This window comes from Oryzias latipes, chromosome 12 (genome assembly GCF_002234675.1).
Source record: "Oryzias latipes chromosome 12, ASM223467v1".
NCBI lineage: Eukaryota > Metazoa > Chordata > Actinopteri > Beloniformes > Adrianichthyidae > Oryzias > Oryzias latipes.
This window is the reverse complement of record NC_019870.2, coordinates 13,739,420-13,995,141: the sequence shown is the minus strand read 5'-3', so window position 1 is coordinate 13,995,141 and position 255,722 is coordinate 13,739,420. Positions and strand designations below refer to the sequence as shown.

Sequence of the window (255,722 nt, the reverse complement as noted above, 5' to 3'; positions counted from 1 at the left end):
GCTGAAATGCTAAAAATCTATTGTTAGTCCTTTAGAGATCATCTTTCTATTTCTACTCCAATTAGTTGGTTCATCTGAAACTTTTTTTCAGTCCTAGCAACCTTTTTCGGTGTTGTTCATCATGTACCCCTCCTTCCCTCTTGCCCTGGCACTCCCCCTCTGTAGACACTGGGCTGCAGCAGGGGACATTAGAGCCTTGAGGTGGAACATGGCCCATTTAACGTCTGCACAGACACTGCAAAAAAACACAGCATAAACAGTAGGAAAAAACAACAAAACAGGAGGATGCCGTGAGCAGAAATAAACAAAGATGAAGGCATTACAAAAGAAAAAAAACGTTAAGGCTGCAAACAGGTTTCCACATCTGTGCTGTTACCCCATAACGCTTCCAGGTTTTGTGTCGCTCCAAAAAAAAGAAAGAAAAAAATATATACATATATTGACATTTTTTCTTAAGTTTTGTCTTTGAGTTTTCAGTTTCCTGATTTCTGCCACCGTTGCGCATCCTTTCAAAATGTTTGACAAGAATGAATTGAAATTGTTTAAAAAAAAGTTCTCCCTGGCAAAAACACTACATTTCTTGGGTTTCATGATATTTTTTACTTTGGAAATTTGCTGTTTGACTCATATTTACTGTGCTATATTGAACAGCCACAATGAGTTTATATGGAAGTTTTTTTCACCCACAATTCATAGTACCGTAATATACAATTGCAATTCAATAAGCAATTCAGGCTTCTAATATGGAAATGCATTATGCAATTTAGAATAGCAAAATGCAAAGATACCATGTATCTGACATTTTTAAAAATAAAATATTAAAATAAAACAAAATCAATTGCCTTTTTAATTTGTAAAATTTCAAAATTTATTTTTAAATTAGATGGTAACGCTTTCTTTTACAGTACAGTACTTACAGTGTACTTAAGTGGTATTTACATGGTACTTATAGTGTAACTACTGGGTACTTTCAGGGTACTTACATGGTACTTTTTATGGAATTTACTGGGTACTTACAGTGTGTTTACATGGTACTTTCTATGGGACTTTACTGGGTACTTACATGGTACTTTTTGTGTCTACTCTGTACTTACATGGTACTTACTGTATATTTATATGGTCCTATTTGGTACCTATGTGGTACATACTGGGTATTTATAATATTCTTACTGGGTATTTACATGTTGTGCAAAGGTGTCTTTTATGGTACTTACCACATGTAAGAACAAGGTAAGTACAAATAAAGTACCTTGACCTTTAGGTCTGCACTCGCTGCACGTTTCATGGTATTTACCATCAATTTACCACAGAAACTACCCCTTAAGTACGCTGAAACTGTAACTGTAAAAGAAAGTCAGCCCTATTTCCACTCAACTACATGGTACTTTCATTACTAAATACCGGGTATGTTCACTTGAATAGTACTTGGTACTTACCCCTTAAGTACACTGAAACTGTAACTGTAAAAGAAAATCAGCCCTATTTCCACTCAACTACATGGTACTTTCATTACTAAATACCGGGTATGTTCACTTGAATAGTACTTGGTACTTACCCGTTAAGTACAATGAAACTGTAACTGTAAAAGAAAGTCAGCCCTATTTCCACTCTATTACATGGTACTTTCAATAGTAAATGCTGGGTATGTACACGTATTACCATCCCGTACAGTGTACATACACACTTGGTCTTCTGACCTCACCACATGAGACAATGCTAACCTGTTGGTAAGGGTAAAGTAACTACATTGTAAAAAAAATATACTGGCCTGATTACTTCTTGTAACATGAGGCAAGTTTAAAGAGAAACAAGACAGCAGTGAAAACAACAATCTTTAATATGATACATGTCTGCAGCATACAAAGTGTCATCACCATGAAATATGTTTTAAGTACAAAACAGTACAAAGGAGCATTCCAAAAAACACATTATTGGCCTGAGGGTCGTGCTTTTTGTCCATCAAAATTCCTTCAGCAGAGTTTGGTAACGGTGCAGGACTTCTTCAGGGTTTGTAACTGCAAGAAAATTCACAATATGAGCTCAAGTGAACATAAAAAGCATAACGACTTTGATGAAGTACAAAATATATTTTATTTATTTAATCGTTTCTGTAATGAGTTTGATAAATTTCTGTGAATTCTTTATCGCTTTGACTGTAATGCTTGAAATTAATCAATTATCCTCATTTATGAACATGACAATAAATTATTCACAACTTTATATTTTAGTTACATAAACAAGAACAACAAAAAAGAAATCAAAGAAAAAAAATCAAAATTGCCATAAAAAAATCTAATTTGTTTAGACAAAGAATGGCAAAAGCAATGTTTTAATTGGCAATTGCTGTGTGTATTTCTTCTTTATAAATATTATTTGCACCTACAATTTGCATTAGCATGAAAAACATTGCAGTGTAAAAGAAAAGGAAAAAAGAAATAAATAGGCAATTTCAAATTCAACACAGTTATTCACAAAAATATGTTTTAATTTTCAAACAGTTACATTCACTGTTGGGTGGTATTGTTGTCTCTATCATATTTGAAAATAAATAAATAAATAAAAATAAAATAAAAACGGCGAAAGAAAAGAAAATGGGGAAAAGGCAGTTAAACTCTTCATTAATGTAAATAATATGTCCACTTGGTGGATTTAACTTACTTTAGCTTACTCTCCTGTGGATTCGTCTGGAATGTCTTCTTCACCACAGCTGATCTAAAGCGGTAAAAAGACGGAAGTACGTCATCATTATTTTAAATAAACGCCTTTCTTTGATTTTCCCAGAAAGACGTGCGCTCAGTCAAACGAGCACAGAACAACAGACTTTATCATTTAGGCTACGTGTTTGTTTTACAGGTGCCACTCTCCTGGTAAGTAAAAACAATGTTTGTAGATTTTCATTACAAACTTTGAAAATGTATACATGAAATAACTGAAATTATTGCAGTAAGGTAGACATGCTCTTACGTCACGTTTCAAACACAGAGATAGTGGCTTGAAATCACGAGGTTAGCTTCTTTATAAAGTTTGATCAATTTAAATATTTGCATGTAATTTATCCAATATTTAAAAAAAACAAAAACACTGGCTTACCTGCCAGATGAAGAGAAATTCAAACTGTTGCGCGCGCCTCGAGGCTCTCCGGATTAATCTGCACGTTCACTTTGGGGGTAGTTGTGCTGCATTCAAGTGCGCTGGGAATTTGCAACTTTACTTGCCCCGACCTACTTAACAAAAACACACACTCGGGGGTTTTTTAGTATTAAAAGTAAATATTTAGCCTTGTTGTTTTACATATTTTCCTGACATTATATAATATATATTAAAACAAGTTCATTTTTAGAACAATATTTTTAAAAAGTTAAGTTTTGAATAATTTATTATCATGTTTTTAAATGAGGATAGTACTTGATTAATTTCAAGCATTACAGTCAAAGCGATAAAACAATTCATAGAGATTTATCAAACTCATTACAGAAATGATTAAATAAATAAAATATATTTTGTACTTCATCAAAGTCGTTATGCTTTTTATGTTCACTTGAGCTCATATTGTGAATTTTCTTGCAGTTACAAACCCTGAAGAAGTCCTGCACCGTTACCAAACTCTGCTGAAAGAATTTTGATGGACAAAAAGCACGACCCTCAGGCCAATAATGTGTTTTTTGGAATGCTCCTTTGTACTGTTTTGTACTTAAAACCTATTTCATGGTGATGACACTTTGTATGCTGCAGACATGTATCATATTAAAGATTGTTGTTTTCACTGCTGTCTTGTTTCTCTTTAAACTTGCCTCATGTTACAAGAAGTAATCAGGCCAGTATATTTTTTTACAATGTAGTTACTTTACCCTTACCAACAGGTTAGCATTGTCTCATGTGGTGAGGTCAGAAGACCAAGTGTGTTCATGTACACTGTACGGGAAGGTAATACGTGTACATACCCAGCATTTACTACTGAAAGTACCATGTAATATAGTGGAAATAGGGCTGACTTTATTTTACAGTTACAGTTTCATTGTACTTAACGGGTAAGTACCAAGTACTATTCAAGTGAACATACCCGGTATTTAGTAATGAAAGTACCATGTAGTTGAGTGGAAATAGGGCTGATTTTCTTTTACAGTTACAGTTTCAGTGTACTTAAGGGGTAAGTACCAAGTACTATTCAAGTGAACATACCCGGTATTTAGTAATGAAAGTACCATGTAGTTGAGTGGAAATAGGGCTGACTTTCTTTTACAGTTACAGTTTCAGCGTACTTAAGGGGTAGTTTCTGTGGTAAATTGATGGTAAATACCATGAAACATGCAGCGAGTGCAGACCTAAAGGTCAAGGTACTTTATTTGTACTTACCTTGTTCTTACATGTGGTAAGTACCATAAAAGACACCTTTGCACAACATGTAAATACCCAGTAAGAATATTATAAATACCCAGTATGTACCACATAGGTATGAACCAAATAGGACCATATAAATATACAGTAAGTACCATGTAAGTACAGAGTAGACACAAAAAGTACCATGTAAGTACCCAGTAAAGTCCCGTAGAAAGTACCATGTAAACACACTGTAAGTACCCGGTAAATTCCATAAAAAGTACCATGTAAGTACCCTGAAAGTACCCAGTAGTTACACTATAAATACCATGTAAATACCACTTAAGTACACTGTAAGTACTGTACTGTAAAAGAAAGCGTTACCAATTAGATGATCAAATTGCAAATCGCATTGTCAATTGAGAATATTTTTTCTTTATTTAGGCTGTCCTCTCAGAGAAAGTAAAGTCTGCAGCATTCAAAAATGTAATTATCATCAAGAGCAGCCACATCAAAACTTTTAGGTTTTTTGATACAGGAATCATTTATTCCTATAATATGATCCTATTTGCAGCTTATATTCAGTTCAGGTTTCACCACAACAATAAAACTTTTGTGCCCTTTTTTAATAAAAGGAGAATAAAAATTTTAATGAAAAATGGCACAATAAAAGATATCAAATCAAATCAACCTTTATTTATATAGCACTTTTTCGACAACAGATGTCACTCAAAGTGCTGTGCATAGAATACAATAAAATTTAAAAACAAGATGACAAGACAAACCGTGCGACAACCCCCCCCCCCCCCCCCGCAAAAACACACACACACACACACCCACACACACACACATCAATAAATAAATAAATAAAAAAGTGATAGAATGATAGAATGTAGAGACCTGGCTTTGTCCTGAGGTGGGAAAACGATAGTTTGGGGACATGTCCACACCAGCGACCCCCCAACCCAAGTTCACGGAGTACACCACCACAGAACCCCCCAGATCCGATCAAAAGAGTCAGACCCAGGAGATCCCACTGCAGCGACCCCGCTCACTGAGAAGGGTCAGTCACTGATGTGGAGGATCCCTCAGAGGGAAACACTGGAGTGTAATAAAATGTAGAAGGAATAAAATTAAAATATATATAAAATATGGACAAAAAACAAATAATTACATAAACCTTAATAGGCATATGAAATAGTAAGAGCGTCTTAAAAATTAATAGAATAAATAAATAAATGTATTTACATACACATATAAAACTAGTTAAAAGAAAAATAAATTAATTAAAATATTTAAAAATAATAATAATAATAAATTTAAAAAAATAATACTAATAATAAAAAATAAATAAATAAATACAATAAAAAAAAATTAAAATCCTAAAATTCAACTAAAAGCTAAATTAAAAAGGTAGGTCTTAAGCCTTCCTTTAAAACATGAACTGTCTCTGCAGCCCTGAGGCTCTCTGGGAGGCTGTTCCACAGGCGAGGTCCGTAAAAACTGAATGAAGCCTCGCCGTACGTTTTTGTTCTAACTTTTGGGATAACCAAAAGGCCTGTATCAGAGGACCTCAGGGTCCGCGAGGGCTCATACTTTAAAATCATGTCAGATAAATATGAAGGCCCAAGACCATAAAAACATTTGTAAACCAATAAAAGAACTTTAAAATCAATCCTGAATTGCACAGGGAGCCAATGCAGCGATCTTCAAATCGGTGTAATGTGTTCCCGCCCCCTGGTCCTCGTCAGAACGCGTGCTGCTGAATTTTGCAGCAGTTGAAGATTTGCTATTCTTGTTCTGGGAAGACCAGAGAGCAGGGCATTACAATAATCCAATCTGCTGGTAATAAAAGCATGCATTAGCACCTCTGTACTGGCAAGAGAGAGAAATGGGCGAAATGATGCAGGGTTTGGAAACTTAACAAAACAAGCAGGGGTCAACCAACTGCAGCACACAAAGTTGTAAATTATGCAGCATGCACATTATTTTAGTGTCAATAACCTTGAAAACAGTGGCCACAAATGACCTTGTGAATGCATTTTTCGTGGTTCAGCAGGATTGAAATGAGATCCACACAGTGAAGGTTCAGTCCCACCCATCTGACTTACACTGGCTGTCTGCAGCAGATCCTAACAGTTTATTGGGGCAAAACTCAAACTCTTTAAAGAATACTATGGTATTAAATATGACAGACGAGCACGACCTCAGAATAGCTGCAAAAGTCCACTGATCCAAGTTTTGGAAATTTTGTTTGGTTCAAAAATTCCTTTGTACCGTAACACAGAAAATGTTTTAATATATTTTAAGGTTTTCGTGTTGCTGCAAACAAATATGTTGCATTTATTTTATTTTATTTTTTTGTTAAAACTGCATATATTCCATGCATCAAATTCTCAATGTGGAGTTTAACAAGTCAAATACAGTACAGAAATAAGCAGGAACACTTCTATATCCCTACAAAAGCAGGAACAGAAAAGTCCACAGGAAAGCCTTTTTTTCTGATTTGTGATTCTCAACACTTTGGCTTCCTGTTAGGAGTGTTTTCATTGTCATTTGTGATGTTGAGCAGGGTGAGCTAAGGTTTGGTTCTTGACTTCGGTGTCACAACATCCAACGCGCCACAATGATGTGAGGGGCTTCATGACCCCAGCTGCTTCCTGTTCATGTCATGGACACTTTAGCTTCTTTCAGAACTAAAAATACAGGAAAGGAGGCTGTTTGCCACAGTGAGGGAAATGATAGTGACAAAGGTTAAAGACTTTTCATGAAGACAAACTGCTTTTGTTTGCATGCAAGCCCAAACGGCTTCTTCTCTTTTGTTTCAGTGAACCAGCCTGTGTTGGGGTCAATGCACTGACACTCAGGAGCAAGAAACTCAATACCCCCCAAATGAACCAGTATGACAGATAAGAGTTCTCACTTATAAAGTCATTTTTCACAGATGAACCCGACTGGCGCTCCCTGTCTGAGGGAGGCTGAGCTTCAGTATCTCAATTTTTTTTTTTTTTTTACCATTTAGCAGTTAAATGGGGAGGAAAGCTTCAAATACAGAATTTGGCATGTTTAGCACGGTACATGCATGAACTTAGTCCAGTTGTGTCAAAAGAGTCAAATGAAGACGCCTGACCCTGTTTTGGTAGCTGCAGGGACAAGAGGCATTATCACGGCGAATAATTTGATTGTGAATAATATGTTTTGCATTCTGTTGAGTTTGAACATTGTTTGAACTCTGAAAAACACTTTTAATAAAAAGTCATTTATAGATAAAGTTTGATTTGATCTATTTCTAAGGCTAAAAAGTCAATGTAATCATGCATGGACAACAAAATTAAATACGTTATTGTCTTTTTCAATTATCCTCTTTGAAACTGCAGATGCAGTTACATGTACTTGAGTAATAAAGTTTCAATAAGTTTGCCTAATTAACAATTTAGCCTTGTTCCCCTGATTAGGTTAATCATTCAGGAGAAGGTTTACATCAGGAAAAAACTGGGTTTCCAAAAAGGCTTCCTTCAAAAACTGCATTTGAAAGTCAAAAGCAAAGATACTCAACATTTCTCTTGAATTGGCAACTTGGGAATTTCACAACATTCTGGATATGGTCCCATGTGCAACATTCAACATCCAAAAGCAAAAGCTTTACAAAACACAAACTAATAATTACAGTAGTCAGCAGTGAAGCTACTTGTTACTGCTGTTATGATTAGGCAACTTTGGTAACTAATGGTATTTTTGGATATCTTCAACAGTCCAAAATACTCTTAAGGTTCTGTCTTCCAAATGTGTAAAAAAAATGGGGGAATAACCAGGATGGGGTCTTCAAGGTCTACCCCTGAAACAATAGCCCATTTTCCAACTTCCTCTACATTGCTCCATGGTGATTAGCAAAGTCAGGGGTTTGACAGAACACAAACAATCCAGGTTTCTATGATCATCGCAAATCTGAGGGAACAAATAACTGTTTCACCCAACGTTTTATCATCACATTTTTTTCATATTGTGATTTATTTTTGTGCCAAACTTGGGTAACTTGTTGTTTTTAAATGCCATTTTCTTCATTCCTGGAATAACTGGGGTCGGTAGACATGAGAGCAGGTTGGTGTTATTTCTGATCGGTTAAAGCTCCACGAGGGAGTCAATAAACCCTTTAGCACTTCAACCGTTTAATTTTTGCACCCACTCTACTTATCATTTCATTACAGTAAATGGAAAGCTCCTGCATTCAGTCACTTTTGGAACATTCATATATTTACTATATCCAAAGCATTAACCAGAAGCTTCTGGAAGACATTTTGTGGACTCCAAAGTTTTATCAAAAGAGTGTTTTATGAGCTATTGCCACCATAACATCAAATCATAATTCGCCTGCATTAAACAACTACTTTTGTAAGCAGTAAACTCCATTGCCAGTGAATGTATCCCCCTTTGTTTGTGCGTGCCACTCTGCTTTTCACTGCTTATTCAGCAGCACAAAAGGACTATTTATGCATTAGAGAGGGAATAACAATTCTTTCATCGGTCTGTCTCCAACTGTCTCGCAATGAGTTGTCCAATCCAAAATACAAAGACAATTCAAATGACAGAAGAAAGCTTTCTGGAAACCTCAAAGGTAGAAGGCAGCAAAAGATTCCTGCACTGTGAAGGTGCCGCGCTCACAATAGATGGTGGAGATGAGTGAATGAGGGTTGGCATTAGTGAGTGGGGGGGGGCTGGTGTGTTGCAGTGAGGGCAGAATAAAATTGTACACTATTTATAGCAACACAGGGACCTGCAGTGTGGAATCCTTGGAGATTTTTCTCCTGCACCCTGTGTGCTTACATAAACTAAAATGACACAAGAAGACGAGATTAACCGCCATATTTTAATATCTGAAGATCAACTGATCTTCCCAGAGTGTGCTACATTGACACATCTGTTTCTTTAAGCAAGCAAAAATTAACTATAGCAAAGATGAATTCCATCTTTTCTTTCACAGATGTGGCTGTTGATATTTTTTATATTGCCATGAGCACAGATTCATAGATTACTGTTATTGTTTTGTGTGAAAGAATATAACGTGGCTGCACCTGATGAGAGATTTTCAGATGAAAACATGCATACAGTCTCCCTCTTGTGTCTAGGTGTGTGATCCTGAGACTAAATGCAATTGCAGTGCTCTCTCCTACTGTTCGCTGATGGAAACTACATGGCTAATACTTCATCTTTTGCAGATTTTTTTTAAGATAAAGCGTTTTGTACCTTTTAAACTTGCCCTCAATCTGAGATTAACCTGGAGAGTGAAAGCCAGTCAAACACAAAAGCAGCAAAAACGGTAGACTTAAATTTTCTTTTTTACAGTCATATGACCAGATAAAATTGCTGTCTCATTGTACACAAAATTAAAGTATTAAAAAGCAACATTAATGACTAAAAATAAAAAAAAACTATCAAGGTTTTTTTCAAATACTATTTTGTCTTCCTGGTGTATCATTAACTTTTACAGGAACTTCAATGACATGGACTTCCCCCTAATACCCATCCTACCCATCCTGTGCACAAGTCACACATTCTGGCTTTGCCACAGCCAAGCAGTCAAATAGAGCGTGAATGAGCTGCACACAAGAGCATCCAAATGTAGACCACAATGTCATCAGCATTCCCCCCCCAACTCCAATTCTGGCATCTCTGTTCTTGAAATGCTGCAATGATGCAGAATCTTTTTATAACTTGATGGTGTGTATGGAGAAAACAGTCCAGGTGGTGTTAAAAACAGATTTTCTAGGCACTTTTGGAACGTGTTAGTAACCTCTAAAAAAACGTTAGCGTTTTTCCTTTGGTCCATAATTCTGTTTTCTCATGTCAGCACAAAATCCTGATGATTTATCTGGATTTGGGACATAAATACGATGAGAGGTCCAGTTTGATCAGTTCAGTTTCAGCATCTTCACGCTTCTACTTCTCTGGTGTCACGCTGGAGAAGTGCCTTTTGATGGACAGAGCATCACCAGCTTCAGTGTCATGTTCTTTATAGTCAAGATACTTTTCAGTAAATTCAGACAAATCCTGTCCATGTGACAGCATCTTGTTCAGACTGGATAAAGACTGGAATTTTTCAACCTGCTTTCATCTGCTTCTGGAATATCTCATATCTCACGAAACTGTGGGACCTGAGTGCCAGAGCAGGACATACTTATTTTTCAGCAATCATAGATATTCAGTTTAGTGAGATTTAAGAAGATTAACATGACTAGGCAGGCTTTCTTTACAGACTGTTGTTATTAAAAACATGTCAAAAACATCATAGAAGACTCCATACTTCGTCTACAAGAGTCTTGTTACAAAAAGCAAAGGATAAAGTAAGTTTTTGTCCCTTGTTTCCCAATCAGATAGGTGCATTTCTGACGTTGCACCTTCTGCCTTGCTGTGCAAACAGTGTCAAAGAGCGTTTGTCTAATACTTTTTATTCAATGTATTTCCAAAGGGAAAACAATTACTTTTGGAATGCAAAGGCTTGAGAAGGACAGTTAACAAGTTGTTTAAACTGCCGAAGGTGTTGGTTTATTGCACTGATTTGACTTTTTACTTAGCAAACATGACTGGATTTAATGCACAGCCATGTAATGTGAAGGTAGCATCCATAGGCAGGGAAGGTCAAGACAGACAGACAAAAATTACTCACAAACTGTCATGGTCATGTTGACCCATTTTGATATTTAATTGCAGTTAAAACATCAAACATTTTTGAAAGTTTAGGAAATGTTTTGTAAATGACACCGATCCAGATCTAGTTAGAGATGGCAACATAAGATTGCTTTTTTTTACAAGACCTTTTAATACACAAAGACAATTCGAAGCTTTTTACAGAAGCTGACAGTTGTTGCAGAATTAAGACATAAAGGTCGAAAACAGCATAAAAATGAAAGTAAAAAAGACCATGGACAGAGCAGGTGGTCCAGTAAGTCTGACATTAGCACCAAAAAGTCTAGTTTTAAACATGGATAAGGCTCAGGCACATTTGAGGTCATCAGTGCTGTAAGGTAGTTAATGCCTTAGTCATAACTGCCCTTACAGGTGGATACAGGCTGTCTGCAGGTATAAAATTGGCAAATCTGTGTGGACCATCCAGGTGGCCCACAGGAAACATCAAGTCATAGACAGCTAGGTTAGAGGGCGAAAATGTTCATGCATCTTTTTTTTTCTACAATCATGCTGCGGGTGACAGGTCAAGAGGAACACTTAGACAACACGCAGGGGCAAGTAAGGGTGAAGTAACGGAGACTCAGGCATGTCGTATATTTTCCATTTTTTTAAACTCAGTGTCCTTGTTTTTTAACTCCCCCTCCAAGCCCTGCACAACGAGCAGGGAGTTAATGCTGTCTAAGTCAAAGGTGCATGGTCCTTGCACACCCCAGGTGCGCTGCTGCGTGTAGCCTAGCTGCTAGCAAAATGAGGACATTGGAGGATGGGAATTTAGTTTGTGTGGACGTTCTATTAATTGTTTTAATCTATTCATTGTTACTCTGTAAAACACTTTGTGATCTCATCTGTGAAAGGTACTATACAAATAAAGTTTACTTACTTGCCTACTTACGTCATAAGTGCATTTAGCCAACATTATCTTTACAAATACTTCACGATACAATACACTTACCACACGCCTGACCATGGTTCACTCCATGTTCATGACGTCCCTTGAGGTGGCCACACGAGCCTCAATGGAGGCGTTCCCTTTAAGGTGCAGCCCCTCCTCTCTACAACCTTCCACGGGCCCGGACAACTCAAAAACCTGCAGCACCTGTATGGGTCAATCCTTGTACGGGCGCATGTGACAAAGGCATCAAACACTTTCCTTGTGTTTGATTCCGACCTGAGATTTTACCTGCCTGCAGATTCCAGATCACTGCTTGGGTCATACCTTGAGTGAATCCGACACACGTTTAGGCCCTGCATCATTGATGGTGTAAGGACTTACAAATGCCTTCAAGTAAATGATGACACAAAGATTTACAACTTGACTTCTTCTCTTTATTTACCTCGAGCGAAGCACTAAAGTAACTTCCTACATTTCCTTCTAGTTTCCACAAACAATTACTGTTAACTTGTCATTTTTACTTGAACGAAAGTTTGTATCAAGAAATGTGATTGATCAGAGTAGCAGCAGAGAAAACCTAACAAACCACACACCAAACCGAAGCTAAGTATCATCTGCAATGATAATTAAAAAAAACTTGACCTATCAGGAGCACAGCAGACGATCTACAACTGTGCCCTGAGGAACGCTGCACAACAGGCGGATTTTCCCAGATTTACGATCCCTAGTGTAAACATATTTGACTCTGCTTTGGAGACATAATCTGACCCAACCCTGAACTGAATCTCAACACATTTTTCTGGCTTGTTGACAAGTCATTTGTTCTCCAATGTATTCACACTAATTGCAATACATTTTGGCTGTTAAGCTCCACATATGTGGTCTGGTTGTTTAAATTGTCATGGATGATCACAGTCATTGTAACGTTTTGGACTTTATGTTGAAGAAGGCAGCAAACGTGTTGCACTGCAGGATGGGAAATCAAGAGCTTACTGAGTTCCACGTGTTAGTTTGCATTTATCAGTGAACAAAGCAAAATAAGTGTTACGCTGCTATTGGTAACAGTAGCAATAAAAATGTCTAGTGTCACAAGTCAACAAACGTCCTCTTAAACTACAAGTAAACTTTTTACCACAGAGCATTTCTTTCAAAAATAAGTCACTTCTTGGAAAATTTTAGAGTAAAAAAAGAGAAGTTTAACATACTTCAAGAAATGTTAGGTCAAAGCAAAGTAATTTTTTTCCAGTATTGAGGGAAAAAAAAGCAACAAACATGGGGAGTGTCTTAGAAACACAAAAGAACAAAGGCTGTGCAGCTTGTTTACAACCTTAAAGTGTCACTGAGTCAGCCCACGTTCTGATTTGGTATTGTATTTGATTGAAAAGAACAGAAAACACAGAGAAATACAGAATAACACTGACTTGGTCATATATCCCGTTCTCATCCATGAAGCTGTCACCAGACAGGTCAGAGCTGGAGGTAAAGCACCCCTGGCCAGTCTCATCTTGCACCTCGTCCCTTACTTATTTCTCTTGTTGATACATTTTCAAGGCACTCGTGCCGTTATGCTCTGAAAACAATCTCTCCCTTTTCCATAATTCTTAAACTGAGAAGACTTGTAGTTATGCTCTTTAGAATATAGAGGTCTGTCCAGATGTGAATAACATTTGCCTCTATGTGAACCCTTTAAACACCCATAAAAAATGGTGTTTTGGTGTTTTTAATGTTTTCTTTTCTTTCTATCATGACAAAGGACATTTATTACAAAAATAAAGATAAAATTGCATTTCTGAGTATTTCTATATTTGAATCGTTGTGAATCAGGAGCAGACAAAAGAAATACCATTGTGAAAAGCTTCAAAGTGTGACATAGAAGTTACAATTGTCACAAGCTCCCTGCTCTGCTCCATTCTGACGCATTCACTGACAAACAGATCCAAGAGGCTAAAAAGGTCATAATCATAATTTAAAGACAACGCTTTTACAGTTGATCAAAAGATGACCGGAGTGGGACTTCCATACTTCCCTATGAAAGTATTGGAAATTTTGCATCTATCTAGGGGCCTTTCTTTTGTGTCACTTATAAACTATTAAGCCCAAATAGATGCAATTCTGCTTTCTGCATCATTACCAAGACTCTAAAAGGTTCTGATATCAAAATTACAGTTTCAATGTTAAAAAGGCTTGCCGTATAGGCACAGACAGTAGTACATTTGATCATAAAGAAACCTTGTGAGAAATCTAAGTTCTGTTTCTCATCATGGAGTAACTACTGCCAAACATTTGTGGGTATACAGCAAACAGGAACGTAAACAAAGTTGCAGCCTATTTATGTTAAATAAATAATCAACATTTTTTGGGGGGACCACATGTTACTGCTAAGCCATGGCCTTTCAATGATGAGCACCATCAGGAGCGGTGAAGGACATAAGGCCACAGCTTCTTGACCCTGCAGCTGCTCACAGTCTAGGACAACTGAGTATGCTATGCTGTCTCTGGGAACAGATTCAAAGGAAGCCACATGCTGCACATAATGCAACTTTTAAGATTTTTATTAAAACCTTGAAACGTTTTCCTGTTAACGACGCAAAGGGTTCTCTGATAATCCGTGGATGTGCAGCCAACCATCTGGCTGACATGACTTTTAAATGGCACATGATGATTAGTTTTACTGGAGCAAGAAACGCATCGGACTCACAGCACAGGTTGTTCAGCATTCCAGTGTCCCGTTTCACAACAATATTCACATGCTTGTTTACTTTTTTTACAGTCAAATTTGCTGGAAAAGTTGAAATGTCAATTTTAAAAACACGACTAACTCAAGTCCTGACAGATTCAATTTTTCCCTTTCTTTCCAGCAAACCAGTTACCCACATGTTCCGTCATGTTGTGGCACCCACAAAACTCTTGTGTATTTGGTAAGTGGTTCAAAAGTGTCTCCTAAAGCTGCATCAGAATAAATTAGAATGTGTAATGAACCATACCATGCTTTTTTGTTACATGTACACTAACACAACCAATTCAAATGCATAAAAAACATCAGACAACTTAATGTTAAACAACATGCCAAATCGTAACCACTGTTATAAAAGTAAAATGTTTGTAAAATAGGTTGGAGACACATGGTTTACAAAAAAAAAAAAAAAAACGGTGTTTATCTATATGTTAGTGCTATTCCAATTATTGAGAGCACACAGAAAGTATAACTGCTATTTAATTAAAGATGAGTTTAGCATCAATTAAAATTAATAGATAATTAATAAAAAAAAGCATTGTTTCTGGTTCAGAGCAAAGTAACTTTTTTTGAGTCTAAAACACCCCAAGACAAATAGAAAATCCAACGTTTTTTGTTAAAACACTGAATGATTTTCTGACCCCGAACAGAGTCTTCAATATGTTGCTGACCACTGGATCTCTGCCACAGAGTTCATGTCTTAAGCATAACGATGCATCAGCAGGAACAGTGTACTTAAAATATACACTGTAGGGACAGCTCTATATGTTGTTGTTTTTTTAAGCTGCCCAAATTGCCTCAGATGTTGACACAACACAGGTTTAACGCACCAATGACCAGGGGATGGATGGGAATTTCCACGTTTGACAGGGATTCAAACAATATGGTCACTGTTGGCTCTTATGCTTTGCTTTCGCTTCTGATTGAAAGGAGTAGGCGTGAACCCTCGGTTTGGATTATCCAAGTTGCTTTACGCGCTTGTTGCGCACTGCGCCGCTGAGCCACAGAAGCAAGTTTCTCCAGCGCACTAGTTCCATCCTCCCTGAAGACCAATGGCGAAGTGTAAGCCATGGCAGAAGTGCTGCTGCATTTTTCTTGCCCTGATCTGCGCTGCTGCTCTAGTTTGTTTGTGCATCGCCACGATTGTAGGTGAGGGATGCATCAGCGGCTTCAAACACGCGGCGGTAGCTGCAGACTCGAAGCTTTGTTCCGACATTGGCAAGTAAGTCATCTTACCTTTAAAAGTTCTTTGAGTTCAAAGAAAAAGTATTAGTAATGAATTTTAATACGACTTTGCTCAGAGAGAAACACAGAAATGTATAGTTACAGAAAAGTACTTTTTTTTTTCAGTGGTTTGCTCCACTAATTCAGCTGCGTAAAGTTGTGCGTGTTTTACTGTTAATTAAACCCCAGAGCTGTCAGGCTGCATCTCTGGGGGTGGTATGATTATAAATCTGAGCCAAGCAGTGACTTAAGCAGTTTAAGAGATTTGACGGGCTGTATGGCTGCAAACCCAGAGCAGACAGGTCCCAGATTCCCCTCACTGCTCCTCACTGCTCCTCACTGCTCATCCTGTTCTGCCAAGTGACATTTGTGTCTACAGGAGTTACAGCATTGAACTAGTTTCCTTCTTGGAGCCGTTGAGGGATCCAAGTTTAGACTTTTTCTTATTTCTCATTTGTCTATTGTGCAAGAACAGGACCAGTTAATCCTGTCTGATCTTTAACCCAAATTTTTAGGGGGAAAGGGGATGTCTTCTGCAAGAATTTGTGCACATTTTCCTGTGTTTGTATTCAGTGAAAGTCTTTTTTTTCCCTCTGCCAGAGGGTTCGTTTCCAGGTTTGCAATTGGGACAAAGAAGATCCTCAGGTGTGAGGATCACAAAAATGTGTTGTCCATACAGACAGCAGCAAAGGACCTCATGATAAAGTGCTCAGAACGTTTTATCCATACATTTGCTCCAACTTTCTTCAATAGTTTTTGTGGAAAGTTTTTTGTTTTGTTTTCTAGTTTCTCCTCAACTAATTTGTTACACCTTAGCACTTGTCACCTTACCATGATCTTAAACTTTCGATTTGTTTTTCATGTGGTTTTTGTTGCATTTTGCCTTTTCAAAAAATGCAGATTCCTGTTTGTATTCTTTGGCATTGTAAACCCTCACAGTAAAGTGCTCCCAGTCTTTACTTCTGCTGCTCAGAGAATGCATGTGACATCCTGCCAGACCTCTGAAAAGAGCTTTTCACATCTTGCAGGAGCTTTCCCTGACTACATGCTTTTTTTTTTTTTACTTTGTTGTCAAATGAAGCATAAAAAAAAAAACTTAAAAGAAGCCCTTCACATGTAAATCCAGCCCATGAATAACTGATGAAAAGCCCATTTTGATTACCAATAGGTAGCACCAAAAATGGGGTTTTATGATTTATCTTTACTGCCATGCAAGTTGACTTTAGGTTTTGGTTTCTGGTACAAACATGCTTTCATGCAGGAGTCTGAAGCGGCAATCAAGGAATGTGTGTCTGTTGTTGTTATACAAATGTGCTGTGAGGACTCAGGGTTCAGCTGGTCCCTAGCTCTATGTGAGCTCACAATCTTCCCGTAAACTCAGCTGCTTATGTATTCCAGGGAAATGCTTCTGCAGGGCGGCTCAGCAGTAGATGGCGCCATTGCAGCTCTTCTGTGCACCTCTGTGGTCAATCCTCAGAGCATGGGGATTGGAGGTGGCTCCATATTGGCAATCAGAAACAAAACAGGTTGGTATGACTTTGTTAAATTGTGTTTTTTTCTCAGATATTTATTCGAAAAAGGACAATATTTTTATTTGATTGTCTTTGTTCAGGCAACGTGACTGTCTACAACTTCCGTGAAACTGTCCCCAAGTTGTTCAAGACCAATTTGTTGAGTGATTGTCCCAAAGAGTTCAGATTCTCCACAGGTAGGCAGAGCTGTTTCTCTTGCAATGTCATCTTTTATTAAATTTGAAAAAAAAAATGGTTTCAATTGTTAAAAGGTACAATTGAACAGCAAAAAAAATAGAATGGTAATATTTCTTTTATTGAGCTTTACCAAAACTTCCTCTGTTAAGAAATATCAAAAATATTTTTGAAAAGTGTCCAGATGACCATTTTCAAAACATTTTCTGCTATAGAACCATTAGAAAATGAAGCCTAATGGGACAATGTATAGACATCATTACTTGTAAAATTGTTTTAGTACCTTGATGATTTTTGTTTTTTTTCTTGAATTCTTTTGTACTTATGTGAGAAATAATTACATGTTAATATGTAAAAATATGTGCATAAATTATTTTAAGATTTGGGGTGGTAATTACTACGATTCTTCTTCTACCTTCTTCTTTTTCAAGCACTTTATCGCTTTTTGTTTATAATGTTGATTTAACTATTTTAATTTATGTTTGAAAATAAAAGGGTATCAATAAATCAAACAATCTTGGATGAACTAGTCTTTACAGATTCATTAAAAAATGTTAAATACTAATTTTCAATATTAAAATTTATATTTCAATAATTGGTGTTATTACTACTTCTACTGTTTAGTTGAGTTTAGAGTGAATATTTTATTTAGGCCATAACTTTTCGCTTGCATCAATGAACAGAGACTTTTTTTGTATCATTTTTTTTAACTTTGCTGTCTCTGAGCTGCACGTTTCTCTTATGAACTTTGCAGGCAGCCAGTGGATCGGTGTTCCTGGAGAGCTGCGGGGCTATGAGGCTGTTCATAAACTCTACGGGAAGCTGCCCTGGGCCAAGCTTTTCGAGCCGACCATCAAGCTGGCCAGGAAAGGCATCCCCATGCCCCCTTATCTCTCGCAAATAATGAGCCACTCTTTTGTGAAAATGCATGTGGAGAACTCATCTTTGTGGTAAAGTCTCACACTTCCTGCTTCTTAACTATTCTAAGTTCCCTGTAATCATCACTACCAAACAAAGTATTTAAAAATGACAGGGTTGGGTTCTTTGATGGATCTTTTCTTTTAGATTAGACACATCGATAACCCCAGAGTAAAAGTCCCCTCTTAAACTACCTTTTGTTACTAATGTCTCTCTCATTACATCATACTTTACTCTGTGAGAACTGTTCTTTACATATTGCACAACAGTTAAGCTCTGGTCCAAACCTTATTTTACTCAGCTAGGTTTCCAGGTTATTTATGGGACTTTTTATGGGAAATGTAAATAGAGGTTTTCAAGTTTTTAAGAAGCTTTTTTCTTCTTTATCTTAGTTGACCGATGACAGAATGCAGAAAAAAAAACACGTTTGTACGTGACAGGAATACTATTTCTTTCTTTCTCTAAAAACAAACAGCCTTTGGATCTGTTTTTTTTTTTTTACTCAGACATATCTGAACGCCAAATCTTCATAAACAAATGTAAAAAATCAATGCAAGAATGAAAAGAAAGTTTTAATTTTAGCAAAGATTTAATTGAAATAAATCACTGGCCACTTTAATAGTCACACCTGTCCAACTGCTTGTTAACGGAAATTTCTAATCAGCCAATAACATGGCAGAAACTCAGTGCATTTAGGGAATGTAGACATGGTCATATGATCTGCTGCAGTTCAAATTAGCTCCGGAATGGGGAAGAAAGGTGGTTGATCGTGGCATAGTTGTTGGTGTCAGACGGACTGGTCTGAGTATTTCCGAATCTGCTGGGATTTTCACCCTCAAACACCTCTAAGGTTTACAGAGAATATTCATAAAAAGAGAAATTATCCAGTGAGCGGCAGTTCTGTGGGTGAAAATGTCTTGTTGATTCCAGAGGTCAGTGGAGAATGGCCAGACTGGTTCCAGCTGATAGAAAGGCAGCATTAACTTAATTAACCACTGGTTACAGCTGAGGTCTGCAGAAGGGCGCATCTGAACGCACAACACGCGGGAACTGAGGCTACAAATCACACAGGTTCACCAAAACTGAACAATAGAAGATTGGAAAAATGTTGTCTGGTCTGATGAGTCTATTTCTGCTGCAACATTTGAATGGTAGAGTCAGAATTAACAACATGAAACTATGGATCCATCCTGCCTTGTGTCAACGGTTCAGGCTGGTGGTGGTGGTGCAATGGTGTGGGGATATTTCTTGGCCCCTTAGTACCAGTTAAGCATCATTACAATGCCACAGCCTACTTAAGTATTGTTGCTGACTGTGTCCATCATTTGGGGGATGCCATCTTCTGATGGCTGCCTCCAGCAGGATAAGGCGCCATGTCATAAAGATGGAATCATCTCACAGTTACCAGATCTCAATCTAGTAGATCCCCTTTGTGATGTGGTGGAACGGGAGATTGGCATCATGGATGTTCAGCTGACATGTCTGCAGCAACTGTGTGATGCTTTCATGTCAATATTGACCAAAGTCTCAGAGGAATGTTTCCAGTAACTTGTTGAATCTATGCCCTCCAAGGATTTAGGAAGTTCTGAAGGCAAAAGGTACACCAGAAAGAAGATTAAAAGATCCCATGCATGCTTTAAATAAACAATACTTAGATTATCTTCATGCAAGACAGAAGAGAAGCATCAAAAAGCCTTTTGATGCTCGCTGAGCTGCTGTCAAGTCATGCTGAGCTTTCATCCATTTTTGGCACTGATAAGAACTAGAAAGTCATAGCAGTGCCACTTTCTAACTGTGTCTGAGTCATTTTACTGTAATTATACTTTGGAAGCAACAGTTGTAAAACATGATTTTATACATAGAAATTGCCATGGCGAGGTTTTCTTTCAAAACAGCTGTGTCTCTTCTCCACCCTTTGGTTCAGAAGTGTTCTCAGGATTAAAGTGACAGCTGTTATGCTGACATCCTTTTTTGCAGTGTCAGCTTTTTATGTCACCAATAAAAAACACTCCTGTTAAAAGAGGAGCAGACATAGCAACTTTTTGCAGAACAAGTATGAACATGGTTAAGATTACAAAACCCTCGAGAATTCTGGTTATTGTTTGCTACTATAAATATATCTAAAGTTAAAACAACTTTAAAGAAGTATAAACAGCTAGCTTTGTGCTTAAAATCCTTTCTTCCGTGCCTTTTCATTTCACTGTTGCTTTTTGTGCTTATCTTTTAGTGAAGTTCTTTGCAGCAAGAACAACGTAAGTCTGGGCAAAGAGGAGATCCTCAAGTTTCCTAAACTGGCAGAAACTATGGAAACCATTGCAAAGCAAGGGGCTGATGCTTTCTATAATGGCAAGATAGGACAAGACTTAATCCAGGACATAAAAAACGCAGGTTGGTGCAAATGTTGTATGGGCAAGCTAGATTACTGGAGTCTTGAAAAAAAGAACCACCATTCATTTATTTATTTTGCTTTTTTTTCTGTTGTGGACAAAAATAAACAATTTTCACTTCTGATTTTGTTTTATAAAACATAAATGCAAATCAGGAAAGCAGCAATTTGCTGCATGTATTTATTCTAACAAAAACTGAGCCAGAATGTGTTAAAACCTGCACTTTGAGACAATTTAAAATCAATGTAATCAAAAATATTTACCGATAATATTCTGTATCACTCATATTTGTTGTGCATTCTTGGACTCAAGTTCTTTTAGTTTACTGATGGTCATGAGCAACTCACAACGCAAAACAGAACTCTAAATTAAGAAATTACCTTTTTTTGTGGGTGGCTATGGTGCAAATGTAGAATCAGTTGACCTTTGATTTGAAGATCGCAAGTTCGGTTCCCGCCTTGCCTGCCTGAGTATCAGAGTGTTCTTGGCCAAGACACTTAACCCCATAATGTTGCTGGTGGTTATAGGTTACCCCAGTGATAGGCAGCTGAGTGTGTGAATGTGTGTGTGTGCATGGACAGATGGGACTGTAATGGTAAAGTACTTTGGGCCTTACAGGAAGGTAGAAAAACCATGTATAAGTATACACCTTTTTTTTTTGTTAGATCTCTGAAATGGAATTGCATGGATCCCTAAACTCCAAATGCAATCTGGACTCATATTTTCCTGGTGTTCATATAGATGTTTCGACACACACAAGAGCCATTGTTAAGTTTTGTTGTAAAATCAATTCACGTGTGCGGGATTTTCTGACCCACAGAAGCTTAGGACAAGAATATAAAATGTATAAAAGACATCAATAATGCTGTGTAGACAAGTTTTTAAAATTATTTAAACTAATCAGAGAAACGTCAGACAGAATTTAAAATACCTAACATTTTTGAGACTTTCCTCTAAATCTATAAAACTTATTTTTACCTTGTGAAAATCAAAAATCCCAATTCTGCTGCTTTAGCTGCCCTGATTAAACTGGTTTGTGTGGTTGGGATTGCTTTTAAAGCAGACCCAATGCCAGTAATCTACATCAGACTTTAGTTGACTCAAAAAAACAAAAGAGCCTCAGGTCCTGGCAGCAAAATCACATCATCACCTCCTCACTACTGTGCTTGGCTTTTGATTTTGACATATATTTTTATGCTAATAGTTGATTAGATTAGAAAAGATAAAAATGAGTTTTCCTGGGCCAAACATTTCCATTTTGGTTTCATCTGTCTGAAATAAGTGTCTTGTTCTGCTTTGTTTAAATGCAGCCTTTCAAATATGAGCACCTTAGAAGACTCACAAGTAACATCTACAAATTATTTGCATTTTCAAAACTGTCTCTTAGTCTTTAGGTGGTTTATGAGGAAAAAGTTCAATCTGTGGAAACTTCCAGCTCAGTATCTATAAGATAACACGATCCTGTGGCATGTTTTTGTAACATTTTAAAACAGGTGCCTATCATTCGTGCAGTATTATCGCATCAGAGAAGGTCAGGAGGTCATCATACAACCAACTCATTCTTATCTTGCTCAGCTTCACAGCTGGCTTCATATTTGCAGTTCTCATAGGGTGTGTATGTTTGTGTGTGTGTGTGGGGGGGTTAAGATGTGTAAAACCAATTTAAACAGGCATACCAAAAAGGAAAACAGCCGCTGTTAGGAATACTGTACAGGTAAAAACATCTACTGTGTGTTTTGACTGTGTAGTACTGAACAAAGAACAACAAACAGAAATGTAATTTCTGAAAAAAGAAATGTGCTTCCAACCCTTTGCTGATTGCAGCTATTTCTCCGCATACCCGTCAGTCTTTTTTCTCTTAGTTATAATTACATTTAAGATGAACTTTTTAAACCCAAACTTATGGATCTACTGTTCATGCATTTTTCCTTAGTTTTTAACTAAAAAAAAGTTGTAGTGTAACAGTTTAATAAATTAATTATTACTTTAAGGTTGTTAAGGCTACATTTGATTTAAAGATCTGGTAGATCTTTGTTTTGTTCAACCCCACAGGCCTATAAAAGCGTATGAAAGCACAAATATAAAAGAGAAAAAGACAAACATTTTGTCTCTATTCTTGATGTCAGGTGGGACGCTGTCGATGGAGGATTTGAGGTCCTTCAAAGTCCAGGTAGGAAATGCTTGGACGGTTCCTCTGGGAAATATTCGGATGCACATCCCTCCCCCTCCTTCGGGGGGGCCCCTGCTTGCCTTCATCCTCGGGATCATGAAAGGTTTGTTTGATTTATTGTGGAATGACCCTGATGCTGTTTTTCCAGTGAACTGACCAATAACTGGCATCATTGTACTACACAAGTGTAAAAAAAATATATACCGTATTTTCCGGACTATAAGTCGCACTTTTTTTCATAGTTTGGCAAGGGGTGCGACTTATACTCCGGAGCGACTTATATTTGAAATAAATTACATTGTTGAATAATTTCACATGTTCGTTATTTTCACTGACAACTGCAAGAGGGCGCTCCAGGCTCGGAGTGGTACTTAGTGGTACTTTCATACTGTCAAGTGTGTTTGTGACCTGCATGCTCCCACACTTAAATACAATTTATTTTAATTTAAGTAGTATTTTACTAATAATTATCTTTTTTCAGGTTAACAAATATGTATCATTTTAATACAAACATTTGTATAACATTTTAGAACATTTACCGGTAATTATTTTTTTTTCTTTTAACCCAATACAACAACGTGACATATTAAAAAAAGGAGTCCAGCATTGAGCTTACCAGTAGCCCTTTAAAGTCCAAGTCCCACTCACGCAGTGGTTTTATGTTAATAAAGCAGGCACGTACTCAGTTTGTTGTGCGTCATGTAGCTATTTAGCCTGTTCTCTAACCCCCTGTTATTTTAAGTTGCCTTTCAAGGTTCTTGGTCTCAGATTTTTAAAATAAATTTCCCATCAAAGTGCGACTTATAGTCCAGTGCGACTTATCTGTGTTTTTTTCTACTTTATAATGCATTTTTGGGCTGGTGCGACTTATACTCCGGTGCGACTTATAGTCCGGAAAATACGGTATATATAAATATTTTTGGTTTTTGGCTGATGACTAAAAAACTGTTGTTTTCTTTGTACAGATTACTCTTTCACTGCAGGATCTCCAAACGTTAATGAGAAGATTCAGATGTACCATCATTACATCGAGGCAGTTAAATTTGCTAATGGACAAAAAAAGAGCATTCGTGATCCTATCTTCAGTGACCAAAAGGTGACGATAAAAAATGTCATTAGTCATGTTTAACCTGGGTTATCAGTAAGAATGAGAACCAAGATAAACAGACATTACATAACATATGCTAAAACAAGATTAATAAGATTTTAATTTGAACCTTTTATGCTTTTTTTAGATGATATGACAAATATTTTTCTTGAAAGGACTAGTTTATGGTTCTGTTATTGTATTTTTGAATAAACTAGATTGAAGAGCAAGCTTTGATTGAGCATTTCTGTGAGGATTGTGCTGTTGTTTGGTTGCATCACAGTAGTAGGTTCAGGGGCTGTCTTCTGGACTTAGTTTTTAAAGTTAGAAGTAGTTTCACCCCTGAGTAACTTTAAAAACTAAGCCCCTAAACGTACTACTATGATGGAATCAACCTGGATGAATGAGAGTCTTCATCGACATCTTGTTTGGTTGGTTTTCAGTTAGGTTTTCTTGATAGGTCACATTACACAATCCCACCAGGTTTAGGTTGTTAACTATCCACAGCTCTCTTTAAGTAAGTTAATCCTCTTCGGTGTATTTAAGTGTTTGGTTTTCAGACACTAAAACCTGTCTGGTCGTCTGCTTTCTGTTGCTCTCTTTGCTCACGTTTTTGTCAGTCATTCAGTTTAGTTTTTGAAGTTTAAAGTTCTTTCCACAAGCTTGACCTCCTGCATTCTGGGTCTTCCCCCCTTAGGTCATGAAAGTTTCTTTTGAAAAGCAAAATTTAAGGTGATTCCCTGAAGAAAAACAGGATAAAACGATGCCCTCTGTATGTCAAATTGGACCAGTTAGTTTTTGTCTTACAAGCTTAAAGAAGCCATATCATGCTATTTTTAAGTCTCTATGAAAAAAAACCTCTAAGAAAAATTAATGAGCCTCATATGATGAAACAAACTTTAATCTCCTTAGTGCCTCTTGCCTGCTTTGCTTTACACTTTACACGTCAGGATTTTAGAACAAGCTAATGAAAAAAACCTGCCACATTAAAACAATTATATTTGAATGAGAAAAAAGTAGTAAATTGGGATCATTTTTAATTATTTGTAAAAAATAAATAGAACATTTATAAACAATAAGAAATTGAAGTAGACTTCAACAAAGAATTGATCATGTTTGCTGTTCGTTTTGGGCCTTTTGATGCCTTGTTTCCTTTCAGAGTGCAAACCACCTGGTTGATCCCTCTTTCATCAATCGCATCAGAAAGATGATTTCCCCAAACTCCACGCATGAAAACACGTATTACAACAACGTGGAGCCTCCCTTTGACAACTTTGGGACGACACACGTGTCTGTCATGGATCAAAATGGACTTGTAGTCTCCGCCACAAGCACCATAAACCAACTGTGAGCTGAAAGATCATTTACTGACACATTAAAGGGAATTACTTTCTTATGTTTAGACATTCTCTGTCCTCTGACTCCTTCTGCAGGTTTGGAGGAGCCGTTTACTCTCCGCGAACAGGAATTATCCTAAACAATGAGCTTGCTGACTTTTGCAAAAGGACAACGACGTTGCAGGCAGGTAAAGTCACAAACTTTCTTTTTACCTTCCAGTAAAAAGTTTTTATTTCACTATCGCAACTAATAATTTCTGTAGCACAGTGCATGACTTTTGTCTTTCCCCTGTAGGTGAACGGCCTCCATCCTCCATGGCTCCAACGATACTGGAGTCAAAGTCTGGAGGGGTTCTTGCGATTGGTGGATCAGGAGGAAGCATGATTACCACAGCCATGGCCTTGGTAACTCAGTGATTGTAGTTTTAACTCTAGATTATGCAATTCTTTGTTGTAACATGCCTTTTTTTGTTCATTACAGTCAATAATAAATCATTTGTGGTTGGGGATGAGTTTAAAAGATGCCATTGCTGCGCCTATAGTCTTTGTTGATTCGGAGAACCAAGTAAACTTCGAACCGGGTTTTAACGAGGTAACTTGATTTTCTTTTTTCTTCATCTTCACAGTCCATTAACGGCATTCAACTGTATTAGACTAAACTAATCTAAACATAATTCCTGTTTAAGGATTGAAGAAGGGATTAAACAATCAAAGACTCAATTTTAATTTCTCTGAGAGAATCTTTAAGGTATTTTTGTGTTTCCTATCAGAATGTCAGAGATGGCCTCAAAGCTTTTGGACACAAAGTTGGGAACTGGAACTTCTTTTTAAATGTGGTCAACGCTGTGGGAACGGAGAACGGCTGCATCAGCGCGATATCAGACAACAGGAAGTTGGGAAAATCTGCTGGATACTAATCATTATGATGGTAACCCAAAACAATGTGCTGCAGATTTCTGTGAATGGATCATGCTGTTGACATGTGACCCAATGTCTTTATCATGAGAGAAGACTGCGTATCTTCCACCCCTCTGCATGATGCATACGAGATAAAGGTGAACTTCTGAAACGGTTATCTTGGTAAACCTTAGGTAAAAAACTGTTGCTTACACACACGAAACTGACATCAGATACACATTTACAGAGGTAGGAAATGTATCTCTTCTCATCAAAACACATTTGCTGATGTCTGAGTGCAAAACACTTATGATAAAATTATTTAATCCAGATAGTTTAAACAATTTGTACTATAGAAATAAAATTGCAAGTCATCATCTTTACTTATAAATATTAAAAAAAAATATTTAAAGAAAATGTGAATGGGTAAGTTTTTTGATCTATGTCATTGTGAAAAAAAGTGCAGATCTAAAAAAAATGAAACATCAAGCAGAACTAATCCTGCAGTCAAGTGCCATTAAAGCATTGTATTTGAAGATGCTCATTGCATAACGTGCTCTTAAAACTTCTATTCTTTCAATGAATCAGCAGCTCCAAAAGTGTAAATTAAGGTTTTATTTGATCATCCTCCTATTCTGAATCTTTAATTTGCTTTTGAGGTGTTTACATATATTGATTGATTGAATGATTGATTGATTTCAAGCATTGTATTCAAAACAATAAAGAATTCACACAGATTCATTAAACTCAGTGCAGAAATAATATAATGCATAGATAAAAAACAGAAAGAAAAAAAATAAACAAAGACAAACTTAAGTCACATTTGGTTGATTAAATCTAGTGATAATTAACTAAAGTCATGTAGAGTTTGTTTTATTGCTTGAAAAGGAGTGGGAAGAAGCGAGATCATATAATCCCACCCAATGAGTTAATTCATTTTATAATTTACATAGTCTTTGTAATCCGGTTCTGACCAGATAGATTGTTCTCAAGTTTCAAAATCAAGTGCCTAGTAATGATTGATTATCTTCAGAAAACATTCATTAATGATTTCAGTAAACAGTAACGGTAACCGATATTCAATGATCATTGATTATTATTAGAACACATTATCACATTGAACCAGTAATTATTGCTACACATTGCAGATCAAGTAAAGAAAATCAATAGTTTTTTTGACTGTAATTAAAACATTTTTGTAACCATTATTGCACATTACACAATTTAATAATCATTGATTGTAATTAAAAGAGCTTTGATTATTTCCCACAATCAAGTTCACAAATGTATTTGTAATTATTCAAACACCTGTTGATCCTTAACTCCTCTTAACTTCATATAGTGAAATCAGAGTTTCTTTATACATTTTCTTGTATATTTGGATATTTGAATGTTTGAGCTCATTGCTTAACCCGTTCCAAAGTTTAATGCCACACACTGACACACAGAAACTTTTCTTTGTGGTTCTTATAAGTTAAGTTTGGTCTTGAAGTTCCTACATCCCCTCAGTTTGTAGCCGCCTTCATTTTCTAAGAACTGTTTTTGGATATTAAACGGTTAATGATTTCTCACTAGTTCTGTATAGAAGTTGGGAGGTGAAAAAATCAACAAGGTCATACATTTAAAATCTGATGATCAAATAAATTGTTTGTGTGATCAAGATGGCCAGCTTTATGTACAATTCTGATGGCTTGTTTTTTTAAGTAAAATGACAGGATATTGTGAACTAATAATTATTCCCCCAAATTTCTATAAAGTAGGTAAAATGTGGTAATATTAAGGAGCAGTACAATAAATATCTACTGTTGTATTCTAATATATGTTTAGATCTATTTATGATTGAGAGGCTTTTTGAGACTTTAGTTTGTCTGATGTGTGGCTTCCAACTTAGTTTGTCATCAATAAAAACCCCTAAGAATTTGATTTCAGTAACACTTTCAATTGAGACATTATTTATTTTATTTGAGAGCTCGGTATTGGCATTATAGTTACTAAAAAAACATCACTTTGGTTTTATCTAGGTTCAAAGATAAAAGTGACAGACCACCACATTCATTTAGTGAGCCACAAGTTCATTGAACTTGGATATCTATACATGCTTTAGGAAATAATTGATTAGCTTTTAAAGTAGGAATCTGCTAGGGCCTTTGACAGCAAAGAAAAATCTTTATTTCGGAGCCAAAGAAGGAGAGAAAGGATGAAAACAGATTGATTTGAACTAGAGTTGCTGCTTTTTGTCTTTAAAGATTTTCTTTGGATCACCCAGGATGGCACTCTAATACACTCTGTCCTTTTGATCGATACGATCCTACTGTCTTCCAACTCCAGCAGTGAATGTTTTGTATTTTGACTGAACTTTTTGTGGTAATGCTGCCTGTGGATGACTCCCTTAGTGGCTCTTTGCTGCTTAAATTGTGAAATTAACTGTGACTTTCATTCTGAAGAATACAACGTTGTATTTTGTTCTTCTTCCACAATCCTCCGGGTGTGAGCAAACCAAAAAGGTGGGGGGGGAATGGTGCATTTGTGTGGAGAAGGGTGGTGTTGTCTTAAAGTAGATATACCTTGGAAGTAAAATAAGCAACAATCAAAAATGGTTAAGTGCCTCCACCTTGGCCACTACAAAAATAACCATTTTCTGCCTTTTTGGATGGCTCTCTGGGGATAGAAACTGTGATGTGGACCAACCAGGCCAGTGCTAAGGCACTCTAACAGTTAATCTTGTTTTTGTAATCAATTCTAATGTCAAATGTATGTTTTTTACTAAACATGTATTTTTATAGTTTTTTTTTAGAACATTGAACATGATTGTTAATGTTTGTGGTTTTACAATAAAACCTTAAAAACAACAAAAGCCTCTGAAATTTGGGTGATTTGTTTTTTTCCTTGCCAAGAAAAAGCTAAAACTTTTTTTATTTAGTGTCAAAAAAAACTACAAAACCATAAAGATTAGAATTGATTTTAAAAATCATTTATTAGATTTATTATTGAGGTGTGTTTATTTATTAATTGATGATGTGCAAAAGTCTGAAAAATAGCATTAGGGGCAATCAAAGCAACATGTTTCAGTTTGATTATTCATCATGAGTGTGGGACACCTCTGGACTGCAGCTGACTGCATGGCCAACTTCCAAGGCAGGATTTAACTTCCAAGGCAGGATTTCCAAGATTAGATTACTCCCTTAATACAACATTGCATAACAAAGCATACTACCTCAGCTGAATCATTGCTATTGAGTCAGTGTCTTTAATCACATACATGGAAATTAGTAATGTGTTCGCAAACTTTAAAAGAACTTTTTAGTATTACTATCAATGACCCGCTGATTTCTGCCGTTTTTATTTCCAAGCAGCACTATCACAGTCAAGAGAAGATGAATATTCAGTGAAGAAACCTGAATTAGTTATGATTTCTTAAATGGATTCTGCTTCTATCTCCCTTTGAGGCGCTCCGTGAACATTATGAGGAATGCAAATTGCAGTCCCTGCATGCAGAAGCATTGTCTTTGTGAACGACAAAGGAGTTTATCTGGAAAAGCTGTGATTTCCACAGCTTTGATGCCATCATATTAACGTCTTTTGTTTAAAAAAAACAGCTGTCAAAAAGTGAGTATGGCGTTAAAGTGTGTAGAAAACCTCTTTCAGCCGATGTCTTTTTACCCAAGAGCCAGAGGCAGTTCAATAATCCACTGATGACTCTGCACGCCCTCAGTCACAAAGTCTCTTGATGAAGCAAATTATCTCAACAGCCGCTGTTTAATAGTTTTTTATATGTGAACTTTTGCATATCTGTGCAATGTTATATATATCTGCACAAATGCTGTCTTATTATCTGAGCACAGATTCTGCAGAGTTTGTCTGCCTGCAGGGCTGGTACATTGCCCTGTTTTAGTTGCATAACTCTGTTCTCCATAACTACTGTATGTGGATGTTAGCCTGCCACTAATTGGACCTTCAAGGAAAACTCTAGTGTACAGTAAATGCAACAAGGTCACTTTTTTATAGCTCAAAAAAGGACAAAATACAGTTTCAAAGACCTACAGATGCTACATTTGAGTGAAGAAAATGTAATTGATTACATCAGATAAAATAAGAGCATTCAAGAAAAAGCCTCAGAGTCCAATAATATTAAGTGTGGTGCAACATTAAGGGTTTTAATATGCAGTTTATGCTTTTTATTCTAATCTCACATAGATAAAAGGCAGTGTTTCTGTCCTAGAAAACATAATTTTTTCAATCCAAAAAAATTAAACATCCTTCGGGAGCAAGAAAGTGGAACAATATTAACATTAGAAAGGATGGTAGATTGTTTCAAAACTTTAGCTTTTAAGAGATTTAGGAAAGTTGGAAGACCTGACACTTTTCCAATTTTATTAAACAGGAATTAACAAGCTTGACATACAAAAATGATGTGGTTCCAATGATCTGAATTTTAAAGGCCCTTGATGTCTTTAAAACGGAAAAATGAACTGGTTGTCCCTAAGCTATGATCAAAAATGAATACTATGAATACGTCTGTAAAAACGTCTCCCAGTACTTTTATCTTTGGCTAACATGGATTAGGCGAGTTAAAAAGGGATAAAAAAACCAGGAAGAAAATGTTAATCATTCCACAAATATATAACATTTTACCTGCAGTAATTATAAAGATCATTTTATGAGTGAGCTTTAAAAAAGAATGCTCTTTAAACAAACCTTTGTTCATTAAATAACTTTATTGTTTAAAGTCATCCTTAAAATAGGAGTGATGCAATATATTTATGCTTTAAAGCTGAGGTAAAAGGAGCTAATACATTAAAGGTTGACATACAAATTTCAATCTGTAATTAAAAATTACAGATTGTTGCAGTTTAAGTAATGAAAGATTGTTTTTCCTTACTAAACATTTTGGCTCTATAAGTAACAAAGCAACTTTTTGATTACTTGAAAAAAAATTTCCATGTTTGAAACCTTAAAAAACAGCTTAACAAAAGAAATGTTTTACAAAACAAATCTCCATTAAACTGCATATAGTTTAATGGTCTTTAATGGTCTCAAAGGTATTTCATCTCTTAGCTCAGCTCAGGTTTTGCAGATCCGATGCTTAAATCAAAAAATGATTTTCATAGAATCAGCTGGGGCGTCATGTCTGAAAGTGGACATCTTTCTAGTCAAAACTATTATGCGCAAAAAGCATGTTGCCTTCTTCATCGGCTCATCTTTACGTCACCCTTCCAGGATGTCCTCAAGGTGTCAGGCAGCTTCACAGTCTGTACCGTCCCAGATATGGTCTCAGTATCCTGCTGCATATGCAAACTTCCTGTGATCTGACTGAGCACGGAGTCCGTCTTTGTAACGTACCACCGCCTGCACCACAGCTCCAAAGGATTTGAGGTATTTTGTGTTGTGGTTTTTTGCTTTTAAACCATTCAGGATGTTCTGTGAACCAAAGAAAATGAGGAAATATTTTTAAAAATAGTACATCCAAATTTAGAATATGTGCAGGAAAAGGGTTGTTACTGCATTAATTTAAATATTTAAACTAGTTTAAGACTCTTTAGAGGAGCAAACTTTAATTTAATTTTTTTTAAAGAAAAGAGTATAATGTAAACATGTAAAAACTGAACAGCTCTGATATTTGAGGATCATTTTAGTACTTAAAAATCTAACTTAAACTTGAAGAAACGTGTGGACTTTGAAAATTTTATAAAACTCTTCTGGTTCCAATGTGATGGTTAGGGACCCACTCTAGTGAAAGTGATGTTTTTTGTGTTTCCACATGCTCTTGTTGCATTTTTCTCATGATGGACGACACATACATGGAAATTTATGCGGAAAATTTCATTTCTGAGTATTTCTTTATTCAAATCATTATGGAGCAGATAAAAATGTGGTTGGAAAAAGCTTGTTGGTGTCACAGAAACTATAACGGCAAACCACAAGCTCCCTGCTCCACTCCATTCTGATGCATCTGCTTGTAAATGACAAAATCTTGTTTTCCTCATCCGAGGTAGGATCTGGCTCAAAACCGTGTACTTGCTAGCCCCTTGCTAGCTGGGGCTGCCCAGCTAAAGACAGGATGGGGGTGTAAGGGGATGTGAGTTAGAGGGACAGATTTTAAACAAATGGATGATAGGAAGTGTAGGCAGGTTTACTCTGCACCACCGGTCCCGCCCAAAATTTTTATTAAACTACTCCTACTCGGCAAAAACTTTTCTTTTTTTTTTCCTGGTGCAAAACTATATAATCATAAATTATAAATCATAAATTATAGACCACAGGGAATACTTTTAAAATAGATCAAAAGATCATCGGACTAGAACTTTAAGACTTTTTAAAATTGACAAATAAGATGATAATGTTAAAGCCTTTTAAAGCGGACTACACCTCTTTCCTTGTTGCATTGAACTTCACTAGTTCTAAAAGATGATTGCAACAAATGTTTCACTGGTGCTGCTGATGGCTGAGTTAAATCATTGACTGTGTTTAACGCATTTATGCAATGTGCAAAACTGACTTGGTCAAAGTCTGGTTCAGCTTCTGTGGTGTTGGGCAGGAGCTGGTTGTGGAGTCTCGGATCTGACACAGCTTTCTCCAAATCATAGTCGAAGAACAGTGCATTCAGGATAACCTAAGAAAAATATTGAACAATTGGGATTTAGGACAAGTTACACAACAGCACACAGCTAGAGTCAGAGAAGTTTTACCTGAGCAATGGCAGTTGTGATTTTTGTTCCTCCAGAACCTCCAACAGCCATCTTTACCTTGTTGTCTTTATCAAAAAGGATGGCTGGAGCCATGGACGACATTGGCCTTTTCCCTTATGACAGAATTCAGAATTATTTAATTGTTATTTAATTGTTTGAATTGTTTGTTTTTGGTCAAAAATCCTGCTGTCGTTTGTTGTTACCTGGTTCAACAAAGTTGCTATTAGAAGGAGGAACACCGAAGCCATTTGTTATGAGTGGAAAGCTGAAGTCATCCATCTCGTTGTTGAAGATAACCCCTGTAGAGTTTGACATCACTTTGGAGCCCAAACTGCAAGAAAATATCACCCAATCCTAAAGCTATGCAGGAAAAAAACATAAAAATGTTCTGGTTGTGGTGAGAAGTCTTACTAATGGTTAATGGTGCTGGTTGCAGCCACAGCACTTCCATCCTCAGACACCACAGAAATGTGAGCCGTCCCATGATTATCTGGCAGATAAAAGTCTGGCCCGTAGTAGTTCACAGGCTGCGTGCTGCTGTCACTGATTTTTTCACGGAGAGCATCAGCAAACGATTGGGAGGTCAGGTTCTGGATGAGCTGTGAGAGAAAATAATGAGGAAAACCGTACCACAAAGTTATAGATATGAATTTGTCAAACCTAGAAACTAGAGATTTGAAGCAAAATGTCAAAATCATGAACATAATTTTATTTGTTAGGATTACATACGCTTCCAGCTAGGAAACTACTTCTGTGTGAGCTGTTCAGAGGTGGCGGCAGTCATAACAGAAATTTAAGTATGATGTGAATGATTTTTTTTCTTTCTCGTCTTTAAGTAAGATGTTGTCTGTAAGTAAAGCTTTGTTGTGTCCCGTATTAGATATCTAATTCGTAGTATCTTAATCTCACACCTTCCATCCTGAAGTTGACACAAACCACAAAGTTAGAAAATGTTTCTTAAAAACCACCAGGATCAGGACATAACAAGTTCTCGCTGACTCCCATGTTAAAAAGTTAGATTTCACACTAAAATAGACACCTTCCAGTCTGGTTTCAATGAATTGTTTGCTTTATGTTGCTTTTTTTTCTATTCATTAACAACTGTGTGCATGCATTTTCACAGATGAGTCACTTTGGTTGATTCAAAGCTCAAATGTTTACATTTTAGGAGTGTGTGTGTTTTTAGGAGATTGGTTTGACTCAACAAGGCTTCCTACATAATGTACCATCACAATTTCAGGAATTACACCTCACGTTCACAGTATTATTCTGTTTTATTTTAACTTTCACAACTTTGTGTCACATGTCATATCATTTGATTTATTATTTTTCCTTGATTTTTTGGGACACGTGTCCAATGATCACAGCACAGTCTAGGCCAGGGGGTTGTCCTTTGTGTCTTCCCTGGTGAACTTTATGTTCCTACACGCAGTCGACAAGAACATAAAGTTCACCAGGGAAGACACAAAGGACAACACCCTAGCAGTCGACAAGAACATAAAGTTCACCAGGGAAGACACAAAGGACAACACCCTAGCAGTCGACAAGAACATAAAGTTCACCAGGGAAGACACAAAGGACAACACCCTAGCCTTTCTAGACTGTGCTGTGATCATTGGAGAGGACAGACAGCTCCAGGTTGAAGTGTACAGGAAGCCTACTCACACAGATCAGTCCCTTTTATTTGACTCAAACCACCCTTTACAGCACAAACTAGGCGTCATCAGGACATTACAACACAGAGCCCAGGAGGTGCCCACAAGCTCTGACGGAAAGAAGAAGGAAGAGCAACATATCCACCAAGCCCTCCGAACCTGTGGATATCCCAAGTGGGCATTCACCAGATCCCAACATACAGGAAAACAAGACAAGAATGAACAAGAGCCGAAACGGAACAGTATTTCAATTCCGTATATCTCAGGTCTGTCTGAAAAACTTAAAAGGATTTTCAAACAACATAATATCCCAGTTCATCTCAAACCAGTCAATACCCTCAGACAAAAACTGGTTCATCCAAAGGACAAAATTCCCAGCTACAAACAGAGTAATGTTGTGTACTCTATCCACTGCAAAGAGAACTGCAATGAACAGTATATAGGAGAAACCAAACAACCTCTACACAAGCGGCTTTACCAACATCGCAGAGCCAACCCAAGTGGACCTGAGTCTGCAGTGCATCTCCACCTGAAGGCCACAAACCACTCATTCGAGGACAGTGAAGTCCGAATTCTAGCCAGAGAGAAAGGATGGTTTGAGCGAGGAGTGAAAGAAGCCATCTTTGTCAAGAAGGATAAACCTTCTCTTAATAAGAATGGTGGTCTCAGGTTTATTCTTCCATCCATCTATGGCAGTGTCTTGAAACCTAAACATAGCAAACCAGTTCCACCTGAGTCGTTAACCGCTGAAAGAGAGGACCAATGTGGAGAGTGAGTCACTGGCTCTCCAACCCCCAGCTGAGGACAAAGGACTATTAACGACCCGAAACCATGTAGGCTAAGTGGACAATACCTCCAGTTTCAGGTCTGACTCCTCCCCCATGGACGCACATATATACCAGCTCTTAGACCAGCTAATTCAGAATTGACAAAGCCTCTTGGATAAGAGGCGAAACGTCTTCTAACTTTAATAACCAAGTCCAGATGACATCCCCTAAACCTAGTACAATGGAACCAACCTGGATGAATGAGAGTCTTCATAGACAAGATTCTGCCTTGTTTTTGTAAATGTTGAGTCTTTACTAGAGTGTTGGTTTCATTTTTCAAATGATGTTTCATTGTGTCTCTTAAGCATTGGATGCAAAGATTGCGTCTATTTTTCTAGTTTTAGGTTGAAGAATTCTGCCAGATATGTATTAATTCAAGAGAGTTTTAATGACTTTTTACAATATAGGCTTTTCTGGCAAATCAGGATTTTAAAAAAAGTGGAACTTCTACAAACTTACATTATCGATGCTGAGAAATCTGGGATCTCCAAGGGACGACCTCTTTGCGTAGGCAAACCGATACGCCTCAACAATCCGGTGGAAGGTTAGGATCTTTTTCTCTGGACTTGCCACACTGTCTGCAGTGAAGTTGTATCCTAAAAAGAAGAAAACAAACAATTATCTTCAGAGGTGAATTCAAATGCATTACAGACTAAATGAGCTTTTGTTTTGCCTAAAAGCTGCTGTGACCAGAACAGAGACAGGAAGGTGTGCCAATTCAGTGGAATGATGGTCAGCGACAGAAATAAAATCTACAACCGGTCGACCGTGTCCAATTAGAGAAAAATTGGTGAGATTAGTGTTAGTGTGTGTGAGAGGAAAGGGTGGCAGGGAGAGTGGGTGGCCAGTCAAAGAAATGGAATTTTTTTTTTTAGAGAGGATAATTTTAGAAAAAGGATTGCCATCTAATCCTCAGTAGAAAATACTGTCACAGTTCTGACAGAAGGAAGAGACTTTGTCGTCACACACCAACACCTCCGATTCTATGTGTCACGTTGACAGAAGAGCAAGGATATGGAGACAAGTAAAGACAAGAAAGGTTACACCGATTCTTATTAGCGTTTTTTCAAGCCAGCATCCAATCAGCACTCAACTTTGGATGTAAATTCATTTAATTTGCTATTTGAATTGATAACAATAGATTTAACTTTACATAATGAGCTATTTGTAAAGACTCACTCCGATGAAAATTGTGTTTTTGGTGTTTTTAACATGTTCTTGTGGCATTTTTCTTATGATGAAGGACATATATTAAGAAAATTAAGCTGAAAAGAGCATTTCTGTGTTTTTCTTTATTTAAATCATTGTGAATCAGAAGCAGTTTGTAAAAGCTTGTAGGTGTGACGTAGAAGCTACTAGGACAAGCCACAAGCTCTCTACTCCGCTTCATTCTGATGCATCCACTTGTAGACAAATAGATCCATGTACGTCTTTGTTTTCCTTGTCTGAGCTGGTATCTGCTTCAAAACTGTACGGCTGGATAGCTCCAGTATTTTGTTTCACCACTGATGTTAGGTTGGGGGTGTGATGGGTTGTAAGCTATAGCGGGAGAGAGTGTAAACAAAGGGATGATGGGAGGGAGATGCAAAAAGTCCTGCCCACAACTCAGGGGCTAATTTTAAACGAACTACTGCCACTGAATGAGTCTGGGTAAAAACGGCACAGGGTTTAAAAAACCTACACATTTATTTCAGATGAGATGAAGTCACAAAAGCCTCAAACAGAGAAGTGATCATACAGTAATTCAGTACACTGCCAATAGCAGACTCCTTCCTTTAGGAGTGACTCGAAGGCAGCCAACATTGAAGCAGATTCTCTCCCACTCAGGATGTGTTTTTGGACCGAGCATCAAGGCTTACCATTCAAGATGTTTAATATCAGCGATAGCACGGGGCCGCTCGCGGGGGCATTGGGAACAACCATGGCGTACTCCCCCACGTTCACCCTCAGAGGGCTCTCATCTAAAACAGCCGTATAATTCTTCAGATCCTCCATTGTGATGATTCCGCCTAAACATGGATTGACAAACACTGTGAATGCTCACTTAAAGAGATGTGGGGGTGCAAATCCCCCAAATCCTGGAAATTAGAAATGCAGAGAGTATAACAACAGGAATATTACAATTTTGGCTTTGCAGTTGAAAAAACTCAATCTAATTGGCACAGGAAGCGGCCCTTTATCATTCTAAGACCTGCATTTGTCATTTTAACCTCTGATGATGACTCATGCAATCATTTAGGATCTTCCAGACAAAACTCAATCACTCAGCTCTGCTCTGTTGCTCAAAGACAAATAGATCCAAAATGAATGAGATTGTAGCAGTAAGTTGCAGGAGAATATATTTAAGGACAAGTGAAGCCCCAAAAAAACATCCCTAAATTAATATTATGGTTAAGTAGCAAAAATTAAAATGCATGTTACAAATTAAACTTAAAACAGCTTCTGTGTAATTGCACTTTCCACATTTTAGCCTTCAAAATTTAATGGAAAATATGAAAATCTAAGTTTTAACATGGTTTTCACATCAATTAAGCAAGAAAAAAACCTTTTAGAGTATACGTTTTTGGGTTTTGAGATCTTATAAAAAAATGTTGCAGTTTCCAAGATGATTTTTTTAAAGGAGAGCTACCTGCTGCTTGAATATCGTTCACAAGATTTTGGGCTAGTGAGCCCTCATAAAAGGCATCAGGACCCTCCTCTGCTATTTTTCTGTAGGTTTCTGCCAGTTTAGTAAATTTAATGGTCTTGTTTTCTTTTAAGACGTCGCCATCTTCCCCACAAAATACTTCACTGAAAGGAGAGAAAAGCGCAGATATGTTTAATGCATCCATTTAAAAGCTAAAATTAAAAAAAAAAAATTTTTTTTAAAGTGGTTGGGGGTTGCAAGTTGATGTCTCACCACAGGACTTTGTCATTCAGGATGATGTCTCTTTTGTCTGATATAGCAGAAGCCAGGGCCCTGCCCAGAGGAAAACCTTTTTCTGCCAGCTGAATGCTCGGCTGAAACAAATCTTTCCAAGGCAGTTTCCCGTGTCGCTGATGGGCCATCTGGTAGCCTCGTATCTCCCCGGGTACAGCAATGGCCAAACCACCTATAAATCAAGAAACATTTCAGCAGACATTACATCAGATATTGATTCAAACTTTGTTGCTGTAAGCAAAAGCTTTACAATGTTTGGAGCATGATTAGATTCCTGTAATATGGTTATTTTTTCATAATTTTCCAAGTCTGTGAGCTCAGAGTTTACCTGTCGTAGCTAAATCTGTACTATTTCCAAACATGTCCCTCGTTGCATTGTGTGGAGCCGTCTCCCTGGCATCAATCGTTTCCACTTTTCCTGAGACAAAATTACACATGAGCATTTCTTAAGCAAGGAGAATTGGTGGCTTTAAGTTTTTTAAGAATATGTGTACCAGTTTTTGCATTGTAGATTGTTAAGAAAAGCCCCCCGCCTATGCCCATACTGTGAGCATTCATCAGTCCAACACATAATAATCCAGCTATGGTGGCGTCCACGGCTGACCCTCCTTTTAGAAGGATGTCTCTGCAACAAAAAAATGGAAATACATGAAGAAATGAGACATTGCTTTGTTCATTAATCGTTGTTTGTTAATCAAGAAATGAAGATTTTGCCAAAAAATGACATTAATACATCTCATATTTTTATAATGATGTAAATTATAAACTTTATTTAACTGTTCTTAATTGCATTCGTTTTGTCTTTTTCTCTATCTCACCTGCCAATCTCTGAGCAGGGTCCAGCATCTGCTGCCACAGCAGCCTTCAGGTAGATCTGCCCATCAGCTGATGACTTTCTCCTCACGCCGAAGAAGACGCCCACAAAAACGGCAACAGATGACAACACCAGTGCAGCCAAAGCGATCGTCACTGTTTTCTTGACCATTTTTTTTTTTGTCGTTCTTCTTTTATGTCTGAAATGCAATAAAAAATTATCATAATTTAAATTTTAATACTTGAGACTTTGCTTTTGGAAGAAGAAGCTTTTTAATAAAGTAGAAAAGGGAAACATTAAATTTGAATAAAATCACATAACCACAAGAGTCAGAGCAGCATCTCCGATAGTGAGAATGTCAGAAGCAAAATGACGATTTCTCTTTGATAAGATCCTTTTTTTCCTCATAGTTCTTAACTATTGTAGCTATGGATAGGAAACACTCTTTTCTGCTAGAAAAACCCTGATTTATCCAATTCATTGCTCTTGTATGATTATCAGGAATTGTGCCTTTTAAATAAAACATATTTTGTCTTTTTAATTTTAAACAAGTCCTTGTCATTTCTTATGCAGGGATGAAATAAATTTGAATTGTTTTTTCTTCCTGTGTGCTGACAGCACAAAGCCTGCATTGCAACTGTGATTTAGTCTCGACTATTCAAGGCTAACCTGGGGTCTTGAAACTCAACAGAATCATGTAAAATGTCATTTTCAAAAAATAAAATTCTGTTAAACAAAGCAAAGCAAAAAAGATTTTTTTTTCCTGTAAACGTTCATTTTTAGACATTATGTAATGAAAACAAATGATTATGTCGTCTTATTTTATACACTTTAAATCTCTAAATCATTAAGGAAAAAATGCTGAAGTTGTGATTGAGTCTTTTTGCAGCACTATAACTCAAATAAATGTAAGAAAAAGGGATTTTCTCTTCATTTACACTGCCTTCCATTCAACATGCAGCTACACAACAAGTATCTGTATATAGACCTTTTTAAAAAAAAGAAAAAAATGTCATTTTTGAGGTGAACTATCAAAAAGTTGTTTAAATCTAATATATAATTAAAGGTTTGCATTAAAACATTGCAGGAATAAGGAATCAGCTTTGTCTTACCTTAGTTCCTCCCAAGCTTTCAGTGACAGGATGTGTGCTGAAATCGCCCACAGTTAAAAGGTAATGAGCTTATATCATAAAGCCATTAAACTTTAACCGGTTCCAAAATGCCTAACTTGCTCAGTCACTGGCGGGAGACAATGTAAAGGGAACAGAAAAGACTTAAGCAGCTGCATTGAAGGAAGAAATCACTATGTGAATAACCAATTTATGCAAAACCTTTTGATACCTGCGGAACAATCACAGCTCTCTGAAAAAAGAGTGCGTGATAAACAGATCTAGATCTTTGGTGAAACTAAAACTTCCCAGTGAAGATTAACCTGCAGAGGCTGCAGTTTCCTGGTGGTTCATTTCATATAAGTCAATAGGAGGGAAGCGCTTTGACACTGCAATCTTTACGCAGTACAGCTCACGCTGTAACATTATTGGGTTTGTATGTGACACCTTTGATGTTTACATTTTAATTAAGGTGCTACCTCACCGGGAAAAATGAGGCGTTTGCATCTGCGGGGGAGAAGGAAAAAAAACATGGAGGACAAACTGCAGGAGCACAGGGTGGAGGAGTGCTGAGCTGAACAAAGTGCAGCTTCACCAGTTAGACAGGTGCAATGCCAGGGACACCACACTGTAAATAAGAGAGTTTGTGTGTTTAAAGTGAATGATTTTCTGGGGCCTAATATCAGTGTCCTGAAACTGCTCCACTCAAATTAGGAATCTGTTCCAGTTCGGAGGATCTAAAGATGTGTGATGTGCAATTAAACACAATCAAACTTCAGACCTTTTGCTCCCTCTTATCAGTGTCTTCCTCGTTACCTTTGTCATTCTGATGGTGAAAACTGTATAGACTGATGTGAATGAGACACTTTCCTGGTTTTTCCATCAAAAATGTGCATCAGCTCACAAGCAAAAGTGTTGCCGGATCTGTTATAATATTGATGACTAATTCAAATAGTGTTTTTCTCTTTATTCTTTTGATGTTTTATATAAAATTCACTCACAAAAAATCTGCTAAATCTCACACATGCGTATCTGCAACCAAGGTGCAAAGAATCTGGAAGTTGAACTCTTCTTAGTCGCTGGAGACAGGTGCGGAAACACTTTGTCGCATTAGTAAAGTAACACACCACAAATCCAGTTTTGAAAGAAAAGATTAAAGAGCAGAGCACAGAGAAATTGAGCAACTTTTTTGGTGATTTCTTCTGATTTGAAAGTGTTCTAAATGTCTCATAAAGCAAACATCAAGTTTCCTTCAGGGGGTTTAAAAAAGAGGCAATGACAGCAGATTTTTGGACATTTTGCAAAAACAACCTGAAACAGAATCTAGAAATCACTAGCATTAGACATTAGGCTCTTAGATAAAATCCAAAACACATAGCAGCTGGTAAACTTGTGTCTTTGTCCCGTTCAAATAAACAGAATCATCTTTACTATCAGTCTGTGCAGGTTTCTCCTGATTCATCCCTAATCAGTTTTACAAGACAGACTGAAAGTACTAAAAAAAAAAAAGCAGAATCTGAAAGAACAGCTCTCTCTTGCTGAAGGCAGCAACTGGGATGCTGTCAAAGCAGAAACGCAACGCTGGAGGCACAAAAGACTCACAGCAAAGGAGGAGATTCGCTCTCCGTACATCCCTAAACAAAAAAACAAAAAAATTTCTACTTTAGAAAAATAAAAATAACTCTGACAGGCGCAAAGAGTCACTATGACAAATCTAACTTGAATGGGATGTGGGACCTCTCCATTACTTTGTAATGCAAGGAGTTCTCTCACAACTTAGTGGGTTGTCTCCTCTTGGTGATGTAAGAGGGTTGCAAGCTCCGAGCTTCTGCTAAATTCCAACTTACTCTGTTCAATGAGTTTCAGGTTATGTCAGGATTTCATGCAGCTTTAGGTTTCTGAGATCATCACGGCAAGAAAAAAACGTATAAATAAACGTGTGCACCGATCCCTGCAGAATTGAATTGAATTGAACTGAACTTTATCTCACATGGAGCAACAACAAACTATACTGATGATTATCTCTAACTGAAAACAGAACAGGACAACAGTTTGTCATGCTGATGAGTAAAATGAGCTGTAAAAACTTCATGTAGATTAAGAAGCATGTGAAACTTCATCTAAGAGTCATCTTTTTCATCACAAAGCTAAAAATAATGTTAACATTTCATCATTTGATAAAAAAAAACATGATGAAAGGAAGTTATGGCATTTACAAAAAATGTCTTTTATGCCAACCGCATGGAAAAACAGGAGAACAATGCATCATGTTCATGCATTGTTCTCCCCTGCTGAGAGACCCTTTTTGTCACTTTTGGCAGTTCAGGCATTATTCCCCCTCTGTTATAAACAGTGACAGCTGACTACACTTCTAACCAGATTTAATTGCAGCTGACCGCCTGGTTTGGGTGGCTTTGGGTGAATTTAAATTTAGTTCTTCAGCTGTGTGATCATCTCCATCTTGGCTGGATGTGACATCTCTGAACACAGGCTTTCAGTCATGTTTGGCTTGGTGGATTTTGTGGTGCTCTTCAATTTTTATTTGGTTTTCTGTTCTACCAGGAGTCAAAATCAAACAAGCTGAAGTCCCACTCAGATCATCTTTTGATCTATTTTAAAATTGTTACGAGAGGTCTTTTAGTTATGATTATGCTATAGCCAAAATCAAAAAACCTGTGTCGTTTAGGACACAGTTTCTGCAGTGCGGCAGGGGTTCATTAGAAATTCACCTTTGAGTTGTAGACGGAACCGTTGCCATATATTGGCGCAATCCAGTCGTACGGTTTCAAAAGCAATTTGTTGTTTTTATTTTATTTTAGTTTCATGACACAGAAGACAGATAACCTTTTTTTGTTGAATATTTTTAAGAGACCCATATAGTACAGGAGAACTAGGTGTGTCTTTGAAATACAAATAAAGCTGTTTGATGATCATAATAAAACTGCAAAATAATATGAAGATTACTAAATGCAATTTCTAAATCAACAATTGATTCAAGCAACTAAATTCGACTGCTTAGTTTTTAGGTTGCACTTCATAAGTTGTATTATTTTAATCATTCAGATGAAATATTGGGATTTTGAAATGCTTTTGGAAATTTTTACATTTATAAGAAAATCACTATTAGTAATCTAATTTAAAAGTTTGTAGGGATTGTTAATGCTATTCTTTTCTCTCTTGCATTTTCAGGGTTTTGCGTGTTTTACGACTGATTTATGCTGTGAGAGTTTATAACAAGTTTTTCCTATTCAGGTATAGGTCTGTCTGTCTGGTGTAGAGTCAGGTCAGGGTACCGTTTCCAGCATGACTCTCAGTCTGTGAGGCAGATCGCGATCTGATTGGCTGAGAGCAGGACCAGCTCGGAGTGGAGGCAAAGGATGCCACAGACTCCGACAGAGCGCGCGCGGATGAGGGCAGGGCGCGTCAGACAGACTCTCCCAGGCTGATGCTTCGTCTTCGTTTTGTCTCCAAAACTTTTAGCCCCACTTTCACGTCCGTGGACGCACCTGGATGCGGGCTGAGTGTGATGCTTTGGATGCGTGCCGTAAACCTCTCCTCCTCTCCACCACCTTCACCCGCGACGCATCCTCCCTGGAGTGATGGGCTCTAAGTTAACTCGGCAGAGAAGTCTTGATTTGGAGAGTAAACTGACCCAAAGGAGACGCCAAAGGAATGATCTTCCGAGGGAGAACGAGAGGAGCGCCGGCAGGACCGGCGGAGACTTCATGTTTACTTCCCTCATGATCCGCTCCGACAAGCTGCCGGGGATGCTGCGCAAAGCCAACCAGAGCCCGTATGTCAGACGGGTGGCTTGGGTCCGAGAAATCCAGAGGCTGCTCAGGGAGCAAAAGATGGAGCAAGCGGGGGAAGTGCTGAAACTGCTGAGAAAGGTAAAATAAAACAAACAAAAAAACACCTCGTTGATGGGAAAGTGTGCACCGTTTTTCCAACTTTATTTAAAAAAGAAGTTCACCAATTAGATTTAAAGAAACACCAAATAACAGTTGTTTTTTTTTATTTTTATTTAAATGATATAATCACAAATGGGTTTTCAGCTTGATTAAATATTAAATTTTCCTGTATAGCTACACCCAAATGCGTAGTAGATATTTATTAACTCATTAAAACTTAATGCTCCACAATCATTGGATGACATAAACAAGCCAAAGCCATAATGCTCAGGTATGCTGTAGATATTTTTTACAAATAAATTCTTTCAATCATTTACTCGTCCTCAGCTTATAAAAGTTAGACTTTGCACAGTAAAGTCATTGTGTTATAATGCTGACACGGTAAGCTCATTTAACAGGTTTTTAAATCGAAAAGTAAAAAAAAAGTTTGTTTAAAAGGTTATTTTTGTCGAAAAGCTTGGCTGATAAAACCTTGATTAAAAAATACAAAATCTGTTTTTTCTGGATAGTAAAACGGAACCAATTTTTCTGTCTTTACCTTCTTTTTTTTGTTGCTTTTTTTGCTTCCACACATCTTCACTTTGTGTGGCTTCATCTAAACTAGAGAAACAAAGTTCTAGATGTTTCGTTATAAAGCCCAGCTTGAGCTCTTCACCTCCTGGAAGCCGATCAAAGGAAAGCTGTTTGGAGTGCAGACAAAAGTAATTTTGATCAAGAGACAGACCCCTGTCATGAAATAAAAACTCCCTGCCCACCTGTATGGTGACCATGAATAAATCGCAAAGATATATGCAGATTAAAGCAGGAAATCAATGCAAATGTTACACTCAGGGAGAATAAGAAAAAAAGGAATGGAAAGCAGAATTGCAGGACTCATTCTTCCCTTTCCTCATGAACATCAATAAACGTGCATAATGATGAATTTTTTGTCTTCATTTACAAAATGCAGTTTATGCAAAATGGGATGTGACTCATGCCTTCTTTAAGACTTCATAGGGTTCATGTTTATTAAAGCAGTCCTGTCAAATCTTCCATAAATAAATAAATGCGTTTATTCGGAGATCAACATGTACACTTGTCGGTATTGAATATGGCAACTGCTCACAAAGCACAGCTTCGCCCTCCATCCCGCACTGAGGGGAAGCCAGAGCACAGCTATGTTGTCGGGGCTGAAGCCAAGAGTCTGACTAATAATACTTCAAGACGGTATTAAGAAAGAAAAAAAAAAAAGAAAGTGGCAGCAGATCTCCTTTTGCTGTGGTCCAACAGTAAGGCAGCTTTTCCCTTGAGGGATGGAATGATGTTGGGGTAATTACCCTGAAATGATTGATTTATATGCCTTCCTTTTTTTTCTTTAACCATACATATTATTTCAAAAGACGGGTATTTAATAATAACCACGTGCTGTAACTTCATCATAAAAATCCTTCAAAACAGAACGCCTGCTTTTACAAAGGAGGTCAAACCTATACCTTTTATCAATCCACAAAAAAAATATCTGATTAGCAGCTCTGGTTGATGATGAACTCTTCTCAGTTCCAACTGAGGAAGGTGAACTTACTGCGATTTTAGACATTTTAATATAGTATAAAAGAGCCGTTTGTCATTAACATTGTCAAAATGTTTTTAAAATACTTCTCTTTTTGATGTGATGTTAGAATGTAATTTGGTATTTTGTGGAACACATAAAAAGAATAACGTCATGGCGCAGCTTTCACTTCTTTTGACATTTCTTTACTGATGTTAGTCGTTACAAATAGCTTTCAATTGCACAGTCTTGTCTTTAGTTGCCTCTGTGCATATGCCAAAAAACAAGTACAACCTAAATAAAAAAAAAGAATTATAAAAATTTAATTATACAGAACTCTCCTTGTTGGTGGTAGTTTAACATTTTAGACACTATTAAGACTGAAAGTAAAATAAAACATCCAACACTTGTGATTTAACTTTCTCTGATCATCAGGATCTTGAAATATTGATTCTGCACTTTTTGTTTTGCAGAAGTAACAGGTTGCAATAAAAACAGGGATCTTAGGCTATACTTTGGGCAGAGTTTGTTGAAAAAGGTAGACCCATGTAAAACTAAAATGTTTATAAAAAACACTTTGATTTGAAGCATGAAGAAGTTACCACAGGCAAAACAGAAAGTGACCACTTAACCTTTGTGCTATCTTATGACCCCACCCTTACATTGACGTGTTCTCCCTGTAGCATTCCAGCCGGACTTGATTCAGACGATGGACTCAATGATAGTAACTAATGGACTATTATGGGGTATTCCAACCCATTTATTTACTCCACAGTCATAGTCACACCGTAAGAGCTGAAGAAAAGCAAACCAACAAATTTACAATAATTCCTTTTTGATTTACAATCATTCTTTACCTCAACTAGTAGCGTTAGATTGTTGAATAACTTCAAACAGAAACATTTTTTGTTATTTTACATAAAACAAATTGAAAATAATCACAAAATGTATACAGAGTACACATAACCAAAAATCATACCTGTTCGCCTTCCAGCTAGATGCCAAAAACAAATTATAGCTTTAGACAGTAATCCGTCTGTCATTTGTCTGTTTCCTTTGTTGCCGTAGTATCAGCTGTTAACCATTTTTTTTTGTTTCTGTTGAACTGACACAGGGATTTCACAGAAAAAATGGGAGTAGGTGGGACCTTCACAATAAAAGTCCTCAAAACAAAATACACATTACAAACAATAATACTTTTTTTTATCATGTTCTTTTACATCTTCAGCATACTTCTTTAGAAATTAAAAGCATCTTCAATCAAAGGAAATGTTAAACAATACCGGTAATAAGAATACAATTAAAATGGGTCATTTACACTCCCTACCATGACATAGGTGAATAAAGGTGGAGAGGATTTCATGTAATCCGTGGACACCAGTGAAGATCACAAATCATTGAAGAAAAAATGTTCAGCGCACTCTCTTGTGTGGTCTAGATGACCCAACTCCCAATGTTAAAGGGTTACACAAGGGTTACACGAGCACCTTTTTAACTCTTAGATCCTCAGCCTTACATATCACAGGCCAATCTGAACTCTGATTAAGTCATCGTCTCTCTGTAAGTCTTCAATTAAAAAGTGAAGGAAAATGCTCTGTCCTACAGAAGAGTAAATGTTTATTTGCCGTCAAACATGACCTTCAATGTCAGTGATGTCACAACTTCTTAAATTTCAAATTTTCTGGCAATTCTGTAGAAATGATGAAGGTCCAATGATTTGCACTGATATTGTAGACCTACCACGTTTAGAATAAAGTGAATGATTTATGAGACAACATGGGTATGTTTCTTATAAATTAAACCATTTAACAAAACAACCTAATATGGGCTTTTTTTTTTGTTTTGTTTAATGTACATAAGTGCAGTGATAAGCATACAAAAGCTCAAATGAGTAGAAAGAAAAAAAAAACATCCAACCCAGTTGGCGATCACATGTAAAGTCCGGTAAATTCAGATATCTAGCCTGGGAAACATGAACCAATTGGACTTCTTTTTTTATTTTTGTTTTATTTTTTTATCTGAAAGATATGGGAGTGGATAAAACCTGATCCAGTAGCAAAATCTGCTTGACAAAAAATAGCACTGAAGAAAGCTAGCTCACCCCATAAGGTTGCATCTAAATTGCTTCCCTACCCCTACGGCTTCTCCCCATCCCTACATTTATCCCTTCCAAGTGGAGAGATATGAAAAAAATAGTGTCTTCAAATTCGGAAGTTACTACCGCTCGATGATGGCATCAATAAGTCGCAGTCATCTACGTTAGCTGCCAGCGCTCGGAAATACGTAACATTTTCGGTTTTATAACTTTCCAAAATCATGCAAAAACAAAAAGTCAATACTTACCTTTAGGAGTAAGCGCAACACTAATCACCATAACTGCAAAGGGATAGTCATCCCTAAGTCGTAACGCCTGCGCCTTAAAAAACACTATCGGACTCCACTAAAGCTTCAAATGCCCCTAGAATTTAAGCATTAGAGAGGAGCCAGAGGGCTAGGAATGCGATTTGGATTCAGCCTAATTCTCCTGCAGGTGATTAGCATCTTCTCATTTATGTGGATTTAAATTGCGAGTGTTAATGTTTTTGGATCACTTTTGGTCTGTTCGGAAATGTGTTTACAATCACACTGTAGTGAGTCTTCTTGCAGCGTTATTTTTCAGGTAAACAAGTGTTTGTGTCTTTGCTTCACACCAGAGTTCAGATGAGCTTTCACAGTTGCCAAACATACCAAACTCTGAAAGCTCTCAAAGTTTGAAAAAGGCCAAGGGTAATTTCCAGCTAATTTAAACAGCATTAGACTACTGCGTGCAGACATGACCTCTGACATTAAACACTGCCTGTATGACAAATGTTAATAAAAGGTCCCATAATAAATCTGTCCTACTCAGTCAACCTCAAAACGACACATGGTGTCAGTGTGTTTTAAGGCTAAAGATGTCCAGTCAGTGCATCTTCACCCATTGACACCCTTAATCAGGGTTTGGGCACATTTTTTGACTCATGAACCACAAAGGGTTCTAAAATTTGACAAAAGGGCGGACCTGTGACTTTTGTTGTCATTTTTATTTCAGTTGCACCAATGGGTTGATGTTCTTTAGGGAAAAATGCAAACTTGGAGAATTTCAACACGTGTTGGAATCACCGGAAAAATGAATGTCCATCTCGGAAAACACAGGAACATCAGAGAAAACAACAAATCTTCCCACACCACACGAATGCGGAACAACTTTCTGCTACAAAGGTCAATGTATTTGCAGTACGCCACATATGTGGAGACATCAGAGTTACAGGGAATTTGAAATTATCAATAAGGGTTCTAATTGTGATTTATTCCGATTTGGCGTGCCAGATTAAATAGTTTGATGGTCCACATATGGCTTTAGGTTGCACAGCCCTTCCGTAAAAAAACACTCAAACAATAACAATGATGAAAGATTGTTTTAATAGAAATGGATAGACTGTTAACTATTAAAGCAGAGACAAGCTTTTACTCCGCACTTAACTGTTTCCAGCAGCTCACTTTTCCTTGATAAGGAAAAAACACATATGCACTTTGGTATTCTAACCCTAGCTTTTTTGCCAAGTGCCAAGAAACAGAAGAGGATGCTGGATGCCCTATTTGACAGACCAAAACTGGCAACTGTATGACTTGCCTTTGTGTGTTCTATGTAACTGGATTCTAATGAACTGCATGTGTGGGAGGATGTTCTGCATTTTGAACTCATCGTCTTATTCAGATGTTTTGTGACAAAGCCGATGTCGGATTAGATATGCAGCTTTAACGAGGACATTTGTCAGGGGACCCGAAGGCTCACAGGCATCCTGGAAGTGACAAACATTGAAAGAGCTTTCTTCCTTTACAATGAGGAATCAGCAGAGTTAAGTCATGGAATCAGATCGTCATGCAATTTATTACAAGTGCTTCCTTTTTTTGTGAATCCTCTACAAAAAATGTCTGGGGGAAAAAAAATCTGTTGTATTGAATTCTGCACCTGGCAAAAACAACGACCTCTTTAACATCCATCCCTGCCTTTGGACACCCGGTTTGTGATAGCGTGAAGAACAGCCAAGCATAAGGGAATCCCACAGATCTCCGCTGTAATAAATCATCTCAAAGCTGAAGAAGGAGAAAATGCTGATGGGAGTTTTCCTCTTTGCCTCTTCTGTGCCTGAGAGCGTTATGGCTGTCAGCGCTTATAGAGAATTTTATACACAGCTGCAGCCTCCAGCCTGCTATTTGAAAAGCCTTTCAGTTTTATACAGCGGAAACAGGCATTTTATTCAGCAGCTTCACTGCCTCTAAAGTTGCATCGCAAAACAAGCGGAAGATATTCCACTGAATGAAAGTTTTTTGTTCTTTTTTTACAGTAAAACCAGTGATCTTGATAATGGAAACGTGCACAATAGCAGAGGCATGGAGGTGGAAAATGGAGATTATCTTGAACTTTCTTTCCCTTGTGTTTACACGTCAACCCTAAAACGACAATAATATATCAGCTGAAGACAAGCTTCCTAAACACTGATGATGATGTTACCAATGTTATGGTCAGAATGTTTTGTTTACATTTTAGGTGCAAAAGAAAATCCTCTAAAGATAATCTAAGTATCACCACTCTCTAAGGATGTGTCCCGGTTCGATAAAACATTTCCACTCACATCATCCTTATTGACAGAACCATAAGACATGAACTGCATCAAGAACTCATTTTTTTCTAATAGAAATAAGTAAAAACTGCTAATACGATCACAGAAACTAGCCTGTAATTGTCCTCACCAGAGTGAAAGTGTAATAGTTCACCCACTAACTATATTGCATTATGAGCTCCTTAAACAAAACTAAGTTTTATAAAAAATCTGTATAATAAACTGTATCAGATGCTTACCATTGTAGCTCTAAAGGGAACCTCTGATCAGCTTCAGCTCAACAGCATAAGATGACAGGGGATAATGAAGAAAGCTTCTAATCTATTTCCAATCTATTTTCATGGAAAAATCCATTAAACGCATTTGAGGAAATGTAGATTGTTATGCAGATAGGGCAATGTTCAGTTTGCTATTTTCTTTCTTTTTTTTTTCTTCCTTCAGGATCTGGGACTACAGGGGTCGTCACTCAATGACATTCTGTACAAAAATGCTGCTTTTCTTAACCTGGTGGACCCCATTTCTCATGAGCTGCTGGTTCGTCTTGCTCGAGACCTGCAATGTCCAAAAAAGGTGTGTTTTGATTGTGATATTTGAATAGAATAAAAAGAAAGCAGTTCTCCATTCAGAGCCTGGAAGAGATTTCATGTTTATTTTTATTTGTTGTGTTTTCTTTTATAATTTTTTTTTACTCACGCATAGAAAGCAGGTTTTCAGATAAAAAAAACCTTAAGAAAAAATTTGAATATGCTTTTTTTCCTAAGTTACACACAAAAGTCTGCTAGATTAACATCAAATAATTGTTCAAAGAAGAACCTGAAGTTTGGGTTTTCCCAGACATCTGTTCCCTAGCTTTGGATGTTTGGTACATTTGGTTTCCCTGCATTAAAGAGAATGGGCATGAGTCCAGAGGCCTTTGCGATTTGGTCAGTAAAGTTAGTGACCACAATAAATGCAGATCTAGGCTGGGTCAGCCTAGATTTGGCACCAACCACAATAGCAGCCCTGTGGGGATTTTGGCATGTGGCTGATAGATAACCGATTTGTGTGTTTGTTGACAGATGTCATCTCTTACAAACAATTTAGCTATCCTTGGAATATTAGCCAGGGTTACTTTGGGGAAACCAAAGTCCCAGTCCGATCAGTTTCTCGTCCATTTTCAAAGCGTTCCCGGTGGTGTATTAATTACGATTATGCCGTTTTTAGCCAAAATCAAAAAACCTGTGACATTTTCTAGGATATAGTTTCTCTCAAGTGGGCAGTAGTTCATTAGAAATTCATGACTGATTTATGGACGGGACTGTTGGCATGGAGCAATCCCCCCCCTCCCCTTCCCGTTGCTGAGAGCTCTCTGTTTACACGGTTTCCTGCCAACTTTCAGCCCTTCACACCCCCAATCTAAAATTAGAGGTGCAAAATAAAACGGTGATCAATATTGGAGCTGTTTAGCTGTACAGTTTTGAGACAGATGCCAGCTCAGACAAGGAAAACAAAGACGTACATGGATGGAGCAGAGCAGGGAGCTTGTGGCCCACACGACATATTTTCTACGTAAGAATTTCTTAAATTCAAACTATGTTTTTTCATCTGCTTCTGATTCACAACAATTTGAATAAAGAAATGCTAAGAAATTTTTCGTTTTGAGCTGAATTTTCTTAATATATGCTCTCCATCATCAGCAAAAATGACACAAAAACATGTTAAAAACACCAAATATAATTGTTTTCATTAGAGAGGGTCTTTAAAAACTTGATTTTAATAAAAATATTACAAAATTTATTTAAAAACAAAAAATTACAAAGGATTTATCAATGAATAATAAAAAACTGTGGACTTAAATTCTGACTGAATAGAAAATATCTGTTGATAACTTAGAGAAAACACATGTGAAAGACCAAGCAATAGGCCTTACCTATATCTTGTAAAATAGAAAATGTCAATGTCAGACCTTCACACTAAACAAAGTTTTTCATAATATCCTAATATCAAGTTAAAATTCATGAGGTCAGATGAATAAAGTGTTTTGTCAAGACTTGAAATGAGCCGAGTCACATCCATTAGAGTGTATAAAACAGTCACTTTAATTTCCAACATTTCAGACTCAAGTATATGAGCAATGGCATTAGACAGCCTGTAAAAGCAGCTATAAAAAGATGTTTAAAAGCAAGTAGTTATCTTTTCAGGAAAAAGTTGAGAAAGCCCTAAAAATAGGGACACTGCGATTTTCTGCAATCATGTCCAGACTAAATCACCTGTAAGAAACTCTAATCCCGTCTCTTTCTGCTTTAGTGAGGAAAGCCCGGGACTTAAGAACAGAAAGTAAGGAGCTGGCAGCAATGTGCTCCTGACTAGCTGTCGACTCATGGCGAGATACTGTGCTAAACGTGACAGGGATGCTGAGAGGCTATGTGCTGGATTAAGGCCCAGGCAGCTGCTTCAGTGGCCTCCTTTTGTCTTTATTCAGATGAAACTTCAAGGGCACATCGTGAAGTAAAACAAACATCATTTGTGAAAGTTCAAAACCTTCAATTATCATCCTAAATAGTTAATTCAGTTCACACGCTTGGATGCACTTCGATTGAGACGCCATGATTAATGTCCTATGGTTATGGAAGGCAATGTTGATCCGTGCAGATCACACATCCTGAGCACTTTCAACGTCACAAATAAGCTTTAGCTACTGTAAATCATGCCCAGACTCTGAAACAGCAGAGGCGAATGTTTTAGAAGCACAAGGCCCGTCTGTTTTGTCACACACAAGAAGAACTGGCAGAAAGGATGGTTAATCGCCTAAGGCTAAATTGACTCTGCTTTTTCTTTCACCACATTCTCTCTTTCTTGTTGTTGTGTTGTCCCATTAATTAGATTTAGCCTTGCTCAGTGCAACCCATGCCGTTTTAAGTCTTTTTGAAGTGTGGGACTAAAATAAAGGCAAGAAGGTGGACAGAAGGCACGAAGGATAAAAAAACAACAACAAGGGTTTAAAGACCCACTCCAATGAAAATTGTATTTTCGCTGTTTTTAACATGTTGTTGTAGCATTTCTCTCCTTTTTAAGTATTTCTTTATTCAAATGGTGGCAAATCAGGAGCAGATTAAAAAAAAACTCTGTTTGAAAAAGCTTGCAGTTGTTCCGTACAAACTATAATGAGCCAGCCACAACCTCTCTCCTCCGCTTTATGCTGATGAATCCAACCAAACAGGCATTTGGCTCAGGACTGTAAAACTGGACAGCTCCACCATTTTTTTTACACTGCTAATGCTAGGTTGAGGTGGACTGTAAACTAGCAGGAGAGTGTAAACAAAGCTAATGTCAGAAGTCCCTCCCCACTACCTAACCACTAAAAACTATTCAGCACGGCACTATTTAGTTCCTTGGATTTTAAAACCAATTCGGACACAATGCTACTTTTTTTTTTCATGGCATATATGATGTCACAGATTTTTTGTAAAAACGTTATGATAATAATAATAATAAATACACACATTTTATGAAAACTATTTATGAATCTATTGTGTTCTGATGGTGAAAACCTGGACGATTTGTTTAAAAAAATTAATTAAATACATTTTTTCCATAATAAATTGTTCACACACACAATTCATTGTGGTCTATAATATATTTATTTATCTAGTGAGCATTGATGCACTGTGGCATTTCACAGACACTTCTGAGAAATATTTAGGGCATTCCGTTTTGGAATTGTAGATCCTTACAGCACTAAAAAATGGCAAATGCACCATATACACACTACGTAGTGAGTAGTGAAGGTGTGAGTGATCGAGCGGCCAATGAGGACAACAGAAGTTTATCAAAAATGAAAGTTTTAATTTTTCTCAAAAAATGTAAAAAGATGAACAAACTGGGCCCTTAAAAGAGGTCAACAGAAACATAATTAACTCAGGCAAAACCTTTAACTTAACCAACTGAACAGACCAAGTAACAGAAACAAACTGACCTAACCAAAGACAGAACAGGGGAACATATATAGTGGCTGATCATACCACTTGAGAAACATGGGGGGGAACTAACATGACTACACAAACATTTAACAAAGACTATAAAGACAAGACTAAACACAAAACTTGGTCTCCTAGTGGAAGAGAAAAAAATCAAAAACTGAACAAAATGAATAATGACCAACAGAAGCAAAGCAAATAAACATTAAATAAGTCCATTGGTTTCTCCCCTGGAGGCTTCAGTAGATGGTGCCTTCCTAATTGCCTGACTGGAGTATTTAAAGGCTGTGAAGACTTGAGCTCCTCCTTTGCCAGTCCTCACAGCACAGCTCCAGGAGCAGAACCTCAGCCACACCCATAGCGACCAGTAGCCCCCTCAGCACTGGCAACTCAAAAACAGGTGACATTAATTAAACAAACCAAAATAAGTAAACTAAACAAGTGTCCATGTGCTAGAAATTATTGAAAATAGATAATGAATGTATATTTTAACTCAAAGAAATGTGTGCATTTATTCAAGAATAGAGAATCTGAAATAATAAAATTAAAAAGAAAGTGTGCAATGCTGAAGGGAGGTTACCGCCATGTTGTTTGTGGGTGTGGCAGGGTATGCTGCCATCACAGAAGGTATTCAGGCACAACGAAAAAGTTGATTGAAAATGAGCATAGGCTTACTCCACACTAATGTTCCCACCTCAACACAATTTCATTACTGCCACACTGCAAAAACTATACCCTAGAAAACAGAGGTTTGTCTGTTGTTTTGGCTAAAAACAGCATAATGGTAATAAAAAAGACCGCTTGGAATGCTTTTGCAATAGATCAAAAGATGATCAGAGTGTGATTGCAAAGGAGAAAAAGTAGATATTTTCTGTAGAAAATGTAGCCTTATTCTTGCTTGTATTATTTATTTCCATCCCTTTATAAAACTTGAATTTCAGTTTTTGTGTTTAAGTGATGGCTTTATCAAATTTCCTGTTTTCAGGAGGCTGACTCGCTCAAGTCCACCAACAAGATATGCCGCCAACTGATTTATCACTTGTCTCCCCACTCCAAGTGGAAGAGACAGGGCGTGCCCAGGAGGAAGACTCAGGCCTGGTGGGTGTGTGTGAGTGTGTGAAGCCATGCCAACACTCCTCAGAATGCAATGTCCCAGGGGTGCTAAATGCCTCCTGACCAAATGCATCAGTGCCTCTTAAAATTCCCCAGAGTTGCCCTAAAATTCTGAAACAAAAAAGTTTTCAGCCTGATCCAGCAAAACTTTCTCCCTTTGAGATCTGTACCCCGAGAGCATCCTTGGCTTTTAAGCTGAATCAGCAAATGTCATTTTCTTGTATATGTCAAATGCAAATTTTACATTTTCTTTGACATTTTTAGATACAATGAGTCTAGAATGTTGATGACTCTTATGCTAACATTTAAAATTTATGATAACCAGAAATGAATTTTTCACTAAGCACTATACTTTTTTATTTTGAGTTGCATATTTTCCCCTTATTCTGCACGGTTTTTAGGTATCTGGGTAATTTTATTGGTATTTTTCCATAATTCACTTGAATCATCACTTAACTGAACTCCTTTCACCTTGACATTGTTTTAAATATTACATACTGCCATAGAGATCTTTGTAAGCAAGAAAAAACACAATCGCAATTTAGTAATTTAAGAATTCTTAACCTGCTGCTCATTCCAAGGCTTTTTAACTTAAGATAGGAGAGGAGAAAAAGCACAACCTGTAGGTGATGAATTTAGGATAGGTTAAATTACAGGAAATCTTTTAAACTATACAGCAGTGTCAAACCAAGATGTAAGAAAAACCACTGTTAAAAGTTGGTGTTTGCCCTCTATTAACATAAGCTAATTTTAGCTTATGCTAACTGTCTAAATGCTAACTTATCAAAAATATTAAAGCATTCATTCCACATGTTTGTAATGGCACTATAACTCAATCAGCGTCAGTCTGTTGACATTGTACTTTAGGATCAATACTGCATGTTTGAAACAGGTGCCAGGTAGTTTCCCTCATGCAAAAGCAAAACTAAACTAGAGCTGTGCTGAGCAGAGCAACTTCCTGTTTGAAGCCTATGAGCATTGAATTTTCAGCTCTTGAACAGCCTTATTGAGCGTGTTCCAATAATTGCTAATAACTGCTGTGGCTGTTTTTCCCTTCTAGTTACCCATAAAGGCACAAACTTACTGTCCATCTTTGCCCCTTCATTGAGCCAAGTAGGTTCAAGTGGAAAAGAAGCGTGCTGTAATTTGTCAGAGTGAGTGTTCATTGCTGTTTGTCTCTGAGCTTGTGGTCATGTCAGGTTGTCTGTCCAGAATGTAATCCACCTCCATCCCATTAACAGCCAGGACAGGCTCTGTTCCTTTCAACCATAAAGAGGATTATTGAGGGGGGAAAAAAATAAAGAAAAAGCTTTTTTTAATTTTGCACTTTATAGATTGCAACACATGATTTTACCCCTTGGCAGTTGCACGACTTGGTAAACAGTTTGTATCTGAGGCAAAATAGAGGAAACAAGTTCTTCTGATGCTTGATGATTTCGCAAGAGATTGGAGGATTTTGGAAGAGGGGGGTGTGAAGTTGAAGGAAATGGCACTCAAAAAGAGTGATCAAAGTCGCAGCAGTTCAAACTTGTGTTCAACTGACAGTAATGTCTTTATGAATTTACTATGCCTTAGTTCTCCAAACCGTAATTGGCCCCAACTTGCAGGTTTCAGGGCTTTCAAGGTTCCTTAGAATCTGTTTTTGAGACCTCCCACTGACCTGCTACTGTGAAGAAATACATAATCATAAAACTTTACATTTCACTTGCAATATGTCCCTCAGGCACTGTCATTTTAACATAAACAGCGTGATATGCAACAAGATTAGACTTGATTTTGTCAGGAGGCTATAATAAAAAAAAACACTCCATTGAGCTTGTCTCAGCCAGTCAGGGTTACGTAAGCACGGTGCTAAATCCTGTGGCAGCCCCACACTCTGCTGATATAACCAAGCAATCCACTTCACAGATATACAATAAAGCCGCACCCCTCATTTGTTGATTAAAAATGAAATGAATCAGGTCATGCCTCGGAGGAGGAGGGAAGAAATAAGAGGAAGAGCCTCTTCTTGCCCCATTTTCTTGCTGGTTTTGAATCAAAACAAACTTCTAACACAGGATAATCATGGCAAAAAGCACCTTGTCTTTTGATATGTGTATTTTCAAACCAATTTAAATCTGAACAATAGGGAAAACAAAAGAGAAATATTTTTATCCACAAAAAAAACAATGTTAGAATGTAAAGAATATTACATATAATCAGACAGAAAATATGTATAATTTTTAAACTATCTTGCATCAAAACATTCAAAGCATCTTTTTTCTGTTGCACTTGTATTGTTGCTTTAATGATCAGAAGTCGTTAGTTGTTTTGCACAGGTGCAATGTTGTAAACCTTTTCCCTGAGAGTTTTTAGAACAGCGTTCATGTCTGAGCTTGTTTCTATTTAGAAAGATGACTTTCAGAACAGTTGTGACAAAAATAAGTCTTGCAACACCTTTAACATGTGTTTATTTCTTTTTCCTCAAAGTGATTGCCAAAAAAGATTTTAAGTAAAACTCCCAGATAAGTCACTTATGAGAATCTAGGATTTTGGAAATGCATGACTGGACGGTTTGAGGCAGACTGTGAGCACTTTAGTTCAAAGACGGCTTTTACTTCCTGATGCAATTGTTATTTTTTTCTGCAGATGATTCTTTTTTTTTGTCTCTTGTTTTTTTGATAGGCATCAAAATGACTTTAATTGAGACAAACTAACTGGCTACAGTTGTAAAAGCTGGAATGATATAAAGAAAATTCGAATCAAATATTGAAGCTTCCCGTTTTGTTGCATCAGTAATGGGTGGGGAAGAAAGTGTAAATAGATGGATGTCAGGAAGTAGAGAAAGACTTGCTCTGTGCCATCAGTCCCGCCTACAACTCAGAGGTGAATTTCTAATGAACTCCTTCCTTTCTGCAGAAACTCTGTCCTAGAAAACAATGCTTTTAAAATAGATCAAAAGATGATTGGAGTGGGTATTTAAACATGAAAGTCTGTAGCTATAGCAACACCAATCAAACTGATGTTTAAATGTCAAAACCCAATTTGTTTGTAGTCAGCAGAAAAAAAAGTTAAAGGTCACCCTAATTGTAAAATCTGAAGAAAATGTCACGCTTTTGGTGTTTTTTGGTAGAGATTAAATGTGGTACTATACCAAAACCCTGTGGCACACCACACTTGAAGAGATTAGCATTGCTCAAGTGACAAAAAAAACACCAGTGTTAATGGATGCCAACCTGCTCAAACAAACATATTCGTTGGTAAAAGAAACAACAGACTCAAATGAGAAAAAGAAAACTTGAGTTCTATTTTGTCCCACTCTCTTGGTAGCGATATTTCAAAATAACACTCAACAAAACAACAAAGCAGGCTCTCCCAGTGAGCTCATTAGCAACCGCCATGTCTTTCACAGCCTGAGCTGCAACCATCCACACAGCAACAGCATGCCACTGTTAGACTCAAAGCAGACGGTTTCTTTTCTCTGGGAATAGGAATATCTTTGAATTAAATTAGACATCACAACATTTTCAAAAAGCTTCCCTTTCATGTCATTTTTTTTCTCCTTCTTCTTACTCCTGCCCATCTTTTCCTCCATAACCTCTCCACTCTCCTTTCCTGTTGTCTTCCCCCTGAACCTCCACTCCACCTTGTTTAAAATCCCCTCCTCGCATTGATTTTCTTGCCCTCTGTCTAGTGAGATCCCATTTTGTTCAACAGTTGCCATACACAGCAGTTGTGCAGTTTGAGCTGAGGCTCTGGGGAAGCGCTGTGTCAGACGGAAAGTGGAATCACTGCAAGGTTGCTCCATAAAAGTCATGTTTATTCTTCCTTCCTTAAGCCTCTCTCTGAAATCTTCAAGAATTCTTTTTTTTTCATGCATATTACAATAAAATTGTACAAATTTGTTTCCTTTGTGAACTAAATCAAAGGATAAATGCAGCTGCACTTTGTGGTATAAATTGGTGTGTTTTAGTGAAGTCAAAGCTTGCAGTTGAAAATGTTTGGGAGATAACATAAAAAGCATAAATCTGCCCAAATGACTGAGGGCATCTTCGCTCAGTTCATATCATAAATGCCACATAAGTCTGTCCCAGGTATGGCAATCTCATTTCTCTCTGCAGCAGCAGGAGCCGTATGTTCTGGGAAGCACACTTTCGCCGATTCCCTGGAGGGGGGTTGCCAATGTTTTCGCGATTGATATTGAATTTCAGATTAATGAAGCTCATATTTTTTATTAGACTCAAACTGCCATTGCAGCAGGGTTTGAAGAGATTGGAATCTTCTCATAAATTCACTTTTATTTGCTGCCGAAAGCTGTGTTAGATCAGCTTTTGCAGACGCAATTAAAGAAATTACTGCAGATAAAGAGCAATATCTCTTTACATTTTCTGCATCAGCCTTTTCAAAATACTAGAAACACTGATAAACATTGTTAAAAGTTTCCCTGATCACATTGCTTTGTGAGATTCTTTTAAATGCTGATAGTGAGAGTGAAGAAGGTGTCTGTGACAGCTGTCTGAGCAGGTGTCATTAGCTGCAGGTGAGTGCTGGAAACTGTCTGAATTCTGATAATTGACCCAGACCTCATGCTGCTCACACCAAAGCTCCTCTCCACCCACAGCTCACAGAGCTGCAGAACCCTTCCAAAAAATCATTTCCTCATTTTTTTAGTATTTACAAAAAGCTGGATCGTGGCTGACCACAGAACACAGACACCTCACAAATTAACTTGCAGAATAGTACAAGTTCTGCTCAGTGAGTCAATCAACATTGAACAGGACTTGTTCTTACAAGTGAACATTTGACCAATTTATCACGAAGATGAGGTTTAAAGTCATCTAATCTTTTTTTATCTTCACTTTAGAAAATCAGCTTTCTTTTTCCTTATTGTCCTACATTTCACCCATGCTATCTAAAAGCAATAATAAATGGCTTTTCTTAGCCAAATGTCACCAGAAATTAGAGGATGTTGGCTCTTGATGAACTTGTCACCCTGGTGAGACAGAAAATTGGCCAGATGTCTGCTGCTGCTGAACAAATTCTCCAACAAAAGACAAACGATGCGGTTAACGTAAGGGTAGGTAGTTCAACTCCGGTGCCCTTGAGCAAGGCATTTGAATTTGCCTTCAGGGGTCACCACAGAGCAGAGATTTTCATGCCACATGCCCTTCCTGATACAACCCTGTGTTTTATCCGGGCTGGGGACCAGACTTCCTTGTGGCTACATGGTTAGCCAGTAGCATGAAGGGTCTTGCCTATAACGACCCACACTGTATGAAGCTTATTGCACCCCCTGGGGAACAAACCTGTGGCATCCCATACACCGGCCCCACATGACACTGAGCCATCCAGCCGCCAAACATGGTTTTTTGAATGGAAACCGAAAAATTACATGTTGATGTCTTATCATGATTAGAATCGAAACATGAACTCCACTGAGATTTTTGTTAACTTTATTTGGCAGGTGTGAAAGCTCCCCAATCTGAAAATAAGGGTGCAGTCCAGCAGCAATGGGAATTAACACTGACCAAACACATCGGAAGTGAACTAAGAAACCTACATCAAGTAAAAAAGGGGAAAGTCTCCTCTGCAGTAAGACAGATTAAGTTGTTTTTATCTTTGGTATTAAAATTACTTTTAGGAGAAAGTAGAATTTGAAATCAGACCAAGTCTACATGACAATATTTTTTAGTAATAAACTTAATGATGATACATTTCCAAATCTACATTTTTGTAAATTTGTGTCCCCTTAAAAATTCTCCATTGCATTTATGAAATGTGTTCAAAGCTTTTCTTTTTTCCACCAATCCTTGGTGTGAATCCGGACTTGAGCTCCACAGAGAATCAGGACCAGCGGTGGTGTGAACAAGGCAGTGAATCAAAAAGATTTATCATTATTTACTGACTGTTTCACGGCGGTTACATTCTGAAGCAACATTGTCAGATTCTGTGTGTATCTAGCTGAAGCCCACGCCTTTTTCCCCTCTGCTGCTTCATTACCAGTGCGCTGTACTGTGCCTTCATACGTCGGTGGAATAATTTCCCTAATCTTCACAGGACTTACCTACAGTGGAAAAGCATTCATGTAAATTTTGTTGTAATCTTTTGATGAATATTTTTGCAAGGGAGATGAAATCCTCTGAAATGAAAGTCAAACATGATTTATAAAAAATAAATTTGTCACAGAAATTACAGGATCCTTGGATTTTTGCATTCTGCTGTATTTTAAGATGCATGCTAACTTTCCTTTCAAATCATGGTGTTGTTTCACTCTACCGCTGCATGCTTGTGATCATTTAAAAACCTGCAGTCCTTCCAAACATATGTATTTTCATAACTAAATTTAAATTACTTGAAAATTTTTATTGAGCTGCAGTGCTGCAAGAAAATTCAGTCTTCCCTAATCACTAAATGTTTTCTGCCTGCCTCAGCTCAGCGGCTGAAAGCTCATTTCCACATGTGGCACTTCCCGTCATCCTGTCATTTCCAATTCAAACTACGGCAAGCATTAGCCCATAGAAAAACTGCCGAGGCATCTTCATTACAGCTGCAGCGTGTAGTTGTTTAGCCTGTAAAAAGTTGCTAGATGTGTAATGTCTTGGAGTTCTTTATTTCTATATTTTAGCCATCCCCCTCTACAACTTCAAAAACATCTCTCAAACCTGCCGAAGGCAGAGCGTTTTACTTTTTTACTGTTACATACAAAGGAAAAGATACAGTAAAATTCCCCTTAGCTGCATTTTTGTGAGTCCTGATAGTCCTGATCTCCTTAGAGATTGATACATCGCTTCTAATATTTTTTTTATTTTTTTTCTTTATTATACACAGTTTTGTTTTATATTCACAAATATTTCATTATTATTTAATTTTTATTAAGAGCTGCCATTTTTGAGATGTTCAACACCGACATGATGTTGACTGAGGAAATGCCCACTCTTGCATAAATTAACATTGTTTAAACATTCATCATTTACTGTCAGGAAATTTTAGAATAAACATGATTTTAAAAGAAATAGCTATGTGTAAATTTAATTGACTTTAATCCCATCTTGGAACTTGTTTTTGTATTTTTACGCCATCTGGTATATACTGTATAGTTAGCATCTGTCACATTTGAACTAGTCACATGCTTGTTTAGCTGCCTCTGCAGGGGAAAGCTGCAGGCTGTGAGATACATCATGTTTATGCCACTACACAATTATTGTAATTCTGCTTAACTAACAAATAGGTACATTTTTTGCATGAAATTCACATTTTTGTAAAAGCGTTCAAATCTTTGGAATTGAGTTTTTTTATTTTTCCATCATTTAAGGTGGGGTCATCTAACCATGGACTGCTTGAATACTAACAGCAATTATAGTTTTGTCGCCTTTTAACACAAAAAACCCTGAAGAGGCAAAATCGTGCTGTTTGAATGCTATGTAATTTTAATCAAATGAGTTTACACTAACATTAACTTTGACTTTGGCATTTGGGAATAAAAACCAAGAGGAATGTAATAGAAGAGATTTTTCTGCCACTTAGACCCCAAAAACCCCCAAATTACAAAAGTTTTGTTTTGCTAAATACTCAAGAATATGTACATAACAGCATACATACTGTGCAGGCAGGTGTGAAAACATGCAGCCATCATAGAATGCTTTCAAAACTATAATATAATTACTTATTTTTGCCAATTTACAAAGTGAGCTAACATGGAACTTTGTCAAACTGAGTGAGGTAATTTGTAGAGTTATGGTCAGATGTATTATTAACCAATGACACCAGACAGGTGTTAATGATTATCAAATCACACGTGGGTTGAGATCCAGTCTTAAACTGAAACCAAAACTCTGCCACCAAGGTGAGGTTGTGGAAGACAGTTTCATGTCAAGATTCACAAGGTAGTTCTACTGCATCAGCAAAGTCTCTGCCAGACAAAGATTTCAAAGCAGACTGGGGTTTTGAGATGAGATGTTCAAGCTCTTTTGAAGAAGCACAAAGATATGGATAACCATGACGATGGTAGACATGGTGGTCCATCAAGGAAACTAAATGCTGCAGATAATACTGAAATCAGAAGATGGCCAGCAGTGGCCTTGGTACAGAAGTGATTGAAACCAGTGGGACCCAGGTACATCCATCTAATGTTTAGATATGTCTGGTCAGAAGTAGCCTTCATGGAAGAATTCAGGCCAAAGAGTCAAACGTCAAATGTAGAAAAACAGGATGTAGAGACTCAAGAATGCAGGAAAAAAGCAGCAGGTTTTCCAGACTGATGGATCAAAATTAAAAATATATTAAAAATATTTGGTCGTAGAAGGCAGTTTGTTCATGAAAGGGCTGGAGAACAGCATAATAATGAGTGTCTGCAGGCAACAGTGAAGCACGGTGGAGGTTCCTTAAAGGTTTGAGGCTGCATTTCTGCAAATGGGGTTGGAGATTTGGTCACAATTAATAGTGGGAAAAAAAGGCAGATTCTCATCCATAATGCAAAACCATCAGGGAGGGGGATGATTTACTTCAAATTTCTTCTGCAGCAAGATGATGACCACAAAGTCATTAAGAACTGTCTTCAGCATAGAGATGAGCAAGTGCTGTCATGGCCCCACAGAGCCCCCACCTTAGCATCATGGAATATGTTTGAGATCACACAAGAGACAGAAGAAAGCCTGTCCACAAAGATGTTTGGAACAGCCTATTAGACAAGTTCCCTCACAAACTGTGTGCAAATGTACCAAGAAGAGTTGATGCTGTTTGAAGGCGAAGGATGATCTTACAAAAAGTTGATTTCGATGTGTCTTTTTTCTTTATTATTTGCATTTCGTTGGTTTATGGAAATGACAAACAGTTCCATTTTTAAACCATATTTTACAGCAATTTCTACACCTGCCTAAAACTTATACTCGGCACTGTGTGCTTATTACATAAGCATATTCAGACGTATACCTATATGTATAAATTCTAGACTAAATGTTTCATTCCTCTAATGCAGCAGTTTCCATGCCCTTTATCTAGCACAAAAGTGCATGCATCATCTACAGATGACACATGTTTTACTTCTTTTTATGAAGCTAATAAACACCCAGCAGTGCTCCCACGGAGCTCTGACACAGCAAGTCTGACCTCCAACTCCTGACTCCCCAGGCGTGTTTGAAACCCGCCTCTTTTCCAGTGCTAAGCTAGGCAGTTGAAACAGCTGCTGGTCAGGTTTCCACTCACAGAAAAAGAATCTTACTTGACTCCATTGCAACACCAACCTTGTTGCCTTTGCTTTCCATTTGACCTCCACTTTGAAAGACATAAAGATCCTGCCACCATCCTCTTCTATTAATAATTGAGGGCTTCCCACAGCACAAACAGATCCTGCAGGATGAGTAGAAGGAAGGAAGATAAGATCAGAGTTTTTCCTTTGAGTCTTCAGGGCACAGGGCTTTATTGTATAGTAATCAGAAAGTTATACGGTTTAATTAGTAAAACTTTTGCTCTGTTTTTTCTCATCAAACAGAAATCCAATATCTTATTGTATTCAACGAAGTCTTTAATGGGTCCAAAGTATTTTTTTTTAAAAGTCAGTGCTGTTTTTTCTGACACCTCACTTATGGAATCCCTCCCCTTTAGTCTGATTCAACTTCATTTTCAACAGTGGCCCTAAAGTACAAATTACACCAAGAAACCACTCAACCCAAAAACATTAAAGATCAAAACAACAATTAAAAAATCAAAACAAATAATAAAAAAAAACATTACATTTACAAAATCAAATCAAAATGAAAAAAACAAAACACAATTTTCAGTTCAACTTTCGATTGAAATAATGGGCAACTGTCATCATCCAATCAGCAATGTCATATAGTACCTAGCTTTTCCGATTTCTTCTTTTCTTCCATTTTTTAACATTTCAGTTTGATTTGTGGAAATTACTTTTGTTTTCAAAAAAAAAATATTGTTTTTTTTGCAAAGACAGCAAATCATAGGTACCATGGGACATCACTGATTGGATGATGATGTGTGTCCATAAATTCAACCGAAAGTTATTTGGCATGAAGTAATTCTGGAAATGCAATGTACTAATCTTAAAACTTTTATTAGTCTGCAGACATTTAAGACCCATTTGAAAAAACCTAAACATCAGCACTCAAATGTCATCATCCAATTACCAAGGTCTCATAGTACCTACCTTTTCTGGTTACTTTGCATTTAGTGATCCGTTGGTGTGATTTGTACTTCAGGGCCACCATATTTTTCCCCCATTACCCAAGCTTTCTGTCTGAATTTGGAAACCTGTTCATTTTATTACTAGTTTCATAATAGTGACTTTGCTTATCACAGATGACACAATCATCCTGCTTTATGGTATGCTGTTGTGCAATCCCAACTGTTTTCCAAGGTGTTCAATACTTTTCATGATATGCTTCAGTTTATGTTTATTTTTAGTATAGTGCAGTGTATCTTGTGTTCCCTCTTCTCTCCTTCATGTCTGACATGTTTACTGCATTCATTGGCACAGTCCCTTTGAGAATTTGATGATGGAGTAGCTTAAAGCTCCTGAAGGTTTATTGCACTCAACAGACTCTTGAGTCCTTCTTTACCCTTTTTCTAATTAAACCCACACCTTCTGACTTGCACAAAGGATGATCGAGATTAACTCGTTCGCATTTACAGACCCACTCCCATGAAAAATTTGCTTTTAGTGCTTTTTTTCTTGTGGCAGATTTCTTTTCTGATGAAATAGGGCATACATAAAGAATATTAGGCTTCGAATTGCTTTTCCTGGTATTTATTTATCCAAATTGTTGTGAATCAGGGGCAGATAAAAAATACAGTTGGAAGAGCTTTGTAGGTGTGACGTAGAAGCTATACTGTGACAAGGCACCAGCTTCGTTCTCCATTCCAATGCATCCACTTCTATACGACGACATCAATGTACGTCTTCGTTTTCCTCGTCCGAGTTGGCATCTGACTCAAAACTAATCGGCTGGATAGCTCCAATATTGCTTGCCATTTTTGTTGCACCGGTAATGTCATGCTACTTTCAAACTGGGCTCAGAAACGTACGTTCAAGCAACCACTTCCAATGAAATGTCTTTGATAATGCACGAACATGAGCGTTTCTGGCTTTGAGATTCAAAACCCTTGCATTCACATGTCGCTGCTCAAGTTCTTAAGTTCGTTTTTGGGGTCTACATACAAACCGCATAGTCATTGATCGTGTGTTGAAAGTTAAACCAGTTGAACTTTGACCAGTTGGGGACTCGGATTTGGTAGTGACATATGGATAGCGTGCTTTTCAAAACACAAAGTACCAACCATTTGAAAAGGAATCATGGAGGAGAAATATATGATTGGGATTTGTGCCTGGACGGAACTATATGACACTAAAGCTTTCATAGATCAGAATAAAGCTGTGAAAGAAAAAGCCTGGAGCAAGATTCACAAGATTTACACTCCAACATTTTGCACCAAGTGTTTTGTAACTGTGAGTACGTGCACTCATATCGGGTAACAACAGCTCAGTGTAAATACTGTATGCTAAAAGCGAGTTCAAGAACCCGCATTCATAAACCTTTTGCTGTATAAACACAGCAAAAGGTTGGGATGAGGGGCTGTAAGCTATATCAGGAGAGAGTGTAAACAGGTGGATGATGGGAAGGGGGCAGGCTTACTTTACACCAACAGTCCCGCCCACAACTTAGAGGTGAATTTCTAATGAACTACAGCTGCTCTGCAGAAAATGGCATAATTACAAGTAAAAGACCACTGGGAACGCTTTTACAATACATCAGAAAGATTGGAGTGGGGCTTTAAATGGTTTTGAGTGCATGTGCGTTCAGAAAGCATCCTGTCTCTTAAAGTTTTATCTTAAACAAACTGACAGATCAAAGATGTCCAAGTGCTGAACATCTCAGAGCTGCTTCATTTACAATGCACAATGGAGGCAGCCCTAATCAGCCCATCCGCTAAATGTTTCACTGAAATTTAATCCAAATCCAAAAGAGCTTTGAGGCTATTTTTTCCTCCCCAGAAAATGTGCTATTATCCCTGTGAAATTATAGGACAGTGGCTGGTATGTGCAGCCGCTGCCTTTCACAGCATCAGTTTGACAGTTGCATTATTGAGGAAAAGGCAGATTCAACCATTTGCCCATGAGAGAGGGCTAATTAACCCAGGCCAGACTACCTTAAAGCACATGAAGGAAGTATTTGATGCTTAACAAGAAGAGGAATCAAATTACTCAAATCTGCAGATGAGATTTTCAGCACTGAAGCTTACAGTCACAAGCATGAAGGCACACAGAGATAAAACATGAGAACAGAAATCAAGGAGCAGCACAAAGTTGAGCCTGGCAGGCTCTCCCACGCCTCAGTCAGACTTTCACTCCTGAGTTACAGAGACGCCTGAAGCCAAAACAGCACAGATCAATTAGAGGAATAAACAAGTCAAGACCAAACCATTGATGAAGTGGCATTGATCAAGCCTTCTGTTTAGTCTGTGAAAGGGCGTCCATATTCAGCGTTTGGTCAGACAGGGTTCATCTGAACGAATCATAAAGCATTTGTCTTCATGCTGGTTATTTCTTCACAATCATGAATGTAATATTTTCTATTAACAAGGTCAGAGAAACCCTATTCTAAACCACATCAATGATTGATTTCTAATAAATAGAAAGTCCAGAATTGTATTGGTTAAATGGTAAAAATAGAAGCAATTGGAAAAAAAGGAAGATTTCAGTAAATTTTAAATTTTTCTGAGTTGTTGATCAAAACTGCTTAAAACCTTGTATATTTGCTGTCCCCAGACCATTGTATTTAAGAATTTCTTGAGAATGCACTTGGGGAAAAAAATTCTGTTTTCTTAACTTTCTTGGAGACTTTCTGCAGACACTTGCTTTGTCTCGTCCTCGTCTGACCGCAGCTGGCCCTTTTCTTGGCCTAAATCCACATCGTTCATCTGCTGCCAAAAGGCTGCGAGTGACTCCCTCCAAACACTGCACAATTTTCATCCATCCTGTTTAGGTTTCGCTACATTAAAATGTCACCTCTTTTTGGATACTTGGCTCACCAAAGCAGACTGGTATGACCACTTACACTTGCTTACAGCTCCATAGTCATAGTAAAAATAGAGCCCAAAAATTAGACTAAAAACAGATTATACTTCCACTATAGGATAATAAAAGTAAAGCAATCGAGTCTCATGTTTTAGAAAAATAAACAGTAAACGTGATTTTTTTTTTTTGGTAATCTAACATTTCTAAGGCCCAAATCTTGTTTTTTTATTTTATTTTATTTTTTTTACTTTTAACAGATGGTCAAACCTGGCTGGTCCTATAAGAAAAAAATGATTGTCCTCTTAATCTAATAACTAGCTGTGGCACGCTTGGCAGCATCAAATGCAATCAAGCTTTTGCAATAATTGGCAATGAGTGTTTCACATCTGTGCAGGAGTTGTAGTCCTCTTTGAAAAATTGCTTTAATTTATCTGCACTGGAGGGTATTTTCAGCAAAAACGGCCTGTTTGAGGTTGCAACATGATATCTTCCTTGAGGGTTAAGATTTGCAATGATAAAAAGAAATGTATTGAAATGTATTTCCTTATGGTTTGTTTTGATTTAAGGTGGACTCCCCCACAGATGCTATTTTTTCCAGTTACTTTCTATTTTGTGTGAACACTAAATGGAGCTGCAAAAAACAGGCATAAAGTTACTCCAGCAGTTTTAATAATTATCTGGATGAGTTTGAGGTTCTGTGATTTCTTCATTTGTGGATTGTTTTTTTTTTCTTACTCTGATTTTTGGATTCCCAAAAAGCCTCAGGAATCTCCTGGATTGATGAAGGTTTATCTCAGTTTCATCTGGTTGTCGTTCTGTTCAGTACAGTGGCAGTAAATATGTATTAGGTTTTGTTGCGTACTCTGTGCAAGCGTTGCTGTTAGCAACAATTTTAAAGGGCTTTTGTTATTAAGGCATTAAAATTCAAACATCGGCCTCAGTAAAGTCTTTGCTGGACTCACAAGCAACATGACTGAACATGTAATCAATAATAGGCACTTTAATGCATTACCAGGACATACGCCCCCCCCAAGAGTTTAATTAAATCCCACAATAAATGAGCCAACTAAAGCTTCCACCACGCCCTCCTATATTTGTTGATTTTACTTATTTATATAGAGAGATTAAGTAAAGCAGAACTTCGTTTTGGGAGGGGCAAGACAGGATGCCACTGGCTTTTATTCACACCCCTGTCACAATGTTGCTTTATTTTTCATGTTGAAATATAAGTGAGCGTTAAGTCCTGACCGCGTTTTCTTTGCCTGGTTCATCCCTCACGCTCTCCGTCTTTTCTCAGCTGTTGAAACAGTTTAGTTTCTTTAAAAGAAAATTGATGGGCAGAATGGTGAAGCAGGGAGGCAGCAGACTAATGACGAGCACTTTCCTTTCACTAGGAGAGACAGCCAGACTGAGCGGAGACTAACCTGACACCAAGTGGCACAGGAGTATGGGCTGGAAAATGTGTGTGAACGCAGAAATCAATCGATATGCCCTTTAAAGGTGGAGACTTAATGTTCTCTAAAGATGCATATTCACATAAACCTGCTTGTACGTGGCAAAAACCCACAGAACAAAATTTCAAATTGACCATAGTTTATCTGTTGTGCTCTGACAGAAGATTTTTATATTCATTAGTCTATAACCATTGTCTCCAGAAAAGATCAAACAGCTGCAGAATTATGATTTATGCCGTCCAGTGAGGTGTAACAGATTCAATCAGTCGTTAGCAGCAAGCTGTAGCTCTGAAACCCTTCTCTGTTTAATGGAAATGTGCAGGTTTTCTTTTCACCTTTTCCATGTCTTTGCCTGCAGCATTAACGTGACAAAGCCCAGATGTTTCATACCTGTACGGCTTATGTAACAACAGAGCCGGAGGGAGCCCTGTTCAAAAAATTAACAACTTCCCGGAGGACAGACAAGCTACGGAAAGCAATTAAGACCCTCGGATTGAACCCACATTTTAACCGCCAATAGTTTGACACATGAGACTAAGTTCTTATTAGATTGCTGCAGTTACAACAGTAACTCCTGAGGATGTCAATAGATGGATTTCCTCCGGTTATTTGTTTTATTTTTAAATGAGTCTCGGCACAGGGGATGCTAGCAATCATGAAATGATTATGTAGACACATTTTTTTTTAAGCTGTGGGATGTGAACCACAGCAAGCAGGACTGGCAGTCACGACCAACGCGATGTGGCTTTTTTCTTGTTTACAATATTATGGATTGATTGGGATGGACTGAGGCATATGCTGTTGCTGCAAAAAATGCTAGCTGTGCTGCTGGGCCTGCAGCCAGCCGAGCAGCCTGTGGGTGGAAGTGTGTTCACCAAACCCGGGGGCAGTGGATTTGGAAGGAAGTCTAAGGTTGTCTAGGTTCTGTCTCATTAAAAACACATTACATCTCTGCCTCCCCATGAGCACATACTCTTTGCTCCCGCTACATGGACATGTAAGAGGAAAATCTGTAGAAGCGACAGGAACCCCCTCCTCCCATAAATAAATCAGTTTGGACAATTGTTTTATCAGACTGACACAGAAACTCCAGCGCGTGCCTGCAAACCTCCAGAAGTCACAGAAATGGGTCAAAAATATGTCGCAGATTTTCTGCATTGCCTTAATGTTGCCGCGAACGCTGATACATCTGATAGACCAACATGAGTTAATCAATGTGAGATTCTTCTCTGTTTTTTCATGCCTGTTTTTGAATATTTTGGTCTTTTGGTCACAAACATGGACGAACATCATAGCTGCAGGCTGATATAAATGTTGATGGTCATGTTGTTCTGTTCTCAGAAATTCTCATGAGTCTGAGATAGCCCGCAGTCTTTTCATCCCAGCAACAAAGTCATTCCTACTTTGATAATATGCTCACACTAGTACTAACCAACTACTTATCAAGCATTAATTTCAAGAAAATGTAGGTATTGTTCTAAGTTGCATTCATAAACAATAAACTTGCAAAACCTTCTTTTGGTTTTCAATTACTTATAGTATAAATGGTTCGAAAAAAAAAATAAAGACAAGCAAAACATATTTTCTTCTTCGAATAACTGACAAGATCCCCTTTTGGAGCTTTTTTTTGTTTTTTACAAACCCCAAGATTCATTAGGAAAATATTGTATTCACTTTACCTAAAGGGCATGAGTGATATTTGAATAAAATAATTGTTTCTAGGACTCATCAACAGTTTAGTCCCATGTCTCGTATATATATATATATATATATATATATATATATATATATATATATATATATATATATATATATATATATATATATATATATATATATATATATAAAAAATGGATTACTTTTTCTTTCTATAGATTAAATCGGAACATTAAGGATAGAATGTATTGCTTTTTATGATCAATTAACTATTCTACATTTAATTTAATTAAAATTGAAATGAAGTTTTTTCAAGCAGAAGAAATAGCTAAAAAAGAAAGAACGAGTGTATTTCCTTCAGCAGATATAGTTCAGCGAGTCTGCACAAAAGAAAGAGGTGAAAGAAAATGAGCAGGAGAGAAGATGTGAGGGAGGGAGAGACGAATTATAGCCTACGCCTGGAATCAATAATCTTACGAATCACAGCATCGGTGTGCCACAGATCTTTCTCTTTCCCTTAACCAAGCAGAGGGGATGACAGATGCAAAGAGCGCAGCCTGTCGATTTATGAGGCTTGCAGACAGAGGAAAGAGAGATGCAGGGAGTGTCCTTAGTGCTCCTTACAAGCTAAAAGAGCTATTAAAAATAAGCAAGTTCAGCTTTTCATAGCATTCAGCAAAATAAAGTGTTTGACTTTTCTGTCACCTGTTGCTCTGTTTTTAAACTTAAAACAGTCCAAACAAAAAAAAAATACTATTTTCTAATGACAGTTGATGCTCATATTCATCCACAGGGTTGCTGGAGCCTATCCCAGCTATTGTTGGGCAAAGGCAAGGAACCACTAAACAGGTCGCCAGTCTGTTGCAGAGATACACAATTACTCAATAGGGACAATTTAGAACCAGCAGTTAGCCTATGAAGCATGGTTTTGGACCGTGGGAGAACGCTGGGTGCACAGAGAAAACCCACGAGGAGAACATGCAAACTCCACACAGAAAGGCCACAGCTGGGATTTGAAATGGAACCTTGGTCAGCTTCTTTGAATTGTCCACCAATTCTCATACATTTCCCAATTTGTGCTTTATAGTTCCTAACTCTAGAAAAAATGTTTTTAAAATGCCTTTGAGGTACATTTTGCATTTGTAATAAGCTAAAAAAAAAAACAAGAAGGAACATTTAACATCTTTCCATGAAATAATCCATCACATAGACCAAGTACACTACGTTAGGACACGCTTGACTGTTTAATTTATGAGTCTTACTGCCTGAGGATTCTTATTAAAATTGCCTCTTTCTGCTCATTTGGGGAATTTAACAATTTGATTCCCTACATGGTTCAAATGGAAAAAGTCCGGCAGTTAATTGTCTCATTTTGTAAATGCTGCCGGCTACCCTGTCACTCCAAAAATGCAGACATAGGTGACCAGATGTAAAAAAATAAGAAAAAAAACATAAATAGGCCCTGTCAGGCTGGCAAACCCAGTTACCGGTACTTGTTTTGCTTTATGAGCCATTCTGCATAGTTTTTTGAACGCTATTGTGGGTGTTTTGACTTGAAGACTGTGGATGCTGGCTGCTTTTCACAGACATTTTTCAGTCTGTGAGCAGAACTTTGCTGTTAAGTGGTTCAGACTGAGTGACATGGAAATGCTAATTCCCTTTTCTGCATTATTGCTTGCTGAATTCTCCACACTGGTAGAAGCTGCTATCCTTTCTGTGCACATTGCACGTCCTCAGACCTGTTAATAAAGGTGGTTCCTGATTAGTTGTTTATCTTTATCTAACAGGTTACAAGTACCAAAAAACAGATGCATTTTAATGGTGTTTGCCAGAAATGGCCTCTTACAGTATAGATCGGAGATCCAATTTGTGAACCAAAAGATAATCAGTGTTTTTCTTGTCCTTAAACAGTCTGAAGACCACCCTAAAGAAGAAACTGTCAGGTGACGTGATCAATCTGTCAGGAATTCCGCTGTCTGGAAGAGATGTCCACCGTGTGGCCTTCTATCTTCAGACCGGCGGTGAGGCGGTGTCAGCCGTGGACCTGAGCTTCACTATGATGCAAGATGAGAGCTTGCGGTTGCTGTTGCCCTACCTGAGCTGTCTGCCCAAGCTGACCACACTTGCCATCAATGGAAACCGCCTGACATCAGCCATTCTGAAAGACCTGACGGACGCAGTGAAGGACCCTAAGAAGTTCCCCAGCCTGGCATGGATCGACCTGGGCAACAATGTCGATGTCTTCACCATCCCACAGCCACTGCTCGTGGCCCTGCGCCGCCGCTTCGGTTTACGCAGCAGCCTGCCCACCATTTATGAATACAGAGAGGAGCAGGCTTTCGGGAGCTACAACCCAAACATGGAGACGTCAGTGGAGGAGCCCAGTCAGTATGAAGAGGCAGAGGAAGACGACAGAGAAGAAGACAGGCTGGAGCTTCAGGCTTGGGGCTTCGGAGAAGAAAACATGCCAAAAAATGTGCCGCTCCACTTCTGTGGGAGTTGATTTCTCGAAGCAACTTTCTCTGTGGATGGAACATCTTTTGCCCTCAAGCCCAACCAGCTTTTTGGCATCAGAGTTACCGACGGTGTTGACACTGACCCTGAAACTCAGACCTCAACAATATTAACTGCATAGAATCTCCCTATGAATGCTGTGATTTTTGCAGGTATATCAGCAGCTGAACCTTCAGTGTAAAAGCATTTAAGGACTGACATGACCTTTATTCACCCAGAGAAATTATTTAGGCTTACTGTTTTCCAGTGTTTTTCTGCTTCAGCTTATGTTTTTTACCACACAGGTTTCCATTATCTTTACATGTCCCACTGAAGAACATGGGGAGTAAGTGCCTTGCACAAGGGCAGGTTAGTGGGTAAGACATGTTTCAAGGCAGTCCAAAAGTGTTCAGACACTGTTAAGTTTTACACATTTTCTTTGGTGTCAGATTCATTATTAAACAATGGTTTTTAATCCATGACTTTTTTTAAATTTGACATTTTTTAAACCACAAAATAACCTACAACCTCTGCTCCCATCAGACAACAATCAAATTAAACCATGAAGCATGATAGAACCTCATCAAGATGATCCAAACATCATCATTTTATGTTGTTAAGCAAAGGAGAGGAGCAAGCTTTGAAAAAAAACGTTACATTAATCACAGAAAATCTGCAGGAGTGAGTTTACAAAAGTTTTTTGTGGACCCTAAAATCTCAGTTCATTCTCAGAGCTCAGGATCTTGGGAGTTGAAGTTTTTCTCTGCTGTAATCGAGGAAGAGGACCATAGAGGACAGGTATAACCTGGATCAACTACCTAGTCACAATCGGATCAGTCAATGAAAAGTTTTCAATTGAAAGTTGAGCAGCCAGTTTGATCCTACAGGATCACGTAAGGAGATTATTTCACCAAATGATGTGCCCCCAAAAAAGGGTAAATATCCTTATTTGTATTTTGTAGATGTTAAAAGTTGTTTGAATTATTGACAAAAATAAGTATTTTATATTAATATGAAAACTTATATTAAATCTATAAACCTTTTCATCACAACTCTAAACTTTTTTTTTTTTCATTTTCGTCTGTTTTGTTCATACTTCTGCTTCATTTTGCCATGCAATTAGTAGAATTCCTTATAAACAGAAAGAGAAACAGGCCTATTGACTCAACATATTTAGTTCTAATCAAGAAGGATTTCAACTAAATTTCAAAAATACTGATCTCCATAAAGATTCTGTTTACTGATAGTTAAGCGTTGCCGGAAAAGCACAGATGCACACATGCAGACCCCTTACAGAGTGTTTGGGTGTGAGCCACCCATGAACTGATAACTGTCTCCATCAGGCCTCATTATGCCCCTTCAGCCATACTCATATGGTCTCTGCAAACAGGACTGACCCCAGATCATTTTGTCCAATGATTGTCTAAAACTGCTGCCATTTATGAGTCAGACCAAAACCTACAAAAAAGACGACCATTTCTTTTTGCAAAGAATTTTTGGACACGATGATTAAATAAAAAAACTGTTTTTTTGTATTCTCTTCTCCAAAGTACATAAAAGTCACTCTGTTGTGGCATGGATTTATCAAAGCACCTTCTGTTCAGCTCCTATTTCTCTTATTTGTACATTGAATTTACAGGTTTGAATGTTTCTTGTTGCATCATTTTGGACCGCAAATGCAGAAAGTGTATTTACATATAATTATACTGCAGCCGTCATTGATCCCACCTGCAGAAATTCATTTCAGTTTGTTCATGATCTTAGGAAAAATTTGGTTTGTCTGGGAGCCAGAGGATGATCAGAGTGTGTGTCTGAGTTTGTTGTGGGCATGCAGAGTAAATTACTACCTTTGATCATGGAAATGTAAAAAAACGCTTGCACATTTGCACTTTTTGCACAGCCTCATCCGCAAACATAGACACACAAACATAGACAAACATATTGTGTTCTTGTGTCCAAAAAAAAAAAACAGTTAAAAAGGTTCTCACTCATATTAAAATATTTTTGCTTTTTCATTTAAGAGTTTAATCTTATTGCATACGTGTTGTGTTGGGATAAAAATAAATAATAGAAAATGGTACATCTGATTAGATTTTACCATTGAGATACCGCTTGGTGTTTGCCTGATTTTGTTTTTTAAATAAATCCTTAGAAAAAAAATATTTGCTTTTTCTTCAATGTCTGAAACAACACACACACAATAAATCATCTTGAGCTTTTGTTCATGACAAAACTACATTTTTGGGATAACCAATGAAACAAGTGTTTTGTCTTAAATTGTTAAAGTATGCACAATTTCTGTATTGCATAATTTAACAATACTATTCCAAATATAATCAAGTTTTTCATTTTCACTTCTATTTTTATCTATAATAAAACAATATTTTTCATTCATTATTTAAATTAGGAGGACTCAGACCACTTTTTCTTTTTAAAGAAGCATATTGGGCAGGGGTGTCAAACATACGGCCAGATGGTTCGATCCGGCCCAGTCATGCAGAGTAAAAATTAAAAGGATGTTTAAAAAAGAAAGCACTTTCTAGTCCATTCCTGTGGCGAGTTAGGATTGTTTTAAAGAAATTACTGAAATGCGCAGTTCCACCACTAGGAGGAGCAAAGGAAAAGCAAAACAGGTGAAACAGCATCAACATGTGCCAAAAGCTAAACCTAACAGCTCTGTGTCTGGGTAAGATCTAGTTTGGTTCCTCGTGAGTCTCACCACTGTTACATTGCTATAAGAATGATCAGCAGTGACACCCTAATGACCAGGGGCCTCATTTATAAACGTTGCGTACGCACAAAAGAAGGTGTATGCCACTCTCTACGCAATATTTGAGATTTATAAAAAGCAAACTTGACGGGAAAATGTGCGGTCCTTCACGCAAGCTCTGACCCAGGCGTACGCACAAAAACGGGTGAAATGAGAAACGGCGACACCGTCGGCAGATGGAAGAAACACGTGAAAGTGAAAATGACAATACTGCCTCTCATAAATAACATGAAGACTTCACAAAGCAAGTCTTACAATTAACAGCCTACACGAACAACCGTTTGATCGATCAGCAGTGAAACAAACAAAAAAATCAAACGAAAATTACAACAGAAATTTAAATGAACACACTGCAGAAAGAAAAGTGAAATATGTTCTGCAATATTGGCATGTTGTGCAATTCATCCTCATAAATAATAGTTAACAGAACGAAATAATGTACAAAACTGAGATTCTCGTCAGTGTGTCCGTCTGGCGGAGCAGATATAGGTGCAATTAGACAGACAGACAGACAGACAGACAGACAGACAGACAGACAGACAGACAGATATTAATTGTCCACTGGGGAAAGTTGTTTTCACAGTAAAACATTTCTTCATAAGCTACGGAATTATGGTATTCATGCATATGCCTTTAGTTTGTTTTATTTTTGATAAAACAATGTATGGGGTATGTCTCAACCATTCAGAAAGCAACAAGAAATTACATTTGCGCTGATCAATTTCCCATTTCCACGTCGATTATTACCGACATCTGTAGCTTGTCAGATGTAATTAAATGGATGGAAATAAAATGCCCCATCCCAATGCGTAATGACGCACAATGGCTGTTCTTGCGCACTTACAAGATGTGGCAAATGGAAGAATTCGGAGTGAACGCATCTTTAGACAGCAAGAAGACTTGCTGGCAAACGAGGACGAGTGGCTTATGAGCCGGTTCCGACTTCCTCGAGCCGTCCTGTTGGACCTCTGCGGGCTTTTGGGGGTGTGTTACCCGGTGCATCGGGCGCGTCGGTGTTCCCCCTGCGCCTCAGACACCACTCCACTTAAAAGGGATTCCCCAATTATTGCCGCCAGTCACCCCACCCCCCACCCCCCCGTGGCAGACACACTCTGGTGATGCAGCGCCAGATGTTTTTTTGCCTCGACTTTGATGTCCGACCATTTCTTTTTTATTTCGGCTACGGTCCGAGGTTGTGAAGCTTCAGCATTTACCGTTTGCCACTCACGTGCCTTTTGGCATTAGTAATGCCCACACTGTGCCCTCCAAACAACACTTTTCTCCTCTTTTCCACCTCGCCAACGATAACTTCTACTTCACAATGAGTGAAGTTACGTTTTTTTGATTTCCTCCCTGTGTTTGCCATGGTTTCGCAATCAATGAATATTCATTTGTGGGCGTTTCACGGACTATTTATGGGCAACTATGGGCGTGTCATGAAATGTGATGTATTAAGGGAAAGATGCGTAGGATGTGCGTTCGCACGGTTTTATAAATCCGAATATTTTTGTGCGTATGCACGTCCTAAGTTTCATCCGTACGCCACTTCTGACGCAAATCCTACGCAAAGTTTTATAAATGAGGCCCCAGAATGTTGTCAAAAAGAAAAAAAAGGTTCAAGTGAAGGGCTGAGCTTTCCAGGAAAAATGGAAAGAGTTTTATTTGTTTACGGAGCTGAATGCAAAACCTGCATGCTTGGTATGTCATCAACAGGTCGCAGTGCTCAAAGAATATAACATTCAGCACCACTATGAGCATCACCATAAAAAAAAGCTTGACCAATTGCAGGGGGAGTTAAGAAAAGAGAAGATTTATCAACTATTAGCTGAACTGAAAAAACAACCGTCTGCATTTACTGCAGCAGTGACGACAGTGATTGAACAGTGACAAACACCTTATTGCAAAAAAGTTGGTGCAAACATCCAAAACTTGTGGAAAAATGCTGAAGGCTGCAGAAGTCTTGTTCCAAAAAAGCAGTCGACCTTTGCCAACATGAGTCTGTCAAGGATTACGATTACAGACCCAACATCTCTGAGGAGACTTGGGCACCAAATGAAGGAATCCAGTCATTTTTGGGATTTTCGGTCGCTGTTGATAAAAGCATCAACATCACATATATACAGCTGTGCATATTTATTAGAGGTGCTGAAGAGACTGTCACAGCACCGTTTCTTGAGTTGATGGACCCAACAGCTGATGACACAGTCAGCTGTCTAGTTACTGTGCTGGACAATGTTTGAGTGAACCGGTCACGTGATGTCAGTCTGGTCACTGATGGCGCACCATCAAAGGTCAGGAAGATGGCAGGTGTTGCCACAAAAATTAGGCAGCAACCAGGAAAAGATTCTTGGACATGTCATTGTGTTTTGCACACTTGAATGACAGTAAATGTGTTTCTGCAAAGGATTTGAATCTTGATATTGATGGCTGGGTGAAGTTTCAGGAGAAAGAGGTGAACTCCAAATTCTTATGTTCACAAAAGTTTGCAAGAGTTTTTTAGTTTAATTTTTCATTGGATTGCACATTTACATTTTAGGCAGGCGTTTCATTTTTTTCCGTAGTCCCTCTTGAGTTTATTATCGGGATTGCTTCAGTGTCAGATGTAAAATATTCAGTCTGTATAAAATTGAATAGACCAATTTTTTAAAAGTGAAATGCATTTTAGTTGAGATCCATTGTCCTCTGTGAATGAATGTGTAATAAGTGATTAAGTGATTAGGCTACCAAAAAAAAAAGCTGTTTTTTGCTTTTATTTTACTGGTTCGGCCCACTTGGGATCAGACGGGTTGAATGTGGCCACCGAACCAAAATGAGTTTGACACCCCTGATAAAGGGGAGTTTAAAAGGAAGGAAACAGATCCTGAAGAACAAAGATGTGTCACAAATGTCACATCAGCCTGCAAGTAACTTTGTAAAATATTACCCCCCACTTTTAAAAAAATGTAGGACATGTGTGTAACACTGAGTTGTCGGCAAAATTGAATCAATATTTTTTAAATCAGCTGATAACAAACACTAACTATTGTTTCTTTTTATTTGGTTTTTTTGAAGAAAATCCATTGAAAACATTTTTATTTTAGACAAAAATTGACCAAATCAGGCCTAGTCTTCCGTGTGAATCAATGTAATCTAAAAAAATATTTAAGTTGTTCAATAGAAGTGTTTGATTAAGGACATTGTTAAATCACCTCTTAAAGAATCAAACTGGATAAAGGGACCTTAAAGTTTTCAAATGAAATCAAATCAAACTGTATTTGTAAAAAGCGCATCTCATTGCGCAGCTAGAAGCACTTTATAATAAATAAATAAGAACAGACACAGAAAATTGTCAAGTTGGGGAGGGCTGGGGAGCATGAAGGACCCAAAATGCAGAGACGGAGGCACACGGTTCCAAGGCAAGGGGTTTATTCTAAATTACAGAAGGCGCTGCAGAGCAGGAACACAAAACTAAAACTAAACTTACTGTGGGCATAGCATGAAAACATGGCATGAAGGGAGTCAGGGAAGAGACGTTAAAGACGTTACATGAGAGACATTAGAGACTTTAATGGACCAGCACAAGAGGAAGGCAGAGACAAGACGTATGTACAGACAGGACTGACAAGACACAGGTGATCATGATCAGGGCAGATTGAGACCAAGGAAGTAAAACTCAAAAACATGACAAAACAGGAAACCTTTCAAAATAAAACAGGAAACAGAACTAAAACATGACTGAAACAAGACGGAAAGCAAAAACCAATACAAAGAAACCCAAACCATGACAAAAATAAAACAAAAGCCCAACCCACTCTTTACCTTTCCCTCCGGTAACACATTTTCAATCTGAAGTGTTAACCTGAAACATACCACAGCAGACTTTGAGATCACCAGTAGTGGCCTGAATCCCTAAAGAAAGTTCTGATGATACACGGCTGAGTTCAGATTTCCAGGCTCACCTTGCGTCATCACTTTAAGCTGAAGGAAGACTTAGGGAAAAAGCACATGTTTGCCTTTGAGTCAAGCAAAAGCTGCACATCCCTCAGTTTACAGTAACCCCCCCCCCCCCCCACAGAAGGCTATTTTAAAAAGAGAAAGAGAAAAGATCCCATTATAAACTTTTCCAATTACAGTAAAAAGGCCTTTCCTCGAAAAGAACAAAACTCCCTTTTCTGGTAAAACTGAGTATGAGAAAAAGAAAGTGTACACTTATCAGTGATTTAATTATCCATGACTGGAGTTACAGTAAGTTTATTTTTGGTTTCTATTTGACTCCTCCATGTTATGAGCCAACCTACACTGATATCTGACCTTTTTATCAAACTTTTCTGGGATAATTGGTAACAGAGTGTATGAAAAAAAAATCCACATGATAGTGATTTACTTCATGAGAACTACCTTTTTACATCTCTGTAAAAAGATAATTTCCTTTTACCTATTGGCATCAGATTTTAAAGATTTAGGATGTCAAACATCACTTTTAAGCAGATTTTAAAAGTAGAAACAACCAATGATTTTTTTTTTTACATGTCTTTGGTTTTTTATGTGGTGCCAAAAAATTTCCTTTGTGTTTTAAAATTAGATTAACAGAAAAATGCGTCATAGAAGGTAGGCACCACCATGACACGGAGCGGAATAACCATGAAAAATCTAATCAAAGTTTCAAGGCGAAAAACAAAACAAACAAAAAGATAAATGAAACATGCTTGCACAGGTCAAAACAGACACAGTAACATTTCACACTAAATACAAGCTTTTGCATTTCCTTAGAAGATGGACAAAGCACACATATCAGTGTGAAAATATTAACATAAAAAAAACCTATCAGAATATGGAACCCAAAACCATATGTGATATGTGGAAACAATGGTTTTTCAAGGAAACAGACAGAATAAACAGAAGAAAAGTCATGCAAACAGCTTTCATGCTTCAGGGATTCTTTATAGTGATGGCTCAGCTGCTTTCCTTGTCAGCATTTAATGGTGTGTGCGGATGAAAGTGGTTCCCTGTTCAGGCCTGTTGGAGGCAGAGTCATGTCAACATGCTGCTGACGGAGGAATTTTCACGAATGCAGGGGCAGTGCCTGAGGCCACCAATCTGATCCCACAAAGAGTCAAACAACAGAGAGAGCATCCTGCTCTGGTTTATAGGAAACATTAACACAATACACATGTGTGAACACAAGTTCCCTAAAATAACAAAGGATGTTCCACCAGTTTACTTCCCTCCACAATTCCACACATTTTCATTCATTTATGAAGACTTGTTGAAGAAATGCATTTCACGTAAGGAATGAAAACAGTTACTGACTGATTTCTTTCTGGTTTTTGATAGATTGCAGCCTCCAAGTTTTGAACCCTCGGCCTGGCTCATTAGTCCCTGACCCTGTACCTGTCAGCAGCGGGAAGTAAGCAGTAGCAGACAAAATGTCAACACACTTCACGCTGGAGTCAGGAGGGAGGACAGACGCTGTGTTTTCTTTCATCCGCCCTTCTGTTTTCTCATTCCCAGTAGTTTCACCCTGATGATTAAATCTCTACTAAAATGAGGAAAAGCATCTGTGAGATGAAACTGTCTGAACCTGACAGTTTGTTACTTTGACTTTACTTCCACAGAAAGTTTTCATTTTTCTAAACCTTTGTTGTTGATTTTTTTTTGTAAATTTAATCTAAAATTAATAGAATCTACATAACTTTAGTCCAATCACTTCACTTGTGACATGAGAGGCTGATGTTGAGCCTTTGAGTACTTTTGCTGAACATCTGTTGAATTTTTCCCAGTTGTCCAACTGATTTCAAACTTCTTCAAACGGACTCAGATGTGGGTTTACGTTCTCTTTGGTTCGGTCCTGTCAAGGTCTGCAACCTGACATGACGGAGCCACACGCACCTCTTTTTTCCCTCCATTGTGGCTCTTTGACCAGAAAGAAAAATGCAAACCACCTTAATAAATATTAGGTTTGTAGTTTTGGTTAATGTTTTTAGCTTATATTTTCAACAAGTATATGATGGCAAAAGGTTTATTCTATTTCTCAGAATATATATGTTTTTTTTAGTAAATTAAGCTTATTGCACATATTCTTATCTTCTGTCTAATTAAAGTTAAACTTAATTGCATTCACTTGAATAGATTTTTTTTCCTAAAGTTGGATTCTATATGTCGTCATTTTTATATTTTATGGTTGAAAGGATGAAGACGCACAAAAGTCATCATGATGGAAAATGTTCTTTTTGATTATAGCCTTTTTTTGCATTTTTTATTGAAGTGAACGACCCTGGGAGTATTTCTAGCGGGCAACTCTAGCAGTGCGTTTACCTGGTTTCTCCTCCCTTTCAGTTCAGTCTAATTAACTCGCCTTTTCAGCGTTCTACTAAAGTTCCAGGTGCGGTCCAATCCTCTTCTTCCATTTCCACGAGCTCTGCGTTCATTACCCCCACCCTCCTCCCCGGCTTCCACCTGTGAGCTCTGTTAGGGTTAGTTTAATACCCAAAGTGTCATGGTGCCTCTGTCAGTCTCCCCCCCTTCCCCCTCCTGCTCTTGCTCTGCTCCTGACTCCACCAGCTCTGACCAATCCACCTCATCACCTGCTGCAGCTCAAAAGGAGACCCGGCTCCAGTATTCAACGCCAGTTCGTTGCCCCTTATGGTGACTACGCCTGGTCTCGGTCTCGCTCATGTTTTGTAAAACTTCGTCTTGCCTCGAAACTAATGTTGTTCTCCCTGACTCAGGATTCCTGCCTCCAAGTGTCACCTGTGTGGAAGTCAGTCCGAGCCACTCCTGCGTACCTGTGGAAACACCACGCTCCGCCAAGCCGCGCTACTACCTCCAGCCACGCCTCAAGCTTTGTTCCTTATCGGATTCACACCAAGCTACAACCATCTCTCCTGGAAGTCAGAATAAAAACTCATACTTACCTCTTACCTACCTGTTTCCTCGTTCTGGGGTTCAGCATCTGGGTCTGTCCATCCTACAAGTCATGACACAAAGTTTTCTATGGAGATCTTTGTTTAATGTATCTGAACGGAGCCTTATGCCAAACTAAAACAAATATGGAATAAATCTTCTTTACTGTTGTCTGACTGAAGTAAATCTACTGCAACAGGAGGATTGTATTTGACACACAGGCTGTAATTCATTTTGAAAGGATCTCATATGTGCTGCTGCTACAAATAAATGAAGTTAAAGTTGGCCTATATAGAAAAAATTAACACTTACAACTCTATCCATCCATCCATTCATCCATCCGTCTATCCATCCATCCATCTTCCTCCACTTATCTGGAACCGGGTCGCGGGGGCAGCAGTCTAAGAAAAGATGCCCAGACTGCCCTCGCCCCGGCCACTTCCTCCAGCTCCTGTGGGGGGACCCAGAGGCGTTCCCAGGCCAGCCGAGAGATGTGGTCTCTAAAGCAACATGAGTGGCCGTGGTGCAGTGGTAGGGCGCTCAACCTCTGATTGGAAGATTGCAGGTTTGATTTCCACCTTGCCCACCCATTTGTCGAAGAGTTCTTGGGTAAGACTCTGAACCCCACATTGCCTCTGGTTGGCGCCAGTGTTCAGCAGCGGTGAGAGTGGGACTGTGACTGTAAAGGGCTTTGGGCCTTCAAGGAACAGCGCTCTACAAGTATTTACCATAAATGAATGCCTAAATGACCACAAAAACATCAGTAATATATATGTTTTTTCTTTGTTAACAGTGACGTGGGACTTTGCGGTTCTCGCTGGGTTTTGGTTTTTTAGAGTCTGACACAAATGGGTCTTTTGGTGGTAACCCTTGTGCTATCCTAGGCACTAACATTTGTCTTGTGGGGTCATCTAGACCCACTAGACAGTGCGCTAAACCTTTTTTCTTCAATGATTTTTGATCTTCACTGGTGTCCATGGTTTACATGAAATCCTTTTCCCCTTTATCCACCTTTGTCACGGTAGGGATAACACGTCAATGTAAGGATCGGGTCATCTGGACCCCATGGGATAGCACAATTAAAAGTTGAAGACCTCTGAGATCATTAGACTCCACGACGGTCCATCCAAATGTACGAGTTTGTTAATAAAAGTTCCAAACGTTCTCATGTTTGATCCAAAAAAAGTTCAGTTTTCGTTTTGCCCTGGTTTTCTTAAAAACTTCATACTTCTGCCTATAAAATCAAGACAAGACATTTTAGGTTTTGCTTTGGATCAACCTGTTGTTTTTTTCACTTCCACTTATACAACTTCTGATATACTTATCCGTCTTATGAATCTTTTAAAAAATGGAAACTTCTTTTTATTTGTTCTATTTATACTGCACATGTTCTAAAACCTTTTCAAAAAGTTCCTGTTTTCTTTGAGGTGGAGTGTCGTTGTACTTCCAGGAACATCCAATTTTCCAGGTTGTATAACTAAGCAAAGCTGTGCTTTTCTCTTTCAAAATTCCTTTCCATCTTTTAGTATAAAAAGATAGTTTGAATTAGCTAGTCTTTGCATTTCATGCGCTATACATACATTTACCCTTTTCACACCTCTGACAGTTAATAAATGAGATCATCTGGGAGGAGGTTTGGTGAAACTACAACCTCGTGTACCAGAAAGAAACAGTTTGTATTAAAAAAGAAGTGCCTAAAAGTCTGGTGTTCCTTCATTCCTAAAGTGCAAGCTGCATCCATTTTCTAGTCTGCAGCGGAAAATTAAAATGATGGTTCTGATACTTGTCTGCTGCAAAACCTTGAAGCAAGAGCTTCTACTACATCCTTGTCTGATTCCGCAAAATCATAAGGATGTTTTCACAGCACAGTGTTGAAGTGCTGCAGAAATTAAAATTCAAACTTTTTGTTCTATTCTTTTTTTTTTTTTAGGGGAAAAGTGAAAGAAAGTGGTATTATTACACTGTGTCCTGATGATTCAGCAGACTCCAAATGTGCCAGTACTTGCAACTTCTCAGCCTCATAATGAAATTTATAGTAGGAATAAGATTAAGCAAAAGCAATAAAAACTAGTTTGGGAAGCTCACTTCTGCCACCTGTTGACATTTCTTTAGATTACCCCCCAAAATGTCTCTTTTACAGAACAGACATTTCTCAATAGACAAATTATTTTCCAAACACATGAAGTGACACCTTGAGCTGCATTCACTCCAAAATGCAGCTTTTGCCACTTTTCAAAAAAAAAGAGGTGGAAATTCATGCGCCCAAACGGTTTGAATCAAAGTGCACACATCTTGAAACTGTGTGTTTGATTAAATGTGGCAGGAGTTAACTCACATATGTGGGAGAGGAGCCCCATGCTGAGCCTCTGTTTCACAATCCTGAAAGCAGATATGTGTTGGGTCTCTATCCCAGGGCTACACGAGCTGATGGACTGCAAAGTTTCAACTTGTCCTTTGGCTCCAAGCCAGACCCATTTCTTAAGTAAACTAAGTAGAAACCTCTCTCCAGTAATGAAGGCTTAAATCTACTTTTCTTTCTCTGCACTGATCCATTTTTCTTGCAGCCTGCAGGTTTCCAGAGAACAGTAGGGCTGGCAAAAGCATGAACATCTTCAAGATGAAATAAACAACTGGCAGCAGAAAGAAAGAGTTGAGCAACTTGGGGAAATCAGCAGGCATGACAGCAAGAAAAGAGTGTGTGGGAAGAAAAGAAAGGAAGCGCTGATGTTTTTACAGCTGACAACCATAAAACCTAAACACTTCCAGCTCATTATGATTTTTAGCGTTTTCTACAATCTTATGTCATAGGATGTAGATGTATAAATCCTCCATTCAGGAGAGCATTTTTTGGCAGAGATATAAGTTATAAAGATAACATCAGAACAGGTTTTTTTTTTTTAATAATCATTCTGTGATCAATTTGCTTGAAGGGGAAGCTTTTATTGAGCAGACAGAGGAATCTTTGATGAATAAAGCAGTTTTTGAATACGAGCTGCCAGAAAACATTATAAATGCTATTATTGTTTTTTTTTTTAAAAAAAATGAAAAACACATTACTTACTTGGAACAATTTTGGTTTGTATACATCATTGAGAAATTAAGAAAACATTTGTGCTGGGAGATCAGACTTTTGAGGATCGTGTAGTTTTGGAGCTGATTTCAAGCAAATGGGGCTTTTTGGGGGGGCAGTTTTCAAAGAACAATGTGGTTAGTGTGTTGCAACATGACTTGCCTGACTACTCAGAGCACATACGAGTCTCAAGACTTCCAATAAAGGTTTGTACTCCTTTATAAAATCCAGGCAGCTCATAAAAATATAAGGAAAAGCTCATAAAAACCCAACGGTTGTTCAGAACTAGTCCAGGTGTCTGTCAATCAACCCGCAGCACAAGGCTAAACCACAACACATAAATTATCATGTTCGATTTCAAAATGCTCTTCTCAGGAGTTATCTGTTGATTTTTTTCAAAGACTGACGTGTTTTTACAATTTACTAAAAAGGTTGTTGTTTTTTCTGAAGACATTATCATACAACAAAAACAAACACTACAGAAAAACTTTTTGTGTTAACTTTCTTGAGCTTGATTCTGAACATGATATGAAGACTTGGGATGTTTCTGCCACTGTAACTCCTGAAATCTAGAGACATCTTGGCCTTTCACGTGAACTCTTGTGCTTAAAAAAAGTAGGTCTGACAAGCTATGAAAGTAAATTATATTAGAGGATTTCACAATTCTCATGTTTCCATTTCCCCCTCAAGTTTGCTGCATTCCCTTTGTGTCCCTCTGAAAGGGATCCTTTTCCAAGGATGCATTTATTACTGCCTGAAATGCTTGACTGGAAGTTTCAGTTTGAACTGTCTAGCCCTGACCTCTAGCGGGTAAATTAGGTACTGCATGCATTTTATCAAACCAGTGACAACTGAGCACATCCACCTCTCATCTGATTTTGAGTCAAATTAAGTAGAATAGAGCTGTATACGAGAGATTGTTTCAGCAGCACCACCTGCATTATCAATGGGGGAGGAAACCCAGTGCCCCTTGGACTGAGGGACCACAGTGCAATAAAAAAAAAAAGATTTGGTAACATCCTTTTCTCTGGATAAACTGTGTGTCTCCAATTAGGAAAGCAAGAGTATGGTGCACCATGTGTTGTAAATTTCCCCAATTGGCTAAAAAATAATGTGAGTGTGAATGTGACTGACATGGGAGTTGACAAATGAAAGACCTCAATGGTGGAGAGACTGTACTTAAAAGTTAAATGGGGCCACCTGAGGCTGAGCCGGAACTTCCGTGCAGCTTGTGAGTGTCTGAGATCCAATGCCAGTTTGAATCAGAAATTTTAAAAAATCCAATCCAAAATCCAAATCCATTTTTTTATTATATTTCATAACAAAATGAAATGAAAAAGGACCTTGCAACAAGTTGTGTGTAACTTCCTCTGGTACTTCCCTTCTTGTGTAGTAAATTTGTAGAACGTGTACTAAACTATAAACTATATTAAGTGTTTTCTGTAAGAATTTACTAATATGACTTTCAATCAAATAAAATCAAAAACCTAAACTAAAAATCAAAAAGTAAATAAATCAGTAATAAATTTCTGTTTATTCAGTCTTCTATGCCTGCTGTATTTAGATTCAAACATCCCTATTAACACAGATCAGTTAACACTGTGAAATTATAACAGTTAAACACAAAAGAAGACTTAAATTTGACACTGCTTTAAGCTCAATCAATGGGTTCTTCTGAACACGGCTTCTGTTCAATTTTCTGCTGAACCTGTGGCAGCTTCCTCTCGCACAGCTGATACTCCACCGTGATTGGTTGGTTTGTCAGCTCCGCACGCAACCCTGAAAAAGTGTCATTCATACAAAACTGGTGGGACACACCAACATTAGACTTTCATATGAAGGCTGCAAAATATCGTCTTGGGGCCTCAAATGGCCGCAAGACGTCCAAGTGCACATCTCAATATGGAATCAGCCAATTGAACAAGTCAAAGAGGCCAAACTGTTGGGTATCACTTTAGGACAGTGCTTCTCAATAAATTTTTGCAAGGAAAAAGAAAATGTTTAGTAGAAACAGTTTTAATTAGACTAGTCTTGTTAATTAGCTTCAGATGTATTGTACACAATCATTTGTCTTTTTTTGTTCAATTTTATTTATTTATTCTTAACCAAAGGTAATACTACTCTTCTCCGCTTTAAAAGAATACATGTGTCATCACACAACATCATAAAAATACACACATCATTAAATTCTACATCAGATTTTTTTTTAAAACAATACAAATGTACACATTGAAAATAAACCCCAAAAAATGAGAGAATCCATCCTATTAACATAAGTGACTCAGATGTGCTATAAAATTTTGTTATAAATTGTACATTTTTTTAGATCGGCTTTCAAACTATGATGGCATTTTGCTACTGTGATGTCTGAAGGTGGCATATTACAGCATTTTACTGATCTATATATATATGACAGTTTTTTGAGAGCATTGGTTTGTGGTGGGGAGAGCGTAAAAGTGAGACCGAATCCAAATTCTTCCCCTACCCCTCTGGCTTCTCCGTATCCCTCCAATTGTGGGGGCATTTGGAGGGACATTTAGAGGGTTTTTTGAAGGGGAAACCCCTGTGGCGGAGGGCTCTCTATCCCTCTGGCGCAAGGGTAATCTGCGTTGCGCTGTGCCGCAGAGGACAAATGCATTTCTTCACATGGGTGTAGAAGCACAAGAATGATGTGGGAGAAATGATCAAACAATGTGAAATATTTTATGGGCTCCCAGACCTTACAGACATAACAAAGCCTCAGAAATTTTTTTTTTAAATCCCAGGTAATAAGAGCTTGAATGTGAATCTTACATTAATTAGAGTGCATATTTACATAGATGTGACAGCATACATTGTAAACTACTAGAAAAAACATTTTCATACAAGGAAAAAACAGAAAATTGAATTAATAGGAGACAAGAAGGAAAACAGCTTTAACTTGCTAGATGAACATTTTATGCCAACAAAACAACAAAATGCATGTTTTCCTTCAAAAGAATATTTTTTAAACGTTTTTTATTAATTATTATGAAGTATATATATTATGTATGTTTGTATACATAAATTGTAGTTAATCATATAAACTGAAGTATTAATAAATTATTGTATAATACCATATTAATATCATAATTATAGTTCTTTCAAGAAGCTTTAATAACTAAAAAAAACAATTTAAAATGTTTCCCTCAATTTGATTCAAACAGTAAACTTTGCGCACTAAAATGATTAAAATAGCTGTTTTTTTCCCCTCTTTTTGAGTATTTATATATGGGTGTGGCTGCGTGTTCCGATGTGAAGTTTGCTTGTGTAAAAGGTTACTTTTATGATTTAATTCAGTCACTGTCATCAGGTTTTTTCTGCAATGGTTTTATGTCAATAACATACTTGCTGTCTGCACGCTGTGCAGAGACCAAGTAGGAGGAAATTGTATCAAAAACATTGATTATGACTGACCTAAATTCACCAAATGTTGAAGTTCTGACAACAATTTAAAAAATAACACGTAACCAGAGAAAAAATTATCTTTCAATAAAGTAGGTATTTACAAAAACAGAACGAGAAAATGACATTGTTTGACAACAGTTTGACATTTATTCCTTTCTTTGATTTTAAATTGATGATTCTATATCCGCATGAACCTCTATATATATGCTGAACTTTCACTACATGTCTGTTTCATCAATAACTGTTGCTTTTATTTGTGTCTTTTATTTCTTCTTCCTGTGAAATTATGTGTTAATTTCACAGTTATGTGTAATTTGTTCAACATTCTTGTAGCCAGATGTTTTCAGTAGTTTTTTTTTAAAATGTGGTTTATTTTGAGGGTTCAATGGCTAAACAGTTTTCTGCACACGTGCTGACATAGCTAAGCAGGAGAGAACAGTGTCACTGGCCTGGGGGCTCCAACCGGGCATTTACTGTGGTTTTGCAGAATTAGAATCAGCATAAGGTTGGTGTCTGACACTGTGAGGGTGAGAAGAAGTGGAACTCAGCTTCAGATTCAGCACATATCATTACCATTTGTGTACAGTAACCCCACCAATTGAGAATAAATCAGCAGCCGCATGGTTCCTGCGCATCTCTCCGTGCGGGAACATCAGGAACATCCCCAATGCACCCTGCAGCAGAGCTGGTCACTGATGATAATGATGTGACATGACTCTCTGCTGCCCTCTGGCGGCTCTCATTGGGTACTGGCGCATTACGTGGAGAAGCTTTAATCTATTTACAGCAGGCACAGACTCATGCAATGGTGGGTTAAGTGCGGCTGCTTTTATTTTGAAAGCTAAATAAAAACCGTGTGCTTGTGCAGAAGCTTCACTTTTGCCAATCTTTTTCCTCAATAAACTACAAACTTTTTTTAAGATACGAAGTCTTGTTGTAATTGTCCCGTAATGAAAAAAATTGCAAAATTTTAATTACATGCATTACAAAGAAGAATTTAAAATGTGTCAGCCTTTTGAACGCCCACTCCTGCCATGCGCAGAAGGGGATTGGCAGCTAAAGATACCAGCTCCTGAGCCTTGTCTGTGATTGGCTGCTGCTCCCGGGCCCTTACGTTATGCTTACTCCACACACACCAGCGGCTGGGAGAGAGGGAAGACGTAATGGTTTGATTCCCTCTGCACTTACAATGGTCGTTGCTTCGATGTTACTCGTCAGATTCCTCTAACGGGAGGTGCGATGAAGGTACGTGACTCCGTTTGAACGAAATTTAGGTGTTTTTTTATAAATGCAGTCGGTTTTTTGTTCTGATTTTTTTTTGCAAGGAATTCTGCAGGAGGGCTGTAGATGCAGGGAATACCCCCTGTCTGTCCTCATGCAAATCAGCTCCGCTGTTCTTTGATGCAGTTCAACAGGCTGAATGCAGATCTCGCAGTGGAGTTTGTCTTTTGGAAGCTCGCACAGCTGACTCGCGCGCGCGCGCTGCAAATGTTTAATCATCTCTCCGTCGCGCGTGCGAGCTGTCCACTGCATCCCGCGCGGACCTCACAAACAGTGAGTACAGTGTGTAGCTTTTTTTTTTTTTAATTAATGGGCAGACTCTAACCCCCAGCGTGAAAGTCCATTGGACTCACTAAAAGCCGTCTGAAGCAGCGACGTCCGTTCATCGTCAGACTGTAATCCGCTCTAACGGGATCGAGGCGACGGTCTGCGCGGAGGGAGGGGGGGGGGGTTCACGTGGATGCAGAGAGGACAGCGGATCGCCTCCTCAGGTCCGAGCTGGAGACTCTTTCCTCACTCTGGAGCGCGCGTCCATGCGTGCGCATCTGTGCACACACCAATGAAGAGGATAGCGATGATGTCATCGGCTACAGGAAGGTTCCTCTTGACAGTTCAGGTGAAAGGTGAACTGCAGACAAGACTGACATTATCAGCTGTCTTCATTAGGAGCCTCAGATTAGGTCAGAGCTGACATGCAGACACCAGCCTCTGGTATTTCACGACTAAAAATCATCTTCTGAGCAAACTTTTCACCCCTGGGATTCCTGCAATGCTGAGAAAAACCCCAAATATGCTTACTTTTTCGGCACAAACGTCTAAAATAGAAACATGCTGAAGGCCTACAACATTGGGGGGGAAATGGACTAAGAGGTTTTAAAAATGTTACACCTTCACTTGGTTTGGCTTTTTCACACTGCACTCTTGAAAGTGGACCAGACCACCTTGAGAGTTTATGCAGTTACAACAGCTTCTGGTTTTGAAATGGAATCGTCCAAAACAACAACAGACCATAGACTAAAGAAGCACAGAAAACTGACTTATCCTTTGTAGCACCATGTTTGTTGGGGAGACTTTTATTTTGACTTGATATATATATTTTTTTTGAGTTGTGGTCACTGACTGTATACGAGAACTGGACCAAGCAAGTAAGTGTGACATCACCTATAGAAAGTTCCAACAAAATACAGTCAGTTTAGTCACCACCATATTGAAGCAAGTGTCACGGCGTGAGGGGGGAGGCTCGAGAGCCGGTAGGACCCAGATGCAGAGGCGGAGGCACGAGGATCAGGGACTGGAGGGTTTAATACAAAACAAAAGGCGCTGCAGAGCAGGATGACAAAACCAAAAACAAAAACTCACTGTGGCGTGGCGTGGCATGAAACAAGGAACATGGCATGAAGACGTGAACACCGAGACAAAGGCTAATGGACCAGCACAGGAGGAAGGCAGAGACAAGACTTATATACAGACAGGGCAGACAAGACACAGGTGAACACGATCAGGGCAGGGCAGATGGGGACCAAAGGAAGTAAAACTCAAGAAACATGACAAGACAGGAAACCTTTCAAAATAAAACAGGAAACAGAACCAAACAAGACAGAACAAGAACTAAAACGAAAAACAAGACACAACAAAAACTCAAACCATGACAGCAAGACGACATTAGTAACGAGTAATTGTTCCAAGTTGGTCTTAGTTTCTATGGCAACCACTCTCGCCAGTCAGGATGGATCTTGTTGGAAGTTCACACCCCCACCACTGAGGGAGCTAATCTGTCAATCAAACGTTTTGAGTGTTTGGCATGTGGGCCAGCGGGCACCACATACTTTTATTAGCCTTGCTTATTGGTCAGTTTATAACTTGAATAACTTGTGATAAAGAAAAAATATCATGAAAAAAAATTTAGCATGAGCAAGAACACGTAAAAAGAGGTACCAGAGCAAGAATAGATATTCTGACAAATATACTGACTGAGTAATAGCTGTCTATTAGTCTATAGCAGGGTTCACCAACCTTTTTGAGACCGAGGGCTATTTCATGGGCACCAAGTGGTATGAAGGGCGCCACTAAAAACCTCCTAGCACCCCCCCCCCCCCCCCCCAAAAAAAACCACAATTTGAGGACTTCCTTTTGTGTGCCCTATTTTTGTTTGCTCATTTTACACACAAAAACATGCATGAATTTTCTAGACTCGTATTACAGGGGGGGGGTCAAACTCAAAACAGACTTTAGGTTGCAGCCGAACAAGATAAATATTTATTGAACACACTAAAGCTAAACTTTTAAACCTTTAAAACTTTAACTTAATTTTAACTTTTTAAACATAAATGTAAATAAAAACAGACAGGAATATTAATCCTGACATTAATGGATTACTCAACCACCTCAACCTATTCTCAAAATCTTTACATTACATGAATCATAAGAATGTCCAGAAATTGTGTAATTTATTTGATCTATTTAAACTTTTGTAATAGACCCTTACTTTTAGTGATTATTTTTTAAATTATATTTGTTTACATATTTGGGTTTTCTTTGTCTACCTTTATCTCAGAATTGATATTGTTGTCATTGACAGACATGCGGTGGTTGTTTGTTGAATATTTGCTTCAATAAAAAAAAAAAAAAAGATTTTTTTGGGTGCATTCCCTGCGGGCGCCACAAGGGGTGCTCGCGGGCGCACTGGCGCCCGCGGGCACAGGGTTGGTGACCCCTGGTCTATAGGATTTTGGCTTCTTGGAGCCAGCAGATACTTCCTGTTTTGAATGCAAGGAGGAAGGGATCTCTCAGTCCAGTTCTCATTAGCATCTTTTCCACTGTACGGTCCTGTCTGGTCCAGTTTTTTGAACATTTTCATTACTAAACAGACTCATTAAGCTGGACTTAACTATTCCCATTTTTGTGCCCCATTGATTGTAGGTCCATAGAAAAAATGGAACGGACGGATTAGGCCGTAGCTAGTGTGGTCACACGATGAAACCTGTTGATTTGCAGGGTCTTTTATCTATATATCTATCTATTTATTTATGATGCATGTTTGCCAACAGTCGAAACTTGTTAATAGGCCAATATAACAAAAGAAAGCGCCAAATTAGCGCCAACGTTCCTGTTCGCCGCCTGCAATCTTCCCTCAAATAGCTTTAATTGACTTGCATAAATGAAGCACCAAAAGCCAAGCAGAAAAAATGAGCTGCTGGATGACCTCCATTGTTGTTGTGGATAGCTTCGCTCCTGCTGTAGTCACACTACTATGACGCCAAACTACGCCATCAGTCTACATGGCATGTGCCATGACAGCCAATTTTGAGTGGAAATGCTTGCCTGAATTGCCCGGACCATTCTAAACCGGACTGGACCGTACAGTATAGTACCGTAGTATAGTACGTACAGTATAGTACCGTAGTATAGTAGGTACAGTATAGTACCGTACCGCTCAGTGGAAACAAGGCTTGCAGTCAATGCTCTGATACACGTCCCCTCTGTGAATAGTCTGGTTGCATTCACTTTAAAGTGGAAACCTATCAGAAATCCCTTGCAAGCAAAACCAGAACTTTATTTTTAGTCAAAGTAGCGTCTGCTTGTTTGAAATAAACTTTGTTGGGGACTGCAGGACATTAAAGTCTGTGTTGGAACTAAAGTTCAGTGTTGTTTCCACAAAACTACTTTTTCTGTTATATTACTGTAGAAGTGTTTTATAAAGGATGTTAATCAAAATTAACTGATAAATAGAAGTGGAAATTCCCACCGTCCACCACTTTAGGCTGTTGTTAATCATTAAGTATTGAGGCTTTTTAGTTAATTAAATGGCAGCTGTCATGTTAGCATGTCCTTTCTAGCATAGTAGCACAAAGATAATGGCATTTCTATGCAATATTGTTCTGTATCCTCTATATTTTATGTTTACATGAGAGGAAACCTTTTAACTCATTCTATTTGGTTTATATTTATAACACACATTTGTATTTTTTGGGAAAAAAATACAAAAACAACAAGAACAAGCTCCTGCTTTTCAATAGAAGAAAGCTGAGAAATTCAATAAATGCCCCCAAGTTCTCGATTTCTCCCCAAGGTTCTGATATCCTCTTTGTCCGTTTTAGTCACTCATTCTAGCAGAAGAATTAAAGAGATTTGCTTTCAATACAAATGTAAAATAGGGTTTTCTAATGTTTTTACTGACTCTTAAACTGAGACCCTTAAAATTTACACTAGAAGAAGATTTTGGGAGAAAGTGCAAAACATTTTTAAAGAAAAAAACTTCTATCAAACACTTAACAATGCACAAAATCTATTAAAATCAAACAAAGCAATCAAATAATTCTATATAATGGAATTTGGTTAATTAAATAAGGCAAACCATAGAATCAGAACTGTATATGGGTCATTTCTGCTGCTTCATTCACACTTATGTGGTTAAATGAAAGATGAAAAAAGCAAGAAAATGCCAAACCTTGTAAGAGTGAGCAAAAAAAAAATACATTAGTCAGCGAACAAAGAAAGCATGTTTGCTTCAATTCCACAGAATCAAACAGATCAGATCCATTTTACTGGAGTGCCGTGTCCATTTAAACCGGGGTCTGTGGTAGATTCTTTCTAACTCTTTAATTTCTCAGAGTGACGGCTCTAAAGATCTTTTCTTTCCAGCAAATTTCATTTTCATCACATTTTTTGTGCAAGTCGGCAGTTTGACCTTTTGTTTTTATTTATGCCTTATTTGCCTCTATCCCTCTTTTTATACCATCAATGTGGCACATAAATGCATTTATTTGCCTTAAATGGAGGAAACAACTAAACTTTAGTTAAGTGGAGACTTGACTCTCTATGGTGGTGAAGCGTTTATACATCTAAGCTGAGGCCACAGACATTCTGATTTCATGCACAGATATTTCCCGCTGCCCTAAATGACCATTTTATGGAAGATAAGAAGGCAAAGATTTGAACTTTGTGAAGTTAATTTTCCCAAGGCGCTCAGTCACTCAGGAAAGCAAAGTGGATGTGACGCTTTTGTTGACTAATCTGGTTTAAATTGAAAAGCAGCTTTTCTGTCCCCTTTGGGACAGAACAGCATTTTGTTCAATAAAAAAAGATAGAAAGGGAAGTAAAGAAAAAAAAAAGCTGTCCTGTATGAAATATTTTAGTAACGGATGTATACATGCCTTGATCAATATATTTAACCTGGTGCGTTCAATTTTATTGCCTTTTCAAAGCAATCTGGATGCAGAAATCGCAAAAGCAAACAGTCGTGCAGCTGCTGGAGCGTTGCACGGTAGATCACATTTTGTTTCAAATGAGACTAAACTGACTTCAGGGCTGAATTCTAAAGCAGAGGACAATGTCTGAAGCTATTAAAAATGTCTAGAGGGCACAGCAGATACATGGTGATGCTTATAAAACAGTCTACTTGTGTTGTTTTAATGCAGAACAATGTCTTCTCGCCTAATATCATCTATTTCAATTTATGCACAAAGTAGGGCCAAACCTCTAACTTTCAAAGAGGTTCTGTTGTTTTGATGCCATACATCCGCTGTTGGCTTTATCTACCCAAGATCCATCAGATACACTCAATGTACTCTGGGTTGTGTTTGTAATCTGAGTTAAATATGAATTTAGTCACACCATTTTCAGACAACGTGGCAAAAGGGCCTGCGCGCAAGATTTTTTTTTCTAATATCCCCAGCGAAGATTACTTTTTCTGAGCACGAGTGGCATTTCCAGCTGCTGCAGGAGAGGGAAATGAGAAAGAGGAAATGAAAAGCGCTGCTCAGACACCAGCTGATGAAGGCTCTCTATTTAAAATATATGAAGAGCCTCGGTTTACTTTGGAAGGTGTCAGGAGTTTGGTGGCTGTCTGGGCGTTGACGGCTGTGCAGATGACCAGATTAAAAGAGACAGCAGAAATGTGTCAGATCTAGGAGACTGATGCTTTTCCTGCAGTCTGCTACCCTCTTCGTCGATTCAAAATCTGCTCTCCTGTAACGGTGGCTGAGTCAGCACGAAGCTGCGGAAAAGGTTTGAAAAATGGCACTTTTACCCCCCACTTTCTTTATAAGTACTTGCCCCCTCATTGTCCATCATGCTTACCATCTGTTGTGAGTTTAAAACCCCACATATTTACATTTACTGCAGGCAGTTTGCAGCTCTTGATAATGCTAGCCGCAGCAAGTTAAACAGATTTGATTGGGATTTTGTTACGATCCGTGCTGCAGTTCACTAAGAAGGAGTGGCTTGGCCTTCTGCAATGTTTCCATCAATCTAATGGAGAAGCTTTTAATTTTTAATTCCTCTGCTTTTATCTGGGGGCCTGTGTGAAGAGAGATAGGAAACCGGACAGACAGAGAAGGAGGACGGAGACGCAACAGAGATCCACAACCTGACTCAACTTGTTTTTTTATTGTCTTTTGGTAGAAACCCACCAGTGGAGCTGTAACTGATTTACAGACAATTTTTTTTCCTACTGGTTATTTTTTGATGCCTTTTTAGTGTACATTTCTACTTTAAATTGCAACATAAAGCCTTTTGAAAGAGATAATAAAACATTATTTCATTGTAAATTTTGATGAAAAATAGACCTTAAATCAGTAAATTCTAAAAACCCACTCCAATGAAAATTGTTATTTTTGGTGTTTTTAACATGTTCTTGTGGCGTTTTTCTGATGATGTAAGACACAACTGTGACGTAGGTGGCACAATCAACGAGACACAAGCTCCCTGCTCCCTCTATTCTGATGCATCCACTTGTAGACAAATAGATCCATGTGCGTCTTTGTTTTCCTCTGTACGGCTGGATAGCACCAATATTATTTGCCATTTGTGTTGCACCGGTAATGTTAGTTTAGGTTGTTAGGGCCTGTAAAATATAGCAGGAGAGTGTTAACACAGGGATGATGGAAAGTTAGGGCAGGCTTACTCTCTCCCAACTGTCAGAACTCAGAGGTGAAGGTCTAATGAACTACTGCCACTGCCGAAACGATGTTCTAGGAAATGACAGGTGTTTGTTTTTTTTGTTTTTTTGGCTAAAACGGCATAATCATAATTAAAAGATCGGCGGGAATGCTTTTCCGATAGATCAAAAGATGATCGGAGTTGGAACATTAAGTAAGAAAACAGGAACTATTATGCTACAATTACATGCTTTTTTCTGCTTCAGAGCCTTAGGAATACACTGTTCAAGATATTTAAACTTTTACAAGCATGGACTTCTATAGACTCATCATAGACATTTACCTCACACCAGCTCCCTGATAAATACAAGAACACATCATTACAACACAGTGGATCCTAGCAGCAATGAAGGCATTTGATGGACCGGTAAGCTGAAAATCCAACACGCATGTCCGCCCCTTAAACTGTTTGCATAAAACCTTTCCTCCGTCTCTGGAGATGTATGACGTGTCGGGTCTCACTTCCAGCTCATCACGTATTGATGCTTGTCAGGACGGCCTGCCTTACACTTCTTCTTACGCTCTTCTTTACTGCAGCATTGGGGACAACAGGACAAACCATTGTTTCTCTTAACAAATGATATCCCGCTGAATTAAAACAGGCAAGTTGTATTTTTAGAATTTTTCTTTCAGTCATAATTTCAATGCAATACAAATATTTAAATTAGTATTATATTTATAATTATACTATATGGTTTTTGTTGCTAAAGTGAGCTCATTTGTCATCAGCTTCTTCGTAACAGCTCTGGTAGTTTGTTGTTTCTGTGTCGATCAGTTATTGTTAGCCTTCCTAGTAAATGTATTAGTACTTCCACTAAACCTCTAAATATAGTTGCTGATGCAGCTCAAACACAGCTAGAGAAACAAATTTTAGCTCAACTTAAACGCACTGGTCTGGGTCAAACTTGTCTGCAGCCCAATTAGTGCTAAGTTTTGTGAGGCAGTTTTCCGGTTTGACCTCCTAAAGCTTTTTTTTTTTTTTTCTTGTCTTTCGTTCCCTGTGGGTTTTTCTATTTAGGTCTGGGCTTCTGTCTGTATTTGCTTCTCTTCTCTCGCTCAGTGTCTGTGTTTGTTGGGGCCGGACTGTTTGCTGATTATATCACATCAGCCGCCCCGGGAACATCTCAACTATCTGCCAAACGTCAGTTCCGTTCAAACTGGTTGATGGAAAAGAGATTCTCACAGGTTGTGTTGCTCAAATAAACAGCTCTTGTTTGTTTGGGACTCCCCGCCTGCACAGCGCTCAGCGTTTTTGTGGAAGTGACACGGGGGAAGTCACTCTGGCTTTGAGCCAAAAAACAAGTATTTTTGATGGCTGTGCTGCAGCCGCTCCTTGTCCTAAAAACAGCTTAAATACTCCATTTTTGTGGTTTTGCTTGAAGATGAGACAGGCTACCCAGGGAAGATGTTAGGCAGCAAAACAGTTTTGCCACAGGACAGAAATGTATACATTCTGGCTTTAATCCACATGCAAAACTGGAAGACTATGACCTCAAAGTCTGCTGCTTATTACTGATATTGTGGAAAAGACAGGAAAAAGTCAGAAATAATGTATTTGACTGTTTTTGTACAATTATTTTTTTTTTATTTGACCTTACTCCATAAATAGAGGCTTCCTCTTAGGATTACATAAGGAATGCCTTGGCAGATGGGTGAGGTCGGATCTCAGTGTGTTTGTGACAAGCTGGAGCGGAGCGCTGCCCTCAGCAGCGGCATGGCAGGACCCTGTGAATTCCATTGTTTTCTGCACAGAGCTGGGACGCACAGAGGGCTTACATTATGCTCATGTCAGCTATTGATTCTGCAGGCTGGGCAACAACACAAGGAGTATTCTTCTGCTCGTCTTTCTCCCTCCTCCTCTTACTCCCCTCATCACTGTGATCCAACAAGCCTCATTTTTGATTCCCGTCTGTCCTGTCTTGACTTTTAATCCTCTACAACATCCAGAAAAGCAATATTTTACATTTCCCATCATGCCTTTTGTGTTGTCGTATAAAATGCAAAAAACATTTCGTTAGAACTTAAATATTTAATTTGTTATACTGATATAAAAATGTAAATTATTCTTATCGAATTTATTTACCTTTGATCAACATATTAAATGTAAAGGCATCAAAAATTCTGTCCCCTTTTACCAAAGTTTGAAAGAGGTTTTCTGATACAAACGACAAGCTGTCTTGTATATTTTTGCAGATTATAATTTCATTAAGCGTTTTCTGCTCTTAGTTTCATGCTCTTCAGGAAACTCTCTATGGGATCGCTCCAAAGCTACAATCAATAAAAATCCGATTTCTTCAACACTGGAGTTGTAGTTCCAGGCTTTAATCTGCAGCAGCGTGCGTTCATACGAGACACTGATGGGAGAGACAAATAAAAAAAGATTGACTGGATTTTTAGGCCATCAAAACTTCTAGATGTGTTTTTTTTATCCACAGCCTCATGCCACTCAAACAGGAGCACGTAAACTCTCTCTGACATGAGGAGACGGTATCTCTGAGGTACACTCCGACAGCCAAAAATGTTGACGTTTTTGGGGCATTTTAGATTTATTTATTTTTTTATCTGAGTGCTGCTTCTTGATTGCATTGTCATGCAGTAAATAAAACAGCTTTATTAAAAGATCTTATAAATTGCATATAAAATTAAGGGTCTTGTCTTAAACAAAAAGTAAACATTTTATTTCACGGGTTGTTTTTTTTTAATAGTCATAAGTCCTTTCCTTTTTTTCCAATCATTTTCAGTTGTAAGAATCTTTATCAATGAACTCATGTAAATCTAAGATTTGAAAGGTGAACTAAAGCTCATTTTGGTAATGAAAAGGCAGAAAAATAAAAAAAAAATAAAAAGGTTAGATTATTTAACTCTAAAAGCAGTACTGGAGAAATATCATATGATTTTTCCTTTTTGCATTGATGGAATCAGTATCCCAGTGCCAAACGCTAATATTTATCATTTTAAAAATGTAGTACCGTAGTCATAATATTTTTATCGGGTTTATCATCTATACTTCACAGCATTAAATAAAACGGCATGAAAATTGCAAAAATGTTATTTAGACATCAAAAAAGACCAAGAAAAACTTTTGACTTCTCTGACATTCAGATATGTTCCATTAACATTAAACCACAATAAACTTAATGGTTTTGGTTAAATTTATCATCATAAAATCCTGAGATCTATACTCTTATAGGAAACTAATTAAAGCCCATGTGTTTATGGCTGTTCCCAGAGTTTTGTCCCCACAGAGACATCAATGCAACAGTTTTACAGTACACACAAAGTGCATGCCAAAGCCTGAGTCAGAAGTTACAATTGTGCATTTTATGGACTAGAACGGCTTTTCCTTAAGGAAAACTGGCCAGAGTAAACAAGCTGCGAGTTGAGGATTTCATCACATTTTTCCTGCAGCAAAGAAAACCTTTCATATAGCATAAGATCATTTCATTGTGTTTAAATAAAGAAGCTCTGACATTAGATTATTTCACTTAAAGAGGACTTCTAGACTTGTTTAAAAAGTTCAAACTGCAGCTATTGCCTTCCTAAACCACAAATCTCTAGCACCATCTTTTGCAGGGTTGATTAAAAAACTCAGAATTACTATAATCTGATGTAATTTATCAGTTAAATTTGTTATACATTTACTAGAAGTAAACTAAAAATCCAACTTTGTGGTTAAAACTTGTGAATTAATTTGCCTTTTTGCCACTTTTGTACTTTAATAGCAGAAAACTGCTTTTTAAAATTATAATCTCAGCACTGAAAAGTTGATGAATACAAGTTTCACCTCTTTATTTGAAATTCTCCTAATCAAAGTTGTTTATTTTATTAAAAAAAAAATACACATCTAAAAAGCTAAAACTGTGAAACCCCTCCTTTATTGCTACTAAGAGATTCTGCCAACTTTCGGGTTTTATTTCCTATCTTCATATTTTTCTGATTGTTAGATCTTTCAGCTTTAACAATCTAACTTAGAAGGGTTTGTGTGTGTCCCCCTCCCACAGGCAGGAGCATCGTCCATGTGGGCGTCATGTTGCGGGCTGCTGAACGAGGTGATGGGCACCGGAACGGTGCGGGCACAACAGCCAGGGTTTGGAGCTGGGGCGGGACCCTTTCGCTTCGCCCCGAGCGCGGGGTACTCCACCTACCCCCCCACCAGCGCAGGGAGTGCTGGGCAGCTGTGCAAGGCCTGCGGACTCGCCTTCTCTGTGTTTAGACGCAAGGTAAAATGGGTTTTACAGATGGTTTCATCTGCAGGTGACTGTGGAATCTGTGTCCTTTTGCAGTTTGGTTTTCTGAAAAGCTTCATTTTGAGTCGAGAACAATTTGATTCATGAGACGTTTCATGCTTCACTCATTGACTGAAAACCAACCCTCCTCTTGTTCTTGCAAAACAAGCCCAGACCATTATACTTCCACCTGCATAAGGGATGTACTGTTTGTGCTCTTTGGTTTTTCTCTAAAGACAGACCCATGCGTTAAAGCCACTTTGGTCTCACCTCCGGTGGACATCAATCTGGATGCCTTGTGATTTCCTTTAATCCAACCTTACAAACCTATTCCATGCTACTAAAGAGTAATGGGATTATTTTGTTCAAACCTTTTTAAATAAACAACATAACTTTTGGAACTTTTTTTCTGTTTTTTCTTTCATTACTTTTTCTCAATTGAATAACCTCCTGGTAAATCTTGTCCAGGGTATTGAACTTTTATGTTTATAACAGGAAAAGCAATATTTAGTTTCTCAGGTCAACGGGAGACTACAATTTTGTCATGAACAATAGTGGCTTTATTCTTGTCTTTATAATATTCCAGACCCTAAAATCTGCTTGAACGTCTGATTCCTGAAGGCCCCCAGACCCGCTGAGGATCAATGATTCATTTTAAGAAAAACTTTAGATCTTCTATCTGGAAATTATCCAAACGGTTTACACAAATGTTGACTCTCGTGGTCATAGAAAAAATGGTCACGGCTCTGCCTAAAAACCCTCGGAAGCAACAGCTTTAGAGGAGAAAGCATTTGACAGAAGATCATAATCATCCATGCTACTTCTGCTGCAGGGAAATGGATGTTGCCTGTAGATGCTAGCCTATGAAAGGAAATAAAATTAGTTATTTGCTCTTTTTTTTTACATTAAATCTTGGTTTGTACGTATTACTTTCCTCCCAAAAGGAAGTCATAATTCACAAAACCAACAAAACAGATTTTCTACAAACTCATAAATTACTTTATTATAAAAAGTGTTTAAACTTGTTGATCCTTATTTAAATCTAATTTAAAAAAATTGAATGAATATGTAAATAGAGTTGATTAAACTGGAGAAAATGTATTTTATTATTATTATTATTTAGTCAAAGCCAGTGTCCGTGTCACAGCTCAACCCAGTAGCAGATAAGGGACATAATGTTAAATGAGACTGTCCATATTATGTAAATTGGTGAAAATTATAAAAAAAAACTCCAAAACTCAATTGAAAAAAAGGAATTTTGTACAGAAAGAGGTTCCAAAATGTTTTCACAAAGAAGGTGAGTCACTGATATTGTCATGCAGAAATGATTACTGCATATTAGCACTGATAAAGGTGGTTCTACAGTCAGTGAAACGATAAGGTATAATTAGTTTTTATAAGCCTTTCATTCATTTTAGCATGTCAGTTTTTTAATCACAGGTGAGGTGATGTAATACATCATGTGCAGTTGAACGTCAGAGGTTAAATTGAGCTCATTTTAGTGGTAAAAAATAGCGCTAACTGTGCTTTTTAGATTATATTCCTTTAAAAAATGATGTCTTAATGCAAAACAATTCAGTTCAGACGGGGTCTAATATGTTTTTCTAGTTTTCTGCTTTTTTTCAGACAGACTCACTTTGGCATTTTCTGAGTCTGTCCAGTTTAATGGAGGAGTGGATCTGGTTTTACATTCAAACACACTGATAAAAAATTCTCTTCCTGCTGCTACTGATCGCTCTTTCATCCCTCGCATGAGTTTTGCCTTTTTCTGACTCCACTTTGCGATTAACCAGGATTTTTCCATCGCTTCTTTCCAAAAAAAAAAAAAAAAACCTGTCTGAGGATTAGTTGCAGCTGCAGGAAATGTGCCCCCGGCTGGATCCTCTGCATTCTTGTTTCCAGGTGATAAGAACAGGTTCACGGCCGCGGCTGACCCGCTTTGCCGCCCGTTTTTGAAGTGCAGATTTACTCAGTGGTTCAGTGTCGATGTGACGCCTGTTAAATGTCAGACACCACTGCTGTGTACTGTGACTGTTTATTCCTCTTTTCTTTATTTACACCAAAAAACAGCAAGATCAAACTTTCAGTTTTTTATTTATTTATTTATTTTTCACCGTGAAAACTCCCACAGACCCGAGTGACACTGAGCCGTTGGAACCGTTTTTATTTTGTGCTCTAAAACTGTCAGCCAGCAAGGAAAATCAGTCGATGTTTAGGTACGAATCAAACCAAATTTTGCATCTTGTTTCAGACAAAAACTTAAAAATTGTTAAACTTTGTTCCTAAAAGACCTACTCCCATGTGTTTTTTAACATGTTCTTGTAGCATTTTTCTCATGATGGACATATATAAAGAAATTGCAGACTAAAATTGCATTTCTGAGGGGTTTTTTTCTGTTTTTTTCCAATCGTTGTATATCAGACACACAAAAATGTAGATAAAAAAGATTGTAATATTTGTTACGTAGAAAATGCGCTGGGTGGGCCACAAGCTCCCTGCTCCGCTCTGTTCCGATGTATTCATTTGCAGATGTTTAGGTCCATGTACTGGCATCTGGCTCAACCTGTACTGGGGAACTTTGGATTTCAGATTTAAGCACAGTTAGAAATAAAAGCAGTGAATCTGATCATTTCCAATTCATTCTGATTTATTCTACTGTAAAAAGGTGCAACTTAATGACAGAAAATAAAGATACTTTAGTCAGATAATAAAAAAAACGTTTCAACTTCTATGGTTAGAAAGATTTCATGAAAACTGTAATGGAGGAACTTTTTTTTCAAAGCCCATAATTTTATCATAGATTTGACACTAAAACTCAGCACAAAAGGAGGTGATTGATGTGGAACAGTGGAATGGCACTGCTGGATGTGCTGCTTTCAGGATTCTTTGTTCTGACAATTTGCCCATTTTAGGAGAAAATAGAGTTTTGTCAAATTCAGTCAAGACAACAACAACCAGAAAGTTGCAAAAAAAAAAAAAAAAATTGGCTCAATAAAGGGCCAGCTGGTCCAACTCTTCTCAGTGGTTATGACTTTGAATAATTTTCTTACAGTTCAAAGCAAATTATACTTTGAATTTGAAAAAGTAGCAAAGAAAAGTAATAAAATGACCTTTAAATGCCAAAATATGTGCATATTTTTCATTATAATGACAAATTAGGATTTATTTTTTGAAAACTCCTTTTTCGTAATTCCTCTGTTTTATAAGACATCTTCAGTTGTACCCGTTAATCTTCCTTTTTTTTTATTTCAGAATCAATCATTTAGTAACTACTTTATAGATGTGTGAAGATTTGAAGGAAAACATCTTAAAGATGAAGTCTGGCTGTTGGACTGACATGAAAAAGAATAACTGATCTGTTTTTCCCTCCGCAGCACATCTGCTGTGATTGTAAGAAGAGCTTCTGCGCCCTGTGCTCGGTGCTGCAGGAGAACCTGCGCTGCTGCACGACCTGCCACCTGCTCCGCGGAACAGCCTTCCAGCGTCCTCGCCTCATGCAGCTCAGAGTGAAGGACCTGCGCCAGTACCTGCTGCTGCGCAACATCCCCACCGACACCTGCAGGGAGAAGGAGGACCTGGTGGACCTGGTGCTGTGCCATCAGAGGACGCGGGAGAGCCCCAGACCAGTGATGGAGGAAGAGGAGGAGGAAGAGTCTGACGAAGATGATGAAGAGGAGGAGGACTCGCATGAGGAGGAAGAGGAAGGGGGAGCCGACACAGACAGTCTCCACTCGCTCCCCCATTCGCGCGCTGCCTCGCCCCCCTGCGCCACTCGCTCCACCTCTGAACAGTCAGTCCTGTCCGTCTCTCAGGGGGACGCGCTCAGCCCGAGCGACAGCTCAGGGACCACCAGCCAGGTTTGTGTATTCACACTCAGCTGTGTGCTCCACCCCTCCACACACACACAAGCCTCAACAACCAGTGCCGTACTTCCTCCACATCTGCCCTCATTCTGTCCAAAATAATTAGTTTCAAAGAGAAATCAGCTCATCTACCACCTTCTTCTGTTCAAAACAAACAGACTCGTGAGCTTGACGTCCTACTCCCCAGCTTCCGCGCTCACTCTGTCTTTGCTTTGTCATGAATGAAGCCTGGAAATCCACTTCACTCCGGAGGATTTTCAGGCTTCAGCTGTGCACCCATGTGACTCCCACAAGCAGCTGTGTTGGCCCTCTGACCAGCCAGTGTGGCAGCTTAAGCTGCTCGCCTTTTATTTATTTATTTTTAAGCTTCGTTACAGAGGCTGATTCTCTTATGTAACAAGCTTTAAAAATCCCTCAGGCGTCACATCTGTAACCACGCAGGAGAGCCACCAAAGCCAGTCACTCATCTTGCCGTTTTTATATGTGATGTTTGCAATTTATTTACTTTATACAATTAAAAGCTAAACCAAGGTTTCTTGAGGGCCACAAAGTAAGATAAATGCAGTAAATGAAGATTGAAGCATTCACAGAGCTGCCATCTGTTTGTCCAGAATATCAATACATGCAGCACTTAAGGAAATGAATGGAAACTGATGAAAAGCTTCAGATTTTAGCTTAATATTTCCAAAATACAGTTTTATTTTGAATTTGGATTTAGATTAATTAGAAGTAGTTAAAGTCTCTGATTATTTTTAATATGTATTCCTTTTAATCTGTTATGATTTATAGATCCACTTTGAGGAAAATTGTGTTTTTTGGTTTTTAACATGTTCTTGTGGCATCTGAAAGAAAATCCAGCTTTGAATTGTATTTCTGAGTTTTTCTTTATTCAAATCATTATGAATCAGGAGCAGATGAAAATATTCTGTTTGAAAAACCTTGCAGCTGTACCGTACAAGCTACTACAGCAAGCCACAAGCTCCCTGTTCCGGTCCATTCTGAAGCATCCACTTGCAGACAAATGGATCCATGTATGACTTTGCATCTGACTCAAACCTGTATGGCTGGATAACTCAGATATTGCCGGCCATTTTTGGGTCATTGTGGGGTGATGTAAGGTAGATGGATGATGGGAAGTGGTTAGTCCCACCCATAATTCAGAGGCAAATTTCGAATGAACTATTGCCGCTCTGCAGCAGTTATGTTCTAGAAAACAACACATTTTTGGATTCAGGCTAAAGACGTCATAATCCTAATTATAGGATCACTGGGAACACGTCATGTATTTTGAGTTTGATTTATTTCCCTTTCTAAAAGTTCTGGATTGTATCTGAAACAGATACACTGTATATACTTTTGCAAAATACTTTTCCATTTGGCAGCAATTTGGGATTAGCAGTCTTGCCCAAGGACAATATTGACTTAGCTGGGACCTGAACTCCTGAACCGGCAGATTGGCTTCTCGACTCAGAGCGCCACTGTCTCATTTTGGTCCATCTGTGTAGCATCGTCCAATCATCTTTGCTGGGTTTTAAATGCTGCCTGTCATAATGGTGATCGAACCCTGATGCTGCTCCTTTTGACACTCTTCTGTTCAAACTAGGACCAGCATGCATCTGTTTTCTAAACACTATTATTTATCCCACAATTATTTGTTTTTCTGTATCCCAAACTATGAATTTGGCTCTGATAAAGTCTCTTACTTTTTTTAAAATATTTGTTTGTTGTTTGTATTCTATTCATGCCTGTTTTCTGTTTTTTCTTTTTTTGGGGGGAGCTAATTAACCCTCATTGTTATGAGTTTACATCAACGGCTAAGTTGAAATCAAGCCCAGATCTTGACTGATGAAGAAATAATGAGCTGTAATTTCCAAACTATTCATCCAACTTGAATAATGAACAGGCTCTAATTAAGGCTGAGGCTGCATATTAGAAACATTTGCAATATGTGGTGATAATATTCATTTGTTTTAATGAAAACAGCTGAAATAGCAGTCAGAGGCTCAAATGAAGTCACAACACGTACATTAGAAAAGATTTCTATTGGTGTTTTTGTGAATTCTAATCAATCAATAAATCAGTGGATTTTGCACAAACAAATTAAAGTTAACCCTTGTGCTATCCTAGGCACTTTAACATTGGGAGTTGGGTCATCTAGACCCACTAGACAGTGCTCTGAACCTTTTTTCTTCAATGATTTGTGATCTTCACTGGTGTCCATGGATTACATGAAATCCTCTTCACCTTTATCCACCTTTGTCATGGTAGGGAGAACACGTCAGTGTAAGGGTGGGGTTATCTAAGATAGCACAAGGGTTAAATTCAAGGGGATTAAAAGAAGCATATCATACAAGCATAAAAAAACAATAATAAATGAGCTTGACCCCTAATTTAATTGCTGTTGTCAGATCTCACAGATTTCTCCTAGAAAATGTCCAAAGAAAAAAACGTTATATTATTAATTAGATGCTTCATATGACTTGCTTTTTACTTTTGGGCAATACCTTCTGATTTTAATAGAACTGCCATGAAGTTGTGTCTACCTCTATAGTCGTATAAATGTCTTGCATGATAGATTTTTTCCTCTTCATTTTTTTAAAATCTTTGTTTTAGTTGTACTTCTCCACAGTTTTCCTCGGGTTCCACATCATTCCAGATGCTAAACAAAAACACACTTCTGAGCGTTTTCTGTTCAGATAAATGATAATACCAAACGTGCAGCTTTTGCCGCCCGCCTCAGGAGCTTTCTTGTACGTCTACAGAAGCGGAACAAAATCTCTTCAAGTCCAAAGGAAAAAATATGGTTTGGTTCCGGCGAGGTTTGACTCTCCGTGGAGTCTCGTCTGATTGCAGCGCTTGTGGCTCCGCTACACTGACAGATCCATTATTAACACATCTTCTTCAGAAGAAAACAGTGTTTTGTTGTATGGTTTAGATAAAAGCGTTTGCTGTGCGGCTCTGAGGTACCCAAACTCTGACGTGCCATTCTTTTATTTCCTTTTTTTATAAAGATGAAAGGGGAAATAGGCAACACTTTCTAGGAGTCAGACAACGGAGAAAAAAAAGTGCATGTTTCTGTTTAAGTTAATCAAAACGTATTTCACTAAGATGTCGATCCAGTTAGAAGGTATCAGCCAAAAAAGGATGGGATGCTGTTTGTTCACAGATAAGACAGTTTTTGATGGGAATTCACAAACCAGGCCAAAGGTATTAAGCAATCTTGATGTTTATTTATGGAGCAGGACAACTGTGTTAAAATATCCTGTTTGCAGAGAAGCAGAAACTTCAAGGCTTCCTTTTATTTGCCGTGAGATGAGCTTGTGCAGTCAGTGGGAGAAAGCGGAAAACGGGCAGCAGGTGTCCTATGATTAAAGCATGAAAGTTTACATTTCAAGCGTCAAATTTCATTTTACTACTGAATAAATTCCCTTCAGCCTTGTTACCTTATATATATAATCAAAATCCTGATTTTGCAACAGACACCTTGTGCGTTCAACCCTCTTTTCAAAGTCTGACGTGACTAAAACAGGCTTTTCTGCTCACACAGGAGCACGAGGATACTCCAACAGCCTCTCTCTTGAACCTGGAGAACTCTGAAAACATCTTAGAGGTGTGCTCCCCTGCTTTTAACCTCTAGAGCTGATTATTCATTATCCTAAAAGCCATTTTAGTCTCTCTGCTGAGTCAGTGATCCCTGCTCTGCTCCTGTGCGGATTGTAGGTCAGCCCAGCCACGCAGACGAGGATCAGGGCCTCGCTGTCGGACCTGGACAACGAGGAGGCGATAGAGAACCTTTCCGTGCGCCAGCTGAAAGAGATTCTGGCCAGGAACTTTGTCAATTACTCTGGCTGCTGTGAGAAGTGGGAGCTGCTGGAGCGAGTGCATCGACTCTACAGGGAGAATGAGCAGAACAGGAAATCCTGTAAAAACTCCTTCATGTTTTATTTTCATCTGAACTGATTGTTGTTTTTAGCATTACTAATTGTTCTTTGTTTTTTCTTTTTGCTTTAGTGGAAAACGTGAGCATAACTGCAGGTAATTCATTTTACTTATTCATCAGATATCCAACAACCTCTCTTTAGGAAAAATAGTTACTTCCTTTTCACTTTGTATGGATCTCTGAACATGACATTAACAACTATATGTATACATTTTTCCCTAAAATTAATAATTTTTGGGCACAAATAAGCAGTCAGTGCACACAAATTAGTATTTTATTAGCATTTTGTGCACACAAATTAGTATTTTAGTATGAAGTTCTAATACTAATTTTTTGGTCACACATTCTAATTTGTATGCGCTAAATGTCAATTTGTATTCACAAAAAGCTCATTTGTGCATGCAAAATGCTTATCTGTGTGCACTAAATTCTTACTTGTACCAACAAAATACTAATTTGCGTGCACAAAATTCTAATTTGTGCACACAAAATGCTAATTTTATGCAAACAAGTCACCAATTTGGAGCACAAAATATTAATTTGTGTGCACAAAATTATCATGTGTGTACACAAATTATTATTTGTGCACACAAAATGCAAATTTGGGTCTACAAACTATAAATTTTTAACTTGTTTTTTTGTTTCTTTATGTCTTTTTCATTACCCTGTACTCTCGTAGATTAAAATGAACATTTCCCTAAATTTACCAACTTTTTCTGACCCACTCTTATCTATAAAGTGGTTGCATACCCTCCACCTCTCTGCAACAGTGGAGTTGGAGGTAAGCTATCGCTGCAAAGTGCCCTTATTTTCCTTCATGCCTTTCTCAACCACTGCAATGTTTTCATCTGCAAGCAATAGGCAGTAATGCATGCTGCAGCCACCCCACCCCCATATGTTTCCTTTCATTATCACGTATGGTAAAACCGCATGGCCATTGTTTCCTGCATGAATTGATGTCTCCCCCATTTTTTTTTCCATTTAATACTGAGGGACAACCTCTCTTCCTGCCATTAATGCACTCTGTCAAAGCTGCTACCTCTTGATGAGCGATCACATTAGTTGAGTAGCAGCGTGTCTCCATGCGGCGTAATTACATTGTCAAGCCTCCTTGTTTGCACGAGGGGGCTCAAGGACCTTATTAGCCCACTTAGCATCCAGCTGTGCCGTGACAGAAGACACACTGCAGCTGGACAGGCTTCTTGCCGACACATTAGATGTGAGCAGCAGGAGCCAGATTTAGATCAGTCTGCTGGTCAGTCAGCGTTTAACTCCTGTACAGCCAAGCGCTGACGTGATTTGATCCTAAGCTGTCAGGATGTGCATGACTCCATTCAGAAGCAAGGATACCACAGCTGGTTGTTGTTGATGTTGTTTGGTTGCTGGAGCGTTTTTTTGTTTGCTTGTTTTTTAAGTTTTCCTCAACTCTACAACAGAAAATATTAAATTAGGAAAAAAAAGTTCATATAACAAAGATTATGTATTTAAAAAGCAGGTCCTGTTTTAAATCTAGGGCATCATGAGCCAAAAATTGACACATTGTTCCACCTCAGTGGCCTAGTAGTTGAGAGTGTGGGGAGTCAAGTCATACCAGATCTCTAAAGATGAAGTCGAATGCATCAACTGCTTCTACTCCCTTATGGGATGGATCAAATGTGAAGAAAAAATATACAGTTTACAGAAGAAAATTAGCCGTTAAAATCTAAAATCTTAACCCTCCTGTTATGTTGCGGGTCAAATTGACCCATTTTAAAGTTTGAACATCTAGGAAAAATAGTTAAAAGTATTTTTTCAGCATGAATCTTCTTCTGCTTGACTTAATTAGTGTAATCAACGTATATCGTGAATTTGGTTCATCTCACATATTGCCCCACCCCTCCCGCATGTTTATATCACATAGATACTGTTCGGGTCAATTTGACCCGGCAGTCAAACTGGAGGTACAAGGATGTCTCAATATTAGTAGTATTCCTTTATTTGCAGCTGTGAGACATATTTCACCCCAATCACACACATAGACACACACACAAAGGTTCCTAGGTGTTATGACTTTTGATTGGAACCATTTACAGTATGCTCTCGCGGGAAAACTCAACCCACATTCAGTGGACACTCAACATACAAAACATATAAAGATTCTCTGCATGGGAGTCCTTCCAACATTACATAGGCAGACCTTTAGAAAAAGAGCAACCAAAGCAGAAAGATGACAGTCCAGGAGGCTCTGGAAGTCATCACTGATCATGATCAGAAGAAGACTATCTTGAGCTAAATTCTGATTCTAATAGTTCTGATTATGAACCAAATGAGGGAATTGTTATTCCTGTTCCTCCAAGCAAGACATTCATATGAAAGGATGGTGAAGTACATTGGTCTTCATCCCCAAATATGCGTCAGACAAACCTGTCTGCAGAAAACATAATAAAGACAGTGCCAGGGCCCACTAGGATGGCAGTGACTCATGTGACCATGTCAATTCAATTCAATCTAATTCAATTCAATTCCATTTTATTTGTAAAGCCCAAATTCACAACAGTCGTCTCGATGGGCTTCGTATCAGTAATTGAAAAAGTAAAACATACAATCAAAAGGATTATGAATACATAGAATTCAATAGGAAAATATTAAATTGAACTAACTAAACAGACTAAACTAAACAGTAATCCATGCCCTTTGACCCCCCTTCGCTGTAAGGAAAAACTCCTAAAAAACAGATTCCGGAAAAAACAAAGAAACCCCATTGGTGCCCACATGAAGGAGGGATCCTCCCCCAGGACAGACAGGCGATTTACCAGAACTCATAGAGAAGAATTAACTTATCTAACTCTACAACTACACATTTAAAGTCCAGCAGACGAGCTTCATCCAGATGGAGTTGGGGGGGCGGCCGGGGGCGCGAGTTGAGCCGGAGACAGGATCCAGGTCAAGACAAGCATGACCTGTGCGAAATGTGCAAAATTAATTTGCACAAAGCACAGTGTGATGACTGGTCACTCTTGTGCTGTGTATATGTACAGACACACACACACTTCATATTGCAATTACTTGTCTATTGTATTGTGATTTTGTTTTTTTCTGGTTCACAGTGCATGTATGTAAAACAAAATTTCAAGATTAAGTTTCAATGTTATGTAAAACTATTGTATTTTATATGTTGTCTTTCAAAAGTAATACAGTAGTGAAAATTTTGAAAAAAGAAAAACGAGGGAATTATCTGATAATTGAACCACTACCTGTTAGAGGTAAGAACACCATTCACTTAGTTTTTGAAAGAATGATTAGTAATGAAGTTAGTGATGATATATTCACACTGCTTGTTAGGGTTTTTTGGGTTTCAGACATCTTTTAATTAAAGAAACATGCACCGGGTCAAATTGACCCAGGAACATCATCTCTGTTCCTCACAAATGAACATAACAGGAGGGTTAAAAGCTTTTCTGCTTGTTTATTTTTGCTTTACCAATGTGTCACCCAAAGACTTCCAGGTTGAATCAAGGGAAACAGAATCTGAGGGACCATGCAGTTTCCCAAGTGACCTCTAGGTGTCACCTTTGCATAATCAAGTCAGTTTCCACATACTTCAATGTAAAACGGTCGTGCTTCAAAACAGAAAAACACATCCTTACAGTCTGGTTCCAAAGCAATTTTTATTTAACCTCTAAAGCAGTTTATACTATCAATGAGTTTTATTTAAGACATCCTTCCTAGGTGTACCCTGCCTTCACTCAACAGTGGACGGAATATCTTCTAAACTACATTCAAAAATTAATTTGGTGGCAAAGGCAAAGTGCACTACAACCAGTGCAGACCTCAGTGCTCCCGAAAGAATAATACCTTATTAAATCCTTTTCTGGATTGGATTATTCCTCTTTTGCTTGAGTGTGGAGTTATTGAACTAAGGCTTGCAGATTTTTTTTGCATCTTCATTTGTCAAACCCATCAGTGGGGTCATGCCTTTTCTTTGCACTGGGGTATAATTTAGAATTCAACAAGCTCAGTGAGGCACGAAGAATCCGAGGTGTTACTTTTTCTCTGGTCACTTCATGGCGTGTCCTGCTGGGCCGAGCACTCCATAGACGGTTTGCACTTGTACTGAATGTACCGTCCTGCTCTTTTGCCGTGGACTTATCAATGTTTGCAGTTGGATGGATTAGCTTTTTCTGAAGCAATGATTGCTTTACTCTCTTCTTTTTGTCTACGTTTGTTTAAAGTCCTATTTTGATCATATTTTGATTAATTGGAAAAGCGTTCCCAGTGGTCTTTTAATTATAATTACGCCAGTGTTAGGCAAAAAAATGTAAAAACTGTATCGTAGACCTGTAGAGGTTTTTACATGCTCTTCCCCTAGCTTACACCCCCAACCTAACATTACCAGTGGAACAAAAATAGTAAACAGTATTGGAGCTAACTATGCGCAAAGTTTGCAAGTTGACGCATCCGAATGGAGCAGAGCAGGGAGCTTTTGGCTTGCTGATTGTTTTTTCTTTCCAACAAATACAATGTCTTAAACTGCATTCAAAATTATTTGAATTAGGACATAGTCAGAAATGCGATTTTAAGCTTTATTGTCTTTATATATGTCCTTCATTATCCAAAAAATGCAATAAAACAAGTTAAGGACACCAAAAATACCTATTTCATCAGAGTGAGTCTTCAAACACCTGCAAGCTGCAGATTAACCACTGCAGTGGAAAAACAGGATCTTTATTCTATGTCACTTAAACTTTAGCATTAAAAGCAGGTGTGCACAGCAGTTCCCTAATTTTGTCATTTTTTCCAACACATTCATGAATATTAGGTTGTTCAGAAATAAATGCAACTTCAGTAAAAGTCAGGGGAAAATGTACAAAGCAAAAGCAGGGTGTGGGCCAAGAGAATCAAAGATGAACCACAGAGTGGAGAACTGTCAGACATCATTTCTGCTCCATTCGCTGTTTCATAAGCATCCAGAGAGCGACTGTTAACTCACATTAATTTTTCCATTTCCACCCACAGATGGTGTGAAAGCTCAGCTGGCGGCGGATGAAAACCTGTGTCGCATCTGCATGGATGCCATCATCGACTGTGTCTTACTAGAATGCGGTCACATGGTAACCTGCACCAAATGTGGGAAGAGGATGAGCGAGTGCCCCATCTGCAGGCAGTACGTAGTGCGAGCTGTGCATGTCTTCAAGTCCTAGGACTCTGAGTGGCCCTCAGGCGCAGACCAGGACCTGCTGTGCACGGTGTCTCACAGCGTCCAGGCGTGAGCAGATTTCCTGGTCTTTAGCTGCAGACTTTTTTGCCTCTGGCCTTTCACAGTTTTGCCCCCCTCTTATCAGTATTTCTGCAGCACTGGGTCTGCAACTCCTCCTTCAGTCAACAGCAGAAACTCAGAAAAACAGCAGAAACTCCTTCCAACGTCGCTCTCCGTTCTCTTGAAGGGAGTTGTTTTGTCCTAAAAACAAATCCAGTTCCAGGGGTTGGAGTCAATATGGTTTACACAGTCACGCGACATGACACTGTGTTATCTCCTTCAGTGTACTTTAGGATGTGCAATATCAAAGAAGAAGCAATGTACTTTAAGAAAAATGTTTTTGTGTCTGTCAAAAACTACACAAGCGGATCTTCTCACACAGGAGCCTGTTGGGTGCCAAACATCGGCAGATAGTGGGTGTCGTGTTTGATTAAAACGTCACAGCAAACGTTTCATAACCGGCAGTCTTGATGCGAATATTTACTTTCCTTTTACGTTTGGACATATTGGAATTCCAGCATGCTTGTGTAAACCTTTTTTTTTAACACTTGCTATGTTTAAGATTGTTTGTCCGTGTTTTACTCCATTTTGCTGACATTTCTATGGAGCCCCCACAGTTCCAAAAAATTGACTTTTCTGTTTTTTCATTCGTATGAGTGCAAGATAACTCGTTCCCAAAAATAAATAGACAGAATGAATACTTTTTTTTTTTTTTTGTAAAACTGAAAATAACATTTTTGGTACTCTTTGGGCTCCATACACTCTTGTTACTGTGTGTTGGCCGGATATGTTTTTTCTTTTAGGTTAGGTTGTCAGAAGTACTTTTGAATCGTTGGTTTTTCTATCCAACCTTTTAAAAAGTGCCATTTTTATTCAAAACCCATTAACCTTCTAGCAAACTTTGAGATTAAGATGATTTTTAAGAACTGTTTATTGTCATGTTTAAAAACTTTCATCACGCAATATCATGTCATTTTAGAGTCCACTGGGGTTCTTGATTGTCCTTGTATGTCAGATCTAGAACAATTAACAGGTGCTACTTCCTTGTTTTTTGTGTAACTGCAGTGTCGTTGAGGCAATTTTCTGTGGATCTGTCTCACACAGCGAGAAAAAGAGGTAGCCATATTTACAGACGCCTGTTATGCAAATGAAATACACAAAATCCACTTCACTCAGACGTTACTAAAATATCTGTGTTCTGTCAGCCGGTGTCACGTCCAAACAATCTGCGCAATCTCATAAATCGCTTCTATGGTTGTTTACTGATAAGTTATTAAATGTATATTTTTTCATTGACTTGGGAGACTCGTGATTTCAATTCTACTAATGATAAAGGTTTACAAATAAAGCTATAATGTTTCAGAATGTATTTGTGCTGGTTTTGGTAAGTACAGCCGGTTGTTGAGGCAGGATCTCTTTTTTTGTCATCCTTTGCAAAGCTATCACACTGTTTTTCGAAAAACACAACAACTCTCTTTAATGGAGCTGTTTGTCAAAAATGTCATTGTTAGGCAGCTGAAGTGTTAACAGGTTTGTGTTTTTAATGTTGCTTTTATTTATTTTTTTAAGTTTGAATAATGAAAGGTTTATTAAAAATGCAGTTACAAACAGAAAAATCTAACCTTGTTTTTTTCACAGAAACTATATATATATATATAAAAATGTATGTAAAAAATGTATTCATAATCTTTTGCACTACCAGGACTCCATACATTTTAGCTAAAGTGACAGATTTATTTGAAATTAACGATTTTTAGTGAAAATGTTCTATAATATATTTTTTTGCTTATCCAACTAAATCCTTCAAGAGACAAATGCAAAACTGTACAAAAGTCAGTATTTCAAACGTATTTAATATGTCAAATGTTGACTTTTCCTAGAGACTTTGCATGTACAATATGTATAGATAAACAGATGTATAAAAAAATCCTATGGATAAAACCAAAATCCTTAATGTAAACACATCCATCAAACTGGATAAACATGAGCTGGTATTCAAAACTTAAACAAAGGATCAATAAAAAAAAATCTAGGGTAAAAAAAAAATTAAAAATACTTGGAAAGCACAAAAAATAACTCAAAATGATGGTTTAGTTTTTCGTGACAAACAGAGTTACATTTCTTTAAAAGTTAAACTTTGCAGACATTTCTTAAAAACAAAAAAACACAAGCTTGACTATCCGTACAAGTTTTCACAAGAGTCTATGAAATTATAATTTGTATTACGGTAATCTCTCAGGAAATAAAATGCACTCTCCTTGTGTTTAAAAGTGCAAACACCAGGATTTGTTTTGTCTTAAGCCTCAATTAACATACAATCATGTCAGTAAGAACATAAAAATAAAACATCATGGGATCATTAAAATTTCAAAGAAAAGCAGAATAAGGCCTGAGTATCTTAGGCCACTGTGTCTTAACAACTGTTTTTTCCCCTATATATTTCTGATTTTCCTTCTTCTCCTGCTCATATTTTAAATCATGACTGATTCATTATTGTTATTTATTAGGGTTTGTCTAAACATTTAGTTACAATGCAGGAGATTGAATCTAAGGGACAGATGTGAAAACTGTCTTTGTTTCTGCACACTGAGCTAGAAGCTGAGCTCTCCGCCACAAAGCACCAATATTATCAAGAACTGGAGTGCTTACTGTGCATGTATGACCTTATACTACACAGTCAAATACAAGCAGTTAGTAAAACTAGCTAAACACTTTAGTGGTGTAAAAATAGGCTTTATACACTGTACACTGTAGAATATGTGAGAATACATTCATGTGTACATATTATGTAAGTGCGAATACGTTTTTGAAATGTCTCTGCTAAATATTACATCCAGACATACTATTATCATATAGATAAAACAAAATACACAGTATCTGTGTCCAATAACATCTTGGGAACATAAAAACATGCCCAAGATATGTATATTTAAAAAAAAAAAAAAAAAAGCACACACATGACCACAAGGTTTTCTCCAAAGTTCGCCACAAATAATTATTAAACCTTTTGCATCTCAACAGCAAAACAGTAACGCTGACTGATTATCCTTTTCAGGGCTATGTTACAGTAGAGTGGTGCATTTAATACTGCACATAAACGTATGAAACACTTTCTGATACAAAAATATTCATCTATAATGCAATAAACTTTGCATTTGGACGGAAACTAGTCAATAAACACTGTGGGATAACAGAGGCAAGTACAATCAGTCAGTTAGGAATAAATAACTTATAAAGAGGAACAACAATAACAGCTTTTGTAGTTTTTTTTGTTCCTAACTGGATTCGATTTCTGTCTTTAGTTCCCAGCTCAGCAGCTTGATGTCTGAATGCTCAACTGCTGCCCCCATGTGGACAAATGTTCAACTGCGCCCCTCTCAGCTGATCTTCTGCAAGAGTTTCTCTTCCTTGAGCTCAAACTGCACGCTGACGGACATTTCTGCGATGAACTGGTCACAGCCCTCCTTGGTCACCTGCTTGCAGTAGCGCAGGTCGATGTGGCAGATGCTCCCGCAGCGTTTGAAATAGGTCAGAGACAGGTCGGTGACCCGGTTGCACACTGCAGGGAGAAACCGGGTTAAAATATCTCCCAAATGGCACATAATGGATCACAGCCGCTTACATGACAGATTGTAGATTGATCAAAATACAGGAAGTGACTATTAAATCGAGATACTGCATGCATGCATCTTTCAGGATAAATGTGGAGACTTGTACAATGGAACCAGGACGCCTGTTCCTCTCAGCTTAGTTCATGATAATCATTTGATGTCCTTCTCGAATGCAAATAATTAGCAAAACTGCTGATATACATATCCCAAACTTTGACATACATAACATACATAACAAAGTGGACTTTAAAAAAAAACATGCTATTCCAAGAAATCAGAATATTGTGAAAAGGTTTGAAATGTTTTTAAGTCATTTTAAAAGTAAAACTTCGATGTTACATAGAATAATTACACATACATAGAACTATTTTAAGCCTTAATCTTTTATTTTTGGTTTTTTTTCTAATGAATTCAGCTTAATGGAAAGGAAAAACCAAAATCTGTGTCATTGAAATTGAAAGAATTGTTGCAAAAATTCTAAAAAAAGTTCCAAAACACAATCTACAAAGTCACCAAGTTTAGATGAGAGTTATCGCTCCTAAATCAAATAAAGTGCTGCAGTTGCTTTAAAAAGACTTTAATCATTAATAGCACCTAATTAATCCCTTTGACCTTTTTTCTATTGAGTTTAATTTGAGTACTCCATCAGACGATTTGCTTATCAAAGATGCTGTTACTTATTTTATAATCAAATTTCCTTTTAAAACACCATCATACAACATTCTGTTTCCTTAACTTTGTTAATATTTAATTAAAAAAGTCTAATTATTGGAGAAATGAATCCACAGCTTCATAACCTGAAACCAGGGTGAAGTCAGGATACAGTATAAATCAACACGAGGCTTCACATGGCAGATGATAAGCTAAAGAAGGCTGTTCTGCCGCTAAAGGTAAGTGTAAATAAGGTTGTGTTTTTTTTCAATCCAGACCTGACAGGTTGATGTCAGTGAGTGAGTCTCTGGTGGTGGTGCCGGCGGCCGTCAGGATGTTGACAGACTGGTCAGTGACGTGGTTGCAGTAGCTGAGGTCCAGCTTGGATAAGAGCGGCATGTGGCGAATGATGAGGCGCAGGGAGGTGTCGGTGATGTCCAATCCCGCCAGACGCAGGTCTTCAACATTACGTAGCTTACTCCTGTTGTCTAACTGACCTACAAAAACACAAAACAAATGGGATTAAGTATATTTTGGAAAAAAAACATCTACTATTAAAGTAAAAGTTCAGGTCAGTGTTTAGGATTTGTTTGACCCAACAAATCTTTTAATAGCTACAAACAAAGCCGTGCTCAATTTAAATTTAAAATAACTCTAAATCCCTTAAATTTTGCCAAGAAATATTTAGAAAATAGACTTCTGGTTTCATCTTTGCTGCAGTCAGCAGATTAAAGTTCTGCAGGTGAACAAACATCAGTTCTTCAAGCTCATAAACGTTCAAACATTGTTCCATATTGTCCCGAGAGAACAGGAAGCTGGGAACGCAGCAGACGGTGTGTAGAGGATGTAATATGATCAGACTCGCCGGTTCAACCTCTAAGACCGCCCCTCCAGTCAGAGTTCGGACTAAACACTGACTGGTCTACGCAGTTCTATTTCCTGTGTTCAGTCCGTTGGAGCGTCAATGTCGTGGCAAAAAGCCAGAGAAACGGAAAATGGGTCCAGGTTTCAAAATAATAACTTCTGTTGTACTTTCAAAACAAAGCTTTATAAAATTGTATTTATGTCACCAGGACAAACCACTCCTTCAGGATTCTGGGGGTAGGGGTAATTGTTGTGTCCGAATTTCTTCACTATTCACTATATATAGTGCACTATATAGTGAATTCGCCATTTTGTAGTGCTGTCCAAATCTACAATTCAAATACAGTGGCCTAGAAATTTTCCAGAAGTCTGTGCAAAAAAACTAGTGAGCATCAATGCTCACAAGATTGGCGAATATAGACCACAATGCATTGCATCTGAAAATATTTAGCAAAGAAAATGTATTTAATTGTATTTTTTAATTAAATATCAACGTTTTCATCTTCAGAACTCAGTGGATTCATAAATTATTGTCGCAAAACGGTCATATCAATTAGATTTTAACTTCTTGAAATCGATGACGTCATATACCCCGTTTAGAGAGAAAAAAAGTAGTGAGCATGATGTCCAAATTGCTTTTAAAATCCAGGGCACTAGATTCTCTCACTATGTAGTTTTTTAGTAGTTAGGGAGAAGGGTGGGAATTCGGACACAGCCAATGTAAACTAACTGACAGTTGTGAGACGCGGCCCCCACTCAACGCAACAGAGATGCACCACAGACGGACCAGTGTGAATTTGGGGTGAGAGTGGGGTGCTACCTGGCCTGTTGTCTGTGGGTGAAGACAGCAGGTCTCTCATTTGGGCGTCTTTCAGTCCTTCCACCCACTGAACGTCCAGCGTTCGCAGCAGAGGACAGCTGGAGGTGCAAAGAGCAGAGACGGCCACCCAGGAGCATCCTGACAGCAGCAGCACACGCAGACCTGAAGGGGGCGGGGCATAAAGCAATACACACTCTTCATAAATGACACAATGATGAGGTATGACTTCTAGCAACTTAACATAAAACTCTCAAAAAGCTTTATCAACGCAGATAGCAGTTGTATCATTCTTAAAGAAAAATGAATTAAAACACTGCCAGGATTACTTTCTGCTGTCCTTTCTAATTCTTTGTTTATCAAAAAATGAATTCACAATCATTGTTCACTCTATCAGAGGCGTCTGATCAAAATTTTGGGGGGGAAACTACAAAATATAGAATTTAATTTTGTGGCAGTCTGTTAACTAAAGGAAAAAAATAATTTCACTTTTTTTATCAATAATTTTCTAATCTTAATTTATGTTTGTTTATATCCAGAATGAGACAATGACGTGTGAAAAGCAGCTGATGTTCATTAGAAGAACTCTAAATTAGGATGTGACATGAGGAGCATGTTGATTTTATTGGAGATTCAAGCACATAAACACCTTCTGAACAACAAAAACAAAGACTGGAAGGGGTGTCAAAGTGTGCTGTGTGCTTTCTGTTGGACTTTCCATCAAAATTCCTCTTCTGGTTTATAATGTAACATTTGATCTGGACATAAAATTTTGAAAAACAAGCTTTTATCTGCTCTTCGGTGAATTCTTATTTGTTTACCTTTCAGCTTTACTCTTTAGGAGCCGCAACAATGAATCAATTGCCTCTATCTAACCTTCTCTGCATTCTCCATCAATGTCCTCCTTCACTACATCCATAGACCTCCTCCTTGGTCCTCTTCTAGCCCTCTTTCCAACTTTAACCTCTTTTTACCAACTTCATCACTGTCCCTTCACTTGTGTCCAAATCTCATCTCAAACTGCTTCCCTGCATTTATCTCTAAAACATTTGACATGAGCTGCTCCTCTGATGGACTCCTTCTTGATTCTTTCCATCCTTGGTGCAGTTCCACCTCCACTTCCTTCTGGCCTTCTATGTTTTTCTCCGGAATCGTTCTTAAAGCAAATATTACATTTGTGCTTCCTTTTCTTGGCATTAAACCATACTGCTGCTCACAAATACAGAACTCGCTTCTGCCGTCAATCTAGTTTGCACTACTCTTTCCCATAACTTCATGGCATGACTCATCAGCAGTTTCCACCACTCTGCACATCTCCTTTCTTCTTCAAAACGGACATCATGTACAAATCTGATGCAAGAGAGATGAAAACGATTTCCAAACAAAAAAAAGGCCTCTGTGTTTATAATTCATAATATTAAATAAGCATGTGTGAAAGTCATTTTAAACCTTATGAAAAATGCTACTGCAGTGACCTCATTTTTATATAAGTATTAACGTTTTTATTTAGTTAAATGTAATTTAAGAGGCTACTGAGAGTCTTCAGAGAAATTAAGCAGCTTTTAAAATGCTTCCTGAGAGCCACAACAACACAGCAGTGCTCTATTTTCTCTCTTCTTTCATTTGATTGATTTAATTAAATTTCTAAAACAGCATCTATTTGTAATTTTAGCTCACAGTTAATTTACCTGGAAGTCTGTTGATGAGCCAGCTCAGCTGTTTCTTGGAGATGTTGGTCCAGCTGAGGTCCAGAGCCACCGGCTGTCTCCGGATGATCCCGCTCAGCATGAGAGGGGTGATGGACTTGCAGCGGTTCAGATTGATGAGCTTCCAAAGCCTTTTGTCACAGCACCTGATAAAAGAGACACAGCGTTTGGCATCCAAAGGCGATGGAGACGAAAGAGCTCGAGATTGTCTTAGAGGCGGATCGCGCTCACCATCTGTTCCACGTTCTGCAAACGCACATGCAGACGCAGAGGTCTCTGTGAGTGAGGTGGCCGAACACCGTCATCCACATCTCTCGCCGCATCACGTGAGCCTCACCGTCATTCAGCGGCAGCCTGTCAGGTGGCGGGCTGATGGGAGGGGGCCGGATCACGTGGCGCTCCATTTGGATGCATTTCGGCGGCGACCGGCGTGGGAGTGGTCGGTGACATATCGCAGTGATTGGCGAAGTCCTGTTCCAGCTCAGCGGCGAGTAGCCGCGCGGCGTCCCGTTGGCCTCCAGCCCTCTGTGCCGCAGCCAGTCCCCCAGATCACTGCTGCCGTTATTCAGAGGCCATCTAGGCTTCTGGTTGTCTGCTTCAGTCTCCGTCTTTGGTTTCACCGGCCGGTGGTTCTGGTTTGACAGACTTTCTTCTATTTTTAGCTGCGGTCTATTTAGATTCAACCTGACATCTTCCACCTTGAGAGCACGGCGGCTTTGATTAGCGGCTGGATCCTCAGTCTTTAGCGTTTTACAGTTCTGGTTGACCACCGAATCCTCGCTCTTCAGGGGCCGGCGGTTGTAGTTGGGAGCACCTTCCTCCATCTTCACTATAGCGAGTTTTTGGTTGAGGCAGTCCTCTGTCTTAATGCACTCCTGACTGGACTCCTTACCGCCCTCTTTGTTGGAAAAGCGTCGACGCTGGTGCCGAGCTTTAAGCTGAGCAGGGCTCTTCTCTGGAGCATCTCCTGACTCGCCGCTCGGTCCAGCTCTGGGAGAGTTCAAAGACAAATGATCGCCGTCTGTGGCTGTACAAGCTCTCAATAGGGGACTTAGGAGAACTTTACTTTTGTCCTCCAAAGTACTGTCTCTTTTCTTCACGATCTCCTCTTGCTCCACATCGTCTTCTTGAACTTCGCTGTCGTACTTTTTCTTCTCCTTGAAATGCATCCCATCCAAGGACAGCCTATCCTCCTCGTGGTCTACCTGCTCCTCGTTTTCTTCATCGTGGTCATTCTCCGCTGTGATGTGACGCAGCAGCTTTGCGCTGAAAGGATCTTCTGGTTTGCAAAGTTTCTTCTGAAAAAGAGCAGAAGGAACAGATTTGTGTTTCTGAGGCAGTCCAGATAAAGTTCAGCAGTTTGAAGCTACGCAATATTAGTTTTTTCTTTCAACGTGTTCAAACTACAAGAGAATTAAACAACACAAAAGTATTTTTTATTGTTTTATTAAAGAAACACCAATTTAGAAATTCATTTTTCAATTGACTGTGTATTTTTATTATTTTCAGAGTAAGAGCTCTAAATTCCAAAAATTTTAATTTCAATCACGACAACTGATTACTTTTAATGGCCACATAAATGCTTGCAGGTTTTGACGGAAAACTAAGCAATAAAAAGGATATAAAATAAATTGTACTTTTTAGAAAACTTTCCTCTAGATTTATGTGTCAATTTAAACAGTTTGATAACATTGACACAGAAATCTAGTCTGTGAAAACCTTGAAGCTTGTAAATGTGCTTTTGTAATTTGCATAGAACTCACCTTTTTTTTTACAATCACAGGCTCATCGTTGGTCTCAAAAAGTTTCCTCTTTTTCCTCAGCGGATTGTCCTCCAGTCGTGGTCGAGACATGGCGTCCAGCGACAGCAGGGGGGGACGTTTCTTTGGAGGCTCCTCTTCACTCCTCTTGGACGTTACTTCCTGCTCGACTTTTCTCTTCACTGCAGAGGTGGTCAAATTTGGGAGAGCTGCTGTGGGCGCCATGGGAGGCTCCGGCTCCTCTTTTGAGTCCCGGTTTAAGCGTGGTTCTTTCAGAAGTGAGCCGGGGAGGTTGGACGCATACTTGAACCCTGGACCCCTTTTTTGCTTTGAGGCCAAAAAGTTAGAAAAGAGAGAGTAAAGTATTATTTTTCTGGCTCAAGGATGCTTGAGAAAAAAACCCAAGTTATAATGAATTCATCAAAATGATTCTAAAAAGTCCATACTAATGCTTACTTTCCCTGTTTTTCCTGCATGGTTACACTTGGGACACTCCCAGCAGTTTGGCAGCTCATCATTGACCAACCCGTTTGAATCTTTAACCTGAAAACACAGACAGCAGAACCACTTTCAGCTCAAACCCAACACTTTTAGAAACACTGCATGTGTCTGAAACGATCAGTCTATGCTGGCGACTTTACCTTGAGGCAGTGGGGATGGACGATCTCATTGCAGATGGAGCACTCCATAAGCATTAGGTTAAATTTCTCCTCCTCGTCCTCCACGGTGTCCTCCTTTCCAGCCTCTCCACAGATGAGACACACAGCCGTGTGAGGAAGCACGGGCTAAAGAACACAAAGTGGAGGTGACGGCACTTTTCTTCAAACTGTAACTTTGTAAAAATTGAAGTTAAATAAAGGTTTAGATCATAAGAGCAATTTATAATAGTGAAAAACTGTTTGTTATGGATGAAACTAAATTAGAGCATTTTTTGCCATAGTTTAATGTAACTAATTATACTTCTGTGATATTACAACAAAAATAGGTAGATTCACTTAATTTTCTGCACATTTAATCCAGGAAGTAATAAATGTTTTAAAAGTACGCTAGATTAAACCCACATTATTTATTTTCAGTAGCATTTATCTAGTTCTTTTCATTAAAGAAATGTAATCAGATTGTGGGCCTAAGAATGGCTTCAAAAATCAGTTAATTAACATCAAATCAATCTTAAATAAGAAAATGAAATTGTGGTTTACTATGAAATGCTTTTATTGTGAAGTCCTTTCCTGTGTTATTTTTTTGGGCACTAAAAATCTTCCAGTTCGTTTGAAATGCAAAAATTCACAATTTTATTGACGAAACTTCCATATTTCTCTAGGTTATATCACTGTTTACATGAAAAGGATTTGATTACCAAACATGTTTGATTTTAGAATAGAAATCTGTCATGTAATCAATCATAAATCAATGTAGGAACTCGTAAGATTCCTTGAAAACGAGTTTTCCCTCCTTTTTTTAAACATTCCCAAAACACGATAATCTGCCAGTCCCCATAACTAAAAAGGATTATTGGTCAAATGACTCAATTATCAGAGGATTTTTCTTGACCTTTTGACCACATTTATAGCTGTCATAACCCTAATAATCAACTTTCTAACAGAGGCCCGGCCTAAAAACCTAAGTTTGGTAAAGAGTCAGATCATTGCAGCACATTTCAGAATAAAGAAAGTGGCTAACTTGACCGAACATGAAAACAGTCTAGATATTAGGAAAATTAACATTAACGAAGACTATTGTAGCAAGCATTTTATAGAAAACATTTTATATGCTAGGTCTTACTAATAAGCTGCATTGTCAGGCAGAAACAGCTTTGAACTTTTAGCAAATCTCTGTCCGTGGTACTGAAACAGAAATTTTTAAGGAGAAAGAAAATCAAAAGCTAAATCAGGAAACTTCCCTCAGTGCTTAACTGTTTGTAAACTCTAGAAACAGTTACAGTTGACTCTAAAATTAGAAACTAAAAGAACAGACTGTATTTTTTTACATTTTTGAGACTTAAAAGGGGAGAGCCAAAACTCAGAAATCTATTTCGTAGCTCCCTTAAATTCTTTTAGTTTGGAATTTTACAAATACATCTTAAAAAATTAGAATATCATTTAAAATTAGCATTTTTAAAGTCCCATTAGTTGTCACACACCTTGGAGTGTGAATTTGTTCTCCGTATTTGTGAGGTGCAGACACAGCCGCACTCTAAAACTATTTGGAGGTTTAACCCCCGATCCAACCCCTTCATGCTTAGTGTCAAGCAGGGAGGAAATGGGTCCCATTTTTAGAGTCTTTGGTATGACTCGGTCTGAATTGGCACTCACAACCTTCCAGTCACAGGGACACTCTGCCACAAGGCCACTGAGCTGGACTCAATCATCCGTTTGCCTCTTTTGCATCAGTAATTGCATCAATGTGTTGTGGGATGGGACTTTCAGACCATCTCAATGTGGAAACACACTGAACTTCAAGCAACATGGCTTCTGTGCCTCCACTTCAGACTCTGGACCTACATTTCCAAATCATATTTTAAATATTGGACCATTGAGTCCAGTTAATATTTCTCTTTAATCCAGGTCTTTTTAAAGTTTAAAGGGATTTAATCTGCTAATTAAACAGTCAATATTTATGCTTTGTGCTTACTCTGCACAAAAGAATGCATTTCTACTAGGCTGATATGAACTGCTTTGTGTTCAGGTGCACTGCCTGGCTGTGGACGGTTGCCTGGCAACCGTGCTGCAGCAGCACGAAACCAAGGAAGAAAAAAATTCTTATCAAAATCTAATAAGTGAGCATTAGAGGAAATGTATTTCACCTCAGGATTGTGTTCAGGCAACCACTTCTAACCTGCATACAATAAAAACAGCGGCAAACAACACAAAGCAACCCAATAGAAGATGAAACGAGTCCATCCCTCTGAAGGCTATACTATCCTGTCATAGTGTCCGATCTAACAGGATGAATATTAGTTAAGTTTTGATCTGAGGACATTGATCTTCCAGCATGAAAGTGAAGAGATCAACTACATAATTTCAGTCCTTATGCAGGATTCTGTTCTTCTTTGATCAAGAAGATGCTATACTCTTCATACATGAAGTTAGCAGTTAAAACTGAAGAAGCTACTTAAATGAGTGAAACATCTTCTACATCAAGTCCAGCTGACTTCAAGAACAGACACCTGTGACAACACAACCACAATAATCTGCATCTCCTCTGTTAGATATTTGGATGTAAGGATTTTGACCCCTCCACATTTATGCTAAAAGAAAGGCATCTACAGGCAGAATGCACTTACGGCAATGCACTGCCTCATGATGCAAGACTGCTTCATTCGGCCGGGGCCCCCAAACTTCTTCATGTCTTTACAGAAGTGGCACTCCCCGCACTCCGTCCGCAGACAGGCCTCACACTTTCGACAGCGCGTCCTTCTCCTCCGGGCACCAGATGTTCCCCGGCTGGCTGACAGCTTGACCGCTGATGCAGGAGATGCTGCCATCTTGGGTTTCAGACGATTGGGAGGTCGAGGCTGAGAGGACAGAGAGGGTGGACGGTCAAGAACCAAAAGCAGGTGGAGGAAAGTCGTTTTCTGCTTGTGAAGCTGAAATTGAGTAACAATCACAACCAGCAACGACTTTGATTTCGAACTGCACGCAAAGAAATACACAGATCCCAAATAAGTGTGTTTCTAGGTCAGTATAAAACTTCAAATCTACCTGATTCAAATGAAAGACCAATTCTGGTTTAGCAGCATTTTGGGTTGTTACATAACAGAAAAAAATATATAAGACAGCTAAATTCAACTCATGGACGTGTCTAACGGCATAAAAACGTGTATTCACATCGTAGTTTTTTGGTTGAAACGTGTTGGTGAAACGCATTATTCACTGAAACAAAAAAGAAAAAAACCCACATGATAAAAGGCCCTGAAGGTGCTTTCCAAATTTAGCACCTTACATTTCTACATCAAAGAAAAAGCTCCTCTTATTGCTACAATTTACACCCCGCTCACCACCGCTTCCAATGCTGTGCTACAGACAGATTTAGAGCAGCAAACAGTGTCAAGTGCTCTCCATTTAACACAAGTGGACAGTGGAGATGAGATGTCTTTGATCAGCATCATGATGGTTTCACTGGAAGATTTTCTCCTCCCTGTGAGGCATAGAGCCAAACCCAAAAAATGTTGTTTTTTTTTATTTTACCATTAAGGTAATATGGCATAGAAAAAAAATCTAAATACTTAAGGAAGCAGCAGTGTGGGCGATGAAATACACAAAAACAAAAGGTGAAGAGGAAAAAAAAAAAACCACACACTGCAGCTGTGGGAAGTGAAGATCGGATTTCTTTAGTTTCATAGGCAGTGCAGATTTTCCTAGTGTCAGCATAGCAACAGCAGCGTCCCATTCCGTAACAGAGCGGTGTATGACACTCACACACTTGTAACCAATGAGGACTGTATTGAGAGCCTCTAACAGGGGAGGAGAATAAAAAAAAAGAAGTGAGCGGGCTCAATCTTAGGCATATTACAACAATTTATTCTAACAATAGCCACGAAATAAAGTGACACAGCCAGCCAGATATGTGGTTAGGAGACGGGATTAGAGGGGGGTATTGAGGGTAGGGGGGGTAAGGATCTCAAGCAGCCTGGGCCGCAGCGTTTTGGGGGGTATTTTCAAGCGGATTATAAACAGCAAAATAACAATAAAATACCACAACGCTCCAAAAGCAAACAGATAAACAGTCACACAGCAAATATGTGTCGAAGAGTAGTTTAATTACAGGTTCAATTTAATGTAAAAGAAACCAAATGTTTATTCCCATGTGCCTAAAACTACAAAAGTTTAGGGAAAAAAAGGATACTGTCCACTAAATGGGGGGGGGGGGTCTCACATGCAACCTTATTTTTAGGATATTTAATAAATTAAGGGATTCTAGATACTAAACTACAATGTGTTTTGAAGAAGAAATCAATGCAAACTGAGCCTCAACTACCTCATTCCAGCACATTGATCATATCTTAAGTCCTCTTAATCAAATGAAAGGCACTTTAATCAACTGGGAAACATTTTGTTATCTTACACAGACAACAGCTATTGAGGAACCACTTAAGGGCAGACCGAAAATACAAATTACTGTGCACTGGCCCCAGAAAAGTCCAAAAAACTACAACGCAGCAGGGGCATGTGGGGAAAATCTCTTCAGAGCATCTCTTTTAAAAATAAATCCCAAAGCGAATCTTTAAAAAAAATATCCCTGAGGTGCCCTGCAACCATATAAGAAAATAAAATTACTTTTAGTTACAAGATTTTCAAAATAAACTTCACAATCGCATTTGCTTGAGTTTAAATTTACTCCTAAATTATACAAATTGATGCTTTTGCGGCTACTAAGTTTTACATCTGCATATTTTAGCAACTTTCAGAGATCTCCCAATAACATGTACTGGTATGACAGCAAAAGATCCTCTGTTCAGTATCCTATTTTTGAAGTCAAACATTTATTGTTAAGACTGGGTAAAAATGTATTTCTCACAAAAAAAACATTTATCCTTACAGTTTTAATATGCATTTCATGTTGAAAAAGAAATATAACAATAAAAGATTTATCTGCATAGTGAAGCAGAGGTTTGAGCTCTATAATCACACCTCATTCTAGATTTCCCTAATGAAAGCATGTAAAGCGCATGTATAAAGAAGTTAAAAATCAAACAACCAGCTCAGAGAGCATCCTCAATCAATGCTTTTGTCTCCATTTCCTTGCTGCCCGGCCAGGCTGCACACTGCTGCCCTGCCTGACACCGAGCATTCCTCCGCTTGCCTCACCAGGCTTGCCTGCAAGGCTTCAGTGGGCTAACCTGCTCAGAGTCAGAGTCGTAGTCCTCATCATCAGCGCTCAACGACATGGCCATGGCTTGTTTTCAGGCACCGTCCAGCTCACAGCAAACTGACATGGCTGCAGTCTCCTCCTCCTCCTCCTCCTCCTCCTTCTACTCCTTATACTGCTGTCAGGCCTGCAACCCTCCCTCTTGTTCCAAAGCTTCCCAATACCACAAGCAGATGTAGAAAGCACAGACAAACCTGCCTTATTAATATGGATCGGCTCCACCAGTAGGAGGAGGGAAGCGGGAGGCGCGGAGCCAATGAGAGGCAGACGCGCTGTCCAATGAGGAAGGAGGCAGCAGCAAAGGTGTTAGCATATTCATTATGAGTATCGCTGTGAGAGGAGGGCAGGCTTTGCACAGCCAATACAGCCAGATGGCATCTTATTACAAAAGGCAAACACAAAGAGGTCCTACAACCAGCAGCTGGCCTTTAAAGAGAAGGGCGGGGGGCGATGCAGGGGGCTGATTAGACCCACAAATCTTCCCTTCCAGCCATAGAGGTGAAGCACATGTCATTCTAAAAACCTCCTAATGAGGATTCCCTGTTTCCTGCGTGTTTACTGCGTTTGATCACAGAAAAATTACAGATTTCACAATAAAATTGAACAAAAAAAACGATTTTTATACAACAAACATTTAAAGTAAATATTTTAAAACCAGCTAAATGCATTTTAAAAACTTGCTTAACATGAACATGTGACACAAACATTCAGCTAATAGAAATACAGATGGGAATGGATCGGTGAAATCTAGAGATGTTAATAAAGTTGTTTTAAAAATGTAATATTCAGAAAAATCCTTTTTCGTAAGTATGACTAAAAATTAAATAGTGAATTCAACTAATTAGAAATCGTAGGAGAAAACAAAAAGTCTAGTGTAAGAATCCATAGTAGCAACCGAGTGACTTCCGGGTTGAAGCACATTAAAAGAAGAAAAAAAATCACCAAGAAACAAGCTGAGCAGCTTGTTGCACAAGTAAGTCAGTCCCCATTCCCTACAATGAAATAAAAACAACATAAATAATCAGTTCAGGCCTTTTTCTGGCTATTATGACTTGATTTTATATCTACAACAAATGTTCTTAATTTTTATGAAGGTTTATGCTATTCACATGTACCTGCAACCCAGCACAAAAATTGATAGAAACGTATGCAATGTGCATTGCCCACAGCCCAAGGCTAAATGTTGTTGATCTGTGCATTAACCCAACTCTCTTATTAATTTAATCTGTTTTTTGTTTTGTTTTTAATCATAATTGCTCTTAAGCAGAGGCCAGAGGTTTTTTAACTGACATATGACAGTCAAATCAGTGGCTAAAAAAAAAACCTCTCTGGGAAATAAAATTCAAGGATTTTATCCTGCCTATTTTCCCATTTTCAGAAAATATTAGTGTTTAAGAATGTTCTGTTTTCAGCTAAAATACCAAATAATCCAAAACTTGACTAAACACAGCAGACCGGTTAGAATTTATTAATAAAACTAGATTTCCATTAAAAAAATGTCATGGTTCAAAGTTAAAAGACTTAAGACTAAGAGGTATAAGTCACACTTTTGGGAGAAATGCATTTAACAAAAAACGGAAAATGGACATTCCATCTTATTTGGATAACCATAGCATACAGAACCATGCTAACAACTAAGCTCTTTATATCACTTCGAATCCCTAAATCTGTTTAATTTTTCATCTTTTGTGTCCCTTTGGAACGATTCCGATAAGGTGGCATTAAACTGAGCGGCACTTCTTCTTCTTCTGTGTTGCTGTCAGTTGCAACTACTGATACACACAGTTATAGTGCCCTCTAGTGATGTTAAAAATCATATATAAGTCGTATTTACAATCAAACTATGCAAAAAACCTGTGACTTATACTTCGAAAAATACAGTAGCTTTAAAAAAGAAAAATATTATAAACAGAAGATCATCGCTGAATTACAGACGTTTTGAGGGCTTTGGCAGAAAATTGACATCTGACAACCAGTCCCTTCAGAAAAGAGAACCGAAGCAGCAACTCTCACAAAACCGGATGCAGAAAATTACAAATCCTCCCTGATCTGCTTTGACTTTTGGGTTTTTGGGCCAGAATTTAAACAATGCAAAATCATTCCGTCTTTTAGAAGGGGACTGGTGTTAAAGCATAAAAAGAGCATCATGTTCACATCTATCCTTTTGAGTCACCAGCGTACACACAATTTGCTCATTTTAGCAAGATAGCATAACATTTCCTACAGATTGAGATAAGCTCTTCTGGTTTCTTTAATGTGCAATCATGTGCACAAAATCAAGAGTTTGTCAAACTAACCTTAATCACTTAAAAACAAGACATATTTCCTTCGTCTCTATTGGCTGTTTTGTCCCTCTCTGCAGAAAAAAATCTTCTTACCTTTGCAGTTTTCTTTGGCCAGAACACCACAGGAGCTCCAGTGATTGCTAACTTGGGGTCATCATCAGTATGTTCTTTCAAAACAACCTTAAAAACACAAAAGGAGCACACAAAAAAGTAAGAGATAACTGACAAATTGAGAGGAAGTGTCTTCTTTGCTTCTTTCTTTTACCTTCATGTCTTCCAGGAGCCCTTGAGGGTTTTCTATTCCCACTGGAATGCATTTCTTATTTTCGGGGAGCGATTCCAGCTTCTCCACCAGAGTCCTGAGTCCGATCAGCTCAAACTGTGTTAGATGGGTCCATTTACTCTGCAGCTCTGAGGCTGTAGAGTCTGAGGGGGTTTTGGGCATATCCAGACAAACGGAGCTGGGGTTGCAGCTGTCCTCGGAGTCGACAGATAAAGCAGCTCTGAGGAGCGGGCCCTTCCCCGTGTCCGGCGAGCAGGGTTCTGCGGCTCTCTCCAGTTTTTCTCCATGCTCATCCCTTTCATGAAGCCCGCATGAGTCCTCATTCGTGTCCTGACTCCTGGAGTCAGAGGAAGGGCTCTCTGTCTTAGCCTTCATATCATAGTCTGAGAGAAACGACAAATTTTATCAATGTACAATTAGTAATATTCACTTTAAGAAAAACGCTGGGGTTTCTTACATCTGCGGGTTGATTAAGAACTTACAATTATGAACTAAATTCTTCTTTTAGGACTGAAAACTGAAATAATCTGAACTGTAATCTGGTAACTTGTAGCAAAAACTATTAAAACCTGCTATTTTTTTGTTCTAATTTACACACGGAAGAGGCAACATCATTGTCTAAGAAACATTTTGGCTGTGTCCGAATTTCCTCACAACAACCTAATGTAATTTGGACACACACTCACTATTTGTCTTTGAAATGCCAAATATGGCGTCACCCATTTGCCTAAAAAATGTAAACATTTTGCAAAGTCTATTTATGAATCCAATGTGTTCTACTGATAAAAAATTGGATGATTTATACACAATAAATGTAAATTAATTTTTTTCAAATAAAAGATCTGTCAAAAGCAATGCATTGTGGTCTATATTTGCCGGTCTAGTGAGCATTAATGCACATTATTTTTTTTTGCAGACTTTTCTGGGAAATTTCTAGAGGACTGATTTTGGATTGTAGATTTGGTCAGCTCTACAAAAATGACGAACACGCTCCATAGAGTTTAAGTAGTAAGTAGTGAGGGCACAACCTAATTTTTGACCTTTTGATGGCTTCCACTCTCAACCTTCACCCTTATTTAGTTTTAAAAGCGCTGATACTATCAAGCAGAACTTTCCTGAGTAAAGAATTATGGGATAAAATGTTGTTGCACAAGATCAAACAACATTGAAACAGATTTTGAAATATTTAACTGTTATCCAGAGAAGGAAGTGGGAACAAATTTATGTTATCAACACCAAGAATAGAATAGAACAGAATAGAACTTTATTGATCCCACTAAGGGGAAATTACATTGTTACCATAGGTCTATTAAAAACAACAGTTAGATAATGAAAAACACTTAAAAAAATAACTTAAAAAAGTAGGAAAAGGTGCTTTTGTCAAAATAAAGAGGTGAAAAGTACCGATTTTAATAAACATTTCTGAAACTGTTTTTTTTGAAGCTGCCAAAGCTTCTTCTGTATTTTTTTATGACATTTAACTTCACTTACCAACATTTTCTCTGTGGAGGTCTTGAGAAAGGTAGGACCGCTTGGTCAGGCAGTGAAAGTATCTCTCCACAACATACCAGCATATTTCATAGTAAAAAGGGAAACGAAATTTGGAGTGAACCTTAAAAAAAAAGAAGAGCATGTATGAGTTAACTGTTGGCAAACTCAGGTTTGATTGACAGAACACAAAATCCATAAAAGATGTATAAAAGTGTGTTTTTCTAATGTGGCGGTCAAAAAAAGGCAGAGAAACAAAGCTTAATCTTCTGCCATTTGAGCAAAGCTGACTGCTCTCCCTTCACTTCCTGTATTTTTGTGGGCCTGGTGGGCTCACAGGTGGGCTCTTTATTTATTCCCTGGCTTCACTGAGCTTCATGTCTGTCCTTTTTACTGAGTCCTACCTTTGTCCTGTTCTCAATCTCATGTATGGTGAGCTGCATAGGAATGTTGAAGCTGTGCAGAATGTTTCCGCCAAACACCAGCGCGTCCATGGGTGTGTAGACAGCGTGAATCCAGCCTGGATTGCAAGCCAATAAAACAGACAAGGAACAAATGCAAAATGTATGCAAACTCTCTAGTTACAGTTTACAGAAAGGATGTAAAAACATTTCTGTTCATTCAATCAAACCCTGCAGGTCCCTTTAAAAGAACAAGGCCCACACACCAGATGGGATGAAGAAGGTGTATCCTTGTCGAAGCTCCACTCTCTGGCACCCATCAGCCCGATCCCCGAGGAAGACGTCACTCTGCTTCCCTGACAGGACCCAGTCTTCATACAGTGCAAGGTTGTAGGGGGTTGGAGGGACAAGCCAGAACACCTGACAAGAGCAGGTCAGGACACTTATTGTATTTTCAAAGTAATGAGAAATAATGTATATGAAATCTGGGCGCACGTGTTAAAAAAAAAATCTGAGAAAGAACTTACTTTTTGTCCTTTGAATACATGATACCAAACTGAGGTTCCCCCAAAGTCAATATGGAAGTCTGTGTAGCAGCCTTTGACACTCATCAAGCAATACCTAAACAAGAAATACACCAAATATTCAATGCAGAAGTAGAAATGACTTTCCGTAATATAAAACAAAATAAATGTCCAACAAAAAAACAACAACAAACAAATAATGAAAAATGCTGTCAATAGTAATAAACTATAATGTCTAATAATTAATAAACACAATTACAAGAACAGCTTTTGGGAAATTGGGAATTACATCATGTATGAAAACGTATAGCTAATTTTTTAAAGAAAAATGTACTTGTACACACAAAAAACATGAAAAAGTAGTTTTTATGCAGAACAGAACAAAAGAAAACAGACAACACAAAGGAATGAGTCGTGGGTCCATATACATCCACAAAAGGTCAAGCACCAAAATCCAGAAGAAAACAAACATAAAACTGAACCTCTGTCTTTTGCAGACTAAAGAGCATTTAGGAGAGCCAAAGCTGGAGCACATGAGAGGGTTTGGACTGATAAACTAAATGAAAACTGTTATTGATGACCTGAGTAAGAATCGCAATTTCTATCAGTTTACAAAGCAGCATCAGAGATAGAGGTTATTTACTGATGCACGTCTATGAAGACACAATTAAGCCTTTTACTGTTTTTATTCAATTTTGATAAACCAAGGATTTTTGATGCCAGGAAAAAAAAATCACCTAAATAATGAAAATCTCCTAATATTCTGCAAAGTAATCAAGTAGTTATGAACAACAGTTTATCAGTTATATTTCATAAAACAGAACAAACTGAGGCTTGGTTAGTAAATCCAAACATTGATTTCCTCTTTATTGAAACGTCTTTATTGAATTACTTTGTTTTGAACATGCAGAGAAACTGAACTGAAACTGGAAAAAGCATCTAAAGTAAGCATCCTAAAGGAATTTGCTTCATCAGTAACCATCTAACTGCTTTACCCATCATTAATAACTAAGACTATAGTCATAGTGGGCCAAAAGGAAACACATTATTAGCCTCAATTCATTTCGGTATCACTTCAGGTGATTTATTAGGAGGCGTAGTGAGACCACAGCTTCTACACTAGATACAAGTGGCTGCCTAGCAACAACTCAGTAGACGAACAGGAGGTGAAAGTACATGTTACGATGCTCCAAAGCGTTGGAATAAAATGTGAGATATGCAGATGGCAGGAGTAGGATTCAGCGTCAAGGAGACCAAAAATGATCCACAACTTCCCAAAATATCTTCTTTTTTCGGTCATCGGACACAGACAGAAACAGAAAAAGGTCGTGCCTTTGTACTTTAGGGTATTTCATCTCTGAGATGATGTTGGTGGCTTCGGTTTGGCTTTGCTTCAGATCAGGAGGCCACATGTTATCCACCCAGTCTACCTGGTCCACCTGTGAGAGAAACTACAATTTTAAGTAGCAATAGCCGCACTCTCTGAGGAATCCAGCACATCCGGGGTTTCTGCCAAATATTTCAGCTTATTAAGCAGTTCCGTTACCACTGTCGGCCGCTTGATGAGGTTCTCCAGCTTCGTGTGGCTGAACTCTAAGCTGATGACATTGAAGAGTTTGTCGCGCTCCTCTTCTGGTGTCTCATAGTAGCGAACAAACTGAGCCATGCTCATTTCTGAGCCTTTTTGAGTGCTCACGTCCATAACATCAACAGACCGTCGACTTCCTGCCAGTGAACAAAAAACAGGATGACAAGTGAACGACAATGTACAAGTTATCTGCAAAGAAATGTACTGACCAAATAGAATTTCTGTTAAAATCAGAGCAAAAAAATCATCAAGTTCCTCTTGTGTTCAATATGTTTCTACTCATCTGCCTGCTACAAGTTGATTGCTACCTGACTCAGATGTAACAGTTACCAAAAAAAACACTAGATGGAGCTGTTTGCACACATTGAGATAATTGCTTTGTATTCAAACTCAATCATGCCTTAAAAAAGTTATGTTCAAACCCATCAACAGTTTGTATTTGACCAATTTTATATGATCCCTTATATTATGATGTAAAAAAATCAAAAACTGAGAGCTTAGGAAGACTGAAACAGTTTGAAACAAGGCTGCAAAGGTTGCAACGATTAGCTGACCAGATAAAACAAATCACGTTGCTTTCCTAAACCATGGTGATGGTTGCATGGCAGATGGTACAGGCTGGCTCAGCAGCCATGAACTTCTGTGGAAGAATACGTGTTTGGTATAGTTTAAGTTACAACAAGGCTTAACACGTGTCTATTTCTGTAACCGTGCATCAGAGTTTGCTTGCTTGTGTCTGTAGCATTTCACTTACCAACTAGTCCTTTAATTTCACTGACTGTAAACTCTGGATCAGGCATTCTGAAAAAAAAAAAACAGAAAAAAAAAGAAAGAGCAACAGCAAGGTACATGTTATGGTTGGTATATAAAGTCAAATCAATTCAAAATATATTAACAAAGTTCCATAAGGTAAAAAAAGGGGTTTCATTTGGTGAGGCAGCGGCTGATCCATCACATTAGGAGTAGGTCAAATAAGCTGAAATTATGGATTTCTAATTTCTTCAGTTTGACATAGTTTAATCATTTGAATGTGTTACTACATATTAAGTAAATAAAGTAATAATAACTTCATAATTTTAACTTTTTTTTAAATTAAGTCCATGAATACATCTTACATGCCTCCTACATGTTACACATAAATTTAACATTTAAAGGGATTTGTTCAGAGTTTATAGGGTTTTTTCAAGAAAAAAAAGCACAATTATTCTAGGAACAACCCAAAAAAATGGCATTATTTTGTCAATATGTATAAAAAATAATAATAATAAATAAATGTTGTAAAATTGAAAAACAATAATACTTTGGAATTCGTTTTTTTTTAACTTGATTTTATTATTTTTGCACAATTAGAAGAAAAGAAATAAATAAAGTAGAGAAAAGAAAAGTGATTACAGTGCAGGGAGAGGCAAAAAAAACTCCATACGACTTATTTAAATCCACTTAATACATTTGCAAAAAGAATTAGAAGAAAGTATTTAAAATACAGAAAACAATGCGTGATAGTAAATCAAAAGGTCAGCAAATACATGTCAGTAAGTCATTTTTATGCAAATTAATACGATTAATAACTATTTCTATATGGTGTGCAGGAAGGGTCACAAGAGTTCTCACCTGATCCCTAATTCAGCTTTCTCCTTAAAAATGAGTGGAGTCCTGAGGGCCTCCTTCTGCACATATTCATATGTGAAGTCTGCAAAACAGGTATATATTTTAGCTCTATTACTAAAGCAAAGAAACAAATGCTGCAAAACATACAGCGTGTTGTTGTTGTTGTTGTTTTACTCATGAATCTTTTGTTTACCTTTGCCCTCCATCAAGTGGACAAAGTCTGCTGTGTATCTGTCACTGGCGAGCTTCTCCTCCACGCTGAAGCCTCGGACATTTTCGATTTCCTCCACGTCAGAAAAGTCCTCGTTTTCATCGTACATCCTCCGGCAGATGGAGCGCTGCCATTAAAAAAAGAAGAAGAAGAAAAAGACAACATCGTGATTTATGCAAACGCAAAATACAGTGGAGAGTTCGCTGAGGACTGATAGTGGTGAGCTTTATTTCCATGCACTCTAACACATCTATTATCATAGTATTGCTGTCATGTTATATTTCCTAATGTTTATAAGGGGAAAGCATTTGTTGTTTGATGTTTTGAAAGTAATATTAGCACAATAATTGTGAATCTTTATCGATTTTTATCTATTTTACAACCGCATTCTATATTTATCTTCCTAATAAAGGATGCTTTAGAGCTAAATTGGGCTATATATGAGTTTCCCCCCCATTATTTCTGCTAACTTGTAGCGCGTCGGTCAGTGACATGACAAATATTTGTTTGCAGCTGCAGAGGTTAGCGTTGCTAACTAATTAGCTCGCTGCCAGTTTCTTTGCACAAGCTAGCGTTAACGTTAACCCACACGGATGGTACACACCAGCCTTCGTCCAGACTCGGCGCACGTTCCGGCGGTCTGCGCCATCATCCTCTCTGGTTTGTTTGTTTGCAGTCACTCCACTCAGATCGAGGCAAGCATCCTCGCGCGTGGGTAAAGTTACAGGAGCACTTAGCACGCGTAACAGATTCAAAACAAGGGAACCATGTTTTTGTCTATTACGTCATCGCCAGGGATCAAAACATTGTTGGACAGCGTCACGGCATGTTCTTCCAAACGCTCAAAAGTGCGAAACACTCGTCATTAATTTATTTGGACTAAACCAAAAATATTATTTTAATTCATTTTCATAATTTTTTATGTTTTTATTTTTAATAGGACTTATGTTAGGTTTATTTTAATGTTCTTGTTATTTATTTACTTTAAAATATCCGAAACATTTTTTATTTATTTACTTTTGTTAAGTGAAGACGGATTTTTTTTTTTACTTTGTGCTAAATTTGCCCAACTAAATTATAAACAGACATTGTTATTGACGTGTGATAAAAAAGTAAAGATAAAATGATCACTTGCATATTTTTTTTAAATGTTGGAATTAACCCGTTACGTCTTTTCTTCATGATTTACTTCGAAATTAACTAAGATATTATCTATATGAGGGAGTTTTACTTTAATTGTGGGTGTCTAGTTTGATGGAATATAAAAGTAATTGTCGTTACGACATTATAATCAGAGCGGTGCAGTTATGACCCCTCGGTTGACTTAGCAACGGATATTCCAGGCGTGTGCGCGCGCAGGCTTGTGGGTAGTTTAAGGTGCAGGCAGCACAGCACGCCGAAGGAAGCTCGTTGGTGGCCTCCGTAGCAGCTTCCGTAGTTCCGTCAGCTGCCGACGTTAATGGTTTCCGAGAGTACGTAGGTGGCTCTCTCTTCTTCCTTAAGAGCCAAAAAGAAAATAGCGACCGCGCTGCTCGGACGGTGTTCTTCAACATGAGCCTGAACGAGCATTCACTACAAGCACTGTCTTGGAGGAAGCTGTATCTGAGTCGAGCCAAACTGAAGGCGTCCAGTCGAACGTCAGCCCTGTTGTCTGGATTTGCTATGGTAACAATGCCTCCTTTTGACTCCTATGGTCACATGACCGCTGTGCCTCGTGTTTCATGTTCTTGTCCTACTTCCTGCAGGTTGCTATGGTTGAAGTGCAGCTGGACAACAGTTACCCCTACCCCCCTGCCCTTCTCATCGCCTTCAGTGCCTGCACCACGGTGCTTGTGGCCGTTCACCTGTTTGCTCTGATGGTCAGCACCTGCATCCTGCCAAATATCGAGGCTGTCAGCAACGTGCACAATCTCAACTCTGTGAAGGAGTCTCCGCATGACCGGATGCACCGGCACATTGAACTGGCCTGGGCTTTTTCCACTGTCATCGGTACCTTGCTCTTCCTGGCTGAGGTTGTTCTGCTCTGCTGGGTGAAATTCCTACCTATTAAACCCAACAAGTCCAGCAACAACACAATGTCATCTGGTGTTGCTGCCGCCATCACTTCGACCTCCATCATGGTTCCCTTTGGTTTGATCTTCATAGTCTTTGCAGTGCATTTCTATCGCTCGCTGGTCAGCCACAAGACGGACAGACAGTTTCAGGAGCTTGAGGAGCTATCCAACCTCACAAAGCTTCAAAACGAGCTTGACAACAGGGGGGAGGCTTCTATCTTGCAGTCACCAAGCTCCCATTTCCCATAGATTTGAAGGAAGTATTCTGGTGGAACTTTTAATTTTCTTGGGGATTTCTTCACCACAACGTTGGCTTCAAACTTTCTACACAAATGAAGGATTTACGTCCTCGTGAAATTTGCTATTGTGAAGAGTTGTATTTTTAGAGGACACGAAGGATTAAATGTGAGCTCATAAGTTTGTTCTAATGCATGTCGTTCAAGCGTCCGGTCTTAAACTAATGCGGGATTTGAATTTGAATTCATGGCAGACACTGGATCGGTACACCTGTCTGTTGCCTGCGTTTATTGTTTTTTCAGTAGGCACTGCATATTTTTGTGTATATTTACTAGTGTTTTGTGAGCCACTGCAATAACTTTTTTCCCTTCACATTAACAGGATCTACTTCAGAAAAGTCCAGTGTTTTGCTTCCTGTCCTTTGAGCTGTCTCACTAATTGTGCCAAATTTGCAGTATTATTTGAGTCTGCTGATAAGTTTTGGCATTTTTTTTTTCATTAAAAAGAACAGATGAAAACCCTTTATTGCCTTCTTTGCAACATTTTTGCTAAATGCAAAATTGAACAATTATTTTGAGATATTTTATATTTTATTAGTTTAAAAACAGAGCAAGCAGACATTTTAGTTAACAAAATGGGCCTAAACTGAGCTGGATCACCTTATAAAAACAAACTGAGAACTAAAGTTTTGTTGGCATAAGGATTTATCCAAATTTTACTATTGACTGTCATCTTAAAAATAAAGAAGTTCTGGTCAAGTTATATGTTTTTCGTTTAAAATTGTGCATTTAGTGCTTATTGCATGATATCCATGAATTTAGGTGGTAATCCTATTTAAATTTGTGCTCTGTTTACATTTTAAGTTCAACAAAAATGTGATCGCTACTATTTTATTGATCATAGTCGAAAATGTAAGGTATAAAACTGAAAATACAGACACAATGAAACAGCATTCATCAGATATTTAGTCTTTACTAGTGTATATTAGGACTGACTGAGCTTCCTTTAAAACCTGCTCTGGGTCCACCAGATGTAGCTTTAGAGAGAAAATAAAGACAGAAATTAGATTACACGAATGTGGCTGAATATGTCATGCATCCTTTTTTCTATGTTTTACCTTTGGAAATTTACACTTTGATGGTTCTGGGGCTTTGTCCTTTTCATATTCACACAGGGTTCCACATTTTGCTTCGCCATCTATCCAGAAGCCTACGTAAAGCAGGCCTTTTTCAGAATTGTAACACTTGCCGCTGCCATTCCTCTTGCCGTCTTTCCAGGAGCCCTCATACCAGCTTCCATTTGCTAGACCGCAAGTTAGATTCAGTTTTTTTTTTTAACAACAAATAGTCCAAACTGAAGAGAGACGTTTAAAAACATTCTTACCATACAAGAGTTTTCCTTCCCCGTGTTCCTTATCACACATCCACTCTCCCTCATAGATGTCTCTGTTCTCATGGAACATTTTTCCCCGCCCGCTCCGTTGGCCCTCGCTCCACTCCCCTTCATACACTGCCGTGTTATTGTAGAAGTAAATCCCGTAGCCCTGAGAAATGATAAAAAGTGTCAATAAACATGGGGAAAGATGTGCCAAACTGTGTGAGTAAAACAAAAACTGTTGCAATACATACATGCTTCTTTCCATTTTTCCACTCTCCATCGTACTTCCACACATAACCTTTTGATTCAGGGTCTAACACATAGTAAGTGCCATATCCATCGTATTTGCCAAATCTCCATTCACCATTGTAAACGGCGCCAGTGTTCTTCCACATTTGAATTCCAATGCCTTAATAATAAATTAGAGTAGTGGCAACAAGAAGCATTAAAAAAATCCTAAAAGTTTGACTAAAACTAATTAAAATACAGCATCTTACCGTGCTTCCTGTTGTCCTGCCATTCTCCGGTGTATTTATCCCCATTAAGGGAAAACACTGTGTGTCGAAATCCAGATTTTAATGTCATGGACTCTTTCAAAGCCGAAGATGGAGGCTCTGTTTTCGAGGGTTTGATGGAAGACATGGCAACTAAGCGCTTGGCAAAACTGGAAAAAAAAGTAATACGTTGGAGAAGGAAAGCATTAAGTTAGTTCTGTCTTTTAAAAAAAAAAAAAAAAACACACAGACACAAAAGTTTTCTTGAAATTCTGAAAATGAAATACCAAAAATTTGCAATAGCAAGTCCTTAAAGCATGATTGACCTTCAAAGGCAGAAATTCAATGTCTGCAGAGACACTTTTTCTGTGGCATTTTGGTAAGCACATGCTCTAAAATGAGCCAAATTAACAACTAAGCATATTTTGTAAATATTTCTTCAATCTTAGAGGGATTAACAAGAGTCCAATAAACTTCCTGACCTTTTTAGTTATGGAGATTTTTTGTTGTTGTTGTTTTTTTTTTTTTTTTTTTTTTTTTTGGGGGGGGGGGGGGGGGTATGTATACTTACAAAGAAAATGCCAGAATACAGAAAGTGGTGGATCTTCGCCGTGGTCCTGAGAAAAATAAGAAAGTAAGCGGTTAGGTATGGACGTGAGTGCTGACAGCGACAGGGCAGTTGTGTCTGCTGTGTCCTAGCAACAGTAAAACGCCCCGTGATTGGATAAAAACAAATCCAATTTAAACTCGTACATTCACATTATTGTTGAATGTTTCTCTGGGCTATTGGAGCTATTTTACTAAATCCGAATGACTGGTAAATGGGGATGTTGACGAAACAAAACTGAAGCGAGGTTCACCACCGGTTTTGAGTGAACCTTCTTGGGTTTACGCAGGCGCAGTGCAGCACGATTAAAAAAAAGAAGCGTCCGAGTGGGACGGAGTATCCTGTTGGAAGAGGCATTCATTGTGACTGCATGCGTCCTCACCACTGACCATTATTTCATAATGTCCTATTGTAAGTTGCAGGCGGAATGGGACGATATAGACAACGAATATCAGCAGTTACAGGTGAGAGTGGTCTATTCTAACGAGGGATTTGTTTTATGTCGGCTTTTTTAGGCTGCCGCGTGCCGTAACTAAGTAGGTACTGTCGCGACCACGGTAGTTTATGGTTTTTTGCTAGTTAGTTGCCATTCATTCTCAGCTTATCTTTAAACCTGAAGCCACTTTCTCTGCTGTTAGTAGCTAAAAATGTGACTCGAATAGACTTTTGCTGGACGTTTAAATATTTAAACTTTACTTAATTATTTGTGGTAGCTGCTAGCGTTAGCAGCAGCATCATCATGATGTTGCTCGTGCTCTTGTGGCTAGTGTGTCGCAGAAGAGCAGCTACTTTTAAGCTAACCAATCATATCGATTAAACTTGCGGAAACGACATGAAGACGTCTCATGTTTAATTCTTTTAATTATTAATAAAGACAAAAAATGTATTGAATATTTCTTTAATCTGCTAAGCTAGTTCAGTTTGGCTAAAACAATTTCTAACTCTCAATGACTTTTTGGACGGTTGTGTTTACTATGAATTCTGATAGCATGGACTGCGTTCAAATTAAAACTGTCCCCCTAATTATCAAGGAAAATAATGTAGAGCTGCTCCTCAGGGAAAGGGGAGTAACGATGGTTTCATTAGAACACACAGACACATTGCAGTTGCACTCAGCTGCTTTCAGGTTATAGGGAAATAATGAAAGAAACCAAAGTAGGTCTGTCATTTTTGGTTTATTAGTCATTTCAAATGTGTACCTGCTTTTATTTTGAAGGTTGTGCTAACACAATTTGTCACCATCTTCTCTTCACTTTTCTAATCATTTCTTCTATTTCTTCCCTGGTTAAAATGTGTCCTGCAGATGCATTTGTAAATTTTATTTTATCAAATTAACTTTTTTCTTTCATGCTTTTACATTTAGTTTAAATTTGGCATAAGTAGGTAGGAGAGAGAAATGTAAAAAAATACTTAGGCTGTCACTATCTTCTACTTTTAATATAAGCTAAAGCATACACCTTCTCTTCTTAAATTATATAGATTGTCACTTTGCTTCTGGCCTTGTCTTTCCTCATCGAGGCCACCACTGATCTTGTGAACATCTCTGACCAACCAGTTGTGAAATGCAACTTACTTGTCACGTGAACTTAAACATTTGCCAAAGTAAAAAGAAAACTGTCAAAGTCATTGTGCTGCACAAACACGCTGAACATTTGCCAAATGCACGTGAGCTTGCACGTTCTGGATTCTTAGAATACACATGGTTGATGAATCAGACAAAAATGTGGGTTAATCCACCAGGCAGCAAATCAAAGTCGTATTGAAACATATCAGTCTATTTCTGATGCTGTTTTGTTGTTTCCGCTTTTAAGCTTTAGCCCTTATAAACCGTTTTTCCTTTTCTTCATGATGTACATTTTGGTTTATTTTTAAACTGTTCTCCTTAGAACGTGTTTTTGTAGCCAGAACACAATGTGCTACACAGGAACATGAGGTTGGCAGAGCAGGAGAGAGCTGTTCAAGTTACTCCACTCCTTCTTAGAATGAAATGTGTAACCTTAATGGTATTTTGCAAAAGCCTCAAGCCATCAATTCATCCCTAAGTTTAATTAGTTGGACCTTTTTTCCGTTACTAGATGAGGTAATGTAATGTCAGGTAAAAGTTCTCCAGGTGTTCTGAAACTACCTGGTGTACCAAACCATTCTAATACGGTTTTGCTTGCGGGTTTATCCTCTGAATAAACTTTTGTTTGGCTTGATTGTTTTTATATCAGTTTTCAGCAGCTCAACCCAAAACAAAAAGCACAACCAAGTAAAAGGATTTGAGTAAATTAAGTTATAAAAAAAAAAAAATCTTTAGAGAACCGAGAGAACTTCTGCAAATCATGGCACTAAAATATAAGAATATTGGTCTCATGGGAGCAAAAATCGAAGAAGAAAAAAGTACGGCCTTGGAATTGAATGCAATAGACTATTTCATAAGTAAATGTGACCTTTGTTCTGCCAACCACAAACGGTGCTGCACCACTTATTCAGATGATTCTGCGTGTGAGGACAGGGAGTCGTATGCAATGACTGTCAGAGACGAGTCATGCGAGGAATTTGAGGGGGGCTAGACTTGAGTCCCTAACCTCAGATCAGAGGATTATCTGTGCTGACTGTGCGGTTTAACCACAGACGACTATGTTCAGTCTTACTGTGATGACAGAGCTACTGTTTCATTATTAAAGTAACCTTCAATAAAGGGGACCTAGTTCAAGTTTGGCTTAAAATAAAAATTTTCATCTCTGATTTCAGGGTCAGTCAGTATCATGATCATGTTTACATTTCTGGTATATTTCCATTATAGGCTCTAAGATTTAGAGAAAAAAGGAAACTCACAAGATTGGAGTTCAGAACAAAAATGTAACTAAAATCTGTAATTGCAACATATGACTCTGTTTTTTACTATAAAATGACTCATTTATGAAAGCCTCTGTTTATAAAATCTGTATTTGTTTGATTTTTTTTTCTTCTAGGAAACTCATAAGATCTACAGACAGAAGCTGGAGGAGCTCACTAGTCTTCAGGCAACATGCAGCGGAGCCATCAGTAAACAGCGAAAGTCCCTGAAAGACGTGAGACGCAGTTTAAGCAAGTGAGGATAGAGGTGTAGGGACCTCTTAAACATTTTTTCATTTAATTTTTTTCCTCCCCATTTTAAAGTGCTAACAGTTACATTTTTTATCACTTCTTATCTTCAGGACAAGCTTTTATTTTTTTAACCCAAATGTATTTAAAAATCCCAGTTGTAATAATGCATTCTCCCTGCTTGTGTTTTCACAGGTGTGCTCAAACTTGTGATGAAAAAGAACTTCAATTACTAACACACATCAAAACCCAAATCAAAGAAAGGGAGCATGTTTTCTTTGATATGGAAGCATATTTACCAAAGAAAAATGGGTAAGAATGCTGATCCTGTTGTTAAGCGATTAAAAATTTTTTTTATAATCTTGGAAACATAACACTTGTGTTTTTTTTTTCTGTTAATTGTATTTTTTTTGCAGCCTTTACTTGAGTTTAGTGCTGGGAAATGTGAATGTGACACTCCTCAGTAACCAGGCAAAGTATGACTTCGACCGTAGCTACAAAATAACAAAAAGTCTGTTCCGATTTTTCCCTCTCCCATCATGCTCTTCTTTTTTTTTACATTCCTAGATTTGCCTACAAAGACGAGTATGAGAAGTTCAAACTGTACATGACGATAATCCTGATGTTTGGAGCAATAACCTGCCTCTTCTTTCTCAACTACCGGTGAGAGACGTCTTCCTTTTTGTTCTGTTGGCGTCTAAAAATGTATTTCCTTCATTCCTTTTTCCTGTTTAGAGTCACGGATGAAATCTTCAACTTTTTGCTGGTGTGGTATTACTGCACACTGACCATAAGGGAAAGCATTCTCATGAACAATGGCTCAAGGTATCTGTTCTACTACATGATCTGTAATTCCTTCTCAATACATGCCGTTATTTTGGCAGAAAGACGATGTATTTGCTCGTGTTCTCATGTATTTTATAAGGATCAAAGGGTGGTGGGTGTCTCACCACTACGTCTCCACCTTTCTGTCGGGGGTAATGCTAACCTGGTGAGTTTTGTCGTAGCAGGACAGTTCTAGAAACACTTAGCTGATACAGAAAATTCAAGGTGGTTTTGCCTAAATGTGTGTTTTTCTGCAGGCCAGAGGGACCAATGTATCAAATGTTTCGAAGCCAGTTCCTTGCTTTTTCTATTTATCAAAGTAAGTCTGACATTGTTTTACTTATTAGTTTTGTTTTCTGTTAGTTCTGAGGCTGTGCATCTCACGGTGGAACAAAGACATTTGAAATGAAAGCACCTTAGCTACACGAAACCTTTAACGACTTAGAAAGTAGTTGACATGAAGTTGACATGGGAAAAATAATAATAAATGAGTATTAAGATATAAAATTACAGGAAAAAAGGTCTTAAATTTCCAAAATGTGTAATTTTACGTGAAAAAATTCCTGCTTTTTCAAAACTAAAATGTTACATTTAGCTTTTTATGTTTCAGGAAAGACAATGGAGCATTATCTGTTTCATTTATGTTGAAGACAACTAAGTGAAATTGGAGAGATTGGATCGCTCAAGAATCTCTCTCTCAATCTGCTTTACTTTAAAATAAATAAATAAATGTACATTATTTTCAAGACACACTTTTGTCTTTAAAAATTACACCTTTTTAGAATTATTCTCATGGTTGTACTTGATTTCTCAAAGCCTATATTCATTGTTTTTCTTTTCTGGAGGCCCTAACATAGTTCTTACATCTATGGATCCTATTTTGGATGCAATTTTTTAAAAACGTGTTGATGTAGAGACAGAAAGGGAACTATTAATTGTGTTTTTGCAAATATCTATTTAACAGTTTGGTTCTTTTTCCCCACAGGCTTCGTTCAGTTCCTGCAGTATTATTATCAGAGCGGCTGCTTATACCGGCTGCGTGCGTTAGGAGAGAGGAATCAGCTGGACCTCACAGTGGGTGAGTAGGAAGCTATTTCTGGTTGAAGTCATTTTAATCGTTTGAGCTAGCTACAGTACCATGTCTGGAAAAAAGTAAAAAGAATTAGGCTAAAGGTGAGACACTGTGACAGCTGCAAACATCAGCGCTGCAGTGCAGATGACTGGTAACCCGAGTAGGGCCCCCCTGAGCTGTCCTTCTAGAAGTCTGCTCTAATGTCCGACTGTTGTGCATTGAAAGCAGAGTAGCATCAGTGTGTCACGCATGTCATGTCTCTGCACAGAGGGATTCCAGTCCTGGATGTGGAGAGGACTCACTTTTCTTTTGCCTTTTCTCTTTTTTGGCCACGTAAGTTTGTCCAGTTGGTCTTTTCCTCACTCTCAACATTGAACAAAAGCATAAAGACGTCCAGACCGGGATGCACTGTGGACATTCATTTGTCCCCTGTTTGCAGTTTTGGCAGCTGCACAACTCGGTGACGCTGTTTCGTTTGGCAAGACATGAGGGGTGTAAAGAATGGCAGGTAAACGCTACACTGTAAAGGCAAAAGTTAAATATTAGTGTCCAGTTTCCCAATGTCATCAGGAGAACAGTCATTTTCTCTTTTGTTTATACAGCGGCCCCTCGTTTATTGTGGGAGTTGCGTTCTAATAATAACCTGTGATGGGTGAAATCAGCAAAGTGGGATTATACATGTTTGAAGGCAGTTGAACCTCTCACACTTTTCTCAGACACATATTAACATTTTCACACTTTTTATCTTATTTTAACTCTTAAAGTTCAAGTGTTCATAGAAAAATAAGTCCATTATTATAGAATGAAAACAAACATGGAAGGTTTTTGTGAATTTGTGGAACTGCACACATTCTGTACAGGAGACATGGCACAGGCGGGACTGATTGACAAGGTCTACAGCCAATCAGCACACAGAACCAAAAAAAGCACGTACAGTTGCACAGAAAGAAACCTGAAAAACAGACGGTAAATTAAAGATTGAACACGAGAGGTGAGGGACCGCTGTATTGTCAAAATCTTATAAATACTTGAGTTAAGGTTGTATATGGAAGGAAACTTATTTTAAAAAACCAAAACAGAGCAATAATTAAAAGGGCCTATATACTGCAAAATCACATTTTTTGGAGCTTTTAAATTCCTCACAAAAGAAACCCCAAAGGGGTATTTTGATCCAATCGCGCATTTCTGAGCATTCTTTAAAAACCTGCGCTCTGAGCACCGGTCCCTCCCAATCCACGAAAACAAGCGGTTTCTCACATTGTGATGTCACAAAGTGAGAAACCGCCCCTTTCAGGAAGAGTCTGCGCTGCCTGCACTGTCCCCAAGCTAACACACCCACTTTCTAGCTAGCTAGCTGTGATCGGCAAAACGCTTTCCTTTTATATGCACGATATGCACACTCATCTTTACTAAAGTTTGGATGTTGTTTTGTTTTCGTGGGTGACGCAGACACACTGCTGTGGCCAACTCTGGGTTGACGTCATCAAATGGGCGGCATCACAGAGCGAAAGTCGGTGCCTCTGCGATCGAAATAAGATTTCTCATATTTCACTTTAAAAAATGCTTCTTTAGTGTGCCAAATAAAATAAATGATCATATATATGGATATAGTTTGATCTGAAAGGCTTAACAGCATGGTATAGGCCCTTTAAAGCAGATCTATGTTTCTTTTTTTTTTTTAAAACACAGACTCAATCATCTTTTGGTCTATTCCAAAAGCGTTCCCAGTGGTCTTTTAATTATGATTATTCTGTCTCTAAGCAAAATCAAAAAACCTGTATCATTTTCTACGACATATTTTCTGCAGAGCGGCTGGAGTTGATTAGAAATTCAACTCCAGCTCAGACCAGGAAATCGAGGACGTACATGGATCTGTTTGTCTGCACACGGATGCATCAGAATGGAGTGAAGCAGCATTTTTCCTTCTGCTCCTGATTCACAATGATTTGAATCAAGAAATACTCCAAATTGCAGTTTTGAGCTTAATTTTTTTAATATATGGCCTCCATCGTCAGGAAAAAATGCCACAAAAACACTATTTTTATCGGAGGGGGTCTTTAAAGAGTAATATACTTTCACCTGGAAAGAAATCAACAAGTGAAAATGGTGAAAGAAAATAAGCATAAATTCATGCCTTTGTTTGAAACAGTGGAATTATAACAGGATACAAACATTTTCATGCATCCTAGTATTTATCTGGCTTTACTGGTGTGATTTCTTTTTTTTCAGTTGCAAAGCGGGGGGTGTAAATGTGGTTGAATAATTTGAAATTCAAATCTGTGAATTCCAAATCTGTAATGAGCATGTCCTAACTCGCTCCTGCCTTTCAGGTGTTCATGCTGGCGCTGACGTTTCTTGTTCTCTTTCTGGGAAACTTTCTGACCACGTTGAAAGTTGTTCGCCAAAAAGTCCAAAAGAAGGTGGAAAAAGGGCAGAAGAGTGACTGAAAGGATCATCAGGGAGAAAAAAATACAACAAACAGAATCTATGCTCCTCCAAAAAGAACAGTTTTTGTGACGCACACGAACGGCTTAACGGGCCACCGGACGAGCGAGCCAGCGGAGAGCCGAGCGGAAACGCCGACCTCCGTCAGACTGCAGACACACTCAGACTTTCTGAGAGCGCTAAAGGGATGGACTTGGAGGACGAACCGGCTGATGCTTTTCCTGTGTGTAGAAAACTTGTTACCTGGAGTTTGTGTGGCTACATGAGTATCAGACCGCCTTCCTCTCCAAGTCACATGCAACAACACGAGGGCAGGTAGCAGAACAGAACGCGGTTTGCCTTTCAAGACCTATTGTCTGTTGTGTGTGTGTGTGTGTGTGTGTGTGTGTACTTCTGTGAAGTAGTAATGGTCATGTTGGCTCTGGCAACAAATTACATTTCTTTTGTATCCCAACCTCACTGCTGAAGGGTGTAGAAGTACACAAACGTTGGTCCTCAGGCTGTGATTAGAGAATAAAACAGCCGCTCTGTTTTTTACTCACGTCTCTCAAAGAGACTGAAGGAACTTGGCAAAGTTTCTCTTGTTACGCTGGTTACACAAGCCATAGCTTTATTTTTGTAACAGATATATCATGAACTGATGTTACTTTATGTAAACACTTTTACTTTAAGGTCTTAATCTGGATAGAAATCAAACCACGTATTAAAAATCCGTTCCCCGTTTGTTTTTGGTGATGTTGCAGAAATGCTCAGATGCTGCTACCCGCACTAGTACTTCAAAGATGTCTGAACCCATATTTTTCTAGGAAAACGTTGCACTGTGGTTCACGTTCAGCTTTCCGAGGCTCTGGTGCGTGAGGCCTCACTTTCCTCACGTCTAGGGCTACTGCATCTTTGACGTAGCAGCGTTAAGATCACATGGGTTTCTGTGGCGAACATGAGATTAAAAATCACATTTCAGGTGGAAGCTGTTGCATAAATTCAGATTTTCATACAGTTGCAGTTTATTTTAATACTTTATCAGCTCAATGTTTGGCCAGTAACACAGCACAGTTTGCAGTTTCTCAATCTGTGTACATCAATAAAAAAAAATTCCTCATGAAGTTGTGTATTTTATGTGTATGAAAATAAGTCCATCAAACAGGAGATGCTACGGTCATTATACCCTTGTGCCTCTAGTCGGCGCTGTTGTTAAAGGTAAAAATCCTGCAACAACAATTAAAAAACTAAAAGTAAGCATTTAGTCTTGCTATAAAGGATTAATTGCTGTTTCTTTTTAATAACCCTTTTAAACTAACACTATTCCTGAATGAGAACATCCAATATTTGCTTTTTTAGTTCTTTGTTGTTTCAGCATAATTACCCATAAATACTAAACTCATTCAAATACTGGCAGTTGGGGATAAACAGTCATTTGATATGCAAGCAGGAAGTGAATTTTCCATTTTATCTTTGAAAAGTCTGTGTGCATCTCTCAAAGGAAGGGTTTCCTGTTGCAGCATGACTCATTACGTTGCAGTTCAAGCAGAACAGTCAGATGGTGCAACCGGGTTTGCTGGATTGATGTGTAGAACAGTCCTTTCCACGTCTTGATGTTCAGAAGACACCCCCCCCCCCTCAGAAAATGACGCATTTCTTCTTCCGCTTGAGCTTCCTCTGTTTTCGGTTGAAGGCCAAGGCTTTTTTGGTGGCCTGCCTGAACAAGTTGTCCACGTTCTCCTGAAATTTGGCTGAGCACTCCAGGTAGAGCGCTGCGTTGATTTCCTTCTGCGTCTGTTCCCCCTGAAACCACCAAGGAGGAGAAACCGTAAGTGGGACAGTGAAGATGCCACAAAGAGCAGCCATGTTTTTAGCTTTTGGGGGGCCTGTCTCTGAAAAGGTTCTCGCTTCATGTTTCTGTCACCTGTGTGTATGAGATGGGAGCCATCCCGTTGGCCTTCAGCTTCCTCATGCATTCCCTGTCCTTCCTGAGGTCAGTTTTGCACCCAATGAGGATAACTGGGACGTCCTGACAAAAGTGCTTCACCTCTGGGAACCACTGGTTAAAACACAATCGGGGGTGTCAGTCTTTGTGTGACTTGCATCAATCTGCACAAGGATCTACAGTTTTCTCTGCTTTCCCTCGCGGGGGTAATCATATCTGATAGAATGCGGGCCACGCCAACGTGCCGGGCTTAACTTTTTGTTTAGGCAGAGCAAACCTGATATTTCAGTCACAAAAGGAAAGAAAAAAAATACTTTTACTTCTTTTGTCTCAGAGGGAGGCGTGTACCTTGACTAGAACATTGTCAAAGCTGGTGGGGTTGGTGACATCGAAGCACACTAAAACCAGGCTGACCCCATAGTATGAGAGCGGCCTCAGTCTGTCGTAGTCTTCCTGTCCTGTGGGAACAAAAACCAGAAGCTTTTAGGTTTCTGTTTCTTTTTTACAAAACAATTAAAAGCAAAAAACTGGTTTGTCTCAAACAGCTGGAACGTGAAGATATATCATGTGTGAGAAAAGCTGGGGTAGATGCAGAAAACCACTTCCTTGATGGGACTTCCTATGCTGTGGCTGGAAGACACACCAATGCTGATACGTTCCAGCACTACCATACCTTACCTTTAAAAACAATGCACTTTTATTTGACTAAATGCTCATTTATACTTGGATATCTTGCAAATTTAAGTTACAAACTTGTTAAGGATTAAAGAAATGTAACACACCACAAAACCAAATTTTAAGTTTATTTTCTACTCATTTTTTTTTTATTCTTTTTAATTTTACTTCGTAAAACTGCCTCCTCTTTATTTCTGCCTGTAAACCAGCTTTTATAGTCAGGTTGGTTGTTGTTGACCCCGTCAGTTCCTATGAAACTTGTTAAAGATACTCATATAAACCTTCACCACTTCCTGTGTCATACAAAAGTCCTGTTACTTCAGTTATAATTAATCGTTAACTAAATGCAACACATTTGTCCAATAACGTCAATCTTTATATGGTGATAAACACAGATGGGGTGATGGTGCCCAGCTTTATATTTGAAAAGTGAAGCATTTAAACTAAAAAAAAAAAAAAAAAAGTTTCAAAAAGGGAGAATTTTCTCTTACCAGCTGTGTCATTGAGGGTGAGTTCTATCTGTTTCCCATCCAGATCAACAGTCGTGACATACTTCTCAAACACGGATGGGGCATAGTCCTGTTATTGAGAGAGAGATGGAGCTTAGCGTGGTTTGTCCTCCCCAAAAATATCAGCACACTTTTGGTTTAGATTAATAAGAAAACAAAGGAGGATTTAGATGGAATGAATTCAAACGGATCAACAGCTTCTCTTACCTCTGGAAAATTACCTTTGGCATAAACCGTGAGCAGAGATGTTTTCCCACAGCCTCCATCTCCCACAATGACAATCTTGAGTTCTTGTTTTTCCCTCCTGCCTTTGCCTGTTACTCCACCGTTTTCACTCATTTTACCTCCAAACAGGTCCGACAGGTAGCAGGCAGGATGAGGCAATATAGGTTCCCTCCTTTCTTTTGTTTTTTTTAATGTATTTTTATTTTAAAGACATGGCAAAGATTGATGAATCTATATTCAGCAAAGTTCCCGTTGATTCGCAGCCAAGAGAAAGGAGCTCATGTTTTACCAGGTAGCTCAGTCTGCTCACCATTTCCTGTCACACTGACGCCGCTTCCATCAGACCCTGATGCCTCCCGCCTCCTGTCCCATCGTGAGAGACTGTTCGCTGCAGCACAGACACACGAGGAGGCTGTCATGCACTCACTTCCTTTTGGGGTTTTTTTGCATGACTTTTGCTTCTTTCACTTTCTTGGGTGGGTACTTCAGCGCAGGCTCTGCCTCCTCTTGACTGCGTTTGAGGAAGAAGGCGTGAGAGAGACCAGCTCTAATGGTTAAGACTGAAGGATCTCAACCATTTTACCTCCAACATCCCTGCAGAAAGCATTTGGGAATACAGGAAGGTGGAGATGTTGCAGTGATGTGCATCCAGTGTGAGGATCTAATCCGTCCTGGGGAATGGGATTTCATTTTGGGACGAATTCTTTCTTTATTTTTTTTACCAACAGGAGATTAAATAAGAACATTATTTTTAACTGATTGGGTTTAAAACACAACTAAATGGTAGCTCTTGTGCTGCTATTTTAAATAGCAAACTCTTTTCTTTTTATTTTGAAGTTTTACCTCAAAACAAGATGTTTATGGAAATATTGACATCTGTGCTCCAGGACGAGACATTCTTTTAACCTTCAACACAATGTACGCGCTAGATCTCATCTAGATCTAAAATAAGAAGATCCCATAAAGACACAATGAGACAGCTCTGCGGGTGTAGAAAATGCTTTATTTGGGGTTTTTTAAAGATAAAATACCTCTTTGACAATGTTAGACATGAAAAAATGACAGTTTTTATGTGACAAACAGAAATAATAAATCAATCTTCACTTTTAATGTTTTTATATAAAGACCTCTGTGCCTGAGAGCTTTTTAATAAACACTGATGTTAGGTTTGAGATAAAAATGATGGGTTTTGGAGGGTCTATCAACAAAAACAGATCACCATTTCAACTTCTTGATAGAAAACAGTTTGTCCACAAAATGCACTAAAATCTGAAAAGCAGCTCCAGTAGTTTGGAATCTTCTCCACGCCATCCTTAAATTAAAAAGGGCAACAAAGCCAATTATTTGAATTTAAAGATTACAGACAGTTGAACAATCTGTCCCTTTAAGAGAAAAAGATGACACCCTTATTCCTGTGCCTTTATTCTTTTGGATGATCAGTTTAAGTCATTTTTTATTACTTAGTTTGAACTATTTTTGCAGTAATACCATGTTAGATGTGCTTACTTTTATGTGTTAAAGTCCTAACAATCACAGCTAAATGCCATTTTTGGGTGAAAAGATGAATAATATAACATTAAAAAAAATACAGCATGGAAAGAGAAAAATATTCTGGAATTTTACTCTGAACACATGCAAATTTTCGAGAGATTTAAAAGGAAATATTATTTTAAAAGTATAATAACCATAGTCTATGGAAGGACATTATTGATAACGGCAAAAGGAAATAAAACACATTTCCAAATATGACAGTCGACTAAATAATCCACAAGAATAAAAATCTGAAATTACAAAAAGAACCCTGTTGTTTTTTTCCACTGTTCCCCCACATGCTTCTTCTTCATCCTCACTAATCCACAACATGCTGTACTTTGAATCACAGACAATAAGAAGTGCTTGCTTGACTTACAGAGTGACACTGGAAGCCTCATGTTTGAACAAAGGAAGCCTGTAAAGAATGTTAGGGTTTGTCCTACAGAATATCCACACATCCATCTACCAGCATTACACCAAGAACTATTTTTTTTCTCTCTCTCGTCGAGAACAGAGACAGCTGTCCTGCAGCAGAGAGGCCAATCCCCTGTGTGGAATATTCCAGTCTGTCAGCGGTAAAGCTGAGCGGTGCAGCCCACAGTGAGAAGTTTCCCCTCCTCCACACATTTGAAGGCCTATAAATAACCTCTTTGGATTAAAACCCACTAAATTTAAGACGCATTTTCACCTCCATGCACACATAAAACATTTCTTTTTTTTTAATGCAGTGCCACTGGGAGTTATTTGGGACGATAGATATCCAACCTTGAAAGGCTTTGAGTGTATCAGCTGCCTCGTGACTCAAGCACGCGCACTTTGTATCCACCCTTGGAAAGGAGAGCAAGAAAAATAGGAGGTCTCACTCTGACACAAAACCAGTGACAGTCAGCATTCTTTTAAAGGCTTAACGAAAATGAAAACAACGCCTCCCAAACTCGAACTGAAAAAAAGAAGAATTTTCGAGAGGAAACACGAACAGAGATAAAGATGAGAATCCAGTTTACGCTTTCAAACACCGAGTAGTTTTCAAACTCTTTCTCCAAGCATGGATTTTATTGTTTTTGCCCTATCTTGTCAACGGAACAGCGATAGAGAACCATTGATCTTAATGCAGAGAGCATGCGCAGCAAATCGAAGCACCCTTTCACCCAGATACCGCACAGCAGGGCTGTGGCGGAGGAATCCTGTTGACCTTATATGGCAGTGTGGGGGTGCAGCTCTCCTGGCAACCATCCACAAACTCTCGGATTACAGCCGTTACTAAGGCGAGGCAGGCAGCCCATTCACTGGCTGAACATACAGCTTTATTTATTCCAAGTGTTTTTTATCTCAGTCGAGCGAGTTTTTCCCCCCTTCCTCTGTTCTTTCTAAACCATTCATCATTTTGCGTGAAACCATCCCTGGGAAGATCACTGAATTGACTTCCCGTTGAGCGTTGCTTCGACTCTGAAAAGGCTCGCGCTCTAGCCTCACCCAGTTATGGCGCAGTAACATTTTGCAGCACAGTGCTCCCTTTGTCTGAGCCAGAAGCCATTTTGAGACGGCAAACCACTGAAAAGTAAAGCCTACTCACCACTCAAAGGTTCTTTTGGATAAAGTACTAGTAAAACAGCACAAGATTACCCCCCCCCCCCCTTCTTTTTTTTTAAACATTTGGTCGTGTAAAACTTGGATTTTAAAAACATGACTGCAAGTTATCTATGTCATTAACAGAAAATGTAGTTCACAGCTGTGTGTGAATGTAAATTAAATTAAACAGGTTAAAAACAGATTTAATGAAATATTCTCCTATGTCGGTAATTAATGTTTGTACTACAAAATAAACAGAGCAAAAGTATCTCAAATTTGATTACCTTTCCTTGCAGTTTTATGATGAAGCTCGGCTAGAAATGTCGAGGTTATACTCGTCCTGTCTTCAAGGAGAGAAGGGATGGTTTGCATATTACCCACACTGCTGATTCTTGATGCATATTCGCGGGCTGAGGGGGTATATAAGCAATGATGAATTCTTTTTTTTTTTTTTTTTTTTAAAGAAGACCTTTTAACTGTCGTACTAATAGATTTTTTTTTCCCTTTCCAGAAGAAGCTTTCCCACTTCTCATCAATCTCACTATTAGAAGATCGGAAGATGGAGCTGAAAACAGTCCTCTTGCCCCCGAGTTTAGGCCTCCTCCCTACTTGTCATCTAAAGGTTCAGGTAAATATTTCCACCATGAACGTTTCCCCCCTCTAAAAATCTCCCCCATTTTTTTTTAACTTTGAAAATGACGTTTTAAAATCTTACGTGAATAGGCCTCGTTTTTAAGACAGTCAGATACATACTTGAGACAAGGTCAAGCCCGTGGCTCTACAGCATGGACGTATTTAGCCGTTAAATGGCGAGTGGACGGCACGAGCCTAATCGTGCTTGACGTTGCCTCCACGGTTGCTCGACAGGGTGCAAGAAGAGTCAGGTTGCTGCTGTGAGAGGAGTTTTTCAATTCGTTAATCACAACATAATAATGGTCAGTCAACAGTAAAAAAAATAAAAATAAAGTCCAATAAAATACAGTCAAAAGAACGTTATTTATGGTCTACTAATGATAAGTACTAGAAAACATGTATATGTCAGCATGCAGTGAATATTTTAAATAAAATTGTGTTACAGCATTTCAAATTGATCACAACAAACTTACTTTTAATAACATTTAGCTGTCAAATAGTTAAAAGAATTTGAACTTACTGATTGCTACTCATTCCCTACTAAAGGCCATAAGTGCAGTGCCCAGCATATTGTCACTTTTAACTGTGTTTTTGTCTGTCACAGAACATCTCCAAACCCATTTATTTACAACATTTGGTTTTCTTTTTTACTTAGAAATATAAATACTATATGGGTGTGCCATGACCTAGTTAAGACAAAGATGGATTCCAGGCAGAGAGAAAAAAGGCTCAAAATGTCACAGGGTATTACATCCAGTACATTCTCCTCCATCTTCTCAATCCTTTAAAAGGAGCAATCATAGTTTTATCATAGTCCGTAAGAGATGAGGAAATGAAGTGTAAGATCCCTTTTGGAACAAAGGAAACCCATATAGGCCATTGAGTCCTGTTTAAGGAAAATGGCTGCCGAGAGCACTCAGCCCCCTCTCCCTTCTCTGTGTTGAAGGACTCCTGAACCGTGCCTCTAATAGCAGAGAGCTCCACCGCTGCTGCTCTCTGATTGGCCCACGGAGCCGCCGCTGTTAACCAGCCAATTGCCCGAGCACTGCAAAACAACAGGCAGTGTCAAACAAAACCCAATTTGCTTGACAACAAGCACTTCGTTAAAACGATATTTTTTCCTCCTCAAAAAAAAAAAAAAATCACAAAAGTTTAATGTTACGCTCTAAAACCTCCACGAAAACAATTAAATAAAAAAAACGCGCAGGAAAATTCGGGACTAGTTTTTTGGACTAAGTACGGAGAAAGATGCATGGAAACAAACCTCCGCATTCCAACAGTTGTAAACGTTAGCCACGACTGCTAAAATGTAACCGATAACCCCCCGACTGCTTTCTTTTAGTCTAATGTCTCTGTTACTATTTAGCAATCAACTACCCTCCTTCTGTTGCAAAATTCAAAAACTATTTATTTTGTTTATAAATATCCTCTAACATTTGCATATTAAAGCCCCCATCCAAATGAGCTTTATTAGCCTAGATGGAGTTAAAAAGACATTTCTCCGCGACTATCTTGTGTTTGCTAGCTAAGTAAATGCAATCAGCAGATTCCACAAAAGATTATTCAAGGTATATAAGATTTTACCGTTTCAAAAAAATATACACGTTTTAGGACAAGCACAAACGACTGCGTTGATAATAAATACTTTGTTGTGTTGTTGTTAGTGCTAAATCTACGGTCTAATTTAATGCAAGTTTGTCACGAAAGTGCGACTCACGTAAGGGTTGGGCGAGCATAGCGGTGTATTGTGGGAGAGACAGAAGCTAGAGAGGCACACACAATATGTGCTGGCTCTCGCTGAAAAGGAGGCAGTATTCTTCAAGCTAAATCATGTAATGTACGCGGCGAAAGGAAAGCGATTTCACCTTTTCGTCAATTAAAAAAACCACTCGATCGGACGAACTATGTCCAAGCCAGGGGAGAGGAACAGATTCAACGAAGACCATGGCAAAAAGCAGAGTTCAAGTAAGCTTGTGCTTTTTTCCTCCTCTTTTCTACAGCCTTCCTCATGCCTGTTTTCCGCAAGTGGGATATATACGCTGTATATCCCCCTTTCGCTCTCGCAGGGGTTCCCTCCTCAGCTCCAGCCGTGCATCTGTAATATTTCTGTTTCCAAAGTGTCGGGGGGCTGGCAAGGGGATCGCGTTAGCGCTGCCTAACCGTAGCTCCCCGTTTTGCCTGTCGCTTGGCTGTCGTTTCAGGTCTGGCGAACGGCATGGACAGTCATCCCGTGTGCGGCTCAGCGGAGAAGCGGAGTCACCACTGGAGAAGTTACAAGTTGATAGTGGACCCGGCGCTGAAGAAGGGCTCCCACAAACTGTACCGCTACGATGGACAGACTTTCAGCATGCCTGTGAGTCAGTGCCGCCGTTGACGCGCCGGAACGGCCACAATAGTAACCGAGTAGCCGACCTCCATGATTGGTTTCAAAGTGGCCGTGTTGCCGGGGGCCGTCCACGGGCATCTTCCAAATGTGTTCTTGAATAAACCACGTCTACAGAACAGATTTATTTACTAATCTATTTATTTTTACGACTTTGCAACAAGTCGGATCAGCGTGGATAACAGCGCCGCGTTTCCCTCTCTTTTACCCCCCACAGAACCCCGGGATCCCCCCGGTGGACATGGTTCGAGACCCGAGGATCGGTCGGCTCTGGACGAAATATAAGGAGACGGACCTCCCTGTGCCTAAATTTAAGGTGTTTACATTCATAAATCGTATTTACTACATCATGGATCTGATGAGTCGTCAAAAGTTGCAGACACACCCCCCTCCCTGTCATCTTCCATGAAAAATGTGGACCCCCCCCTTCGCCCCCAACATTAACCCCAATACCGTTTATCATTAGCTTAAGCCATTCCTCTCCCTCCTCACAGATCGATGAGTGCTACATCGGCCCCGTGCCCCCGAAGGAGGTGACATTCGCCCGGCTCAACGACAACATCCGGGAGGGGTTTCTCACCGACATGTGCAAGAAATTCGGAGACATCGAGGAGGTGGAGATCCTGTACAATCCGAAGAACAAGAAACACCTGGGAATAGCTAAAGTGGTTTTTGAGAACGTCAAGTCTGCCAAGGTGGCCGTGCAGTCGCTGCACAACACCTCAGTGATGGGAAACATCATCCACGTGGAGCTGGACCCAAAAGGTAAACACAGATTCATTCATGCGGCGTTGAGGCATAGAGGTGTAGCTTACAGTCCAAAAACCTCTCTGTTTTTGACTTGCTAGGATGACAGCAGTCACGTGTTCAAAGTTGCATGCGTTGCCCGGCAACATGGATAATTGAATTTCATTGAAAACTAGTGTGTTCCCACAAGCCCAGAGCTGGGGGTGCTTCCTATTCCCTCTGTGCATCATTTTACACCTGCAAACAAACACACACACCCAAATGTCAGCCCCTTCCACACCACTTTGTCTCTATAAAGGAATATATGTAGTTTTTTAGGAAAATTTGTATATAAAAAGAACAAAGGTATATTTTTATTTGGTGGTATTTTGATGCTTTACTGTTACTTTGAGCTAATATTTAATCAGTTGATTTTTGTCTTGAGCACTTTTACTGATAAATAGGGGTGTAATGATTCATTTTAACAGCGGTTCAATTCATATCATAATTTGTGTTTGATGATGTGATTCATCGTTGATATTGCTTCATTTTGAACGGTTGGATTCACCGATCTAAAATCGATCAGGGACATCTTTAGCCAAAAATTCATCCAGTGTTACTCAGAGATAAAGACCTGGTACTGAACAGCGCAGTGGAAGTTTTCTAGATTCCTTGTTTTTCTTGCAAGATAATCAAGTGTAAATTATAAATGTGTATAGACACAAAAGAATTAATGACAAGTCCATTCATACTTTAGTTTTCTAGAGTGCAGCCCACTGTTGTTGTTCCACAAATGGAGCATCATTAGAACATTCTAGCACACTGTATGGTCACGTCTCTGATGGCCCGATCACTTTTTGCCGTCATCATGTGTGTTGTCCGCTGTGATGGCACTTGGTCGTATTTTTCCCAATATCGATATAAACGATCTATTTTATTTTGAAACAATTTTATGATGGTATGTAAAACAGACAGATGGATCTGGTTGGATCATAGGAATATAAATCCATTCATTGTTACACCTGTTAAAATAAATACCTGAAAAAATGTAAATAACATTTAAAAATCAGCATAGTTGTGTGTTTTTCTTAATGAATGTATGAATGTTTGTGTCATCTCTTAGTGCCATATTTTAATTTCACGAATGTTTGTCATTTCTAACATGTTTATGCTTTTATTTTTTTAAGTTTGTGACTGATTTGTGATTTCAATGAAGCTTGCTGCAAAGCTTACAAATGTTTTTTTTGTCTGACCAAGTCACGTTTAATCTGCCCGTTCAAGCTGACGCTGGTACATTTACTGTTTGACAGGTGAGAACCGCCTGAGGTACTTCCAGCTCCTCATGAATGGCAGCTACACGCCGAAAACCCTGCCTGTTGGGGTGGAGGAGGCCAGGGAAGTGTCCCCTCGCAGTCTGGCTGAAGCAATACTGGTAAAAGAATAATTAACAGTAGAAACTGGTTTTTGAAACCCTGCTAAACTGCTGATTTGGAGAATTTGAAGGAAAACATTTTGTCTTGATGTTATTATTGAATTGTGATTCTCATTTCCTCTGTCACCTGTGTTATCAGCTCAGGTGGTAGGTGGGCTGATGAGATATAACTGAGGTCCTTGACTGTTCTGAACTGAAGGCACTGCAACGTGCCCTTTGCCCTAGAGGCTCAAGATCTGTGACTCGCTCGTATCTGTTAACTGAAGTGTTGCTTAAATCCACTGGAGGAGAGTGGCTAATGTTTAGGAAATGTTTCCCGATGACAGAAAATGTCACCGATGTGGTTTAGATTTCTGGTGTGCTGCTTAGATGACCCCTCCCATCTGGTTTGTTTTTTGCAGGCCTGTGAGCGTAGGTTGTCGGAGAGCAGCATGGCGGTTGTGGGAGGGGCTTTGCCGCCCAGCAGCTCCAACACGCCCCTCAGCCTGGAAACGGGCTACTCCAGCCTGAGGCAGGACACCCCGCAGTCCCAGGGAACCCCTCACACGCCACGCCAGCCCGGTACGCCCTACTCTCAAGACTCCAACTACTCGAGTCGGCAGTCCACGCCTGCGTATCAGTCCGGCCGCACTGAGAGCTCTGGCAGCTACAAGTCTCGCCGCCACGAGAGCAAGTTCCAGGATGCATACAACCGCAGACCGGAGCGGCCGCAGTATCGCAGCAACATGTATCGAAACACGCCATCCGAACAGTCGCCCTTTAAACAGCACCAGCTCACCCCTCCCGAACCTCCACCCTCCACACCTACCTTTGCCTACTCTGCACCTCCACCTGCTACGCCCAACTTTAAGTCCGCCTTTTCCCCCTACCAGACTCCATTACCTCCCGCTTTCCCCCCGGCAGAACCAGCTTTCCATCACCCGGCCCAGAGGGAGGGGGAGTATCTCAGACCGCCGCAGCCGCCTCTGCCAGCTGCAGTTGACTTTGTACCGGTCAAGGAGAGACCAGAAACCCCCCCGGAGCCGCCACCAGAACCCACGGCGGCTCCAGCTACCCCTCCTCCCCAAACGCCGGAGAGATGCCCCTCACCCGGCTCCCCCGTGCACGATCTGGAGCGGAACAGTCTGGACTCCCGAATCGAGATGCTCCTCAAGGAAAAAAGGACAAAGCTGCTGCCCTTCCTGGAGGAGAGGGACTCGGACAATGAGGTGCAAATGGAGGGAAGTCCAATCTCCTCCTCATCCTCTCAGCTGTCCCCGATCCCGCCTTACCTCGGCGGGCAGCAGAATTCCCGTCCGTGTAGCACAGGCTTGGAGGACATCAGCCCGACTCCACTGCCGGACTCGGAGGACGACGAGCCAACTCCTGGAGTCCAACTGTCGGCCAAGAGAATCGGCTCTCCCGCCGCCGACGAGACGGGCAACAGTGACCTCAAGAACGCCACTTTACGAGGCCGCTCCTCCACCGAAAAGATGGAGTCGGTAAGTTTGGGCACTGAGATGCAAAAGCAGATTTCTGTCATGAGGTGCAGCGCTCAGATGGCAGATGCAGCAGCTTGACTGGGTGATTGTAGTGTGGCGTTGAGGTTTATGCGTGCCGCCAAGTGACAGTTATATCGGGGACACAGGAAGTCTCGGGGTAAGGTGGTAGTAAACCTTTTGTTCTACTGTTCTCTACTGCAGTAGAAACAATTTCTTTAACCAAATTTATCATCTCAAACATAAACAAATATCTACTGAAAATATTGCATGTTAGATTTTGCGAATTTGAAGCTCTAAGTTTGAGCAACAGTTAAATCAAATATGAATGAATCCCTCTGCCACCTTACTTCTACTTTCACACTGAGGGACGTTGGAGATGTTTTCATTTCCACACTTTGGTCTGAAACAAGAAATAAGGGCAGCTTTGCTGTTTAAAGATTCAAAGCCTTTCGTTTCCTCTTTCTAACACTACACACACGTGTACACAGAGACACACACTTGCTACACACAGTGAGGAAAACACAGTTAGGTGGTTGGCCCCATTCAGCTTTTCACTTCCTGGTTTAGGCCGAGTCTGACAGTCTCATATTTCAAGTTATCACAATGCAAACAGAGCTAGCAGGTCATTTGGGTATTGAAGCCCCTCCCACACCCGCTTTCTTCTAGTTATGTTTCTGTTGTGACAGAGGTCTTTTTTTTTTTGCTCGGTGGTATTTTATAAGATGATTCATTTTTACGCCTTTGGTTTGGGGCTCGCCGCTCTGCTTCCTTGTCTAAACAAATAACTGAGTTTGGAAGCACGTTGACCGGCGATGCAGGTTGCTCGCGTTTGACCGCGCCAGCGGTCCTTGAACTTGGAAGTCGTCTGTTGCTCTTATTTTGAAATGCTGCATCAGACTTTGAAAGCAGATCCAACATGGTCGGATGCATCAAACACACGTGAAATAGCCTAGATGGACGCTTGGAGAAGAACTTAAAGACCAGGCTCGATCAAAGTTGTGTTTTTTGTGCTTTTTTTCTGATGAAAATTTCTGAAAATTCAGATTAAAATAGAATTTCTAAGAATGTCTTTATTCAAAGTGTTGTGCTTCACAACGTTTGAGATGTTGTGACGTCGTGCATCTCCACTTATTTCTTCATAAAGTTTTCAGAATGACAGACTTTTCTGATCTGCCACCATCATGCTCTTTTCACCCAGGGTCACCAGTCCTCGGGGGAGGACATGGAGATCTCAGACGATGAGATGCCGGGCGCTCCGATCACCAGTGGAGACTGCAGCAAGGACATCGTAATAAACTCTGCGGTGTCTCCCATGCATACCCATGCCATCCCTCCCGGGTACCACCCCTTACAGCACCAGGCCGGCTTCGCTATGCACCACCACCTGGCCGCTCACCTGGCCGCTCACCCCGGGGTGCCTCCTCACATGTTGGCACCCATCAGCCCCTACGCCCCCAGCATGATGCCGCTAATGCAAATGGAGCTGATGAGCCGGCTGCAGTGGAGCACCGTTCCCATGTCCTTCCAGATGCAGCAGCAGATGCTGAGTCGCATGGCTCAGACTAGAGGGCCCTACGTGTATCCACATTATATGGACAGCGGTGCGTTCGCAGGGCCCTACCAGCCTCTGGCCATGGGCGCCACGCATGCCAACAGTGCACAGGAATGGCAGAACCCCAGTATACCCAAATTCAACCCCACCGTTCCCCCGCCTGGTTACGACGGCAAAAAGGAGGATCCCCACAAGGCGACCGTTGACGGCGTGTTGCTGGTTATTGTCAAAGAGCTGAAGGCCATCATGAAGAGGGACCTCAACCGCAAAATGGTGGAGGTGGTGGCTTTCCGAGCGTTCGACGAGTGGTGGGAGAAGAAGGAACACTCGGCAAAGGTGAGATGCTTTTGGAGTTAAAGTGAGATGCATAGGTCTGCATACACACGAGAATGTCCATCCGTCCCTCCGTTTGGTCAGCACTGCTTCAGCAGATGACCAGCAGTCTGAGTTTCCCGCTGATTTGCCTCTCTGCTGTCCGGTTTGTGTACACAGCCAGGAGTTTTGAATGTATGCCATTATACCTGCCACTTTGACAAATACCATAATGGATTGATCGGATCTCACTCTTGCCTCTGCGTTGGGAGGAATGCAAATGAGTTGTGGAGTCATTTGATTTTGGTAAAGTCAACAGTTTAACTCATCAATCATTTAAGCCGTCTGTCAAGGGAAATGCCAAAGGGTCACGGCTTCAACCTACTTCCTGTTTCAGTTTTTGATTGAAAGTCAGCTTCAACTTTCGCCGCTTTAAAAAGAAACACACTTCCTAAATGTTTTAACACTGGGATTAAGGATTAAAAAGTGAATCTTGGATTACATCCCTGTTTTCTTCTTTCCAGGCGTCTTTGACTCCTCTGAAGGGCTCTGAGGGCAAAGAAGAGGATCGACCCAAACCTAAAGAGACACTAGGCTCAAGCCTGCTGGAGAACTGGAACAAGGGCGAGGGGCTCGGCTACGAGGGAATGGGTCTGGGAATTGGACTGCGGGGCGCCATCCGCCTGCCCTCTTTCAAGGTCAGTTTCAGAATGTCGTCGGTGTCGATGAAGGTGTCTGGGTGCTCAAAGTGGGGGCTTGTGCTTAGGTGAAAAGGAAAGATCCACCTGAGGCTGCATCTGCGAGCGACAACAAACGTGCCAGGCCGTCCACGCCGGTAGACGACGAACTTGAGGACGAAGGTATGGCTCCGTTTGAGCTTAACCAGACGTCAAATTTTGACTTTAGGAGCGTCAAAAAATCAGCTTCTCTGCTGGTGATTCTCTGGCAGAACGAGATCGAGATCTGACCGAGCTCCCTGCAGATGAGTCCAAGATGGACGCCGACGGCCTCGCCAAGCGACGGCACTCCCGACCCCGCGTGCTGGACAGTGAGGGAGAGGAGGAGGAGGACACCTCAGAAAAGGAGGAGTCTTTGTCTGACAGGGAAGAAGGAGAGTCTGATGAAGTGAAGGTTAAAGACAGACTCGCGTCAGGCAAGGTAAGCTCCACCCTAAAAAAATAAATTAAAAAAACGTATAAATCTGTTTGTTTTGTTTTTTATTCCTTCGTATTTATTCTCCTTTTAAAAGAAAAGTGGCGAGGAAGAGGATGATGGGAAAGACGTTGGAGACTCGTCTGGAGACAGCTCGTCCTCTGATTCATCCGATGACGGTACTTCATATATCCGACGTGTGCTTGCAGTTCGACCCTTCAGGGTTCCGGTTCTAAATCGCCTCTCTGCTGGGTTTGTTCTTCGGCAGAAGCGGGCAGCCCGGCGTCCTCCAAAGCCAGTTCCGACTCCACCTCGGAAAGCTCCGACTCCTCCTCTGAAAGCTCCAGCTCCTCAGAGTATGAGCTGAGCTCAGACGATGAGGACGACCAGGTGTCAGAGGAGGGTCGCAAAGGCCCAAGGACACCCTCGTCTTCTTCCTCCTCCTCCTCCTCGTCTTCTTCCTCGGAAGACGAAGGGGAGGCAGGCGTCAGACCGCCGAGCCCTCCCACAGGACCCCTTGTGGAGGTGAAAGAGGAGCATGAGGAGAGGGAAGAAGTTAGCAGCAAACACAAGAGGAGACCTCCAAGTCCTGAGGAGGTGTCAGCCAAAGACCTGAAGCCAACGCTGCCTAAAGGTGTCTAGCTGTTCTGTCGGCTCCAGCCTGCTGTCTGTCACAGATCGTCCTCAGAAACGTCTTCTCTTGTCTTTCAGTCAAAGAGGAGGACATCCAGACGGACGGCGGCGCAGCTGTGGGGAAGTCTGAACCTGCAGAACACGCAGCAAACCTTCGCCCACCTACTCCCACAGGGACGCTGCCAGATAGCGACCAGGAGACGAAAGCTAAAGGTAAGGTGCCCCCAGAACCCGCCCTCTTTGATCTAAAGTGTCCCGCCTCTGCTTCTCTAACTCCCCCCTCCCTCCCTCCTCACCCTCCTGTAGAAGTTCGCTCCCTCCTCCACCCACCCTCTGTTCCAATCCCCGAATTCGCCCAGCGGGCCCGGCTCCCCACAGAGGAGGACATCCCCCGCACGCCTGGCAGGGACTTGATGGAACGGGCTCGGGGTCTGGGCAAATCCCAGAGCACCGACACGGTTCCCATCACACCCGGCAGCGACGCCCCCCTGACGGGCAGCAGCCTGTTGCTCAGCTCCCCTCACATCCCCGGTAGCCCCTTCTCCTACCCCGCCCAGTCCCCGGTCCTCAGTGCAGGGCTCCCTCGAACCCCAGGGAGAGACCTAACCTTCACCCCCGTCTTCCCCGACCCCGCAGTGCTAACGCTTAACAGGAAAATATCCTCCGAAAGTCTGGATGATAAACCCGTGTTCAAAGAGCCCCCCCTCAACTCCCTTCCCCATCAGACTCAGTCGGCCGGCTCCGAGCTCTCCACAAGTGTCCCAGAAGATCTGTCCTCTGATCTCTCCGTAGATGTTCCCGAGCCCTCTGACAGCACGCCGTCAAAGAAAAAGATCGGCCGACCTAAAGGCAAAAAGGGCCTGGCGGCCTCCCCAGCCCACGAGTCTTTAGAGCTGTCAGCTGAATCAGAACCTCTGCCTCCTGAAGCCCATCTGGAGGATCCATCCATTCATGCGATATCTGCAGAGTCCCCCAAACACCGCACTTTGGATTTTCGGGAAGAAGGCTCCAAGCCTCAGACGGTGCTGCCGGCGGAGGACGGCCTGCTCTCCTGCGACGAGGACTCACCTGTGGTGGCTAAGTCAACAAGGAGGTCGCGGCGGTGCTGGGAGGAGCTGCTTCGAGGGAGCCTGTCTCCCGTCACGACGCCCCCACGCTCCTACTTTACCCGGCGCTCTGACTTTGAGGAGATGACGATCCTATACGACATCTGGAACGAAGGCATCGACGAAGAGGACATCCGGCTTCTGCAGATCACCTACGACAAGATGCTCCAGCAGGACAACGGCAACGACTGGCTGAACGACACGCTGTGGGTCAACCACCCTCATATCCTTTCTGTCCGGCAAACTGAATGTGACAGAGCAGTGCCCTCTGCTGGTGAAAACTGGGACATGTTATTTATTTGTTGGGCTGTGTTGCCTCCCTGTCTGTTTGAATCTTTGACTTCTCTGCACCTACCAACATCCCCGTAGTGAAGAAAAAGAGGAGGGACGACGGCATGAGGGATCACGCCACCGGCTGCGCGCGAAGCGAGGGGTACTATAAGATCGACAAAAAGGACAAGATCAAGTACCTGCAGAGTTCACGGCTGCTGTCGGAAGAGCCGCCCGTCGACACACAGGTGGGCGGGAAGGATCTGTGCATGGAAACGGATCACGGATACATTTCAGATGTGTTCTAACATGGTTTGCTGAACCTGTCATCCTCTTAGGGCATGAGCATCCCAGCGCAGGTCCAAGCCTCTTCCAGAGCTGGCTCGGAGCGCCGCTCAGAACAGCGGCGATTGCTGTCCTCTTTTGCTTGTGACAGCGACTTGTTGAAGTTCAACCAGCTGAAGGTAAATAAAGTGAACCAGAATCCTTAAACTCTAAAGTATAGAAGGACGGTAATGAAAATGTGCCAAATACCCGCTCCTGTGATCCTGAGAGTCAAGTCTTTCTTTTAGTTCCGGAAGAAGAAGATCCGATTCTGCAAATCAAACATTCACGACTGGGGTCTGTTCGCCATGGAGCCCATAGCTGCAGACGAAATGGTGATCGAGTACGTGGGTCAGAACATCAGACAGGTGAGACATCAGCCTGTGCTCGCTTTCTTTTTTGGATTTTTGTAGCTAGAAAACCTCCTGCAAAGACCTGACAACAGCATGTCAGAGATACTTCTTCAATTAACATGCATTCCATAAATGTTTTGCATATTTACAAAGTAGGATATATTTATGAACATTATTTTTTTTTTATTTTGAAAGTTAGAATGCATTTTATTTTGTCCTATTCTTTAAAACAGTTAAAGAATAGGACAGCTATTTTCTTTACTGATCTAGATGTTACACATATTCATGTAATTTTAAAGACATTTTAAACCTTTAAAACATATAAAATACATTATTTCTTTGACTAATGCAGTAAAACCATTAGTCCATGTCAGTTTTCTGTCCCTAAATGTGGTTTGTGTAGCTTACAACAGCAGTCCCCAACCTGCGGCCCGGTACTGGACAGTGGGCCAGCTGGTACCGGGCTGCAGAGAGAAACATTCTATCATTTGATTTAAATTCTGATTTTAAAGGAACTTTTATTTTGGAAAACTTCTGGACGCGCGTCAAGTCGCTTGGTCACACGTGGAGAGAGAAAAAGAACCTTCAACTTCAAAATAAAAGAAATGTCAGGAGTTTTTTTTACTCCAAATATGGATTGTTTGTGACATTTGTTAAACGGTGGATACTTTTTTATGACTATATTTAAAAAAAACATTTACCTATTTTTTTTTCTTTTCGTTTTTTAACTTTTTCTATTTGCTATTATTTATCTGTTGCACCTTAAAAGTCGGACAAGGCTGAAGTTGGCGTCTGATTTTTGTCTTTTTTTTTCCTTAGTTTCTACTTTGACCACTTTGGGTTAAGGGAAAATCAATATCACATTTAAAATGTTCTCACATTAAATCTAGCGTACAAATACATTTTAGAGCAGCTGCAGATATCTTACAGATGGATGAAGGTAAAGTTTACCCTCAAAAGTCAAGAGAAACTGGAGGCGAAAAAAACCAAATCAGATGCCAACTTCAGTCTCATACAGGCCGATCCATGAAAATACTGTCAGATATTGAACTGAAAAACGATGGGGACCGCTGGTCTGCCTGAACACGCCTGTGTTAGTTAGGATTGTGAAAACGAGCTCCTAATTGAAGGTTTGATAGGGTTCTTTAGAGTTCAGCAGAAGGGATTCTCACAGCCTGCTCGCGGTCTTCTCCAACAGGTGATAGCCGACATGAGGGAGAAGCGTTACGAGGAGGAGGGCATCGGGAGCAGCTACATGTTCCGGGTGGACCACGACACCATCATCGATGCGACGAAATGCGGAAACTTTGCCCGTTTCATCAACCACAGCTGCAACGTAAGGCAACGCGAGCGTCTGTGGCGCCAGACTCCACGTCCCGTTCTCACCCGTGTGTTTGCTTGTGTGTGCAGCCCAACTGTTATGCAAAGGTCATCACCGTGGAATCCCAGAAGAAGATCGTGATCTACTCTCGGCAGCCGATCAACGTCAACGAGGAGATCACCTACGACTACAAGTTCCCCATCGAGGACGAGAAGATCCCCTGTCTGTGTGGGGCGGAGAACTGTAGGGGAACGCTCAACTGAAACTCCGGTCCAGGTCAGAAGAATTTCCCACAGGCTGTGAAAGAAACAAGCGCCGACTCTGAACTCAAGATTAGGAGCAAGGAGGAGGAGAAGCCAGTGAGGCTAAGCTACCTTCATCTATTTAACTCTAGATTGTTTACGATTCATGGTGCTCTTAAAAAAAAAAAGGAACGAGGCGTCGCTTTTGCTCGACTCGCCGGTTCCGGCATTTCCTCCCCGCCGTCGCCTCAGAACTGGACAGTATTTCAGCACGGTTCCTCCCACATCTCCATGTGGTCCGTGCGCACTTTTTTTTTCTTCCTTATTAGTTGGATAAGCTTTACCCCCACACACACACTTGTTGTGGTACAAACAACCCAGCTGCTCAAAAACACTGTCGTGATGCTCCACCCCAGCAGACGAGCGTGTCTGCCTGGAAGCAGCATCCTTTATTTTATTATTATTATTATTTTTTTTTTTTTTTACTGAATAAAAGTCAAACTTAATTTAAAAGAAGTGATTCAATCCTGCCGCAAAATATATAAAAAAAACAGTTTCTTTCTCCACCAGCCAAGAAAGGATCATGCTGCTTCCTAATGGTTTATGCAAGACGACGTGCATCAGTCAGTATCCAGTGTTGTCCGGAGGTTCCTCCTCACGCCTGATTCCTTCAAAGACACTAGTAGTTTCTGTTTGAGTGTTAATCGTCTCCTCAGAGTATTCTGTCAAACTATGTGCTGCCCCCTTCAGGCCGCGCTTGAAACAGCTTCTGTCTGCATCCTCTGAGCAGCAGGGACATGTTTCCAGTTTCTCCACTTCCTCAGTTAAAGTGCCATACAAGCCTTTGTTTACCGGAAGAGGTGCGTCTGTTCCCTCAGAGGTGTGTTAACGGGGAGGCTGGAGAATGAAGTTCTCTGTTTTGTTCCTGGGAAACCGGCTCACGTCTTGTCTGTGAGATTTTTTTTTTCTCAGCTGACTTCCTGTTTGTCTCTCATTCGCGTCTTTCTTCATGTCGTTTCTTCAAAAAGAGACTATTTCAGGATTGCTCTGAACCAGTCAGCTCCCCTTTCAAGACCAAGTCTGTCTTTGTTTTTTTTATTAAATTGCATTGATTGTAGCTTTTTCTTTTCCATCACTAATGTTCATATTGTAAATGATAACTTGTACAGGAGATCAAAAGCATTTGATATATATATATATATATATCTTCAAAAAGGTAACACTTTTAAGATCCATCTCTCCTTTCTTTTTTCCATTTTTTTTAATGAAAGACTGAGTATTTAAAATATTTTCAGGGATCTGTAAAAGGAATCTGACGATTCAAAAAGGTTGTTTATTTAAAGAATGAGGTCCATTGTGTACAGCAAACGTCTCCGCTCCTCTCCTGAAAAGATTGTTTCTTGTGGAAACATCTTGGTATTTTGCCCATTTGCTTTGTAATTCTACAACGTGTAAATAGTGTAACTGTGAATACTATATAAATATATAAACATATATTTTTGTTTCCCGGGGATTTGCTACGTAAAGGCAGCGCGACGGGCGGCGAGGTGAGCGCTGACTTGGTAGCAGGAAATTCGGCTTGTGTCAAGCTTTGTTGGTTCTTTTTTTTATTTTTTATTTTGTGTTGTAAATTCTATGAAAAGTTGTTTGCGGTGTGGAGAATAAAAAAAAAAGAAGTGCAGAATCGGCATGGGAAGAGGCCTGAAGGGCCAGGCCTTTTTGTGTCTATTTATTATATGACAAATGTATTTAAAAAAAAAAGAAAAAGAAAAAAGTGAAATAAAGCAATTTTGCATACATCCATGAAATGCTGATTTTCTCTTTTTTTTGGTAAATTGAAATAACTCTTTGTCTTTATTTGAATTAAAAAAAATAATGAAGTAAATCATCTGCATTTCTGCCTCCCAGCTATTTGTTCCAAGGATAACCAACCTGGGGGGTATTCCAGGAAGCTTGTGTAACCCTTGTGCTATCCTAGGCACTTTAACATTTGGAGTTGGGTCATCTAGACCCACTAGACAGTGCGCTGAACCTTTTTTCTTCAATGATTTGTGATCTTCACTGGTGTCCATGGATTAAATGATATCTTTCCACCTTTATCCACCTTTGTCATGGTAGGGAGAACACGTCAATGTAAGGGTGGGGTCTTTTAAGATAGCACAAGGGATAAACTACCCTGACTTTAACCCTGAACTCTGGCTGAAATCCGCCTTAACTTGCTTACTCTGGGTATGTCGGTTCCAAAAGACCGGATATGAGTTAGCGTAATTACGCTCGACTTGGTAACCCGGGTTAATGCGCGTGCACGGCAAGTGCATAAAGACATTCTCAATGGATTGCCAATTTCCGGAGTCACCATGGAAACGCGTGGAGAACAAAAGAGAGTGCCAGACTCCAGTGAGACGAAGAGTACACCCATCAAAAAAGTAATACGGCTGCATCAGCAAAAGAAAAAGTTTCTGCCTGGAGAAAAAGAACGGACAAAGTAAACACAAGAGTTTCTATCTCATTTCCTTTTTCATTGTGACGCGCATGTGTATATATATAGATAGATAGATATACATATATATCTATATCTTATCCAACTTAAATGAATTACTTTAATTGTAACACGAAATTTAAAATTTTTCTTTTACAACTCAAATTTACACATTTATCTAATTAAATGTCATATTACTCGAAATCAATTAAACGTTTTCCATTTTAATTTATTGTACTTCTTGAACTCTCATGTGTCTAATTTTAAACCTGCAGATATACTCATTTTTGTTACAATGAAATGAATGAAACTAAACAGATTTGCAACATGGGACACAAGGTCTTACAATATTTTTCTGGCTTTAAAAATACTCCAAAGCCAGCAGAGGTGCTATATAAACTCATCATCCTCTCCCTCCCTCTCACTCATGGTGCAGAAAGAATTAATCATAACAGGACAAATAACTCGGTAAAACACAGTAAAACAGCTAAACAACTAAACACATTTGGACAAAAACCCACACTTAAACCCAAATCCGTCCAGACAGGCAAAGGGAATGGTATCCCACAATTCCTTGCGGTTCCGATCTAACAGCTGCACCAAAATTACGCCTACTTAATTGAATTCATTTGAATGAAAGTAAAATAACTATGAAAGCTATGTGTTATTTTTAAGCTGACTCAACAAAAAAAAAGATTCATCTTAACTAAAGCAAATAATTACGTTAAATCAATGTAAAAAGTTTATCTTTCCAACATCCAGACGTGGTCTTATCAGCCTCTCACAGTGGAAAAAGTATTATCTGAGCTTCTTCTTCCACTAAATAATCTTCAAATGGACACGCCATGCTGCTTCACCTCTGAAAACAAACTAACCTTCATCTAAACCTGCTCCAGACCAGGTTATATTTAGAACATGAGGTGCTGTGGGAACTAAGCATACCCTGAAACATGCCTCCGAAAGCTGAGGTTATCCGCTTCCACAGCCTCAAAATTACCATGGTAACTAGCATAACCTGCTTTCTGTAATACCCCCCAGCTTGTTACCTGGTTGAGCGACACCTTTGCTCAGGAGCAATTGACCAATCAAAAGCCAAAATCTCAACCTTCAAAGGCCATAGATGTGAAGTCAAAATGAAAATGTTGAACTATTTACATACTCTTTTTTTTTTTTTTTTTTTTTTTTTTTTCTTTTAACTTGTTCTGTCCAACAGCTGAGCAAACAGATTAGAGCTGAGGGCTTTTTGTGTTGGACAGGTTTTACTATCACAAAAAGAGGTTATATAGCTTCAAGAAACTAGAGTGTAGATTTGTATAAACCCCTTTTTGTTGTATTATTTTTTATTTATTTGTTACATTTAGTGTGTGTGGGGAGGGAGAGGGGAAGAATGTGAGGGGAGGGTGGAAGAGAGTAAAAGGAAGAAAGGTGAAAAGGTGGGGGATACAAGCACTGATTTGACTAAGTTATTAATTTAAGCTGTAACAATTATACCAGATCTGCTGGAAAGACGAATGTTACATCAAAGGTGAAAATCTGACACTAAGATGAGCGAGAAAAAAAAAAAACTGTCCATCAATACACTGTAGGTAAGGAGGAGGGATGAAGCAGACAGGGAGCGGTGTGGAGTGTGCACGTGCACGTGGGGGTGGAGATACATGCATGCTGCCGACGTGAACCGTGTGTTCATAAAGGGAGCCACATCCTACCCAGCCAGACCAGCCAGACCAGGAGAGGGGAGGAGAGCCCCCCAGGCCAGAAGCCCCCCCAGCATCCGGACCCAGGCAGCCCGGGAGGGGAGGAGGAGGGGACCGCCCACCCCACCAGCCAAGCACAGAGAGGGCCCCCCTACAGGGGCCCCCCCAATGCCCAGAGGCACAAGCGAACCCAGTGTCCGGCCCCCAGGCCACAAGACAGGAGCGCTTAGCCGTACCAGGCGGCAGCCATGAGGGCCACCGGGCGCCGGACACCGAGACAAAGGCCAGGGACGAAGCCAGGGCCCCCGGAACCCAAGAGCCGGCCACCACCCGACCGGCGCCCCGTCCCCGCAAGCCAGCCCAGGCCCGCGACCTTAGCAACCCAGGGATCGCCACGCACCCACAGCCACAGCCACCCCCCTAAAACCCTACGCACTACCACCCCCCCCGCCATAATATCTGACCCCCCCCTCCCCAACCCTCTCAGTGCCCTCCCCTCTCTGTGATGGGGAGGGAAAGCCCCAGAGGGTCCCAGCGAGCCAGCCCCCAGGTCGGTCCTACCCATGCACTCACACACACATACTCACAATCATCTGGTTACCCTCCCTACCCCCGCCGCCAAGCAGCAACCCCCCCCCCCAGCCGGCCGACCCCCAGCGCCGCATGCCCGAACTATTTACATACTCTACATACATCTATCGATCTGTCCGTCCGTGCCATTCCTAACCCATAACTCTGTCATCCATGTCTCAATGGACCTTGCTTTGGTCACTGGTGCACAGTCCTGTTGAAAGAGGAGGGGGCCCACTCCCAACTGTTCCCACAAGGTTGGGAGCATGGAATTGTCCAAAATGTTTTGGTATCCTGAGGCATTCAGAGTTCTTTTCACTGAAACTAAGGGGCCAAGCCCAAGTTTTGAAAAACAAGCCCACACCATAATTCCTCCTCCACCGAATTTCAACAAAGCATCAAACATTAATCAAAATATACATGACCCAAACTAGAATGCTGGGAGTCACTTTAGCACCCACCTCATGCTTCCCAGCCTGATTTCTCCTTATGAAAATAAGATTACTAAACCGTGAAAGGTGATTTCTCTTGATCATATAATTTTATCACAATTTTTGTAGATGATTGTAAAACATTGCGTCCACTTTTGTGATTATATATTTTGTGAGTGGTGTGTGCAGCACTCAGAAACTGCACGCTGGGGTTGCTGGGAGATGGAGTGCATTCATTACTCTGGAGATGGTTCCCGCTGGTCACCAGAGGGGAAGACAGAGCTGTGACTCTTGAGAATATATCAATGGTGACATTCCTGTGTGAGGACCGTAAGCTAAAAGCGCATTCAAAAACCTCTGTTCAATGCGGTCTTGAATGCACCACGCATGCTCTGTGTGCACGTGGCATCACAAGTAGAATGCTGTGTGTCTATGCTCTGATAAGTCAGATTTTAAACTGTGGGTAACTTGTTTCACTGCTTTTATGCTTCTGATCTGCCTTCTGCCCCATATAGTAGCTTGATTTAATGAGGAATAGGGCAGTTCTTCTCCAGTCCAAATGTACTCTTAAGCATGTTTAAATCTCTGACCTATTTAACTACTTTAATCCTTCGACAGTTATGACTAAAATCTGTGAAAAAGAGAGAAGCAAGCTCTTAAAGGTTTGGTAGGTGGCTCTTAAAAGAGCCGTTGTGGATTCTGGAGCGGCCATGGGTCTGCTCCCTCTCCTGGAATGTGGATGATGGAGTCTCTCAGCCAGAGAGCCTCTCTGAAAAGGTTGTTGGCAGCAACCTATTTTTATCCCATCTTCAGTAATCACAGCCTCATCACTGCAGGTTCCAGTCATGCTGAGGACCTGATGAAGCTGTGCAGAACACGAGAACTTCACACTCTGCTCTGGAAGTTCAATCAGGGGCTCATACAGTGTGTAGAGAGCATCCAAAAGGCATTCTTCTCAGCCGGGCTGGGGATAGGTCGTCGTTAAAGATGCACCTCTATCGGGGTGGGAGCCGCTCAGGCAAGGACTACCCCGTAGCAATTAAGGAAGAAACCACCAGACCAGCACTAACTGGTCGGGCTCAAGGGTGGGGCCCTGGTAACTCTTTATGGGGTGGGGTGGGGTGGGGGGGGAGTGGGGGTTAGTGGATCTAGGAATAAAAAGGTTTTAGTTTGAACCGCCCTTAGTCTGGCCCGTCTCCCAGGACCAGTTTGAGGTGGATCACCACCCGACTACTGGCTCCTGGGATCATTCGGGCACGCAAACCCCTCCACCACGATAAGGTGGCGATTCAGGGAGGGGATACTAATCAGTCACTAGCCAATCACTAAGAATTATTGTGGGGAAACCGAAGGGCTCGGAGAAAACCCACAGGACTTATTTGGGTTCATTATCTATCAATTTTTGTGACTGATATCTATCTATCTATCTATCTATCTATCTATCTATCTATCTATCTATCTATCTATCTATCTATCTATCTATCTATCTATCTATCTATCTATCTATCTATCTATCTATCTATCTATCTATCTATCTATCTATCTATCTATCTATCTATCTATCTATCTATCTATCTATCTATCTATCTATCTATCTATCTATCTATCTATCTATCTATCTATCTATCTATCTATTTTTTTATTAATTAGTAATTTATTATTCATTATAGTTAGTATCTTCTTCTTATAATTATAGTTTTATTTTGTTAGTATTATAAAAGTTAATCCATCTATCTATCCATTTATTTATTTATGATTTTTTTTAGTTTATTATTTATTATAATTATTACAGTTTTCTCTTATAATTATTATAATTATAGTTTTTTTGTAAATATTATTATTAATATATTATTATTTGCATTCATATGACATAATCTAGACCCTAGACCCGCCGGGAACCAGGAACCCTTTTTGGTAAGGCACCCTGATGCTGTTCAAGTGCAGCTCTGTATTGTTGGAACCTGCTGGTTCTTTGTGTGATTTCAGAGGTTTCCTCCAACACAGGCTGACTTGGTTGGTTCGGAGCAGGAAGCTCTCCTTGTACAGCCACTGTTTTGTGGCGGCCAAGCGTTCATAGCGACATCGGTTTTTTATCCTTCAATGTCTACTCTTCTTATCATTGTGAAGCAGAATTCACCAAGCTTTGGATTGTTCACCCACTTACAGGGAATGTAAGCCGGGTTTAGACCGTCGGGAAACAGCTTCGTTTTTTAAATTAATTATTAGTTTAATATTTATTATAATTAATATTGTTTTTTTTAATACAGTTTTATTTTGTTAATATTATTAAAGTTATTTATCTATCTATACATATTTTTTATTAATTAGTAGTTTATTATTTTTTATAAATAATGTTTTTTTCTTATAATTATAGTTTTATTTTGTTAATATTATTATTAACGTTTACATATTTTTATTTACATTCATATTACATAATTCGTTTTTACGTTTTTTTTTTTATTATTACTATTACTATTCTTTCTTTGAACTTTTATATCTTTTTTTTTTTATTCAGGGTTGCCTAAATTTAGCTTCTTAAGGTCCTAGACCCGTCGGGAACCAGGAACCCTTTTTGGTAAGGCACCCTGATGCTGTTCAAGTGCAGCTCTGTATTGTTGGAACCTGCTAGTTCTTTGTGTGATTTCAGAGGTTTCCTCCAACACAGGCTGACTTGGTTGGTTTAGAGCAGGAAGCTCTCCTGGAGCAGCTCTGGCTGGAGTCCGAAGAGGGCGCCTCAAAGCAGCGTTTTGTGGTTCTTGTGCAGACTTTGAGGCTTTGGCTTTTAGAACTGCATTTTCAGCCAGAAGTGCTTCGTGTTCGTTTTTTGCAGCTTCATATTTGACCTCCAGGTGTTTTTGGCCCAGAATTTCTGAATTGATCTTTTCTAAATCTTTGGTGAGGTTAAAATTTTGTTTCTTCAATTCTGCAATGCTGGTCTCCATTTGTGGATATTCTGTGGCCAATCCTTCTAATTGTTCTTTCATGATTTCCAGATTTGTGCGTTCCTCCAAAAGGGATTTATTGATTTCTTGGACTTTGCTGATGGACTCTGTGGTTTCATTGAATTTTTCCGTCATTGGCCTGAAGTCCTCACATTGCTGTGAAAGAACTCTGATCTGCTGCTTTATTGTTTTGTATTCACTCTCCACAGCCTTTTTCTCAGCCTGCAAAGAGGAATACTGAAGCATCATGTCAGAGTCTTTCTCATTCTTTTTCTCCAGCTCTGTCAACTTTTCTTTCAGGTTGGCATTTTCTTTCTGCAGAGACTGGAACAAATCCGATTCTTCTTTGTACTTCTGTTCCAACTCATCTGGAGACACACCAAGGTTTTTGCGGATGCGTGCCCTTTCCTTGTGTAGCTTTACTTTTAGAGTTGAGAACTCCGAGGTGAGGACTCTGTTTTGGGTTGAGACCGTTTGTTGTTCAGCTTTCAATGCAGCAAATGTTTCTTTTAAATCTTGGAGATTTTTGAGGTTCTCCTGATGGTCTTTGACTTCTTTGGTGAAACGTTCATTTTCTTGTTTCAACGTTAGAATGTATGATTTGGCTTGAAGGTATTCTTGTTCTGACTGGATAAGTTGTTCCTGCTCTTTTTTCAGATTTTCCAGTGTTTTCAAGAGTTCAGCGTTGTTTTGTCTCAGTCCATTAAGGTTGATGGTAATGTCCTGGTGCTGCTGAACCCAAAGTTTTGCCTCCTCACACTGCACAGTGAGCTGGATAATTTCAGTATCAAGGCTAGAGTTCTCCTCTTCCAGAGACTTGGTTTGGATGAGGATGGAGGCGTGACGTTGTTTTGTTGCTGCCTCCTCCTCACGATGGCTTTGGAGGTCTTTGAGCTGGTTCTGGAGGGCAGTGTTTTTGTCCTGCAGTGTTTGGAGGCGATTCTTCTCGTCTTTGAGCTGAAGTTCCAGAGGTTCAAGGGCCACAAGGGTGGTTTGGACCCTGTGAACCTCTTTCAGTAGCTCACTGTTCTCCTGACTGAGAGCTTTGGCGGTGAGTTTGACTTGGATTAACTCGGTGGATAACTCTTTAGTATCCCGAACTCTGGCCTGGAGTTCCTTTAGAGTTTCTTTGAGGGTGGTGTTGGTCTCTGTCAGGAGGTTGACTTTTTCCTGTTGGTTCTTGCAACGGTCCTCCAGGGGTTTTTGCTCCTGGATTTTCTTGTTGACACGTTGCAAGTCCTTTTCCAGCTTCTTTGTAAGTGTGGCGGCCGATTTCTTTGCCTGGCAGAGTCCAGAGAAGGTCTCTCTCAGATTTTTCTTGCCTTCCAGCTCAGCGGCGAGGGTTTGCAGCTGGTTGGTCAGCAAGACGTTTTCCTGGACTCTTTTCTGAAGTTTGGAAAGGTTCTGTGTGAGGCAGCTCTCCTCAACACCAGAATTTCCAAAATGGCGAGGGAACATTTTAAATATTGATTTTCAGGATAACTAAGAAAATCTTTAAAATGTTCTCGTGGATGATAAAGAATGTAGATGCAGTTTTTGTAACGTAGAAAAAAACTGCGTGTTCCTCAGTAGCTCGAAGGTACCTGACGAGATTGCAAGGTTTTCGTAGCTGGGGAACAGAACGTATGCTCTCTGGTAGGAACCAAACGGGCAATGAAACAGAATTAGTTGAGGGTCCTATAAGGCAAAAACATGTGTGACATCATACTCTAAGCCTTTCCCCCATGAAGATCAAAGGCCTGGGCGGAGACATGCCCAGGCAAAGTCCTCTCGATGATGATGTCACACTTGGTAATGTCCCTCATCATGTGTGACATCACCAAGAGTGACATCACCAAGAGGAATGTCACTCATCGTGTGTTGCATGGCCCCTCCCCCCACTGTTTTGGGGCATTGCATTGCGCTTGGTGATGTGTGGCTTGGATGCAGCTGCTCGGCCATGGAAACCCATTCCAAGTTCTCTGCGTTCTGTACTTGGACTAATCTGAAGGTCATATCAAGTTTGGAGCTCTGTAGCAATTGAAGTCTGCAACCACTTTGCACTATGAGGTTCAACATCCGCTGACCCCTCTCTATCAATTATTTATATGTCTATCTATCTATCTATCTATCTATCTATCTATCTATCTATCTATCTATCTATCTATCTATCTATCTATCTATCTATCTATCTATCTATCTATCTATCTATCTATCTATCTATCTATCTATCTATCTATCTATCTATCTATCTATCTATCTATCTATCTATCTATCTATCTATCTATCTATCTATCTATCTATCTATCTATCTATCTATCTCTCTATCTATCTATCTATCTATCTATCTATCTATCTATCTATCTATCTATCTATCTATCTATCTATCTATCTATCTATCTATCTATCTATCTATCTATCTATCTATCTATCTATCTATCTATCTATCTATCTGTCTGTCTGTCTGTCTGTCTGTCTGTCTGTCTGTCTGTCTGTCTGTCTGTCTGTCTGTCTGTCTGTCTGTCTGTCTGTCTGTCCGTCTGTCTAACAGAAACCCAAACCTGCTGCAGTTTGTTGTATTTGAAAACATAGGATTTAGTCCGAACGTTTAGTTTGCAGTAATATGATGGAATTTCTGGAAGTTTCTGACTCCTGTGTGTGACAGCGGCGGCCGGCTCTGACAGGAACTCCGTTTCACCGCAGAGTGACGTTGCCTTCACTGACCCTGAGGGAGAACAGGCTAGCTCTGTGGCGTGTTGCCCCCAAGGCCGTGACAGGACGAGGGTGGTGTGATCGCATGCACAAGGGAGCAAGCCACAGTCACATGGCAGCACACGCCTCCACGACAAGGCAAGCCCTCTGATTGGTCGTATGATTTTACTCAGCTTGTTAATTAACTTCTGTTTGTTTTCAGTCATAGAAATAGCATGTTTTCTTTTTTATTCCATCTTTAAACATCACTTTGGAGTTCTATCTGGAATGCCGCATCAGAGTTGATCAACATAAAATTTACCTTTTTTTTCTTTTCCTAAAGCTTCCGCAATCGTTCCTGATCAGATAAAAAAACAATTTTCCGTTTTTCAGAAGGGTTAGAATCCCTGTAGAGCAAACTTTGTCTTTATTTTCACACGTTTACAATTATTTCTGCAGATTTTTTTTAATTTGAGCTTCAGCCTCGTGATTTCTAGTCGTCCTTTTCCAGATGTAGTTTTGACTTCTTTTGTTTTACATGTCGAGGCTCCAAATGTGCCTTTTTTTCCCCATTTCTAGCATTACCACTAGTGTCTCTGTGTTAAGGCGGTTACCTTTTGTACTTTTCCTGAAAATTCCTGAATTGCCGCTAGTCAGGAGGAGGAGGGATTTATAATGTATTAGTCAACTTTCTGTGTTTTTATGATCATGTTGCTTTTTTCTTTCAAAACCATTCATGTTCGTTTATTTATGATGTACATAGGTTACTTCAGGCTTTCAATCTACATATGAAATGTTCAAGAAGCCGCTGACCGGACCCAAACCATGATGAGTCCACCTCCATGTTCGAAAGTTAGAGGCGCTGTGTTTTTGTGTTTAAAAAAAGGCATTATTTTTCCTTTTGCAGGGCTCGCCTCATAAGTGAAGTTTATGTTTACCTTTTAGGTTAAAAAAGTAAAATTGGGCACAGATGTGACAGAAATTTATTTTTTTTATTGTTACAATACAAAACCTATTGTGGGATCTAAATGTTAAAATGACCAAAACATTTCAAATGATCTTGGTTTCAAAACTAACATAGCCCCCCCCCCCCCCCTTTTTTTTTGTTGTTGTTGCAAAGTTGTGGTTTTTATCATCAGACAAAAACTAGAAGAAATGTTGGATGCAAACAGGACTTTTCCAAAATGCATACAATGTTAACCCCTTCATGGCTGACTTTCTCTCTATCTATGTAAAAAAATATTCTTCAGTTTTTTCCGCTAAATTAAGTGGAGTCCTGGATTTAATGGTCCGTTGCAAATTAGCAACACATGGCGTTAAGGAGTTAAATGTTTCTGATTATCAATATCAAAAAGGTATTTATGGAAATAAGGCATGTTTATAGACATCTTTGAAGTTTGAGGAAAACTAGAAAAAGGCCTACAATGATAAAAACAAACACTTTCAAAATAGAATCTATATTATTCCTGTTTTGTTTAAACAATAAAACACAAGTTTAAAACTGAATTGACAGTGAAACTTGTCTTTGAGCAGCCAGCGGTGATGGGGGCTAAAGCCCAAAGCTTCCCAGAAAGGTGATGGGGAGCAAAAGCACTGCTGCCCTGATGGGCCGTCCTGCCGCGCCCTTCGGCAGTATGGCGTCTCTGGAGGCGGTCACGCTGCGACCGAAGGTGGGGTGGATGTGTCTGAAATTGTTCTGCAGCGGGGTCACCTGCTCTGCGTCCTCCTCCGTGGCGAAGATCTGAGAGGTAAACTGAGCCAGCTGAGAAGAAGACGGCAAACAACTCAAATCACTTTCTGCAGATAAAAAAAAAAAAAACTTTTTTTTTTTAATTTGCAGACATACTTGAGACCATGAGATGTAAATGGGGACTTGATATAAAGTCCATACGACTGCTTGAGAGCAAGGAGGGGTGGTGAGGCTGCCGTAGTAACGGTAATACTGGCTCATGTTGTGCCTGGGCAGGAGACCCATCAGAGGAAAAGGCTTGACTTTAGCTGTTTGGCCTTGATGGAGGAGAGGAGAGCCACAATAAAAACCCAGTTTCAGATAACGCCAGCAGGTCTGAGTAGACATCCTTCCTCTGACCTTTGTAAGCAACGGAAGACAGCATTTGGGAAATGTGTCCAAAGTGCACGTTGTCCGCATAAACCACCTGCAAAACAGGCAGCATCAGTCAGTTCTGCACCAAGTGACGGAGGTCAAAGGTCAGCATTTAAGGACTAACATCGATGAAGAAGCCGAGAACAGCGAGTCCAGTCGGATCCTCCAAGGCTGCAGACATGTTCGGGTGGACGGACTTCACGCTGACAATGTGCATCTAGGATTTAAAGGACCGAAAGACCTAAGAGCTGGAGGGGGGGGACGACCTCATGACCCCACATAGCCATCTACTGACCGTACTGTACCTCCATTGGGTATCGGCGTCCGTCCACTGTGTGCTCGGAGCCGTTTGTGGCCGGCCCCCCCCAGTGGAAGTGCAGCTGGATGGTGTGGTACTCGTCCAGAAGACCTCCGCCGCTCACCGCCATGCCGCTGCCAACCTGCAGGAGGACTGGGGGCAGCAGGTGAGTCACCACCACCCCCCTCCCCGGATGCCAAAGAGAGAAGAACACCATAAAACAGCAGGAAACTCACCTGAGTGGCCATCGTTTGTGAGGGTCCAGTGGCCCGGCTGAGTCACATCGAAGCCCTCCAAATGCAGAGGCCCCAAGGAGTCGCTTCTGGGCATGTGGGGGTCAAAGTTGATGGGGGAGTGATGGTGTTCCAGGAGGGGGTGACACGAAGGAAACAGATCTCCCCATGAGTACGGATCTAAGGAGAAATTACATTTAAAATACTATATTTTGTAATGGATCACATCAAATATATTGATAAGACAAATAAAGTGGGGGCTTGTTACCACAGTGGGGTTGACTGTAACAGTAGTCTGGAACACAAAACACACACACATCACACTCTAATCTTCAATCAGACGAATGTCAGGCTGGATGTGGACTCTCACCTGCCTCGGTGGATGAGGCTGCGGTCAGCAGCAGCAGCAGCGCCGCGGTCCACATCATCGCGTCCAGGAGGGTGCTGAGGTAGAGCGGAGAGCCGGGAAAGAACGTCCCCCTTAAATAATCTGGGAGGTGAAAGCTGAGTTTCATCTTCTGCAGGTCTGATCGGTGAACTGTGGCATTACCAGTCCGGTGGTCTTTCCTGATCAACAGGCTCATTGATGCAAAGAGGGAGTCAAGCACCCCCCACCTCCCCCACCCTCCACCTCTCTGTTTCTGCCAGCAGATGCCCAGTGACTAGCAACAAGACCCATTCATCTCATGGGAAACTCGGGAGGATGCGAGCTGAACAGAATACATATGATTCAAGCAAACATCCTGCAAAATATCTTCATTTGATTGACTTTTCCTGCAAAACTCTGCAAATACAATTGATTTGAACTTAGTCTAACCATTTGTCATGGTGGATTTGAAAGGGGGAACTCTTTGTTAGAAATGTTTAGGAAACGATAAATTGCTTTCAAAGTGTGAATTTAGTCTCTCAAATGCCACGCGTCTGGATTTAACAGATGAGTGGCTCAGTCACAACTTGACCTCCGAGAACAAAGCCTCTTTTCTTCTGTGACAATCCTCCACAGCTGGGTATCACTGTCCTCGCTCCGCCTGCTGCCTTATGAGTCACGGCGAGGCGCTCCTTTCAACTGCTCCAACCTTCCACGCCCTGCGGTCGCTCGCCGGCTCAACGTTTTGGGGGATTTCTTGACATTTGGTCACTCTACAGGTGGAGGACTTTTATTGCCAAACTCATAGAAGGACTTGATTGTTGACGTTCACTGTTAAAGTTCAGCAGTTCTGTCCTGCTTCGCCTTTTTTTTAAATAAAAAAACCCAGACAACTCTGAATTTAAAGCATCTTTTTTTTTTAATTTAAAGGCTATCAAATGAGACAATAAAATTTATTTAGCATTAGTTGTTTTTACATTTAAAACATCCCAAACCGCTCTCAGAAAAATGAGTCCAGGCGTAGCGGAGGCTAGAAATCCATTTGGGTAAAGAGCACGTTTACAGTTCATGAGGAGATGCTGAACCTTTTACAAGTCAAAGATGCTTCAACAAAAAAAAAATAAAAAAAAAAAATGGCTCTTTGCATGCCAAAAGCTAAAAACATGCACCAAAGTCTCAAAAAATGACAAAATAAAAAAAAAACTGAACAGTGTTTATGTGTGGTTCCATTTTTTTTTTAAAACACACATGCACACTTGTTTATTGGATAATCCACTGTGGATTGTCAATGCAACAAACAAAAGAAATTGCATGAATTTTGACAAAATCATGTGACATTCAATACATTCCAACATATTTATTCTGATCGGAGCTGAGCAGTTTTTTGGGATGCTGGTGGTTGAGAAGATAGTCCAGGTTCTTACAGCTTTGGGAACCTCATCCAGGAGGAGATCAAATGATTGTTCCAAATGAGGAGTTTTGCTCTTTATGCTATATAATAAAAACAAATTAAGAAAAAAAAACAGAATCAAAAACCCTTCTCCGCTACAGTCAGCAGCATCGTCTCCACACGTTAACCTAAAGACACACAGCATCCAGATGCAAAGACTGATCCTCACAAATTAACATTTACTGAAAAGACGAGAGGCCAAGTTATCCCGGGAAATTCATCCACGTGATGAAATAAAGGTGATTTGCTTGTTAATACGATGACCTCATCCTTTGATTCTTTTTTAACAAATCAAATCCCAGTTTGAGCCCAAATGTTCACACAAACCTTTTGAGAAGTCGATCCCATCACAAACCAGCCTAAATCTACAACAGAATACACTCTGCAGTCATAAATTATCACTTTAAACACAATTCAGAATCTATTTGATACCTAAAGCTTTCTTTACCCCCCCACCCAAGAAAAAAAGAACAGCAGGAAACTTCCAGTACCTTCTCAGAGTTCAACAACATAATTAGCAACATGACCTTTTTATGAAGGAATTGTAAATTTGCTGTGGGTGTGGTTATTGCAGCCTTGATGCACATGTCATAGAGGGTCCACATTTTGCCCTGGGTTTGGGCTGAAAGGTGCAGCTCTGATGAGCAGGAACCCAGGAGGGTATTTACAGCAGGATCTCTTGACAAATCTTTTTTTCAGGTTTGCTCAGTCAGCGGGAAAAGAGAGACCTCTCAGCCTGAAACAATTGCTTTGATTTTTGTGTTGTTTTTTCCTTTGTGTGCAGAATCTGTGCTTTTTCACATGTTACAGTTCAGAGGGAAAAAAGCTGAAAAATGCATGTGTTTGCACAAAAACCCCCACCTTGCTGTAAAACGACTTGAAGAAAAGTGGCAGCTCCACCAACCGATATTTCTGTACACTTGGTCCCCCCCCCTACAGTCGATGAAAAAATGCCAGTAAACGCCTGCGACCTTCTCCACCCATCCTCTTAGTCCTATATGACAGTGCTGAGGGAGGACGTGTGGTCCGCCCCCACAGGAGGTGGGGCCTGCTCGTCTGTTGGCGTGTCGGGCCCCACCAGGAGCGTGCTGCTGTCTATGGAGTCCGCCCTCTCCTGGGAGGGCAGCGCAGAGTCGTGGATGGGAGCAGAGCTGTTCGGACCGTCGACCTGGAGCCCGTCTCCCATGGCGTTCATTTGGCTCGGCACCATGGGGACCCCCGTGTGTCCTGAGGACAACAGTTAGAAATGTTAAAAGCCTGATTAGATCCTCCAACATCTCTGGGTGGAAGGATCACCAACCAAGGTCCACGTAGAGGAAACTGTCTGGGTTGATGGAGGCTTCATATGGCGGAGGAGGGTCGTCCGGATGATGGATGTCTGGGTATTTGTAGGCTGCGTAGGGTGGAGGCGGCTCCTGGAAGTGAAAGGCTCCACCCTCTCCATCATCGGACAGATGCAGAGGAGTGAGACCGGTCCCGAAGGCGTCCGGGCCGTAGTCAAAGCCCGGCACTCGTCTGCCGAGGTTGAAGTGGTGCACTGTGTAAAAGGAGACGGCTTTAGTCACAACCGCTGCCTCCACCTGCAGCTGAGGTGTGGGCAGATCGGAGTCATGCTCACGGTTGCCGCCAATCAGCGTCTCGATCCGTTCCCGCCTTCTCTGACGGAGCCTGTGCACCATGAAGAGCAGCAGGGAGAGGATGAGGAAGGAGGAGATGCAGCTGACGATCAGCCTCATCCCGCTCGCCATGGAGTCGAACAGACTGTTTCCACCTGAGAGGCAGATGAAACAAAGTTTGATTCAAATTAGGAACACCTTACATGGTTTTTCTACCTTCTATCTATAAGAAAAATCTACTTTAACAAACTGAAAATCACTTCAGTTTTAGTAGGGATCACTTTTCAAATGTTATTTTTTTCTCATCAAGCTAAAGTCAGCACCTATATCCAGGCAGGTGAACTTGCAGCACTCTTTGGGGTCCTTGCGAAAGTGCGTGCAGCCCTGCGGTCGCTCGCAAAGCGCCGCAACGCACATCTCCGGCTCGCCATCGTGACACGTGCAGCTCAAACACGGGTCGTCCCCCTTGGGGGTGAAGTAGTAGCCTTCATTCACCACGTTGTCCTTTATGTCCACGCAGGTTTGTCCTAATGGGAGCGGGGAAACAACATCTACACATTATTTCAAAATAAACCCGTGGTTCTGCTCCGGCGTGCGCGGCGGTGAGCGTGAAGTCAGCACATACTCCTCTTGCACAGAAAGGGGAACTTCTTGTAGCAGTTTTCCACGTGCCAGCTGTGGAACCCTCGCTCGTTGATGTTCTTCATCTGAAAGCGCTGCAGCTGAGCGCAGAAGACGTTGTCCTGAGAAAGAGACGTCTCCCCGAGTTTGGCTAGACCCTCAGGGGGCAAAAACACCTGCATGGACCCTGCCGGGAAACAGAAATCCTCTGAATGTTCCCACGAACCAACGGGAAGTATAAAGCAGCAACCACTGAGCTAGTCTTAAGGGAGAAAATCTATTTCTATTACCTTTGTAAGCCACTTCCCATCGGCCTTTCAGCGTGTGGCTCTCATTGGTGATCACGTACTGGTACCCCACCCAAAAACTGCACACAAAACACACAATCCTTTAGAACTTCCAGTGATGCTTGAATGAATCGATTTTCCTACCAGAGGAACCACAGTCGCCATTTTTCCTCCACTTCAACCTGCTCTAATCGTAAGGGAATGAGTGAAAACGCCAACTGTTTGATCTCCATGTTTAAAAAAAAAAAAAAAAGAAAAGGACAGACAGCAGTAAACCGGGGGTAGCTACAAACGTACTTGCACTGATCTCTGCAGACTTTGTCGTCAAAGTCCACCTCAATCTTCAGGATGAACTGCAGCTCCTCGTTGGTCACGAACGTCGCCAGAGAGCCGTTGACCTTCTGACACGTGTCCACGGCCTGCCAGTAGTTCTCACTTCTCATGTAGACTTTGTAGCAGCTGGCTGTTTTCTCGTAGTGGTGCCACCCGCTGGGACATTTCTCTGGACGGACAGGAATTTATTATCATTATTATTATTTTTATTTTTAAATTGGACTCTGATTGACTCGCTTAGAGAAAGGGGATGCTCTTCTTACTGTTAAAGCGCACTGGTTGGGGAACACCGATGACATCTTCTACCTGTTCATATCCATCCCGAAAATGAATTCTCTCCTCTGTTGAAGCTAAGAAAAAAAAAATAGAACAGAACTTTTTAATGCTTGTTAAAAATCTACACACAACCTATGGAGTTGTTGTTGTTAAACACAATTTGCAAGTTTGAGCCTTAAGTCGTCGGTAAGAAGAAGGTTGGACGGCGTTCGTGCTGCTGCAGACACAGAGTCAAACTAACTTTTAGCATATTAAAGTTAAACTCCTGGAAGAAGTTGAACTGCATTCGTCCACATTTATAAGAGAAGCAAAACTATTTTAGGTTTCTGGATGGACTGCTTCCATCAGGAGTTTGATTGCCATGAAAATACATTTACAACACCTACTGGTGAGTCTGTTTGTACTAAAACTCAGTATTTGTTGACATTCTTCTATTCTGATAAAGGTTCTGATAAAGGGCAGAAGTCACTGTCAATAACATCCAAGGAAAACAGAACAATAACAACATTAAAAATAAGGATAATGGAAAAAACATTAATAAAAATAAGTAGAATAAAATTAAAAACAAATTTAAAAAAACAATAAATTAAAAAATAAATGAATAAAAAAAATATTGAAAAAATATAAAACTAAAAGAAATTTAAAAAAAGAATTAAATAAAAAATAAATCACCAGAAGAAAAAAAATTTATATAAAATTATATAAAAAAATTATATAAAAAAATTATATATTATAATTATATATTAAAAATTATATAAAAATATATAAAATTTATATTATAAATTTATATAAAAAAAATATATATATATATATATATATATATAGATAGATAGATAGATAGATAGATAAGTTATATAAAGCTAACAATTACAATTATTATTAAAAAAAATAGACATTTAAGAATAAATAATAATATTACTTCATTAAATGCACACTAAATGCAATAAAAACTAACAAAAATAAATATTGAATAAAAATGAATAAAAAGCCCAATGACTTTATTACATGAAATTCCAAAATATACATATAAATATAAAATTTTAATTAATAAAAATATACCAAGGAAAATACATATAAAATTAAAATTAAAAATTTGAAGTAAAATTAAACTAAAAGTCCCTTAGATTGTCCTGGTAATCAAAAACTGTCAGTCATGCTATAAATCTTTCCCTAAAATAATCATTCAAAACAGTTAAATGTGTCTTCCTGGTCTTTAAAACAGCAGGTTTACCCACTAAAACAAACAGTTTAGGTTCTGTAATCACAGAAGTGTAGTTGTCTTAAAAAAAAATAATTTCAATTAAGAGAGGAAACCTAAAAACAGGCAAACTGAGCCCTTCTGGGGACTGCTGATGCAAAACACAAATACTAAAACCAAAACATGAAGAAAAGATCAGAAAATTGTCAAGACATTACACTATACAAAACACTAAAATGTGTGTCCCCTTCTGGATCTAGGTGGGGAGTAAATAAACCTGTGAAGCAGCCAAACATCATGAGACACCCTGTGATTCTCCCCCCTGCTATCAGACCCAGAACTGGAAAACAGAAAATATCACTTTTAAAATTGTAACAGGAAAACCTCCTGCTGCTCTCTGCAGCCTGATTTCTGTTAGGACCCACAAAATCAGCTCAAACCGTCCTCCCAGGACTTCTTTTCAGGAAACGTGACTACAGCAGGTTTTCACAGAGACAGATACGTGTAGGAAAGAGGAAACGTCAAGACAAAACTAAAGAAACGGAACAAAATGCAACGGCCAGAAAAAGTTGCGACATTTCTGGTAAAGGAGATTTGAGAATTATAACTGTTCATAAAGCGGAAAGAACGCTGAACACCTTTAAAGTGTAAAAACTCAAGATCCTTTATTTTATATCTCTGACAGTAGATATTCTCAAAACCAGACTGATTCCATTAAGATGGTAGATATTTAAAAAAAACATTTCAACTGGACAAGTCTGGTTTTGTTAAATAAAACACAATCTGCACAAACAAAGTCTCACAAGCATCCATGTTTGTGTGTTAAAGAACGCTTAGGTGAAAAGCTGTTGCGTGCAAACCAGCCGCCATCATCAGATCATTAGAGCCGCCATTCTTAAAGGCAGAACGGCCAAGCGTTGAAGCGTCAGTCGGCTGCAGAGGTCACATGCTGCTCTCAATCCTTCCAGTAATTCCCATTATGAGGTCAGGGATCTGGGATAAAGTCTTATGGATTTTAGGCAGGAAACAATGGGATTTCGGTCAAAAGCTTTGCTTAAACAACATCTATGTGCTGCTGAAGAGATCAACCTGCTCCAAACCAAAACAAAGACAGCATGCTGCCACTCAGGACAGACCTCTGTGGGTTCTGTTGTGTGGGAAACTGGAATAAAAAAAATCTTTTGCAATAAAGAAATTCTGTTAATGTATGGTTTCCATGGAGATGAATAAACATTTCAAATGGTCCGTGAAAGCCAAAAAAATGAGCTTTCCCCCCTAAATTTACTTCTGAGAATTGAACCTCTTTCAACCTCTACTTTCACCCCAAACTGGATTTGAGCGTCAAATATGTTGCTTGACACTTTTCCAAAAATTTGTGTATAAACCTGCTGCTCCTAAAACGAGTGGGAGGAGCTACCATCAAAAGTCGTTGGCCTCACCGCTACGTCATGGAAGACATAGATGACGGTAATCTTTGAGATCATTCAGAGACCGCAGGAGCTGCGTCAGCTGTACTTCCATCCTCTGACCCAGTTTGAGGACTTGCTGTCCCGCATTCGTCCAAGGTGGGTATAAAATAAAAATAAAAACCAAGAACCTTTATATTATTGTGTTGATAGAAAAAAGTGGAAAAAAAAATCATAAACTTCAGGAGGAGAACAACGATCAGCTTCTCCTCCATGTTGGTTTTGGACTTCAGCCGCTGTTCACATCAACACGTCGCTACCAAAACTGAGGTGGTTGCCGTGGCGCAAACCTTCGCCAAAGGTTTACATATTAGAACCCCAGAAACATACCACCACATGATGCCAACCCCTGAAATGCCCTGCCAAAGAAAAATCATGCCGCAGAACCTCTCACCGCATCTGCACTTTGACCTAACATGGCGACGGGACGCTCTGGTAAAGGAATTGCGTCTTGACTAAACGCAGCCTAAAGACCTGGCACAGTTTTCCACGTGCCCGCTGTGAAACCCTCGCTTGTTGATGTTCTTCGTCTGAAAGCACTGCAGCTGAGCGCAGAGGTGGTTGTCCTGTAAACAGAGAGCTCTCAACGACAGAGGCAAATTTCTAATGAACTGCTGCCGCTCCCCAGAAACTATGTAGTAGAAAAAGACTATCTTTTTAAAATTTGGGCTAAAATGGGAAAATCATAATTAAAAGACCACTGGGAACGCTTTTAAAATAGATCAAAAGACGACAATACAACAAGATAATAAGACAAGACAGCATGATGCTCCTATGTCCATCAGTGGTGTGGTATAGGTGTGAGGTAACAGAGAGGAGGTGGAAGTACTCACACAGACAGCCGATTTCATCGCTCCCGTCCTCGCATTCTGTCCAGCCATCGCACTGCCAGGCTATGGGAATGCACTGGATCTTCCCACTGTGGCAGGCAAACTGCCCGGGACTACAACGCGGCTCTGGAACACAGAAAAAGCACAAAACAAGATTTAATGGCGTGTAGGGAACGTACTGGAGAACAACGTATAGATTTCCACTCCCACCGTCAGATCAATCATTTACATTCTGTGGCAACAGAGGAGAAAAATAATATCACAAACCCCAACAAGCTCAGTGAGCGACTGTGATATCCTTTAAAGACATAAATGCACCACCAGAAGGAAGTTTTATCTGTTTATCTTTCTCTGTCTAGCGTGAACGGGATGAAATCTGTCTTGTTTTCTCCATTCACATGAAACCCATGATCTTCAGTGCTTTCGTCAAGCATAGTATCAAGCTCAGCTCAGTTCTGAAGGAACTGAGGAGCTCAAAAGAAGTCGATTCTTCATCAACCAATGAAACAGCAGCTCCGTCCCAAAGCAGCAGAAAAGATGAAGAGAGGAAACAATAAAGACAACTTCCTTCCTTTCCTTTTCTTTACCTGAATACACCTCAGTCAATGTTGTGCCGCTTAAATACTATCCAGAAAAATAAAATGAAACTAAAAACAAACAACTAAACTAAGAAAGCAAACTGCTTGCTTACCTGACAATAATCTCGCTTGGACTAGCCGTGGACCTGAAACAAATAGAAACAATGAAGTGACTGTCCTGTTTATGTGGCAGCTTTCTTTCAAGAATACCAACAATCAAACCAGCTTTAGAGATTAGACAAACTCACATTTATGCCATGTATGTACACTTTTCTTAATCAATCCTTTTCAATGTTGGCTGAACTGCCATTCTCTCTTCCATTTCTACACAATCATCCATAACAAACACCTTTTGTTTGTTTTTTAAGTGCAGACAAAAGAAACGTGTTCTTTGCCCGACGTTAGCATCAGAAAATCAAGAAAACCAAACGCTAAAAGTCCACTTTGAAACCGATAAGACTCCTCCACCAAAAGAAGTTTTCAAAGCCCTTGACAGACGCCCTCCTGCCCTACATGATGCTAAGTGGATTGGACCGCATTACAGAGCCACGTTGCCCTGGTGGGACCAAAAGCGTCTTTTTGATAATCCGCAAGAAAAGTACACATTCTTTTGATAGTATATCATGACCTGTTTAATAAGAGTCTTTATTGCTGACAGTACAGCTGTAGATAAACAAATCTACATGCAGCTCACACAAAATGTCACAAAGGAATTTGCAGATTACCTCTTTGTATGGATGAAAACAAAAAAGACTTCTGTCTACTAAGCAGCAACATTGATTTGAATATTTTTGAAATGAAGTTTCATCTTCAGGCTACTGTTTCTGCACCAGAACTGCTAAAAAAGTGCATTCCCATCCCCAACACTGCCAAGGATTGCACAATTATATTTGTAGAAACGAAGCACCCCAAAGTAATTAGAATACTGTACTTTGGAGTATTGAGAGAATCTACAACCTTTATGCATTTCTTTTTTTTTCTTTGACGACTCAAAATTTCAATTGGATTTCATTCGAGGAAACACACAGGATTGGCAAACAAACTGCAGTAAACACTCCAGAGAGGATGTGTCTGGGAAATCACAAGCATGAAGGCATGAAGTTTAAGGGCTTTTTAAACAATAGAGTCTTGTTCTTGTACATAAACCGAGTTTTAAAGCCTCTCTGTCAACAACAGGGTGAACCTGACCTTTTAACATAGATTCAAACAACACTCAGATGCAAACTGGACTTTAACCTTCAGCCCAAAAACCCCAGGAAAGCATCAGACAAACACAGTTAGGACTTGAGCGGAATTCACTGACAGAACACAAAAAAATCCTTTTAGAATTCAGACAATAAATACTGTTTTAGTTTAATTGCTGGTTTGTGTAATCCTTCCTTTGCAAACTTTGAAAAATCAACAACACTAAAAACGGAATGACTTTCTAATGAAACAGCAATGAAGCTGCTCACACATATTTTGCTAGTTTTAATCAACTATTCATATCAGCAGTGATAAAAACCGGTAAATAGAGATGAGCAATTATCATTCTATGAAAAACAGTTTGACCTCAGACATGACTACGGTTACCAGCACAGCGTGTTGTGGATGAAGAGCAGATCAGACGTTTACCCTAGCAACAGCTTTCATCCCAGCTGTGCAAATGATCAATTTGCTTTAGTTATTCTGCATCACATTTTTATACAAGCAAAACTGCTCTGGTATGTCCACATCCTACGGGGAGGGGTTGGATAAAAGATGAGAGTTTGTAAACCCAGAAAAAAAAAGTCTGTTTTTTTGGTGGTCTATCTTCCCTCCATTTCACAACAATTTTTAAAAAAAATTTCTGGTGAAATATTAACTAACATTTATCACTCTTTTTACAATACTTGTTTTTGGATTAAAATGATTAACATTTTACATATCTTTAAAATATCTTACGGATGTTTTGCTAAAATCTGAATTATTAAGTAGTTTCTTCATACATAGAGAGGGTAACATCCTCATTAAAATTGATATCATCTTTTTTTCAAATGACCAAACATGGAGCAGCAGATTACAGTTCTGGGGGGGAAAAATTGTCAGTAGGCATAAATGTGTGCAAGGTCAGAGCTGTTTCAATGCTTTGTGCGGCAGGAAGAGAGCATCCAAAAAAGCAAGTTCCCTAAACTATGAAGAAATACTGTGTAGGTCACTAGCTAATGCTTTAAGTCAAATCTCTGGATGTCACATTATATACAAGCAAGAATGAAAGCATTTCCCTAAAATTAACTTTACCTTAGACGTCACTGTCACAATTTTCACGAGTGATTTTCTATTTCTCCTTATAAAGCCAGAATCTGGCGAGTACTGATCACCTGCTGCTTAACGCTAAAACCTAATCATACGAGTAAACTAAAGCCACAAAACCACTGAAGCTCCTGTCTGTTTATAAGAGTCTTCTCGTGCAGATTGGGCGGCTTGTTCTGTGTCATGAGTCGTGTGTGTGTGTGGATGAATTACATCACATCACTCAAAACAAGCGATGCAGAATGAAAAAGGTGACCATAATGAAAGGGAACTTCAAATACCAAAAATACTTGGGTGCCTATTCTCAAAAAAAATGTTGAAAAACAACAAGATCTTGCAGCCATTTTGGACAAACGGATTGTACCATATAAAGCACATCAAAGAACAAAACGAAATAAAGTTTTTACATCAATAGAGGCCGATTTCTGGCAATCAAGCTCATCGGGAGCGCGATCTCAGGGAACTGTTTCTTCATCTGTGCAGATCTCCATTTTATTGTGAATTTCTGATGTCGCAGGATGTTTGCTCCTTTGAAGTGAGCTCCAAACTTTTTTTTTTAATGTGCAAATCCATATCAGGCATCCAACGAACTTGGTAAAGTCAGAAAACTCAAACAAGTTCATACAAACATCCAGTTAGTGTGAAAGGATGCAACTGTCAAGAGGATAACCTCGACTATTTTAGGATAATTGAACAAAATGGGCGTTTTTAAGCAAAGTTAATTCAATCTTTCAATTGAAAAATAAAAATAAAGACATAAAACAACCCCATAATGAGGGAATCAAAAGTGTTTTGGGATTAACTTGCTTTTTGCAGAGTTCATCCTCAGTTAGGACCAAACAGTGCCGTGTTTATCCGTGAGCTGAGCTGATGGCAGTTTTCTCTAATCCACGCAATTGGCTGGATCACAAGACAAAGTCTGAGGGAAACCACAAGATCCATTTGCTGCTTTTTAAGAGGCCCGAAGGCTTCCATTCAAACAAGACGACAATCGGAATTTCCTACATTTCCTCTTTTGGTTCCCAAACAACAACACACAGAAACTAGAAGAGATGCTACGACATGCTAGAAGTGGAAGTGGCCCCTTTTACTCATCCATGTTCCTAATGCATCTCTGTGCTTTCACGTGCTTATGTGTTTTAGGGCATTTTTAAGCAGAGAAAAACATTTATAACAAGTGTAAAAACACGGATTTCTACCATCAAAAATCACGGCATGCTTCTTCTTTTCCGCCATGCATTTCCAACAAGATGATTGGAAATCACAACATGCAAAACCATTGAAGCGATATAATTTCCCCCTAAAACATATCTATATGAAATTGTTTGAATATAACCTCCCTAAAAAGTATAGTTTCTTAAAGTTAGTTGTTTGGCAGACTAATCTTAGGGTTCGAGACTTAATTATACTGATCTGTGATTTTTTTTCCTGCGTGGATTTTTTTTTAACTTAACATTTTTCTACATCCTCTGCGACTAGAAGCTATTCCTCAGGTGTAAATTCTCCTGGACTTGATGATCAATCAGGGTCAGGAACACGTTACAAACCAGCATAAAAACAGCCCTGGTCTGTCTGTCCTGCAGGCCTCTGCGCCAGACCTGCCGCCCTCTTCCCCCCCATTTAACTGGAATCTGCCTCTCCTACTTTTCGGCTCCAAAACAACAACAAACTGTCTTTATTTACCTGTCCCAGGCGAGTCCGTTACGGTGAGGACGAAGAGAAGAGAAAAGAGGAGGAAACTGCTGCTATCAGCCTTCGGCAACATTTATCCTCCATTCATAGTAACTCTTCTCTATCTGGAAAATTTAATAATACCGAGGGTCTGCAACGCCTCCGCCCGCTTCCAAAACACAACTATCACCGCCGGACACGTCTTAAATCCATCTCTACACACTTTAGGTGTCGTTTAAGGGACTTAAAGAAGGTATATAAACCATAGTCGCATTACGTAGATAATCTGACCGAACAGCTAACGCTAGCTAGCTAGCTCCCGTCGTTAACGGCGTCCGTCCTTTGCTCGCTTGCTCGGTGCGTAGCGGCGCTCATCCAAGATGGCTGCGGCCTCCCCCATCACAACAATTCCAAACATGCGGCACGGGCGGGGGAAGCGCTAGAGGGGCGGGGCGGAGCGCGGCAGATCACAGCTACTGACACGGCACGCGCCTCCTGGAAACTTCATGTAAATAAAGGTTTATTTTGAATAAAAGAAAAATAATAGAGGAACCTTTATTTATTTAATTTGATTTCGGTTGAGCTAAAAAGGGTTGTATTCGCAGTGGAACTAGAGTAAATAGTGAAAATGTAGAGATTTACTTTTATTTAAACAAGTTTTATCTATCTATCTAAATGGATTTACTTAATAAGGAGTTTCTTCATACATATATGAAGAATATCATTTATATACAGTACTGACCAAAAGTTTGCACACACCTTCTCATTCAAAGAGTTTTTCTTTTTTTTATGACTACGAAAATTGTAGATTCACACTGAAGCATCAAAACTGTGAACTAACACATGTGGAATTATATATGTAACAAAAAAGTGTGAAACAACTGAAAATATGTCATATTCTAGGTCCTTAGTAGCCACCTTTTGCTTTGATTACTGCTTTGCACACTCTTGATGAGCTTCAAGAGGTGGTCACCTGAAATGTTTGTCACTTCACAGGTGTGCCCTGTCAGGTTTAATAAGTGTGGTTTCTTGCCATCAGTTGTGTTGTGCAGAAGTCTGGTGGATACACAGCTGATAGGCCCACTGAGTAGACTGTTAGAATTTGTAATATGGCAAGAAAAAAGCAGCTAAGTGCAGAAAAACAAGTGGCCATCATTACTTTAATAAATGAAGTTCAGTCAGTCTGAAAAAATTGGAAAAACTTTGAAAGTGTCCCCAAGTGCAGTCACAAAAACCATCAAGCGCTACAAAGAAACTGGCTCACATGTGGACCGCCCCAGGAAAGGAAGACCAAGAGTCACCTCTGCTGTGGAGGAAAAATTCATCCGAGTCAGCAGCCTCAGAAATGGCAGGTTAACAGCAGCTCAGATTAGAGAGCAGGTCAATGGCACAGAGTTCTAGCAGCAGGAGACTGTGTGAATCAGGCCTTCATCTCTGCCACTTATTGACAGAAATAAACCAACACCCAAATGTCCTCAAAAAGAGATGCTTTTTTAAGTATCCTAAACCCAGTTTGTTTTGCTGGAGGCAAAACCTGTTGAGTGAGTTCTTGTGTTAAAAATGTGGAGATGTCGGTTTCACAAAGGCAAAGGTTTAACTTGATTTTTAAAACGTCCCAAACAGTCATACTTAAACCAGACACTGATCTTTGCTGCTAATCTTTAAGTTATTTAAACAGTTTTTTTCCTTTAAATTACTTCAACTGGATGTATTGGAAGTTAAGCTTTGTTATTATTTTTTATCATCTTCGACAGTTTCTCTGTTGTAAACTTAGTTTTACTAACAAAAGTTTTAAATGTTTTTCCTTCTCCTTTAGGTGATAATTGAAACCCCATTTGAATACTTTAAAATGTTTTCCTAATTTTATTTTTATGAAATGACACCAAAAAAAACCTCAGGTTTTGCCTTTCGACCGAACTTATTTGCAAGACAACAAAACTACCAATGAGAACTTACATTAGGGGCAAAGCAAGTAGAAACAAATTGTAGGTATCAATGTTTATTTTACAGCAATGAAGAAAGATGCAATAAATAGGTCTTTAGAAATTTCAGTCCACATTTTTTATGTCATTGCTGCAAAAAAACGGACTATTTACATAGAAAAATCCTCGTTATAAAAGTCTTTTTTACAATGTTCACAGAAAACTGCTTCTAGAAAAAGTCTGATGCTTTCCGTCTTTTTGGAAGCTGCAGCAGATTGTCTGTGAGTGATGTGAGGTCTTGAGAGCCGGGAGTTTTGACTTTGTTGGGCGTTGGTGTTCCCGAAGGCGTGTCGGGTCCAAATGGAGTCTTGCAGCCTGCCCCTCTGTGTGAGGGTGAAGGGGTGTAGCTGGCTCTTAAGGCTTTGTCTGTGTATTTGCTTGACGTCCGATTAACAAGCCGCTGCAAGGCGGGCGAAAGCGCTGGACTCAGACCTTTGGGAGTAAGACTGCAACCAAAACAAAATGCTTTTTCAGTTCTTTGTGTGTGCCCAAACAGGTTAATTAAAAAGGCAATTGTCAATACCTTGCAAGGTTCTCTGTGACCTTCCGTAGGGCCTCTTGCTTCTTTGCACGGTTTTTAGCCGCAGCTTCATTCGCCATCTTCAGACCCAACCTTTCCCTCCTTCCTGGCTCCGGAATCTTCAAAAAACAACAACAAACAAACAATGGCAATGTTCACATTTTTAAAAATGCAAAGGAGCTAGAAAACAACAATTATTTCATTTATTTTTTTTAAGTTTGGCACCTTAAAGGATGGGCCATGGTTTCTCTCAATGTATGGAGTGTCTGAGCCGTCCAAGCGAAATGGGGTGCTCTCAATCTCACCCCAGGTCATAAGAGGGGACTCAGAAACACCTAAAAAACAACAAATACTTTTAGTCGAAAGCTTCTTAAGGAGAAAGAGCACATGAAACCCGCCTATAGATAATTTTGCTGCCTCAAAGGAAACTTCAGCTTCAGCAAAGTTAGGGAAAAAAAAGAAACAGCAGCGTGTTTTCTCCTCAGAAAAACAATTACTATGGTAGCAGATGCAAAAAAAAAAAAAAAAAAAGACAGTGTATACAGCTCTGTGTTTACAGGGAAAACAAAGGCATGACAAACCCGCTCTGCTGTGAAACTATGGGTTAATCTTGAGCTGGACAGACATATTAAGATAGGATCCCAACAACTCCATATAAAGTTTTAGTCTTCAGGCACAACCACGGTGGTTTACTCACCAGGTGCGACCAAAGGTGTTCTCTCATAGCTGTATCCGTTCACTGTGGGGGATTCCTGTGGGATTAGCTCTTTTCCATCCGGACCAACTTTTCCCTGTTTAAACTGAAAAAAACACAACATCATGTTAGCAACACGATTCAGGAAAAGATGACTTGTTAGTAGCACTGCCAGGTAAGAAAAAAACACTTCATAGCTGTACACATGAGATACTTTAAATTGTGTTTTAAAATAAAACAGTGTACCTGTGCGTTGAGAGCTGCTGCCTGTTGTATCTGGCTTTTGTTGAGAGCGTTGCTAAAGGGGTCTCCGGAAAACCGAGTGTTCTTATGGACCACTTCTCTTGGTTTTTTGAAGACACTGTCGTCATCTTTAACACCTGATAAAATAAAATAAAAAATCTCAAATAGACTGGGCTTACTGTAAACCTTCAGTATAGGAAATAATTTAAATGAATACTTTACCCTCTGGATAATACATAAGGGCATTCTTTGCCTTGTACTCCCACGTCTCTAGACCAGCTTTTACACATTCTAGCGCAGCTTTCTCCGCCGGTGGTAAAGCCAGATTATTCTCGTGGCGCTGAAAAGAAAGAAAGAAAGCTTTTGAGGCAAGACATTTTCAAAGCATTATCGCTGCAATTTTTGGATGCAGTTATATGGCAGACACAATTAAACTGGTAAACGTTAACTCACAGATTTCATAATTGGCTTACATAAGAGAGGCCATGAGTGTATTACCACAAAATCTCTAATGTAGTTGTAGCTTCAAAGCTTGTCATGTGAGCCTCACTATCATAACTGCTTCACACCAACCTGTTTGAACTCTGCCTCTGCTTCATACAACCAGGCATGCTTCAGCTTCTCCTTATCTTCTGCCAGTTCCATTATCTGCTCAAAGGAGGCATTATCCTCACTGGTAGTTTTGGCAAGAAAACGGTCCAGATTGGGAAGCTTTTTGTCTTCCCCATCATCCTCCTTATGCTCTATAAAATCATACATGAAAGACAGGGATGATTTAGTGCTCGCCAACTGTAGGCCTAACATTTTCCATTTCATGCTTAGCAATTTCTGAGCACATGGATAAAGAATGTAACATATAGACAGATGACTTTTAAACAGGAACTGAGGTTTTTAAGCCAATTTATATGAAATTGTGAACATGAGACTAAATCGTTACAAATGTAAATAGTTGATTACAAACATTTAAAACTAACCCCCTTCAGAAACTTTGCTGCAGTGATTGGAGGATGGAGATTTTGGACAGCCCACTGGGGTTTCAAAGCTGGCTGGGGTCACATCTGGCTCACAAAGGAAAGGTAAGACAACAGAATAATAATTACAACAAATCGAATAAAGAAGTTTTGTTTTTCTTTCCGTCTACACAAACAGAAACAGAAAGACTGGTTTATTACTCACAAGGTGCAGAGGATTGTGGGGTTGATTTGGTCAAATTAGATCCAAATCGGATGGATATCTCTCTCATTTTCTCAAGGTCTCCATTCTCTTCTGCTTCTAAATAATCCCTTTGAGCTTGCAATTTTGTCACATCTGGGAAAAAGTCTCTTTGGATGATTTTCTCTAAGCTCTATCAAAAGTAGACCAGAGAAAAACACAAGACAAGTACAGTCAGTTACAAACCAAAATATCGATCAAGCTAGCTCACATGAAATCTTCACGCAGTCGTAAACATATCGAGACGCTGGCTTCGTTACCTCAATGTACTCCTCTTCATCGAGGACTTTTCTCTTCAGCTTTCCTTTATCCTTTGGCTCGGGCTCACGAAGAGCTACTGTAGAGATCGCTAAGGGAACGAGCGTCCCGGACAACGCTCTCCTCACGCTTGCGCTACCCTCCATTATAGCCAAAGAATTAGCCTGCTAGCCTGGAAAGTAAAGGCTAGCTTCCCACTTCAAACAAACACTAAATATAAAACAGGAAGTGATTATTTAACTCGATAACGGCGATTTAAATTTCTTACAAGCGTTGTGAATAAATAATTTGGATAAATCAACCCTCGATGTTAATCAAAACACCCGTAATCAGAACGGACTTACGTAATGTCTGATCACTAATCTAACCGGAAGCTCTTCTCTTCTTCAGTTTGGGAGAGAAATGTGACCTTCATTCCAGTTTGACTGGCACTGCCATCTAGTGGTAATTCCTTTTAGTGCAGTGCCCACTAAACGTTTCCTCCTGTCACGTTTTCCTTCACCCTCAGGTGAACTCTTTACCTTTTTGGCTTTCAGTGTCAGTCTATTTCTTTTCTGATTAAATCATTTATACCTGCCACAATATTTTTTTATTTTTATTGTTTCATAGCAACATGTAAACTGAAACATATGCAATTATAATACACACATGAAAAGCAATATTTCCAAAAGGAGTTAACAGACAGAAAAAAGAAAGATAATAGAAACAAGAGGTTATTTAAAGCAGTTTAAGCTTTTTTCTAGGTAAGCCTGTATACTCACATGATTCCCTTTTTCTCTAATGACAACACTTCCCGTGAAATTCTAAACATCCTTACACTACATTTTTTCAATAAACAAGCTGGATACGTGGACAGCAGCAATTTCTGTTTAACTGCAGCTTAGGAAAGAAACAGGTTTAAAACCAAGTGTTTGATTTTTCCCCAAAGTACCTTTTTAAAAATGTGGATTTAGTTTTGAATTTGAAATTTATAAAATTGTATCCAGTGACTGAGAGTCTAAAAAAGACGGATGTGTCAGCAGGAACCGATCATGTAGGTCCCAAAGTGCTAAAAAAAATAGGCTTGTGGCAGACATTAAAATTTTATTAAATAATCATAGTTTTGGCAAAACGATTCAAAAACAGAAAAAGCATGAAACAAAATGTGTAAAAAAAATTGACAAAGCAAATGACCCATGAAAAGTAAAATAAGCTTAATATCAGACATTAAATGCACTGAAGATGATTGACCTGAAGACAGCTGTGGATGATTATCAAAAGAAAACCAATAAAACTGGGTCTGAGGAGAAATCGAAACCCGGGAAATAAACCATAGCTAGGATCGAATAAACCAAACAAAAGAGGCACACAGACATTTATAAATATTTTAAGTCACATAATTGGAAATGGAGATTGTAACATAAGAGATTGCTTACGGTATGAACCCTTTCAGTTTCTTTCATAGGCATATTCACCAAATAATTCATCTGAATTCAATCCCATTTCACTTAGACATTGCAATATTGACTAAACATATTTTTTCCCACCCCTTGTTTTTTATCAAAAAGAATCTGTAGTTTTAATAATAGAAGTAGCCTTTACCTTCAAACTGGCAGCCAATCATGAAAAAACAGGCTAACACTTTCAATTTTAGCCACAAAGTTGGCCTTTCCATGACCAAAAAGTAGTAGGTGTACTACAAGTAGTCTATGCTAAAGGTGAGGCAGTACAGTTGAAACCAAAAGTTTACATACACCACATGATAAAAAACACATATGCTTTTTTTTTCTTATCGTCAGATATAAAATAAATAAAACTCTTCCTTTTTAAGGTCAATTACAATTTACAAGTTTATTTCTATTTGCTAAATGTCAGAATAATTCTTAGATACGTTTTTGTTACTTTTATCAAAGTCAAAGTTTACATATGCTCAGTATGCCTTTAAAAAATCTGGGAAACCCCAGATGATGATGTCATCTATTTGGAAGCTTCTGATATGTTTATTGACAGTATTTGAGTTAATCAGAAATACAGTACACCTGTGGATACTTATTAGACAACATTTGAAACACACTTACTTGTTTGGAAAGCATCGTGGGACAGTCAAAAGAAAACCTGACAAGACAAGACAATTGAGGATTCGCACCCAAGGAGGCTGGTTCCTCCTTAAGTGCAATTTCCAGAGGCGTCACGTTCATCTGTTCAGATAATTGGACGCAAGTGTAAACATCATGGGAACGTCCAGCCATTTGTGTCGCCAGGGAAACGAGTACTGTACAGACATGGACTGAAAGGCTACTCTGTCAGGAAGAAGCCATTACTCCCACAAAAAGAAAAAAAAAATTTGAAAAGCCAGATTAAAATTTGCTAATGCACACAAGGATAAAGACTTAAATTTTTGGAGACATGTCCTGTGGCCAACTGTAAAGCATGGGGTGGTAGCATCATGTTGTGGGCTTGTTTTGCTGCTGGGGGGACTGGTGTACTCCACAAAATAGATGGCATCGTGGGAAAAGAAGTGTATGTGGAAATATTAAAGCAACATCTGAAGACATCAGCCAGAAAGTTCAAGCTTGGGCACAAATGGATCTTCCAAATGGACAATGGGTTAAATCCTATTGATTATTCATGGTCAGAGCTGAAAAGGCTTGTACATGCAAGGCGACCAACAAACTTGGCTCAGTTACACCAGTTCTGTCACGAGAAATGGGCCAAATCTTATGAGAAGCTTGTGGAAGGATATCCAAGATGTTTGACCCAAGTACTGCAGTTTGAAGGACATAGTACCAAATATTAATTAAATGTATGTAAACTTTTGAATTTGATAAAAGTAATAAAAATGTGTCTAAAAATTATTATGACATTCAGCAAATACAAAAAAATGTGTATATTGTAATTGACCTAAAACAGGGAAAGTTTACTTTTATTTCATGTCTGACGGTGAGAAAAAAAGGCATATATGTGTTTTTATGTGAGGTAACTTATAGTTTCAACCGTATATTTTAAGTTGACTTTTTATCTATATATTGTAAATTCAATCTGATTTAATGTAGTATGAAGAAGTATTCAGTTAGTATATTTCCTACATAACTCGTATCGTATGCTTGCTATTCTTATACTCAAGTATACTTGCTAAAATAAACTTTAAGTGTACTACTTTTTTGCTGAAGGCTACATCTTAATTTTTACAAAAAAAAGGTGAGAAAATGTTTATTTTGAAAAAAATGTTTCACAACCTTTGGCAAACAAGACCCCTTTGCTCTTTTTAAATGAATGTTCAAGTTTTTCTTAACGGCTTGATTACATGTTTTCATATTCATTCATTCATTCTGGCTCATATATCAGCTGCCTTAAAAGTTCAGTAAAGTATTTATGAATTTTTACATTCCATCTGGTAAATATTTGATCTGATCAACCCTTTAAAAAGCAGTAGCAGATACAGGGTTGAAGTATTAAACACACACATTTGTTTCAACAAATGAAAGTCTCTTCTGACGTCTCCACTTTGCTCTTCGGTTTTTAAACCAAACCTGTGTTTTAGAAAAAGGGAGGTGCTGTTAAGAAATAACAAGTTAATTTTTTTTTTTTTATTCCCAATAAATGATGGACGCAGCACTTCCTACCTCCACCCGCTCTTCTCTGAGATGAGTACGCTGTGCCAGCTTCTCCCTTGTGTTCACATCTGGATACTGGTTCTGCAGAAACAGCTCCTCCAGGGCGTCCAGTTGCTCCTCAGTGAAAATGGTGCGGTGACGTCTGGTTCTCCTCTGCACCTGACCAGGCGGCTGCTCCTCCTTTTGAGCCTCCCCCAGCCTGCACTGCTCTGAAAGCACCGCTGGACTCCAACCGTACGGACAGGCTGCAGACGTGAGAGATTTAAAGCCAGAATTCTACCAAGAGGATCAGCTTGTGCAAAGAGCGTCTGGTCCTACCGTCGTGAATGAAATCGGCGTGGATGATGTCTGCACAGTGGGTGCAGTAGCAGCAGCAGCAAAGACAAGCGTGACCCACCGACTCAGCCGGGCCTCCATCCGAACACACCGCCCTCTCTTTGAGTCCAAGAACCCTCGCTCCACATGCCAGTTTCTCCCCTAAACTATTTGGACATTTGCTCAGAATGCTTTCAATGGAGAAGGAAAACTTTTGTCTCTCCGTCCTCATCAGTCCATCCATCTTCAGAGAAATTCCAGGGAAAGCACAAACGATTGCAGGACACAAATCTTTCTGATATTTCAGCCTCAGCGGCTTCTCTTTTTCTACGCTTCCCTCAACAGCAATTCAAGCCCTTATAGGAAAGAAGAAGAAACCCCCCCCCCCTTAAAACTATAATCCCCTTGCAGACTAGACACATAAAATGACTGAAACTTAATTCCTGGCTAATCTGGGCAGTTTTGTGAAGAGGTTATGGAGGACGCTAGATTCAGTTAATCTTTCTTCATTCCTTTCTCCAACAGAAATCAGATTTCAATGCATAAAATGAGACATGGAGAGCCCCTTAGATCCTTATTGTTGGGGCTTTAGAGAAAAGGGATTGCTTGGTATTAGAAACCTGGATTTAAAGATGAACATTTTTGTGCGGCTCAAAACTGAATTTTACAAGTAGCTTTTAAATTGATATCATGTCATCACTTTTCGACTTATTGGCCATCGGTAAATCTGTGCGTTTGTTCAGGTTGATATAAACAAATGTGTTTAATATTTGAACACAATTAGTGATGGATGTATGGCTTCCTTTTCTTGATTTTCGTGATGCTTTAAAGATAAAAACACACTGAAGAAGTAAATTCAGCACACGGCTTGTATTCACAATCCCGCGTCTTATCTACGCCCTGCAGTCTTTTTCACTTTGACTCCTCTGACAATGTGCACAGTCGAGGTAAAGCTATTACAGGTTAAATTCATCCGCCCAGCAAATCCTGTGATTTCATACAAGGCAGTGCGTTGCACTTTTTTGTTGTTTTCTTTTTTTTTTTTCTTTTTCGTTCGAGGAATTAATGGATTTCTGCAATCTCCCTCCTAAGCCGCCTTATAAGCGGGGTTTGAACACAGATAACAATAAACACCATCTCATCCTTTTCACAGGGGTTTAATAGTGTCCGGATAGTCTGATGTATAGTTTGTGGCTAACGTCAGATTATTATCTGCACGTATTGTGGCTGCCAACAGAAGGACTTGTGCCGCATCCGTGCAGGGCCAAAGGGGTCAAATTTCATTACTCAGGATTAAAATGATAAAGGTTGTTGTTGTCGTAAGCAATATTTTAGACAAGAAATAAAGGGAACAGAGCTGTCAACTCTCAATGGAATTTTTACTGTTTGTCATGAGCTGATTGGACCAAAGTCTGTATTTTAAAATGACTTCAGAGAGGCTAAAATGTGATAATGAATCAAATAATTTGTTTTGTTAATTTCAAGCAGCTACATCCAAAATTGACAAATATTGTATTAACATTTTTGCTTCTTTGCTTCAACTTAAACTCAGCATGTCTTCCGTTAACAATCACTATTTAATTAAGCAAATGTGATTTAAGTGTTTTTTTGGTTTTGTTTTCTGATTTTTTTCAATCTACATGCATTTCATCATTTCTGTAATGAGTTTGATAAATCTGTTTGAAATCTGTACTGCTTTCACTACAATGCTTGAGATCAATCCATTATTCGATCACTCAAGTATTTACACGTTATACACCTCTTTCATCTTTTGAAGTGGGGCAATTTGCAGAGTAAGGGGGTTACACCAACAGCATCAACAGAAACAAGACATTTTGTCATGTTATATTTGAACACAAACAGCAACACCGGCCCAGCTCCTCTTTCTTCCACAATTTCTGATGTCTTGGACAATTTCGTGATTCCACTTCCAAATGCAGGACTTTGTCTCTGACAGACCGCTGATGTAAGTGTGTTCCAGAGTATTATGAGATTATAAATACCTCCTTTAAAATTACATCCAGTGATGCCCAATATTTACACACTGCTTCCATCACATGATATCACTTCTCTGAATGCAAACAGAATAGGGTTATACAGTCTGACTGGCATTGACGAAACTTTTTTTTTATCAATTATTGCCGAACATAACATTCCATTACTTGTTAAAGTCCCATTGTGATGGTCTTTTGATCATTATGATTATGCCGTTTTTAGACAAAATCATTGTCTAGGACATATAGAGACAACAGTCCATTAGAAATGCGCCTCTGAGTTGTGGGTGTTGCTGCAGAGTAAGCCTTCCCCCACTTCCTATCATCCATCTGTTTACAAGATTTCCTGCTAGCTTGCAGCCCTTGACCCCCACAGCTATAGGCTTTTTCCACCATTTTTTCGTCTGCTCCTGGTTTAAAAATGAAATACTCAGAAATGCAACGTTAAGCTTAATTTGCTTTATATATGGCCTCCATCAAGAGGAAAATGTTGCAAGAATATTTTAAAACACCAAGAACCTAATTTTCCTTGGAGTGGGTTTTTTTAAATTTTAGTGCACATGTTGGTGACACTTTTTCTGGATATACCAGAAGTTCAAAAGAAGACTATTAGATATAAAAGTTGTGTTGCAACATAGCTTTTTAATGCAGCAACATATAAATTTGGAAAAAATGTGGTGTCCAACATATAACATAAAGTACTAGACACCTATATTACAAAATTGCTGCCTTGTTAAAGCAAAAATAAACAATTGAGTGCTTTTCTCTCAGCCAGAGACCGCATTCATCTCTAAAGAACTGATTTAGTGTGACTTAAGGGCGCGCAGAGCCAGGTGGTGTTGGAGCTCCACCACCTCAGCCTCGCGCGGCAGGCGGCCCGCGATGACGCGCGCGGCGAAGCGGCAGCTGGGCGGAAAAGGCGGGAGAAGCTCGCCGCTTCCGCGCAACAGAAGCAGCGCACAACAGTGTTCCGAGATGGACGATAAGTTGATATTGGCTGTGTTTCATTACCCAGAGCTGTACAATGCCACTTTACCTAATTACCGCTGCACAGACAGTCGGGCAAACGCTTGGAGAAACATCAGCATTGCGCTTGGTCTCCCACGTAAGTATGTTTTGTTTATTGTAACTTCATCACTGCCTTCAATTTAAAAAAACAACTTCTATTAACGGGGAAGCATTATAGACACTTAAAGCACCGATGCTTTTTATGGGTAAAGTAGTTCCCATTTTGCTTTTAACTCTTGGTAGATCTTTTTTTCCCTGCAAACGTGCCTTGGTGGTGCGGACGCGCGTGCCGTGCTAGCGGTAGCAGCCGCTCCGTACAGGCCGCGTCACGCAAAACGACGTAGCCCCGTTAGTTACCGCACCGCACATTCTAGACGGAGCAGGTGGGATATACGGCTCGGTGCGGCGGACCGAAGCGGAACTTCTGTCGCGCCGCGTGCTGTGGTCGCTTTTTACCGGGTGATTCTTTTATTCTTTTATTTTGAAGAGACTGTGGAGCCCCCCCCGCGCGCTTCCCCCCCCAGACCACACAGGGACTGAATGGGCTAAAAACAAACAAACAAACAAAAAGGGTTATTTGAGTTGAATCAAGTTAGTTAGTTTTCAATGCAGGAACTTATAATCATGTTTCTCAGAATTTTTTTTTTTAAAACAATCATTTATGAGTCAAAGAGACAGGAAGTAATATTTTGGCAGTAATACAGATAGCATAGTGAAATTCTAAAAATACTTGCAGATTTAACATTTCAGGACATATTGTTCATTTAAAAAATAGAAACTAAATGTTTTTATTATAGATAGGCATATATAAAACACATTTTGTTTTACATATCAAATTTATGGATCTATATTCATTTAACCATATATTGATGTCAGCTTCGTTTAGTCTTTTTGAGATGTCAAAATTTTTATTTTCCTTTTCTTCAAACATACATTTTAACAATATACTTTATATTTGGCTTCTTGTACTCCTTTGGGCATTAAATAAGTGATCATAAATTACTTTAAAAATGTGATTATCCAATCCAGTTCAGAACTAATTCCTCACAACTTTCCAAATGATTTGAAAAATCACTAATTCTTTACAAAGTTTAGCTGTAAAATGGCAAAATACCAGTTGATTTTTTTTTCATTGTCAAAAAGAGGTCAATTAAAAAATAATAAATGCAGGTCAGTTTTGTTTAAGAACAATTACTTGCTCATTTGAATCTGTAAAATCCATGAATACTTAGAATTAAGTGTGGAAAATGTTTCCTACATTTAACCCTCCCTTTGGGATTGTATTTTTCTTGTTATTGACATGGATATTTTTCCTTCCTTAGCCGAGGACTGTAAAAGAAAATGGAAAAACCTGAGAGACCGATACCTCAAGGAAGTTAGAATGGAGACAAAGAACAAGAGGCAAGGAGACTTTGTACAAAGCAAGTGGAGGTACAGACAATCCATGAACTTTATTGCCCCGTTCACAGGATCAAGGGGCAGTGGGGCGGACGTCTGTGGTGAACAAGACCAGGAGAATTTGGATGAGTTTGAGAGTCCAGATGCAGAAGGCGCCACGCTGGAGCCAGCAAAGAGCAACTTGAAGCTCGCCGCCATACCACCTGAATCCAAGTCTCAGGTGGTGTTTGTGACCCAGCCGTGTCCGGACCATCAGGTGACTCAGCTGGCTGCGAAGATGCCCCCGGGCTCACAGAATACCCCACAGAGCAACACTGGCCGTAAGCGTAAACTAATGTCGGATACGGTGTCGCCGCCTTCCCCCTCTGGTACCCACACCCCCACCAAGTGGCTGGTTAAGGACGACGGCGTTCCGTTCGGCTCCAGGTCGCGGGACGAGGACGAGCTTTTCCTGCTGAGCTTCGTTCCGGCCCTGAAGCGGCTCGCCCCGCAAAAACGCTGCGAGACCAAGATGAAGATTCAGCAGATCATGTACGAGGCGGAGTTCAACGTTGCACTGGCGGAGCTTCAGGAGAAAAAACCGGAAGCGTGAACTCGAGAACAATCTGATATCCAGAAAAACAGCACCTATTTTTTCCTTACTTTTGTAGCACAACGTTTTGAGATGGAACCAGGTTATTTATTGGACAAGTCCAACAGAATTACCGGAAAAAAATACAGATACTAACTTGATTTTTCATAAAGCTTTACTGTCACTAATGGATATACACATTTTGCAAAGTTAATACATATTTAACAGTATTTTGTTTTGTCATGTACAGTTTGTTTTTACATTTAATTACAGAGAAACAGAGCTGAGCAAGTAAAGATCATCCAAAATTAAAAGGAGAAAGTGAATTTATTATGGCTGCACAAAGCAGACAAAAGAGTAGAAGTTTGTAAACATCCGGGCGGGTAGTGACTAAAATCTCTCATTTACAGTATCATGCACAACATTTACAGTCTTTCCTTCAAAACCTGACACTGTCTGTTGCATCTATGAGGGCTGCAGTGAGGAGAAATAATAGGAAGGAATCAAATGGACTTTTTTCTTTATTGGTGCTGCTTTCTTGCATGTGCAGAAAGTGCAAGCATGCATGTTTTTTGAAGAATTTCCAATGACTGGTGGTTGATGTTAAATACTCATGAGTTTTGTAATTTTTGAAAATCTGATGATTACATTTTCATTTTTTGTCTAAGGTAGAAATGCTAAAAAGATCTAAAAAGGCAAATCCGTCACAGTTTATCTTTGTGCGACCTCTTCATGCAATCAGCAGCCAGAACATGATGACCAGGGCGACAAATAGGAAGAGTCGGGATAGAAACTGTTCGTCTGTGTGTTGAGGCGTCCCAGGAGCTGCTGTGTCAAGTAAGAACCCCACAGGTTAGTTTTTTTTAGACTCATGCTACAACACAGAGATCATTCAGGAGAGCTACCTGGGGGAGGCCGACCATCGTTGATGTTGAAGGCCGTGGCGAAAATACCAAACGGGAAGGCGCCGATTCCGAACGACATCTGGAAACCTCCATCGCCGAAGCCGAACCCCTGAAAACCCTGAAAGGAGCGCCGTGACAGCTGAGGGGGTCTGACGGGAAGCTAACGTTGATGCAACAGGTTGTAAAATCCCTGCTCACTCTCACGGGAAGAGCTGCATCTCAGCTGCTAGTGTGTAATGAGACTCCGTGGTTTAGTTAATGGATGAGGCAAGAATCTACACAAACTTATTTGTTATTTTGATGCAATAACACAGACATATTCCTGCTCATACTTACACCGCGGTTCTCTGGCTCAGGCCGTTGTCCTTGAGGTCGAGGGGGGGTTCTTTCTCTGCAAAACAGAGTCCCATGTCTTTTTTTTGTGCTAATAAATTGATAATTTGCTCACATGATTTCTAAAATTCGAGGTTAAATAGCCACCTGGGATCCTGCTGACCCGTGCTCCCCCTCCCATATAAGGGGATGACTTTGTCCCGGCTGATGCCAGCTTTACAAACTGGACACACTTGTCTATTGGGTCGAGTTTCTAACCACTGCGTGAAGACAGGAGGGTTGTTAGAAAGCCAATAAAACCACTTGAGCTTAGTGTTAAGAGAAGAAGACAAAGCTGCTTACCTGATGCAAACACGGCCAACTATAGAAGTTAAAAGAATAGAGATCACATTTCATTCATTAAAATAATAATACAAGCCTGATTAAAGAAGATCTGTACAGAGCATTACACTTAAAATTCCCTTATGTAATTTGCCAAATGTTTATAAAGGACACACGGAAATGTAATTGTGCTATTATTCAAATTATAAAAATTCAAAATGTAACTTTTAGACTTTGATCTTTCTCTAAACTTTAAGACAACCTGGTACTGAATTGGCCCTTTACAAAAAAACATTAAACAGAATAACACATATTTTTTTCTAAAGCTTTATTGTTCCATTGGATCTGCCTTTTTTATACACTACCCAAATGCTGCACGACACAAGACTGAAGTCGCTGAGATAAATAACATATGGAATTTATTTACAGAAAACACAAAAACATTAATTTGAGAAAAAATAGTGGAATTTTAGAAGTTTCTATGCAGCTTAAGACACCCAGGACCTGATTTAAACTTGGAAGTCTATTTCTGGTGAGTCTCTACACTTCGGTATTGTACGCAGATTTACAATGAGGCTTCCTGTTGCTTTCAATTCAATTACATTTTATTTGTACAGCCCAAAATCCCAACAACAGTTATCTCAATGGGCTTCGTACCAGTAATTGTAAAGTAAACATAAAATAAAAGGATCAAAAATATATTGAATTCAATAGGAAAATTTTAAACTGAATCAACTAAACAGATTAAACTAAACAGGGCATCTCTGCCCTCAGACCCCTCCTTCATGGTAAGGAAAAACTCCTAAAACAAACGGACTCCGTAAAAAAAGAAGAACTCTCAGGGGTGTCCACATGAAGGAGGGATCCTCCCCAGGACGGACAGGCGATGTACCAGTTATCTAACTCCAGAACTACAACTTTCAGAGATGCTTCTGAAATATCAGTTTGTTAGCTGCAAGTAGTAACATGACGTTTAGCTAAATTCTTCAGTCGTATGACCAAACCTATTGATTTCTTTATGTTACAAAACAACTTCAGGTCAAAAATCTGAGTTAACCACAGATAAGCTTCATAAACTATTCTACGAAGCTCTATTCACAGTTTAATTGGCTCCCTTGTACTTAAAAACATTGACATTCTTTTAAATACAATCTTATCAGCACGCATAACTCAATAGGAAAACAATATGTTCAAGTTCCTTTTATTTATCATCCTGCAGTTTTTGGAGAATTTCTCATGTGATTAGATTCTCTGGCAAAATATGCAAAAAATTATTATTTTTATCTTGAAAAAAATATGGTTTTAACTATCCTTTTTTTTTTACTTTTCCTGTTCAACAGCTGAGCAAACAGATGAGAGCTGAAGGCCTCTTGTGTCAGACATTACGGTACAACAGGGGGTTATGAATCTTCTAACACACAAGATGAATATTTTAATATACCACTTCGGTAATTTAGACTTAACTTTATTTATATTAAATATATTTGAAACCGTTTTTTGTTGGACCGGACAGAAAAGAAGAAGAGGGAAGAAGAGAGAGGTTTATGTCCTTCTGAGGTGGATGAGGGAATGTAAAAAAAAAAAGAGAGAGAGTGCCCAGTCATCCCCACCCCAAGACCCCGGCTGAAGCAGCAGTGGTAGTCAGGACCCCCAACTCCCGCATGATATAGCAGATAAAGAAAAACTGCCGGCCGGGCAATCACATCTGCCACCCAGGCCAGGGCCAGCAGGATCGCCACAGCCCCCCCCCAATGCCAGACAGCAGGGAGGCAAAGGGGAAAAGAGAGTGCAAGGCCCAGCCCGACCAGAAGAATAGCCCCCCAATAGGAGAGCACCCAAGCCCCAGATGAGCAGCCCACCACCCAGGAGTTCGTTTCTGAGCATCCCCCCACCCAAGGGAGACCCACCCCATGCTCCAGGCAGCCACCCACCCAGCCCATGGGAGGTCCAGGAGAGGGCAAAGCGGGGCCAGGCACCCCTGCCCAGGAGGAGGGCACCCAAAAGAAGTGGGGGTTCCCAAGGACTGTTGATAACATTAACGATCCTAACCCTTACAATTTAATTATACTTTTGAGACCAAAAGGCAACAGAACACAGTTGTATAGCTATATGGGGAATTTTTTTTGGTGTGTTTGCTTTACTGATGTTTACATTCATGTATTTTACTTGTTACACATGCAGAACTACAGTCTCAAACAAATACTAGGAGGAATTTCAACCATGTAAACATAGTAAAGAATAGCTGGTAACTTACCAGAAGAGGTGTCCGCAAAGACTGATCACAGCATCTTTCGCGGTGTCCAGGCAGATGTTACACTCGAAGGTGCTGTCCTGGCTGCCTCCCTCCGCTGCGGCCGAGCTGCTCGATCCCGAAGTTGTGCTTTCAGCCGTGGAGCCAGAGGCTGGGGCTGAGGGGGCAGCCGCGGCCATAATCAAATCTGGATCCTCACAGCCAACACTAACGAACTTGCCTCAAAACTCGCACATATGAAGGCCCCACTGGATAGCAAACGAAGACAATGAGTCACGGAGTTTCAATGAATTTTCGCAGTTGGTCGCTCGGTCCGTTTAATTCCAGGCTAATGCTAGCAAACAAAGCCGTAAAGACGGGTTTTTACCCACTGACGTATACTTTACTACGAAAATAAACAAACAATAAAAAGTACTACAGAAAAACAGTTTAAATTATAAACCAGTCTGATATCTACGTCCAAATTGAATCACAGCGGCAAACCATAAGTTGAAGTTCTGAGTTAGGAAAAATATTCTTACATGATGTGACGTCATATCCGCTGCTTCACAAGCACGCGACAAGTTAGTTCCTGGTCAAAAGAAAGAAGGCGGGGCAGAATATTCACGAAATAGCCAACAACCCTTAATAATTTCTTTAAAACGAACTTTATAGAAAAAAGTTTAAAACTTTTCTTTAAATAACCGAGAAGTTTTTAGCGTGCATACATTTAAAAAAAAATCATAAACGTAATAAAAACCTTGAAGAAATAAACAGGGGCGCAACTACCTAATTTCACATGCGGCCTCATTACCCCCCCCCCCCCCCCCCACGCACACAGACATAAATGCACATTAAAAAAACATCTCATCCACCCCTCCTAAAGCTATCTAAACAACACCTTTATTGTTTAACTGTGTACATCTCATTACTTCTTATCTGATCTTGGAGTATCAGAATATTTTAGTGAGCTATTTACAACCGTGTATTGCCTCAATGATTCCCCAAATTTGTGTGGTGAAGCTCATTCAGAAGGATCTTCTGAGTAAAGCCTGGCCCCGGCTCTCTCCTCTGCACCTCTCTGTTCTTCTCCCTCTTCATCATCAGCTGATCGTCTCTCTTTCTCTCTATCATCATCATCATCTGAACCTCTCTCCTTATTCTTCTCTGTTGGGACTGACTTGTCATGTATGTCTGCACTTGTTTTCCTAAAATAAGTGAACAGGTGGTCAGCAGAAGCTTAAACCAGAATGAGCATCTAGGTTTTTGTGACTTCAATAGTTTAATTATTCCTACCTGAAGTCATTTCTGCTCTCTTGTATATCAGATGCATCACCAACCTCACGTCTGTCTCCTTCACCTCTTGTCTGTGTTCTTCTCCACTAAATCATATGGCCAACCAACAATTATTTCATGTTTAAAATAAATTGAACGTCTTGCTAATGCATGATTTTATTTATTTATTATGAAAACTGCCGTGGGGGCACCCAATCAGTTACGATGTGCTTCTGTTACTGACCATATCATGTAAATATAAGTGCACAAACAGGTGGGAAATTAAAAAATACGGACTATAAATAATTGTAATAACATCGGTTTGGCGCCCCCTTTGGCCGGCGCCCCCATACCAATCATGTGCTGCATACCTACTTTTTGCGCCCCTGGAAATATAGAAAAAATGACAACAGTGATAGTTTTTTTACTAGAATATACAGCAAAAAAACATGGTTTCAATTTTAACTGTTAATCAAAAAAGACAAATTTGTGTAGTGTAATGTGTAACTCAAGAATGAAACAGAAAAAGTTTTTAAATGTAGTTTTTATCAATCTGTATTGCTCTAAAACAATTAATTTCACCTGAACAAAACTTTACATTCAAATTTGTATTCACATTTTTTTTACATTTATTTTTTCAAAGTCATAAAGCAGCTTTTTTGTACACTTTAAACATTTTTTTGTATATATTTAAAAAATAAAAACACAATTTATCACAGTTTTTTCTTTATGTCTCAATTTGACTGTTTTCATCAAGGGAAAAAAAACGTTTTTATTCATCTTTAGTTATATTTCAATTTGGTAATCAACCCAAAACAAATGTAAAAATTACCAAAATGTATTGATTTGTTTGTAGCCTTTTTTGTTTATATAGGCAGAACATTCAAGATCTAATAGCAGCAGTCAAGTACAGTGATCAAATGTAATGTTTAGTCCAGTAGAATCGGAATAACAGCAAAGACTCAACTCAAACATATTATTATTATGTCCCTTATTGATGTTGTCACATTAGTATTGATGAGTGCATCAAATTAACATTTGATGATGTCCAGGGACTTGGATCTTGAATTATTAAGGGCAACAGTTCGTAGATCCTCGCCCATGGCTTCCTCAATCTTAGATGTCAAAGATTTCTTCAGGGTTTGCTTGAAGTCGTTACCAATAAAAACGTAGAGAATGGGAGAAACAAAGCTGTTAGCCGAAGCCAAGGTGGCTCCTACTTTCAGTCCAGTTTTAAGTATTTCTAAGTTATAATTCTTAAAGTCCAGCTCCAAGAGGACGAAGGTATGATAAGGCATCCAGCAGCAGAAAAACGACAAGATGAGTGCCACCATAATTTTATAAGGTTTCCTTGACCTGACAGTCAAACCTTTCATCTTAAGACTAAGCACCACGCAGCAGAGGATAATTACTGGAAAAGGAATCAGAAAGCCAAAGACGAATCGACTCAGGGCCACTGCTGTGTGTCTGGAATGGTTCACATAATCTGTGTAGCACTGAGTGACCGAACCGTGGACTGTGACTTGTCGGAAGACGATCGTGGGCAAGGTCAAGAGTGCAGACAGGAGCCACACCAGGATGACCACTCCAGAGGCTTTCCGAACTGTCCGGTGGTTGTGCGCCCACACAGGGAACAACACCAGGACACATCGATCAGCACTGATCAGAACCAACACAAACACACTGCTGTACATGTTGAGAAACAGAGCAGATGAAGTGAGTTTGCACAAGACAACCCCAAAAGGCCAGTTTGAGGTTATGGTGTAGAAAACATCAAAGGGCAAAAAGACACAGAATAAAAGATTTGAAATCGCAAGGGAGGTGTACCAGGTGGTTAAAACTGATCTTTTCATTTTACATCCGCAAACCCAAACCACTAACGAGTTTCCGGCAATCCCAAGAGTGGATATCAGGATGTTAAAGGCCACAAGAAATTGAGTTAGACCAATCTGAGGATCAGCAAAATGGAAGATTTTTGTTGATTTTGAGGTCTCCTCCGTTTCGTTTTGAGGCACATAATCTTCATAATTAGGATAGTCCAGATCCATGGTTGCTTCCCCTGAAAAACGAATTAGCAAAACATTTTTTTCCCATAAACCGTAAATATAAGAAGCAAAGACAGAAAGACATAGAAATACTCACAAGATTCTTTTGATGTTGAAGCCAATGTGAACTCGGGGTTTTTGCGTCTTGCTCCGATACTCAACTTCTCCCTTCTGCTTCCTGATCAGTGTTCCGGTTAAAAATTACCACAAAAATTTCAGGGCTGCCCATGTAAGATCCTGTCTTGCTGCAGTTTTGAACAACAGTGAAGGTAATGAGAAAAAAAGCACAAAAATATAATAATGATAATAATAATAAAAGTCCTGTACTAAATAATGACAATGTATGTTTTATATATTTAAGAAAAGATTTGTTCCTTTTTCTTGGTTTTTGTTGGTAACACTAACAAAATGGTGAAAAATTGTAGTCTACCTTTGAGTTTTGACATATCACATGACGCCAACTGAAAAAAATGTGAATTATTTATGTATTTGTCAGATGTTTGTCTTAGCATTTGCTAACCTTTGGAGGGAAAAGAGTTAGTTCAAAATGACCAGAATTTATTCAATAAATAAAAGAAAACCATAAAAATATATGAATATTTGATGTAACAAAGGTTATGAACTGTATTGAGTAACATTCCCTTCAGTGACAGAAACACAAAGTATGCAGTTCTCCTGATCCACACTTCCCTAAAACCCATGTTTTGGAAACAAAAAAAAAGGGAAATGTTTTGCTGAAATGTTGTTTTTACTTAAATTTAAAATCATATAAAGATTTATCATTTCAATAACTTGTTTTACTTTTCTTGAGTTCATTATTTGTAAAAAAAAATATACCTTCAAAACAATTAAAACTGTTAGTTTGACATAATAGTTTGTTACCAAAATAAAAGCCTTAGAAGTTTTTGAAAAAACAAATTAAACACATTTTTAGGAACGTTTCTTTGGCGGGCTATAGTATCATGGTGGAAATTGAATTTAAAGTTTTCTTGTTGTTTACACAATGTTATAATTTTTGTATTCTATATTTCTGTCTTGCATTCGGACTGATGCAACATTGAAACTTAAAAAGTGAAACATTTAATTTCTTTCTTAATATAGTTCATAATATTAGAGTGAATGTAGTAAGGGTTCATAAAAACTCTGCCATATTAAGAGACAAAACTCAACTTTTTAAAAGCCCCTTTATTATCCTTTTGGTTTTGAAGCTATGAATTCCCCTTTTGAGTGGTCAAAAGGACTATGAAAGCATGATACAATCAGTAGTGTTAAACTGGTAAAGCAGCAGAAATTAGCTTAATAAATTTATCACACTGCACTTCATACTCACACGTTCTTTGATTGATTTAGTCTTATCTGAAAAGGTGTTTAAAGTATGGATGATTGTATCTACATACCAGATTGTATCTTGTAGCAAAAAGGATTGTTCTTTTTGCAGATTCTATATCTAGTAACAAATTAGAGTTTAGAGTTTATTTATATACGTAGAACAAGGACAATGTACAAAGGAATAAAAGAACATTGATCGCATGAAACATGAACCTGTGGCAGGTTCTCGCAAATTTTGTTGATTTCCACCTGTAGTTCCTGGAAAATTAAGAAAAAATAAAAGCAAATTAATTTTTAAAAAACTGTTGAAATTCAACAGAGTGGGATAATGTGACGATATTTTCAACCCAAAAACAAACAGAGCAGATTTACAGAAACAGAGGAAAGCTCCAGACCAAGTAAATGAATATTTTCTTCTATTCATTACACTTTTAATCAGAACCATTCTAACATACTGCTCTACCACACCTGTTCATAACAACATACGTAGAGACTCTCTGAATTTACTTATGTCTGGAAGCTTGCTTTTACTCAATAACCAGCGCTTTGGTAAGAATGAGAATGTATGGGAATTTGTACATAGTCAGGATCACTTCAAGGAAAGGGCGTTTTACTGACTCATGAGTAAAACTGAGTTTTACATTTAGGAATGCTACACTCACCCCTGGGTGACAGACAGGGTTACTCACAGTGTTTTTAGAATAGAGAGTTGCAAACATTTTCAGAGGGGGTCAGAAGCGATGCACATAATTTTATAAACTAAGCACACATTTGAATAGGTTCAAGGTTTCAAATATCAGAATACAATATTTAGCAAGTACATAACATTGATGGTAGTGCTGTGGTTTTTTGGGCATGGATCTTCAGGGCATTTTTAATACAATAATTTGAGTGGTTTTTTGACTGTTTTTCATGTTTGACACCAGGATGTGATAGATTACAGAAATGGGAGGATGATCATTGCATTTAAGTATGTACTTGATGCTTCAAAGGTAAGAGAGTTTCTTATGGATCTAAATTTTGATAGATTATATTGTATTAGTGTTGTGTAACTTTTTGATATGACCTTTGAAACTTAGTGTCTGATCTAAAATTACCCCGAAGTATTTGGATTTCTTTTAAGGGGAGCCGGTTTAGCTCGTGCTGGTTTCCGGCGCCTTCAGTCCATGAAACCAGGGTTCAAATCTGTGCTGCTCCCTATTCCCTTCTCTACTTCTGTGCCGGTCCCAAGCCCAGATGAATTGAGAGGGTTGCGTCAGGAAGGGCATCCAGCATAAAACATTGCCAAGTTAACCATGTGGCTCGTCCTCAAAAGAGTGGCTGTTTCACTGTGGCAACACCTGATGGGAAAAAAGCCAAAAGAGGAAGTATATTTGGATTTCTTTTGACCATTAGCTGCAATCTCGGGATTACATCTGTGTTTGATAGCAAATGTGTTTATGATAACTCCCTAACACTGACAAAAACTGATATGTTCTGGATAGAAAATCAAGAATCAAAGGGCTTAATTTTTATATTTATGTTTTTTTTTAACTTGTATTAAAATGACCTGCAGTTGAAGATTGCACTTCGTGTTTTTGCATGTGTTTGTCCGTTGATAAAGAAATGTGGGCAGGCTACATAAAGAAAAATATATTTCTAAATAGATAAAATCTCAAAAGTTGTTTAAATGTCTGCAGAACAGCAGTAGTTCATTAGAAATTTGCCTCGTGGGCGGTACTGTTGGTGCAGAGTAAGCCCGCTCCTACTTCCCGACATCCATTTCTTTACACACTCTGCTGCTAGCTTACATCCCCAACTAAACATTACTGGTGCAACAAAATTGGCAAGCAATATTGGAACTATCTAGCCATACAAGCGGATGCATCAGAAGGCAGCAGAGCAGGGAATTTGTGGCTTGCCGTAGCAGCTACAAGCTTCTTCCAATGGCGCTTTTTCACCTGCTCCTGATTCACAATGATTCCAAGAAAGAACTACTCAGATATGCACTTCTAAGCTCATGAGAAGCTTCTAATCATGAGAAAAATCTCACATTTGACATTCTTGACCTTATAAATACAGAGGTAAACACAATTTTTTTCAAATACCACTTCCTATAGCAAAGAATTGTATGTTGTATAACAAAAAACATGGTATTACATGTGCAAAAACAAAACAGTAAACTGAGCATGCGCAGTCCTTGAATAAGACCTGGAGTTTAGTCCCTCCCCCTGGCTTTGACTGGGGGAGGGGCAACACAACTATAGCTGTTGATGTCTAACTACGCCATTCCGTCGACATGGCGGGTACTGTGATGAAGAAGTGTTTCAGCCCCCTGTCTGTTCTCACCAGGAGGCTGTCAGTCCCGGAGTACATCAGTCAGTGCTGCTATCACGAGAAAGTAAGTCTTCTCGTCTCGGTGAAGCGCTTCCACAGCCCTCTTCGCAGGGCTTCACGTACATTAGCCAACAGCGCTGTTAGCTTTGCAATTAGCTTCAGGTTAACTTCGTTATGTTTGGCTTATTATGGCGATAAGTTAACAAAATGCTTTATTTTTGTTTGTTTTGTTCTGTTTGGATGCCCAAATAGGGCCATTTAATTGTTAGGAATGGAGATAGTTAGCAAAAAAGGTTACGAAATCTGTGATTTGACCTACAGTGGTCAAGACCAAAATAAACACAAAGTATTCTGTAGTTTATTTATGCTTTATATTCGCTTCATTCATTTCATGTATTTGTGGTCGGTCTGCTTGCACTGGTTAAATGTTTATTTTCTATAAATGTTTTAAACTTCATTGATGAAGATTGCATCACATCGCATGCATCACTTTTTCTTAGAAGGTAGAGTTATTCTTTCAAATAGGAAGTTTTCAGTGGGGTTGTTGGCAGTAGCAGCTGCTGGATTACAGAATGGGACATGTCCTAAATAACTCATTGGCCCTTTGCTATGGTCAGAATGACTCAGCAGGAACTAGAGGATGGACTTTATTTGGTGGACAATGCAGTCCAGCCTGTCAGTGTTTTCAGTCTCTTGCATAGGGAATGGCATATCAGGGGTTGTTTAACAGGGATTCTGAGATTTATTTATTTAAATCTTATTAAGAGGAAAAAGCAACAGGAATGTACTAAAAAATCATTTTCTTTTTTCTGTAGGTGGTGGATCATTATGAGAACCCAAGAAATGTTGGTTCGCTGGACAAAAAGTCTAAGAATGTTGGAACTGGCTTAGTGGGTGCGCCAGCCTGTGGAGATGTCATGAAATTACAGGTTTGTTTGTTTTCTAAGAATAAAGAGCAGCTGTTAGCCTATTTGTAATAATAATAATTAAAAAAACTGTCGCTTTTAATAAAAATGAACACATTAAATGGTAATTGGCATTAATCTTGCGTATGTTGAATACAGTGGGCTTTGATTTTGCTGTATGAACGATATTTTTTAAAAAAAACCCCATCCTTTTCAGATTGAGGTTGACAGCCAGGGAAAGATTGTGGATGCCAAATTTAAAACGTTTGGCTGCGGCTCCGCCATCGCCTCCAGCTCTCTGGCCACCGAGTGGGTGAAAGGCAAATCTGTGAGTAAACACTTTCAGCTGATTTCACTGTATATTTTATAGAATTTCTTTTATTTTTGGAACAGTTTGAGTGCTACCTTCCTCTCTTCTCAGGTGGATGAAGCTCTGAAGATCAAGAACACTGACATCGCCAAAGAGCTGAGCCTTCCACCTGTTAAACTCCACTGCTCCAGTAAGTGGAATACATCGGATGTTCTTCTCATTCAAGTGCACGTGTATGACGCAGTGTTTTTCCTGCAGTGCTCGCAGAGGACGCCATCAAGGCAGCCCTTGCTGACTATCGCCTCAAGCAAAGCGACGGCCAGCAGGAGGCAGCAAAGGTCAGCATCTAAGGACAGTCACCTTCAAGAACCAAAGGAACAGAAGCAGTCAAATCATTTTACGTGTCATCTGTTACAATAGCGAGAATCCAGACCTTGTTCCACTGTAGCAGCACTACTCCAGGCTTTCAGCGTTAGCCTTTGACCTCTGCTTCTGTCCACTCTCTTCTAGCCTGTCACTTAAACGCACAATTTATGCACTGTTCAGTTTCAGTCTTAAACTGAGCCTTATATTCTTCAGACTGAAGGAACTATTGGTCCAAGATGAAAAGTTTTGTAATAACCTTGACTGATATGAGTGGAGGGGTTCCAGAACACCAATATGTTGGTGCAAAGGCTTGTTGGAAAACCTGCAATTAAAGTATTCCAAACTATTGTTTCATGTGACGCATTCATTTCTATACTATTTATTGGATTTTTCATTTTAAAATGTGTGGTTTCATATCCCTTTCTCGTTTTAGAAACTAAATCTGTGCTCTGACCAGAATAAGCTTGTGGCCATGTGTGCTGATTGTTTTAATGTATTCAAACTTCAATATTTCTTCTCTTAATGATTGTTCTCAGGAACAGATGATGCCTAGTGTTTTTCTCAGACTGAAGTTGTTCGGCATACAGAAGTTACTGCTTTTGAATAAATATGGCTCATAAAATAAGCACAAAATCACCAAATTTGGCTGCTTTGAAACTCTTAAAGTTGCTCAAATTTTATTCTGTGGGTCTGGCCTTCAGTTGCCCTGTTTCAAAAGTTACAAAAACACCAGACGGGCCTCCATCTATGCTTTCTGCTGCTCAGAAAGCCGTCTTTTCTCCTGCGAGAAGTTGAAGTGTGGCGGAGTCGTTGTGAATGTGCAGGGAAGCTGGCCGCAGGTTCCTGTCAGCTGTGGGCTCCTGTGAATCCTCATCTCCTGGATGCAGCTCCAGCTGTGGACCTGATGCTGTTCCGCTGTCACCGAGCTCACACGGCTCTTTCTCTTCAGGGACACTTGAAAGCGCCTGGTCCAGGATGGTGCAGTTTGATTTGGAGATGTTTTCAGAGGCGGGGTCTGCTTCCTGTTGGCAGGACTCATCTTTCTCTGTCGCGTCTGTAGATTTACTGGCAGCTCGCAGGCTCTTGGCCACTCTCATGATGTCGGCCTGCAGCTGCCGGTGAGAGTCCACCGGTGAACTTTCGTGTTCACATGCAGCTTTTCCTTGCACTTCATTAAAGGATCTAGCTCCTCCGGTCTTGTCCCTCTCATCCACATACATTTTTGAAGGAAACGAGGCAGGATAGTAGGAATTCACTTTGCGCCTGCGGCTCATCAGAAGCCCTCCGCAGATCATGAGGAAGACCAGAAGGACCAACGCCGTTATCACCAGGATGAGGAGCACATTTTTCTCCAGGAAGTCAACCAAGTCTTTGAGGAACTCCTGCTCTGCTCTGGCAGGTTCTGTCGGAGTTTGGAGTTTAGTGGAAGGGACTGTAGTGGACATGAAGGCGTTTGTGCTGATGAGTTCCTCCTCATCTGTACTTCCCTCCAGACGACTGTAAAAAGTTGTGGGTGTGGCCAAGCTGCAGCTAAAACACAAAACCACACACAGACCGACGTGACGAAGGACCAACAGGAGCATCGTTTCCTCTCAGGATCTGTAAACAACAGCAAATGTCAGTGAAGGAAAAGCTTTAACTTCATCTTAACATTTAGATAAAGAAGGGCTTTCCTCAAAATATAAACCCAGAAATCAAATGATTCACGTCCAGGTTTTAGTTTTTAGCCGTAGTAAACTGTTACAAACCCTGCCGACAGTTTATCTCAGTCTGACAGAGGAATGTAGTAAGAAAACACCTTCAGAGACGCAGCAGCTGTTGAAGGATTGCAGCGCTGCTCAGAGGCCAAACTAAACTGAAAAGCAAACTTTAGAAACAGGACTCAAACACCTAGAAACAACATCAACCGTCTGCTACACAGGACCATACATGCTCTGGATAATGTAAGGAGCAGACTGTAATTAGATTTAAAAAAAGACAATCCTTTAGCACATTAACAGCTGCTTTAAGTGTACGACTGTTTATTCCACAACCAACTTAACTGCAGATCACCCCCCCCCCCCCCCAACCCCATCCATCGGGCCTGAGGTCCACCAGATTTGTTTAAAGATGTAAATAAAGAATGTCGAGACATAAACTTTACAAGTCGTCTGTTTCAATCGACCAAAAGCCTGTCGCATTTTTTCCACTCTCTTTACTTCTTCTTAGGGAAAACTGTGTTGCTGCTTAAGAAGTAAGAGCGACTGATGGAGCTCTGAGCCAAACAATCAATTCCCATTTTTAACTCAATAGTAGCTCTTCATCAAAAGTGTTTGTATACTCATCAACTCATCTTCCCAAAGATTTTTTACTTCAAAAGTTCTGTCATTTGACAAAAACACAGCACTACTTTTGTGTATACAGCAAACTAACTTTTGGCACTAATTATAAATACTCTGTCATCTAACTAACTTGGATTCCTCTCAACTCGTTGCTCTGCTTCTGTGTTCAGATCTTTCTCACAGTTCCATCTGTGTGCAAGCCGACTCACACGAGACTCTGGAAACTGGAAATGGAGGGTGGGATCCCCCCCCCAAATGAATCACTTCAGACACAAAATTTCCCCCCTAATGTGCCTGTGCACATAGAAAAACACAAACATATGGATATTTGAGGTATTACCATATGTGCAAAAGTAAGAAGTAAAATCCAGGCTTCCTGTTTTGATTTTAAACGATTGTTTCTCAGTTTAAATCCTCAGTACCTTGAACCTGGATGCTCTGAAAGTATCGCGGTGCGTTCAGGTCACCTCTTTAACATCCAGTTCCAACTCAGACACCATAAAGGCACTTTTTACTCACCATTCAGCGTGGAGGAGGGCTGCGTCTCTACTGAAATCCCCTTTGATGAAGGGAGAGCGAAACCAAGACGTGAAGCCTGCAAGCGACAGCCTGGTGAACCCCAACGCTTCTGCAGTTTCAGGTTTCACTGGGGTTCGTCTGAACAGTGCAAGAAAGATGCCATTAAGCAGGAGTGCAGATCCCTCCTTCTGGCCCTTCACTGTTCTCCTCCCCCTTTGGTTTCCTTCGCTGTGTCTGGACTCCCCGGCCTGCACACAGATTGCACACAGATTGTTCTTGTTAGGTAGGAGTTTATAATGTGCTCTGGGGGCAGGGGGCCTCCTCTTTACTCACTCTAATCAAACATTTCTTCAAAACTTTAGAAAGCTGAACCCCTGACAGCTTTAAGCTTTGCCATTCTCAAAAAGGAGTCTACTTTTTTTTTTTTTTTTTTTTTTTTTTTTTCTTTTTTAGGTGTCACATCCAAAATGTGTTTGATGGAAGAGGAGCGGCCCGCTCACTAATAAGAGTTGCACGGAGTCATTTATCCAAAAGACACAAAATAACAACTCACATGATGCGAATGTGACCACTTTGAGGCAGAGAGTGTGACCAAGCGTTTTTCTTTCTAGAAATCCAATGTGCCATCACACAAGAGAATTCTGGGTGTCTATGGTCACCAGGAGCCTCACTCCTGCCTCCGTTGGGTTTACATTCATCACCTCCAGAGCTGAGAGGAAAACACATCCTGAACCATCCAAACGCTGGGTTTTTTTTAAACACAAAAAAGAAGCAAGAAAATAGGTACTTGTGAAACTTCTTCATTAAAAAGGTAAGTGACTAAATGCAGACTTTCATGGTGACTTTTTACCATTTACATACACATTAAAAAAAAAAAAACATTCACCGTCTTCTATTTAAAACTCCAACTTCTTAAAAGCTTTTTTTCAGTCTGAGAAAGTCCATAACTTAAGTTTGACTAACATCCCTGCAGTCCAGGTGCTGAAACACAGTGAAACTGAAGAAAACGTAATCCAAATGTTGCATTTGTGATCAGAAAACATCTGTGTGGGACAGAAGGCCCCTTGACGGAGCCAGTCTTCCTGTCTCCTGCTGCAAAGTGAAAAAGCATCAGGGCTCCGGATGTTGAAAAAAAAAAAAAAAGGTTTTGATCTGTCTTTGCATCCTGGCTGACATCCTCCTGGGCAAGTGTCCATTTCTGCAAAAAATCATGCGTTTTGCCCAATGAACATGTTTGTTTGGGTGTCTGCAACCAGATAAAACAATCAGATAAGATTAAAATCTACCACATAAATCCTTTTCAAACACTTTCTGGAAGAAAGCTGCTCAGCGTGAGGTTATCTCCTCCCTCCTCATCGCTGTCTCCCCCGGCGGGGAACACCAACACTCCGTTGGCGACTGGATTGCGATGTCTGGTGTAGTTGTGATGCCTCTCAGGAAGCAGAGATGAGATGCACATCATCTCCGTGGACTGTTTGGGTCTTTTGGCCTTCTGCTTCCTTGCCGACAGCTTGGCGCACAGAAATATGGTGGAGACCATGAAGATGGTGGCCAGCACTGCCAGGGCGCCGACTGCAATCAGGCATTTATTTACAATTCCCCGGGTGGAGCAGGATTGCGCCGAACTGCTTGTTGTAGTTTTGCATTTTTCACTGGGAGACGTCGTGATGCTGCTTGTTGGGAGTGATCTTGTTGATACTTGACGGATCCATCTAGGAGAAGGACTGCTGATGGACCCAGTCGTACCAGAAAGCGGAGATGATGTTTTGGAGATTCTTGTGGGTGGAGGTCCGGATGAAAGACTAGTTCTGGCGGATGTTTGTGTCATGGAGACGTACGAAACAGGCAACGCACGAGAGGTTGACACCATCGTCGCTGCTCCAGAAGATGTGGAATTAGTAAGGTTCTGAGTGGAGAGGGAAGCGCCCTCAGTTGACCCTTTGCTGGTGGACCGTACCACTGATGTTGCATCAGAGTGACTGATGGATGTGGAAAGCAGAGATGGAGGAGTCTCTGAAGCTGCAGCAGAAGCAGCTAAACTTGTGGGTGAGAGCTTATGCGTTGACACTGTCATTTTGTATGAAAGCTGTGCTCTTGTGGTCTCTGAGCGGCTAATTGAGTCTTGTGTTTCAGTGAAAAGCCGCTGAGAGCTGCTCGTAGCACCTGAGGTTCTCAAGATGACCAAACCAGTCGTCGGAGTATTTAAGCTTCTGCTTTCTTCTAAACTTGTCGTGCTCACTCCTGTGGGTGACACAACCTCCCCAGATGAAGAAGCACTAACTTGTGCTAAGTTAGGAGCACGAGTCCAGGTGACAGGAAGCTGCTGTGTGACTGGCGTCGTGGTCATTTGCTGTGTGGTGTTGCCCAGCTCAACAGCAGCGTCAGTGGCTCTGGTTAGTGAATTGGAGGTTGTCATGGAGTCCACCATCACCAGCACGCACAATCCACACAGCAAAGCCTTGTCTATCTTCATGTTGAAGTGATTGAAAAAAAGATCTGGAAAAAAAAGATTCAGATAAACTTCGTATTAAATAGAGCAACGTAGAAAAAAATAAAGACAGGAAAACGTTTATGTTGAAAGTATCATGTGCCTCCACCACACCCCTTGCTTCAGAACAAAAAGAAAAAGTTACCAGCAAACCACATAAATACCCACATAGAGATTTATCAAAATATACGCTTTTTTTCCCCTTTTCATTTAAAAAAATGCATATTAAAAATATGCACATAAAAAACTTTAATAATATGAGAAAAATAAGTAAACAGGGCCAGGAAAGAAGCAAAAACAGCCTTTCAGAAAATAAAAAAACAAAGATCACAAATAAAATACCGGTAAATAAAAACTTCTTACCTTCCTGCTTTTAAATGAAAGAAAATATGAAAAATATGAAGGAAGAACCATTATCTTTACAGCGCAGACATGCTGACTGTTTCTCTGTCTCACACAAGAAACAGGAAGTAGTTACCACAAAAAAGCTACAGATAGTCTAGATAACTTAACACCCCCTTTCAGATCCAACCTCTAAAACGTCATCATGAAACCTTCAGTTAAAACAGTTTTAAGAAAATTCAGTTTTATTGTTTTAAATATCTTACCTGGCGGATAGAAACCAGAGAAGAGCCCAGGTTCCTCTGTGTGAAGCCTTCTCTACATGTCCTGATAATGGCTTCATTGAAGGGAGCAGGAAGTTGCCAGTTCTGTAAAAGGCTCAGTCTCTGACTAACACTTTTCTACGATTTCAAGCTTTGAGTTCATGCTGGTGCACACAGCAGTCAGACCGGGGCCTCGCAGGAGTTAGTAAATCACAACATCAATGTCAGTGATATGTTTTATGAGGAAAAGAAAGATATGAGCACGTTCTGGTAACAAATCGAGATATGAACATGAGATTTCCAGAGCTTTTCAAAGGGTGATGCAATCCAAAAAGCATCATGCATTAAGCTTGAAGTCACATTTTGTTGCTATGTGGAAACAAAACTGTCATTTCCTGTGTCGGTAAGTCAGAGTGAGATGTGCATTTGACACAGACACCTAGTTTTTTTTTGGTTTTACTGAGCAGAAATGGAAAAAAACAAACCCTCCCCTCCCAAAAGTGTTTCGGGAAATAAACAGTTGGTATCCATAGCAATGTTGACACCTTTGTTTCTCTTTCTTTCTTCAAGTTTTTAATAAAAAAAGTAACTTATTATTTTCACATGACTTATTTTTTTAGTGGTGAATGTAGTCGACACTCACCTGCTCCGTGCTCCTCCATCAGCACACCTGTTCACACTCGCCTCATCATTGGGGCCTTTTACCTGTGAGCTTCCTAGGCCCTCACCTGTCTGTTTTAGCTTTCCTGAGGGCCAAAATCAACATTTTGTAGCATTTTTCCACTTTGTTGGGATAACCAAGACGGAAATTAAACCCACATTGTGCCGTACAGTAAATTCTTCTGATCTAAATTCATTTTTATTATTCCATGTGTGCTTTTTGTCTGAAATGTTTCTAAATTCAAAGCTGTAACTTCATTTGCAATGCTGCATCTTAGCCAGAAGCCCATTTTAGTCATGCTAAAATTAATGAACATTTATTTCAGTTAGATTGTAAATTGTAAAAACTGCAAAAAATTACATTTGGACATTTTGTTCCTTGTGTGACATCGCTTTGACATTTATCAAAAACAAACAGGAAAAAAAAAGTTCAGATCTACTTGAGACATGAAACAGTCTAGGATGTGGGTCAGCCAAACTCGTAACCAGAGTGAAAAGTGAAACTACTCAAAGATTCAAACCGAATGGTTTAATGTAGAAAGTGAATATGACTGGAGCAATAAATAAGCAATAAAATTTCATCAATTATTATTACAGTTTGAAAGGCAGCCATTATGAGAGGTTTACCATGGATTACTGGGATCTATGGATCTAGAGCTTTCCATGCGTGAAGATAGGATCGAGAAAAAACCAACAAAGTGTTAAAAGTCTCAAGATGAACTCAAATTTCAAAACAAAAGAAAAATCTGTAGAAGATGAGAGATTTTGGGAAGCATCAGAATGCAACCGTTCAACCCTAAACACTGAACAAAAACAATACCTTTTTACCTTGACTACATGAACTTGGACGTTTTCAGTGTTAAAGCAATTAAACCCCTATGAACCCTGTCTGAAAAGTCTGAAAGTTATGGAAAAATGGGAGATTTCAGGTTTATTGTACTGAAATGTCTATGTGATGAGCATTTCTTTATACCACTGATATGTTTTAGTATGTATAGTAATAATGTTTAAAGTGCATTATAAATGTTTATTTAATATTATACAGAATAAATAAAAAAAGACATAATTATCATTTAAAAGGACTTACAATTATCAACAAGGCCTAATTTAGAAATACACTTAAGGAAAGATGGGTTTTAATAGTGTATCAGGTTATGGAAATATTTAATCAAAAAGACTTAAACCATTTTTATAAAAAATTTAGATCCCAAAGATGTAAACAAACAAAATATTAGTCATTTTGTCTTTATTGTTATACTTATATGCTGTATTTAAGTGAAGGAAAGTGTGTTTGTTGGTGTTTAACCCTTGTGCTATCTTAGATGACCCCACTCTTACTTTGACGTATTCTCCCTACCATGACAAAGGTGGATAAAGGTGGAAAGATTTCATGTAATCCATTGACACCAGTGAAGATCACAAATCATTGAAGAAAAAAGGTTCAGAACACTGTCTAGTGGGTCTAGATGACCCAACTCCCAATGTTAAATTGCCTAGGATAGTACAAGGGATAAAGTAAAAAGTAAAGTAAAAGGGGCAGAAATGATCCTTGTTACAAAGATAAGTTTGAGTGTTGAATTGTTCTAATTGTTTTGTGGGAATAAAATGAAAAACAAAAATAAAAAAAGCAAAACAACAATGGAGATCCATCAATCCATTTCCAAACATGCTGAATCCCTTTTGCAGTCATAGGGCTGCTGGAGCCTATCCTAAAACTGTTGGGTGAAGGTTGCCAGTCTGTTGCAGAATCATCAATTACCTACAAAGCATGTTTTTGGACTGTGGGAGGAAGCCGGAGTGCCTGGAGAAAACCCACACATCCACAGAGAGAACATGCAAGCTCCACACAGAAAGGACAGACGGGATTCAAACTGTGACCTTCTCACTTTGAGGCTGGGGTCCTCACCGCCATGCAGCCCGCATAGCCTCCAATCCTTTTCTGACAGCAAACAAAATCAGAGAAATCTGTCGTCAACACAGAAACAAGAAATGCAGAAATGAAAACTAAACTGCTCTCATGTGTAAAACCTTTATTGTGTGCACAGAACTGTTGTCGGGGGGGGCTTCAGTGAAACACCAGCTGCACGAGTTAACCCTTCCCAACACCAACAGACACCAGAGAGGGCAACTTCGGTTTGACCCCATCGCAGTGACCTCTTTCCCGCTCGTTAAAACCCCCATGTCGGATTAGAAGCCCAGCTGAACAGGATTTCTTCCACATTCAGAGAACCGTTGGATGTCAATGAGCACAACGTTGGGAGGAAAACACTTCAACTGCTATCATAAAAAATAGAAATAAAACAAAACAATCCAGCTTTTTACTACGTTGTTCTACCAGGCTGTGACTGGAATGTACAACAGGAGCAAAAAAAAAAAAAAAACAATGTCAAGTTGTGCATGAAAGCACACAATCCATATTTGGCAACACAAAAGAACAATGGAAATACTGATGCTACAGGCAGATCTTTGAGCAGTAAGTACAAACTTCACACAAGAATGCTTTACAACAATTTCCAAAAAAAAACAGTTAAGACTTCAACAAAAATCTCTTCTGATGAGCTGCAGGAATTGTTCCTTTTCTCTGTGTGTGCGAGAAAAATGAGCAAATAGAGCGTTCATCTTGGAATGTGGGCTTGGCCTCATTACTGGGACAAACACCAAGCTCAGTTACGTGGAATATTGAGGATTTGGCCGTCTCTGACACCGTCCGCTCAGGACCGTCGCCTCACAGCGCCACCTTGGCTACCTGCTCCTCCAGTCTGGCGATGCGGCGGTCTTGAAGGATGACACGGTCTCTGAGTGACTTGAACTCTCTCAGCACCTCTTCCAGCTTATCTTCCATTTTCTAGCAAGGAAAAGGACTCATTATGATTAAACAGGAAATATGATGCATTTGACCAGAAATTTAGCACTAGCATTTTTAATTAAAAAAATCTATATGCATGTGCTAAATGAATGATTTTCCAATTTTTTTTAAAAGTAGTTCTGTCTTTTGGTTGGGGTAACAGGAGGTGCAATCAAATTATGGCAACATAAAGGAAGAGAAACAATAACAGTAAAAAAAACATAAAAGAGACTAAGTACTTTTATGAAAAAAGAGAAGGGAAAAAAACTCTAAATACAATTAATAAATACTTTGGGGCCTTGCTTATATTTATAAATATATAGTTTTAAATCCATTAATCAGAACAGCCCAGTCATTATAACTTGACTGATTAATAATAATTATATACTGAATAATTTTAAAATATGTACTTTTGACATGAAGAGAAACTTTTCCCACACAGAACCCCCTGTTTTCCAAGCCGAAGACAAAACAGGAAAAGTGTTGGTTAAAGATAAATAGGAAAGCTTTTTTTTTTTTTTAAATCTTCCTGATGCAGAAAACTTTGTTCTTGTTTCAAACTAAAAAAATAAAACAAAGACAAGATAGATGCTAAAACCATTGAGACAAAAGACAAAACACAACAGGATAATCAACAATAAAACACAAGTTTCAGCCTCATTTTGACGTCTGGCCTAGTCTTCTTTCAATAGCTAAATATATAAATTTGGGATAATGGAAAAAGAAAAAAAGAAAGAAAACTCTTCCAGTCCTGTGGGATTTTCTCTTCCATTGCTTGATTCAAATGGTATGTGCTGATCCGTCACTTTCCTTAATTGTTTCAATCAAAAACAAAAATGACCTGGAAGTTATATTGAGGAGAACTTTCACCACTGCTGTACCATTTTGACAAAGGGAAACAGGGAGAAGTCCCTTTTCAACAGCAATAGTGACCAAAAAGACACAAGAGCCGCTCACCACTGAGGACTGTGGAGGAGCGTGCTTCTGTACAGTCGGGATGCTCTCTGCTTTGGTGGCCGGCTTGCTCTCCAGCACATTGGTCTTGACCACTTTGAGGTCCCGGCTCTTCGTGGACACGTAGCCATCTCTGAGTGAGATCAGGATGGGGCCTCCGTTCTTACCGGCGAACCACTCCTCCGCCTCCAGCGCGGGATCGGGGCTGGCGGTGTCCGGATACAGGTCGTCCTGGAACAGATCCGACTGTGTGCGTGCAGGGGGACACAGAGACGCCGTGAACACAGGAAGAAACGGAGGAGAAAACGCAAGAGCCTTGATGGCGTTGGATGGCCACTCTTACCTTCCGTGGAACCGTCATGATGATGGGTTCACATTTTCTCTCATGCAATTTGTAAAACCTACAGACCAGCAACATAATGAGAGAATTATCAGATCAGTGCTGAGACATTGCTACAACAATGCTTCAAAATATGACAATTCTTTAAATACATGATGAAAATGTTCAACTAAATTGAAATTAAAGATCAAAATATTAACTTTTTGATTATAAGACAAATATTTTAAACAAAAACTCAGCTTTTGTTCGTTCTGCTTTAACAGTTTGACTGTTGCTCTCTGAAATACCAGGCAATACTTCAGGTCTGTACTCTGACTACACTACCCAGAATATCTAGAGAGGCCAAGAGGCAGATGATTGGGCAGAAGCGAAGTTCTATATATTTTCTAACAAACTATCAAAGAAAGTTAAAGATCCATCAGTTATCAAACATGTGAACTTTCCCTGAAGGAGTGGTGAGATGCAGACACTGCTATGCTACAGAATCCTAGTCCTTATTGCTGAATGTCAGGTAGGGAGGCATCGGCTCCCATTTTAGAGTCTTTAGGATGATTTGACTTTGGATTTGAACCAACAGCCTCCCAGTCTCAGGGCAGCCTCCACCTCTTAGGTGGTCATTTAGAAGAGAAGGCAACACAAGTTCTCTTCAAAATCAGGTGCTCTGGTTGGAGATGAGTTAAAAAGATCTTGAAAGCTTCCCTTCAGCTGACTTTAAGAAGTTAATTTTAAATAGGATGTGAAAATTATTATTGCTTTCCAACCAAACATCAACACAAATACCAGCATGTAGGGATGGCCCGTTTGACACGGACGCTTCGGCGCGCGTTTTACCTTCATGAAACAGATAGGTTCGGCACCATGTTTCGGGGCGTGTGTCGACTAGCGCAGATCACGTAGTTTATGACGTATGAAGCGCCAAATGCTTTGTTTGGTCCAACCACAGTTCAGATGTCACTTGTGTTCGAACAGTTGGGCTAATGTAAACACACTTTCAGCATCAAGCCTATTTATTTTGACACATCCACAAGCAGCCAAGCAGCATGGAAGTCACTTCTGCTCTTTGGCCCATCACTAATGGTGCAACAAAAAGAAACACCCATGCTCAGCCCTATTTTGGCCGCATCCCACAATCCCTTGCTGCCTTTAGACTCAACGTGCACGTGACCGCCATTACAATATGACGCAGCTTTCAAGTTAAAAGCCATTCGTTAAAAGCAGTGTGAAAAAATCCACCATCACCAACGGGTTTTGAAAAACTGGTCTGCTGCGTGACGGAGAGGACAGCGCAAGCTCAGGAGGGAATTTGCCTCAGAGTGACACTGACAGCCACAACGAAGGAGAAACTGAGTGAGTGTGGCGAAGAATGTCTGACGTTATTCCAACCCGACACTGAGGAGGAAGACTTCCATGGTTTCAGTGCACAGGAGGAAGATGAAGAAAGCTCTCAGTGACTTTTACTTTCATGTTTTTTTAATCCAGCCCTGTTAGCGCTATGTTACGGTGTGTCACTGTTGTGGAAGAAAACTCCCGGCGCACGCGCTGCGCAGAGGCGCTCGGTTCTAACTTACTGCTGGACACCACTGTATACTATGATCTAGGCACTGTTTGAATAGAAAAGCTCAGGTATATCATTAAAACTTTGAAAACTCTTTCTGTGTAAATATATCACGTGTTCAACCTTTCCTGCGATTACTTTTGTCTTTCTTTCCTCTCCACTGAAGGCAGATCTTCCTTCGGTTGTTCACTTCCCCCGTTTGGACCCTCAGAGCCTCCTGAGTGGGTTAATAAAGAATCATTCTCTCTTGCTCTCACTCCCTCTTGCGCTGCAGGTGCGCTCTCGCCTCCTCCTTCTTACACACCCACTCGGTGTCAGCACATATACAGTACATCCTCATTCTACAGCACATGTTTCAATGTGGGCACATGCGGCGTATAGACAGGTGCGGCTTATGTATGTACTAAATGGTTTATCCTTTAAAAATGTAATGGGTGCGGCTTGTAATCAGATGTGCTCTATAGCCCGGAAAGTACGGTAATACCTTTTTTTTAAGGGTCAGTTTGTTTTGCTTATACTGATTGTAATTCTCTCTTGTTTTCAATTAAATAACGGCTAATATTTCTTTCACCTTCAGTTTTTGTTTAACAAATGTAACTTTTAGCTTTTGGCTATTATTTTGAGTTTTGTTTCATCCACAGTCATTTAAACCCAAACAAGTTAGCATCCGTAATATAAAGTGAGTTTTCAAAATTAACTTAAAAACAAGGAACAAATTACATTTAAGGGTTTTCTGATTGTTTGTGCTGTAAACTTTCTAAAAAACAAGCATCCTTTCATACCTTGCAATTTCACATTTGTTGACATCCAGACCTCTCTTGGGCATGTACCCCATGCCTCTCTGGGGCTCCTTTGTGGAAAAGGTATTGAGGTAGTGAACAAACGGCGCCTCGTCGGTGATCTCAAAGTACCGAATGCTGCTGTCCCCCTGAAGGCACATCCAGAAACGAAACATTGAAAAAAATAATTAAAAAAAAAGACAAGGATGTTATAAATAGAACGTCAGATCACCTTTCCGCACAGGTACACTATGTTGGTGTCAGGGTCATAGAAGGGCAGCAGAACTCCATTACTGCTGTCCATCTCTTGAACACAGATGGGCTCATCCATATTGCCCTACAAACACAAAAAGGACACATTCGATGGGATCTTGCTGCACAATTTTGACTCACAACGAACACAAATGAGAGAAGCAGTGGAAGCAGGGCACTTCAATAGTAAGTGTGACATTTTGAGTTTAGCGCCCCCGAGTGGAGACAAGGAGTCATAACCTCAACCAAAAAATAGATCCTGATCACACATTAAAATAAAACCACTTGAGGTGATTTCACAAATTTCAATACACGAGGATTTTATAATTTCCAGCATATTTGCATACATTTCTTGAGGCTTCTTTTAGCTTCCTGTTACATCAGTTTGTCTACATTTCTACATATTTGACCAAAAACAACAATTTGGGTGATTCATCATCCTTAGTCTGGCCCAACAGAGAGGAAATCCCACATTTCATGAGTGGAAAAAAGGAGCAAAAAGCAAAAAAGTGGAAGAAAACTGACCAGAATATTAAATATATTTTGTTTTAACAAAAGGAGCTTTAAAGTTTTCTAATATCCTTTGAGTCGCATCTACATGAATAAGGCGGCAGTTCTTTGTTTTCTAATTTTACAGTCTGAAGCCTTTTTGGTCACAGACCAGGTGAGATTATGAAGGTGTTGAGGTGGAGGCTTGGATTTAGGAGATGTTCCTGTGTGCTACAGACTACATGAAGGGGACAAGAGTGACGTACAGATTTCCACAGGGCAAGCTGGCGCTCGCTCATGCGACTGAATCCGGTGGTGAAAATGTTTCCGTCGGCTAAAAAGATTGCTCTCATTGGCCGAGCTCCCTCGTGGGCTTTGTCCTTCTCCTAAAAACAGAAACACTCGGGTCAGGTTGAGCCGCTCTGTCGTGAGGCATCAGCAGCATCTTCCTGAGTGTGAAGAGAGTCTCCAGCCCCGAATCCAAAACAGCTGTCACTCACGGCCACGATCTTCCTTTTACGGGGGTCGATGACGCGGACCTTCTTGTCCTTGCAGGCGGTACACAACAGGCTGCCATTGCGGCTCCAGCTGACACTAAAGATGACATCAGGGTGCATGTCCTCCAAGCTGATCATGGCCTGGCCCGAGCCCACATTCCAGATGAGGATCTGGTTGTCACAGCCTACAACAGACACATGATATTGCTTTGTGTCCAGTTATTCCAAGCGCTTCGCATCAGAAAAAAGCAACAGAAGGCATTTGGTCCAATCTGGAGCTCAGCTGTGAGCAGTGCTCTACTTTTAAGGTCATAAATTAGTAACAGGAGGAGAAAATATGACCTAAAAATATGACATCAAAGCCCATTTGTTTTATTTTTATTTTTTTGTAAGGAATCTGATTTTCAGTTGGACATTCATTTTGCCACACCTGATACCTTCCTTTGTCATAGACACCAAAAAGTTGATTATGAAATATATGAGTTAAATAAATATTCATCTGTGTCAGAGAAACAATTACAAGTACATTTGATGAAAATAGTTGTAATTTTTAATAAATTAAGTTTTAGGTATAATATCACAGGTATCACTTTAAAAATCTTCCTTCTCTCTCGGCTTTTCCCATCAGGGGTCGCCACAGCGAATCATCCTTTTCCACCTCACTCTATCATGGACATCTTCTACCTTAACATTAGCAAACTTCATGTCCTCTGTTTAGACATCCATATATTTCCTCTTTGGCCGTCCTCTTGCCCTCCTGCCAGGCAGCTTCATCTCCAACATCCTTCTACCAATATATCCACTATCCCTCCTCTGAACATGTCCAAACCATCTCAGTCTGGCTTCTCTGACTTTGTCGCTAACACAGGCAACATGAGCCGTCCCTCTGATGTACTCGTTCCTTATCCTGTCTAACCTGGTCACTCCTAAGGAGAACCTCAACATCTTCATCTCCGCTACCTCCATCTCAGCCTCTTGTCTCTGTCTCACTGCTACCGTCTCTAACCCATAGAGCAGAGCTGGTCTCACCACTGTCTTGTACACCTTTCCTTTGAGTCTTGCTGGCACTCTTCTGTCACACAACACTCCTGACACTTTCCTCCACCCGCTCCAACCTGCCTGCACTCGCCTCTTCACCTCTTTTCCACTCTCCCCATCACACTGAACTGTTGACCCCAAGTACTTAAACTCCTGCACCTTCTTCACCTCAGTCCCCTGTAACCTAACGCTTCTACCTTGATCCCTCTCATTCAGACACATGTATTCTGTCTTACTACGACTGACCTTCATGCCTCTTCTTTCCAGGGCAAACCTCCACCTCTCTAGCTGTTCCTCCACCTGCTCTCTACTCTCACTGCAAATTACAATGTCATCCGCAAACATCATTGTCCAGGGAGATTCCTGTCTTACCTCGTCTGTCAGCCTGTCCATCAGCATAGCAAACAAGAAGGGACTCAAAGCTGATCCTTGGTGTAGTCCCACCTCCACCTTGAACTCCTCTGTCTGACCTACAGCACATCTCACCACCGTCATACTTCTCTCATACATGTCCTGAACTACTCTGACATACTTCTCTGCCACTCCAGACGACCTCATACAGTACCACAGCTCCTCCCTCGGCACCCTGTCATACGCCTTCTCTAAATCTACGAACACACAATGCAGCTCCTTCTGACCTTCTCTGTACTTTTCCATCAACATTCTCAAAGCAAAAATGGCATCAGTGGTGCTCTTACGGGGCATGAAACCATACTGCTGCTCACAAATCTCCACCTTCTTCCTAAGCCTGGCTTCCACTACTCTTTCCCACAGCTTCATTGTGTGGCTCATCAACTTTATTCCTCTATAGTTGCTGCAGTTCTGCGTGTCACCCTTGTTCTTAAAGATGGAGACCAGAGCGCTTCTCCTCCATTCCTCAGGCATCTTCTCACTCTCTAGAATCCTATTGAACAACCTTGTTAGAAATTCCACTGCTGTCTCTCCTAGGCACTTCCATACCTCCACAGGTAGGTCATCAGGACCAACGGCCTTTCCGCTCTTCATCCTTTTCAGAGCCTTCCTAACCTCATCCTTTCCAATCTCTGCTACTTCCTGCTCCACAACAACCCCATCTTCCTCCCTTCTTTCCCTGTCATTTTCCTCGTTCATCAGCTCCTCAAAATACTCCTTCCATCTTTTCTGTACACTCTCCTGGGTTGTTAGCACCTTTCCATCTCTGCCCTTAATCACCCTTATCTGTTGCACGTCCTTCCCATCTCTGTCTCTCTGTCTGGCTAGCCTGTACAAGTCCTTCTATATAGTTGATGTAAAAAGGTAGCACTTTATGCTCAAGGGACCAACAAAATAAAAGATCTAAAAACAGGCTTTATAAAACCTCACAGCTTTATTATGTTTTAGAAGGTTTTTCTTTTCTCATTTGTGATTGTGAGCTGTTAACAGTGTACAGCTCTCGCTAGCAGACCCTGGAGCTCGCATGTACCTGCGCTGAGAAGAACGTTGCGAGCAGTGGGATGCCACGACACGATGCCGACTCTTTTGGAGTGTCCTTCTAACACAACCACAGGCTCGGAAATGGGGTTCTCCAATCCGTTCTCCGGTACCTGCCACACCTGACCAAGAGGGAAAGTCCAGAAAAAATGAACACACTGAAAATCTGTCAAACTATTTGACTATATAAAGACACTTAAAAAGAAAAAAAAAGACAAACGGAAACATTTTCTAGGACTTTTGAGGATTTAAACTATCCAAACAAAGCTAAGTTTCTATTCACAATTGATTTAAACGTGCCTTGAAATGTATGGCATGTTAAAAGTGGGCTACAATGAAAAAAAAATCCATGACTTGATGAGTGAAAATGTGAGACAAAAAGATATATATTTATATGTATTTAAAAAAAATTTCCAAACCATCAAGTAAAACTGCTCATTTCACTACTCACTATTAGGTCCAATTCTTTCTACTTGTAAAATAAATGCAGTTTATTGTCCATCACTTTTCAAACAAAAGCAATAAATTTCAATATTTTTAAGGATATTGCTGTCAGAACTAGCCAACATGGATGTGTAAAACAATGTCATGGACTAAAAGTTTTTTATTTGATCATGGTATCCAAATCTAAGTCCACCGTTCATTTTTATAAGTACTTATGTTGACAAGCTGCGAAGAAAATGTAATTAAACTGTCCCTGAACTCCATTCAGTGGGAACTTTCTGTGTTTTCCTGAATCGGCAGATAAACTAAAGGATTAAATAGGAAAAAAAAAGACAGGATATTAAAACATCTTCTGATGAAAATAACCTAAAGCTGTCTGGATCTGGTGCAGGTTGATTGTGTCCTTACCATGACCGTGCAGTCCTCTGAGCCACTAGCAATGACTAGATCATTATGAGGACACCAGTCGATGTCCAGCACGGGTGCCGTGTGACCGCACACTGTCGGGTACGCTTTGTCGATGCGGCCGGTCTGCGAAGAGACAAGAGAAGGCAACATGCGGTAAAAACTCTTCTTCCTGTGACCGCCATCACTACGGTTTATCTCGCTGTGCTTTTGTTTTGGCGGTTCAATGAGAAAACTATCAAAAAAATTGCACTATAACATTGTGAACAGACATCTGCATCCCAAATCGTACAATCCCAAAATAACAGCGGCTTCTCTGTGACCCATTGACCCAGTGGGCTGAGATGATGTCAGCCTTGAACTGCAGTGAGACTATCATGTTTCTCCGCCGAGAAACTTGACACACAGTAAATGCCTTTTCTATCGGGCGGAATTGAAAATGGATTATCAATGTTTTTCTTTTTTCTTTTTTTTTTAACCGACATTATTCTCAGGAAAAATGCGTACGGTAACCCTATATCACAGAAACAAAATCCAATCTGTTGCATTGATTCAATGCATGCTCTATATCTGGGAATATGCCATGCATATTCACAATCTCTGTGCCTCTAGATATATTACACAATTGCTTTTATTTTCTGTGTTGGTAAAATGGTTTTGTCCTCTCTTAAGCTTTTCTGGAAATAAATGTTTGCATTGTAGAAAGTAAAATGAAAATTCTGAAAGCACTTTAGTCAGTACCATGAGTAACTGGTCCTATTCCCTTAAAATTTAAACGTGAATGACCATATTTTATATAGTATTTAGCTAAATATGTTTATATATTTTTCGTTAAAATGCCCAAGTAGTGTGTTTTTAGGAGTAAAAATGTTATGTATTGTTCCCAAAGGCCTCCTGTTGATTCCCAGAGTCAGAACTAAACAAGGGGAATCAGCGTTTCAATATTCTGCAGCTAAAATCTGGAACAGCCTCCCTGAAGGCGTAAGACAGGCCTCTTCTGTGTTCATGTTCAAATCTAGACTTAAAACATTTCTGTTTAGCCGTGTATATGACTGAAAGGTCCTATCTGCACCTTTCTTTCCTTCCTTTCTTTTTAAGTCTTTTTTTTTTCTTCCTTTTCTTTTAAAGTAAATTTTATGTTGATTATTTCTATGATGTATTGTGATTTTAATGCACTTTTCTGTTTTGTGAAGCACCTTGAATTACTTTGTGTACGAATTGTGCTATACAAATAAACTTGCCTTGCCTAGTTCTACCACATAGCAGTGGATGCAGTGTTTTCCCTGGACAGAAAGTGGCTGTGAAGGTTGTGCTTGTCTGCATTAATCTGCAGCTTTGTGGAAGAAACTCAGTATGAAGCTGGATTAACTACAAAGCTGCTTCTCAAATAAAAAAAAATGGTCTTTGTCATCTGTGTTGCTTTGGAACAAAGCAGGGTGCAAGACTGATGCTTCTTCTTTTACTTCTTTTGCATTGCTGTCAGTAGAAAATACTGATCCACATACCTCCAGTGCCTTCTAGTGGTTGTTAGCTAGAAACACATGAGTCTATTTATTTAAAAAAATGAAGTTGCAGAGTTTTGCCAAGAATGCAAAAAAACACAACTAATATTTGGAAAAAATGTGATAGATTTAGCTCATTATAAATAGTGTCAGAGAACAGTTCTGGGCTAAATAAAATATTGATTTTAGTCAAAGTTGCTTTTCTTTTTTAGACTGATCTAAATGATATACTGAGATTTAATCAGTTCTGTTTAATGTTCTTTAATCACTCATTTGGCACTTACTTCAGAGCAAAGATAAAACACATGCAACTATAGAGTGATGCTTAATAGGAGGCAAGGTAAAAGAGTTTCACTCCAGGCTGCAGAGTAATTATTTTTTTTCTGTTTGTCACTCGTCTCTCCCGGTCCATCTGGGTTTCTGTGCTTAGAGAAGGAGTTGGCTGCATCCCTCCTGACAAGTGAGCCAAAAGGAAGACAGGGCTTGGATTATGGCTGCATTACTGATCACAGGAAATCAGACCTTGATGCAGATGAGATTTCCCCTAGAAGTGGCTGGAGTGAGTTTACAAAATATTCTTTTTTTTTTAACTAGCGCAAACATTAACCCTTGTGCTATCCTAGGCATTTTAACATTGGGAGTTGGGTCATCTAGACCAGTGTTTTTCAACCAGTGTGCCGCGGCACACTAGTGTGCCGTGGGAGATGGTCAAGTGTGCCGTGGGAAATTGCCCTCATTAACTGATTTAACAACATTTCCCATCTCCAGGATTTCAGCTCTCTGTTCATTCAAACAGGCCATGATAAAACACTGAGGAGTTAGGAATATAAAAGATCATAAAATACTTTTTCTTTGCGTTTATTTTATTTTATTTAAGACATTTGTTAAAAAGTACTGTACCACGATTCAGCTGCAGCTCCGGCTGTATTTTGGAAAAGTCCCGTCGCTTTAACTGTCTCCACCAATAATTTTTGGGGAGCTTAATCACATGTCATCAGTCTGACCAATCAGAAGTGGTTAAAGTCTTCACTTCCTTGTCCCGATTTAGCTCGTAAAGTCGCTCAGTTCTAACAAAAATACCAGCTAAAGCTCGTCTTTAGCAGTGTAGCTTTCCACAGAGTCCGGTATCAGACCGTGGAACAAGTGAACAAAACAATGAAGCTCCGAAAAGCGATCTCCTGCCGATTTATTTACTACATCTCCCAAGATGCATTGGGTTGTGAGAGTGACAGCGCACAAGGAGATCTGTTGTTAAATGTCTTGAAACCAACGAACACACTTCAAACTGTTTTTAAATCTTCTAACTTAACTTTTATTGCATCTTTTAGAAAAAAACAGCTGCAGTTTCCAGCTTTTTCTGCAACAATTATCTCAAAAATGCATGTGAGACTGTGGAGGGAGGGGCTGTAGATCAATACAGACTGAGTTTCTCCTTTTTTTTTAATTTTTGGATGCTGGTGTGCCGCGGGATTTTTTTTAAGGTTAAAGTGTGCTGTGGCTCAGAAAAGGTTGAAAAACACTGATCTAGACCCACTAGACAGTGCTCTGAACCTTTTTTCATCTATGATTTGTGATCTTCATTCCCTATACCATCAGCAGATTTTTGTTCAGCTGAAGACATTTTGTAACCCTTGTGCTATCCTAGGCACTTTACCATTGGGAGTTGGGTCATCTAGACCCACTAGACAGTGCGCTGAACCTTTTTTCATCTATGATTTGTGATCTTCACTGGTGTCCATGGATTACATGAAATCTTTCCACCTTTATCCACCTTTGTCATGGTAGGGAGAACACGCCAATGTAAGGGTGGGGTCATCTAAGATAGCACAAGGGTTATAGGAGGTATTCTCTTTAATTAAATTAGTAAACATTGATGTTAAGGCCTCTCCAACTTGTTTGAGTCCCGTCCTTATGTCCAGGCCATATTCTGTTTGTAATCTGACAGTTATGTCAATTTTGGCCAAAAACAAAAAGCAAGACTTTCTGTCTTTAAATATATTAACAAAATAGAAGTTAAAGAACTGAACAATCAAATCATTTTATTTTTGTAAGAAAGAGAACTAATTTAGCCACATGAATATTTAAAAGCACAAATATATTTTAGAAAACATTTGCTAAGCCAGGTTATACCAACTATTTTTCGTAAATCATTCTGAGTGACATAAATAAACAAGAAATTGCGTTTTATTTTCGCTTAACTTTTACTGTATAAGCTTAATATTTCCTGACGGCTGTGTGCAAAACTGCACTCAAACAACCATTAACTTTTAATGCATGAATGAGCATAACAACACCTCACCTTGTGCAGAGGAAGGACAAGGAAAGCTCCTCCGCCGCTCGCCTCAATGATTATGGCAACAAACTTGGGGTTGACGGCACAGAAGGAGCTATCCCAGGTTACTCTGGACACACGGATGTCATCGTAGCACTGGTCGTTCCTCACAGCCTGACCAAACACGTGACGGAACTTGCTCTGCCTTACAACTCGTCGCATCATATCTGCTGAGGAAGCAAGAGACTCTTAGATGTGCAATAAAAAAAGGGATTCTATCTCAGACGGTGATTAAGACGTCGTTCCCCTGTTTTGGAAGGTTGTATCTTTACACTATATACTACCTTGAAGTTTATGAACAACACATTTCAGATCGGGGTCACAATCTGCATCAAAACGCTCAGAACTGAAACCACAGCCATTATATTTGTAAGATGCTGCATCAGTTCTTGTGAAAACACCACAGATGGGGTGTTACCGCTGCAAGATTCAGGAAAGGAACTCAACCGTCATCTACATTTAGTGCTTGTGGCACTTTTTGGAACACCTGTTGTTTCATGAAATTAAATGTGTTTTACTGTCAAATTTTAAAAGACGTATTTTAGTATTGTAGACGATTTTATTGTTAAATGTCATGGTAAAACGCCCATTGCTGCATTTTTTAATTCTCCTCAGACATTTGGAAGTTTGTGATCACAGCAGGCCACCTGCTTCTCTTCATTAGCCATGGACTGTGAGGATAAGATAGCAGAGACAGCGTCATAGGGATCAAATTTAAGATTTTTTTTTAGATCTACCTCAATGAAATACCAACACTTACAAGAGATGAAACATGTCTTTAGGATTGAAAAGAAATAGAGAAGAGCTCAGATTGATAAAGCTGTGTCTTTGAAAAGGGGTTTTGTGTCAAATATGGGGGAGTTTGTTGGAATAAATAACCTATATTAAATACCTGCCTATATTCATTTTATTTCATCTCAATTTTGCACCACTGTGCTTGTTATCTTAATTTTTCATGACTTTTGTCCCTTTTTGTGACCCGTACCCATGTTGTTTTCTTTAGCACTTCTTAACTATTAATTCTTATAAAACTGTCTTCTTATAAAACTATAATGAATAATTTAGATTTATTAGTCTTTGACTAAAAATATGGAAAAATAAGGGAGAAAAGAAGAAATACTTCGAGACTGCTAACAATTCTAAAAGGACACATTTCCCCCCAAATTAAATTTAAAGCATGTTATAATTGTGTTATTATCTATACAGAATGAAGTAAACGCTTCTTTTTCAACAATATAAAATCATGCAAACTTCAAATATATATATATTTTTTTTAATTAAAGGCCAACAGTTAATTCAATGGAAGCTCGGAGAGCTGTACTGGCGTTAAACAATGAATGGCTGCTAGCCTAATGTTGGCCTAACGTCCCTCGGCCATTAGGACGGGGGACTGCTTACTAATTAAATGAATTAAAATAATAATTAAAAAAAAACGTGGATGAAGTATATAGTTACTTTAACGGCTGCCGCTATATTGGCCTCGCGGTGTGAAGTTAAGGCGATTTCAGTTGCCAAAACTTAGCTAAGCTAGCTAACGCTAGCTACTCAAAAACATGGGGGGTGGAGATTTGTAGTTTTGTGGGAGCACCCCTCATGTAAAAACCATTTGAACTTTCGGGAAAGTATTATCTGTCATGACATAATATGTGTGTAGAACCAAACATTGCGATAGGTGGTGATGGCAATCCGTTTACTATAGACGAGAATTAATTGGGAGGATATTTGATCATCAACCGCAAAACAGAAGCTGGCAGAGCTGGTCCCGCAAGCAACAGCGGACACAGCCCGCACATGGGTTACAGAAGAATCAGCACTATTTTACTTCAAATATCCAACAAGTACGGGTTTGCATGCGAGCCAACATCCCAAGCCCTTTAGATCAGCCGCATGAGGGGTCGGTGGGGCGGACTCCGCATCCTCCGCCGCTCCGGCATGTTTCGCATCCGACCTGCTAGTGGGGTTAGCCCGCCGCTAGCCGTTAGCTGCGGTGGACCGCTGCCAGCTGACGCAAGTGCAGATATTTCCACCCAAGCTTTTTTTTTTCCTTTTAATGGCTACTCCCGCTCTCAAACCCATTAAGCAAGCTCACAAGCCAAGGATGCTGCAATGCTAGATACCCCATCCACCCCCCCAAAAAAACAAAATATTAAACATTTTCAAAACAGGTTTGCTCACCTCCTAATGCAAGATTTTCCGATGCACGGGGGTCATCAATCTCAACACATGAATCTGGCTCTTAGGCGCGCCCTTATCCTGCAGGACGGTGCTAGTGTCCCCGAAAAAAAAGGGAAAGGCGCCTGCCCCCCAGACACACTCTCGACTGCTAATATGTGAGGGGAACCCGTGCTTTAAAACCTATATTCCAGGATGCCAAAGCACAAAATCTACTATCTGTTCCTCACCTGCTAGAGACTGAAAACACTTCACATCCAGCTATTAAATTCGGGAGGATGACCGGGGACAGCACATGCGCAGAAAAGCCTTTTCAAGAAATCTTATTACTTGAACACATCGGATTTTAATTTTTTTTTTTGCGTCCCTTGAGCTTTTAATGCAATCTTTTTTACATTATTTTTTTAAAAGAATTTTTTTTCTTCTGATGAATATTTCCTGTGTGCCCCCTCCCCCCTCAGTCCCATCCTGTCCTGCCCCCCACAAATACTCCCCAACCCCTTCTAAAGAAAGAATGCCCCAAGACCTGCTGGAAGACTTTTGTTATTTTTGATGTTGTTCATTCTGTTGCAGTTTCACCAACTCAAATGTGATTTGTACTTCAGGGCCACCGTACAAATGTGCCCAGACAACAAAATGACAACATAGACATTATTAGGGCTTTTCCTTATTGAGTTTTGAACTGGTTTAAAAAATTTTTTTTTCATATTTTATTCATCTAATCTATAATTTTGTAGTGTGTAGTGTAATTTTAGTTTACTTTTGCATTCACCTTGTTATTACAATTTATTTAATATTAATTAATTTTGTAAATAAATCTAGTTTTGTTTCTCATTTTTACAGCAAGTTTTTGGCACTGTGCTTTTCTTGTGGTTTGTTCATGGCCTTTTTCGGTCTCCTGTCATATTATTTAGTTCATCTTTTCTTTTCACCGTTCTTGTGAAGCGTTTTTTCTTTCATTTTGCTTCATGGATAAATTCTATCAAAGCACCCATGTTTTGTTGGTTCTTTTGCTGGCTCCATTGTTGACTCAATGGCAACACAAAGTGGTTGTTTGACTTTTTTATTTTATTTTGGCTTGGTCCTTAAGATAAAATAAATTCCCTTCAAGCCTTCAGCTTAACGTACAAATCCAATCATCTTTTAATGTACTCTAGAAGCATTCCTAGTGGTTGTTTAATTATGATTATGCCGTTTTTTGCCAAAATGTAAAAATACAGTGTCATTTTTAAGGAGATGGTCTCTGCAGAGAGGCAGGAGTTTTATGGAAATTCACCTCTGAGTTGTGGGTGGGACTGTTGGTGCAGAGAAACCCTGCCCTCCCTTCCTGTCATCTATCAGTATTTACACTCTACCACTAGCTTACAGCTAAGAACAAAGTTTTATGACTTGTAACTTTTTCTGTGTCAAGATAGCTCTAACCACATAATAGATGAAGAAACTCTTTTTTATTAACTTTTCGAGCTGGACAAGAACCCAACATTATGTTTTGAAAATTCTCAATTGCATTTTCTTTCTTCAAAAAAATAATCCAAGGGATAAAATATTTTATAGGTCTCAAGACAAAGGTGTTGAACTCTCAGCAGTTTGTCATAAAAAACTTTTCATAAAATCAAATCAATACATTCAGAAAAACTAGAGCTTTGTGTTTCTGCTGATTAAGCAGCATTCTTACCTTTCTTTGGAGGTGCTTGCACTTCTGCTGGCCTCACCTTGGTTTTTTTGGGGACATCGAAGGCATTCTTCATTTGAGACACCTTCACACTGGAGCCCTGCTCTGGCAGACGAACCTCAGCTTTCGGCCCGTCAGCTCTGACCAAGCCCTGCTGTTTCTGAATTTGGTTCGCCGCTTTTACGATTTCTGCCACAGGCTTGAAGGAGCCCACATCCCCACTGTGATCTGTCAAATCAAGGGAGGAGTTACTGCGGCTGCTGACGCTCACTGTTGCTGGTGGCAGCTCCTTTCCTGACAGAGAACATTTCTGGCTTTGAGGTTCAGTGTGGTTTGGCACCTCAAGTGTGGGAAGAGTCTCTACGGAGGCAAAGGGATATGTGTTCTTTTTCCCAGCAGAGGGAGTCGAACATTTAAATCTTGATCGCCTCTCTAGGAACATCCGTCTCTGGAGCATGTCCATGTTTTGAGCTTCTTCCTCTTGAGGCACTTTTGCAATTCGCAAACAGTAGTCGTAATCAATCATGTCTCCATACCGCTCATCCATGCATTCAAGCGAGAGCTGCTCCCATGGGCTAAAGTCAGCTGAGAGTCTGCGAAAGTTAGTGGGTAAGGTGTATGTGCCCCTTTCATCCCACAACAAACACATGTCCTGATTAGCTGGAGGGTTGACCTGAAGGTCTTTGTTGAAATGAAAGGTGTGTCTCCTCTTGACCCTTTCTTCTGAGCGCAGGTGGTCTTTGCCTCTTCTCTGAACGTCACCAGTCATCAGCTGTGCAGTTTTGACCTTTATGAAAGGATTTCTAGGTTTTCTGGGGACAGGAGGAGGAGGACCTTTGACTTTCTTTTCAGTCTGTTTGGACTCTGTGGAATTGCGTGAGGCCAAGTCAGACCCGGATGTTGTGTCTCTCTGTGGAAGCACATGAGTTAAAGGTGGAGGTGTGACCACGGCGGAGTGGCAAACAGGCCCTGTCTCCTTTTCCAAGTTGGCAACCTGTCTGTCTGCGTCACAGGCTCTTGGAGGACAGGGCGTCGAATCGCGTTGTTCCAGTGTCATGGAGGGTCTGTCTGGAGCCGCAGAGGGAGGGGTCTCTTGAGGGTGAGAGTTCCTGACTTTGTCAAAGCTGCTGTCTCTCATGGTACTTTGTAAATGGCTGCCTACGACTCCTGCCATAGCCCTCTTAGAAACAGCTCCTGCAAACTTGTTTTGATGGCACAACTCTTGTGCTGCAACAAACCCTGACATGTTCTCTTCCTTACCCTGGTTTTTGGATTTGTCTTGCGTTGCCAGAGGCTCCTGTCGGATGTGAGTTGCAGTATTTCGCTCCTTCTCTGCTGATCCTTGACCAGTTGTCTCACTGTGAGCAGCTCCAGCATGACTTACTCCTTTTAGCTGGCACCTGCTGCCTGTCACTTCAGCATTTTCCCGGTTTAAACAGACAGGGGGTGGACTCCTTCTACACGCCCGGAAAGAACCAGATCTCCCTCTGGAAGGCGGATGAAGCTGGTCGTCATTGTGATTGGGAGTTTTTTCCTCTGCTGCTCTTTTTCTGTAGCTAGCAGCCACATCGTTCTCTGCCTCAGATGACATCCAGGTCTCATCTCGCTCTAGCAATACAAAGTCCTCCTCGTTGGAGTTATATGAGACTGTGGGGTCTCTGGTTTTGGTTTCAGGATCAAACTTGCTGCAGTCAAATTCCAATATGTCCCGATTTCCCTGCTCCTCCATAGCAGTCCAGACTGCAGCTCTTTTCTCAGAGATCTGCTTTTTATGTGAAGTTTCTCTTGCCTCTTCAGGGCTCAGGACAGTTTTTGACTTCCCCACAGTGCGAGCAGCCCTCTGTCTGTCTCCACCCGCCCACCCTCCAGTGGTTTTCATTCCAGGAGGCCTGATTGGCTGCCCTGTTTGGGGGTCCGTGCGTGCAGGAGTGACAGTGAGCTCCCCTGGTTGTCCTCTGGCCAAGTCGTTGAAATTAATCTCTCTAATCCCACCAATATTCTGATGGAGCGCAGGCCATGCGTCCTCTTGATGTTGCCTATCATCTTGCTCCACAGTTTCTGATAACTGCGTGTCTCCAGTTTGCTCAGACACATCGGAGTTATCAAGTGATTCCTCATCTTTCTCCGACAGCTTCTCCAGCTTTTGGCCCATTGCTGCTGCTCTGTCAAGAAATTTGGGAGAGAAACACAAACGGATATTGACACTGTAAAGGATTTATAGACAAATCACAATGACAAATTAGGGTTGTTTGCCTTTCCAACCTACAAAAACAAACACTGTGTTTTGCTGTCCATCTTAAACTACTTTAACCATTTCTCTATTTTTGCGTAGACGTCAACAAAGTTCCCATTTGTCTTCCCAAGGTGTCACTATTTATCTCTGCCTATTCTGTCAGGAAGGAATGCTGTGGTAGCTATAATTAAAGCAGGTCTGACTGCTGCCAGTGAGTCAAGAGGCCAAAAAGGAAACAAGATAAGTTTGATAAGAGGTCAGCTGCCAGGCACCAAGGTCACACGAAAGGACAAGGGCAATACAACATCCACAACAAATCCTTTACAAACTTTTAAAATGTTCCTCAGTGAGTCAGAAGCTGCTTTTGTGACAAATATCGGAGCTCATCAGAATTCTGGAGAAGATACTTGTTTGTTTCCCCGCAGTGTTTACAGTTGTTTTAGTTACAGGGTCCATAGAAAGGTCGCTGAGAATATGAGAGTCAGGTCACAAAGGCCTCGACTTTCAAACGGAATTGTTAATTGGGGTGTTTGATGAGCGCTGTTTAGTCACATACGTGATGGATGGTGTGTGGAAGATTATTACGCAGGGAAAACAGCTTAACCGGCTTTAGCAGCATGTGGGGTCGGGGGTAATCTTAGCTCGCAAGCAGAGAACAGAAAAAACTCTACCTTTAGATAAAACAAAGTGCTTTGTTCTTTTTAAAAAGACAAATTTTCTAATAAAAATGATAATAATATGTTTATTACAATAGCCTGAAAGTCTTTTTCTAAATTTTTAAAATTCTTTTTAACTAAAGAAGAAAACAAGTTGACATTATCTAAATTTTCTGAAGGTCATGTTATGGAAGAAAAAAACACAACTAATTGAAATAGTGTAAAAAAAATGCACATGAATTTAGTTGAAGCCTAAACTGTTTTATATTAGCTTCTATAAAAGCTATTTCCACTAGCATTAAATTTACACAACGTTGTGAACAAACACATCAGAAAAATTAATACAATTTTTAAACATTTCCTTTTCTTTTTGTTTGATCCTTTTAAATAGCCTTTAACTGGTTAATATTTTTGTATTTTTAGTGAAAAAACAGCACAAAAATCACCTGTAAAACTATGATAATGTCCTCTATGTGCTACACCGTGAGGGTGGGGGGTCCTGGCTACCACTGCTGCTTTGGCGAGGGTCTTGGTGTGGGGATGACCGGGCATTCTCCCTCTTTCTTTTTACATTCCTTCATCCATCCCAGAAGAACATAAACATCAATTTGAGTACAGGTGTCAGCTCACCTTTGCACAAAGAGTGATTGTGATTCTTACCCCCCCAACCCCCTCTTTTCCCTTTCTTTTATACCCCTACCCCACCTCTCTAACATCCCTCTCTCTTCTTCCCTCTTCTTCTTTTCTGTCTTGTCAAACTAAAAAAGGAAACAAATATAATCACTGTAAGTAAAGTTTAGTCGAAATTACAGAAGGGGTTTATACAAATATACACCCTATGTGTCAGAAGAACAACAGAACCCCTGTTGTAACAGAAAAATATGGCCAACACAAGAAGCACTCAGCTCTCATCTGTTCGCTCAGCTGTCGGACAGGACAAGTACAAAATAAAAAAACAAAACTATTCTAATAAATACAGAAAAAAAAAAAACAGCAGTTCTGGAACCAGCCATTTGATCCATGGATGTTTTCCACTCCGGTTGCAGAGTTTTAGAATAAACAGAGTACATGCTTCCATCCTGCACAACTCTTTTATTAGTCATCTGGTCTGAGCGAAGTGTTCCAGAGTCGGAATTGTTTTGTATGGTTGTGCCGTCAAGCATCAGAGCCACAGAATGTACAATGATGTGAGTTTGCAGTTTTATTGAGCTAAATGAAGTAGATTAGGTTCAAACTGACAAAGGTTGGACAAATATATAATATACTCTAATTAAATGTATGAAAATCTTGTTGTTTAATCTGAAAGGTTTTTGTTCTATCAACATTACCAACTTATATGATACCTTTATTTACTTTTGTGTAAAGCTTGACTGAAATATTTTTTTTCTCCATACCTGTTTATGTCTGCAACACTTGAATATAATCTGATTTAATTTGCTCGATTGGAATTTGTTGTTGTTTTCTGTGCTGTAATTGGAAGTAATGCTCCTTTTTTCAATCGCAGCATGTTTCTGTCAAAATCAAAGCATGTCCCTCTATATTAAACAAGTGACATTCCGATTCCTTTACCTTATTTACTCACAAAAAGAGCTGGAATTTTTCTCTGCTGTCTTGGAGAAAGTGTACACTGCACTGCTGTCACCACCCAAAACAAAATAGAAAGTTTAAAGGTTGTGAGCCAATCCGCATCTTTATAGGAATCAGGGAGAACCATAACCTGGAAACCGTTGCACAAACAGCCCCTCTAAAAATGAATGAGATGCTCTTCATCAAATTGTGCTATGTTAGATGACCCCACCCTGACATTGATGTGTTCTCCCTACCATGAAAAAGGTGGATAAAGGTGGAAAGATTTCATGTAATCCATGGACACCAGTGAAGATCACAAATCATTGAAGAAAAAAGGTTCAGCGCACTGTCTAGTGGGTCTAGATGACCCAACTCCCAATGGTAAAGTGCCTAGGATAGCACAAGGGTTACAAAATGTCTTCAGCTGAACAAAAATCTGCTGATGGTATAGGGAATTCTTTTTCCCTATATTTCTTATTAGAGGATACAATTCTGGTCATTGCAAAACAGGACAAAAAACAGAACAAAGTATCTCAAAGCGATTTCTCACATTCAGAAGCTACATGAGCACTTGAGTGCCTAAAATATTTTCAAAAATCTTTATGGTACTTTTTAACAACTGAATCATTATGAAGGTAAGTTAAAGTGAAATTTCCCTGAACCTCTGTACATTCTTATCTATAAACAGATGTGTACATCATGATTCATTATTTTATGAAGAATAAAAAGTTTTTGAATAAAAGTTTTTTTATTTTAAATTTTGTAATTAATCTGCTGTTGCAAAACTTTAATAATCAGATTATTTTGTACAATTTTGCCTGCAAGAAAACAAAAAACTAGATTTAAACCAGAAAAAAGATGTTTGCACTCCCATAATAATCAGTTTTTTTTTTTGTAGTAATTTCTGACACCAAATAACTTCAGCATTCTGCCAAAATGTTAAAAATGCAACATTCAAAGAAGTAACCATTATTTATGAATATTTGAACCAAAATTATTCACATGAACATTTTTGTCGATGATTTATGCAGGAAAACATTCACGCCATTTCTAACCAAAGCGTTCTGTTGAAGCGGTTGACACGAGCAGGGGCTGACAGATGTTCTTACCCGCACCAACATTGTATCTGAAGTGTTATTTTCAGATGGATGTGATATAATGGCAGCTATGGGAGGCATCTCCCATAGCTGCCTGTCAAAATCCCCCCACCTTCCCTCTCTCTGCGGCTGCTTGTTTTTACCCTGCTCTGTTCTCATCTGCTCTTCTCATGCTTATGAAATTAAGCAGATGGTTTATAGGAGACTTGTGACTTAAAGCACTCAAACTATTAGCTGTTTTTTTTAAGGACAGGCTTTGTTTTCCATCTAAACATGTGCTTTTCCTCCTTTTTTTTAAAACGTTTTCTACTGTAAGAGCTGAGCTTAAATGCAGTTCATGGTCAGTAGAGCAAACTGATACTGATGAGCAATCTAGTAAAATTTTTAT

The 255,722-nt window shown here is 39.5% G+C and overlaps 22 protein-coding genes across 41 annotated transcripts; 8 read left to right on the top strand and 14 right to left on the bottom strand.

Annotated features, from left to right (window-relative positions):
* The first annotated feature begins 15,623 nt into the window (after positions 1-15,623).
* Positions 15,624-29,199, top strand: ggtl1a (gamma-glutamyl transferase-like 1a). Its single transcript, NM_001252237.1, is given in 12 exon segments — positions 15,624-15,846; positions 17,247-17,374; positions 17,461-17,556; positions 18,309-18,504; positions 20,700-20,860; positions 22,986-23,132; positions 23,995-24,125; positions 25,276-25,463; positions 25,550-25,641; positions 25,749-25,858; positions 25,935-26,045; positions 26,224-29,199. Coding segments are annotated over 12 exon segments (1,677 nt in total). The 5' UTR covers positions 15,624-15,676; the 3' UTR covers positions 26,371-29,199.
* A 1,846-nt stretch (positions 29,200-31,045) lies between these two features.
* Positions 31,046-40,408, bottom strand: ggt1a (gamma-glutamyl transferase 1a). Its single transcript, NM_001252235.1, is given in 13 exon segments — positions 31,046-31,768; positions 32,847-32,960; positions 33,037-33,149; positions 33,240-33,367; positions 33,448-33,635; positions 35,978-36,114; positions 37,378-37,527; positions 38,148-38,308; positions 38,418-38,610; positions 38,767-38,856; positions 38,933-39,063; positions 39,257-39,451; positions 40,365-40,408. Coding segments are annotated over 12 exon segments (1,719 nt in total). The 5' UTR covers positions 39,424-39,451; positions 40,365-40,408; the 3' UTR covers positions 31,046-31,621.
* A 3,290-nt stretch (positions 40,409-43,698) lies between these two features.
* LOC101163592 (leucine-rich repeat-containing protein 75B) lies at positions 43,699-76,281 on the top strand. 2 transcript variants are annotated; one of them, XR_002874305.1, is made up of 5 exons: positions 43,699-44,251; positions 50,885-51,013; positions 55,385-55,497; positions 73,540-74,294; positions 74,427-76,281. XR_002874305.1 is itself a non-coding variant. In XM_004074932.4 (4 exons), exons 1-4 carry the CDS (start codon positions 43,961-43,963, stop codon positions 74,129-74,131), a joined length of 1,125 nt encoding a protein of 374 aa, XP_004074980.1. In that variant the 5' UTR covers positions 43,699-43,960; the 3' UTR covers positions 74,132-76,281. The 2 variants fall into 2 exon arrangements, 1 of the variants encoding a protein (XP_004074980.1); XM_004074932.4 differs by having other exon boundaries at positions 73,540-76,281.
* A 15,120-nt stretch (positions 76,282-91,401) lies between these two features.
* On the top strand, positions 91,402-117,118 carry LOC101163344 (E3 ubiquitin-protein ligase RNF34). 3 transcript variants are annotated; one of them, XM_020707689.2, is made up of 9 exons: positions 91,402-91,514; positions 91,677-91,823; positions 102,490-102,708; positions 106,089-106,571; positions 110,125-110,187; positions 110,298-110,499; positions 110,589-110,612; positions 111,257-111,298; positions 115,513-117,118. In XM_020707689.2, exons 1-9 carry the CDS (start codon positions 91,509-91,511, stop codon positions 115,695-115,697), a joined length of 1,371 nt encoding a protein of 456 aa, XP_020563348.1. In that variant the 5' UTR covers positions 91,402-91,508; the 3' UTR covers positions 115,698-117,118. The 3 variants fall into 3 exon arrangements, with proteins under 3 accessions (XP_020563348.1, XP_011480132.1, XP_020563349.1); XM_011481830.3 differs by lacking the exon at positions 91,677-91,823; XM_020707690.2 differs by lacking the exon at positions 111,257-111,298.
* A 468-nt stretch (positions 117,119-117,586) lies between these two features.
* On the bottom strand, positions 117,587-140,359 carry LOC101163098 (lysine-specific demethylase 2B). 2 transcript variants are annotated; one of them, XM_023960448.1, is made up of 21 exons: positions 140,023-140,359; positions 139,401-139,545; positions 139,211-139,289; positions 138,354-138,400; positions 137,558-137,736; positions 137,344-137,450; positions 136,015-136,108; positions 135,754-135,907; positions 135,491-135,606; positions 135,090-135,210; positions 133,581-133,981; positions 133,409-133,495; positions 128,446-128,676; positions 125,804-125,947; positions 125,619-125,705; positions 125,166-125,498; positions 123,634-124,700; positions 123,385-123,548; positions 121,700-121,861; positions 120,294-120,512; positions 117,587-119,312 (listed from the first exon to the last, which is right to left on the bottom strand). In XM_023960448.1, exons 1-21 carry the CDS (start codon positions 140,068-140,070, stop codon positions 119,131-119,133), a joined length of 4,167 nt encoding a protein of 1,388 aa, XP_023816216.1. In that variant the 5' UTR covers positions 140,071-140,359; the 3' UTR covers positions 117,587-119,130. The 2 variants fall into 2 exon arrangements, with proteins under 2 accessions (XP_023816216.1, XP_023816217.1); XM_023960449.1 differs by having other exon boundaries at positions 125,166-125,489.
* LOC101168800 (calcium release-activated calcium channel protein 1) lies at positions 139,510-142,232 on the top strand. Of its 2 annotated transcripts, none has more exons than XM_020707685.2 (2): positions 139,510-139,637; positions 141,164-142,232. In XM_020707685.2, the coding sequence occupies exon 2, from the start codon at positions 141,170-141,172 to the stop codon at positions 141,719-141,721; it is 552 nt and encodes a 183-aa protein (XP_020563344.1). In that variant the 5' UTR covers positions 139,510-139,637; positions 141,164-141,169; the 3' UTR covers positions 141,722-142,232. The 2 variants fall into 2 exon arrangements, with proteins under 2 accessions (XP_020563344.1, XP_004074843.1); XM_004074795.4 differs by lacking the exon at positions 139,510-139,637 and adding an exon at positions 140,449-141,083.
* Positions 142,233-142,661: 429 nt separating this feature from the next.
* On the bottom strand, positions 142,662-144,278 carry morn3 (MORN repeat containing 3). Its single transcript, XM_020707686.2, has 6 exons — positions 144,152-144,278; positions 143,584-143,750; positions 143,338-143,495; positions 143,093-143,252; positions 142,827-143,011; positions 142,662-142,745 (listed from the first exon to the last, which is right to left on the bottom strand). Exons 2-6 carry the CDS (start codon positions 143,726-143,728, stop codon positions 142,674-142,676), a joined length of 720 nt encoding a protein of 239 aa, XP_020563345.2. The 5' UTR covers positions 143,729-143,750; positions 144,152-144,278; the 3' UTR covers positions 142,662-142,673.
* Positions 144,279-144,488: 210 nt separating this feature from the next.
* Positions 144,489-152,701, top strand: LOC101162856 (transmembrane protein 120B). Its single transcript, XM_004074929.2, has 12 exons — positions 144,489-144,651; positions 147,145-147,263; positions 147,452-147,568; positions 147,673-147,732; positions 147,824-147,919; positions 147,992-148,081; positions 148,182-148,247; positions 148,339-148,400; positions 149,067-149,159; positions 149,422-149,486; positions 149,593-149,661; positions 151,484-152,701. The coding sequence occupies exons 1-12, from the start codon at positions 144,589-144,591 to the stop codon at positions 151,598-151,600; spliced, it is 1,017 nt and encodes a 338-aa protein (XP_004074977.1). The 5' UTR covers positions 144,489-144,588; the 3' UTR covers positions 151,601-152,701.
* Positions 152,575-160,109, bottom strand: rhof (ras homolog family member F, filopodia associated). 2 transcript variants are annotated; one of them, XM_023960452.1, is made up of 7 exons: positions 159,931-160,109; positions 158,318-159,711; positions 154,928-155,525; positions 154,689-154,776; positions 153,871-153,980; positions 153,502-153,636; positions 152,575-153,380 (listed from the first exon to the last, which is right to left on the bottom strand). In XM_023960452.1, the coding sequence occupies exons 3-7, from the start codon at positions 154,970-154,972 to the stop codon at positions 153,216-153,218; spliced, it is 543 nt and encodes a 180-aa protein (XP_023816220.1). In that variant the 5' UTR covers positions 154,973-155,525; positions 158,318-159,711; positions 159,931-160,109; the 3' UTR covers positions 152,575-153,215. The 2 variants fall into 2 exon arrangements, with proteins under 2 accessions (XP_023816220.1, XP_023816219.1); XM_023960451.1 differs by having other exon boundaries at positions 154,914-155,319.
* A 116-nt stretch (positions 160,110-160,225) lies between these two features.
* setd1b (SET domain containing 1B) lies at positions 160,226-173,756 on the top strand. Of its 2 annotated transcripts, none has more exons than XM_023960447.1 (19): positions 160,226-160,631; positions 160,868-161,019; positions 161,267-161,365; positions 161,544-161,814; positions 163,086-163,207; positions 163,609-164,688; positions 165,887-166,576; positions 167,077-167,250; positions 167,319-167,412; positions 167,502-167,710; positions 167,802-167,883; positions 167,973-168,338; positions 168,416-168,550; positions 169,130-169,666; positions 169,795-169,961; positions 170,052-170,177; positions 170,286-170,405; positions 171,589-171,726; positions 171,801-173,756. In XM_023960447.1, exons 1-19 carry the CDS (start codon positions 160,571-160,573, stop codon positions 171,972-171,974), a joined length of 4,797 nt encoding a protein of 1,598 aa, XP_023816215.1. In that variant the 5' UTR covers positions 160,226-160,570; the 3' UTR covers positions 171,975-173,756. The 2 variants fall into 2 exon arrangements, with proteins under 2 accessions (XP_023816215.1, XP_011480129.1); XM_011481827.3 differs by having other exon boundaries at positions 168,644-169,666.
* A 5,869-nt stretch (positions 173,757-179,625) lies between these two features.
* LOC111948388 (paramyosin-like) lies at positions 179,626-182,138 on the bottom strand. The gene has a single exon (XM_023961171.1). The coding sequence runs from the start codon at positions 181,525-181,527 to the stop codon at positions 179,671-179,673; it is 1,857 nt and encodes a 618-aa protein (XP_023816939.1). The 5' UTR covers positions 181,528-182,138; the 3' UTR covers positions 179,626-179,670.
* A 1,566-nt stretch (positions 182,139-183,704) lies between these two features.
* Positions 183,705-186,531, bottom strand: LOC101162147 (carbonic anhydrase 15-like). Its single transcript, XM_023960601.1, has 8 exons — positions 185,745-186,531; positions 185,643-185,669; positions 185,378-185,554; positions 185,149-185,294; positions 184,968-185,060; positions 184,829-184,895; positions 184,586-184,746; positions 183,705-184,501 (listed from the first exon to the last, which is right to left on the bottom strand). Exons 1-8 carry the CDS (start codon positions 185,956-185,958, stop codon positions 184,289-184,291), a joined length of 1,098 nt encoding a protein of 365 aa, XP_023816369.1. The 5' UTR covers positions 185,959-186,531; the 3' UTR covers positions 183,705-184,288.
* Positions 186,532-186,641: 110 nt separating this feature from the next.
* dgcr2 (DiGeorge syndrome critical region gene 2) lies at positions 186,642-198,731 on the bottom strand. Of its 4 annotated transcripts, none has more exons than XM_023960597.1 (11): positions 198,351-198,731; positions 194,510-194,542; positions 193,822-193,944; positions 190,312-190,398; positions 190,013-190,217; positions 189,719-189,795; positions 189,433-189,615; positions 189,131-189,358; positions 188,810-188,962; positions 188,492-188,728; positions 186,642-188,418 (listed from the first exon to the last, which is right to left on the bottom strand). In XM_023960597.1, exons 1-11 carry the CDS (start codon positions 198,430-198,432, stop codon positions 188,186-188,188), a joined length of 1,641 nt encoding a protein of 546 aa, XP_023816365.1. In that variant the 5' UTR covers positions 198,433-198,731; the 3' UTR covers positions 186,642-188,185. The 4 variants fall into 4 exon arrangements, with proteins under 4 accessions (XP_023816365.1, XP_023816366.1, XP_023816367.1 ...); XM_023960598.1 differs by having other exon boundaries at positions 189,131-189,334; positions 198,351-198,730; XM_023960599.1 differs by lacking the exon at positions 194,510-194,542.
* Positions 198,732-200,321: 1,590 nt separating this feature from the next.
* Positions 200,322-203,677, bottom strand: ess2 (ess-2 splicing factor homolog). Its single transcript, XM_004074791.2, has 10 exons — positions 203,250-203,677; positions 202,954-203,122; positions 202,752-202,835; positions 202,351-202,520; positions 202,000-202,117; positions 201,781-201,914; positions 201,538-201,640; positions 201,066-201,175; positions 200,844-200,959; positions 200,322-200,766 (listed from the first exon to the last, which is right to left on the bottom strand). The coding sequence occupies exons 1-10, from the start codon at positions 203,391-203,393 to the stop codon at positions 200,490-200,492; spliced, it is 1,425 nt and encodes a 474-aa protein (XP_004074839.1). The 5' UTR covers positions 203,394-203,677; the 3' UTR covers positions 200,322-200,489.
* Positions 203,678-205,329: 1,652 nt separating this feature from the next.
* On the bottom strand, positions 205,330-207,399 carry gsc2 (goosecoid homeobox 2). The gene is made up of 3 exons (XM_011481973.1): positions 207,159-207,399; positions 206,850-207,085; positions 205,330-205,341 (listed from the first exon to the last, which is right to left on the bottom strand). Exons 1-3 carry the CDS (start codon positions 207,397-207,399, stop codon positions 205,330-205,332), a joined length of 489 nt encoding a protein of 162 aa, XP_011480275.1.
* A 2,610-nt stretch (positions 207,400-210,009) lies between these two features.
* On the top strand, positions 210,010-212,814 carry LOC101161910. The gene is made up of 2 exons (XM_004074925.4): positions 210,010-210,254; positions 211,480-212,814. Exons 1-2 carry the CDS (start codon positions 210,032-210,034, stop codon positions 212,145-212,147), a joined length of 891 nt encoding a protein of 296 aa, XP_004074973.3. The 5' UTR covers positions 210,010-210,031; the 3' UTR covers positions 212,148-212,814.
* rnf185 (ring finger protein 185) lies at positions 212,284-216,531 on the bottom strand. 5 transcript variants are annotated; one of them, XM_011481824.2, is made up of 7 exons: positions 216,458-216,531; positions 215,940-216,184; positions 213,707-213,725; positions 213,512-213,624; positions 213,368-213,422; positions 213,032-213,149; positions 212,284-212,954 (listed from the first exon to the last, which is right to left on the bottom strand). In XM_011481824.2, the coding sequence occupies exons 2-7, from the start codon at positions 216,113-216,115 to the stop codon at positions 212,857-212,859; spliced, it is 579 nt and encodes a 192-aa protein (XP_011480126.1). In that variant the 5' UTR covers positions 216,116-216,184; positions 216,458-216,531; the 3' UTR covers positions 212,284-212,856. The 5 variants fall into 5 exon arrangements, with proteins under 5 accessions (XP_011480126.1, XP_004074838.1, XP_011480127.1 ...); XM_004074790.2 differs by having other exon boundaries at positions 215,940-216,476; XM_011481825.1 differs by having other exon boundaries at positions 212,284-212,951; positions 215,940-216,476.
* Positions 216,532-217,887: 1,356 nt separating this feature from the next.
* Positions 217,888-219,453, bottom strand: LOC101161661 (chemokine-like receptor 1). Its single transcript, XM_004074924.4, has 2 exons — positions 219,333-219,453; positions 217,888-219,249 (listed from the first exon to the last, which is right to left on the bottom strand). The coding sequence occupies exon 2, from the start codon at positions 219,236-219,238 to the stop codon at positions 218,222-218,224; it is 1,017 nt and encodes a 338-aa protein (XP_004074972.1). The 5' UTR covers positions 219,239-219,249; positions 219,333-219,453; the 3' UTR covers positions 217,888-218,221.
* A 3,334-nt stretch (positions 219,454-222,787) lies between these two features.
* On the top strand, positions 222,788-224,809 carry LOC101167135 (iron-sulfur cluster assembly scaffold protein IscU). The gene is made up of 5 exons (XM_004074788.4): positions 222,788-222,944; positions 223,696-223,809; positions 224,003-224,113; positions 224,207-224,285; positions 224,354-224,809. The coding sequence occupies exons 1-5, from the start codon at positions 222,843-222,845 to the stop codon at positions 224,443-224,445; spliced, it is 498 nt and encodes a 165-aa protein (XP_004074836.1). The 5' UTR covers positions 222,788-222,842; the 3' UTR covers positions 224,446-224,809.
* Positions 224,810-225,102: 293 nt separating this feature from the next.
* On the bottom strand, positions 225,103-227,630 carry LOC101166889 (transmembrane protein 119). The gene is made up of 2 exons (XM_023961123.1): positions 227,302-227,630; positions 225,103-225,991 (listed from the first exon to the last, which is right to left on the bottom strand). The coding sequence occupies exon 2, from the start codon at positions 225,904-225,906 to the stop codon at positions 225,223-225,225; it is 684 nt and encodes a 227-aa protein (XP_023816891.1). The 5' UTR covers positions 225,907-225,991; positions 227,302-227,630; the 3' UTR covers positions 225,103-225,222.
* Positions 227,631-228,081: 451 nt separating this feature from the next.
* LOC111948366 (putative protein TPRXL) lies at positions 228,082-230,934 on the bottom strand. 2 transcript variants are annotated; one of them, XM_023961122.1, is made up of 2 exons: positions 230,398-230,934; positions 228,082-229,797 (listed from the first exon to the last, which is right to left on the bottom strand). In XM_023961122.1, exon 2 carries the CDS (start codon positions 229,772-229,774, stop codon positions 228,602-228,604), a length of 1,173 nt encoding a protein of 390 aa, XP_023816890.1. In that variant the 5' UTR covers positions 229,775-229,797; positions 230,398-230,934; the 3' UTR covers positions 228,082-228,601. The 2 variants fall into 2 exon arrangements, with proteins under 2 accessions (XP_023816890.1, XP_023816889.1); XM_023961121.1 differs by lacking the exon at positions 230,398-230,934 and adding an exon at positions 230,153-230,312.
* Positions 230,935-233,067: 2,133 nt separating this feature from the next.
* Positions 233,068-251,808, bottom strand: LOC101166646 (coronin-1C). 5 transcript variants are annotated; one of them, XM_011481818.3, is made up of 11 exons: positions 249,783-251,808; positions 245,903-246,105; positions 242,105-242,227; positions 241,245-241,374; positions 238,769-238,950; positions 238,535-238,654; positions 237,760-237,864; positions 237,531-237,676; positions 235,197-235,254; positions 234,857-235,099; positions 233,068-233,899 (listed from the first exon to the last, which is right to left on the bottom strand). In XM_011481818.3, the coding sequence occupies exons 1-11, from the start codon at positions 251,656-251,658 to the stop codon at positions 233,780-233,782; spliced, it is 3,306 nt and encodes a 1,101-aa protein (XP_011480120.2). In that variant the 5' UTR covers positions 251,659-251,808; the 3' UTR covers positions 233,068-233,779. The 5 variants fall into 5 exon arrangements, with proteins under 5 accessions (XP_011480120.2, XP_011480121.2, XP_011480122.1 ...); XM_011481819.3 differs by having other exon boundaries at positions 245,903-246,102; XM_011481820.3 differs by lacking the exon at positions 249,783-251,808 and adding an exon at positions 248,111-248,415.
* Positions 251,809-255,722: the final 3,914 nt, after the last annotated feature.

Bases quoted from the DNA above. Each gene is read 5' to 3' on its own strand.
- LOC101166889 (XM_023961123.1), bottom strand. From the start codon at position 225,906: ATGTCCACTACAGTCCCTTCCACTAAACTCCAAACTCCGACAGAACCT.
- LOC111948388 (XM_023961171.1), bottom strand. From the start codon at position 181,527: ATGTTCCCTCGCCATTTTGGAAATTCTGGTGTTGAGGAGAGCTGCCTC.
- dgcr2 (XM_023960597.1), bottom strand. From the start codon at position 198,432: ATGTTGCCGAAGGCTGATAGCAGCAGTTTCCTCCTCTTTTCTCTTCTC. The intron at 189,616-189,718 runs GTAATAGAAATA...GTTTCCCGGCAG, and splicing joins ATGGGAAGTGGCTTACAAAG to GGTCCATGCAGGTGTTTTTG. The intron at 188,963-189,130 runs GTGCTGACTTTA...TCTGCCTCTCAG, and splicing joins GTTCACCTGCCTGGATATAG to GTGGAAACAGTCTGTTCGAC.
- LOC101163592 (XM_004074932.4), top strand. From the start codon at position 43,961: ATGGGCTCTAAGTTAACTCGGCAGAGAAGTCTTGATTTGGAGAGTAAA. The intron at 51,014-55,384 runs GTGTGTTTTGAT...TCCTGTTTTCAG, and splicing joins ACCTGCAATGTCCAAAAAAG to GAGGCTGACTCGCTCAAGTC. The intron at 55,498-73,539 runs GTGGGTGTGTGT...GTCCTTAAACAG, and splicing joins AGGAGGAAGACTCAGGCCTG to TCTGAAGACCACCCTAAAGA.
- LOC101168800 (XM_004074795.4), top strand. From the start codon at position 140,970: ATGAGCCTGAACGAGCATTCACTACAAGCACTGTCTTGGAGGAAGCTG. The intron at 141,084-141,163 runs GTAACAATGCCT...TACTTCCTGCAG, and splicing joins TGTTGTCTGGATTTGCTATG to GTTGCTATGGTTGAAGTGCA.
- LOC101161661 (XM_004074924.4), bottom strand. From the start codon at position 219,238: ATGGATCTGGACTATCCTAATTATGAAGATTATGTGCCTCAAAACGAA.
- ess2 (XM_004074791.2), bottom strand. From the start codon at position 203,393: ATGGAGGGTAGCGCAAGCGTGAGGAGAGCGTTGTCCGGGACGCTCGTT. The intron at 203,123-203,249 runs GTAACGAAGCCA...TACTTTTGATAG, and splicing joins ATGAAGAGGAGTACATTGAG to AGCTTAGAGAAAATCATCCA. The intron at 202,118-202,350 runs GTTGGTGTGAAG...CTTTCTTTTCAG, and splicing joins CAGAGGCAGAGTTCAAACAG to CGCCACGAGAATAATCTGGC.
- LOC101163344 (XM_020707689.2), top strand. The intron at 102,709-106,088 runs GTAAAATGGGTT...TTCCCTCCGCAG, and splicing joins TCTCTGTGTTTAGACGCAAG to CACATCTGCTGTGATTGTAA. The intron at 110,188-110,297 runs GTGTGCTCCCCT...TGCGGATTGTAG, and splicing joins ACTCTGAAAACATCTTAGAG to GTCAGCCCAGCCACGCAGAC.
- gsc2 (XM_011481973.1), bottom strand. From the start codon at position 207,399: ATGGATGGACTGATGAGGACGGAGAGACAAAAGTTTTCCTTCTCCATT. The intron at 207,086-207,158 runs GTAGGACCAGAC...TCACGTCTGCAG, and splicing joins CGCCGATTTCATTCACGACG to CCTGTCCGTACGGTTGGAGT.
- LOC101166646 (XM_011481818.3), bottom strand. From the start codon at position 251,658: ATGAAAACCACTGGAGGGTGGGCGGGTGGAGACAGACAGAGGGCTGCT. The intron at 237,865-238,534 runs GTACGTCACTCT...TTGTGTTTGTAG, and splicing joins AGCTTGCCCTGTGGAAATCT to GGCAATATGGATGAGCCCAT. The intron at 237,677-237,759 runs GTGATCTGACGT...ATGTGCCTTCAG, and splicing joins TAGTGTACCTGTGCGGAAAG to GGGGACAGCAGCATTCGGTA.
- LOC101162856 (XM_004074929.2), top strand. From the start codon at position 144,589: ATGTCCTATTGTAAGTTGCAGGCGGAATGGGACGATATAGACAACGAA. The intron at 148,401-149,066 runs GTAAGTCTGACA...TTTTCCCCACAG, and splicing joins TGCTTTTTCTATTTATCAAA to GCTTCGTTCAGTTCCTGCAG. The intron at 149,662-151,483 runs GTAAACGCTACA...CCTGCCTTTCAG, and splicing joins AGGGGTGTAAAGAATGGCAG to GTGTTCATGCTGGCGCTGAC.
- rnf185 (XM_011481824.2), bottom strand. From the start codon at position 216,115: ATGGCCGCGGCTGCCCCCTCAGCCCCAGCCTCTGGCTCCACGGCTGAA. The intron at 213,423-213,511 runs GTGGCTATTTAA...TCTGTTTTGCAG, and splicing joins ACGGGTCAGCAGGATCCCAG to AGAAAGAACCCCCCCTCGAC. The intron at 212,955-213,031 runs GTAGCTCTCCTG...TACTTGACACAG, and splicing joins CGATGGTCGGCCTCCCCCAG to CAGCTCCTGGGACGCCTCAA.
- LOC111948366 (XM_023961122.1), bottom strand. From the start codon at position 229,774: ATGAAGATAGACAAGGCTTTGCTGTGTGGATTGTGCGTGCTGGTGATG.
- LOC101161910 (XM_004074925.4), top strand. From the start codon at position 210,032: ATGACGCGCGCGGCGAAGCGGCAGCTGGGCGGAAAAGGCGGGAGAAGC. The intron at 210,255-211,479 runs GTAAGTATGTTT...TTCCTTCCTTAG, and splicing joins CATTGCGCTTGGTCTCCCAC to CCGAGGACTGTAAAAGAAAA.
- rhof (XM_023960451.1), bottom strand. From the start codon at position 155,045: ATGAGTGAAAACGGTGGAGTAACAGGCAAAGGCAGGAGGGAAAAACAA. The intron at 153,981-154,688 runs GTAAGAGAAAAT...TTGTTCCCACAG, and splicing joins CACCCTCAATGACACAGCTG to GACAGGAAGACTACGACAGA. The intron at 153,381-153,501 runs GTGACAGAAACA...TGGTGGTTTCAG, and splicing joins CTCCCATCTCATACACACAG to GGGGAACAGACGCAGAAGGA.
- LOC101163098 (XM_023960448.1), bottom strand. From the start codon at position 140,070: ATGATGGCGCAGACCGCCGGAACGTGCGCCGAGTCTGGACGAAGGCTG. The intron at 139,290-139,400 runs GTAAACAAAAGA...CCTGTTTTGCAG, and splicing joins CCACTTGATGGAGGGCAAAG to ACTTCACATATGAATATGTG. The intron at 136,109-137,343 runs GCACGACCTTTT...TTTCTTGTTTAG, and splicing joins AAATACCCTAAAGTACAAAG to GTATTGCTTGATGAGTGTCA.
- setd1b (XM_011481827.3), top strand. From the start codon at position 160,571: ATGTCCAAGCCAGGGGAGAGGAACAGATTCAACGAAGACCATGGCAAA. The intron at 161,366-161,543 runs GTGTTTACATTC...CCCTCCTCACAG, and splicing joins TCCCTGTGCCTAAATTTAAG to ATCGATGAGTGCTACATCGG. The intron at 167,413-167,501 runs GTATGGCTCCGT...ATTCTCTGGCAG, and splicing joins CGACGAACTTGAGGACGAAG to AACGAGATCGAGATCTGACC.
- LOC101167135 (XM_004074788.4), top strand. From the start codon at position 222,843: ATGGCGGGTACTGTGATGAAGAAGTGTTTCAGCCCCCTGTCTGTTCTC. The intron at 224,114-224,206 runs GTGAGTAAACAC...CTCTCTTCTCAG, and splicing joins AGTGGGTGAAAGGCAAATCT to GTGGATGAAGCTCTGAAGAT. The intron at 224,286-224,353 runs GTAAGTGGAATA...TTTTTCCTGCAG, and splicing joins TGTTAAACTCCACTGCTCCA to TGCTCGCAGAGGACGCCATC.
- morn3 (XM_020707686.2), bottom strand. From the start codon at position 143,728: ATGTCTTCCATCAAACCCTCGAAAACAGAGCCTCCATCTTCGGCTTTG. The intron at 143,496-143,583 runs GTAAGATGCTGT...TTTATTATTAAG, and splicing joins GCAGGACAACAGGAAGCACG to GCATTGGAATTCAAATGTGG. The intron at 143,253-143,337 runs GTATGTATTGCA...ATCATTTCTCAG, and splicing joins GGAAAAATGGAAAGAAGCAT to GGCTACGGGATTTACTTCTA.
- LOC101162147 (XM_023960601.1), bottom strand. From the start codon at position 185,958: ATGAGCCTGTTGATCAGGAAAGACCACCGGACTGGTAATGCCACAGTT. The intron at 185,295-185,377 runs GTGAGTTTCCTG...TGCTGCCCCCAG, and splicing joins CACAAACGATGGCCACTCAG to TCCTCCTGCAGGTTGGCAGC. The intron at 184,502-184,585 runs GTATGTCTGCAA...TCTTCTTCTCAG, and splicing joins TTTACATCTCATGGTCTCAA to CTGGCTCAGTTTACCTCTCA.